The sequence below is a fragment of the Triturus cristatus genome, chromosome 7 (genome assembly GCF_964204655.1).
Source record: "Triturus cristatus chromosome 7, aTriCri1.1, whole genome shotgun sequence".
Lineage (NCBI taxonomy): Eukaryota > Metazoa > Chordata > Amphibia > Caudata > Salamandridae > Triturus > Triturus cristatus.
In genome coordinates this window covers 1245675556-1245963913 of record NC_140590.1, presented here as the reverse complement: position 1 = coordinate 1245963913, position 288358 = coordinate 1245675556, and the positions used below count along the sequence as shown (strand labels likewise).

Here is a 288358-nt window from a genome sequence, read left to right as displayed (position 1 = left end):
AAGAAAGTGGTATAAGGATGTCGACTTGCAAAATAACAAGGCCTAGGGCCTGGGAAATCACTGGGGCTTCACTACTGCAGTGTTAGCAGGTAAGTAACAGGCCCACGGGAGACGCGTGCAGTGTGTGAACACAGCCGCGGGTTTCCTATTGGTTATAATGGTGCAAGTCGCGGTTAGATTTTTACAGTTCTAGGGTACTTCTAGGAAGACTACAAGCAAGCCACTTACAAGGTAAGTATTTCGAGAGCCAACACACACTTGGGCACCGGAGTGCACGAGTTACCTCACCCAGGGAAGCCGGGTGCATAGGTGTCTTTTGGTGTCGGGTCGCGTCGCTGTTTTCTATGGAGACCAAAGAAGACTTGCTGCTTGCGTCGTCTAAAGAAGTGTCTGGTGGATTCCGAAGGTGGATTCAAGATGGATGAGACCTGAAAATTGAGGGGACAGTGTTCAAAGTCACTTGCCAGTGACCGGTGGCCAGCAAGATGGATGACCACAGATGTCGCATCAATTCAGGTCGTCGATGGTGTTTTGACTCTTCGCTCACGAGGTCCAGGAGTAATTTACGATGACCAGCAGCTGGATTTGGAGTGTCCCACAACGTCTGCAGCTGATGGCGGTATCGGCAACCGGATTGGAGCCAACAAGCCTTGGCAAATACAAGGCTTGTGTAGACTGAAGAAAGTCGATGGTGCAGACCAGCAAGGTCTGATAGACTCACCCAGCGAAGGTAAGTGAGGGCAGGCCCGGAGCAACTAGAAGAGTCCTTTGAGTTGTTGAGGAAGTCTTCGGGGGACCCACAAGCCAACGGGCAAGTGATCACAAAGATGCTGCCACAGGAAATGCTTCACAGGAGCCCACGGTCACTCGGGATGGGGTAGGCTGCTGATTTGTAGTGCAAGACCTGCTGGGGGCTTGGGCCACAAATGGTCCAATGCACAAGTTCATAGAACGTTGTTTAGGGTTTGCACTTGACAATAGTGCACGGTCCCCGGGTATTGCTGTTCCTCGTCACTCGTGGGGTCCAGACTCCACAGCTTCGCTGGGGACTCAAAATGGCCATTGAGAAGTCAGGAAATCTGCTTCCAGGGTCGCAGGGACTTCGGACTCCAGCAGGAGCGGGAAAGTTTGCAACCGTTGATTAAGGGTTTTGGTGCCTGCCAAGCAGGGGAGTCACTCCTTGACTCCAAGGGAGATTCTTCTGTCTTCCAAAGGTAGTGGAACGTTGAAGGGCCAGGATTCTTCTTTGTAGAGCGTCGTCCAGGGTTATCTGATTTGTAAAAGCAATGCTTGCTATCTTATAGTGAAGATAGGGGCGGGACTAGCTCTATGACCACTCCTCTAGGAGGGTCAGGGGAGGGGGTGGTTACACCCACTTCCCTTTGTCCAGTTTCGCGCCAGAGGAGGGACAGGTAGCCCCTGAACCGGTTTGAGCTGGTATATGCACAGAGGAGCCTACTGCTCCCCCAGTGCAGGACTTCAAAGCACTCTAGGAGTGCACCCACCCAGCTCCAATACACTAAATCCTGTCTGGAAGGTGATGACACCTCCCTGTGACAGGATGCCTTTTGTTGGGCCTCCTCCACTGCGAGTTTCAGTCAGCAGCAGGAGGGCAGCCCAGTGTCTGTGCTGGTGGTATCCATTTTGTGATGCCAGGGCTCTATAGGATTTCTATCATTTTACATGTCGTCCCCTCTAGAAAGGTAGGATCATGCTCCCACATCATGGACTGATGTGGGGGTATGATTCCAAGTTGTTTGACACCAAACACGACATGTTTTGATGCAGTCATTCCAAAGTTAGCATTTTAGTGCACTTAAGAGTATATGGTTTAACCGCATCCACAAACAGCCATAGAGAATAGACTCTGGTAGCTGCAGAGGGGACCTGCTCAGGCAGAGGCACCCCCTCACATTGTAAACCAAGCACCCTGCCCTCAGGATTGATAGGGCCTGCAATAGGGGTGGCTGATAGGTTTATATGTGTGTGTATGGTGAGATATAGGAACCTATATCTCAGTGAGGAGTGCTAACACTACCTCACACAGGCTGCAGTAGCAGGCCTGTGGTGTCAGATTGAGTCTGCTTCCCAGGGGTGGCATAATACATGCTTCAGCCCCTGGTAGGCCTGTGAAGTACCAATGCCCTAGGTACCTAAGGTACCATTTACTAGGGGCTCATAAGGTACCACAGTATCCAATCACTAGTGCATCTAATATGCACACTCTGGTGCCGATTACGATCCTGGAAAAACCGGGTACGAACCGTCGGTCGGAGCGTTTTCTCCGTCCGACTCGTACCCGGTCGTAAAACTTTACAAACATGGAAGTACGATTGGCACGGAAACACCCTTTCCGTACGAATCGTACAAAACACCGTCTGACGAAAATATACATACGAATGTGATCCGGGAATGCCCCGACGTGACGTCGGGATGCTGTCAGGCAGCGTTTCACGACCCAGGAAGTACGATTCGTACCGACAGCAGTCCGGACGGCAATATTTTTACGGCACCCAAAAAGTGCTGGAAAAGCGAAGTACGCCGCAAAACGACCAGAATAGGGGGCCGGGTACGCGCCGTACCCCCCCTCCCAGCCCCCGTGAGTACGCGCCGTATCCCCCCCAGCCCCCGTGAGTACGCGTCGAACCCTCGTGTATGTACACTCCTGTACGTGTCGAACCCCCCGTGTATGTACACCCCTGTACATTCGAGTCGTACCCCCACCCGTGCATGTACGGTGCGTACCCCTAGCGCGTAGCGCTGGGGGTATGCACGGGGTCTGGGGGGGTACGGCGCGTACTCACGGGGGCTGGGGGGGGTACGGCGTGTACTCACGGGGGCTGGGGGGGTACGGCACATACTCACGGGGGCTGGGGGGGTATGGTGTGTACTCACGGGGGCTGGGGGGGTACGGCACGTACTCATGGGGGCTGGGGGGGTACGGCGCGTACTCACGGGGGCTGGGGGGGGTACGGCGCGTACTCACGGGGGCTGGGGGGGTACGGCGCGTACTCACGGGGGCTGGGGGGGGTTCGGCGCGTACTCACGGAGGCTGGGGGGGGTACGGCGCGTATGCGGGCACATGTCTCCATGGTTGCAATGGGAGTTCAGTGCGGACGGTGTTTTTTCCATACGGTTGTGACATCGGACGCACGGGATGGATCGTACTTGCGCGGTCGGACTTCACTTTTCACGTATGTGCGGTAAATCGTCCGGGGAGGTGTCGGACACATTTTCCGACCCGAGGACGTGTGGGGAATTATTCCCAATGCGACTCGTATGGGCTTTTTACCATGCGAATCGTGATTGCCAGTTTGTACGGCACTTGTACGATTCGTACGGTAAAAAGACCGGATACGAGTCGGACGGGCAATTTTTTTACCAGATCGTGATCGGCACCTAAGTCATTTAGAGAGAACAGAGAGACTGGGGCCCTGATTAGCAGGGACCCAGCCAGCCTATAGCCAGAAACCAGTGTATACATCAGAAAAAAAGTGGGGGCAGCATAAGTGCAGATCCTACTCTCCTACACCGGCCTTTTCTTTCTGCAGGGCAGTAAGTACACTTCTAGGGAAAACAATTACAAGTGTTATTTATCATTTTATAAAGCCCCACTATTAAATTAAACACTCTTTTAAATTGCTTTCATTCGCTTTCTTTTCTACAAGCTGCTTATTATTTTCTAATTGTTAGTGAAAAATAAACCCTCGACTTTTGCATGTGCATTTGCAGCCTACCCTAACACTCCCAGCGCAGCTCATTTAACCCCTTTTAGTTTTGCATGGTTTGTTTCACACCATTCAGTTAGTATTGCACACATTGAGGAGTTCAATCCGAGCAGGTTTTATTTTGCAAAAACCCTGCTCCATCCCCTCCAAGTAATCACCAGACCACAGAAGTAGGTTGGAGGTTTATTTCTTGAAAGATAATTTACCAGCAAACAGAGCTTAGCACCCCACAGCCAGCCTCTCAGTAACTGACTAGATCAGAATGCCTGCTCCATACAAAGGATGCAGAACGTAGGCTGCTGTTGATCAGGCGAAAAGCCAGGGATGAATACTTCACAGTCAAACAAATTTCAAATGGGCCCATATGCCCAATCGAGTTTCCTGGCTGCTTACGCTGGGGGTCAAGTTTTGTAATTCCACTTGAGCATCTGATTAGTTAATTTACTGTGACCTCAAAATCATTTAAGGAAATTATTTCATTACCTAACTAATTTTCACAGATCAACACTCTTTCCTCTGGTCGATGGACCATTAGTTGCATAGTTGATGGTGATATTAACAATTAACTAACTAGTTTACAGGTCTCAGTGAAATAACCACAGATTCTGGTTAAGATTCAATGAATTTTATCTAAAATCTCAGTCATGAACGTTCATTAGTACAAATTCACAGTATAAACTCCATCACTTTCATGGGAGAGAAAATTCAATAAAAAATACACATTCAAATTCACAGACTTATTCAACAAATCAATGCATCAAGAGTGGATAGATGAAGAGACAAAAGGCATAACAAATCATACATTTGCAACGGATATGCAAATTTCAAGACAGAATAATAGTTATCCAATATTGATAATGAAAAACCAACCCTCTGGCCAAAGGGCTGGTGGAGGTCCCCTGATTAAGAATCCGGTGACAAAGACTTTAGGACAGGATTAGGACAGGGCAATACTCAGGTTATTATTCAGTGGTGAATCTTCCCAGTCTGTTCTCTCCTTTCCTCATCAGCAGCAGCTCTCGCCTCTCTCGAATCTCACTCTCTCTCTTCGATGTCTATGAACGTCTCTCTTTCTCTTAAGTTACCCTAGTTATATTCTTCATTTCTGCATGTCACACCCTCAAAAGTTGCAAAAAAAGGGAATACAGACTTTGATTGGGCAGGGGCAGGTGAGTTGTCTTCACCTCATGCTGACATATTTATTTTTAATAATTCTCTTTTGTTTGACAAAACCTTCCCCTTTAGCTCATTCACAACTTAATTTTATTTAATTCCCATATATCTAATGTTGCAAATCAAATAACATTTCTCAATACAGTTCCACAATCGAGAATAATTTTCACACGACTCTTGTCCTTGAACCTTGAAAGCCGTTCAGCCACACGGTCAACAGGTCACATCATGACTTCATTGCGCATGCGTAGCTTGCCTCCATCTCGCCGCCATCTTTCTTTCACTGCGCGTAATTGTAGGCCCAAACGTACACTGTTAATAAAGGAATCATAAACAGATATTAATTTCTCAAATACATGATTCTCTCTCTTCACCACCCACTTCTACTCTATCCCATGTAATTATCTCTTTCTTTAGACAAAAGCATTAACAGCAATAGCTCTTTTTAAATTCGGGCAAGCATATGCCGGGCATACGGTGCCTCAAGACTTCATGTTAATAGGACTTGTGCTTGAGAGTTTTCCCTCTCAACACAAGTTAGTCACGTTACTATTTACGCAATCCTAGTTCGCACATGCGCGAAAGCGTTTTCCAGTTTAAAGCGGGTTTTAGTCACGTTGCATTTTATTCTTTGTTATTTAAGCATGAGTAAAGCTTACTTCCTATATGTAAATGTTGTGTGCATATTAATTTTGTTTTCTTTACTATTTCTAACAATTAGTACTATTGATGAGGGATTTCTCCGAGCAAGTTTCATTTTCTTGAATCCTTGCCCCATCAATCCCACCTCTGATGGCATTTTAGAGCCATCATAAAATACCCATCATTACCAAGTGTCAACTTTATTATTTTATCTTGGTATCTATGTTACTTTTTATACATTCTTTATTTTTCTCTTTCTTATGCAGCTCCTTCATTTTGTCGTATACATTTTCTTTCATTTCTTCCAACTCAATTTATTCCTTTTTTCTCTTTCTTCCCATCCTTTTATTCTTTATTTCAATCATTGATCTTGTTCTCAATTTCCCCTTGCAATACTTATGAATCATTTCTATCATAAAAATTACCACTGCTATTGATATTACTGGTATTAGTATTTTGCCAAATATACTATTCCCAAAAGTTGAAAACCAGCTACCAATTGTGGAAATACTTTTACTGAGTCTTTCCCAAACACCGTCAACCTTCAGTTGGGTCAAATCTTTATGAATCTTCGTGATATTCTTGATATATCCCTCAATGCCTTTAATTTCATCTGGGATATATGTACAGCAATGATGATCTTTCAACATGCCACAGACTCCACCTTCTTTTGCTAATAAATTATCATGGGCAAGTCTATTTTGCAAAACCATAGATCTAATTGCAACCATTTCAGTATTGATCATTAAGAACCCTCCAGCAGTATCTGTTGATAGAAGATCAACTACTGTGGACAAATGACGCATTTTATGTGAGTTCAATATGACTCCAACTGATGGTATCAGTGCACCAAATATGTCACCTACTATTTCTGAAAAACTTGCTCTTCTACTTCTTTTTAGTCCTTTACTTATTACATTCATTTCATTGTTCTTAATTATGTGATATACCTTTGGAAATACTATGCTGAAATAACAGCTACCATACCATCGTGCAGGCAACCTATAATAGGCATTTTTACCGCACACATAATACATTCCTGGGAAAACAGTATCAGTTCCACCTTTTAGTCCCCATCCCCACATTATTAAGAAGGTATGTTCACATTTACTAGTACCAATAAAAATACTATTATACTCAGTTTTAAGTCTATGTAGACAGAATTTCCCCAATTTTGACAAATCTAGGGACATTGCAGCATGACTCTCGCCTTTCTTTTAGTCCCCCTCCTGAGTAGCCCATGGCGGTACATGTGACTTATGCTCAACAGCTTTTCTTTGGAAATCCTGCCTTCTTTCTTCTTCTAAATTTAAACAATCTTTCTCTTCATCCCACAAAAGACATGTTAGGTTATTTCTATGAGCATATGTTATATCTATAGGGTTTGTTGTTAGAAAAAATTCACCCATAAACTCTGAATTTTACTACTAAGCATGGAATTCATGGTTCTTCAAATAGGAATTTCTGAAAAGACCAAATCCATATTTGAGTAATAATATTGCAACTTGCCTGTAACATAGAACAAACTAGACACAACACTACAATACACACCATAGGTTAATGGAAAATGGTGATATGTCACCCCTTCTAAGACCGGAGTAGGTAGTTTCATGCAAACATAACAGTCACTCACATCCATTGTATCAAAATATTGATAAAGAGGTTTAGGAATTACATTTATTAACAAATCACTATTTGATTTGTCATGTTGATATACGATTTTATCCATTGGCTGTAAATCTGTAGTAGTAGTTTTCTTAGTAAGTGCATCCATTCTTTCCCTAGAATTTGTGTTATTTCGATTGTTAGTTACCATTAGAACAGATACTATAATAGTTAACAATAACCACATCAATGATAGTGTCTAAAAAAAAATTAAAATATCTAATAGTATGTTATCTAAAAAAAAATGTTAATTCTTTGTGTGATCCCACACGTCAAAAGCTTTCTGTATTTGAGGCCCCTTTTTTCTTTGTTTCTTTTCTTCTTTTCATTTGATAATTTCCACCCTTTGCACAAAGCGTTTTCTTTAAGGTGGTCTCAATTCCCTTTAATCAGATCCTTCAATAAGGTCACTTTTAGGTTCTTTGTTCAGATCAAGATTCTCAAAATCTTCAATGATAACGTACGTGCATTCAGGAGCCTTATGTTTTCTGCTTGGAACTTTCAATATTTTCGATCTCCTTAATGATTTTCTCTTTGTTTGTTCTTGTTCAACCTGACTTGATACTTCATTTACTTGTTCTAGTTCTTTCCCTGTTTTCCTTCTTAGAAAGTATCTCAGTCTTTTTACTCCACTTGGCCAGTGATCACCTTTTCTAACCCTTTTTATTTGTACTGTCTTTTCACCTTCTTCACCTATTTCAAGTGTCCTTTTGTTATCTCTTTCTTTTAGTTGGACCTGTTCTGAATTCTCTGCTTCTTCTCCTTTTGCGGTTTGTATTTGTTCTGGACCCTCCTATCTTTCTCTTTCTTCTTCTGACTGAGCTTCATCTGGATTTTCTGTAATAGGTTCTTCTGTTGACTGAATTTGTTTTGTACTGGTCAGTCTTGCCTTCTCTTCCTTTTGTTGAGCTCAATCTGGTTTCTCAGTTTCACTTTGTTCTGGTCTTTCAGCCTCTTGCCCTTCCCCGATCTCTACAGCAGTCTCCTGAGACCCAGTAACTGGTGCCCACCCTACTTGACTTATACTTGGTTGCTCATCATCGATGCGTTCTTCAGAGTCTGTTTCTCTGATTTCTTCGACTTCACAACTTTCAGCTTCTGGTTCCTCTCTTTGTTCTACCAGTTTCTGCTCTTGTCCTTCAGTTGGACTTGGGACTCTTTGCGTATGGCTGGCAAGGATCAAATTTGGCAAGCCAGCACACTTTACAGCTGTTGTTGTGACCAATATAATTTGATGAGGTCCTTTCCACCTGGGTTCTAAGCACGATTTCCTTGTGTGCTTCTTTACCACGACCCAGTCTCCTGGACACAATTCATGAGCTTGATTCGGCTGTGCTGTGGTTGCATCTTCTCCAACCTGGTGAGACACAGAACATACCAGATCAGCTATTCCTTTACAATAGTCCAACAACAGATCATCAGTTATATTCATTCATTTGTTTCCAGGTACAAATGCTTGTCTCATTGCTCTTCCCATGAGGATCTCATGTGGACTTAATCCTGTTCTTCGGTCAGGGATGCTTCTAAGGCTCATCAATACAAGGGGCAAAGCATCACGCCATTTCAGTGCAGTGGATGCACACATTTTCCCTAACCAAGATTTTATTGTGCCATTGAGCTGCTCTACCACTCCGGAGGCTTCTAGGCGATAAGCACAATGTAATTTCTGCTCAATTTTGAAAGCTGTACAAATTAATTTGATTATCTCATTATTAAAATGAGGTCCTCTATCTGATTCCAAAGTGACTGGAAGCCCGAATCTGGGAATGAGCTCGCTCAACAATATTTTGGCAACTGTGAGACTATCATTCCTTCTTGTAGAATAGGCTTCTACCCATTGAGAAAACAGACACACAATGACAAGGGCATACTTCAAACCGTTACACGGTGGCAACTCAATGAAGTCAAGTTGCAGTTTTGTAAATGGTCCATATCCTTTTCCAATTTTTCCCCAACTTACAACTGTGTTTCTACCTGGATTTTTCTGTTGGCAGGTCAAACATATCTGGCAGAGACTCTCTGCAACTACCCTAAACTTGGGATTCAACCATGTCTGTCTGAAATGTCTAATCATTGCATCCCTCCCAATGTGTGTAGCTCCATGATATACCCTAGCCATTTGTGATAACAGACTATCTGGCATTATTGGTCTACCATTGTCATGACGCCATTAACTTGCGCTCACATTGAGATGGGGAAAACACTTTGCCACCCAGAGAAGTTGTCCCCAATTAAATATCCACGTTGGATTAAACTGGGCTCTACTTGGAAAACAACTCTTAAGTCCATTTTACTTGGACTAAGAGTTTCCACTTCCTCACATCCAGGCCAATGTCCCATTTCAATGGAGAGTTCTCGGTCTAGTTGTTTTTCGACTCAAGACTCTCTCTGTGCTAATGCGCCTGCGCGAGCTTCGCGCGGCGCACTTCAACCTGTGAAGAAACCTGAACGGACGTTTCTCTACAGCGCGCAGTGACCTGACTAACTAGCGCGTTTTTTTGAAGTTCCGCCGAGGCTATTTTTGAGGAAAATACTGGAGATATTTGTTGAGCTTAGCTTGAGCATTTCTTTATGTGCCTTTTACGTTTAAATTGCAGCGCAATTTCAGTCAGCAAACCTTCCAGTGTGTCAAGTGAAGTACTTGTAAAAGAGAAGAGTCTTCTGTGAAGAGAAGCCTTCACACTCACAGAAGTAAGCGTGTTTATTTCTATCATATTTCGCAAGTCTATTCTTTGGCAATTAATGCAACGAAGAACTACAAGCAGCGTTATTTCTTAACACTATATGAAGGCATTTGAACTGTTTTTCCTGACATAACTTTTCAAGTACAACTAAAGAAAAGACATCACTAGGAGTGTACTGTAACGGAGTTGTTCTCTCCTGCAATGCTTCAGAACTAGTAAATAGTTAAAAGAACGGACAGCAACGAACTTTCAATTTCCCTCAAAAGATCCTAACCAACTGATCAAATAAATCGAATAACTGAACACTAAGAGAGGGGCTAGATCTCTGGCTTTAAGAGGTAAAGAGTAGTTAAATAGTAAAAGTATACTACGCAGAGCTTTGATAGGGAAAAAGCTAATAATTGTTATTTATTTCAGGAACCTCACTAGAACTGAATTTCAGAAGAAGAAACAGAAACCAGAGGCAGTCTCTCTTGTTTGTCCTCCACTTCCCCTTCCCCTTTCCCCCTGGCTGAATTCGGAGGCAGTTGTTCACACCTGTCACTGACTTTGGTGAGAGGGTTTTGGGACCTATCATCTGTTCCTGGGGAGATCGCTACACGGATCTGACAGATTGAAGTGCCTAAAACCTCTTTATTGAGGATATAGATCTCCCCCTGAGCAGAATGACTGAAGGCTTTGATTTAAAAACCCTAGCTTCCATTTTAGAGGGAATGCAGAAGCAATTAAATTGTGCCTTAGAAGATAATAAGTCCTTGAGGGAGGAAGTTAGAAGGTCAAGTCAAGAAACCATCCAGACTAGGCAGAAGTTAGATGAGCTGGTAGCAGGAGGTCCAAGTTTTAAGAGTACGCAAGGTATGCCTGGTAGTCTGTCTCCTTCTGATATCTCCACTCAAGTTATCCATGCAGTCTCGCCCATTATTCCTTTGGCCCCTCCTGAGAGATTTGGTGGAGACCCTCAGAAGGCGCAAATATTTTTGACACAGTGTTCATTGCATTTTCTGTGCAGGCCAGTCATTTTTGCCGAAGATCAATCAAAGGTGGCTTTCATACTGTCGTATTTGAATGGTGATGCAGCAGCATGGTCAATGTCATTAGTTACGCAAAATGATCCAATGTTGTACAAATTTGATGATTTCAAGTTAGAATTCTTATGAATTTTTGATCGACGTTCAGCTTCGCAAGCAACTGACAATGAGTTGTTGGAGCTCAAGAAAGGTAATCGGGATTTGGTGGCATATCTTGCCCACTTTAACAAATTAATTGTGGAAACTAAGTGGCCAGAAGCCAAGAGAGACGCAATTTTTTATAGGGGTTTAAAAGACGAATTTAAAGATGCCTTGGCACAAATCCCGAAGAGACCCACTGAAGTCTCTGAGTTGATAGACTTGGTATTGCAAATTGATCATAGCGTCGAAGTGAAAAAAGAAGAGATTTTCATCCGCTCCCTCCTCGGTTTGATCGCATGAAGGTAGAAGGCCACAAGACAACAGAAAGTTCATCTTCAGACGAGCCGATGCAGATTGGATCAATAAGAGGTTCGTTGTCTAAAGAAGAAAAGGAAAGGCGCAGAACTGGTCATCGGTGTTTGTACTGTGGGCTCTCATGTAATTTTGTTAAAGATTGCCCAAAAAAGCCAAAATCTGTTCAGCAGGGAAAAGAGAGGCTTCACCTGTAGAAGGAGCTGCACAGGTGGAAGCAGTCTTAAAGTCAGTTCCATGTTCTCAGCAAGAGGTTAATACTCTCCAATCTTCTGCACCTCACTTGGTGGTCTCCTTTACTGCAAAATTTCGTGATCAAGTAATCAGTGAAGTCTCAGTAATGATTGACTCAGGGGCAACTGGGAACTTTTGCGACATCAAATATGCTAAGCGCATTGGAATCAGGTTTGTGGCCAAGCAAGTAATGGAATCAGTGAGAGCTGTGGATGGTACACATCTATCCTCTGGGCCAATTACTCATGAAACTGAATTGATTCAATTAACAGGTTTGCAAGGTCATTCTGAAAAACTAGCCTTCAATTTGATTGATGCTCCACAGTTTCAGTTAATCCTAGGTCTTCCTTGGTTAAAAGAGCACAATTCGCGTATTGACTGGGAGAAGAGAACAATAACTATGGATTCAGTCTTTTGCAAGGAGAATTGCTTTTGTGAGCATTTGATATTGTCTGAGGAGTCTCCAGCTAAAGAATTAGCTAGTCAACCTGCTTTGATATGTTCTTTGGAAACAAAGGAGATTCCAATGGAATACAAGGATTTGTCTACGGTATTTGACAAGAAAGAGGCAGAAAAGCTTCCCCCTCATCGTCCATACGATTGGAAGATTGACATCGAACCAGGAGCGATTTTGCCATGCAGTCGAATATATGCATTGACCGAAACGGAAAACAAATATCTTAAAACTTACTTGGACTCATACTTAGCCAATGGTTTCATACGCCCCTCCAAGTCTCCAGTCTCGTCACCCTTATTTTTCATTCCTAAGAAGGATGGTGACTTGAGAACTTGTATCGACTATAGAGCACTGAATCAAGTTACAATTAAGAATCGATATCCACTCCCTCTGATTTCAGTCCTCTTGGACCAAGTAAAGAATGCAAAGGTCTACACCAAACTGGATCTGCGTGGGGCTTACCATTTAATTCGAATCGCCCCAAGAGATGAATGGAAGACCACATTTAGAACCCGTTATGGATTATTTGAGTATCAGGTGATGCCTTACGGGTTATGTAATGCTCCTGCAGCGTTCCAACATTTTGTAAATAATATCCTCAGAGAATTCCTAGACAGAATCGCCGTAGTCTACATAGACGACATTTTAATCTTTTCTGACAGCATGGAAGAACACGTAGCTCACGTTAGGTCAATTTTAACCAGGTTATTGGAGAACCATCTTTATATGAAATTGGAGAAGTGTGCTTTTCATGTAGAAAAGGTGGAATTCCTTGGATTTGTGTTGTCTCAAGAAGGGGTCACCATGGATATTTCAAAGGTCAAGGCAGTTCAAGAATGGCCTTCACCCAAGAGTGTGAAAGAGGTCCAAAGTTTCATAGGATTTTCAAATTTTTACAGAAGGTTCATTTTGGATTTTACCTACAAGGTCAGTCCAATCACACGTTTGTTAAGAAAAGGAGTCAAGTTCGTCTGGAACAATGAAGCTGAAGAAGCCTTTCAATTTCTGAAGAAATCTATCACTCAAGCTCCTATTTTATTGCATCCCAGAATTGATGAACCATTTTTTGTAGAAGCTAACGCCTCAGATGTAGCCATTGGAGAAATTCTATCACAACGTCACAAGAATACTGGTCAGCTACACCCAGTGGCATATTATTCCAGAATACAAACGCCTCCAGAATGCAATTACTCAATCTCTGACAAGGAATTGTTAGCAGTGAAGAGTGCCTTTTTGGAATGGAGACATTATCTGTTGGGTGCCTTGCATAAAGTAACTGTCTATACTGACCATCGAAACCTTCAATTTCTAAAATCAGCTCGAACATTGACAGCTCAACAGTTACGTTGGTCTTTGTTTTTTGCTGATTATAATTTTGTAATCACATTCCGGCCTGGCACAAGTAATGTAAAAGCAGATGCGCTTTCAAGAATCAATTCAGATCATTTGGAAACTAATCCAAAAGAACAGGCCATTATTCCAGAAGAGAAAATCATTTTGGCCACCCTCACTACAGACTTTTCGACTGGAATTCAAAAGGCAATGTCTCCAGAAGAAATTTGTCATTGGGCAGGAGAACAATCTGAGAGAGAAATCAGGAATGGTCTTCCATATCGCAAGAATGGCTTATATCTCCCAACTAAAGAACTACAAGATAAGGCTCTAAAGTTATGTCATGATGATGTACTTGCAGGTCACAAAGGGTTGTAAAAAACCATGGAATTGGTGGAAAGAAATTTTTGGTGGCCCAAAATGAAATCGCAAATACGGCAGTATGTTACCACCTGCGAGAGATGTTTAAAAGGAAAATCTGATCAAAGAGCTCCTCAAGGGTTATTGATGCCTATGCCTACCCAACCACACCCTTGGCACACGGTATCTATGGATCTGATTGTTGACCTTCCTCTTATTCAAGGTTTTAACACCATTTTGGTAATGGTAGATACATTTCAAAAATGGCCCATTTTGTTCCATTAAAGAGTATTCCTCAGGCCTCACAATTAGCACACTTGTTAACACAGCATGTTGTTAGACTGCATGGAATTCCCAAAATACTAGTCACTGATAGAGGTTCACAATTTGTTTCCCATTTTTGGAAAGCCTTCACCAAAAGATTAGGAATTGACGCTCGTTACTCCACCAGTTTTCATCCTGAAACTGATGGACAGACGGAAAGAGTCAATCAGGATCTAGAACAATACCTTAGGCTTTATTTAATGAATCAAAAGTCCGAATGGTCAGATTTAGTGTGGTCAGCAGAGTTTGCTTATAACAATGCCAAGCATTCCTCTACTGGTTTCTCACCTTTCTATTTAAACTATGGGCGACATCCAAGTTTGATACTTGAAAAAGAAGAGGGTCCAGTTCCAGCAGTAGAAGATTTTGTAAAAACGGTTCAAAATTCCTTAATCCAAGCCTCAGAAAATATTGAAAAGGCCAAAAGTTGTTATAAGACTCAGGCAGATAAGAAAAGAAGGGAGAGTCCAGTCTTTAAATCAGGAGACCGAATTTGGTTGTCATCTAAGAATCTAAAACTAAAAGAGAATTGAAAATTTCAACCTCAATTTATTGGTCCTTTTAAGGTAGACAAAATGATAAACCCAGTGTCAGTTAAGATTCACTTGCCATCCTATCTCATGGTGCATCCTGTATTTCATGTCTCATTAATCAAGAAAAGTCCCACTAATTTAAGAATACAATCTCCTCCAAAACCCATAGTAATGGATTCTGCAGAGGAGTTTGAAGTCCACAAGATTCTAGATTCAGCCTTTAGAAAAGGTAAATTGTATTATTTGATCAGTTGGAAGGGTTTTGGTCCTGAGGAGAGATCTTGGGAACCACATACCAATGTTCATGCTCCAAGACTCAGTCAAGAATTTCATAAAAGAAACCCTACCAAGCCAAAGATGAAAGGACGCCTTTTGGTGGGGGGTACTGTCATGACGCCATTGACTTGCGCTCACATTGAGATGGGGAAAACACTTTGCCACCCAGAGAAGTTGTCCCCAATTAAATATCCACGTTGGATTAAACTGGGCTCTACTTGGAAAACAACTCTTAAGTCCATTTTACTTGGACTAAGAGTTTCCACTTCCTCACATCCAGGCCAATGTCCCATTTCAATAGAGAGTTCTCGGTCTAGTTGTTTTTCGACTCGAGACTCTCTGTGTGCTAATGCGCCTGCGCAAGCTTCGCGCGGCGCACTTCAACCTGTGAAGAAACCTGAACGGACGTTTCTCTACAGCGTGCAGTGACCTGACTAACTAGCGCGTTTTCTTGAAGTTCCGCCGAGGCTATTTTTGAGGAAAGTACTGGAGATATTTGTTGAGCTTAGCTTGAGCATTTCTTTATGTGCCTTTTCCGTTAAAATTGCAGCGCAATTTCAGTCAGCAAACCTTCCAGTGTGTCAAGTGAAGTACTAAGGAAGGCTCAGTGAGAAGTTCGAGTTGTTTGTAAAAGAGAAGAGTCTTCTGTGAAGAGAAGCCTTCTCACTCACAGAAGTAAGCGTGTTTATTTCTATCGTATTTCGCAAGTCTATTCTTTGGCAATTAATGCAGCGAAGAACTAAAAGCAGCGTTATTTCTTAACACTATATGAAGGCATTTGAACTGTTTTTCCTGACATAACTTTTCAAGTACAACTAAAGAAAAGACATCACTAGGAGTGTACTGTAACGGAGTTGTTCTCTCCTGCAATGCTTCAGAACTAGTAAATAGTTAAAAGAACGGACAGCAACAAACTTTCAATTTCCCTCAAAAGATCCTAACCAACTGATCAAATAAATCGAATAACTGAACACTAAGAGAGGGGCTAGATCTCTGGCTTTAAGAGGTAAAGAGTAGTTAAATAGTAAAAGTATACTACGCAGAGCTTTGATAGGGAAAAAGCTAATAATTGTTATTTATTTCAGGAACCTCACTAGAACTGAATTCCAGAAGAAGAAACAGAAACCAGAGGCAGTCTCTCTTGTTTGTCCTCCACTTCCCCTTTCCCCATGGCTGAATTCGGAGGCAGTTGTTCACACCTGTCACTGACTTTGGTGAGAGGGTTTTGGGACCTATCATCAGTTTCTGGGGAGATCGCTACACGGATCTGACAACCATCTGGACACACCCATACTTCATCGTCCGCTCTTCTTGTGCAACCTGATTTGATCCAGAGTTCCTTCTTTTTCACATTTGCCTCATCCTGCAATTGCCTAACTTCGTCCCATGTTTCAAAGGCAGAGGAAAACATTAGTTGGCAATTGGTAACTTCTTTTTCCAACCATCTGTTCAGTGACATTGTATTTCAAGCCCAAAATTGTGCAACTTGGTCAGCGTACCTATTACCCTGTGTCACATAATCATTTCCTGACATATGCAGCACATTTGACCTTCTCAATTTCTTCCCAATTTGACAAGCTTTTGTTAAATTGACCAATTCGGCTATTTGTGCAGACTTGACTCCTCTAAGACAGGAAGCTTCTAGAATACCTTACACAGTACATACAGCATAAGCAGAATTCAATTCTCCATTCTCCTTTCTCAAGCATGACCCGTAAACAAACATTACAAAGTCTGACTCTTCCAGAGAAACTTCAATTATATCAGGCCTAGGCTTTGTGCACATTTCTGTCACATCCAGACAATTATGGTCAACTTCCTCTTTCACTTCTTCACAATATAAATCAGGCAACAAAGTTGCTGGATTCATCACGGTGCATCTTTTCACACGTACATTCTCAGCACCCAATATTACTCTTTCATACTTAGTCAGCCGACTAGGGGTCAAATGCTGAGTACGAGTCCTTGTTAAAAGGATCTCAACTGAATGTGGTACATACACCTTTATGGGGTGTCTCATCACAATCGATTCACTCTGTTCCAGACTCACACAAGTAGCAGCTACTGCTTATAAGCAGTCAGGTAATGCCGCAGCCACTGGATCCAGAGTAGCAGAGAAGTATGCTACTGGACGTCATGACAATCCGTGTCTCTGTGTTAATACTGAGAGTGCACAACCTTCTCTTTCACAGCAGAACAAAGCAAACTCTTTCGTATAATCTGGCATTCCCAATGCTGGTGCTTGCCACAGACAATCTCTCAATTTTATGAATGCTTATTCACTTTCATCATCTCACTCAATCGGATCCGTCACATCCTTCCGTGTCAATCTTATTAAAGGTTTTGTAAGGAATGAGAATCCACTGATCCATTGACAACAGTATCCAACCATTCCTAAAAACATTCACACTTCTTTCTTGGTCCTAGGCAAACTCATTTGTCGAATCACTGTTATACTCTCTGGCGTCACTTTTCTGACTCCTCTTTCTATCTTGTGCCCTAAATATTGAACTTCTTGTTGACAAAACTGTAATTTTTCTGGTGACACCTTGTGTCCTCCTTCTGTTAAATGGTTCAGTAAAGCTATTGGGTCAATGACACAAGCTTCTCGTGTCTTTGATGCCACCAATAGGTCATCAATATACTGAACCAAAACTGAATTTCCTGGCATAACCAAAGTCTACAAAAAATGTTCCAGAATCTGATTGAAAATTGAGGGACTCTCTGTATACCCTTGAGGAACTCTGCACCATGCCAAAACACGGTCTCCGAACCGGAATGCAAAGAGATATTGGCTATCCGGATGCAATGGGACTGAAATAAATGCCTGGCACAAATTAATCACAGTGTACCAATGGGCATCCCACGGTATCTGATAAAGAATCACTGCTGAACTTGATACTACTGGACAACAGGGTACTACTATCTTATTAATTTTCCTCAAAACTTGCACTATTCTATATTTTCCACTAGGCTTTTTAAGTCCATTGATTGGTGAGTTACAAGGACTGCTCAATATTTCTTTTAGAATACCTTGTTCAATCATTTGATCAATTACTGGGGCAACTCCTGCCTTTACCTCAGGACTCATTCTGTATTGTGGTGTGTTTGGCTATATCGTTCCTTCTTTCACCATGATTTTAATTGGGTCTGCCTTTGCCATTAGACCAATTTCTTTCCCTGTAAAATCCCACACATCTGACCTCACTGTCATTTTCAATTCATCAGGCAAATCACTTTCAGTAAGAAGTGAAAACATCTCATCCACTTCTGTTCCTTGTTTTGCTAACATCATCTTGGAAGCAACATCTTCATCAGGTGTTTGGAAAGCAACACCATCAGGCGTACAGAAAATGGTACAGTTCATCTTACATAACAAGTCCCTACCTAACAGATTCACTGGACTTGAGTCACATACTACAAACCGATGCATTGTCTCTGAAATTACCAATGTTGACTTCTATTGGTTTTATGACTGATATCCTTATCTGTTTATTTGAGACTCCTACAACTTGGATAGTTTCTCCCGAGAGGGTTAGGTTTGGAATTTCTGCTGCTCTCACAGTAGAACGGATAGCGCCAGTATCCACTAGAAAAGTGATGTTATTTCCTTCAACCTTTCCATCAACAAATGGACCTGACTGATCTACCGCCAAAGAGGCGCCAAGCACGCACTCTCCCTTCCCCCTCAGGCACCGTCATTGGGACATCTCTGAATCACTCTCATTACTTTGCATCCAAGACTCCTACAACTTGGATAGTTTCTCCCGAGAGGGGTAGGTTTGGAATTTCTGCTGCTCTCACAGTAAAACGGGTAGCGCCAGTATCCACTAAAAAAGTGATGTTATTTCCTTCAACCTTTCCATCAACAAATGGACCTGACTGATCTACTGCCAAAGAGGCGCCAAGCACGCACTCTTCCTCCCCCCTCAGGCACCGTCATTGGGACATCTCTGATTCACTCTCATTACTTTGCTGAACCGTCTGTATATTCTTACCACTTTCTCCATGAAATCCGGTGTTTACACTGTATCTCTGTGTAACGCCCTGAACGTCCCAGGATCGTTTAACAGACACGATAATGAGGACGCAACCACTTGTGAAGGGTTAGTTATTTTAATGAAGGCAAAACAATACAACGAATAAACAAAAGTTATAGTCACTGGAATCCTCCAGGCTAAGTACGTTACCAGCCCACAGCACGGATGGTCCTAACCGTCCTCTGCATATACGCCGATCCCGGCGTATGCCAACAGAGGGCAGAAATGAAATGGCCGACAATGCCAATCGGTAGGCTGTGAGGGGCACGACGAGTGTTGGGGAGAATCGAGGAGTCAGGGAAACACCCAGCCGGGGTCTCTACCTGAAGGGAGCAGCCGCTCAACCTCTTCCTCAGACTGCACCGGGACGCGGAGTCACCTCCTGGTGATGCGTCACCGATACCCCAATCAAAAGCAAGAAGACTGAACCGAGAGCAGCCGCTCGATCGATCCTGTGGACTTCCGAGTCTGTAACGCGGCAAACACCTCCTGGTGTGCGTTACAGCTGGCAGTCCCTGTATCTCTGGTCTGGCTGGGAGTTACGACTCCAACCAGCAAAAGCGCCACTGCGCTTTGACTCAGCCGAGTCAAAAAGCGAAGCTCAATGGTTGACCGGTAGAGCTTCCGAGTCCTTCACAGGTGACGATGGGGCAAGACACGGCCCAGGGAGTAACGACTCGACCTACCTCCGTTCTTGCCTTACTGGAGCACCACTCCGGAACACTGCTCTTCACGAAGCAGGTACGTCGGTGTAAACACAATATCCGACAGCCTTGTACCTCCCGGTTCCTCCCTTTATAGGGCGTGTTTTCCTTGAGTTATGTAACAGCTCTCCTGTTTACATAAGGGCGTGTTTTCCCTTGAGTTATGTAACAGCTCTCCTGTTTACATAAGGGCGTGTTTTCCCTTGAGTTATGTAACAGCTCTCCTGTTTACATAAGGGCGTGTTTTCCTTGAGTTATGTAACAGCTCTCCTGTTTACATAACCTCTCAACCGCTAAGCATCCTGGGAGATGTAGTCCGTTTTCGCTGGTTACCGTTTTCCTCCCCTCGCATGACAGGAATTCTTGACAGTACATCCTCCCTCTCAGCGGCTCCCCACGGGTCCAGCGCTGGCAGGAAAACGCCGATGGAACAAGGAGACCAAGCGCGGAGCATGAACTCCTTCAGCCGGTTCCCATGACTGCTCCTCCGGGCCATAGCCTTTCCACGCAACCAGGTACCACAGCTTCCCCCTGCGCCATTTGGACGCCCGTATGCCCGACACTTCATACTCCACCTCCGACTCCACGCATACCGGCCTAGGTGTCCCAGACGGCTTGGAGGGTGCTGGTTTGAGCAATGATACATGAAAGACAGGGTGTATCCGCAATGACTGGGGCAAGCACACCTTCACGTTCACGGGACCCATACACTTGGTAATTCGATAGGGGCCCATGTACTTGGGATGGAACACACTGTTCTTTCGAAACCTCATGTTTCTTGTGGATATCCAGACGTAGTCTCCAGTGCGGTACAGTGGCCCGGGCCTTCTCTTCCTGTCTGCCGCAGCCTTGTATCTTCTCTTGGCCTCTATTAGGACAGCCCTTGAGCGCATCAACGTGTCTTTTATGTGTGCCACCCTGTCCGCTGTGGCGGGAATCCTGTCCTCTCTGAACGGATGTAGAAATGGCAAGAACCTGGGATGTTGGCCATAGTTGCTATAGAACGGAGTTGACTGTGTGGAGCTGTGAGTGGCGTTGTTATAGGCTATCTCTGCAACCCATAGCAAGTCGACCCATTCTTCCCTGCCCTGGTCCACAAAACATCGCAGATACTGTTTGAGCGTTTGGTTCAGGCGCTCGGTTTGGCCGTCCGTTTGAGGGTGGTAGCTGGTGGACAGGGCGGTCTTAACATGCAGCGCAGTGCACCAAGTCTTCCAGAATTGCGCAGTAAACTGCGACCCCCGGTCCGACACGATCACCCCAGGTAATCTATGCAGTCGTACCACATTCTTTAGGAGTAGTGACGCCAATTCCCCGGCCGTAGGGACTCTCTTGCAGGGGATGAAGTGCCCCATTTTCGTCAAGTAATCCACCACCACCAGTATTGCCGTCATCCCCTGGTCTACCGGTAGGCCCACCACGAAGTCCAGTGATATGCTATCCCATGGTCTATCCGGGGTCGGAAGTGGATGTAAGAGCCCTTGGGTTCGGCCATGGTCGGCCTTCATGGTAGCACACGTAGGACACTCCTGTCCCCACCTCCTGACATCCACTCTCATGGTTGGCCACCAGAAATGCCGTCCCATGCTAGCCACCGTTTTTTCAAAGCCCAAATGACCTGCGCATGGAGAGTCATGGCACCAGATGAATGCTTGTTTCCTTAGCCTAGGCGTGGGTATCAACAGGCACCTGCCCTTCAGGGGTATCCCGTCCTTCAGCTGCCATTCTCTGTGACTGAGGAGCCACCTCCACCATGCGAATGACCTGATCCCTCTCTTTATTCCCCTCAGGAAAGTATCCGGTTGGATAACCCCCAATACCATCCTCGGGGAAATGATGGAACGCTCGGTCGCAGGCAATGGTTCCTTAACTGCAGATTGACGGGACAGGGCGTCCGCCTTCCGGTTTTCCGTCCCCGGCCGATATGTGATGCGGAAGTTGAACCCCGCAAAGAAGATCATCCACCGCAGCTGCCTGGGAGAAAGGTGTCTTGTGGCCGTCATGAACTGTAGATTCCGATGGTCCGTGTACACCGATACCACATGTCTTGCTCCCATCAACCAATGCCTCCATTCGGTGAAGGCGTCCTTGATTGCGAGAAGCTCCTTCTCCGCAATATGGTAGTTGCGTTCGGCGTCGTTGAGTTTGCGGGACATGTACGCAACGGGATGAAGCACCCCTGTGTCGTGGTTGCGTTGGGACAAGATAGCCCCCAGCGCCACATCCGAAGCGTCCGCTTCCACCACGTAGGGGAGATCCGGATCGGGGTGAGCCAACACCGGCGCCTTACCAAAGGCGCTTTTCAGGGCCTCAAAGGCTGTGTTCGCTTCAGGGGACCAGACAAACTCCTTGGACTTCCTCAGTAGCTGTGTGATTGGGGCCACCAATCCTGAAAATCCATCTATAAACCGCCTGTAAAAGTTGGCGAAGCCAATGAAACTTTGGACGTCCTTCACGCTTTGGGGCACCGGCCATTCTTTCACCGCCTTGATCTTTCGTTCTGCCATCTCCTGTCCCTCTGGACTCAGCATCACTCCGAGGAATTCCACGGACGTGACGTGGAAGTCACACTTGCTGAGTTTACAAAACAGCTTGTTTTCCCTCAGCTTTTGGAGCACAGCATTGACGTGGTGTACGTGCTCCTCCACACTGGACGAGTAGATGAGGATGTCGTCGATATATACGACCACGTAGATATCCAACTCCTCTCTGAATACCTCATTCAAAAAGTACTGAAAGGCTGCCGGGGCGTTGCACAGACCGAACGGCATGACGAGGTACTCAAAAAGGCCGAACCTGGTCTTAAAGGCGGTCTTCCACTCGTCTCCGTCCCTCATGCGCACCAGATGGTATGCCCCTTTCAAATCCAAATTGGTGTAGATACGAGCTTTCTTGACCTGTTCCAGCAGTACACTGATGAGAGGCAAGGGGTACCGATTCTTTATGGTTATCGCATTCAATGCCCTAAAGTCCACACAGGCTCTCAGCTCCCCATTAGCTTTCGGGATGAAGAAGAGTGGCGAGGCGGCCGGAGACTTGGACGGGCGGATGAATCCTAGCTTGAGGAGTTTATCCAGGTACCCCCGGAGATGCACGTTTTCAGGCTCCGTCAGGGCATACAGCCTGCCGCTGGGAACGCTGGCCCCTGGCACCAGGTCGATCTGGCAGTCAAACTGTCTATGTGGTGGTAGCACGTCCGCCTTCACCTCATCAAATACATCCTCAAAACTGTGATAAGCCTGGGGGAGAGCCACATCTTTTTCTAACGCTGTAGCCACCGTCTGACTCCCGCTCTCATCTGCGTCAAGGGATTCCGTTCTTTTTCCACAATGCAGGATGCAATACGGTGACGTCATTTCGACGCGATGTGTTGGCCAATCCACAGAGGGGTTGTGTTTCTGTAGCCACGGCAATCCCAATATGACGCCATATTGGGGCGCTCGGATGATGTTAAAATCGATTTGTTCCAAATGGTTCCTCCCATATCTCATCGGAAGGACCCCCGTGTGCTGCCCGATGGGCCCCGTCACCAATCGCCTTCCGTCTACAGCATAGACGTCTTCGGGTACAGCTTTGGGAAGAAGCACTAGCCCTAGCCTGCATGCCTCGTTGTGGTCCATAAACATGCCAGTGGCCCCTGAATCCACCATGGCCACAACGGGTATCCACTGGTCATGCACTCCCACGTGCACCGTGAGAAACAGGTGTCGGTGTCCCTTAGTGACCGAGTTGGAGAGTGAAGGGATGGATGAGTGACTCCGAGATGCCCCTTCTTTGGTCTGGGAGTCCTCTAGTTTTCCGCCGGTATGTCCACCACGGCTGTTACCGACCGGTTGGCCCGATAACGTGACGTCTTTGGTTTGGCAGGGCATTCACGTACGTAGTGGCCTTTTTTGCCACAATATAGGCACAATCCTTGTTTACGGCGTGACTCTTTCTCCGTGGCTGTGAGGCTCGCTCGTATTGCGCCGATGTCCATGGGTTCTCCCTTGGATGCGGTGGAAGTTTCAGGACTTCCCACCGTCACATAGGATGGAAGGGATTTTCCTTTTCTCCCATGATCCCCTTTTCTTTCACTCAGCCTATGTTCCAGCCGTAATACCAGGTTGATAAGGCCCTCACATGTCTTGGGTTGAGGGTCAATATGAGCCACGGCGTCTTTGAGCTCATCGCACAGCCCGTGATGGAAGAGCGCCGTCTGTTTAGCAACAGGCCACTTGGTTTCCGCAACTAGCCGTCGGAACGCGTTGAGATACTGCACCAGGTCGTTGGATCCCTGTCTCAACTCAAGCATTTCACGGTCCGCCGTGTACGAGTCAGCCCTTCTGTCGAATACCTTCAGGAATTCCTCGCGAAAAGCACCCCAATCACATAAGATGGGGTCGTCCCTGCTCACCAGAGGTACGGCCCATTGTGCCGCGTTTCCAGCCAAATAGGAAATAAGGAAAGCCACACGAGCCTGACTCGTGGGGAACGCCTTTGGTTTGCACGATAAATGTAGCGCCACTTGTGTGAGGAATACCTGCACTGTGTTAGGATCCCCACTGTACCTCTCTGGTGTTGCCAAGGGGATGGCTACCGGCATTTCCACTACTACCGCAGGGGTCTGGTTCGTGAGGGAGGTGCTGGGCGTGAGCGGGTCCAATTGGATAGCATCCAGTCTGGCTTTTACATCGGCTGTTTCTTGCCTAGAGGCAGCCACTTCAACTTGCACGGTCGCTAAAGCAGCCAGCACATCATCAAGTGTTGCCATGTCTGTTATCGACCGGGAGACAGTTAGTGTTATTACGGTCGGATATTTTGTAACGCCCTGAACGTCCCAGGATCGTTTAACAGACACGATAATGAGGACGCAACCACTTGTGAAGGGTTAGTTATTTTAATGAAGGCAAAACAATACAACGAATAAACAAAAGTTATAGTCACTGGAATCCTCCAGGCTAAGTACGTTACCAGCCCACAGCACGGATGGTCCTAACCGTCCACTGCATATACGCCGATCCCGGCGTATGCCAACAGAGGGCAGAAATGAAATGGCCGACAATGCCAATCGGTAGGCTGTGAGGGGCACGACGAGTGTTGGGGAGAATCGAGGAGTCAGGGAAACACCCAGCCGGGGTCTCTACCTGAAGGGAGCAGCCGCTCAACCTCTTCCTCAGACTGCACCGGGACGCGGAGTCACCTCCTGGTGATGCGTCACCGATACCCCAATCAAAAGCAAGAAGACTGAACCGAGAGCAGCCGCTCGATCGATCCTGTGGACTTCCGAGTCTGTAACGCGGCAAACACCTCCTGGTGTGCGTTACAGCTGGCAGTCCCTGTATCTCTGGTCTGGCTGGGAGTTACGACTCCAACCAGCAAAAGCGCCACTGCGCTTTGACTCAGCCGAGTCAAAAAGCGAAGCTCAATGGTTGACCGATAGAGCTTCCGGGTCCTTCACAGGTGACGATGGGGCAAGACACGGCCCAGGGAGTAACGACTCGACCTACCTCCGTTCTTGCCTTACTGGAGCACCACTCCGGAACACTGCTCTTCACGAAGCAGGTACGTCGGTGTAAACACAATATCCGACAGCCTTGTACCTCCCGGTTCCTCCCTTTATAGGGCGTGTTTTCCTTGAGTTATGTAACAGCTCTCCTGTTTACATAAGGGCGTGTTTTCCCTTGAGTTATGTAACAGCTCTCCTGTTTACATAAGGGCGTGTTTTCCCTTGAGTTATGTAACAGCTCTCCTGTTTACATAAGGGCGTGTTTTCCTTGAGTTATGTAACAGCTCTCCTGTTTACATAACCTCTCAACCGCTAAGCATCCTGGGAGATGTAGTCCGTTTTCGCTGGTTACCGTTTTCCTCCCCTCCCATGACAGGAATTCTTGACACTCTGCACCTGAGCACTCACATTGTTGTTGTGGCACCTGCAACTGAGGAGTGAATACCTGTTGCTGTTGTTGGTTCACAACCACCTCATTCTGCATCTGTGGATTTAAGATTTGATTTACCCCATTATTCTGTTGAATATTTCTACACTCATTCTTCCAATGTCCAAGCTTTCCGCACCCATGACAAGGATATTTCTTTTTTCGCTTCTTCTCTACTCATTCGTCCTTTTCCTTTATTTCCATTTGACACTTAATTATTCTGATTCTGCCCATTCATCTGGTTATCAATTTGAGAACCAGAATTTGACTCTTGGTGTTCTGCCAACTTCACTTGTGCCTACATCATTTTCTCTTTTAACTTTTTGTGTTTTGCATCAATATCATCGTATGCATGCACTGACTCCTTGGGTTCTTGAGTAGTTCTATCTATCTTAACCCAATCTGTTTCTTTAGGGAGATTTTCCCTTTCAGAGAAGTAATCACTTGGTGATATTTCTTCATTACTTCCTCTGAAGGCGCACCGTCTTTGTATCTCTAGGATATTCTTCAGTTGGCCAATCAACTGTAATTTTATATCCTGTCCACAAATCAGTTGGTACCACTATATCAAACAGGCCGTCCAAATCTTTCAACAATACCTTTGAGACCTTTACACATCTCTCTACCTGCTTGTGCCATTCAATTGGTTTCTCTCTCAATCTGGGGAAATCATTCGTAAAGGACAAAATATCCTGTCTACTCCATGAAACATGAACATATTCACCACCAAGAACATCTCTCATCGGACACATCCTTTCAACCCTTTCTGTTTCTCTTACAGGGTATGTAGATGCTTCCTTTGTAGCTACCTCATCTCTCTTTTTTATCCATCTACTTCTCCATCGATCTACATCTTCCCATTTCTTCAAAATGTGCATTAATTTTTTTATCTGCAATCTCCTTCCTGATGCATTCAAACTTTTTACGTCTTTTTCACCAAATTATGATCTATATGGTTTTTGCAGTATTTTTGCATTTTCCTTATCTATTGCAAATTCTAAAGCCGCTTCCACTATTTTTTTCATGAAGATTCTTTGTTCTCTATGTTATACTTTTGCACAAAAATAACAATTCTTCATCTCCATATGACCCTAATCTGTCAGGACTTATCGTACCAATGATCATTTCTTCCAAATACACTCTCAACTTGCTTACATTTAATTTTTGGTTGGGGTTTCTTATTTTCTAACCACTTTGCCCATTCTTTTAGATCTTCTGGTGAAAATCCAATAGAATTTCCTGCCACTGAAGTAACAGTTGCTACTTTCCTCCTTGCATCTATGGGAGAAATTCTTTTTGGAGTTTCAGTCACAGACTCAAGATTTGGGAGATCTAATAATGAGACTGATGCAGCGCGGAAACTTGGGTAACGGGAAAACAGGACAAGACCCGTACCTAATATCCTCCCTTCGTCACAGACCAAATATCACATTAACACATTCACTCCTACAATCATTGGTGGGGCCCATAACTCCAACATTCACACTTCACTTCTCATTGGCCTGTACTTACATGAGAGATAAATGTTCCAAGCGCTGACATGAAAGGAATACCTTTTAACCTATAGAGAGAAATTTATTTACGCATTTATACACTAATATCCTTTTCCCCTACAGATTTCATTCCTAAGCATTAAGATACTCCTCCCACGTGATCAATGGATCATTTAGTTGGATTAGTATGGTGATTTAGACCAGCTAAAACCCACCTTTCGGATTTAATCTATCCTCCCTTAATAAATGACAAAACACATTTGCTTGTTAATCAATAGTTGTTTATCTAATTATAGCAAGAATTTTAGTTCCATCTATTAAATTTTATTAAGTTGCAGAACATCATATTTACCTAATCTGGCTATTAGTCATCCTCTAAGTCATCAAATTTAGTCGTCAATCAGTCGGAATTCGAAAGTTCTTCATGTGGCACGCTACAGTCCAAAGATGGACAAGGACCAGAGACGTGCAAGCATCTATCAATGCCCATAAATTTTAATAAAGTTCGCAGTTCATCAAGGAAATGGGCAGCATTCAGTCTGTCAAAGGTTCAGGAACGCAGCTGTCACGTAGCGTCACCGTCGTCTCCGTCAGCAATAGAAAAAGAAAGTATAGCCATAGGATAGCATATTCTCTCTATTCTACCGTCATTTTTATGATAAAGTAACGTCAAAATGTAACATTTTGCAGGATTTGGGCTTCTCTCATTGGTCGATTGGGATCGTCCGGTGAGGTTTCACACAGTTCAGGAGGTTATGTCATCCAACATGATCTTTCCGGTTCCTTGTGTCTGTCCATTGTTAGTGTACTTGGCGGGCTTCCCACCGTGACCTTGCTTGAGTTCAGCAAGTGTAGGGTCATGTCGAGGCCACAGGAACAGGTTGTAGCGCAGGCGCACCTCGCCCAAAGCCTCGTGGAATGGTGGCCATCGCGTCGAGTTACTCAGCGGCCATCTTTGCTTTAGGCCCAAAGGACAACTTAAGCGAAACAAACACAAAAGAGTAATTAATACATAGAAATAATGAATAAAATGTTAAACCCTCACTAATTCCCCTATGTGCTTGTAATTATCTAGCATATAGCAACATTTAAAGCGTTCATATTCACCCATTGATGTCATCTGGTGCGACATTACAAAAACATCACAGAAGCAACATATACCATGCGATATTCTATTTTCTACTGTTAGCATGCGTACATATGTTAATAATAATTATTCAGCCATGCAAAATGCAAATCCCACGTATATTTTGTATATTAATAAGGTTGATTAATTATCATGCAATCACATTAATAGTATTATAATTAATAGATTATTCTAATTAGTATAGGCATGCAGATTGGGGGGGGTATGTAAAATGTTGTACTACCCGCTCCATCAATCCCCCCTTTGGTTATTTTATCACCACACCATTAAAATTTTGTATTACTTTTCATGGATTTGAAATGAGTTCTTGCTTTTGTTTTTACATCTCAGTCTCCCCAATTTCTTCTCTTCTGGCTGTCTTATACATATTTTCTTTTACTTCTTCTAATTCTATTTCTTCAAATTCCCTCTCCTGTCTCTTACCCTGTCTCCTTAAATTTTCTCTTTTTAATTTTTCTGAATTTTCTTCTTTTTATGACGGAGGCATCCTATTCTTAATATTAATACTAAGAAAATCACACACGTTAATGGAAATAAGATTTTACCTAAGAAGGTACTACCTAAGTTTACTAAGAATTTTTTAATAGAAGAAATTTTTTTTCCAATCTTTTCCCAAACACTTTTAACCTCCAGTGGTGCAATTTCATCATGCAGCTCAGATATATTTTTAATATAAATTTTCAAATCTTTACTTTCGTCTGGAATGTAAGTACAACAATGTTGAACTTTCAGCATTCCACAGACTTCACCCTCTTTTGCCAATAATATATCAAGGGCAAGTCGATTTTGCATTACCATGGCACGCATGGCAACCATTTCGGTATTAACCAATAAAAATCCTCCAGCGGTGCTTGTTGACACGCAATCCACTACTGTTGAAAGCTTTCTAATTTTGTTTGCATTCAAAGATATTCCCACTGCTGGTATCAATGCTCCAAAGATGTCACCTACAATTTCTGACCAAGATTCTCTCTTTCTACGTGCTAAATAACTACCTAACTTATGTACACCATCTTCTCCTCTTCCCATATGAAAAATCTTTAGAAAAACCAGGCCTACATAACATGTGCCATACCAATGGTCTGGCAAACGATAATACGCCTTGCTCCCGCAGATAAAGTATAACCCAGGAAAAACTGGATCATTTCCTCCTTTAAATCCCCATCCACCCATGATTCGGTATGTATCATGGCACTCACTGTTACCTACAAAGTAATTATCATATGCAGTCTGATTCCTTCTAATACACAATTTTCATTTCTGAGGCCAATCTAAAGCCATAGTTGGACTAGCTTCTCCCTTCAAGTGTTTGTTCCATTTCTACATCCCAAACTGTCTTTTCCACTTTTCCCTCAGATGCCTTCCTTTGCATTTTCAATCTCCTTTCTTCAACCATATCTAAAAATGTATTTTCTTCTTTCTTTAAACTGCAAGTCAAATTATCTCTAAATATATATTCTAATGTTAGTTCTTTAGTCTCTAAGAAAAATTCACTTGATACCTTTGCGGGGTTTACCTTATTTAACTTGTTAATTGATGGTACTTGTGAAAATATGTTATCTACATCTGAGAAATAATATTCTAACTTCCCTGTTTGGTCAAATAAACTAGCTATTACACGACATGTTATTCCATAAGTTACTGGAAGGTGGTGATTGGTCACTCCCTCCGAAACAGATGCAGGTAACTGCATACAGACGTAGCAGTCCCTTACGTCCATTGTCTTTACATATTCATACAGTAATTTCAAAAATACATTGTTAGAAAAACAACAACACATTTTACACAATCACTTCAAAAATATACATCTACCTTTTCTATTATCTGTGTTTGCCATTTTTGAAAAAATGAACAGTGTCTTTTGACTTAGCCTCTTCTACATCACAACTAGTTTGTCTAACCCAAGGCTCTAAGCACCTACTTGGTTCTACCAGTTTTTGTCTTTTCCCGTATTTAATTGTCTTTCCATTAGTGGCATTTTTGTTTTATTCAGTTTGGCATTTCATCGTCCTTCACTTTTCCTTCGTGATCTGAATACAGAATTTCCTGAACATCCGTCTCTTCTCCAAAATCGGACAAGATAACTCTCAGGATTTCCGATTCCTCGTCTTCCTCAACCACTTCTGGTACAGTCACCTCTGGGTTTCCTTGGCTATCCGCCTCTTCTTTTATTTCAGGCAGGGCCACATACGTCCATTTCGGCGACTTATACTTCTGGTTAGGTTTCATCGTTCTTTTGCTTTCTCCAATTACAACTATTTCTTCGTCTTTTGATTTCTCTTGACTAGTCACTTCATTCACCTGTTCAGCTCTTGGTGAATTTACTCGTGTCAGTCGATATCTCAGCCTTTTTATTTTGTTTGGCCAAACTTCATCTTTTGCTGATCTTTTCAGTTTACTTCCTTTATCATTCTTTTCAGTTCTCCAAGCTCTCTTTCTTAAGACTCTACCTTCTGGTACTTCGTCTTCGCTTTCCTCCGACTCTGTTTCAACTTGCTTTTTACTTTCAACAGCTTTTCTTTCCACCACTTCTTTCTTTTTCCCTACTTCTGTCCCTCCTCGAGTCTCTTGCACGCAATCGTCCTGCTGACTACTTGTCCCTTCCTCTAACTGGATGTTGTAGTTCCCTACACCTCCTTGGGGTTCTTCCGCAATAATCTTTCCTTTTCTCTCTGTATCTGGCACCTGTCCATCTAATTTTGTTGTTTGAGGTGGAATTTCTCTCAATTTTTCATCTGGAACTTCTTTCTCAGCAATCTCTTTAATTGTCTTTTCGCTGTCTTTTTCTTTTCTCGAACGTAGAGTTCCTTCTTCAGTCTCTGAGTCTGAGCTGGTATCAGAAATCTGTAAACTTCTCCTCAGGGAAATACTTCTTGGGACAAAAGTTAGATCTGACTCTGATTCCCCCCTTCCAGGTTTTTCTTTCGTTCCTGTCTCTTCATCATCTGATTCAGTACTAGATTCTGTTTCATCAAAATATTCTCTTTCTGTGCTATCCACTGGATTTGGAGCTCTTAATGTGTGACTTGCATGAATCCAGTTCTTGATGCCAGCACACTTCACAGCTGTCGTTGTAGTCAAAATCACTTGTCGTGGTTTTCCCCACCTTGGAAAAAACAGTTTCTTTTTCTGTGTACTTTGATTCTTACCCAGTCCCCTGGGCTCAGATCATGAGTTTGCTTCTTTTCAAGGGTGGTGGCATCCGCTCCAACCTGATGAAACACAGAATGAACTGCGTCAGCCAGGTGGTGGCATCCGCTCCAACCTGATGAAACACAGAATGAACTGCGTCAGCCAGGCTTTTACAGTAATCCAACACCATGTCATCAGTTATAGGCAACAGCTTGTTGACTGGTATGAACACATGACGCATTGCTCTACCCATGATAATTTCATGGGGGCTCAACCCTGTAGTTCTGTCTGGAATTGATCTAATAGTCATGAGTACTAGAGGCAAGACATCAGGCCATTTCATACCCGTGGCTAAACACATTTTCCCTATCCTGTTTTTGATAGTACCATAAATTTGTTCCACCACACCAGAAGCCTCTGGGCGATAGGCCCAATGTAGTTTTTGTCGTACATTCAATGCTTCACAAATCAATTATATGATCTCATTATGAAAATGTCTTCCTCTGTCTGATTCAATTGTTACTGGGAACCCGAATCTGGGAATAAATTCCCTCAATAGCAATTTTGCCACTGTGATTCCATCATTTCTTCTAGTTGGGAATGCTTCTACCCATCTAGAAAACAAACAGACCATAACTAGAACATACCTCAACCTGTTACAGGAGGCATTTCAATGAAATCTACTTGCATTCTGGTAAAAGGTCCTCCTTCTCGACCTATTGTTCCTAGACTCACCACTGTCTTTCTTCCAGGGTTGTATTGCTGACATATAAGGCATCTCTGACAAAGACTTTCTGCTACAAGTCTAAATTTTGCATTGTACCAGGTCTGCTTAAATGACCTGATCATAGCATCTCTCCCTAAGTGTCCCTGACCATGATACATCTGTGCCATGGCAGACATCATGCTATCAGGCATAACTGGTCTTCCATCCCGATAGACCCACACATGGTCCTTCTCCCTTGGTGCACATCCTGCTTTTACCCACTGCTTCATTTCCTCATCTCCTGCTTCTTCCTGCAATTGTCTCACTTCCTCCCAGGTACCCACAATGTTAATAAACATTAAGGTGCAAGAAGTCACTTCCTTCTCCTTTGCCCGATTAATGGAATTCTGATTTCGTGCACAGGATTTGGCCATATCATTGGCGTATTTGTTACCGATAACGATGTAATTGCCAGATTGACTATGTGCAGCACACTACACAACAGCCAATTGCTTAGGCAGCTGTATCGCCTCAAGCAATTTTCCAACCACTTCAGCATTCTTAATGGGAGTTCCACTCGATGTCAAAAATCCTCTCTGTAGCCATATTTGGCCAAAGTCATGCACCACACCAAATCCATAGTGACTGTCAGTTATCACAGTCACTCTCACACTCTTCCCAATCTTGCATGCTCTAGTCAAAGCAACAAGTTCAGCTACTTGGGCTGATCTTACTCCTTTCAGGTAGGATGCTTCCATTACTGCTGCAACCGTGCATACTGCATATGCTGCACTCAACATTCCATCATCTGTTCTCAGACAAGAACCATCTACAAACATCACAAAATCACTTTCTGGCAATGGTACATCTTTTATGTCCGGGCGTGGTTTGGTACAGAAGTCGAGTACATCCAGACAATCATGATCTGCTTCATCTCTGACTTCCACATTCTCAGCATCAGGCAGCAACGTTGAAGGATTCACATTCAGCATCTCACAAAACTCACATTCGTTGCACCTAATATGACTTTCTCATACTTAGTCAGCCGACTATGTGTCATGTACTGAGTGTGACTCCTTGTTAAAAGGATTGCCACATCATGAGGTACAAACACTTTCACAGGATATCCCATCACAATTCCTTCACTCTGTTCCAAACTCCGACAGGTAGCAGCCACTGCTTTCAAGCACCCAGGTAAGGCTACAGCTACTGGGTCTAGCATTGATGAAAAGTATGCAATTGGTCTCCTCAGTTTTCCATGCTTCTGTATTAATACAGAAAGTTCACATCCATTCCTCTCACTGCAATACAACTCGAACTCCTTCTCATAATCAGGCATTCCTAATGCTGGCGCTTCACACAAACCATTTCTCAATCGTTTAAATGCTGCCAATTCTTCTTTGTTCAAATCAATGGGATCTCTCACATCACTTCTTGTCAAGCGTACCAAGGGCTTTGCAATCAGGGAGAAATTGCTTATCCACTGCCGACAATATCCAACCATTCCAAGAAACATTCTCACCTCTCTTTGTGTCATAGGGGGTCTCATTCCTTTTATGATCCTGATTCTGTCTATCGTTATTTTCCTCAGTCCTTTTTCAATATTATGGCCTAAATAATGTACTTCTTTTTTGCAAAATTGCAAATTTGATGGCGACACTTTAAGTCCTCCATCTGCTAGATGATTCAGCAAGGCTATAGTGTCCATTAAACAGTCTTCACGCGTCTTCGACGCCACAAGGTCATCGATATATTGTACTAACACTGAATTCTCGGGCATCTCTAGACTTTCTAAGGATTTCTTCAATATCTGATTAAAGATTGAGGGGCTTTCTGTTTACCCCTGTGGAATTCGGCACCAAGCTAAAATACACTCGCCAAAACGAAACGCAAAAATTTGCTGGCTGTCATGGTGCAATGGAATGGAAAAGAAAGCATGGCATTAGTCAATTACAGTATACCATTCTGCATCATGGGGAATCTGATACAAAATCACAGATGGATTTGGTACAATGAGACCACACGATACAACGATTTTGTTTATCTTTCTCAAATCTTGCACTATCCTGAACTTTCCATTAGGCTTTTTCAGTGCCATAATCGGGGAATTACATGGACTAATCATTATTTCTCTAAAAATGCCTTGTTTTATCATTTTCTCAATTATTGGAGTAACTTCTTAAACTATTTCCGGTGTCAGTTTATATTGAGGGACATTTGGCTAGCTTACTCCTTCCTTCACCGTTATTTTTACTGGGTCCACATTTCTCATTAGTCCCACATCTTCTCCCGTGAAATCCCAGACTTCTGCCTTTACAGTCTGTTTCAATTCTTTGGGTAATTCATCAGGGTTACATACAGCATAGGCTTCAGTAACCTCAGTTTCCCTTCTTTGCCATAGTCATCTTATACAGCACATCTTCATCAGGGGTCTCAAATGCTATACCATCAGGGATACAGAAAATAGTGCAATTCATTTTGCACAGCAGATCCCTACCTAACAAATTTACAGGACTTGTGTCGCACACGACAAAGTGGTGCATTTCAGAGAATTTCCCTATGCTAACTTTCACTGGTTCTGTAAGATAAGTTTTAATCTGTCTGTTGGATACACCAACTACTTGGATTGTTTCATCCGAGAGAGGAAGATTCTTAACATCAGCGGACCTAACAGTTGATCGAGTAGCACCAGTATCGACTAGGAAAGTAATATTTTCATTATTTATCTTCCCATCCACAAATGGGCCTGTCTGGTCTACTTCTAGAGTTGCGCCAAGTACGCACTCTTCTTTCTTCCTTCGGCACCGTCAATAACCTTCTTCTGAATCGCTCTCATCGCGTTGTAGCCAATACTGTGAAACAGCGCTACCGCGCGGCAGCTTGGTTACCTGTTCTTCGTTGTAGAATCCTGTCTCATTACTGTATTTCTGTGAATTTTTGCTTTGTGGAAAAGGCGGTTTTGGCACCTGATTCTGTTGGGTAACAACCTGCTGCTGTCGCTGTTGTTGACCACTCACCTCACTCTGCACCTGTGGATTCAATGATGCATTTTCATTATTAGTACTTGGGGGAAATTTACACTCAGATTTCCAATGCCCTACTCTACAGCAATTATGACATGGGAATTTCTTTTTGGCTTCTTCTATGTTAAAATTTCCCTTACCTTTCCCAGGAGTGAGTTTTCTGGGGCCTGTATTATTTGCTTGTTCCGCTAACTGAGCTTCCTGTCTTTCTGCCACCTTTACTTGTGCCCACATAGCCTTCTCTTTTAATTTGCGCTGTTTGGCTTCAATCTCATCACTGAAATATTTTGCATGTCTCAATACTTCATCTATTTTCTTATTTTGCCAATCTACAGTATGTTGCTTAATCATTTCACTAATTTCTGCACGTAAACCATATACAAATCTGTATACAAAATGACTCAAATCCTGTTCACTCAAATTTTCATCACCGCTGAACTGTTTAAAGGCCAGGATCAATCTCTCGTAATATGCATGTACTGACTCCTTACTTTCCTGATGAGTCCTGTCAATTTTTACCCAATCAGTTTCTTTGGGAGGTACTTTATTTTTCAAAAAGGCAATAACCTGTTCGTATTTCTTCATTACCTCGGGGTCTGGGGCTCCTGTCTTTGGATCCCTAGGGTATTCCTGTGTAGGCCAATTTATCATCAGCTTGCACTCTGTCCATAAATCTGCTGGTACTATTATGTCAAACAGGCTGTTTAGGTCAATCCATAATAATTTAGATAATTTCACAAATCTGTCCACTTGCCTATACCACTCGACAGGCTTTTCGCGTAGTCGTGGGAAATCATTTGTAAATGACAAAATATCTTGTTTAGTCCATGGAACATGTACATATCCTCCTCCTGGAATTTCTCTCATGGGGCATTCTGTTACTACCTTTTCCTTTTCTCTAACAGGGAAAGCTGCAAAAGTTTTATCTGAGGCATCATCTCGTTTTCGATACCATCTGCTTCTCAATTTATCCACATCTCCCCATTTTCTCAGAAAGATAATTATTTCCTTAATCTGACTTATTCATCCTGTGATATTCAAATTTTCAATATCTTTTTCAGTAAAATCTATTCAATATGGTTTCAGTAGGGCCTTTACCTTTTCATTATCTATACCCATTTCATTTGCTACTTCTTCTAATATTTCATGCACATTTTTTGCTCTCCAAGTTATGCTTTTACACAGAAATAGTAACTCCTCATCCTGGTAGGTTTTTAACTTCTCTGTGGGAATAGTTCCTACTATTAATTCTTCCAGTACCATTCGTAGTTTGGACACATCTATTGATTGGGATTCTTTGTCTTTTCTCTGCAAACTTCTCAACCATTCGCTCAATTCTTCTGAAGATGGGCCTACTGGTTTCTCTACATTACTTCGTTCTAAGTCCCTTTGAGTCTCTAATACTGATTCCATTGTCATTGTATGTCTTTCTGCTATATTTGAACCTAAAAAGGGTTATTCGAAATATTTGACTCGATCGTACTCATTGTCTGTCTCCATGGATTTTTATTTAGGCTCTGCTTTGGCTTCTCAGTCTGTTTATTACTGTTATAAGGAACTGTTAAACAATGTTCACTATCTTTTTGTTTATCAAAAATAGGCATCACAGGACCTATAGTCACTGGAACAGTTACAGCTTCTAAATTTTTGGTAAATTCTCTTATCTTTTCAGTTAATTCTAAACTTGTTTTTGCTAATTCTGCCGAATTTTCACCACTCATTTTATCATCTGATTTTCTCTCTATCTCTCTCATGGAATTATTTTTCCCTAATTCTTGAGGTACTGGTTCCGTCCTAATTATTCGCAAAGTTTCTCTCATTGGGGCACTTGGTGTCAACATTTCAGATTCTGGTTGATATGGGGGTGTATTTTTATAAAACATATTATCAAGAACATCATCCTCCGATTCATTCACTCCATACCCTCTTGGTTCTATATTATGTCTCTTTTCCGTACATTTTTTACCTCCAATTTCTTCAACATTTCTTACAGGAAACAATCCATCAGTCGTACTTGCATTCCGCCACCTTCTCATTCTTTCATCATGAGTGTCATGCCCGTATCTTCCAAACATGTACTTATACCTTCCGCCACTTTTCTGTCTTTCTCTGTCATGCATCTCATCTTCCCATTCTGTCAATGCTTCAAACTGTGTTGGTCTAGGTCTTGGTTCTAGATTCATCATTTTCTCTCTCAAATTTCTCAAAACCCCTAAATTAAACGAACCATGCTCTGGAAAAGCCAAAACCCCATCATTCTTTGTATATTTCACCCAGTTATCCAACCAAATACAAGTATGATATCCGTATTTCGCAACCATAAAGGATGCGGCGGTTTTCGGTGGGAGAAGCAACTGTCCCTCCCTAGTCACAATCGGTTTGTCCTTTTTAAACAATTTCTTGATTTTCCCAAACCAGGACTTTTCTCCTTTTCAGGTGGATCGTAATACATCAATTTGTCTTTCGTGTATCGCTAGTCTTTTCCTTACGACTGTTCTGTTATTTTAACCAATCGTAGCGCGACTCACACTAACGCACGAATCTGGAGCGTCGACGTTACCTCTTCAATTCTCCAATCCCAGTGCGTCTCACACCAATGCACCAATCAGCGGCGTCTACGTCACCCTTCAATTCTCCAATCCTAGCGCGGCATGCACTAATACATCAATCAGGGGCGTCTACGTTTCTTACTGACTAGCCAATCCCAGCGTGGCTTTTCTGACGTCAGCTCTTTCTCACTGTTGCAGCTCCTGCTCCTGCTGACCCCTCCTTTACAAAATTTTATGTGTAATTTTTCTTACGTTCTTTTTATTTACAAATCTGTTAGTAACAACATAAAAACGCCACCATTGTCCGCTTAGCTAACCAAAGAATAGTTAATGACATTTCTCACAAGAATTCCGTCTTTCCCGAGAGCACTGCTTACCTCTGCCCTACTACGGAATCGTTACTTCCGTTGATAAAGTAGCACATTTCTCTACTTCACCTTTCTAACAAGCATCAGCTAACCGTTTCTCCAGAATTAAGACACCTAGTTGGAGATCCAATGCTCCTGAGAAATAAAACCAGAGTTTCGCAATTAACCCGAATGCCTTTTCATCCACGCACTTTCACAGGGAAAAATTGAGTTAATTCACACAGAATTCTGTCTTTCCCGAGAACAGAGAACAGCCTGTCCTACTACAGAATTATGACGCACGTTAATAAAGTAGCACTTCTGTTAGAAAACCCCGGGCAACCGGGTTAGCAGTCACCCGGTTCTTCCCAACACAAGGGGTAGCATGGCTCGAGCGGTCGGGGGTCAGGCACCGTGTTAAGCGTACTTCACACCCTCACAATAACCATGCGTTCATCCGTTCCAAAAATGACTCTACACCGGAAAAATTTATGAAAATATATCTGTGTTTATCTTGTTTTCTCTTAGTTGCAGGTTAAATAAATAATAACACACTTACAGTACACAAAGCTTCTTCTGTAAAAAGGGTAGGTCAAATAAATAAGCTCAGATCATAAATAATCAATGAATAAATAGATGTGCATAAAATACATAGGCAAATAAATACTGTGAGGGAATAAATACTGTGAGACAATAAATACTGTGAGACAATAAATAGGATAAATACAAAGAATACAATACTCTCAATAAATATAAGCCATCAGTACACTTTCAAATCAGGTCACATTTGTGAGGTACTATGGGTTGATTTGGCCCAATCACAGCTTGTGGTTATGTGGATGGCCTGAGGGTGTCTCACCTAGCTTGGATAAGGCTGAGGCTAAAACTGAGGTAGATCAAGGGTAATCTAGGAATCTGGCTCTCCCAAACTACACAACCCCTCACACAGGTCACTGTATCAGTCTCAGTCCACCCCGGGCACTCCCAGGCTGGTCCTAACACCTCTCTAGCCCCTAGGATGGTCTCTTAGGGCTCCACAGGGCCTTAGGCGCCCTCTATTCCACTTACTGCCCTCTTTATGAACTTCCGACTCCGCCGGAGTCGTGTCGACGCCGTGAGGCGGTTCTGGTTCGATGTCGCTAGCCGGCCTCGGCTCGATGTCAGTTCTTGTCGACGCCGTGAGGCGGTTCCGGATCGATGTCGGCGGACGGCCTCGGCTCGATGTCAGTTCCTGTTGACGCCGTGAGGTGGTTCCAGATCGATGTCGGCGGACGGCCTCGGCTCGATGTCAGTTCCTGTTGACGCCGTGAGGTGGTTCCGGCTCGATGTCGGCGGGCGGCCTCGGCTCGATGTCGCTGGGCAGCCTCGATTCGATGTCGGTCTCCGGCGTCACAGGGACACGATCTCCCTACTTCCGGTTGTCTCCGGAGTGCGACCTCCACTCCCGACCTCCGGTGCTCTTCCCTTCAGGTTCCGGCGACTCCGGAGTGCGATCTCCACTCCCGACCTCCGGTGCTCCTTTCCTCAGGTTCCGGCGACTCCGGAGTGCGATCTCCACTCCCGACCTCCGGTGCTCCTTTCCTCAGGTTCCGGCGACTCCGGAGTGCGATCTCCACTCCCGACCTCCGGTGCTCCTTTCCTCAGGTTCCGGCAACTCCGGAGTGCGATCTCCACTCCCGACCTCCGGCACGATTCACCTCGGTCTCCGGCGACTCCGGAGGGCGGACTTCACTCCCCCGTCGACGTCGCACACTCGACCTCAGGTGACTTCCTCCTCGACCTCTGGTGTCTCCACGACCTCCGTCGGCGCCCTCTCTCGACCTCTGGCGGCTCCGGGTACGACGTCTGCTTTCCAGTCAGCGCCGCTTCTTCACCTCCGGCCCCAGGTCTCTAGGCTTCTCGGCGTCGGACTCCAGGAAGATACCAATAGACAGGTCAGGAACTTGCTGTTCTTTACTTCCAAGGCCTGTTCCGGCTGTTCAGGTCCTTGAGTTGGTTCTTCTTGACTTTATCCCACACAGGGCTCCAGGCTGGGCTCAGTCAGTAGGGACTAGTATCAAGGGTGGGTTTCTGGACCCCACTCCAGGCACAAGTTTCCACCCCTGCTGCCTCACTCCTTCCTCCTTCAGTGTTGTGCTGCTCTCCCTTCACCAGTCAGGTGCCAACTGCCTACTCCAACTGCCAACTCTGAGCTGGCTTCCCAACATTCTAAACCTGCCTCACACTGTCACAGGGTTCTAGAATGTTCTGGAAGGTACTAGTAGGTTCCAGCTATGTCTCAGGTGACAATGGGTGGCCACCATTTTGTGTTTCAGGCCCTCAGACTGAAGTTCCAGGGGTAGGGAAAATGGCTCCCTGACCCTGCATCAACACTAAAAAGTCTGGTGGTTCCCAAAAAGGAAAAATACTAACAGGGTTTGAGGCAAAAGTGGGACAAAATAAATAATGATGAGGAGGGACCACCCAAAGGGCTGACAGGTCTAACAACTTCCTTCTACTTTATCCTTCTAACAAGCTTAGGGAACACCTATTACCTTTTCAGTGATAAGCGTAATCAGAGTGCCTTTTGGACTCCTGGTACCTAAGACCAAAATTTCACAGGTGACCTTCGCTACCATACATTTGTTTCATACAGAAAATGTCCCTAATGGCAACACACGGCGATGTTACCAAATCGAACCCAGACAATGCCTCATGAAACTCCAATCGTCACACGTTTTCCCCGTGTACCTACAGGGTAACAACAATTCCGTCTTTCCCGAGAGCAGCGCTTACCTCTGCTCTACTACGGAACCGTTACAAACGTCCGACTTCCTACATCCCAGAAGCCGTCAAACAACATAAAACTTTACGCGACTCAACACAGAGTGTTAATACATAGACCAATACCAATCAATAAGCAATTTACAAGCAATAATCACCAAACCAAAACAATAAAACCATCATACTGCTACCAGAAAAACTGATGCAGCGTGGAAACTTGGGTAATGGGAAAACAGGACAAGACCCGTACCTAATATCATCCCTTCGTCACAGACCAAATATCACATTAACACATTCACTCCTACAATCATTGGTGGGGCCCATAACACCAACATTCACACTTCACTTCTCATTGGCCTGTACTTACAGGAGAGATAAATGTTCCGAGCGCTGACATGAAAGGAATACCTTTTAACCTATAGAGAGAAATTTATTTACACATTTATACACTAATATCCTTTTCCCCTACAGATCTCAATCCTAAGCATTAAGATACTCCTCCCACGTGATCAATGGATCATTTAGTTGGTTTAGTATGGTGATTTAGACCAGCTAAAACCCACCTTTCGGATTTAATCTATCCTCCCATAATAAATGACAAAACACATTTGCTCGTTAATCAATAGTTGTTTATCTAATTATAGCAAGAATTTTAGTTCCATCTATTACATTTTATTAAGTTGCAGAACATCATATTTACCTAATCTGGCTATTAGTCGTCCTCTAAGTCATCAAATTTAGTCGTCAATCAGTCGGAATTCGAAAGTTCTTCATGCGGCACGCTACAGTCCAAAGATGAACAAGGACCAGAGACGTGCAAGCATCTATCAATGCCCATAAATTTTATAAAGTTCACAGTTCATCAAGGAAATGGGCAGCATTCAGTCTGTCAAAGGATCAGGAACGCAGCTGTCACGTAGCGTCACCGTCGTCTCCGTCAGCAAAAGAAAAAGAAAGCATAGCCATAGCATAGCATATTCTCTCTATTCTACCGTCATTTTTATAATAAAGTAACGTCAAAATGTAACATTTTGCAGGATTTGGACTTCTCTCATTGGTCGATTGGGATCGTCAGGTGAGGTTTCACACAGTTCAGGACGTTATTTCATCCAACATGATCTTTCCAGTTCCTTGTGTCTGTCAATTGTTAGTGTACTTGGCGGGCTTCCCACCGTGACCTTGCTTGAGTACAGCAAGAGTAGGGTCATGTCGAGGCCACAGGAACAAGTCGTAGCGCAGGCGCACTTCGCCCAAACCTCGTGGAATGGTGGCCATCGCATCAAGTTACTCGGCGGCCATCTTTGCTCTAGGCCCAAAGGACAACTTAAGCGAAACAAACACAAAAGAGTAATTTATACATAGAAAAAATGAATAAAATGTTAAACCCTCACTAATTCCCCTATGTGCTTGTAATTATCTAGCGTATAGCGACATTTAAAGCGTTCATATTCACCCATTGATGTCATCTGGTGCGACATTACGAAAACATCACAGAAGCAACATATACCATGCGATATTCTATTTTCTACTGTTAGTATGCGTACATATGTTAATAATAACAATTATTCAGCCATGCAAAATGCAAATCCCACGTATATTTTGTATATTAATAAGGTTGATTAATTATCATGCAAACACATTAATAGTATTATAATTAATAGATTATTCTAATTAGTATAGGCTTGCAGATTGGGGGGGGGTATACAAAATGTTGTACTACCCGTTCCATCAATACGTTCGGATCACTCTCACTAGTTTGATCTTCTAGCATTACTATTTCTTTTCTAACATCATTCTGTGTGACTGTCACATTTTGTGACTTTTGTGTACTTCGTTTGTCACCATTGGATGTATGTCATTACATCGCATACTAATACCACGCATGCCATTGCAACGCGGGTATTACTACGCGATGTCAATGACAACGACATGCCATTACAACGCAAATTTTTACCACGACTATGCCTTTACCACGCATCCCATTACAACGTAAAGGCATGCGTGGTAAAGCTATACTCGTGGTGAAAGTTTGCAAGGTAAGTGACTACCCTACCCCTACACAACCCTCCCCCGCCCCCAGTCCTCTCCCTACAATAACACTACACTACCCTGCGCGACCCCACGACACTACACTAAAACACTACACTACACACTACACTACCCTAAACCCTAATGCACTACAATACTCAAACACTACAACACTACCTTAAACCCTAAAACACTACACTGCACAAACTCAACAGCAGTACCCTAAACCTTAAAACACTACAACACTACCCTAAACCCTAAAACACTACACTACACAAACACTACTACACTACCCTAAACCCTAAAGCACTACACTACACAAACACTTCAACACTACCCTAAAACACTACACTACACAAACACTACTACACTACCCTAAACCCTAAAACACTACACTACCCTAAACTCAAAAACACTACACTACACAAACACTACCCTAAACCTTAAAACACTACACTACTCAAACACTACTACACTATCCTAAACACTAAAACACTACACTACCCTAACCCCATAAACACTACACTACACAAACACTACAACACTACCCTAAACCCTAAAACACTATACTACACAAACACTACTACACTACCCTAAACCCTAAAACACTACACTACACAAACTCTACAACACTACCCTAAATCATTACACTACTCAAACACTAATACACTTCCCTAAACCATAAAACACTACACTACCGTAACCCCTAAAATACTACACTACTCAAACACTACAACACTACCCTAAACCCTAAAACACTACACTACACAAACACTACAACACTACCCTAAACCCTAAAACACTGCACTACTCAAACACTACTACACTACCCTAAGCCCTAAAACACTACACTACCCTAACCCCTAAAACACTACACTACTCAAACACTACTACACTACCCTAACCCCTAAAACATTCTATCAATGTGGCGAGTTGGCTGTTGATCTCTGTACCTGTACTTCCAGACAACACAGAACAAAACACTAACTCTTTGTGTTAAACATATAGTTAATAATTAATAACTAATAATCAATAATCACCAAACTAATCAATAATAACCATCGCTCTGCTACCAGAAAAACTGATCCAGCGAAAAGGCAGGGATGAACACTTCACAGTCAAACTAATTTTAAATGGGCCCATATACACAATCGAGTTTCCTGGCTACTTTAGCTGGGGGTCAAGTTTTGTAATTCCACTTCAGCTTCTGATTAGTTAATTTACTGTGACCTCAAAATCATTTAAGGAAATTATTTCACTACCTAACTAATCTTCACAGATCAACACTCTTTCCTCTGGTCGATGGACCATTAGTTGAGTAGTTGATGGTGATATTAACAATTAACTAACTAGTTTACAGGTCTCAGTGAAATAACCACAGACTCTGGTTAAGATTCAATGAATTGTATCTAAAATTTCAGTCATGAACGCTCATTAGTACAAATTCACAGTGTAAACTCCATCACTTTCATGGGAGAGAAAATTCAATAAACAATACACATTCAAAACACTACATAAACACTACTCGCTACCCTAAAACCTAATACACTACACTAAACACTACAAAACTACACTACACTACACTACAAAAAAACACACTAAAACATTATAGAAAGAACCCACACAACACAAACATTACAACACTACTTTCACACTACCCTAAACCATATAAAAGTAACCCCCAGCCCAAGCGTAAACCCCCTTACCTCTCTCCTCTCCAGCGTCGCCGTCTCTGCTCCCGGTTCCTGCTTCCTCCTCCCTGCTTGGTGCACGTCGTTGTGAGGAAACAGCCTCAGTTTCCTCACAAATACTTGGATAGCCGCCGCCATTACACATTACATCGCATGCGTTGTAAAAGCGCATGCGATGTAATGGTATGCGTGGTTTTTACCATGCGTTGTAACATCGCATGCGTTGTAACGCATGCGATGTAATGGCAACGCGTGGTAAAAACCACGTTGTAATGGCTGTTCCAGTCACCATTCAATGGAATAACAGGACCAATGGTTACTGGCACTGCCAATGCTTCAGCATTCAGACCTAGCTAATTTATTTTCTGAAATATCTCTTCTTTTGTTTTATTTAAGGCATCCCTTTCCTTTTCTTGTGATACTCGAATGACTGTTGGATCATACAGAACTTGTGGAACCAATGGTGTTCCCCTCATCGGGGCACTTGGCTAGCACTTTCTTGGTAAGACGGAGGTCTTTTGACTAAAATATCATCTAATAACTCATCATCAGATTCATCACCCCCTATTCCTGTCGTACCTAAGTGTTTTGTTTTTTCTTTACATTTGCTCCCTTCTTGATCTTCAGCCATGAATACTGGATATAAACCCTCCATTACTACAGCCCTTCTCCATATTTTCATATGATCTCCTCGAGTGTCAAATGGGTATCAGGGTAAAAATTCTCTATTTATTTTTCTGCCTCCTCTGTATTTTTCTCATTCAAATGCCTCAACCTCCCATTCCTCCATAGCCTCGTACTGTGTTAACCTAGGATTTGGTTCTAATGAATTCATCTTGTTTCTCAAATTCTGAAGAATCCTCACATTAAATGTACCATGTTATGGGAAAGCTGGAACACCATCACCTTTTGTATATTCCACCCAATTTTCCAACCACACGCACGTATGATATCCACTTTCCTTCATCATAAAGGAAGCTGGCATATTAGGAGGTGGCATAAGAATTCCCTACCTTGTTACTATACGCTTGTCCTTCTTAAAGAAATTCCTAATCTTGTTAATCAACTTCATTCTCCCGGTTAATGTAACTAACTAATTCAGTCTGTAAAATCCCAAAACTATTCCGTATTTTCACAAATCCTGTTTATAAACTGTCGTCCTATACCAGCGCGACTCACACCAACAATCCAATCAGGTTTTACTACGTATCCTCTTCCACACCCAATACCAACACGGTAATTGCCTACTGATCAATCAGAGCTTACAACACTCCCACTTGTCTGACCAATCGCAGGGCGGCTCTTTGTGACATCAGTATTGCTCCTTCTACTGACCCTCCCTTTACTATCTGCACTTTTCACATGCCCGCTGTTTTAACCAATACCAGCACGGCTCTCTGTGACGTCAGTATGAGTCCTGCTACTGACCCTCCCCATACAAGGTAATATGATAATATTTCTCTAACTTTTCTTTATAATTTCTGTAACAACGTAAAAACATTGCTACTCTGTCTGTTCTGCTAAACCAAATATTGTTTCTTCACTCACTTTAAAAAGATAATACTTCCTGTCACTACGAGTAAAAACCACTGTTTACCCTTCATTTAAGCTCAGGGGGACCTATTACTCCTCTAGGGGTATTCCTCTTTTGAGTAAGGCCAAAGTTTTGCAGGTGGGCACTTTGCTATCATTCACACTCTACTCTTATATGATATAGTCCCTAATAAAACACTGCAAGCCCTCCGTAGCTTCTCAGTGTTATGAGAAAAGACGAGTAACCTTCTGCAGTGTGATTTCCTTACAACACTCTCCTAAATTCCGTTCCTGGGATTCCCAAGTATCTCTCAAATCAAATCAGGTGTTTGTTAAGCGCGACTACTCACCCGTAAGGGTCTCAAGGTGCTGGGGGTGTGGTGGGGGGGGGGGGTTTGGCAGGTTCCAGTCCATCAAGGAGGGGGGTCTGTCGAAGAGTCAGGTTTTGAGGTTTCTTGCGAAGATGGGGAGGGATGTTATCTGTCTGACGTGGAGCGGAAGGTTGTTCCAGGCTCTGGCCGCGCAGAAGGAGAAGGAGCGGCCTCCCGATCTGGTCTTTCTGGTGCAGGGGACCACAGCATAGGAGAGCTGGGCTCATTGTAGGGTCCTTTGGGGTGCGTGGAATTTGAGTCGGCTGTTCAGGTATGCTGGTTCGGTGTCGTGGAGGGCCTTGTGAGTGTGGGTTAGCATCTTGAAGGTGACTCTAGCTTCGATGGGGAGCCAGTGGAGTGTGCGCAGGTGCTGGGAGATGTGGAAGTGTCTTGGCAGGTTGAGGACCAGTCTTGCGGCGGCGTTTGGATGTTCTTTAGCTTGTGGGTGAGGTTTTTGTTTATTCGGCATAGAGTGCGTTGCCGTAGTCGAGCCTGCTGGTGACCAGGGCGTGAGTGACGGTCTTTCTGTGTTTGAGGGGGATCCATTTCAAGGTCTTACGTAGGAGGCGGAGGGTGTGGAAGCAGTAGGATGAGACAGAGCTGATCTGGCGGTCCATTTTGAGCTCTGAGCCCAGGATGATTCCCAGGTTGCGTGCGTGGTCCGTGGGGGTGGGCTGGTTTCCGAGGGCAGGGGGCCACCAGGTGTCGTTCCAGGCATCTAGGTTTGGGGCCATGATGAGTACTTCCATTGTGTTGGTGTTTTGTTGTAGGCAGCTGTTTTTCATCCATTTGGCGACAGCTTCCATGCCTTCTCGAAAGTTGTGTCTGGCGGTGTTTGGTTCGTTGGATAGGGAGATGATGAGTTGGGTGTCGTCTGCGTATGACACAATGTTGAGTCCGTAGGTTCTGACGATGGGGGCGTGCGGAGCCATGTAGACGTTGAAGAGCGTAGGGTTGAGGGAGGACCCCTGGGGGACTCCGCAGGTGGTAGGTGTAGGGTCCGAGAGGAAAGCGGGGAGTCTGACCCGCTGCATTCTGCCGGAGAGGAAGGAGCGGATCCAGTCGAGGGCCTTGTCTTGGATCCCTGCGTCACGGAGTCTACGTATTAGGGTGCGGTGAGAGACCGTGTCGAACGTCGCTGAGTGGTCGAGGAGGATGAGGGCTGCTGTTTCTCCTTTGTTCAGTAAGGTACAGATGTCGTCTGTTGCGGCGAGGAGGGCGGTTTCCGTGCTGTGGTTTTTTCTGAAGCCCGATTGGGAGGAGTCGAGGATGTTGTGCTCTTAGATGAATGTGGCGAGTTGGCTGTTGATCTCTGTACCTGTACTTCCAGACAACATAGAACAAAACACTAACTCTTTGTGTTAAATATATAGTTAATAATTAATATCTAATAATCAATAATCACCAAACTAATCAATAATAACCATCGCTCTGCTAGCAGAAAAACTGATCCAGCGAAAAGCCAGGGATGAACACTTCACAGTCAAACAAATTTCAAATGGGCCCATATACACAATCAAGTTTCCTGGCTGCTTTCGCTGGGGGTCAAGTTTTGTAATTCCACTTCAGCTTCTGATTAGTTAATTTACTGTGACCTCAAAATCATTTAAGGTAATTATTTCACTGCCTAACTAATCTTCACAGATCAACACTCTTTCCTCTGGTCGATGGACCATTAGTTGAGTAGTTGATGGTGATATTAACAATTAACTAACTAGTTTACAGGTCTCAGTGGAATAACCACAGACTCTGGTTAAGATTCAATGAATTGTATCTAAAATCTCAGTCATGAACGCTCATTAGTACAAATTCACAGTGTAAACTCCATCACTTTCATGGGAGAGAAAATTCAATAAACAATACACATTCAAATTCACAGACTCATTCAACAAATCAATGCATCAAGAGTGGATAGATGAAGAGACAGAAGGCATAAAAAATCATACATTTGCAAAGGATATGCAAATTTTAAGACAGAATAATAGTTACCCAATATTGATAATGAAAAACCAAACCTCGGCCAAAGGACTGGTGGAGGTCCCCTGATTAAGAATCAAGTGACAAAGACTTTAGGACAGGATTAGGACAGGGCAATACTTACTAAACTTCTCAACAAACCCGACGCACAAGGGCACATTCCTCTCTTACACTCTCTCCCTCTTCGATATTCTTCCGGAGTCTTCAATCTAATCAGGTTATTATTCAGTGGTGAATCTTCCCAGTCTATTCTCTCCTTTCCTCATCAGCAGCAGCTCTCGCCTCTCTCTCTCTCTCTCTCATCGATGTCTATGAACATCTCTCTTTCTCTTAAGTTACCCTAGTTATATTCTTCATTTTTGCATGTCACACCCACAAAAGTTGCAAAAAAATGGAATACGGACTTTGATTGGGCAGGGGAGTTGTCTTCACCTCATGCTGACATATTTCTTTTTAAATATTCTCTTTTGTTTGACAAACCCTTTCCCTTTAGCTCATTCACAACTTAATTTTATTTAATTCCCATATATCTAACGTTGCAAATCAAATAACATTTCTCAATACAGTTCCACAGTCGAGAATAATTTTCACACAACTCTTGTCCTTGAATTTAGGCAGCCGTTCAGCCACACGGTCAACAGGTCACATCATAGCTTGCCTCCATCTCGCTGCCATCTTTCTTTCACTGCGCGTAATTATAGACCCAAACTTACACTGTAAATAAAGGAATCATAAACAGATGTTAATTTCTCAAATACATTATTCTCACTCTTCACCACCCACTTCTACTCTATCCCATGTTATTATCTCTTTCTTTAGACAAAAGCGTTAGCAGCAATAGCTCTTTTTAAATTCAGGCAAGCATGTGCCGGGCATGCGGTGCCTCAAGACTTCATGTTAATAGTACTTGCGCATGTGTGAGAGTTTTCCCTCTCAACACGAGTAAGTCATGTTACTATTTACGCAATCCTAGTTCGCACATGCGCAAAAGCATTTTCCAGTTTAAAGCGTGTTTTAGTCGCGTTGCATTTTATTCTTTGTTATTTAAGCATGCGTAAAGCTTTCTTCCCATATGTAAATGTTGTGCACTTATTAATTTTGTTTTCTTTACTATTTCTAACGATTAGTACTATTAATGAGGGATTTCTCAGAGCAAGTTTCATTTTCTTGAATCCTTGCTCCATCACTGTCACACTCTACATTCCCTGATACAATCCTGTGCACCATATGACCACTGATACAAGATTTCAACAGAGGGCTTTGTCCTTTTATGGCAGATTCATGTATTCAAAATACAGATGTCGGTTCACTTTGTCTACCAGCATACGCTGTAGTCCTTAAAGCAATGATACTCAAATTACGGCCTGGGACCGCATGTGGCTTTCCTGACCTTTAGGTACGCCCCCAAGCCAACAGCAACACTGCGCTGCTATTTAGGAATATGGCACTACCATTAAAATTATGTTAAATGGGGAAGCTATTATTTAAAGGTTAATTGCTGTTAAAGAGAGCAAATAACTAGGGTACCCTGCACACCTAACTTTAGTAACACCTTTATTTATACAGATATCTTACAGCAGGCTCTTCAAATTTCAAAAGTTTAGTTCATTGGCATTCAGAACCGTTTTGCCTTAGTAAATCAGATATCAGTGCATTGAGAAGTATTTTTCTATAAAAGTAATGGTTATCAAACATGGATTTAGAAACATTTGTGCTACCTCTCACCCACCGCAATATTGCCAATAGTTAACTAAGGCAAGTCAGTTGTCATGTGCAGTATTTGCGCGAACGGGCCTGCTAGTATACATTAACATTATAGTTTATTAATTCGAAGACAGGAGAAGGCTTTTCACAGCGCACATCCTAAAGTCATGTATTTCGAGGCACTCGTATGTGATAATGAAGAGAAAGTAAAATAAACCAATTCAGACAGCGGGCGAATAAGTCTCGCGTCACTTACACCAAACTGCGTTTAGACGCACGCGCAGTGTAGACTCTTACGTCTGTCGGTGTTGCTTGTCCTTTGAGTACGCACACGCGCTACGCTCTTTGTCACGCAGGCGCAGTGCGTTCCTTCGCGGTTATACTTGTAGTGGATTCTGTTTGCTGTTCTGCGCACGCGTGGCGAGAACCTTGTAGATTGTTGTCGTCTGTACTTGTTGGGATTGTGGCGTATTGGATGGCGATGGCGACGTTGGGGGAGTTGGAGGGTCTGCAGCAAGCGGCGGCAGCTGCAACCGTACCCCTGCAGGACCTGCCGCCGCGGTCCCTCACGCCGCTAGCAGATTTGGGGAGCACGAATGGACTGATGGTTACAGAAGACGATAGCATGGACGCGGAGCCCATGCGAATTGAAGAGGCACCCATTGAACAGACAACGGGGCTCTCGCCACTCCAAGGCGGCATGCACGAGGAGGAACCTCCCGCCGAACCTGGGGGAAGGGACCCCGAAGTGACTGTGGAGATAGGAGAGACCTATCTGTGTCGGCGGAGCGACGACACTTGGCGTAAGGAAACCAGTTCCTAACTAGCTCGCTACTGTGTGTAACAACTATTGCATGACACTGCCCCATCCTCATAAATCGTTCGCAGTGACCCAACAGTACCCTGCACAGTGCGTGAAACGGATACCTTGGTTCAGAGCACGACCTTGCAACTGCCCGGCACCGACACGCCATATGTTACTCATGAGCACGGGTCAGGCATTCTTTTCTCTTCGGAAGGGCCTGTAGTGCCCTGCGGGATAAGTTCTAGTGTTCAGCAAGATGCTTTAAATACAGCCACTCCCTTGAGGGTTGAACACACTCGCACCCCCACCCATCCATCCTGGGTGTCACGAGTGACGTTGCCCCATCAATAAAAGTGCCCGGGTGCACGTGGCCAGTTACAGTTCCCAAGTAGGCTGCGTCAGTGTTGACATTTATACAGCATGTGGGCCTAAGGCCCAACACACTACAGGGCCCACAACATTTATCGCATAGGGTCTGACACTGCCCCCCTGCCTACATTTTACATGCAACTTGTGGTTATCGGAGATTCATTGACCTAGCCTATGATTGTTCTCCTTTAATGCCTTAGAAGATGGCCTAATGTCTGCTTGGCCGTTTTGTGATTTTTAGGTCTCGCCTGGTCCAGCGCATGCGCTGGTCTGGCCGAGACATTTTGTATGCGGGTTTTCCAGGTGCTGCCTGTGGCCTAAAGCCTGCGTGCACGTGCACCACCGCCATGTGTACCTCCGCCGTGCTTGATCGCTTTCGCGGGCCGCGTCATTTTCACGGCCAATCCTTTTTAGGTCTCGCCTGAGACAGCGCTTTAGCGAGAGCTTTTGTAAATGGGGGATCTGGAAGTGCAAACGAGTGCTTTCAGGCCTCCAAATACAGTGCATGTGCGCCGGCCGGGCGCGCGCACCATTTGGAGGCCTGAAAGCACTCGTTTGCTTTCACTTTCGCGGGCAGCACGGCAGTAAAGATCGGCAGTAAAGATTGCAATCTCTTTGTTCCCAGCATCAGTGAGATGCAAATGAACAAACAGCGTGAGGCCAAAGGTCTTATTTTTTTTAAAACAAACCAGGTCACTGCTACAGTGAAAGGAACAACAAGCATTTACAATGCAATAGGTCTCACATTTACGCGAGTTTGAGCTATTCACATTGCAAATAACAATGCCTTTTATTTGTGTTTTCGTTTTTCAAACATAAATTAAAGGCATCGTCATTTACAATGCCAATAGCTTAAACTCGCGTAAATGCGAGACCTATTGCATTGCAAATGCTTGTTGTTTTTCCTTCCACCCAGCTCCATTTCTTGTTCTCCCCATGTTACTTTCTCCATAGTGACTTTCATCCCTTTGTCCCCTATTTTTTTTTTAGGTCGAGGACCGCCGGTCTGCCGAAGGCAGAACCGGAAGTCGGAGATTTAATGACTTGGAGAAGAGGGGCTTGAACCCGCCCCTCTTCTCCCCTGTTCTCCATTGGCTGGCCTCTTCAATGCTGGCCAGCCATTGGAGAAGAGGTCCCGTCACTCCGATCAGGCCCCGTCCTTTTCGGATCGGGGGGCGTGTTTTTTGCAGAAAGTCTAATTATCTCCTCCAGCCAATGGCAAGAGGAGATAACAGCAAAAAACGCCCCCGAATCCGAAAAGGAAGCTGCGTGTCTCCGAGGCATTTCTGCTCTGCCTCGGAGAAAGGCGGTGGTGTCTTCCGGTGCCCTCGTTTTTTTTAGGACTCTGAAGCTATTCCTGCATTTGTTTTTAAACTGCCCGAATCCATCTCCACTGTGCTCGAGGCGTCATTCCCATCCGGTAGCTTCCTGAGAGCCTCACTTCGTCTGGCTACAGTTTTAGATTTGGAAGCAGGTTCTCCGTCTTAGGCCCCATGATCTGTGGTCGGCGTGTAAAGATCCAGAGACTGCTCCGCCTCTGCCTGCCTTGCTGGAGCACACTGCGTGCTGCTCGCACACACAGCGCTCGAACCGCGCAAATAGTCTCTGTCTTGCTTCCCCCGATGCGATCTCCACTCACGGACACCTGAGCCGTAAAGTAGAAATGCAGCCACAGAAACAGCATTGGGGCGTCTGAAGAGCTGCGTACCGCCGCACCATCAAGGACCACTTGATCTAAACCCGCGTCGGGTGAGGTAAGGGACGACTGCCAGTCCGGCCACTCACGCTGCCACCATCTTGCCAGCAGTTCAATGCCTAATGGGATTAGTGCCCCACCATTTTCCATTCTGAAGAATCCGGTTAGCAAACCTGTCACACAGAGCAACAAGCATTTACAATGCAACAGTCTCCGCATTGTTAAAGTTAGAGCTATTGGCATTGCTCATGACATTATTTTTGTTTATGTTTTTAAAACATTTAAAGAAACGGCATTGTCATGAGCAATGCCAATAGCTCTAACTTTAACAATGCCGAGACCGTTGCATTGTAAATGCTTGTTTCCACTAGCCTTCACGTTTCGCCACCCCACCACTGGACCCACTTGTTTTCTTTCTTCATTCTCAGGCACATTGTCTTTCTCTGACTTCCTCATCCACCCCTTGCTTCCTCTTGTCCGTCTTTTACCCCTTGGCCTGTCTGTCTCCTGTACCCGCAGTCTCCCTGTCTTTCTCTCTTCCCAGTATGTTTTACGATGTCTTTCTCTTCTCCGCCAGGCCCCTGTGTGTGTGTGTGTGTGTGTGTGTGTGTGTGTGTGTGTGTGTGTGTGTGTGTGTGTGTGTGTGTGTGTGTGTGTGTGTGTGTGTGTGTGTGTGTGTGTGTGTGTGTGTGTGTGTGTGTGTGTGTGTGTGTGTGTGTGTGTGTGTGTGTGTGTGTGTGTGTGTGTGTGTGTGTGTGTGTGTGTGTGTGTGTGTGTGTGTGTGTGTGTGTGTGTGTGTGTGTCTCTTTCTCTCTTTCTCTCTCTCTTTCTCTCTTTCTCTCTTTCTCTCTTTCTCTCTCTCTTTCTCTCTTTCTCTCTTTCTTTCTCTCTTTCTCTCTTTCTCTCTCTCTTTCTCTCTTTCTCTCTTTCTCTCTTTCTCTCTTTCTCTCTTTCTCTCTTTCTCTCTTTCTCTCTTTCTCTCTTTCTCTCTTTCTCTCTTTCTCTCTTTCTCTCTTTCTCTCTTTCTCTCTTTCTCTCTTTCTCTCTTTCTCTCTCTTCTCTCCTCATGTCATCCCCACCCCCCCAGAGCCTCTTGTTTCTTATCTCTCTTCCTCCCCCGCCGTTACCCCTGCTCCTCTGACTCTTTCTCACCTTCCAGGTCTTCTTGTCATTTTCTCACCCTAACCCTGCTCTCTTCTCCTTCCAACGGGGCCCTTCTCCCTTCCTACAGGACCCCCCTTGTCTGTCATCCTGGGGTCTCTTCATCGAACCCTCGCCTCTCTCCCTGCCAAACCCCTTTTCCATTTCTACCCACAGCTCTATAGTCTTTCTCCCCCTTACATGCCCTATCCTACAGCATCTTTCACTCGTATCTCTTCCCCCAACCCCTCCTTTCCACCTTAGCTGTTTGTCCCTTGAGGGCCCCCTTGTCGCTTTCTCCCCTCAGAGCCACCTTGTTGCTTTCTCTGCTCCAGGCCCCCTTGTCTCATTCACACCTATTCCCCCCTCTGTTTTTCTCTTGCCCCCATATCCTTCTCTTCCACTCCTTTCTCTCCCCTCAGAGCTCCTTTGCCTCCCCCATCGTGTGCATCTTCTCTATTTTTTAACCCCCTTAGTCTTGGCCTCATTCTCTCCCTCCTTAGCCCCCTTGACTTTCTCTCTTGTCTCTGCCCAGTGGGAATCCATGTTATTTTTAATCCACCACCATGTCTATTTCCTCTTGGCCCCCATTCCTCAGTCTCTTGTTCACCCCCTCCCCCGGGCCCCCTCTTTCTCGGTCTCTTGCCCAGTCCCCACTTTTCTCTCTTCCTTAGTTTTCTTTTGTAAGCTTTCACTATCACAGCTTGCCCCCTCTTGCCATAATCTCACTGTCTTTCTTAGCTATTCATCCCGACTTCCTTATTAGGTTATAGAAGGGGGTGATTGACGTCTATCCGCAATGCAATTCTATTCATAGTTGGCTTTGTCTTCTATTTTACTTTGTCAAGTGTTTTTGCCCAGTCAGCGTTTCTGCACTCACATTATTTAGGCATGCACTTTCCTTGCTTGCTTCAATATTGTTTATTTAAGAGTAGTATTGAATATTTTGTTTATGGTACGTTCTCTAGGTTCCAAGTATGTGTGATTGTTTGCAGTAAATAGTAAGATGTTCTAAATCTCTTCAGGATTCATTACAATGACCAACAAAGTTAATAGTCTACAAGGCCCAGTTTGGGCAGTCTCGTAGGCATGCAAAAGGATATGTAAATGGTCCAGTATTTGAATTGTGGGGTCAATGTGGACATTTTGTTTCTCAATTACATAATTCCCTTTAGGCTCGTTGGCAATAACACCTAACGTTATACTTAACAGATGGGATTACTACTTAATTGATTTGCTGCTCACATAAATATTAAAACTGTTCATTCATGTTTGGAAAAATGTATATGCCTTGTGCCATATCTGCTGGGCCTGTGTTTGCTATTATCGAAGAGCTGATATTATTATACATTATGATAATTTCAGTGCTATCTCCTCTAGATTGCTGTGGAATAAACTCTTAACTGTACCTAGAAACAGTCAAACCTCCCTAAATAATCTACTTGGACACTATATTTTGTCGCATTAGTTATTATCCATCTCCCTACTTTCTGTGCACCTAGGTGCGCATCTCTCTTCCACTCTTTTTCTACCTCACATTTTCTCTTCTTTCTTTTTCCTATCCCTCTGAGAAAATACCTTTTCTGAAACCATTCTCTAGAATTGTATTACCTTTTTAGGTCTCGTCTGACCCAGCGCATGCGCTGGTCTGGCGAGACTTCTTGAGAGGGCTCCAAAAAGTGCTACCAAGCCAGCCTAGAGCCACAGTGCATGTGCGCGGGCGCGCGCCGCGCTTTACCGCCATTACTTTCGGTTTCACGGCCGCTTTGATGTTTGATCGTGATCGCTTTCGCGTCCGCACGGCCGCTTTGCATAGCCAATAGGTCTCGCTTTTGGGACCTTATAAGTATTTAGTTATGTAACTGTTGCATGGCTAAACACTTATAAGGTCCCAAAGGCGAGACCTATTGGCTATGCCAATGCTTGTTTCTTCTTCTGACGCAGAAGCCCTCTGTAAAATTTCTTGAAGCAGCTTTAAATGTGTCCGAATTATTACAAATAGTTTTATGAAAAGGTTTACAAATGGAAAATAATTTCATAGCAAATATTTTAAATTCCAATCAATTTAGTTCAAATATATCTTTAGTCATTTATCCTGTGTGATTTTACTGTGTTTTTACTCGTTTATGCCACAGAAATATAACAATCCATCACAATATAATACAGTTGCATACAGAGTGGAAAAATTTATAATTTTGCACATTTTCTAATGTTTGGTATATGCCAGGTTAGAGAGGCTACCGAGTTGCATATCAGAGGAGTATGTACCTGCTATACAAATAACAGAGCTGATCTGCATTGACGAAATTTAAGATCTTTAAACATTGACAGTATTAACTTATTTGTAGGCAGTGAATAAAAAAAAGAACAGTGTGAAGGGCATGCTTTTTAGCCCATGTGTCCAAATCATCTGCTATTTTCTATTCCCCTCGAAACATCAGAATATGAATCTCATCTGCTAGTTCCCACTCAGTTGTTTCTTAAATCTTGAAACTTGTTGCAGGGCTCCCTGTCCCCAACCAACCTATAGCTATACACCTCTTAGCCAGGACCAAAGCAAAGTGCATACATTTGAATTGCCGTTTGTAGGTCTGGCGTTAACGAAGACCTTTTGATTTTTACTAAAATAATATGTGTACTTAAAGGGACTTTCATCCACTTCTCTTCATCTGCTGGTTTCTTGTCCTTTACCTTTTGCTTCCACCCACTACAGCATATGAAATAGGGCAGTGGGTCGGCCTATTTAAGCTACAGGTTAACTTTATGGGCCCCAGAATCTGCAGAAGAAAAAGCGTTAACAGAAATGAAATTATCAACGATCCACAGTCACTAATACAGTGAACCCGAACAAAAACATTCTGTCCAAAAGTCCTCTGTTGACAGATAACTCAATGATAAGCCATGTTGCAAGCCAGATACAGACAACTCGCAATGTGAACACTTTTACTGCACTTCCTCCCAAAATATGGCTGCCATTACCAACAGTATAGTCCTTCCTCAATGTTACTAGTGTAGCAATGTCTAAACTTGAAGTGAGAATGAGCCCACAGAACAGCTTCCTTACTCCTCATAGCGCCAACAGAGACCTTGAGGCTCAAACAATGAGACCTGCAGCGCTCACTTGCCGCTGTTTTTCTGCACATTTATTTCACGGCTGCTCCGAGCTCCCCTTTTTAGGTCTCGCCTGACCCAGCGTATGCGCTGGTCTGGCGAGACTTTTTGTGAGGGCTCAAAAAATGCTATCATGGCCAGCCTAGAGCTACAGTGCATGTGTGCGGGCGCACGCTTAGGATTAGAGGCTGGCAAACCTCGTTGTGCTCATTAAACGTCCGTGATCACTTTCGCCCGCGATCACTTTCGCGGCGCCCCTTTGATGTTCTTGTTCAAAGAACATCAAACATCAAAGAACATGCCGTTGTGTTAATGCTTTGCTGCGCCCGTTTGACTTACAGTGTGCTTTCTCTTTCCATAAACTCGATGTTTGTGTTCCTTTATGTTGAGATGCTTTTAGTATTACTGTTTTGTGACTTAAAGAACATTAAGGAAATGTTATTGTGAAACTGGACAACGTTCACAGTGTTTATTTCTGATCGCAGCGGCTGCTTCATGTCGGTTGCACCATTCAGGGAGTCCTTTCATTGGCGCTTTCATGAGGACATGATGAGGAAGCTGGAAACTTTTGGCACATTCTCTTTAAAAGCACAGCATGTTGGCGACTGGTTAATTGATTAGCCCTATGTAGCGCTTTAGATCTCAAAGCGCTTTGATGGGTGCAGCAGTTACAACTCATGAAATATGGGGTGCAACTCACAATAAGGGGGCAGGTTTGAGTGCACATTGGCTGAAATCGAAATCTTAAGATGATGGGCTGTGTGTATCCATTATCAGCACTCACTCTTCGCTAACCACACACAACCACACACACCTACACACACACACATGCTTGTTTATGTTCTGTAGGGAAGAGAAGCTTGAACTGTGGATCCCTTCTGTGGTGAAGGAAGCTTGTTTTGGGCCACACACGATACCCTGCTAATAACACATTCAGGTTACCATACGGTGACTCCGTTATTCCTAGGTAACAAGTTCTCAAATATTATTTATAGGGTGTGTTCTGCCTCAGTGTACGAACCAGAAACCGCTCTGTAGTCCAGTTTATAGAGGTAGTGCGTCCAGCATTACCCATGCAGTTGTGTATTATATGCGGCAGGCGCCCTTGCAATACATGGCTACATCCACTCTAATATTCTCCTATCTAAAGAAACAAGCATTTGCAATGCAATAGGTCTCGCAGTTGTTAAGAGTTTGAGCTATTGGCACTGTAAATCGCGATGCCTTTTATTTATGTGTGGGTTTTTAAAACATAAATAAAAGGCATTGTCATTTACAATGCCAATAGCTCAAACTCGTATAAATGCGAGACCTATTGCATTGCAAATGCTTGTTATAAGAAGTCGTAACAAACTGCAAGTATTTGCTTTTATGACAGAACAATATTAAAAGGAAAGCATAGCAAGCAGACTGTAAATGTACGCAGCCAGGCCTGCTTTGTCTATGGGGGGTGGTGCGTGGCTAAACCGGGGTGACAAATACAAGCATTAGCGAATACTGATCTGCGTGCTGGTGGTACGAAAACATGTTTTAAAATGTGTAATTACCTAAGTAATGTAATTACTGAAAAGGCATCAGATGTTTATGATTTGAAGAGCACCTAAACCTGTCAAGCGTTTATAAAATGCATGCTACTGCTACCGAATTTGCTATGACACTAGTTTTGAAAGTATATGGTAAAAACTGAAGTTAATAATTTACTAAGTATTGGAGCTAACATTTAAAAAAAAAAAAAAAAAAAAAAAAATATATATATATATATATATATATACAGGAAACAAACAGTTTTTGCAATGTGTGCAGACGAAGAAATGCGTGCAGACAGGAGCAGATAAACACAACCCCAAAAAGTACATTTGAAATGCATGGAGACGGGAGGAGCCGAAGAACTTGCAGCAAATGGTGCTTAACAAGGAGGCCCGAAATGCAGAGCGATAGCGATCAGGGAAATGAAGCTACAACCAGATCAGGCTTCCCCAGGGACGAGACTCTTAGGGGCCCACAGCCAGGCGTCCTGTCCCCAATCAAAGATTGGGGACAAGATAAGAGAAATGGTGGAGGGACGAATATGGTGGAGAGATCTTCTGCAAAACTCCAGTATCTCCCTGGAGCATTGGTAGGTAGTGGATTGCTCACCTAAAGTGTCTGAACAGCAAGTAGTGGGAGGGATCGGGAATAGTACCAGAGGAAGCGGTATTTGGTAGACGTGAAAGAAGAAAAGGTGTTTTCTATTTGTACTGTAGTTATATGCTGAATGGGACATTCATGAGAGGGGGTGGTGGGGAATAGGGAGAATGTATCGCATATTGGGTTGAAAAGGGTTGTGTGTAACATTTATGGATGAGTGTGTTACGTAGGGCTGTGCGGTACGGGCTGTTATTTGTGGTTGGAGGACGTTGTCTAGGGACGGGTAGTGGAACACCTGTATTAAGTAGTGATAGGTCGGTTTTTAGCAGGGGTAATTATGTTTGGTATTTCCTGGGTTGGGTGTTGGGTGTATACCCTGGGCTGGTGGTAGGTAGGGTAGAGTTATGAGCACAGCCTGCGGTGACGAAAGATAGGGGGTTGGCGGGGTCACCTGAGTGTAATGCAGTCCTTATCTGGGCAGCTGCGCTGACATCTGTGACAGATCAGAGTCCGTCACATTCAGACAACCTTCTGTTGCCCCCTCCGTGGAGCTGCTGAATAATGAATACCTTCTCCTCGGGAGGGGGCGCGGGCGACGCGCTTCTAGGTGAACAGAAAGGAATGGGCCAAACCATCGGGTGACATTCCCGGACATCTGCCCCTCGCTACAGCAGGAACATGGAGCGGGGGAGGCGAGAGCCGAGGCGGGGCGGTGCTGTTGCTGCAGTCACTAGAGGAAATGAGCAGGAAGACTGGGGCAGGACAGTGACAGGAGAAGTGGGTGAGGAGGCGGGGAAGAGAAAGGGACATGAAGGGAGCAGGAAGTAAAATAAACTGAAGAAGAGGGGCGGAAGAGGCAACTGAGTAGAAGAGAGAAGGGGGAATGAAGGGGTAGAGAAAAGGACAGCAGAGGGAATGCAGCGAGGGAGACGGGGCAGAAAAGTGGGCACGAGAAGATGGAGTGCGGGAAGGGGAAGAGACGTCAAAGAGACCAGTGAAGTGGGGCAGAGGCAGGAGAGAGTGGGAAAGGGTGTGAGGAGAAGGGACAGTATTGGAAGCAAGGCTACGGAAAGAGCGGGGCAGCACAGCGAGCGAGCTGCTGGGGTAACAACAGGACTCAGAGGGTGGCGGAAGAGTGTCAGGTGAGGGAACGAGTGGCAAAGTAGAGTGGCAGACGAGGGAGTGTGAAACTGAGCGATCGGATCAGGGGATGGGAAGGTTGGAGAGAGGATAGAGAAAGCGAGACGGTGAAGGAGGGAGAAAAGTTAGGAGAGGCAGTGAGAAAGGGGAGATAAATAATAAGGAGCAGCGAGGTAGTGACTGTAAGGGGGAGGACAGCGCACAGAAAGTGAAGGATGAAGGCGCGGAGAGAAGAGATGGAAAGGAGCTAACTGTAAACTGAAACTAACAAAAGGAAGTCTCTGACTGGATAAACAAGCACAAGCCCGGCGGAGCGTGGCGTGGGTGCTTGGCGGGGGAGCGCATTCCAGGCGGGGGAGTGGACCCTTTGAAGTGCTCCCAAAAGCGGAGTGCATGGCGGCACGATGCGCGTGATTGTGCGCGTGCTAGCCATGCAATCCGCTTTTGGGAGCACTTTGAAAAGCCCTTTTACAATAGTCTCGCTTTGCGATCGCTTACGCGATAGCAAGGCGAGACCTAATAAAAGGGACCAAGTGGGTGACTTAGTTTAGGGAAGTCAAATATTTAAATAGCTCTGATCAAAATTAGTGACTTTGCTAAGCCAGGTTTTGCAGAGACCATGACCAAAGCGATCACAAATCCTGGCCTAAAAACTAACAGCTGCTGTAACCAGTTGTATGCTACACTATAACTCAGGGCCACTAGTGCAATTCCACTGCTGTTTCTTGTTGCGAGTAATTATGGATGTGACATGCTTTCCCCATAATCCGCACATTTTGCAGATAGTGTATTTACCAAAGACTTTGGATATGAAATTGGCAGACTAAGAGACACTTTGCAACGGTTAACTGGTCCTTTTTCCCCTGTCGAGGACAGATATTATCACACTAAAGATGTGAGAATTTGGCCCAGATGTAGTTAATATCCCTGAATGACTGACTGGATAAATGACAGCTAGAAGTAAAAACCCAATAAGAATGTTATTGAAACTGGGCCGATGTTTTTTCTTTGCAATAAAAGCATTTTGTTTATTTACTTGTGCACATTTTATGTCTACATCGCACTGTCCTCAAAGGAAGAGATATTTCTATAGGGCACTCCTAATCCCCAATATTTTGCATGTTGTTACGACTTGTCATCCTGAATTTAAAACACATCTCTTACCAGGTCACATAATATAAATGGAGTGTACAATACAGATCTGCAGAGCTGCTTCTTCGTAGAATGAAATACATAGAAAGGCACTTGCAAAATTATAAGATCTGACCTTAGTAAATGTGAATCTTTTTCTTTTGAAAGTATATGCAATGAAGATTAAAATAAATTAGAGATTGACACAACAGCCCTCGCACTGAAGTGCACAACGTTTTAGGCAGATGTGCACATCTGATAAAAAAACCAGCATTGGTAAAGCCACAAGTGCTCTTCATCTAACCCAAATGACTTTGGCAATGGTTTTTAGCGATGTTTTACAGCCAATGCTGTGTGGTATGTCTAAAGAGTAGGAAAAAAGAAAAGCCTACAACGTGGCTGGCTGTGTCCTTTTGTAGGCACACGGAGTAAGCCAACCAAATGACAAACGTCCTTTTATAATTTCATTTACCTATTGGAGTTGGATCAGTAAATAAGAACATAGAGCACATTTTTTTCTAAAGCAACTTGGAGGGCGCTGATGAGGGAAACATGGGGGGCAGAAACAACACTGAGGGAGGAGGAAAACGAAGAACAGCACATGGGTGGGAGCAACATGGAACATGAGTTGGAAGAAACAAATGGACAAGAAAGCAACACTGGTGTAGAAACGCACAAGGGAGAGCGCAACATGAAAGGGGTGGGTAGAAGCACATGGAAGAGAGAAAGCAACACAAGTGCAGCAGAGGGGGTGGAGAGAAGTGCACGAGGGAGGCATGTGGAAAACAAGGTACCCGCATGGATTGCTTAAACAAAAGAAACAAGAATGTGGTCACCCTCAATGCGTGATCAAGCACACGCAGACTCCACTCAGGTGATTACTCACCGCCTCTCTGACGTTGGATGCAATGACTCGGTCACAAACGCCCCAGTCCTGCGCCCAGGCGTTGTTTTCAAACATGCTAGTATGTGTGCGGTGCCTCTGGAGGGAACAGACGGGCGTGTACATGCCCTGCACTATTTACCTCTCTGTTCTGAAGTACAAGACTCATTAGCCATATCTTTGTCGCCATCTTGACACTGATAACAAATGAACACCCATTATCTAGTCCCAGAGGTCACGGGGAGGTGGCTGCAGAAGAGTTTGTGTAGAACCGGTTCTCTGCTGGTTTCCCAGAAGCACCTGCAGCCAAACAGCACTGTTTGAAGTCTCCATAGAAGAAAACCAACTGACAGCCGTGATGATTTATAGGAAGATGTCGTTAGTGCTGCTCATCAGATCACCCAGGCCAAGGCAGAGAGACACTGCCAGAGCAGTCAGTGTCACCGGAAGTACTAAGGGGTGCAGAGGCAACACCGGCACTTGGGAAGGAAACCACCCCAATATTAACTCAACACATTTGGGAGATGATTTGAGTAATCAACATCCAATGGGTTCCTGAAAAGATACAATTCGATAAAGAAATGATGAAACCAAAATAAATTGGTTCCTGCGAAAATAACTGTACATAAACGGGCACTCTTGCACCGCTGATGCCATTTATCGGGCCAAAACATAGTGTTAGCGAAGAGGAGAATGCGAGGGCTGGACTTTTGCCAGCTGGATAAGATACCCGCCTGACTTTTGAATAAATTACATTTTAATCACGTCCACTGCATACATGTTATGGGAAAGAAAAAAGATCCACTAGCTTTTCCTCAGAGGTGAGTTAATGGAGCTGAACAAAACACAGAATTGTCAAAATAAAATAAATTGTATTTGGACTGAGGCTGCTCTCCAACATTACCTTTCCACTGTATATCCGGACGCCTACTGAAACATGGAATTTTAGCTGCAATTATAAGATCACAATGCAGCACATTAAAAAATATGGACAGGAGTTTTAACGTTTTATGTACATCAAAGAGCACTTCGAGATCTCATCAGGGGTAATAGGCACTATATACATCCTACAATTTAATGTATGCGTGTATTATTCCATGCTGCTCGTGGTTTATTTCAGTAATTTTATTTTAGCATGCCACTTAATAAAAAATAGTACTAAATTATATGTAAATAAGTAACACTAATAATGCAATAAAAACATAATTGTTGACTACAGTAGTGTGTTTAGAAGAAGAACCATGGGCTTAGGTGGAGAAAGATGAGATGAACAGAGCCCGAGAGCGAGTGGAAAGAACAGAGGAAAAAGGATGAAAGGCGTCACAGAGAGAGATGGGAAGTGACATAAAGAGAGTAGAACGGTACTTGAGGGAAAGGAAAACAAGCCGCGTTTATTACTTGCTGGGAAGCTGCATCCCCGAAGACCCGGTGGAGGCGAGCTGCTTTTCGGAAGCATCGCCGGCGTAATGGGCATTTTTAGGTCTCGCTAAGTCAGCGCGCATGCGCTGCTCGGAGAGACTTTAGTAGGTGAGTTTTCAAAGTGCTGCTGAAGACTGGCGGTTCGCGCGTGAACGCAAGCTTGTCGCTAGCCAGCAGCACTTTGAAAACTCACCTACTAAAGTCTCTCCGAGCAGCGCATGCGCGCTGACTCAGCGAGACCTAAAAATGTTGACCAAATGCAAGTTTCTTATGTCACTGTACGTTAAAAAAAAGTTGTTCATGGCACATACAGCCATAGCACATCGAGTGAACCATTTGGATGTCACTGTGTACACATATCAAGTGGTATTGGGTCTTGCTTCCTTAAGGTCAGGCGAGCTCTATAAATGGTGAAGTGAACTTGAAAGCTATATCACATATGTAAAGGGTCAAGGATAGAATGTTGCAGCTGTGGCACAGCCTTACTGCAGCAAAGTTCTCCATGGTGCAGATCTGACTGCATGTAAACATAAAACGCGAGTCCTAGCACTGCCTAAATCCAATTTTAACAGCATACATAGCATATGCACTTTACAGATGTCACTGTGAAAGTGTAGTTCTAGAGGTGGATGGTTTTAGTGCTAGAACATCCTTACCTAGTGCAACAGATTGGCATGTCTTACTTTTAGCTTTGTAGGTTTCCTCGGCATCACTGATGACGACAGATCGTATCCATACCAGTCGAAACACATGTCACTTAAATTTAGAAAGATTTATAAACTGAGGAGACGAAAACAGCTAAAGGAACTAACAGCACAAGTTCATAGCCTAACTCAACGTATTCTATGTAGTTCTTTCTGTTGTAACTCCGTTTTTTTTTTTCATCCTTTAGATTCAGCGGAAGTGATCCAGTCCAGACTGAACGAACAGGAAGGCCGGGAGGAGTTCTATGTACATTATGTTGGATGTAAGCATTGCTCGATTTTTGACATTTTTGCTGTTAAATGTGTGTAAGGTATGGAATTCTTTTCAGTGATCAGCTGTTTGTTTCCCAGTCTTCTGCTCGCTAGTAAGATGCTAATTAACTAGTGACTTCTGGCATTCTGTGTTTTGTGTGTAAGCGTACATGCTTTAGTGCTCGCATGCCTAAACATTGTTTTTCATTTCAAAGAGTGGTGTGTTGTCCTCATAGCTGAAGCAAGTTGGGTCTAAAGATCAGAATGAATAGCTGGGCATTACATAACAGTGCTTTTTGTTTTATTAATGTTTTTAAATACTCTGTTGTATTTCCATTTTGTGCATAAAAAAATATATTGCATTTTAAAATCCAGCAAGAAATCATAACATCATGTGAAATGTATATGCATAACATAATGAACCTATGACAGTCTACACCAATCCAGACCCCCGTGCACTTGTTCTGTATTCTCACTTGTATGCCCTGAGGGCATATCAGGTATATTGAGCAGTTGTACTTCTCACACTACCTCACAATCCAACCAATCGCTCTATTTATTGGTATGCGTTTGGGGACATCTCCTCGAGACATATATTGAAATCTCAAGTTACATGAAATGATTTGTACTCCACCCATTTCCCCAACCTGGGTGGATCTGAATCACACCAGTGTCTGGCTAGGTCTCTTTTGGCCATTACTAGTCCTAAATATAGCAACACTGATGTTTGCCTGTTGGCTTCCAAGTCCAGGGATGTATTTAAAAGAAACAGTTTAGGATCATTATAGAAATGCCACCCAGCCACTTCCTCGATCTTATCTGGCCCTTTAGGGTGTGATATAAGGGGATAGTTCTGCAGCGTGAAGAAAATGCCCTGTGCCTTCTTGTTTTATTGTGTTGAATGTTGCAGATGTGTCGCAGAGGATGAGGGTCTCTTTATTATAGCTGTTTATGAGTTTCAGATTATCTTTAATTCACTTGGGGTGTTTGGCTTCTTAAGGTGTGTTAGAGGTGGCTTCTTAAGGTGTGTTAGAGGTGGATTTAAGTTCAAAGGCTTGTCTGGATTGTTTTATTTTTTGGGTATTTAACTTGAGTGTACTTAATCAGTTTAGCTTTGTATATCTAGGGGTTTAGTGCTGACAGTAGGGTAACGAGGTACAATACTTAGAGAATGCTAGCCCAGGATCTTATGCTTCTGCTCTTGTCAATGTCATGTAGCTGAGAGCTAGATATGCACCCTAATTTACTTGCGTTGAATTTCATGTTTATTCATTTTTGCAAAGCACTGCATTAAACTGTTTAGGGTGCTGACACAGAGAAGTATAAAAAATGGTAAAAGAGAAAGTTGAGACTGCATGGGATGGGCTAGGGTTGTCTAATTTTCTTAAATCTCAACCCATGAGTCTGTGCTGATTTCAGATAAAGACAGGTCTAAAGAGTTCTGCTTTCAGAAGTTTCCTGAACTGCTTGTAGTTAGTCTGATATTGGGTTGAGGGTTTCATTCTTTTCAAGGATCGTTGATCAGGTTTACAGATCTGAACTGATGTTTTTAGAGGGTGCACAGCGAGGTGCCAATTTCTACATGTACTTTGTGTTATTGTCCCAACATTCTTTGTGTGTGGTATGTAAGACCTTAAACATGATCATAGCATTTACTCACACCCCCTGCGTGTGGGAACCCCCTTCCTGCACGTGGGAACCCCCTTCCTGCGCGTGGGAACCCCCTTCCTGCGTGTGGGAACCCCCTTCCTGCGCGTGGGAACCCCCTTCATGCGCGTGGGAACCCCCTTCATGCGCGTGGGAACCCCCTTCCTGCGCGTGGGAACCCCCTTCCTGCGCGTGGGAACCCCCTTCCTGCGCGTGGGAACCCCCTTCCTGCGCGTGGGAAGACCTTCCTGCGCGTGGGAAGACCCCCCTGCGCGTGGGAAGACCCCCCTGCGCGTGGAAAGACCCCCCTGCGCGTGGAAAGACCCCCCTGCGCGTGGAAAGACCCCCCTGCGCGTGGAAAGACCCCCCTGCGCGTGGAAAGACCCCCCTGCGCGTGGAAAGACCCCCCTGCGCGTGGAAAGACCCCCCTGCGCGTGGAAAGACCCCCCTGCGCGTGGAAAGACCCCCCTGCGCGTGGAAAGACCCCCCTGCGCGTGGAAAGACCCCCCTGCGCGTGGAAAGACCCCCCTGCGCGTGGAAAGACCCCCCTGCGCGTGGAAAGACCCCCCTGCGCGTGGAAAGACCCCCCTGCGCGTGGAAAGACCCCCCTGCGCGTGGAAAGACCCCCCTGCGCGTGGAAAGACCCCCCTGCGCGTGGAAAGACCCCCCTGCGCGTGGAAAGACCCCCCTGCGCGTGGAAAGACCCCCCCTGCGCGTGGAAAGACCCCCCCCCTGCGCGTGGAAAGACCCCCCCCTGCGCGTGGAAAGACCCCCCCCCTGCGCGTGGAAAGACCCCCCCCTGCGCGTGGAAAGACCCCCCCTGCGCGTGGAAAGACCCCCCCTGCGCGTGGAAAGACCCCCCCCTGCGCGTGGAAAGACCCCCCCCTGCGCGTGGAAAGACCCCCCCCTGCGCGTGGAAAGACCCCCCCCTGCGCGTGGAAAGACCCCCCCCTGCGCGTGGAAAGACCCCCCCCTGCGCGTGGAAAGACCCCCCCCTGCGCGTGGAAAGACCCCCCCCTGCGCGTGGAAAGACCCCCCCCTGCGCGTGGAAAGACCCCCCCCTGCGCGTGGAAAGACCCCCCCCCTGCGCGTGGAAAGACCCCCCCCCTGCGCGTGGAAAGACCCCCCCCCTGCGCGTGGAAAGACCCCCCCCCTGCGCGTGGAAAGACCCCCCCCCTGCGCGTGGAAAGACCCCCCCCCTGCGCGTGGAAAGACCCCCCCCCTGCGCGTGGAAAGACCCCCCCCTGCGCGTGGAAAGACCCCCCCCCTGCGCGTGGAAAGACCCCCCCCCTGCGCGTGGAAAGACCCCCCCCTGCGCGTGGAAAGACCCCCCCCCTGCGCGTGGAAAGACCCCCCCCCTGCGCGTGGAAAGACCCCCCCCCTGCGCGTGGAAAGACCCCCCCCTGCGCGTGGAAAGACCCCCCCCCTGCGCGTGGAAAGACCCCCCCCCTGCGCGTGGAAAGACCCCCCCCCTGCGCGTGGAAAGACCCCCCCCTGCGCGTGGAAAGACCCCCCCCCTGCGCGTGGAAAGACCCCCCCCCTGCGCGTGGAAAGACCCCCCCCCTGCGCGTGGAAAGACCCCCCCCCTGCGCGTGGAAAGACCCCCCCCTGCGCGTGGAAAGACCCCCCCCCTGCGCGTGGAAAGACCCCCCCCCCTGCGCGTGGAAAGACCCCCCCCCTGCGCGTGGAAAGACCCCCCCCCTGCGCGTGGAAAGACCCCCCCCCTGCGCGTGGAAAGACCCCCCCCCTGCGCGTGGAAAGACCCCCCCTGCGCGTGGAAAGACCCCCCCCCTGCGCGTGGAAAGACCCCCCCCTGCGCGTGGAAAGACCCCCCCCTGCGCGTGGAAAGACCCCCCCCCTGCGCGTGGAAAGACCCCCCCTGCGCGTGGAAAGACCCCCCCCTGCGCGTGGAAAGACCCCCCCCTGCGCGTGGAAAGACCCCCCCCTGCGCGTGGAAGACCCCCCCCTGCGCGTGGAAAGACCCCCCCCTGCGCGTGGAAAGACCCCCCCCCTGCGCGTGGAAAGACCCCCCCCTGCGCGTGGAAAGACCCCCCCCCTGCGCGTGGAAAGACCCCCCCCTGCGCGTGGAAAGACCCCCCCCCTGCGCGTGGAAAGACCCCCCCCCTGCGCGTGGAAAGACCCCCCCCCTGCGCGTGGAAAGACCCCCCCCCTGCGCGTGGAAAGACCCCCCCCTGCGCGTGGAAAGACCCCCCCCCTGCGCGTGGAAAGACCCCCCCCCTGCGCGTGGAAAGACCCCCCCCTGCGCGTGGAAAGACCCCCCCCCTGCGCGTGGAAAGACCCCCCCCTGCGCGTGGAAAGACCCCCCCCCTGCGCGTGGAAAGACCCCCCCCCTGCGCGTGGAAAGACCCCCCCCCCTGCGCGTGGAAAGACCCCCCCCTGCGCGTGGAAAGACCCCCCCCTGCGCGTGGAAAGACCCCCCCCCTGCGCGTGGAAAGACCCCCCCCTGCGCGTGGAAAGACCCCCCCCCTGCGCGTGGAAAGACCCCCCCCCTGCGCGTGGAAAGACCCCCCCCTGCGCGTGGAAAGACCCCCCTGCGCGTGGAAAGACCCCCCCCCTGCGCGTGGAAAGACCCCCCCCTGCGCGTGGAAAGACCCCCCCCCTGCGCGTGGAAAGACCCCCCCCCTGCGCGTGGAAAGACCCCCCCCCTGCGCGTGGAAAAGACCCCCCCCCTGCGCGTGGAAAGACCCCCCCCCTGCGCGTGGAAAGACCCCCCCCCTGCGCGTGGAAAGACCCCCCCCCTGCGCGTGGAAAGACCCCCCCCCTGCGCGTGGAAAGACCCCCCCCTGCGCGTGGAAAGACCCCCCCCCTGCGCGTGGAAAGACCCCCCCCCTGCGCGTGGAAAGACCCCCCCCTGCGCGTGGAAAGACCCCCCCCTGCGCGTGGAAAGACCCCCCCCCTGCGCGTGGAAAGACCCCCCCCTGCGCGTGGAAAGACCCCCCCCCTGCGCGTGGAAAGACCCCCCCCCTGCGCGTGGAAAGACCCCCCCCCCTGCGCGTGGAAAGACCCCCCCCCTGCGCGTGGAAAGACCCCCCCCTGCGCGTGGAAAGACCCCCCCCCTGCGCGTGGAAAGACCCCCCCCTGCGCGTGGAAAGACCCCCCCCCTGCGCGTGGAAAGACCCCCCCCTGCGCGTGGAAAGACCCCCCCCTGCGCGTGGAAAGACCCCCCCCTGCGCGTGGAAAGACCCCCCCCGCGCGTGGAAAGACCCCCCCCCGCGCGTGGAAAGACCCCCCCCGCGCGTGGAAAGACCCCCCCCCGCGCGTGGAAAGACCCCCCCCGCGCGTGGAAAGACCCCCCCCCCGCGCGTGGAAAGACCCCCCCCCCGCGCGTGGAAAGACCCCCCCCGCGCGTGGAAAGACCCCCCCCCGCGCGTGGAAAGACCCCCCCCCGCGCGTGGAAAGACCCCCCCCCGCGCGTGGAAAGACCCCCCCCCGCGCGTGGAAGACCCCCCCCCGCGCGTGGAAAGACCCCCCCCCGCGCGTGGAAAGACCCCCCCCCCGCGCGTGGAAAGACCCCCCCCCGCGCGTGGAAAGACCCCCCCCGCCGCGTGGAAAGACCCCCCCCCGCGCGTGGAAAGACCCCCCCCCCGCGGTGGAAAGACCCCCCCCCCCGCGCGTGGAAAGACCCCCCCCCCGCGCGTGGAAAGACCCCCCCCCGCGCGTGGAAAGACCCCCCCCCCGCGTGGAAAGACCCCCCCCCCCGCGCGTGGAAAGACCCCCCCCGCGCGTGGAAAGACCCCCCCCCGCGCGTGGAAAGACCCCCCCCCGCGCGTGGAAAGACCCCCCCCCCGCGCGTGGAAAGACCCCCCCCCGCGCGTGGAAAGACCCCCCCGCCGTGGAAAGACCCCCCCCCGCGCGTGGAAAGACCCCCCCCCGCGCGTGGAAAGACCCCCCCCCGCGCGTGGAAAGACCCCCCCCCCGCGCGTGGAAAGACCCCCCCCCGCGCGTGGAAAGACCCCCCCCCCGCGCGTGGAAAGACCCCCCCCCGCGCGTGGAAAGACCCCCCCCCCGCGCGTGGAAAGACCCCCCCCGCGCGTGGAAAGACCCCCCCCGCGCGTGGAAAGACCCCCCCCCCGCGCGTGGAAAGACCCCCCCCCGCGCGTGGAAAGACCCCCCCCCGCGCGTGGAAAGACCCCCCCCCGCGCGTGGAAAGACCCCCCCCCGCGCGTGGAAAGACCCCCCCCCGCGCGTGGAAAGACCCCCCCCCGCGCGTGGAAAGACCCCCCCCCGCGCGTGGAAAGACCCCCCCCCGCGCGTGGAAAGACCCCCCCCCGCGCGTGGAAAGACCCCCCCCCGCGCGTGGAAAGACCCCCCCGCGGTGAAAGACCCCCCCCGCGCGTGGAAAGACCCCCCCCCGCGCGTGGAAAGACCCCCCCCCGCGCGTGGAAAGACCCCCCCCGCGCGTGGAAAGACCCCCCCCCCGCGCGTGGAAAGACCCCCCCCGCGCGTGGAAAGACCCCCCCCCGCGCGTGGAAAGACCCCCCCCCCCCGCGCGTGGAAAGACCCCCCCCCGCGCGTGGAAAGACCCCCCCCCGCGCGTGGAAAGACCCCCCCCCGCGCGTGGAAAGACCCCCCCCGCGCGTGGAAAGACCCCCCCCCGCGCGTGGAAAGACCCCCCCCCCGCGCGTGGAAAGACCCCCCCCCGCGCGTGGAAAGACCCCCCCCCGCGCGTGGAAAGACCCCCCCCCGCGCGTGGAAAGACCCCCCCCCCCGCGCGTGGAAAGACCCCCCCCCGCGCGTGGAAAGACCCCCCCCCGCGCGTGGAAAGACCCCCCCCCGCGCGTGGAAAGACCCCCCCCCGCGCGTGGAAAGACCCCCCCCCCCCCGGGAAAGACCCCCCCCCGCGCGTGGAAAGACCCCCCCCCGCGCGGGGAAAGACCCCCCCCCGCGCGTGGAAAGACCCCCCCCCCGCGCGTGGAAAGACCCCCCCCCCGCGCGTGGAAAGACCCCCCCCGCGCGTGGAAAGACCCCCCCCCGCGCGTGGAAAGACCCCCCCCCCGCGCGTGGAAAGACCCCCCCCCCGCGCGTGGAAAGACCCCCCCCCGCGCGTGGAAAGACCCCCCCCGCGCGTGGAAAGACCCCCCCCCGCGCGTGGAAAGACCCCCCCCCGCGCGTGGAAAGACCCCCCCCCCGCGCGTGGAAAGACCCCCCCCCCGCGCGTGGAAAGACCCCCCCCCCCCGCGCGTGGAAAGACCCCCCCCCGCGCGTGGAAAGACCCCCCCCCGCGCGTGGAAAGACCCCCCCCCCGCGCGTGGAAAGACCCCCCCCCCCCGCGCGTGGAAAGACCCCCCCCCCGCGCGTGGAAAGACCCCCCCCCCGCGCGTGGAAAGACCCCCCCCCCGCGCGTGGAAAGACCCCCCCCCGCGCGTGGAAAGACCCCCCCCCGCGCGTGGAAAGACCCCCCCCCGCGCGTGGAAAGACCCCCCCCCGCGCGTGGAAAGACCCCCCCGCTGGAAAGACCCCCCCCGCGCGTGGAAAGACCCCCCCCCCGCGCGTGGAAAGACCCCCCCCCCCCCGCGCGTGGAAAGACCCCCCCCCCGCGCGTGGAAAGACCCCCCCCCGCGCGTGGAAAGACCCCCCCCCCCCGCGCGTGGAAAGACCCCCCCCCCCCGCGCGTGGAAAGACCCCCCCCCCCCGCGCGTGGAAAGACCCCCCCCCCCCCGCGCGTGGAAAGACCCCCCCCCCCCCGCGCGTGGAAAGACCCCCCCCCCCCCGCGCGTGGAAAGACCCCCCCTCCCCCCCCCCCGCGCGTGGAAAGACCCCCCCCCCCCGCGCGTGGAAAGACCCCCCCCCCCCGCGCGTGGAAAGACCGCGCGTGGAAAAGACCCCCCCCCCCCGCGCGTGGAAAGACCCCCCCCCCCCCCCGCGCGTGGAAAGACCCCCCCCCCCCCGCGCGTGGAAAGACCCCCCCCCCCCCCGCGCGTGGAAAGACCCCCCCCCCCCCGCGCGTGGAAAGACCCCCCCCCCCCGCGCGCGGAAAGACCCCCCCCCCCCCGCGCGCGGAAAGACCCCCCCCCCCGCGCGCGGAAAGACCCCCCCCCCCGCGCGCGGAAAGACCCCCCCCCCCCCGCGCGCGGAACCCCCCCCCCGCGCGCGGAACCCCCCCCCCGCGCGCGGAACCCCCCCCCCCCGCGCGCGAACCCCCCCCCCCCCCCCGCGCGGAACCCCCCCCCCCCCGCGCGCGCGGGAACCCCCCCCCCCGCGCGGAACCCCGCGCGCGCGGAACCCCCCCCCCTTCCCGCGCGCGGAACCCCCCTGCGCGCGGGACCCCCCGGGACCCCCCCCCCCCGCGCGGGAACCCCCCCCGCGCGTGGACCCCCCCCCCCGCCGCGTGGAACCCCCCCCCCCGCGCGTGGAACCCCCCCGGGACCCCCCCCCCCCCCCCCCGCGCGTGGAACCCCCCCCCCGGGACCCCCCCCGCGCGGGACCCCCCCCCCGCGCGGGACCCCCCCCCCGGCGCGGGACCCCCCCCCCGCGCGCGGAACAACCCCCCCCCGCGTGGAACCCCCCCCCCCCGCGTGTGGACCCCCCCGCGCGTGAACCCCCCCCCCCCCGGGCGTGGAACCCCCCCCCCCCGGCGTGGAACCCCCCCCCCCCCGCGTGGAACCCCCCCCCCCCCCCCCCCGCGTGGGAGAGACTCCGGCATCATTTTTTGCACGAAACAGTGGTTCTCTTATAGAATTAGGCACATATGAGAGAGAGAACATAGTCTTAACTATTTTTAAAACCAGACAGTTACTAATTCAACAGGACAGACAAAAGCCAGGCAGATAAACGATGCTGCATTGCAATTAATGTATTTATTGCATATCATTAAAGAATGTCAAGCTTTTCTTCTGGTAGTCTAGTAAAGATCTAGTGCTCACAATTTGGTGAATAGACATGCAGTAATAAGTGAGTGATAGAGAAAAGTGCATCATATAGAAACAAAAAGACGTTTCACTCCTTCAGTTCTTTTTATATAGGAGTCCAGTATAGGTCTACAGTCGACGGCATTTTGATCTCTAATGTCCGGTCATCATCAGGACTAGATATGTCAACACCTAGTATCTAAAAATAAAGAAACATCGGAGTCAGATTTTTAAGTAGGAGGGGCCTGAATATATATTATCTTTGAAATTGCACTTGCTTGGTAAGAAAATAAAGGAATAAATCCGGTGAAATTGAAAAGCCTACCAGGCCTGTGCCTTACTCTGATGCATTAATAACTAACTGTCTGTTCTTATAAATAGTTAAGACTACGTTCTCTCTCTCACATGTGAATAATTCCCTAAGTGAACCACTGTTTTGTCCAAAACAAAGGTTTCACTGCAATTATGAATAATATGGCGTCCAGAGGCATCCCTGCCGGTGCCCAGAGATATCTTGAACAGAGGAGTTATCATTCCATTGACCTGTAGTCTGGCAGCGTGCTGGGCTTAGAGAAGGTCTATCAGTCTTGTGAACTTGTCTCCCACCCCAAGTCGCTTCAGTAGCTTGAATAGATAGGGCCATTCGAGCGAATCAAATGCTTTAGTGGTGTCTAAAAAAAACAAGCATTGGCATAGCCAATAGGTCTCGCTTTTGGGACCTTATAAGTGTTTAGTTATGCAACTGTTGCATGGCTAAACACTTATAAGGTCCCAAAGGCGAGTCCTATTGGCTATGCCATTGCTTGTTATAGGTGTGTTTGAAATGCACTACTAACAAGCTGTAGCCCGATGACTGACGAGGAGGGAGGGGGGAGTGAGAGCACAGAGCAGGGGGTGGTGGCAGAGAGCGCCTCGCGGACAGCAAGCCTGTGTTTACAATCCCTAGTGGGGGTGGGGTCATGGCCTTCACAGACGCCTGCCAAAAGCTTTTTAAATGTTAGCTCGTCACTAACTAAAACGCCAGTGCCTCATGAAATCAGTATCCCGTGTCCTTTGTCTAAATAAAACTCACCGTGAAAACGAAGAGGACGTGCCCCGCTACTGCTTAAAACCCAGGTGTACGCGCGGTATATTTAAATTAACAAAGTGCTTCCGACTGCTTGCATCTCTAAATGCAAGTATAAAACAAGCATTGGCAGCGCGGCCGTGAAATTAACGCTGCGCGGCCATGAAAGACAAAGTGAGCCACAGGGAAGGCTGGCATATGGTGAGCACTTTCGCGGCCGCTTTGATGTTCTCAGTGGCCGCGCGGCTCACTGAGAACATCAAAGTGGCCGCGAAAGAGATCAGCAGGCTGACAAATGGTGCGCGCGCCCGGTGCACATGCACTGTAGTTGGCGGCCTGAAAAGCACTAGTTTGCACTTCCAAATCCCGCTTTCTATAGCTCTCGCCAGGGCAGCGCTAAAGCGCTGGCTCAGGCGAGACCTAAACAGCGGATGCACTAAGGCTGGGGTCAATCGTGTGCAGTAGAGCGATGAACGGCCAGGTACAAACCCAGACTGATAAGTACGTACTATGCTTGCAGAAATGGGAGGAGACGTGAAGCTATCAAGTTTGCTAGAGTTGTATTATCTATATTTATCATGAAGAGGGGCCTTTATTATTCACAGCGCTGGGGGTCTTTATCAGGTTTTGAAATGGTGACAATCTGAGCTTCACAAAGGGAGAAAGGGGAGCACTCCATATGATATGGATTCTTCATACGTCTTTAGGGGATGCGGGCCGCAATTGGGCCTGATCCTTCTAGAAGGCGGAAGTGAGGCCATCCAGACCCAGGGTTTTGTCTCTAGGCAGTGCACTAGTAACCTGGACAATCTCTTCTACAGTGAAGGGCTCCTCAAGGAAGTGCCGGTGGCCCTTTTCCAGTCAGAGCAGCCGCACAAAATTCATATCAGGAATGAGGTCATTTGATGTGGGGGAGGGGCAGTCATTGAGAAGATGTATATAAGTCACAAAAGAAGGTGATCATTGCGCTTTGTGTTGAGTCCACCCCGCGTGAACGTTCTACTGATCCCCTATCAGCTTAACTATATCATCACTAACCGAGGGTTTGCGCAGTAAGTTTGCCAAAGTCTTACCTCCATATCACCGTGCACTGGCCTCTTTCCCGAGTAGTGTGTTTCCCTGTGCGCCGTGTCGTCGTATCCTGAGAGTTTGCTGCGGTGGACGCCAAAATAGATCCGCTGCATGTATCCAAGTATTCGGAGTTCTATGGCTCGAGTCCCTGCCTCGAGCCATGCCACCTCTCCCCGCAGTGCCTAGAGCACTCAGGCTTGCTAAGCTTTACAGACCCCGCGGATCACCACCTTGAAAGCCTCCCACAGGGTGGGCGGAGAGGAAAAAAATGCACATTGTGTTCGAAGCATTCATGTATTATGGTATGGTCATCCGCAGCTGTCTGTAGATGCCAGGAGAAAGCACACAATACATACTTTTTTGGGGGGGGGGGGGGGGAGCATTTTTAACAGGACTGGGGCATGATTAGATAATGTCCTTGGGAGGTGTACAACATTAGTGGTCCAGACATTCGCATCTCTAATCACCAGCCAGTAATCGATTCTCAATCACATATTGTGTGTAGGTGTGCTTGTGTCTGTCATTAACATTATAACTCACAGTTGTGTGGCAGTGCTAGGGTTGGGCGACAGGAGTTTCTTGATCTGCCTTTGCGTCAAGGATCACATTAAATCCCCCTCCACACACCCCGGTCGAACTGTCGTAGCTAATCACCAAACCTCTGCAAAAAAAGATGGATCGGCAATAGTACAATCAAAGGTTGTCCCTGTAGTGTGTCTGCCAGTATAGCATATCGACCCTGCCTATCGCTCGGTGTGCAGCGCTCATGCTATGAGATGCCCCTACGACTCAGCACTGCAACCCATCACGCATTGTGTAATATGCCACATGTTGCTCCACAATCCAGCACGCCCTGAGACTCCTCTGAGTGGCCTCCACCAGACGCAGCTCCTATAGCAGGCAGATGTCAACCATATGCCGTACGCTGACATACAGGTGTAAAGAGGGAGAGAAACATCCCAGCGGTTGACCTGTTGCAGACAGTATAAGGAGCAGAGAGTACACAGCTGAATACATTCAAGGGGATTGGTCAAATGGAGACATATCAAACCTAAGCTACTCAACAAGAACCTTTTTCCAACAGAACCTCCCACTTTGACCCCCCCAAACAGCCAAATAGTACCACCCCACCCAACATTCAAATCCTCTTGTGCACCCAGAAATATTAGAGAGGGAATCATCCCAAGGGGGCATCCAAGAGGCCCAACATACTACCATAGTGGCGAGGTGTGGTGCAGCGGCCAGGGCAGCTGACTTCGGAGCACAGGGCTCACGGTTCGATCCCCGGCTCCGGCGGCAGCTCAGCACCATGTGACTCTAGGCAATAGCTCACTTTATTTCCACAACGGCCCCCAGCGCCTTGAGACCCGTAAGGGTTAGTAGTTCGCGCTCTAAAAATACGGATTTTACCAGCTACAGGTGAGCTGGGTGGCCAGAAAGGAAAGTAACTCGATGGACGGGATCAAGTCCGGGAGCAGCGTCCGGTCCCACCCACCTGGAGGCTGCGCCATCAAGACGCGTGCCCCTGGCCACTCACTAGCTCAAAGTACCTTAAAGAGTCATGGGAGTCTGCTACGTCCTGCCCTGAGGCAGTCCAACTGCTATTGATCATCGATTCAGGATATTCTCCATCAGTCATTATCACTAAGGTGATCTTTCCCTGGATGTCTTAGTGATGACGATTATCCAGCGTCTGCAGCAGGAACGCTTCTGACAAATTTGACAGCAGCTTTCGGGTCAGTGAAATAATGAGTTTTCCCCAAATGGTGGATGCGACCCTTGGCCGGATATATTAAAGAGGAATTGGCGTTTGTTTTCTGGAAGGAGATCTCGTCTGGCATCCTGAAAAGCCAAGGTTAAATCCGGAATTAAGGAAATCTTGTTGCCTTGATATTGGAGAGGGTCATGGTCTCTGGCCAGGCGCAGCGTAGTGTACTGGTCTCTGTAATTTAGTAGCCAAGCTATAATCGTCCTGGGGCGGCTTCTGACCCAGTGATCTGTGACCTCTCTCAATGATGAGCATGGGGTACAGGTTCTCCCTGAAGAGACCGTGAAGCATAGTTTTCCACATTGTCCTCGATTCGTACCATTGCCGTTGACTCAGGGACTACTAGGATTCGCAGATTTATCTAGGTCTTCATTCTTACTTTGGATGACCTCAAGCACCCTATCCATCTGGAGTAGGCGCTCTCCAGAAGAGGACTGCGTGTCTTCTATATCAGACACACAGTGTTCAAGTTAGTCTAGCCGTTTCACAAGCCTGCTGATTTTTAGGTCTCGCCTGGCGAAAGCAGCGCATGCGCTTCTCTCGCCTTCTCTCGCCATGGAGAGGACCTTTTGGAATCGATTCAGCCAAAGCTGAATGCATGCGCATCCAGATGGACAAAGATGGCTGCTCTCGCCATCCGCAAAGCTAAACATGCACGCGTAGGGATAAAACAAATGCACGCGCATGTGGACAGCCCGACGCCATCTTTATTTACTTTCGTTAGCGTAGGGATGTGCACACCTGCGTGCATTTTTTTGTCCCTACGTGTGCGTGGCGGTGTGCTTTTGCTTTCCCAGACAGGCTGAAGGGCCCGGTGGCAGTGCTGAGGAATCCGGCGCGCGCAGCCACCTCTCGACCCCAGGAGCTGGCACGAGGCTTCCTGCGAGCATTAAAGTCACTTGCCCAGTAAAAAGGTAGTAATACAAAATATTACTAAACTTGTTTTTTTTCGTTTTAAGTGTGCCACATACCACGGCCAACACGTTTTTTCGCGAGATACATACACTGCAATATTCAAGACTGTAAAAGGACAGTTCCGTACCAGAGCTTCACATAAATGCTGAACCAATTCCATTCTCAGACTAATTACTGATGCTATCTCGAATGACATCGATTTGCATCAGTCCCTTCGCACCAGCACAACCCAGGCGACTTACCACAGAAATGCAGTGGGAACAGGCCTTCACGCCCATGTTTGCCCCATCGGTGCACTATGATATTGAAAACACGTGGCCTCAGATGCTTGTGATGTGAGCCTTCTACTATGGAACGCTGGGGCACGCTCTTGCGTCTGCGTGATTCCAGGGGGTGTGTCCTGCAGTGCCTCGAAACTCTTCCAAAGCTGGTATCCTCAGTTTGGATCTAGACAGCTGCCCTTCCGACTCTTTGCATCTCCTGGTTCGTTCTTTCCTCAATAGGACCTCTAACTGGGGTGCAGTCCTGCTTCCCGTTTTAATGGTCAGCGGTTTGCTCCTCCCCATCCACACAATGGCCATACACCTTCCTCTTCTTCCAGGTGCGGGCACAGTATGAGGGTTCCATTCCACCCCAGAACGACTCTTAACCTGGAGAAATACAGGAACTTTCAGAGTTTTGCTGTTGATAAAACGTTCCTCTTTGCTGGTTCAGTAGACCTTCTCCAGAAATCCTGATGAATGCATGGGAACCGAATGCTGGCGCAAAGCCAGAGACAACCAAGCTAGGGTGCCAGGTTCAAACACCATACCGTACACAAAGAGGCACACATTGTTGAAGGCAGAAGGTTTTCTTCCTCGTCTTTCACAAAACTCTTTAAGAACAGATTTCAAAGAAGGCAGAACCAACCCCTTAAGTGGCACATCTGTAATCTACACAGAGTCCTTGGCAACGTGTGCATAAAAGGGAAGTCCTAAAATGGCCACAACGTGTGTATAGGCCCGCACACAGATCTGGCTGCCTGGGTGGGAGGTCACCCATTTCTAGAAAGATCTGGGAGTATACCTGTTGAGGCAATCATAATAGTTTAATCAGTCTTCTGTGTTCAAGTAAGAGCCTCTGCTGAATGTATATTGCAGCCAGGATCCAGACTGCTATGTTTCTAAGGCACAGTGTTGGGGTTTGATCCTACTACAATGTATTTATTCACATGATTTGTAGAGTGCATGGCTACCTAAACAAGCATTGAAAATGCAATAGGTCTCGCCTTTGATTAAGTTAAAGCCATTTGCTTTGCTAATGGTACTGTCTAGCAAAGCAAATGGCTTTAACTTAACAGTAGCAGCACCCCCCCCCCCCCCCCCTTTCTTCCCGTCCAGCGCCTCGAGACCCCCACGGGTGAGTAGCGCGCTCTATAAATGCTTGATTGATTGTTTGATTGAATAAAAGGCGAGACCTATTGCATTTTCAATGCTTGTTGTCTTTTCGACCATCAAATTGGTCCGCCAGCATGTCTATTTTCGTGTCAATGGCGTTCAGGCTCTGTTTGAGTTCCTGGAACTTGGAGCCAATATCCTGCCCCAGAACGGTGTTTTCACTGTCTCTGGGGCCCCACATCTGGTCAACCAGAGACGATTCAGTGGTGCATGTCTGCCTGCAGATCTCAAAGGTCAGCTTGGACTGCCTGGCATCCATTGTCCCCATTGTGCACTGGGAATACTTAGGCAGACCCCGTTTGGGCAGGCTGAGCACCAGAGGCCTCAGGCTTGCAAGTGAGTTGCTGGCAGTCCCAGAGTCCCGCTACTCCCTAGGGGTCTCTGCAGAGGGGCACGAGCAGCCCCATTCAATACTTATGTGCAGGGTAGCCAAGGGGTCTAAGTGCCACCATATAATGTTTTTAATGCATTACAGCCGTCTGTCGCCCAGTTCCAGAAATGACAGGGTTTGTCTGATAGTAAAGGTCTGCTCTCGCTGGCCCACCTCAACCCGGGGGCCCAATCCTGCCAGACCCACAGTCGTATGGGAGATATGCAGTCCCTGCTCAAAGAGCCCTTGCCTTCACATGGCACGGCCCAAGAAGGGGATAATATATAGGGGCCTCACCAGGGGACAGAAGGGAACCGCGGGTCCTGCACTGTCTATCTCACCGTGTGGGCCTCACCCGGTGCCAACACACTGGCCCAGTAATGTCGCCCTCCCTCCGGAGTCCCCAGTAAGCGACGTGTCAGGCGCTTGCCCCACGGGGGGCACATGCAGACTCAAACCAGTCTGCAGATTGCGGAATTCAAGCGCGCTCTCAGCAGGGGAAGTCGGCTGCTTATTCAGGCAGCCTGCCCGCCACCAACTCACTTCACCATCCAGCTCAAGCCCTGCCAGTCTGACCGTTTCTGCCATCACCCTCTAGGCTTCAAATTCAGTGTGCGTCCACCTCCAGGCAGCGCACCTGCCTCACCAGCCCGATCTTGGCTGCGATGTGAGCAGCAGTGGCGCTGCAGCGGTAGGCCAGAACACATTTTTTTTAAATGTTCCGCATTATGCTGCATAATTTGCCTTTCCTTGCCAAATAATTTAGTAAACCATGCTGCATAATTCCACCGGCCCTGTATATATCGTGCTAAAATTACACTGGTACAACCAAGTGTTTCGTAAGAGATGTTTTTTTTTAGTCCTTTAGAATGTTTGAAGAGCTCATGGTAGGTCTTGATCTCTTTTTAGGTCTCGGCTCGAAGGCTGCGCTTGCGCAGTCTCGCTCCGAGATTTAATGACTTGAAGAAGAGGGGCTTGAACCCGCCGCTCTTCTCCCCTCTTCTCCATTGGCTGGCCTCTTGAATGCTGGCCAGCCATTGGAGAAGAGATTCGTCTCTCCGAACAGGCCCCGTCCTTTTCGGATTCGGGGGCGTGTTTTTTGCTACTTTTCTAATTAGCTCCTCCAGCCAATGGCAAGAGGAGAATACGCCCCCGAATCCGAAAGCGCCGCTGCCTTTCTCCGAGGCATTTCTGCTTCGCCTCGGAGAAAGGCAGTGGTGTGTGTAGTATCGGGTAGTGTGCTTGTTTTTCAATCCAACCAGGTCAGAGCCCCCCGCCCCCCACCTGAGATGTCAAATCTGCCCAGCTGTGTCCCTCGCAGGTTGCACCCCACCCTGTAACCCAGGCACCGTTGGCGGCCCTGTCTTCTTGCCAGCAAGAGCTGTGCCCTGTTGCCTTTGTATATTTTTCTCAGGGTTGATTTGCTTTTCCCTTTTTTGATGTTTACTCGGCTGATTCGTTCTTTGATTGTTAGCTTACATTTCTTACCTGTTCATTTTACGCTCACGGGCTCGCTTTGTAATCTGAGCCGCAGCCAGACACGCATAGAATGGCCCCCGTGGTTATCATTTACAGTTACAGGTACCGCAGCCTACTTGTGGCCTGAGGGGGCGCTCTCGGCCCCGTGGCAGGGCGAGGGGCAAGTGTTCTGCTGTTCAATTGGCGTCGTGACGGCCCCGCTGGCCTCGTAGTGAGCACCTCAAGGGGTCTTCTGCCCATGTGGCAGGGAGAGTGCCCAGCTGTGCCCTCGGGAGGGGTGAGGGCCCAGCTGGCTTCGTGTCAAGGAGATGGGCGGGGGTTGGGGGCCTGCAAGGTCTGTGGGGGGCCTAGCGACCACTAGATATAGCAGTGGGACAAGAGGCCTCCTTGCCCTGTGCCAGGGCCAAAGAGAGGTGTGGGCGTGTCCTGCTATGTCCATGGAGGGATGAGCGAGGGTAGGGGGGTCTGCTGTCCCCCGTGGCAGGGCGAGAGTCAAGTCTGTCATAAATTACACCTTTCGCTTATACGGTTTTAGTTTTATCCAACTACGCAGTGCGTTCTGGGAGTTGTAGTTGGACTTTTCCCAATAAATTGTGGGTTTAAAAGTCCCTACAAATCCGACCGCGGAAAGTGGGCTAAAATGCCCCGACGGGCTGATGGTGCCAAGTAAAAATGGCGCCGAGCTGGAGATAGCGCTAATGTGTCACATTCATGGTGGAAGGTGCTACACGAGTGGTGATATCTTAACTCGGGGCTGCTTGGCAGTGAGAGCTCCGAGCAAGGATATGCGAGGGGAACCGAAGATCAGCGGCCGGATTACGTGGCTTGTCCGACACATAGCGCATGAGATGTGAAACTCGAAGCGCCTCTCGCTAATGGGAAGCGTCTGCAGGGCCAGGGAGGCCGCCAGGAACGCATTCATCGGGTCCCCGGGAACCAAAACCCAGAGCAAAATAATAAACCCGTCCCTTCCCTTCGCTGTTTGCAGTTGGAGGAATTTCACTGTGCGAGGGCGGGCGTCTAAACATTTCCAGATGGTGTCTGTAGGTTTCGGCTTTCCAAGCGGAGGGCGAGGCCTGGTGACCCGGGGTGGAAAGTGGGGACTTCTTGAGCGGAAGGCGGTGGCACTGAGATGGGGCGAGTGGAGGGGGGGTGGGGGGAGGCTCTGCAGGATTGGGGGAGAGTGTATGGGGTGGGGGGAGCTATTGACTGTAGTGTTGAGCGAGGGGGGGGGGCTGGAGGGGAGGCATGGTTTAAATGCAAGGGAGAATGATGTCAAGTGTGACCAGAAACGCCTAAATGGTGCCATTGCAACGTCACAGATTGCATTTGTATGACACTTACAAGCCCGCCCCCAGACGACAATATCGAATCAGATTTATTTTATAAATTCTGAGTGAAAAGGACAGTTCGGCGGTGAACATCTTGTGAAGAATAGGCACAATAAAGCACTTACAAATGAACGTTTTGAAGTGCTGCACGTCTGCTTCTAAGCGCTGTCTCCCTAGTGAAGGATGTCCAACGTGGGTCTCGGAAGGCCGCATCATGTCAGATTTTTACGTTAGATAATTGTGCAAACAATGGCCATACATTTTATATTTTATATAGTGAATGGTTATCACGATGTGTCATGAGCTCGTGGATGACACCATTCCATTATTTTGAGGTCATCAGACTGTGGATTACTTAATTCCCTAAATTCCGTAATGGCCAGAGCTGCTGACTTTGGATCTGGGGCATTGAGCTGCAGTAATCCCCCTCCGGCAGGGGGCGGGGAGATGCAGGCTTCTCTTCAACCGTCGTCTATTTGGGGCGGCTGCGTAAGTCTTCTAAGAAGGGGTCGGATGACGGGGGGTAGGCTCTGGGTAGTAGGGCTAGAATAAGCCACCTGTGGGGCAGGTGGAGAGAGCCCGAGGGTGGGCACATGGAGGAGGCGGGGCTTGCGAGAGAAGGACACTTGGGGCAATGGGAATCTGCAGCAGGAGGGAGGGATTAGTGAGAAAGCTTCCCCCCGTGTAGTGCGTGCCCCATGGGGGCGGTGGCCACCTTTGGTGGGAGTGGTCATATAGAGGGATTGGGCCAGGGGAAGGTGGAGTTAGGGAGTAGGGTATCTAGGAAAGGTGGCACACGGATTCGGAATGGGCTACCTGGAGGACAGAGAAAGATGAGCAGCAGAAACTACTTGGGACAATGCGGATGATGATGGGGGGGGGGTGTGGCTGATTGGGGACCAGGGCATCTGTGTGTGGATGATGGGGGACCAGGGCATCTGTGTGTGGATGATGGGGGACCAGGGCATCTGTGCGTGGCTAGTGCAGCAGACTGTTGAAACCTCCTGCTTTTAAAGCCAGACAAGAGATAAACACTGCTTAGTTTGTGTGGTCTCTCTTCAGTGTTTAGTAGCCTGTGCAGGCCCCCATTGCCTACCTGTTGTGATGCTTGCATTTTAATATCCTTGGCAGAAAGGGCATGATGCTGAGGGTGTGTGGGACCTTTGGAGCTTTCACTGTGTGTATGTGGCTCTGTGTATGTGTGTGTGGCTCTGTGTGTGTGTGTGCATCTATGTGTGTGTGTGGCTGTGTGTGTGGGTGGCTCTGTGTGTGTGTGGGTGGCTCTGTGGGTGGCTCTATTTGTGTGTGGGTTGCTCTATGTGAGTGGCTCTGTATGTGTGGGTGGCTGTGTGTGGGTGGCTCTGTGTGTGGGTGCAAATGCAATAGGTCTCGCATTGGAGAGTGATTAAGCTATTGACATTGTAAATAACAATGCAGTTTCTTCTAATGTTTTAAAAACAAAAACATAAACAAGAATAGTGTCATGAACAATGCCAACAGCTCTAACTTTAACAATGCCGAGACCATTGCATTGTAAATGCTTGTTTGAATAGTAGTAAGCTAAATTGATTGCATAATTTTCTGGAATCTGTTCCAGCTAGCTTGAAGAAATCTGGATGTTGGAGCATAAGTTGATTCAGCACAGGTCTCATTCAGCATTGGTTATGTAATTTGTACCTTACGCAATGAATGGTAAGACATCAGTACAGTTATGGGACTTAATGGTCCCTTGTTCATACTGGGGTTTTGCAGTCTCTTATGGGTCACACAGACTGATTGCTGGTCACAATCTGCTTTCTTTGTCTTGCTTTAATATGGGAGAAATAAATGATGGCTAGCATGCTGAAGTGTTGTTGTCTCTTGGTTTTCCTTCCTATAGTCAACTTCTAGGCTACTATGGGTGCTTAGGCAAAAGGGATTTGGGTGATTGGATCTGATTACTCAGACTTTGTAGCAACCAGAGCTCTGGGAGCAGGTGATGGGCATGTCAAGAAGAGGATTATGAGTGCCTGGGACTATCTACAGTCACCATCTGTCTAATGTCTAAATATCAGTGTTCTGCACTGCTGTCATGATGTGTATATATGTGGTGAAACATTTGAAAAACTGCATTATGGCCAAAGTCACCTGTGGTCTGGCAACAGTGGCAGTCATTGAAAGGAAGGGGTCTTTTATGTTTCATTACAGTCAATAGGCGGCTGGATGAATGGGTGGACAAGAACCGGTTGGCATTGACCAAGACTGTGAAGGATGCGGTGCAGAAGAACACAGACCAGTACATGAATGAGTTGACTGAGCAACCAGAACGCAAGATTACCCGTAACCAGAAGCGCAAACATGATGAGATCAACCATGTACAGAAGGTAATAGTGCAGTTCCCCTCTCCTACATTTTTAGATAACTCGTACAAACACTTAGTTTTTATAAAGTAAACAGAGTTCGGAATTATGTATTTTCATCTCTCCTTCATTCCCCAGCAGCCATCGAAAGCAATGAATAAAAGCAATACCAACATAACTGTTTATTAGAACACACAGAACAAAAATCACTCTCAGGACTACAACTCCAACGAGTCCCTCTCAGTCCAGAGAGAACCATCACATCTAATCATACTTTGCGATCTAGTACAAAAGAGGTCTTCAAACTGAAGGGGCGTAATACTATTTTCAGTGGGGTACAGGTCTCTCAGCAAAGTTGCTGGAGCCACAAGTTAACCAGAGAGACTGATTGGGCAGTCCTCCTTTGTTTGTAAAGATATAACACAGCGGGCCACATTGTCTGCCGGGACTTTCAAACAGTGGATATGAAAGTTCAGCTCTTCTTCTGACCATCTTCGTCTTCAAACAATTTGCCGTCTAAGTGAACCCCCTCTCACTAGCCCCCCGCCCCAGCATCTGAAGTTTGACTGCATATGTAGATCTGGGATCTACCGCCAATGAATCTTTGTCTTGGCTGCCTCCTGACAGTGTAACCAATTCTGAGTCAGTCTTCTGTGAGGGTGAGAAGCTTTCATCCTGTGGAGAGCTCTGCGGTCAGTGGAGTGGCTCCTGGAAAATTGCTTGAATTGGTAAGAACAGCAGCTCCATATACCTGAACTACTGTTTCAAGAACATTCTCTTCCTGTAGATGGAATCTGAATGGTGTACTGCTCAGAATTTACATTTTTGAAAGCCATAAACCTGCAGCCATGATATGGGCATTTCTAAATGTGTTTGCGCTGGTCCATCAGGAGGATGTTAATCCAGATACACAATTAGCCAGAGGAGTTTGAACCAGGCCAGCCTCCCTCCCTGTCATAGATGGCAAACATGGATAATTATTAAGTGTAAATCCACCTTGGATGTTGGCTGTGCTCCTAAAATGTCCTCTGCTCCCACTACCCTGGCCAAAGCCCCTTAAAGCTGCTAAATGTCCGTTCGTATTGCCAGTTGCTTCCTGTACTATTTGTGAGCCTTGATTAGTAATGCGACAGGCCGTGTAGCCTATATGTTGATTGGACCTACAGATACCCTGGGACCAAAAACATTCGTTATGGATATTTGGTCTTGTCCAAACTTGTGAAGGTTGCTATTAATTGCCATAATTCTTTTTGGGAACCGTTCCCCCAAAGTGACATTAGGCCACTGTGTGTGCTTGTAACTGTTCTAAGCACCTCCATTTTGCATCCATATTGATCAAGAGTGATCGTCGTCTTTTGTTGGACATCGCACAATTTAATTTCCAGTGGAGGCCAGTTGCTCATTGTGCCCCGTCGAGTAGGTTGTTTGGGCCGCAGTCAAAACCATCAGTTTCCGTTCCAGAGGAGTTAGGGCCTTATTGACTTGCTGTGAGTATTACTAAATATATAATGCAAACCTAGCTACCAAGCAGTAGGGATGCTGTACATTACGGGGGGCGGAGTCAGGAGACGATCTACAAGATTGTATACATCAAGTGGGGTTTAGATCAATGCATTTCCTTCTTCTTTATTTTTATTTTTTAGTAGTTTGCCTAGATTCACAAGATGTTGCGCTAAGTACAGAGGCAGTCTCCAGGCTCCAAATTCAGCAGCTCTTGGCACATCTCCTATGTACAGAGTCTCCTAGCAATGAAAGTTTCCTCCATCACCTCATAGCTCTTTACCCATGGGAATTTGAGCCAAATATGCTCAGATGAAGAAAAGGCGATATTTAAGGAATCACCAGTAGAAGCAAGGGGACCCCTCAAGTCAAATGTAGGTAGAGGAGCAGGGGAAAATACAATCAAAATAGACCATAGAGAGACTCTACCCGTATCAATTCAAAGGGTGCTTTAAGTCACCTATTTTCATTGACCGCTCTTGCTAAGCCACCGCAATCAATAACAGTATTCAGAGAAGCATAGTAATTTTTTAATTTATTATTTGTTTACTTGTCTGTGCATAGAGATTAATACATTCATGAGAACAAATCGTGACTATACAGTTTCAGTGAAATTCATCGGATCCCATTGGCAAACAGTTCATTCATCAGCATACAATCACTTTCATACCCACAGCATACTCATGCGAAACCACCAATACATACATCACATATATACAAAAACAGCATAATACGCACTGAGTGCCCTCTCACTGCGTGTCCGTGGACAAAGACAATTATTTCAAATAAGGGGATACCAGAATACACAATAAGGGGAAACCAGAATACACAATGTTTTTTCCTGATTTTAGCCAGAAGTTTGGTATCATGACACAAAAATGTTTTATAAGTTGATTATATTCAAACAAAACACAGTTCCCAAATCAATAGAAAACATTTTTTTAACATAATAAATCAATATGCAGAATAAATGGACGGAGGGGATTGATTCAGAGCGCCGACGCGCGTTTTGGTGGAACCCTTTATCCTTTTGCGGTATCACCTTCCTCAGGGCACATGTAGGGAATTTTCAATTAAAAAGGCAATGGAACCTGGCAAGCAACAATAGAAGTTAAATAATATATTCATATTGCATTTTTTTGGTGAAAACTAATTAGTAATCAAAAAATAAGATATAAAATACAAATTTTAATGATACATAAATTGCAGTGGAACACAATAGCACAGAGGGTTCAAAATGTATGTAATAGCATGAATAACGATCTAAAGGAGACAAATGCATATGAAAAATGAAAAAATTTGAAAGAAATACATGCACATGGAAATAAGGGTATTGAAAATCACAAAGAATCTTAGATGCAGACCTGTAGAGCTCAACTGGGAGAAGATTGAAAATCACAAAGAATCTTAGATGCAGACCTGTAGAGCTCAACTGGGAGAATGCTGATATAGTTGGAATTCCCCTGGTCTCTGAGACAATTGATAGTGTTGAAAAAGGCATGCTGTGCCCTAAAAAAAGATTGTATACATCAAGTGGGGTTTAGATCAATGCATTTCCTTCTTCTTTATTTTTATTTTTTAGTAGTTTGCCTAGAATCACAAGATGTTGCGCTAAGGACAGAGGCAGGCTCCAAATTCAGCAGCTCTAGGCACATCTCCTATGTACAGACGAATGTATGAACTACGAACGACTAAGTCTCCTAGCAATGAAAGTTTCCTCCATCACCTCATAGCTCTTTACCCATGGGAATTTGAGCCAAAGATGCTCAGATGATTAAAAGGCGATATTTAAGGAATCACCTATTGCGGGGGAAAATTGGTTTAAACTTAGAACCGTGAACAAAGAGAAAGTGCGAGTCAGCCAGGCCTTGGCATGCCCTTGTGTGTACTGACCAAATTAATACTAATTGAACTAGAGGGGCAGGGGAAATCCTACCCAAAAAGGGCCTTGACCTATTAGCTGGTTACTTCAGACCTTTTAATATGCCAATCGAAATGGCTCACTGTGTGCCACATCGGCGATTACAGGATGCTCTGCAGCATTGAGTGAGCTGTGCTAACGTATTTACTCAGTCTGACCACTGAAGGAGTAGAGGAGAACCGGACACTGCAGGTCAGGCTACACTGTAAGCACCAAGTGGAAAAACACAGCTGATTGCTTTTGGACACACTTGAAAGCACTCAAGTGCATCCACATAGCAGGGTACCTACTGCACTGGAAAAAGGAAGATCCTTGCCATGGATGAGAAATCTGAACTGCACTAAAAAAAAAAAAACGCAGAGTGACAGAAATAGAGTGCTTGTCTACTGAACAAGTCTGTCAAATCTGAAGTCCTTCTCCCTTAATTTTTTTTTCCTGAAGGAAGCGACAAGGATGGGGTAAGGACCACAAATGGATAAGCAGGAATCTGTACAAGGCCATCGGAAGAAAAGCAGCACTTACCTGGCTACTGAGCAGCAAGGAATAGGAGGTGTCTCCTTTGGAATTATGTACAAGATTGTGATATTTTTTTTCTGGATTGGAGAAAGTGTTGTTTTGACCCCTGTTCTGTAAAACAGTTCTATTGATCTTGCTCGCATGGAGGGTGCTGAGTGAAGAAAGAAAATGCATAATTCTCATCTCAGGTCCAGATATATAATTTTACCTTAGTGGTTGTCTTTAGATGGAAACTCTGTAAAACAGTACCCCTAATTATTCAAACATTTAACTCCGTTTTGTAAGCTTGGTCATAGCCTGGGCCAAACACCCCCTTGTCTCTGCCCTTCATCTCTGGTACTGTAAGAATTGGTATAGGAGTGCATTTGTCTTAAGTCAGGGTCTTTATAACTATGTACTGTCTGAAGCTCCTTACCTTATCCAGCTTTCCCTGTTCTGTGGCACCAAATTTGATCTATTTACCCTTATAACATGTTATCCTCCATCCCATGTTATATCTGGAGGATGAGAGGAGTACATGTATTTTCCTTTTACCTTTCACTAATTATGTGTCTGACTTGGAATGCAGTTTATCATTAGCCTTCAAGGGCCGCACTTAGCACCATTGGAGCCTGATGATAACCTGACAAAGGGGAAGAGCAGGCAACATGATGTATATCTATTCCTCTGTAATAACCTATTTATAAACTTAGTTCTGTAAATGTAAATATTGCATGTGTTTGATTATTGCTACAATTCATGTAGGGATGAATTTGGAGGGAGTGTTTGGGTTGGTCAGGATAGTTAAATTCTCCAGCATTTGATCTTTCATAAATGTACATGCTTGAATTATTCCCTGAGATCCAGCTGGGATCCTTCTGTTATAAATGTTTATGTAGCAGTGTAACTTTGCAATCAATCACACTATAATGAAAACAACCATAGATTACATAGAGCTAGTCTCCCTCATTATGTGACCAGAACTTCCAGGTGACAGTACTAAGCTGTTCTCCTGACAGAAGCTTCCAACAGCCATATTTTTACTGCACTATTATTGATATTAGAATTTTCTGATCCTTTTTTCTCTATTTAGTTTTTTCAAGTATTTCAGTTAGATTTCAATGTTTTCTACTTCAGTTCTACTTTTTATGAGTAAGGGAATGTTCTGCACCAGTTCCTCTGTTTTTTTCCACCATAAAGACTTTTATAACGGCAGAAGCTCCCAAAAATACATTTCTGTTTAGAATTTGTGGTAAGTTGAACATTTATGTGGACTATACCCATACTAAATGTATCTCTACTGCCTGCATGCTGGAGATGCCCCGAAGAAATGTGACACCTGCAAAAATATTTCTCTTCAAGGACACTGAAGGATAGGTATAAAAGATTGACACTGGCAACTGTGGAAGATAAGTACAGGGCTTCTCCTTCTGGTATATTGGTACAGACATTAACACCCACTTAATCGAAGTGAAAATCCAGGACTTCCACTTCAGCTACAGTACCCGCTGACCCTGTTAGTTAAACGTATGGTCAGTGGTCGTCATTGTATTACAGTGAGCCACTGAAGAAGCACACGTGCTCAATATATAGATGATGCAGTCAAACCTTGAATAGCCACAAGAAATGTCTTTATAAACTGGTTCATCGTTGTCTTAACTGTGGACTACTGCACTGACGCAGAATTGGACTCTAAAATGGAGTTTCACACACATATGGGGTGACATAGATGCCCACGGCAGAACAGTCTTCCACTGTGCCGATGAAAGACTGCTAACAAAGATAACTGTGTCAAAGAAACCAGTCATGCACATTGCAGCATCGTCATCAACAAATGTGTCCATGACCACTGCATAATACTATTGGGGGATGGTACTATCAATTGTGCCACCCTACTACTCGACGAACGAAGGAAAGCGGTCAACAGGTCATTCGTCAAATACAATATGTAATGTTAGTCCAAGTCTGCAATGCAAGACCACCCTGAGGCCACATTATCACCTATTCTCAACTTCCCATGCTCTCACGGGGCCCCATAGTCCTGTTGTGGCTCAATAACCTCCATTCTGTCCACAACTAGTATACCCACTATTCACTACCTGTTAATAGTCCTCAAGGTCATTAGCATGATACTAAATAACCTATTTTTGCACTGTCCCATATCAATTCATCTCTATTTATGCCCTTTGTCTCTATGAACATTTCCTCAAAACCCCCGTGCACTCACCAATTACGTTCCATGCTTCCTTCTAGCCCGTCTCAAAGACTGTCCTTCCTTCGTAAACCGTCATGTTCGAACTGGTTTTTAACCCGCTCTTTTATACTCCACTTCCAAATAGCAGACTTGGAGCAACTTAGTGTTTTCTCTTATATTCTAGACGTTTGCAATAAACAAAGATTGATACTAGAAGAAGCTTGGGTGCACGACATGGAATTTAAAGTCATATGATTATCATGATATTAAAAGGTAACACAATATTATTCATTCAGATTTGGACTGTGACTAACAGCATGAGTCATTTCATCAGTCTCAAGACGTATAGGTCTGCAAGTTATGATGGCCATGCTATAGGCAACCGTGCAAAAAAAGCTGGTAACAAACACAGTGAGAAATCAGTTTGTTGTGCCGAATAAGTCTGGAGCCTCCTTACCTAGGAGCGTTCTGGCTGACTATAGCTCAAAGTATAGCTCAAAGTCCATGCACCAATTGAGAAAGGGTCACAACAGTTGAGGTTACCTGTTTCTGGTGTGGAGAAGTCTTGCTTTCTGTTTAATTTCAAAAAGTGGTGTAAGTATGTGAGAGCAGTTTCTGTATTTGACCACATATGGGAAGAGGATTTGCTAGTGATGTGGAATCCAGCTGCAACTTCAATGAATTTCTGAAATTGAATAGAAATATAAGCCAACTGGAATTCAGAGCCAAATTAAGGTCGATTCATTTGTGTTAGTTGCTGTGCATCTCAGATTGAGATATCCTTAAATGCCATAGACAGTGACCCCTGATAAGGAGAGTCCAAAATGGAATACCTGTTTAGTTGTATCTAGGTATGACCTTTAGCAATGCTGTAGCATTGCTGCATATATTGATAAGCTCCCGGAGGAAAATAGTATCCATACATGAACACTTATAATGGAAGGTTAGCAAGCCTCTGCCACTTTGATCTCTGCGGCTATTAATTATTCTGTGTGTGGGTTTTGACAAATCCATAACGCCGCTTTTTGGAGATGGCATGGTTAAAGATTATGGCTTTTAGACCAGAAGTGCAGTTCATGATTGTGGACAATCCTTTTGATGGCCAGAAAGTTTTTGACAAGAAACTAGAGGAAAGCCTTTCAAGCAATTCAAACAGCTATATTAAATGCAAGATCCTTTGAGGTCAATGCATAACTGACAACCCTATAAATCAATCGTACAGGCTCCAAAATGAAAGGCATTTTTAGCAGGTGACTAGTTTTCTTCAAAACAGACCAAAAATGTACCGATCTCTCTCATCTTACCCCAACAAAGACAACATCATGGCAAGCCCAGCAGGAAGAGCCTAAGGTGAAGGGGGCAACCAATCTTCAATGTTTGGAGCTAAAGCAAATTAAGCTTTACTTGACCACGATCATTTCTTCCCTCTTGACTCTGCTGGTGGGAAGCATGACATTTTGTTTCTTGAGGAGTGTCAGGATGTAACCGACAGATTGATACTCTGCTTCATTAGACTTAAGCAAGTATTTGAATTCGTGGCAAAACAAACTCCTCAGAGAAAGGAGAAAGAAGACATTTAAAATTCAGACGTGCTGGCATTGGAACATGGTTTGTGAATCTGCTTAAGAGTCATTTTCGTACAAAAGAAATCAGGGGATTGGCAGCCAGTACTGGATCTTCTCAGCAAATTTCTAAAAAACAATAAAATAAAAAATTCAAAGCGGGGATCGTGCCCCGGAAATTATTCCGTTCCTCAAGAAAGTAGATTTCCTTGCTTCTCTAGATGTAGAAGTCCTCAATTTCAAAATTCCAACATGCAAAACACAGGACGGTATTTTGACACTGGTAAGCCTCCATGTCTAGTTCATGGTACTGCTATTTGAACTGAAGTCAGCGTCACAAGTTTTCAAAAAATGCATGGCACAGTAGCAGTTTTTTTTCCGAATGAAGGATTGCATCAATTACTCTTATCTAGATGACTGGTTGATCATGGTCCATACCATTGCTTTTCCCTCATGAGAACATTGGACAATTTTAGACCCCGACTTTGTCGCTTTGTATATTCTGTTTTGTTTGGTTATATCCTTAGTTATGCTTAATCTGCACAGCGCTCTGATACCCTCGGCGGTCATGTTCGCGCTATATAAAACTTTCTAAATAAATAGAATGCTTTGGATATGCTCAAAATGGCTATGCAAATACAAGCTTGGTTTTGGCAGTCCTTATAAAGAAATCAGTTCTGTATTTAAGCAATGGCATTGTAGCTCTGGGAGCAAAAAGTTTCAACAGGAAAGAATCTGTGTTTCCATCTCTGGGAGAGGCAGCAAACTAATATGGCCAGCATCTTATACTATCAAAGCTTCATTGGGAAGCATGTAGTCATTAAGTAACTCCTGTCTCAATGTCTCCCCCACATGAGGACAATTGAAGAACTACATTGGCAGTGGGAGCTAGAAAAAGGAGATTGCGGATGCATAGTTTGATTGCCTGCCAGATTTAAGGCATTATGTTGTTGGAAGGTGAAAAAAAGATGTATAACATTTTCAGAGATCAAACCTCGAACTGGCTAGTTCACAAGTCTTAATTGCAGACACTTCCCTGTTGTGAAAGGGCGTACATGCACACAAACTTTACATCAATAGTCTGTTGACAAAATATAGGTTGTCTTTGTATCAGTCTGCTCAAGATTGAAGTTGTCAGACTGGCTCTGAAAGCTTTAGTTCCAACATTAAGAGATTTGCAAGTCAGGATACGATCAGACACCACCACCATGTATCCTATTCCCAAACCAGCTCAAACTTTGGCTCTGGCCTCTCAAGCACCATCATAAAGTGCCAGGTATACAAATTGATCTAGACAACAGTTATTTGGAGCTGATGTTTCAAAGGTTGAGGTGACACCGATGGCATATGTTTGCAACAAATCAAAACTCTAAATGTTTTCAAAAAGGGGTCACTGCCTAGGATCTCCAGAGGAGGCTTTTGTAATGAAATAGGCCAATTACTCTAATTTCTGCAGTGCTGTACAAGATCAGGAGAGAGCACTTTAAAGTAATCCCGGTGGTTCCTGGTTGGCTGCAACCACATTGGTACACTAAATTAAGCAGCATGTCTATCCAAACTCTGAGTCAGATGCCCGATTGATGTCCTGGAACATGGGACAAATACTTCAACAGATTTCTGCATCCTTTCAGTTGCAGCCTGGCTCATCAAGAATTTGGTCATTTGAAGATACCTGAGGACAACAAGCACATACCCAGAGCAGCTAGAGTGGTGTTCGCTTTTAAGAACTATACTCTGAAATGAAAGTGCTTTGTAATAAGAGCAAGTAAGGAGAAACTGGATCTGCTTATGCCACCCTCCCTGTTAACTCTTTACATTCTGAAATTAGCTAAATCTGGTCTAATATACCTCAAGGGCACCTGGAAGCAATCTAGAGAGACCTTTAAAAAACAAATAAGCACTCTTTATTTTTAGCAGTGCTCATCAAAGAGTTCAAAAGGGGTTTATTCAAATTTTCCCTGCCAAACACAAGTCCATCACTGGCTTATGAGAACAACGCTGTTTTGAGAGCATTAATGAGATCACACATAGAACAAATTCTCAAATCTTCTGTATAGCACCTTTCACATGTGCAGTCACATCATCTACCTGACTGAGTGAGTTACTAGCTCTATCTTGTAAGGCTCCATGTTTCAGTTCTCCAATGACAAGGTAAGGTATATTTCTGGCAAATTGTAGATACATACCTGAAGTTCCAGCAGCATTTCATTTAAATCCCTGTATCTCGCTGCTAGCATTTTTTAAAACCCTGCCATGGCAGCAGAATCATTCTTTTGACGTTAAAGGATGCCTTAAAATCTATCTGCAGAACATCTAACACTTTTATCAACTGGATCACTTATTCATAGTTTACGGCCCTTGAAATGGTAGTACATTTACTACCAAGCAACCTGTATCCACATGAATTGTCTCCCGTATAATGCTTGCTCATCTCTCTTAAGAAGAAACCACTTTATAGAACTGTTGGGTCATTCAAAGAAGTATAGCAACAACGACTGCTGGAATCGCATTCAAATCCGTAAAACCTCGACATTGAGCAAAATGCACATTTCCACAAATCATTACATTCATTGACATACCGACCAGAGAGGAAGCAGCAGTGGGATGAGCAGTTATCTGGAACCTTTTTTTCCCAATAATGCTAGCTTCTTTCCGAGTTTCCACTGTTAAAGTACTGCTGCTAATCTTGAATCAGGCATGTGAATCTATAAAACCCAATGCTGGTAGAATTGTCCCCTGGACTCTTTTTAAATCTGCACGACCCATAATTGAATGTCTCTGCAAAAATTAGGAAAACGCCAGAGCTGGTATTTCCCCCTTATTAGGGTATATTGTAAACAGTGTATGCAGGAAGAAAATACTTTAAAGTGTTCTATTGCTGCATTATTGACCACTGACTGATAAAGTAAACAAAGACAGAAAGGCCATGCGAAAATGAATGTAGACAATTTAATATAAAGTTTTACTTCATGGCTGGACCTTTGCAGAATGTTAAAACGTGAACATATTGCCAGTATTTTTTCTGGAAAAGCTGGCAACCCTAAATGCTGAAGAAGCGAAAGGGTTACAAACCCGTAGTAAGTTCATTTATCTTGCATTGGGGTCTTCCAAAGATTTACATGCCACCTTCCTTCCTCCCATTTCACGAGGTAGAAATTTTGGCAGCTGGGAGGTATGTTACCTCTAAACTGCACGCGAACCCAGCCTCCCTCTTCATGGTGTACAGTCCTTGGCTCCGAGAGTGTCGTAAGTCTGGTTTCAAAGAAATAGTTTGTTTTTAATCTGCATCCGGCCTAGGACCAGCCCATTAAAACAGCATTTTGGTCACTGCGTGTTGCAAAAAGGAATGCCCAATAGGTAGCAGCAGCAGGAGAAGTTCATGGCAATATGTGATCAATTCATCGGGGATTGCTGGTAGAAAAATAAGCCTGGTTCAGTCAAACAGTTTTTTTATCAATTGGGTGGACTTATTCTTTGAAATAACTTTCACGCATCATGTTGCAGAAAGGGACAAATCGTTTTAAAAAAAGCGAATACGCTATGTTTCAGCTTTTCCTTGTCCCGCTGACAAAATCAATCAATCAATCAATCAAGAAATTTGTAAAGCGCGCTACTCACCCGGAGGGTCTCAAGGCGCTAGGGGTAGGGGGGGTCTGCTACTGCTCGAACAGCCAGGTCTTGAGTTGCTTCCTGAAGGAGAGGTGGTCTTTGGTCAGACGGAGGTGGATGGGGAGGGAGTTCCAAGTTGTGGCTGCCAGGTAGGAGAAGGATCTTCCTCCCACGGTGGCTCTTCGAATGCATGGAACGGCGGCGAGGGCGTGGCTGGACGATCGTAGCTGGCGGGTGGGAGTGTAGAAGGTCAGGCGGTTGTTGAGGTACCTGGGGCCCAGGTCGTGGAGGGCCTTGTGTGCGTGGGTGAGGAGTCGGAACATGATTCTCTTGCTGACGGGGAGCCAGTGCAGGTCTCTCAGGTGTCCGGAGATGTGGCTGTGTCGGGGGATGTCCAGGATGAGACGTGCGGAGGCGTTCTGGATGCGTTGGAGTCTTTTCTGTAGTTTGGCTGTGGTTCCGGTGTAGAGGGTGTTACCGTAGTCCAGTCGGTTGGTGACGAGTGCATGGGTGACCGTTTTCCTGGTTTCGGTGGGGATCCATCTGAAGATCTTTCGGAGCATGCGTAGGATGTTGAAACATGATGATGAGACGGCGTTGACTTGTCTGGTCATCGAGAGGGATGAGTCCAGGATGAAGCCTAGGTTGCGTGCGTGGTCCGTTGGTTTGGGTGCGCTGCCCAGGGCAGGGGGCCACCAGGAGTCGTCCCAGGCAGAAGGCGATGATCCAAGGATGAGGACTTCCGTCTTGTCTGATTTCAGTTTCAGGCGGCTGTTCATCATCCACTCGGCTATGTCTTTCATCCCTTCGTGTAGGTTGGTTCTGGCGGTGGCTGGGTCGTTGGTGAGGGAGAGGATCAGCTGGGTGTCGTCGGCGTAGGAGATGATGTTGAGGTTGTGTTGGCGTGCGATGGCTGCGAGGGGGCTCATGAAGACGTTGAAGAGGGTGGGGCTGAGTGAAGATCCTTGTGGTACGCCGCAGATGACTTCGGTGGCCTTGGATCTGAAGGGGGGGAGGCGGACTCTCTGGGTTCTTCCGGCGAGGAACCAGATGATCCACTCTAGAGCTTTCTCTTGGATTCCGATGTTGCTGAGGCGCTGTACTAGGGTGCGGTGGCAGACAGTATCGAACGCTGCGGAGAGGTCCAGGAGGATGAGGGCCGCTGTTTCCCCATTATCGAGTGTCTTTAAATCGTGCATTCAAGGTATTAATTTAAATGGCAATAAAACTCAGCACAACTGAAATTGTAATTTCCATCCCTTGAAAAAAAATACAATTTTTTATTTTGTAAGCCTTATCTAGGTAGTAAACTTTAATTAAGAGAGTTGTATTAAACCAATGTGGCTTTTAAAAGCAAAGCTATGCCATCTGCATGGTGTTTTCAATGGTTTATTCAGTATAAATAGGGGCCATTGCAAAACTCTGGTGTTTATCGATTTTACCCTTGGGCATTCGGTGTAGAGGAGGTAAACTCAAAGAAGCACTCTGAGCACTGGTTCTTGTTAGCTGTCTGCCCCAGAGCTGCTCTCGAGGCTTAAACATATGCGATTGAAACGTGATTCACATCACGTGTAATAATTACTAATTAATAGGTGTTTATTGTGAGAAAGTGCCCTCTTTCTGCATGGTTACTCCCACTTTTTGCTGAATTGCTGATGTACTTTGACTGAGTGTGCCCTGGGCTCCTGCTAATCAGGTACCCAGGGCCTATGTTCTTTCCCTAAAACTGCATTGAAGCCTAAACCCAACTGGCATCTCTGGCCACAGGTCAGCCCCCGGTAAATGTTCCCACAGGTACCCAGGGCACTGTGACCAGAGAAGGCCACTAAGAGCTGCAGCACCTATTGTGCCACCCTTAGAGGGCCTATACCCTTACACACACACACTGCCTTTGCAGGCTGCGTGTTTTGGTGCAGAACAAAGTGAAGAGTCGGCATGGCACACATCTCTGTGTGCCATGCCTACAACCCACTGCTCTGGCATAGATCAGTCACCCCTCTAGCTGGGTGCACTGTACCAGTGGTGAGGTTACAGGTGCATGAGCCCTGTACCCCATTCAGTGTCTAATTCCATTCTTTTACATTGTAAGTGCAGTGCTGCCTGCAACTGGTCCCCTCTGGTTCTGACCCCCACTTTGGGCTGGAGAACCAGCAGGAAATACAAGTCAGGAAGAGAGGTGTGCCCACCTTTACCAACTCCACCCCTCAGGTGGGGGAGGCGAGGTGAAGCACAACTCTTGGTCCACGCCATCTTGAAGATGGGGGGACTCAGCCAACCAGGGACAGGCTCATGCCCCCTCCCACTGGAGGGTGGCATAATAGGGGGTGTACCCACCCAAGGGAAGGGCCCCATTGGTTCCTGCCTTTAACCTACCTGTAACGCCCCTAAATCTAGTATTTAGGGGCACCCCTGAACCTTGCTTCCACAGACAAGAACTGCAAGAAGAAGAAGGACCGAACAGCCGTGCAGCAGCTAACAAGAGGAAGACGCCCATTGACTTAGCCCCACCCCTACCAGCCTGTCTCCCCCTCGAACCTGCTCCTGAGAAATCCCAGTGTGTCCTGCCGCCAGCAACCTCAAAAACCCTGGAGGACCTGCCTGCCTTCAACTACAAAGACTCTGTCTCCTGTGAACACCGGATTTCTTCATCTGCAACCTCTGGCTCCGGCCGGACACCGCGGATCCGCCCCACTCTGCACCCACCGTCCACGGCACGAGCTTGAGGTAGCAAACACCACGCGAAGGTCACCCCGGCGAGCCTGACCTGAGATCCGGCGACCCCTGACCTGCCTCAAGCCTCCAGCCGACGCCTGCAGCCTAAATCCAGAACATCCCCCCCAACCGCGACCAGGAGCTGGTAAGAAGATCCGACCCCAAAAGGCACCCCTGCACCCGATGCCCCATGGCCTTTTGTGCCCAAACCGACGGTACCTGGCCATCCCCTAACTTCCCAACTTATCTCTCGAAGTGGTGGTCGCACCCAGAAAACCTTCGTCCCTGAGCCTGCAGCGCCTCTGCAAACCGGAGGTTCCCCATTGAAACCAACAGGGCGCCCTACGTCGAAACAGCACCCTGCCACCCTAGTGCTGCTCAGGGTGCACCTTTGGTGCTACTTTGTTTCCCCATTTTCCCTGAGCTAAAGTCCAGGAGCTTTGCTCCCACAGCCGAGTGGCCTGCTAGCAAGCAGCTACCAAATAGAGAGTGAGGTGTTATCTAACTTTACCTCTGCCTACCTTTGGGGTTCCACTGGACTCTGTGCTCACTACACCCCACTTTGGTGTAGTATATGCAGAGCCAGCTTCCTACATTTATCTAGTGTGATTAGTGATTTAACAGTGAAAGAGCCCCAAATATCACTTTTTTTTAGAACACAAAAGAGCGTCTTATTTCGTTCAAAGTGCTGCTTACTCTTGCAAACAAATTTCCATCTATTGACAGGAAAGTCTATTCCTCCTTCTAATAAGCGTTTTTGCAATGCAGCCCCTCCGTACATTAAAACACAGCTCTTAAAGCCCACCGATTATGAAATGATCACAGCTAATATCATTGAACTATTCCAAACCATTAAAAAGTAATGCTCTTGTAAAAATGTTTGCATTTGAACATAGTGTTAAGCGTTTTCTGAAAGTTACGAATAGCATAAAAATGCATAAGTGAATCATCTTTGCAGTGCATTGTTTCCTCTGAACTTTAAATATTTTCAGTTTAACACACAATAGAATCACTTTCAGAATTGATAGTATTTTTGTGTAAAGAACGACCTTGTTTTCAGTATTTGGCAAACTGCTCTCCCTTTTAATGCACTGCTTACATTGTTCCTTTCTCGTGCTGGAGTCTGTGCCTAAACACAAGTATCTCTAGTTGTACAAAAGATTGTGGATGTCTTGAGAGGGTGGCTCTTACTCTGCCCTCTTTCACTCTCATTATGTCATTCAGGGACCCTGCTATTGTATTTCCGTCCCTCCCCTCCCTCCCAATCTGAACGAATATTTCAATGCAAAGTCAGTTGAGTAGATGTGCCACACCAGCAAAGGGGTTGATGCTAAGCTCCAGAAGTACACGCCCCCCATAGGCCTCTATAGGCCACAAATAACGTTAAGAATGTGCAAGCCTCACCTATCCGATATTGCGGCTTCATACAGAACACCGAGGATTCTTAAGATGTAATCCTCCGCCTTGTAATGAGAACACAACAAAAGAAGCCATTCTCAAATGTTATCCTTCAAGCAAAGTGTTATTTTTTTGTTTGAATCTGTTTATTGAAACTAAGTGTCATGATTGACATCCCTTTACCATACCCGACCAATTTTTCTTAAGTCTTCAATATAAGAAGCACTTACGTATCCATCATAATTGTACATCGTGGGAGAAACTGTATGGTAAACTAAAACAGTGGCGCATCACGTTAATATCGCTTAATATATTCAGTGCCAAAATAGATGTGAGGCATACAATTTAAACTCTGAGATGTAACACAGCAATAAACATAGTATAGTGCAAGGACACCTAAATATTGTGTACCAAGCATGTTTCCAAAGAGGTATGTTTTACTAGAGAATCCCCAGTGCAGACAAGAAAAAAAGAGACATTACTTTTCTGTCAACAGCAACAATGAAAATGAAAGAGGGGAAAGGGAGAGAAATCCAATTTGAAAAAAGAGGGAAAAAGAAAACTTGGTGCATCTCAACTTACAGTTGCTGCAGAAACCCATACATCTTCCCAAATGTCACATTCAAAATATGTGTAGTGTAGTGCTTGTAAGTGAGGCATGATCAGGGGGGGGAGGAGAAAATTTAGCAAGGGGCCAACAAACGTCGAGGTGATCTCATCAACATGGAACTAAAAGGTGAGGGGGAAGGGACACTCCAATAACTCTGTTGCTTATTACGACAGGTTATTAGTCGTATCGATGGGTTCTAGTACACCGTCCCCCACTCAGTTTGCATGGAAAGGTAGTAGAATGGCGTCCCAGGAAGCAGAAATGGGATATTTCTCAATCCGAATGTACCTTCTCTATGAAGGGCGCACTTTCAGCTTGTGCCATGTTGTCCATTGAACGCTCTCAGGCAATAAAAGTCGGGCGTGTATGAGATTGCCATCCCTATGTAATAAGGCGTTTAGCAACTATAAATCCTAGACCCGGGAAATGAGAGTTCACTTTGTATCTTTTGGACCTGCAGGCGTATCTTCCAATGATGTAGATTGAAGCGCTCTGTACAAGTGGATAATGCTATTGTGGCGGCATGCCAATATGTGTGCAGTAAGGGTCAGGCCCACAGCATATGTAATAGATCTGCATCAGTACATGTGCATCTGTGGCATGCAGTGCTTGTTGCGTGGTAATATCTGTTGATGTTGGCAGAGGTAAGATAGGCCCTGTGTGGTATGTAGAAAAGAAAGAGTTTAAAATGGGCATTTGGTGGGATGTGACAGGGACTCTCTAGTATTGCGCTCCATTCCTGGTCAGTACAGGGACGGGTCAAGTCCGTTTCCAATCGATGACACAGAGTGATAAGTTGCGGGGCAGTGTGGTAGAGTAGAGCTTCGGCAAACCAGCGTGTGAGGTGTCTGCCCCCACCTATCACTTGTAAGTATTGGACTATGAGGTGTGTTGGAGGTTCTGATGTTATGTCACCCCAGTGCTGGTAGTGTGCCCAGTAATGATTTGTGAAGTATAAACTGGCCTGTGGGTAAACTATCTTCCTCCATTGAAGTGTCATAAGGGTGGTAACAATCGCTCTTGGTATAAGTCGCCCAAAGTACTTATTCTCGCTGCATGTCACACCTCCAGTTCCGCCACCGTTTTTGATCCGGACGTCCTGGGAGTACCCAGTAAGGCCAGTCCCGGTTTGTATGGGAGAACCTGTTAAGTGATATGTAGGCATCAGCTATAGCATCTATATGCCACTCCCAGTAGTAGTGAGTCAGGTGTACTTAGCCTCGCACAGGGGTGAAACTGGTGTGCTATATCCGTTGAGGATTGCTCCGGTATGGTTGTAGCTGTGTCCGATAGGTGTAACCCCCCGCTAGCCTTTGCAATCCATTAGGTTTTAGCAGCAAGGTAATAATGTTCAAATGGGGGGGGACTGCTAGGCCGCCCATGTTGGTGGGGGGCAGAGTTTTGCTAAATCAACCCTACATCTCAATTTATTCCAAATGAAGTCACCTGTTTTTTGAATTTCTGAAAAAACGTAGCCGGTATGTATATGGGTAGGTTGGTGAAGAAATATAGTAAACGGGGCAGTGCTGTGATTTTTAAGAGAGACACTCTTCACATGACTGCTAAAGTTAATGTGCACCAATGAGCACGGAGCGCAGTGATTGCCCACAGTACATTTCCCTCAGACAAATCTGTCATACTATGATATATTTGAATGCCCAGACATTTGAATGTGCGCATATAGAGAACACTAGACTTCAGAGTTGACGGAGGGGTCAAGGTATACGCCACTGAATTCTCTAGTTGCGTCCTTGGGTTGCGTAGGGGTTAGTTCGCAGTTTTGACAAAAGGGTCCCTGGCAGGATAATTTGCAAAAAATCCAGGTGATCGTGGAGCTTGCTCAAATCGCATCCACCATGCTAGCCATCTTAGCCACTAGCAAAATGTTATGTGTTAGTGAGGAATGAAAGCGACCTTTCATAACAGGACTGGGTACTCACTTTGGTTAACATTATTAGCAGCCCAGTCAGCCCAGTGAAAAGTAGCATACTGACTCGGTGAGCTGCATTATTTAAGTATTTTCTCCTTCAATAAATTCTAAATGTCAATTACACATCCGATGACCGGTATATTTCTCTGAGAAATTGAAATAGATTCAACATAGCAACTTTAGAGCCAAGTATCTAACAAGCAATCCAAAAGAATATAGCATTATGTGAACACAAACATAATGCTATTGTTTTACACTCTGCTAAAACATTTGGGAATTATATGCAGGTTATACTGATGTTTTCCCCATATGTATGTTTAGTAAACTGTTTGAAGAAGTAGAATTAATTTCATTTGCCTGCGAGATAACTCCGCAAGGTAAGCACTTAATGCAAAGGATATAATCTACAGATTGACGTACTAGGTGAAGGCTCACCCCACCATTCTTCCATGATTGATAAAATTAGTACAATTGAGTAGTAATGTGAACATATTATTTACAGAAGTTTGAAATGAGTAAGAAGTGGATAGCAAGTACAATACAAAAGACTTAACGATTACTTTTCCAGCACCTTCGGTATTATCAATGTGGACTGGACATGAGTAGTGTGCTGGCAGGTGTGGTACAAAAATAGTGTAACCAAAAATATTGGCTGACTTAAACATTGTGCCCTAAGTGATAAAACACCAACATCCAATGGCCAATATGTTTGTGAATAATATGTAGGATGCAATATTATGGTCGAACAATATTTTTCCTAGTGATATTCTAACATACTGCTGTCTAAACCTCCAATGTCTGGCCATTTAGTCCAAAATGAGTGTTCGTTTGTACATTTGATTACATTTTCGTAGCATTAGAGGATATACTCTCTGCTTGTGTGCACACTTTATAATTAGGGAGCATATTGGTTGGAACCCTCTATAAAGGAAAGAGCTGTAGGGCCTGCCACTTGATTGGCTGTAGTTCGCATTATGGGGACTGGTTGTATGTAGTCTAGTGCCACCGCACGATGGAGAATAATTCAAGCATGTGAATTTGTGAAAGGTACCTATGCTGGAGGACCGAAGTAACAGTTAAGTATTTCCCTTCTACTTTCCTCCCTATGGCCCTTTGAGAGTTAACTCACCCCCACATTCCTGGCCTTCTGCTGGAATTTGGCAGGGAGTGAATTAGACAAGGCTGTCAGTGGGGTGGCGTTAAAGGCAGCAGTACAGCACTACATTGCTCCTCTCCTTTGAACCATTAGCTAAGGGTCTTTTGCATCTTTATTTGGGCCTGAAGGGGTGTGCGATGTTCTTGCCTAGGCTTGGGGGTAAGGAGGTAGGTGTGCTAACCCCCAGTACCCTTTTCACCCTACACAAGGACCCTTTCTTCTTCCTTTTTGACCTTTGACAGCTCTTTTGGGCTGAGAGATGATGATGGGGGGGACACTTAATTTTAGGCTAGCAGATATAGAAGCATGGTGAGTGCATGGTTCCACAAGATCAGAAGAAAAGCATGGAGGGTTCTTTGGACATTTATGAAGGTACTTGCATTGTCCTCTGGAAATTGACCCCCTTGTATTCTCAGTTTAAATTATTTACGTTCTCATATGTTTCATAGCAAAATTATTCTGTTAATCGAAGTCTAGACTGAATAATTATGAATAAACACATGATCGAACATAATTGTTGTATATATTTTTTGTGTCTGACCACCACTACTATTTTCCTTTGTTTTCAGACCTATGCAGAGATGGACCCCACCACAGCAGCCCTGGAAAAAGAGCATGAAGCGGTCAGTAGAGCTCTGCACTGGTCTCAGTTGGAGGTGCTGGGGGGGGGGAAGGGGGGGTTTGGAGGTGGGGGGGGGGTTGTTCCGAATATACATGCTGAGGTTTGGGGGTCTAGGGTGAATTAATGCTCATTCAGATGTGAGATGGTCTTCAAATCATTCCTTGGGGAATGCACATGCTTTATGGAATTTTTATTGCATGTTCCTTTGCAATTTATTTTCCTTTTTTTCGAGACTTTGGGGCAGATATACGACTGTTTTTTGCGGTCGCAAACGGGAATTTAGCCCATTTGCAACTGCAAATAAGGTCAGCCCCATGTAAAAACTATATTTTGCGAGTCGCTATCCTATTAGCGACTCGCACAATATGGTTTGCGAATCGCTATTAGGAAGGGGCATGCCAAGGGCGGCCCTTCCTAATAGCGAGTGCAAATGGCATGTACCATTGTTTTGCGACCGTATTTGAAGTAGCAAAACACTCGCAGTTAACCACCCTTTTCAAAAGGGTGGTAAACCATTCGCAAACGGGAAGGGGTCCCAAGGGGACCCTTTCCCCTTTGTGAATGGGTGCAATTTTTTTTAAGAGTAGGGAATGGTCCCAGGGACCACTGCCTGCCCTTAAAAAATGAAACTGAAAATTTTCATTTTTCGTTTTTTAAATGCATCCCATTTTCCTTTAAGGAAAACAAGGTGTATTTTTTAAAAAACTGCTTTATTGAAAAAGCAGTCACAGACATGGTGGTCTACTGACCCCGACAGGCCAACATCCCGGTGAGTGCTAGCTATTCCCAATGGGGTTGCAAATTGTGCTTGCCTCTTGAATACAGATGAGGCATGCAATTTGCGACCCCATTTGGGAATCGCAAACAGTGTCTGAGATACTGTTGTACATTGCATTCTGCGAGTCGCAAAGCAACGCAGTTTGCCAGTTGCAAAATGCATGCTTTGTACATCTGGCCCCTTATTTCCACTTGAAACGATTTCCTATTCTGATGACATAAAAGCCGCTGGTTGGTCCTGTGTCTTCTCAATTATAGGCAACAGGTTATTGATTCTGCTTACTGGATGGGGGGGGGAGGGTGGGAAGGGCTGTAGCTTTCGCTGATATGCAAACTGGTTGTTTTGGTGACCTGCAGCAGTGAGATGTCGGCTTAATATTACTCAAGAAACATGACTTGAATATTTTGGCTTCTAGACACCTATATTTGAAAAGAAAAGGAAGTTAGCCAATTATTCTGAATGAATGGAACTCTGTCCATTAAAGCTGAGAACCATGGACGACCCAAACATCATACATGTCTCCAGAAACAGAAATATTTTATAAACCTTGTTTTTTCAATATATATTTAGTATTTTACGTCTCCAGATTTTTGGGAAGGGTTTTGTTTCCTCTATATCACTTTTTTGGCTTTTACCTGAAAAACAGGCCATTTTTAGGTCTCGCGCCTGCATTGCAGTGCGTAGCACTGCTCGCGCAGCGCGAGCCCTCTTGTACGGGCTTTAGAAAGCTACCCACACGCTCGTGCGTGTGGGTTTGCTTTCCCCGTCTTCCATTGGCTTTCGCGTGCTTTTTTTTTTTTTAAACGGCACGCGATTGGGAAAAGGCAGGACAATGTCCCGCCTTTGAAACGCCCATTCCCGACAGTGGCTAGCACGTGCAGCAACGCGCGTTCGTCTTGCTGCCACGCTCCCTCCCCCCTCCTCTGTGGTGCGCGCACACCGCTAGTTGTTGACTATCACGATCGCTTAATCGCGGCACCCGCGCTTTACTTTTAACTTTAAAAGTAAAGCGCGGGTGCCGCGATTATACCGAAAGTAAAGAAATAGATTTTTTTTTCTAATTCTTTACTTTTGGTATAATCGCAGCATCCGCGCTTTACTTTTAACATTTAAAGTAAAGCGCGGGTGCCGCGATTATACCAAAAGTAAAGATATAGATTTTTTTTAATATTTCTTTACCTTTGCCATAATCGCGGCACCCGCGCTTTACTTTTAACATTAAAAGTAAAGCGTCGGTGCCACGATGCTTGTTGTTTTTCCCCTCACTCGTTGATCTTTTTCTTTTTAGGCACATGTAAAGTTGATTTCCCAGACGCAAACAAGCTCCACTTCCTTCATCTAATAGTCAGCCCAGGTAATTGTTCTCGTGGCTATGTTTTCTAGTTTACTATTCTGTTCTATATTCCTGCTACAATAAAAATGTATTCATTCCCTTTTAGAGGGAAAGTACTTGAGTTTAGTTTTGGAAGGGCTAAAAGGACTCTAGGCAAACCCTCCCATCCTGGAGTCATATCCCTGTCCTGCACTCTATCCATGGCTGTTTCTGGGGACATGACGGTGTCTGTCAGTGAGCGTCTGCTAGGACTTGTCTCTAGCTGCATGTCAGAGCCTCTCTGTCGGTTTCTATCAGAGCCTTTTAGTGGCTGTCCATGTCTGTTGCTTTTTGCAGTCCTCCTGTGCCTACTTCTGGTGTTTGTAAGTGATTCTGGCGGGATTCGGTGCGCTGCCCCCTGCTTTGAAAGTGAATATGTCAGCTCCTCACTACGGTCGTCAGTCAGCATGAGTTTGACTGTGCCTGTTGCCAATCTTTGTCTGCCCCTCACCTTGGCGCTCAGTGCCTGTCTGTCTCCATCTCCTCCTCTCAGCCTTAACTTTTACCACCTAGTGTTTCTGTTTGCCTGTGATTCAACATGCCCCCCCAGCCATTCCATCAACTAGAGCCCTCACAGGCCTGCCCCTTTCCTCGCTGTCTCAGCTTGTGTGAGCCTCTCCCTTCCGCCCGGCGGCCCTCCTCAGCTCTGTCTTTACCCGCCTCTGTCACACGCTGTTTCATGCCATCGGCCAATCCCTGATTCCACCGTCCTGCCCATACTGCCTCTCTGGGTGTTCTGTCTGTCAGTGTCTCTCTGTCAAACCCTGCCCTTCTCCAGCGACCCTCCAATGGTCTTCCGCCTGTCCATGGTCGCTCTCTTCCCCCATCCGGTCTGTCCACGTCCCATCTGAGTCTGTCTAACCACGTCACTCCCGCCGCAGCAATTTCCACCCTCCAGTTGAAATCGTATGTCAGACCCTTCCCCTCTATAAATATCTGGGGTGCGAACCTAGCACCCTTTCCCAAGATTCTTGTCAGCCCATGCTCGCCCCGCCCTCCTCCACTGTCTCGGTCGGACCCTGGACCCCTCCATCTGAGGTGATCTGTCTACCACACCAGACTATGCTCCTGCCCATGGACTCCCTTCGCCAGGTTTGCCCCGGGCTGCCCACCGCCCCCACCCTCTGTCTCCTGCCCTCCAGCAGTCGCTGTCATTTCAGATATTTTCGGTTGAGGAGCGGCATATTTTATATGAAATTCAGCTCAGACTGATGGCTATCAGTCGGAGTGTGTGTGTGTTGGGGGAGGAGGGGCGTTTCAAAGGAGATGGGGGAGTGAAGGTGCATACCTCAAAACAAAAGGCTAGCATTTTGACAGCAGAGAGGGGCGAACTGACCACGGCTGCTGCCCATTCCTGGTTATCTCTGGAGGTAATCGAACAGGGAACGTGAAAAAACAACGTACAATGGTAACTTCTTTGCAATTTCCACTTGCACCATGCCTACAGGTCTACAAAATATGATCATAATTAGAGATTCTACAGTCCTCTTTAAGCAGACTGCATCGGCCCACCACAATCGCATTAGAAACTTTATTCGCAGCAAAACGATGTTCTAAATAACCAAGAAACGGACTTTAGAAAGCAACAACAATTAATAATAATACGATCAAGCCACGAAATCAAAGCCCCTGTTGTATGCAACAGAAATGCTGTGCTGACTCATCACATTTCGGACGAGCTAATGGATTGTTTGCGCTAGAGGTAGCCTCCACACTCAGTTCTTAATGGAGACAAGCTCCAAACATGCCAGGGCACCTCCCGCCTCTGGAAGATTTCAGGCATTTTAAGTACGTAGTGGTTTCTCATTACCTACCCTATATTGGTACATTATACGGTTCCAGTCGAACCCTCTTTCTCATATTTCCTACCACTCCATCACCAGTGTCTATACCTCTTTAAAATGCAACCAGGGAACGGATCAATGACAGCTTCTGAATTTGCCTCCAGTATATGTACCCAATGTACCGGTCAAGGAACTGACTGCAGGAAATTGTTAAAGGTATGCTTCATCTACATCTGTCCATAAGAGTTCCATTTTTAAATGGCACTGTATTTTTATAAGGGCACGCTTGCACAGTTCATAATTTATGTTTTGCAGCGTGAATCTTTCTGGATTCACTATGCTGTGCATTATTCCGCGATCTTGTGGTTGGGTCCGGATTCGTAGTCTTTCCTTTGTTATTTTTGTTGTTGTTTTTTTGTAGCCCAGGTGGGCGGCGACGACCCACCATTTGGTGCACCTCCCGTGACGTCGTCGTGCTTCCTGCGGAAGTCCCACCTTTGGGGCGCCATCTTCAGATTCTTTTTTCCGCCGTTGGGTCTGGATCGTCATCGGGAAGCTCCAGGATTTCAATCGAAGGAAGAAGAAGAAAAAGCGAGTTTCGTCGATAAAGAACTATGAAGAGATCACAGGAGAGGAATATATTACATCCGGAGCGCGAAGAAGGAAGAGTTCCACCTTTTTCTTCGACGCCCTTGGAGAATGCGCACTCAGAGGCCCTGAGCGCAATGGACAAGATGCCATTCAAATTCTGCCCTAACTGCCACCACAAGTTCGCGCAGAAGGACCAGCATCCGGTCTGCAATCTCTGCCTACCGGTCGACCACCTGAGCAAGGACTGCAACGCCTGCTCTGCCTTCGCGCCGAAGACGCTCCGGGTGAGAGAACGTCAGAGAAGAGCCAACGTCAACATGGAAGGCAAGGGTAAGGCCCCGTCGCTCTACGATCTGGGCCTCTCCACAGACGATGAGGACAACGTCGCCGAGGGACCCGAAATCTTCACGGTCGTAGAGACCGACAAGAAAACTCAAGACGAGGTAAGAGAGTCGTCGAGTTCAAAACACCCGAAAATGCCTCGAAAACCCGAGGGTGACTCGAGGAAATCTGAGTCAAAGTCCACAAAGGGAGCTCCGGCGCCGAAAATTTCGACGACCAAGGGTGGAGCCATGGACAAGAGGCCGAGCGGATCCTTCGAAAAGGACTCCCTGGTGCCGAAAGACGCCGAAAGGCTCAGTTCGTCGAAGACAACCCATGAAACGGGGCGCTCGATGCAGAAAGACAAGCCAGCGTCGACGCAGGCTCCGTCGAAGAGGCCCGCGGTCGACGCCGAAAGCACAATATGGTGGTCAGGAGCGCAGCAACAGCCTTCGGCGTTAAACTGGACGAGGAGAGGCCGAAAGCCGATTTCCTCCTCGAGACCCTGCTCCCCATCCAGACGAGGAGCCAATTCCTTCCCATGCTACAAAGTGTAATGAATCAGGGAAGAGAGGCCTTTAAGGAACCAGCGACTTGACGTTCGATCACGCCCAGGACGGAGAAGAAGTATAAGCACTCTTCTCTGGACCCCCTTACATCAAGGGTACTATCACGGCCGACTCCATCATAGCTTCCACGGCCAGGAGAAGGGCCAACGTGCCAGCGACTTCGGGGCCACCACCCGATAAAGAAAGCAGGAGGATGGACCTCACAGGAAGAAAGGTCGAGAGGAACGCCGCAATGCACTGGCGCATGGCGAATTCCAATGCGCTTCTCAATAGACACCAGTACCAGCACTGGGACGAGATGGGGGAACTAGTAAAAAACCTCCCCGAAGAGTACCGCCAAAGAGCCTCCCACCTGGTGGAAGAAGGTAAAAACATCGCCAACTCTTGCATTAAGACAGCGTTGGACGGGGCCGAGACTTCGGCCAGACTAATGGCCATAGGGGTCACCGAGCGAAGACATGCATGGCTAAGAATCTCTGGATTCAAACAGGAGGTGCAGAACAACATTCTTAGCACCCCCTTCAACGGGGAAACACTGTTCGGAGCAACAGTAGACGAGAAACTCACCCAGCTGAAAAAAGAGAACGAGACGGCGAGGTCCATGGGGGCCCTACAGCTCAGGGGGATGAGGAGAGGCAATCCCTCTAGGAGACCCTACGGTCGGGGAGGAAGTCAGCAGGGAGCGTCGCACCAGACGTTCCAGCAAGGTCAGCAGGGTGATAGTCACGGACAACAAGGTCAACAGAAGCAAAACTGGCAGTACCAACCTCGGGGCCAGTCCTTTCGCGGGAGAGGGAACGGACGTGGCCAGAGGAGAAGAGGCGGTGACCAACCCTCATCCAAGTGACTCGGCACGCAGGAGGACGCCCACCCACGACATACCCCCAGGGGTGAGGCGCAATGCAGTAACATCAGGGGGGAGAGGAGACTCAAAAGCCTACGAGCATCCAACGCCAGTAGGCGGAAGACTGAGTCTCTACCTTCAGGAGTGGCGACGTATAACCACAGACAAGTGGATACTGAACGTCATGCAATACGGATACTGCGTGGATTTGGAGAAAAGACCTCCAAACAGAAAACCAAAAAGAAGGCAGCGCTCGGGTCAAGAGCTTGCCCTACTCAGAGAAGAAACGCTGAAACTTCTAGAAAAAAGAGCCATAGAGGCAGTGCCGTACAGAGAACGGAACAAGGGGGTCTACTCGAACTACTTCGTGGTACCGAAAGTAGACGGAAACCTCAGACCCATCCTGGACCTGCGATACCTAAACAAATTCATCAGAACACAGAAGTTCAAAATGACTTCGCTGCAGGAGGTGCTGCCCCAAATAAGGGACGGGGACTTCATGGCCACCGTGGACCTCAAGGATGCCTACCTGCACATTCCAATAAACAGAAGACACAAGGGTCTCCTAATTACCAGTTCACAACCCTGGCCTTCGGGCTAAAATCAGCGCCAAGGGTTTTTACGAAATGCCTGTCGGCAGTCGCAGCCCACCTACGGAGGGAGGGGATTCATGTCTACCCCTACCTAGACGACTGGCTGGTCAAAGCAGACACACGCGAGAAGTGCGAGAGACACGCAGCACGCGTGACAGACACTCTGACGAACCTGGGGTTCTCGATACACTGGGGGAAGTCATCGCTGGAACCAGAGCAGGTGAAGATTTTCCTGGGAGCAAAAATCAACACCCTAAACAGCACAGTGGTGCCCAGCGACAGGAGAACAGATGCCCTACTGAAGGAGACGCGTCTCTACCAGAAGGGGCGAGCTCTGACAGTGAGGTCAGTGAGCAAGATCATGGGGATGATGGCGTCGTGTATCCAGCTGGTGCCGAATGTACGCCTGCACATGAGACCATTCCAAGAATGGCTACAACAGCAATGGTCACAAGCAAGCGGGAGTTGGGAGGATCTAGTGGTTGTTACGCACGCAGTGCAGGAGGAGATGACTTGGTGGAACAGAGACAACATGACAGCAGGGAAGAGCCTGACACCACCAAACCCAACAATGACCATTACCACGGACGCATCTCAAAAGGGATGGGGAGCGCACATGGACAATCTCAGAGTGAGGGGTCTGTGGGCTCCAGCAGATGCGGTACGCCATATCAATTACCTCGAATTGAAAACCAGCCTGCTAGCCCTGAAGGCGTTCCAGAGACACCTGTACAACCAGAGAGTGTTGGTTCAAACAGACAACACCACGGCAATGTTCTATATCAACAAGCAGGGGGGGACTCAATCGTTCCCCCTCTCCTCTCTGGCACAGGAGATTTGGAGATGGGCCATACCTCTCAGGATAGATCTACTGGCAATTCACCTCCCAGGCAAAGACAATGTGGAGGCAGACTGGCTAAGCAGGCAGACCTCGGCATCGCACGAGTGGGAGCTCAATGGCCACGAAACGCAGAAGCTTTTCCAGAGATGGGGAACTCCCACAATAGACCTGTTTGCAACACGCCAAAATGCCAAAGCTTCGCGTCCAGGCAACCAGAACAGCAGTCCCTGGGGAATGCCCTATGGATAAGCTGGTCAAGGACATTTGCCTACGCCTTTCCGCCGATACTTCTGTTACACAGGGTGCTCGACAAGTGCAGAACCAGCAACATGACACTGATCCTAGTGGCTCCACAGTGGGCAAGGCAGACATGGTTCTCCCAAATTCAGGAAATGGCGCAAGGCAATCCCCACAGGTTCACGAGAAGAAGGGACCTGTTCTCCATGCAAAACGGAGAGGTCCTACATCCAGAGCCAGAGAGCCTCAGCCTGGCGGCATGGCTCCTGAAGACCTAGAGTTCGCTCACCTTAGATTGCCTCCAAGCACTATGCGGGTGCTGCGGGAGGCAAGAAAACCAACTACACGCAAATGCTACAGCGCGAAATGGCAGAGATTTACTATGTGGTGCAGGAAGAATGGGCTGCAAAATACAATGACAAGAGACTCAACAGTACTGAGGTACCTCACACACCTTCTAAAGAGTAACCTCTGCTCGACCTCCCTAAGGGTACACCTAGCGGCGATCGTAGCCTACACCAGAGGAGAGAAGGGTGGAAGTTTCTTCACATCACAGGTTGTAAAGAGATTCATGGAAGGAGCCAAAAGAATCGCTCCTCCTAAAAGGTTGCCGCCGCCAGCATGGAATCTCAACGTGGTACTGACGGAGCTCATGAAGGCACCGTTTGAACCCATTCACAAGGCCTCACTGCAAATGTTGACTATGAAAACGGCCTTTCTGGTAGCCACAACCTCGCTACGCAGGGTGAGCGAGCTTCAAGCGCTAACGCTACAGGAACCCTACATTCAGATTCACAAGGACAGGGTTGTCCTGAGAACGGACCCACACTTCATGCCCAAGGTGGTGTCGGCGTTCCACAAGAACCAGAGTATTCAGATACCGAGTTTCTTCCAAAACCCGACTTCAAACGCAGAAAAGGCTCTACACACTCTTGAGGCTAGAAGAGCGGTGATGCACTACATTGAGAGGACCAAGGAACTCAGAAGATCTAAGCAGTTGTTTGTGTCCTTTGCTACAAGCTTCATGGGTAGACCAGTAACTAAGGGCACCATTGCTAGATGGTTTGCCCTCACTATTCAATTCTGCCACAAACAGGCTGGACAGGAGCTAGCGGAGGGGCCTCAGGCTCACTCCACAAGGAAGAAGGGGGCAACCGTTGCCTTTCTGGCGAACACGCCCATTCAGGACATATGTCTAGCGGCAACTTGGGCATCTGTGCACACGTTCACAAAACACTACTGCGTGGACATTCAGATGAACAAGGAAGCACAAGTTGGACAGAAGGTGCTTCAACACATTTTCAACGACCAACGCTCATCTACCACCCAGCCGCCACAAAATTAGGAAAACCGCTACAAAGTCTATGCACAGCATAGTGAATCCAGAAAGATTCACGCTGCAAAACAAATAGTTTCTTACCTGTCGGTGTAGTTTTGCAGCTTGAAGATCTTTCTGGATTCACTAGCGAACCCACCCACCTCCGCCAGGAAGATGAGGCTTGAGGAAGAGGGGGTAAAATAAAGAAGATCAGAAGGAATGAAATAGTACAGAAAAATGGACATAAAGGATTAATCAATCGCCTAGGGTTAAAAAAAAAAAAAAAACGAAAGGAAAAAAGAACCTGAAGATGGCGCCCCAAAGGTGGGACTTCCGCAGGAAGCACGACGACGTCACGGGAGGTGCACCAAATGGTGGGTCGTCGCCGCCAACCTGGGCTACAAAAAACAAAAAAAAAACAAAGGAAAGACTACGAATCCGGACCCAACCACAAGATCGCGGAATAATGCACAGCATAGGGAATCCAGAAAGATCTTCAAGCTGCTAAACTACACCGACAGGTAAGAAACTATTCGTTTTCGAGCATAGTAAGCTCCCATTCATCTAGCTAAATCTGTTCATATAAACAACAAGAAAATATAACAAGCGGCAGTATTGTACAAAACACGGCTGCGAGTGGTGTGCGCGCGCGCGCCACTGCGACACTCTTGTGCTTTGGATTAACTCACTGAGATTAACCCTTTGATGCAGGCTAATGCACTTAAAAAGTTCGAAATTAAAACAAATGGTTTTGGGTTAGAAACGCTCAGTGGTGGCATAGTCTGTTAAAATGCATGACGTCCACAATAGGTGAGATTTCAAGATCATTGCTTTGGCAAACTTCATGGTGATTAAATATTTTTGCCACTGAAATGGTATTTTTTATTCGTGCATTGGCATATCTAAAAGATGCTTTGTTTACAGTCCAGAGCGTCTAATTGCTGCATTGAACATTGCATAATTGTGTTACTGCATATATTGAAGCACATTGTTAAATTGCACTCTTATTGTCATTCCGTGGCAAAGAGGTCATGATCTTTTAGTACTGGATTGCAATGTTACGTTCATCAACCTCTAAGTTTGAATTCAATGTGGTGATTACGCCTCTTCACTGAATTGGTCATGAGAGGCCAATAATGGAAGCATATAACAACTAACTGTCAGGAGAGTGCATAACCATGCTGCCAGATTGGGGCATGAAAAAACAAGCATTTGCAATGCAATGGGTCTCGCATTATTAAAGTTTGAGCTATTGGTGTTGCATTATTTAGCAATTCCAATAGCTCAAACTTTAATAATGCGAGACCTATTGCATTGCAAATGCTTGTTTAATTTTATTTTTCTAGACCTAGCTATTGGTTTCTGGAAACCGATCATCTTTTCTTCTTGGCATTAAAAGTACCTGGCTGTGGTCATAGAAAAGAACGAAGTGCTTCTATATCTAAACCGATTTCATGGCGCGGAGGAGGTTACTGGTCAGCTCTTCCTTGGCAATTCACTTCACCTCCGGCTGCAGAATGTAGGCATATTCTGTTTCTTTTTATGTGACTTGGAGATTTAACTCTTGGAGGTTTTTGGACTGGCTTTTAGTTATCATGGCTTAGAACCCCATTTCAATCCAGGTCTTAATTCCCGTTATGTTCCATGACACTTGAAATTAAGACCACTCTGAAAGCAATTTGATTTCACCTTCCTGTATCTGTGAAGCAAACAGATTGCTTCCTTTACGATTTTAAAGACCTGAGTAGAAAGTCTGTCCGTTCTATCCCTATAATAGATCATATCTGGGAAGAAGGAATTAAGATAATGAAAAATCAATTTTCAGTGCCTACGATTTTTCCTAGAATTGATCAAAAATACAAAGCACCAGATGATACTCCTGCATGCCTGTCCTGTCATCCTTGACCAGATTCCGTTATTTCACAGGCTACTTAACGTATATCACGGAATCCATCCATTCCTGTTACAGCACCGCCAGATAAGGATGGGAGGCGCCTTGATAACATCGGTAAGCGATTCACCACCATGACGGGTGCTTCAGTACGTGCCACAAACTCCCTGGCAATTCTAGGGAGATATGACCGCCAACTATGGTCAGACATTGCTCCATATCTCGATTTCTTACCTGATGAAAAGAAGCAGGAGGCAAGAAAAATTCTCCTTGTAGGAGAAAGGGCTGCATCCGAAATAATTGATATATCTATGGACCTAGCCTCCTTAGGTTTTCGTCAACTAGCTGGAGCGGCAGTCCTCAGATGTCGGGGATGGTTGAAATCTACCACTTTTCGCCCTGAGGTCCAAACAAAGATTTTAGACATGCCATTCGATTTTGGATGCGCTCTTTGGCAGGCACATAGATGAGGCTCTACAAGACATCAAAAAAGATACTGACACTGCCAAAGCCCTTGGCAACTTACAGTATAGGAAGGCTCCTTTTCGGGGATCCAGGGGCAGAGGATCTTATTCTTTTCATTGTGGCTATCAAAGATACCAGCCCCAAGGCTATCAGGGAAGATATAACTATCAACAGCAGCAACAGCAGCAGTCCTACAGAAACCCGCCGGCTGCCGCTTATAGACAGCAGAATAGAAGACGACAGCCCCAGCAGGGCAGGGATTCTGCTAGAAAGCAGTGGCGACTTCCTAGCACCTGCAGCAGCTCTGCCACACCTTATTTCTAGGATTCCGAACGTATCCCAACGTCTCAACAATTGAAAACGATTGACCACGACAAGTGGGTCTTAGATATTCTCAAATTTGGGCACACCCTGGAATTTGTCAGCATTCCTTCTCCTCACCCATCTTTTTTTTCCAGCATTTTTATGGTTAACTTTATTTTATTGGTTTGCAAGCATATGAATAAGACATTGCGCATTACGGACATTCCCGTTTCTCGTCTGCAGAAATGCCCTTCCCTCCCCCCGCAAGTCGAACCCTTACAAACATGCCAGAGCCCCAGCGAGTCAGTCAATGGCAATCTGTGAGGAAAGGACTGCTTGAGATAAAGCATGGGATTGACCTGGCCAAGCGTTATAAAGGATCCCTAAAAAAGAAACCCCTCTGAACTCTCCCCCCCCCCTTTGAACCGATGTGCTGAGTGAATGTCTCCGAAGTGCCCTATTTTTAGGTCGTCAATTACTGGGCGTGTGGTAAATATTACATTACCGGTACTATTTTGTATGCGGTAAAGTCTAGTAAGAATAACTCAGTAAATATAAGAGGCAGAATCCGTGGTATTAGAGGTTTTAAAAGGCTTTATTCCTATATAAAGGAATACAATTCGAATTGTAGGCTTCTATTCCATCACCACGAAAGTTCAGGAAGGAAGGGCATACATTATTGACAGGTAATCACTTTTATAAGAATTACATTATAGTGTAACAGATGCAGGAGGCGTAACAGTTGATAAGAGAGATAAAATATGCATACGTAACCAAAAAAGGCGTAAACATGGGTGTAACTAAAATACGTCATTAAACATGATGTCACAAATGGGTGGATCCATAAGAGAATCCTGCAATGTCAGCAGAAATATTTGGCAGAGATGCGCGCGCAGCCGCATGACGTGTGATTGACGTGCAACTAGAGGGTGAAGGGGACTTGACATTTAGCTCTACATGTGGAGACAAAAGTCTGGGGGTTATGTCAACCTAATCCCAAATCATATCTAATATCCTATGTTTAAAGAACTGTGTTATCCAAAAGGAAAGGTCTCTAGGATAGAATCTATTCTATACTGACTGTTAGTACGTGTACAAGCGTCTAAGTGTCTACATGAGATGCGAGGGGGTAGGAATATTCCATGGTAACAGGGCCATGAATTACTTGCATGAGGACAGCGAGACCTGGCCCCTTGCACAGTAGCTGGAGGAATGTTTACCTAAACTACTAGACAGGAATGCATCGGATGAGGAGCGGAGTAGATAATCTTGAAGGTGAAATACAGTTTTTGGCAGGGAACAGGCTGGATCAGGCACCGTTAGCCGCGCAGGGAGTAGGACAAAGTTCATAGATACAGATGCAGGCTCAGACTGGAGCTTTCAGAGGCAGAAGACAGGAAAAGGCTTGATGACAGAATTCAGGGCCTACTCGCCTGAATCTGTAAAATGTGGAAAGTGAACCATATAAAGTCGGTGGCCTTTCATACTTAGGAATGGAATATCTGACCCATTCATGGCGGATCTGAAAGAGGACATGTTGATGGTGGACGCACATGTATTTGCGTCTTCAAAACTGGAACTGGAGGGAACATACATGTACTCATAGCATGCACATGGAGCCGTTGGGGTCTACGATAGGGGACATAACTGATCACAAAATTCATATTTCCTCATTCCCTCCTTGTCCCCTACGGACCCTCAGGAGATATCGATCTTCATCAATCCATCGATCTGTTCATATAGCATCATTTGTTCTTCTTTCTTCTTCCGGGATTTTGAATGAAAACGTGGATGTGGGATACACGATGTGGCACACAGACCACAAATCGCTGGCCCACATTGTAGACATAAGCAGCAACTGAATAGTATGAGAAAGCCAATACCTAGGAAGGATAGGATTCTCCATCCCCAGGCTGACAACACGCCCCAGAACCAACCGGACCAAGTCCAGGTGCCTGGACTCTGGTGTATCTGGCTTATAATCTTATGAAGGCGGGTTATGGCTTTATATACTGACGGCGAATTTTCTGGTATGAAAATGCAGCAACTTGATCCGATGACCCTGCAAGCTCCGCCCCTATCGGCCAGGATGACGTCAAGGACAAGACGATTTTGAAGCACAACAATCCGCATAGCAGACTGCTCTTCTGTTAAATTGCCTAAGGCGGAAATAGTTTCGTTCACTACTGCTTCAAGGGTTCTGGTTAATCTACGTATCAGCTTACTATTAGTGACTGTACCTATATAGGGAAAGAAACCTTTATTGAAATCTGTGTATTTTTCCCATGCTGTTTCAGTGTAATCGACAATTGGGAGATCTCTCTGTTGTCTATTGTGTACTAAATGGGTATTTCTGTGATAATCAGGAGGGGCTAGGAAAACAGGTGGCAGAAGGAATGCTATGTAACAGGTACCATCCCAATCTAAAGGTAGACATATATATGCGGTCTGGCCACATATGAAGTAGGAATGACGGGAAGCTCTAAATGTAGACTTGCCTTGATCACTGAATTTTATTACAGTGGTGCATTTACTATGGCCCATGTGTATGGAACCATTCTTTCTTACACATAATTCCCCTTTTACTGGGAATACTGACATGGCGGGCAAGATTGGTGTAGCTTCAGATTCAACGTTCAGGATCATGAGGTTAAGTGTAAAATTACCTAATCCGTATACTTCATTTTCTAGATCAGTTCCTGTTCTTTTGGGAAGTCCCTCCTTGTTAGGGTAGCAGACTTTAAGCAAAACTAGGTTCAGGTTTCCCCATACCCAGTTGTCTTGATAAACTGCGGAATTTGAATCTAGGGAATTAATCAAACTAAACCATGCTCCACAGGAGCCATTGTGTGTGAACGGATATGGAAAGAGGGGCAAAACTCCCTTATAGTTTTGATAGGGAGGGAGTCGGCCACATATCCAACAATTTGTGGCATTGCTGGTCTGATGGGAATGATGTAACATACTAATGAATGTGTTGTTGCGCAGCGCAAATCTATAGGACAACTCATGCGGAGGTAATTTGCTAAAAGAATGTTCTGCAGTTACATTGTAAGCACGCTTAAGAATAGGGTAATACATATGCAATAGTATGCTGAAAATAATGATCAGAAGACTTAGAAAAAACAAAATTAATAGTGTTACTGTGCAGTGACTACGAAGTGATTTACAATACGCATGCTTTTTAAGCTGCATCTGCTGATTTCTTTCTCTATTCCGGTCTAGAGGATACATGTCAGAGACAAATTCAACCGATTCACCTTGGAGAGGACTTAAACAATCAAATTGTCTGACTTGCTAGACCTCAATTTTAGTTTGTAAAGTTCTGGTTTTGACTGCTCAACCAAGGGGAGCTTTGAGTCTGTTTGTGAGGGAATACAAGGTTTAGTATTCACACTGGATGGTAGTCCATAAAATTTCTTGATATGACTCGAGTGCAACCACCCTTTGCGTCCCTCGATCTTCACGGCTGTCCTTGTAGTTAGTAGAACTAGCTTCGGCGACTTCCACCTAGGCTCCAGTTGGGTCTTCCGGTCGAAATTCCGGACCAGAACCAGGTCACCAGGAACCACGTCATGGGGCTTCACCTCAGTATTATCGGGAAAAGCTGCGGCTACCTGTGAACGACAAGATTGTAGTGCAGACATCAAGGAAGCCAGGTAATCTGTCAGCATATTACAGTCAACATCAGTGATTTTGCGAGGTATAGGCGTCCCCCACATATTTGGTGGTCTACCGAAGATCACCTCGTACGGGGATAGCCCTGTTCGAGAATGTGCTACCATTCTCATGTAAAAGAGCGCAACTGGTAAGGCTACTATCCAATCGACACCTTTTTCTCTACATATTTTGGACAATCTAATTTTCAGAGTTTGATTATGGCGTTCCACGAGACCTGCTGCCTCGGGATGTCGGACACAGTGGAATTTCCATTGGTAGCCTAACAAAAGGGAAACGTGTTTCATTAGTTCGGATGAGAACGGCTGGCCGTTATCTGAGTAGACAACACGTGGTAAACCGTACCGTGGGAAGAATTCTCGAACTAACTGTTTGGCAGTAGTCGGGGCAGTGTAATCTGAAACCGGGTAGTCTTCTGTCCAACGGGAAAGAGCACAGACAACTACGAGAACATATTTGAATCCTCGACATCGTTCCATCTGGATATAATCCATCTGGAGAACTTCAAAAGCATGATCGGGAGGTTGAAATCCACCCTGCTCTACGGGGATGCTTTTACCTGGATTAAACTGACAACATATCATACAGGTACGAACTTTTTGTTTAGCTGCTGCTCGCAAGTGTTTGTTGAACCAAATGTGTTGAATGCTGTCTAGCATAGCTTTCTTTCCTAGGTGCGCTGGACTATGTATTGTATTAATGATGACTTGAACCATGGAGTCGGGAAGAAACCATATAGATTTTTCCTTCGTCATCCATCCTTGATCCGTTTGGATCCCTCCTAATTCAGTCCAGTTCTTTATTTCTTCTGGTGTAGCATGTGTCTGTATGTCAATTACATCAAGGGCGGGATCCTTAACTGTCATGCAATGTGTTGGTGTCGGAACTATTGTCTTTGTCATGTCAGTTGTGTGAGTCTGTTTCTGAGCAGTCTGTTTAGCTGTTCTGTCAGCTAGGTCATTACCCTGATTAATGATATCGGTAACTTTTGTATGGGCTTTGCATTTCATTTTTTTTTTTTTTTTTTGAAAACCTTTATTGTGCACATTTATGTCGTCTTACATGGGCTTTGCATTTCATAATCGATATTGCAGTAGGTAGATGAATCGCATCTAATAGGGCTTGAATGAGGGGTCCGTGTTGGATGTGGGCACCGTGAGAAGTTAAATAACCTCTCTCTCGCCATAGTACGCCGAAGTCATGGACGACTCCGAATGCATAACGTGAATCTGTGTATATGTTGACTTTCTTATTCTTGGCTTGAATACAGGCTTGTGTCAGAGCGATGAGCTCTGCTGCTTGAGCTGACAAAGTGTTAATACAATTTGTTTCAATGACTTCAGTGTCTGTTGTGACTGCGTAAGCGGCCACTAACTCTCCTGTACTTGTTCTCATACATGACCCATCTACATACAATGTCAAGTCTGGATCTGACAAAGGGATGTCTGTCAAGTCTTGTCTGGGTTTCGTCGTGATAGTAATGACTTCGACACAATCATGTGCCAATGGATCTGTTCCGCCCACTGGTAACAGTGTGGCAGGATTTAACGTATTACAACGTCTGATTTCTATGTGTGGCTGAAATAATGTCAATTCGTAACCGGTAAGTCTCGCTATAGTCAAGTGTTGTGTTTGTGTGCGGTTCAAGAGAACCTCTACTGCGTGTGGTACTTGTACTGTCAGTTGGTGTCCTAACACTATGGCATCGCTTTGTCTGATTGCTAAAGCTGTTGCTGCCACCGATTTCAGGCACGCAGGAAGAGCCTGAGCTACTGGATCTAATGTACTAGAAAAATAAGCACATGGTTTGTGTGATCCTGCTTGTTCCTGAGTGAGTACTGACAAGGCAGTACCTTCGCGTTCTGTAACAAAGAGTGTAAACCGTTTACTGTAACATGGTGTTGCTAAAACAGGTGCTTGGCATAAAGCTTTCTTTAAGCTTTCAAAGGCGTGTGTATGTTCTTGAGTCCAAGGGAGGACAGTCGATGTGGCTGCCTCCTGTGTTGTTAACTGGATGAGTGGTTTTGCTAGAAATGCATATTGAGGGATCCACTGCCTACAGTATGAAGTGAGGCCTATAAAAGCCCGCACCTCTTTTTGTGTCTTGGGTGGTGGCATGTTAGCGTTTAACTGGATACGGTCGGGTGTAAGCTGCCTTCCCTCCTTGGACAGCGAGTGCCCAAGGTAAACAACTCGCTGGACACAGAATTGCAGCTTAGAAGGGGACACCTTGTGCCCCTTGTCGGCCAGAAATTTTAAAACCGTCAGTGACGCTTTTTCACATTCAGGTTCGCTTCGGGCGGTGATCAGCAGATCATCGACATATTGAAGCAAGGCAGTGTTAACTGGCATGTGGATACTGTCAAGTTCTCGTTTCAATGCCTGGCTATAGATGCTAGGGCTTTCTGTAAAACCTTGAGGTGCGCGTGTGAATTTAAAGCTTCGTCCATTTAAACTGAATCCGAACAGATATTGACTTTCCGGATCTATTGGGACGCTAAAAAAGGCATTCTTGAGATCAATTACAGTGAAGAACGTTGCTTCTGAGTCAATAGCTGTTAGTAATGACGAGATATCTGGGACCACAGGGTATTGTGGTACAATACATTTATTTAATTCGCGCAGATCAATAACTAATCGATATACTGGTGATGCTTTTGGATCCGTTCTTTTAAGAATCGGAATTATCGTGGAATTACATACATTGGAGTCGGTTTCGACAACCACTCTTTGTGCAATGAGCTCGTCAATGATTTGCAGCAAAGCCACAACAGCATCGGGTGGTAACTTGTATTGTCGCATTCGTGGTAGTATTACTCCTGTTTTTAGTGTGACACGATATGGTGTAATATTCATGCAACCAACATCAGTGGGGCCTTGTGCCCATAAATGTGAAGGTAAATTCTGTAATCGGTGATCCATGTCTCTGGACACGTAGTGACCTTTAAAGTCACGTAGAAATAGTCGTACTCCTTCCGGAGAACAACATATTATAGCTCCTAGAGCTTTCAATGTTTTTATACCTAACAAGTTTTCTGGACATGATTTAGTAAGCAATAAATCTGTAGTACGTGTCAATGGACCAATCGTAAGTGGAAGAGGTTGTGTTACGTCATTAATTATGGGTTTTCCTGAGAATCCAAGGGAAATATTCTGTGAGCCTGAGAGGGGTGCCCCTGGAACTTCGCTGTGTCTTATAGTTGTTCTGCTTGCCCCTGTATCAAGTAAAAACTTTCTGTCTTCCCCTAATAGTTCACTATGTACATAAGGTCCCTCTTGGTCTACAGGAACCTCAATAGGGGGTAAGCCAACTTCCCTCTCTAGGCTATTTCATGTATATCGCTGATAATCGGGATAATCTGCTTGTGCATACTGATACATCTGTTGTGTTGTTGCTTGTGTTGCAGCAATAGGCTGCGCTTGTGGTGGTGCTACGGTCTGTTGTGGAGCTCCCTGTTGCGGAGCTAGTTGTTGCGGAGCTAACCTAGGTTGTGCATGCTGAGGGATTTGTTGTTGATTCTGATCCTGTCTAGGTGGACGTGGTCTCTCCTGGGTTATACCTGTAGCAATATTATGTTTCAGGACTGGACAATCGTGTATATAATGACCTGGTTGTTTACAATAGTTGCATGTCCCTTTCGTAGGACCTGCGGAATCACCCTTTTGATGACCATCAGCTGGAACTGACTGAGCCACAAGCATTTTCATTTTTGTATCTTTCATACGTCTTTGTTCGTGTTCTTGTTCTTCTCTAATTCTATTGTGGTGATATTGTAACATCTGTAACATCTGTGATGGGGTATTACCTTGCCATGTACTTTCGAATTTCAATACTCTATTCTTGACTTGTTTTAAATAACAAAGGTCCTTGGCATAGGAGGAAATAGTGTAAATATTTCAACATAGACTACAGTGAGCGCTATGGATGGTTGTCCAATGTCCAGCCGGACAGAGGAATATTTATTTAATCGAGGTAAACAATGATGGACGGAATACAGAGCACAACAGGGGTAGCAAACGGCACAATCCTGTACCGAGCGTAAAGGTAAAAGACTAGAGAGTATAGACACAAGAAAAACAGGCAAGGAGAGTGGTTGGAACAAGAGCAAGAGGAGGCTTACAATTACATGGCAATACTACGTAAGCTCATACCAACAAACAACACACTAGTTTTTACACAGTGGTTAACTTGTGCTGTTTGATACAAAGGTCGACGTTTCGATCCCTAGCTCTCAATATTACGGGATCATCATCAGGACTATAGTATGTACTGTTGCCTGATAGGAGGTGTCAAGGAGCCTGTAAGGTTATAAGACAGGAAACAAAGAAACAACAAGGAAATAATAAATAAACCAAAAAATGATCCACCTTACTTAAAGCATCTCTATTAAAAGCACCGTTTGTATGATGTGGAACAATTCGCCATGTGAATCTAGAACGTAAGGTTGAGCATGCGGCGAGGAGTGCCAATGTTGCTGTGTGCAGTGGCGCACATTTGTGAAAACAATACCGAGCAGGCCATAGACAGTGAGGGGGCAACAAAAGATCGTGGATTGTGCCCATTGTCGTCAGTGAAACAGGTGGTAGGAAGGCGTGAGCGGGTGAAGAACAATAGTGTGCCAGAATAATCATGTGTGGCATAATGAGTTGATCCGAGGGTAGCAACACGCGAGGTGGGATGACAGGGGGTGAGGCGGTAAGACCGAGAAGGAGTACGATTCCAAACAGTGCTTAAGGAAGGAGAACAGTGTGAACGTCAATGAACAAGGCGCAGTGATGAGATTATGACGGGGTGCGCTGACCTGACAAGCAACTCGATGGGTGCCTGGAGCTCGTGGAAGGTACGTGAAGGTCACGCAGGGGGATCTGAATGAAGGGAAAAAGGGGGGGAAAAAGGGGATGAAGTGAGTCTGGTAGATGAAGTGATTCAATTGGGGATCGAACCGGGACAAGTATTTACCTTAGGCGTGGTCCGAAAGGAGTCGGACTAGGAGCTGAGGATGATGAACTCGTTACGGAGATTTCAGCGGGCAATGTGCAGTACTGGTGCTAAGGGAGGCAAGAGAAATATTGACGGGAACCTGAAAGAAGTGACAGAACCAGGTGACGGGGCCGTCATGGGGATCGGGCTTACCTTGAGGGTGCGTAAGAGGCCGGAACAGGATGTTCACGGGTCCTGGGATCGTGAATATGAGCAGCCCAGAGGGCTGTCAAAGGGCGCGGGACCGGAGCTGAAAGGACCGTGAGAATTGATTAGATTATTCAAAATGGGGCCGTGCCCAGAAGGCGCTCTCGTGGAAGACTAGTGGAGCTAGGCTTACCTCTCGAGGAGTCGCTGGGGACCGGAGGGAGCAAGAATCTGCTGTTTCCGTAGGGCGTAATAGCAAAGAGCAACGGGACGGTGGCTGCATTAAGAAGGGCCGAGTAGGTGAGTGAAATGGAAGAAGGAGTGAAGTGGGTGAAATGGAGGAAGGACTAAGGTCGGGAACAAAACAGTACCCGCAGTGGCCATGATGGAATGGGAAAGGACGATGGCAGACATCTTGTAACGGTGAGCACTAAGTGGTGAAGGGCTTTGTGAGCATGCTCTGTGAAATAACGAATTGTCAGCTACATATAACCACATTAGAGAATTGCAAGACAGGCCATGGGAAGAGGAACATAGAGTTGGTGATCACAGTAGATCTAGAAGTGGGTATTACACATGTCATCAATGAGATGCAAGGAAAACGAGGGGAGAAAAGAGGGGAAAAAATGACACCAGAGCCTGGTGTTCACATATTTACATTTTTGGTTAAAGCATGGAGTTCCAACATTGATAGTAAAGCTATCTATGAGTGACTGTTAGTATGGAACACAGGTAATTATAGATTAAACTTAGTTACAGTAACGATGTCCAATCTTCTGTTCTATTGAGTCCGGTGTTGATGGAATCAAAACGAATGATTGTCTTTAGTTCCTCTCTGTTTAAAAGTTGAACCATATTGCCACCGCGTTGGGGCAACTTCAGTGATTTGAGGACAGTCCATCGCAAGTCATCCTCGCTATGATTCGCTTCATTGAAATGTTCAACCAGGGGGGCGTTCTGTGTCTTGCATCGGATACGGCTTCTGTGCTGACATATTCTGGTCTTGACTCTTTGTGTAGTCTGTCCAATGTATATCTTCAAACAGGGACATTGGATAAGGTAGATGACATTGCAGGAATTACAATTTGTGAAAGCTTGACAATGCACTGTAATATTATCAAATGTGAAACTCTTCCCCTCAATGGTGAACACACAAACATTACATGAACCACATTTTGAGTGACCAATAATGGGGGACAGACCCCAGCTCGAAAGTAGAGTGGTGTTGGGAGCGACAGGTAGTGCAGCCCTCACCAGGTGGTCCTTTAAGTTTTTGCTTTTTTTGAAAGCAAATACTGGTTTTTCGATGGTGAGATTCCCTGCATTTAGAATAGGCCAATTATGCAGTATCGCTTTTCTTAATTTGTTAGATACTGGAGAAAAAGTAGTCACACACGCAATTCTCTGCAGGTCTTTTTTGGGTTTAGGGGTCAGCAGCACTTCACGCGGACAGTACCACGCTCTCTTGGAAGCATTTTTTACGATTCTTTTTGGGTAGCCTCTGTCTTTGAGTTTGGAGGCCAGAACAGCTGATTCTCTGAAATAATCAGCCCTACAGGAGCAATTTCTCCTAATTCTCAAAAATTGAGAATACGGCAATGAGTCTCTTAGGGCCCTAGGGTGATTGCTGGTGTAGTTCAGGAGGGTGTTGCGTTCTGTGGGTTTACGAAAGAGGCGTGTAAGTAGTTCACCATTATCATGAAAAATGGTAAGATCTAAAAACGCTATGGAGTCTGTATCAGTGGTGCTGGTAAAGGATAAACCTGAGCAGTTGTTATTCAGCCAGTGTAAAAATTGACGTAGAACATCGACGTTTTGTCTCCAGATGATGAAGATGTCGTCGATGTATCTACGCCAAAACACGATGCAAGGGGAGAACGGATTGGAAGCTGTTAGAATCACATTGGTTTCAAGTTGGTCCATAAATAGCACTGCCAAATTAGGGGCAAAAATTGCGCCCATCGATGTGCCTTTTATTTGCTGATAGAAGGTGTTATTGAAGCTGAAGAAATTGCGGGTTAAGCAGAGTTCCAGAAGCTGTAGTATAAAAATACTGGGGACAGCATGTGGACGTGGGCGGGAATCCAATACTCTTTGGATTACCAAAAGGGCAGCAGTCTGAGGAATGTTAGTGTACAACGACTCAACGTCCATGGTACACAAGGTTTCAGTCAGGGGATCAAATGGATGATGCTCAATCATGTTGATCATTGCCATTGAGTCTCGGACGAAACACTGAGTAGTGGGGATAAAGTCTTTAATGAAAAAATCTACATAAGACCCAAGTGGTTCTAAGATTGAGCCGCAAGCAGAAACAATGGGGCGGCCTGGGGGGTTTGAAATATTTTTGTGGACTTTAGGGAGTGTGTATATCACAGGGGTGCGTGCTGATTTCACGTTTAGAAAATTAAATTCCTTTTTCGAGAGAAAACCAGAGTGGAGACCCTCTGTGGTGGTCTTGAGGATTAGTCCCTGAATCTCTTTAGTGGGATTCGATGCTAGCTTGACTTGTAGCAGAGAATTTTCAACTAATTTTGTCACAAACAGATGTGGATATGACTCACTACTGGCTTTTATGCCACTATTTATACCAAAACATTTTTCAAATCGGGAATAGAAATCACTAGTGTCTTCATCTGGCTTTTGTTTACAGGCTGATATTGCACCCCAGTCTTCCTTTTTCGTAGTTAATAAACGTGGCAGTACCTGCACTAGTAGTCCTGCTAGTGCTGTAGTCTTTTCCCCAAGTCCTGCTCCTGCAGCTCGGGCCCTTTCTTCGTTTTCTAATGCTGTCCAATCTATCTTTTGGTCTCCCACCTCCCATTCCTTTTCTTTAAGTTTCTCATAAACACCGGCGGGTAATAGGACTTTTAATATTTTCATAATGTCGGGGTAGGTATACTCTCCCATGAGTAACATGTCTTTTATTTCACGGTGGAAACCTGCTGGATCCTTGTCATGGCTGGGTACTACTTTCTTCATTTCTAATAATTCCAGTTTAGTTATAGGCGTGTACACAAACACGCGTGTAAAGTTATTACCGTCACCTCTGATTGGGTGCACTTCGCGTAACGGGTTCTGTCTATCTATGTGATACAATTTTCTTCCCATAATGGGGACTGGAACGTGTTCTGGGCATACAAAAGTTAAATATTGGTTTCGAAATTCTAGAATTTCTTTAATCAAATCAGTACCTGACCCTCTCCATATATTCGTGAGTAGTTCTGTCAATATGTCAGGTAAGGGTCCTGGATCGGAGTGTTGGCTTTTATATAATATAAGGAGGTGTTGAATCATGTATATACTAGCTAAACGCTGTTCGTATGGGTCAAGATTCAGAAACGTGTGTGCAAGTACATCATCATTATAGTCGCTGGGACTGTCAGCCCATTGTACTGCTGACCTAGCTAATTCTTGTTCGTCCATGGAATCGAGCATATGGTACCCCTTTCGATCTCGGAGTAATTTATCAGCGGCTTGGAATAGGTGCTCGGGGGATTTTGTATTTAACATAGGATTTGGAAAATGTCTATTATATTCTGGACGTATTGGACGTATCTGATCATTAAAGCCTCTAGTATTATTATGGGGTCTTCCTCTACTTACATAAGCTATCGTCTCTAATTGTTCTGATTCTTGCTCCTCCTCCTCTTCTGATTCTACTCTGTCTGTTTCTCGTCTTTCTTTATGTATTCGTTCTACTTCCTTGCGGATCTTTCGACACATGGCGATTATACACGCCTGTCTATCATGTTTCTCTTCTGATATGTTCTGACCCCATTTGACAAGTTTTTGCATGGTGTCATGATCTGCCCCGGGCCTGTCTTGATTCCTAATTACACAATTTATGAAAAAACGTAGTAGTTGTCTTTGTACATCCACTTTCTGGTATTCCATAGCTTCGTTAACACTTTCTGAACCTCGCCCTGTTTGGACAAAGCGATATATATTGTCTAGGTGTTCAACCATTCCTGGTATCGTCATTAAATACAATGTAGCTCGTCGTATACGTAGTGATGATATGAGCAATTTGTCCTGTCTACCTGGCACTGGATCGTATCTACAATCCACAAGCTGTTCTTTAAACATGTCGGATGTCGCTAATTGGGGTGTACGTTGGAGTGCTAAATCTCTAAGGGTCTGTTTATTTCTCGGCGGGGTGGCAAACATGTCTGTCGTACCTCCTGTAGCACCATCTGAGGCGCTAGGCACGAAAGGATTCGTTGGACGTAGGATAGAGATTGTAGATGTGGGAAAAACTGTAGACACAGACGGACCTGTGGGAACTTGTGTAGGAGGTTGTAGTCGCGGGGATACAGACGGATGCTCTTGGTGTTGAACACCATCGGCAAGCGGTGTGTGCGGTATGGCATTAGCATACTCGGGAGCTACGTCGTCTAAATAGGAGGAAAGGAAAACGTCCTTTGCTGTTTTGGGATGTGTTTTGGGATGTGCTTTTATCGGGAGCAATGGAGGAGTTAAGTCTTTTGGTATTTCCGGGGTAGCCTTAGGTAACCCTTCGGCCAGAAGAGGATACATACCATTCATAAGAGTGTTTCTTTGTCTATCTACTTGTTCTGAGTTTACTCGGGTACCTTCCTCAATTAATAGCTTTTCTCGGGTTTTATTTAAATTCTCTCTACCTTTCTCTTCCTGTCTGAGTGCTTTTTCTGTACGTCTGTATGATTCTTTACGCCATAATTCAATGGCATCTTTCTGTGACTGTCTGGCTTTCTTTTTCCATAATTCTTCTTCTACTCTCATGATGCAATCTGCATCCCAGGTCCCAGCTGCGGGCCATCTCTGATTTTCTGGCAAATCCTTGGTGTAGTCCACCCATAAATCAAGAAATAATACGGCATCTAGGCCATGCTTATGATACATAAAGTACCCTGGAGTATCCCTAGGTGGAATGGGAACAGCTTCTTCGAGTACCCCTTTTCTAGTTTTGATCTGTCTTAGTTTCGAAAAGAGCGGCATTTTTAGACCTTATTACTAGAACACACTTTATACAAGGAACACAATAATGAACAGTCATTCACACCACAATATATAGAACGTATTAAAACATTTTAACACTTAACAGTTTTAACGAACGATGATAACTAATAGAAAACTAGTTACTGACATAATACTGACACTAGATAATACTTATTTATATGCAAGACATACTTTATATACTGCTAAACAGTACAGATACACTGCTGAAACAGTGCAGACCAGATTTGTGTACCCAAACCCGTCTTGACCGGCACAGACTATGTGCACGTTAAATGCCTCCCCGGTAATGGTACTCACCGGGTAGCTCGGAACGGAAGGCCTCGGAACGGAACTGAAACTGGACCGGACTGAACTCGACTCGACTGGACTCGGAACTTCGGAACCTGGTGGGCCTCTGTATACCTCGGATCTTGCTCTCTCAGCTACGCTCTGGTCGGGGTACTTCGCACTTCTCACCGCCTCGTCTGGGTGTTGATCGCAGCCTCAGTCGCCCCCGCTTGGCCGGAGGGAGATACAGGAAATCCTGCAGGTACGCGTTTTTGTCCGTTCAGCTATGGCAGGAGACCGGGCCTGCAACGCACCTCCGGCGCGTGAGATGAGAAAGTGTCCCTGTTCGGGCGCCAATTTATGTGGTAAATATTACATTACCGGTACTATTTTTTATGCGGTAAAGTCTAGTAAGAATAACTCAGTAAATATAAGAGGCAGAATCCGTGGTATTAGAGGTTTTAAAAGGCTTTATTCCTATATAAAGGAATACAATTTGAATTGTAGGCTTCTATTCCATCACCACGAAAGTTCAGGAAGGAAGGGCATACATTATTGACAGGTAATCACTTTTATAAGAATTACATTATAGTGTAACAGATGCAGGCGGCGTAACAGTTGATAAGAGAGATAAAATATGCATACGTAACCAAAAAAGGCGTAAACATGGGTGTAACTAAAATACGTCATTAAACATGATGTCACAAATGGGTGGATCCATAAGAGAATCCTGCAATGTCAGCAGAAATATTTGGCAGAGATGCGCGCGCAGCCGCATGACGTGTGATTGACGTGCAACTAGAGGGTGAAGGGGACTTGACATTTAGCTCTACATGTGGAGACAAAAGTCTGGGGGTTATGTCAACCTAATCCCAAATCATATCTAATATCCTATGTTTAAAGAACTGTGTTATCCAAAAGGAAAGGTCTCTAGGATAGAATCTATTCTATACTGACTGTTAGTACGTGTACAAGCGTCTAAGTGTCTACATGAGATGCGAGGGGGTAGGAATATTCCATGGTAACAGGGCCATGAATTACTTGCATGAGGACAGCGAGGCCTGGCCCCTTGCACGGTAGCTGGAGGAATGTTTACCTAAACTACTAGACAGGAATGCATCGGATGAGGAGCGGAGTAGATAATCTTGAAGGTGAAATACAGTTTTTGGCAGGGAACAGGCTGGATCAGGCACCGTTAGCCGCGCAGGGAGTAGGACAAAGTTCATAGATACAGATGCAGGCTCAGACTGGAGCTTTCAGAGGCAGAAGACAGGAAAAGGCTTGATGACAGAATTCAGGGCCTACTCGCCTGAATCTGTAAAATGTGGAAAGTGAACCATATAAAGTCGGTGGCCTTTCATACTTAGGAATGGAATATCTGACCCATTCATGGCGGATCTGAAAGAGGACATGTTGATGGTGGACGCACATGTATTTGCGTCTTCAAAACTGGAACTGGAGGGAACATACATGTACTCATAGCATGCACATGGAGCCGTTGGGGTCTACGATAGGGGACATAACTGATCACAAAATTCATATTTCCTCAGGCGGATTGAGTGGTTTCAGTCACAGCTTGCGTGTCTGTGAGTCAAAGGAGGCGACGGTATTATGTGCATGTCACCTCGCTCATTTCTAACGCCAATGGGGACAATAAGGGACGCCAAGTGGTTCTAAATGAATCTGTTGAGTTCGTTAGGGAGGCTTGAATGCGTTCCATGCCTACAGTATACCACAATTTATGGAGCCATCCTGTGTGGGTCAGTCGGGTTTGCGTGCCCCACAAGGAGAGGATGTGTTGGACAGCTGCTCTCAATGCTAGGCCCACCTGTTTCCCCCGTAGCGACTTCAGTGAGTATGTGATTGGGTTGGGAAGCCCTAACAGTGTGTAGGCAGGGAATCAGGGAATTTCGGTCTCGAATTGCCTGTCGATGTCGTCCAGAACAGAGCTCCAGTATCCCGTCAGTTCCATACAGTCCCACAGTAGGTGGGTCAATGTACCCTCCACATCACAACCCCGCCAGCACGTCGGGCTACGGTCCGGGTTTCCTTTATGTAGTCTGGCTGGAGTCAAGTACCAATATGTGGCAACTTTAACCGCAGCTTCCCTGCTAGCCGTGTTACGGGCCGTGTGGTTGGCCCGGAAGGAGATATTGCGCCATTCTTTCTCTGTTAGATCTCTCCCTAGTTCCTGCACCCAATGCCTTTGTCCTGCAGAGGGAGAAGAGGGAGCCGGTGGACGAAACATATTATACAGTTCGGAGATCATATTTTTATCAGAGGATTTTGTTAAGAGCCTTCGCTTGTATGCTGTGAGCTTTCTACCGACCAGTGGCAGCACGTCAGGATGGAGGAGCCAGTGGCGGAGTTGGAAGTGTTGGAATCGGTTTAGTGCTATGATTGCGTAGGATTGTTGTACGTCGGCAAATGAGAGAAACCCCTCCAGATTGAAGAGATGTCCTGCCGATTTGCAATCTGTGACCAGCCATTGCGTGAATGCCCGGTCCTCTACCCCGGTGTAAACTCTGGGTTGTCGAATAGGGGTGACAATGGGGAGGGGAAGGATGTGAGTCCTCGTTTGATGGCTACTGTATCCCAGACACGTAGTATCGTGTTCGTGATTGGGGAGCCCTTAAGATTTGGCGGTCTATCTGGCCTCTTCAGGAACAGCACCTTCCACAGGGAGAGCTTCGCTAGTGCCCGATCCTTAAACAGCCACCGGTTTTCAGATTCAGGTCTGCTCCATTCTACCAGGTATCGAAGTTGAGACGCTCTGAAGTAGTCTAGAAAGTTTGGGATACCTAGCCTACCTTCATCAGGTATGTGGGAAAGATCTCTGCGCATACGAGGGTGTGCCCCTGCCCAGATGAAGTGTTGCGCCGCTTTCTGTAGTTTGTGGAGGGTCCCTGGTGGGGGCCAGGCCGGGATGGTCTGGAAAATATACAGTGCTTTGGGTAAGATGCTCATTTTTACTGCGGCAATCCGGCCGAGGAGCGACAGTGAGTGCTTCTACCATTGCCGGAGGTCTTTCTGGATTTGGGAGAGGAGTTTATTATAGTTCTGTGTTACTGTTCGCATGATATGAGGGGCCAAGTCTATCCCTAGGTAGGTGATTGTGTCACATGACCGAAGCTCCCCATACTGAGGAAGCCCCGTCCCAGGAGAATCCGCACTGCGGCCAAGGTGTAAGACCGTGGATTTCCCCACGTTTATCTTGAAGCCGGAGACTAGGACAAAGGCGGTCAACACCCGTAGAAAAGCTTGCACCGACCGTTCGGGAGGCTCCAAGGTTGCCAAGATGCCGTCGGCGTATAAGCTCATTGTATGTCTTTCCACTCCAAATTGGATCCCTAGAATGTCAGGGTTATCCCTGATTTTTTGTGCTAAGGGCACGACATAAAGCACGAAGAGAAGTGGTGACAACGGGCACCCCTTTCTCATGCCTCTCTGGAGTTCAAAAGGCCAGGAGGTCGTGCCGTTCACCCTGACTGTGGCTTTAGGCCCATCGTAGCAGCTCGATACCCAGGCCCTGAAGCGATCTCCAATGCCAAGGTGAGCCGTCTAGAAAATCCCAATCGACTCTGTCGAAGGCCTTTTCTGCATCGACCGACAACAGCAGAGCATTCATCTTAATGCGATGGGCTTTATCTATTAGATGCAGTATGCGTTTGGTGTTGTCGCTGCTCTGGCGATTGTAGATGAAGCCGGATTGGTCCGGTTCAATGATGCCGGGTAGACGCGAGCCCAATCTAGCCGCCAGGATCCCAGTGAACAGTTTAAAATCGAGATTAAGAAGGGAAATCGGGCGGTATGAGCTACACTGAGTCGCGTCCTTCCTTGGTTTCGGGATGACCACGAAATCAGCAGCCAGCATGTCAGAGGGGATAGTCCCCAGGCCCTGGAAGGAGTTGAAAAGCCGCGTTAAAATTGGAGCAAGGAGTGGGCAGAGGGTTTTATAAAATCCCGCTGAAAAGCCACCGGGACCCGGTGATTTTAGTGGTTTGAGACAGGAAATGGCACTGATCACTTCTTCAATCCTGATGGGTGCATCTAGGGCATCTGCCTCCCCCGGGGTCAGCCCTGTCGTGGGGGCTCCTTGGAGGTAGGCTTCCCTGTTCCCGTTCGTGTGTGAGGTCCTACTTTATAGCATAGAGTAGTATTCTCGGAAGACGTCTGCGATCTCATCATCCCGGTCCACTGTCTCCCCCTTGGTGTTCTGGAGTGCTGGTATTTTTCTGCGTTGGGCGCAGGCCCTAAGTTTGCTGGCGAGGAGACGCCCCGTTTTGTCTCTCCCTATATAATAGGAGTGCCGGAGTCGGAGAGCCGCGTATTGAACCCCATCTAAATCCAGAGTTGCTAACTGCACTCTCGCCGCTTTCAATTGGCGCCACACTCTGGGGGCGCAAGTGGAGCTATGTATTCTTTCTAGCTCTACCACCCAGGCTGTGAGGAGTTCCCTCTTTTCCTTACGTTCCCTGGCCTCGGCGGTGGAAATGGCTATCAGTTCCCCCGCACACCAGCTTTGAGGTCCCCCCAGAGGGCTGTGAGAGATATGTCCGGGGTATCATTCCTGGCTAGGTAGTCAGTGATGCATTTGTGGAGTTACTGCGACACCCCTGCTCTTTGAAGTAGGTTTTAACGGAGTTGCCATCTCCCCGGTTGTCCGAGAGCTGGGGGCATAGAAAGGTTCAGTCACTGCGTTGTGATCTGAGAGTGCCGCTGGTACAATGTCAGTCCTGTGGAGCCTATGAAATGATCCAATCTGGCATATGTTTTGGTGTGCATTAGAATAGATGGATAACTGTGTGGTTTGTGGGTGAGACGCCCTCCACATGTCTACCAGGCCCCTGTCCCTTAGTCATTCCCTCCCTGATTGGGATAGTGCCCCTGTTTGTCCATAGCACTGACCAGATCGGTCTTTCTCTGCGTCCATGACCAAATTCAGATCGCCCCCCACTACTATTCTCCTGTCTTGTGAGCAGAGGACCTCCGACAATGCCGCCTTGAGAAATTGTTCCTGCCCTGAATTAAGGGCGTATAGGGTACCCACTACCAAAGGAGTACCTCCCACTCAGAGCGTGTGTGCCAGTAGACGGCCTTTTACTTCTGCTACCTTATCGCCCACTGTGCCCTGGAACGTCTTGGCAATCAGTATGGCCACCTCTGCCTTCTTATCCAGTGTGGAGAAATAGAATTGTTGGGGAAAGGCTCTGGACCTCATCCGGTGCCAATCTTTGGAAAGGAGATGGGTCTCTTGCAGAAGACACACTGATGCCCCTAAGTTCTCCAAATAGAACAGGGTGGCCCTCCTGTTAATGGGGTTGTTCAACCCCTTCACATTGAGGGTGAGTATCTGCAGTGTGGAATTTGTCATGATATATGGTCGAGTGACGGCTGCAGAATCTGTAGGAGAATGAGCCCTCTGTCCCCACGTTGACGCCCTTGGGCCCTGAATTCGTTCAAGTGTGAGTCAGGTTCGTGAGGGGACCCCACCCGGGACAGCACATCGGTTCCCCCCGCCCTCCCCACCCTAACCCCAACCACACCCTCGAACATGAGACCTCGTCCCCCTGCCCCTATCCCATCCCCCCACCTCCCTTCCAATCCCTCCCTAACCCTAACCAACAGACCCCAAGGTTCTATTAAAGTCCATTGCCCATCATACAAGTATGCGGGCATGTGGAGAACAGAGATCGTGGTATGTGTGGGGTCCACGTGGGCTTTTGAGGTTGGGGACGCTCTACTCCCTTTTTCACTTGATAGGGATCCCTTGGTGAGCATCTCCTTTAGGGACTTCTCCCATTTCTTCACTGAGGACATCGTTGGGTCACTTGTCAGGTGAGGGTCGTCTCTGGAGGTTGCCGCAGTCTTGGGGCGCATGCATAGCGAAACTGTTGGTGGAGTCGGCCTATGGCTTGTGTTCCCCGCTAGGCCCCGCTTCCCTCAGGCCTCTGTACTCCGTTTCGGGGGTACTGGCTCCCCCAACACTCCGGCTGCCTTTCAGCGTTATCAGGTGCGTGGCTTATTACGGAGCAACACTACACGGCTCTTCATATAATACTCACACTCTATTTCAGTGTGAATATATATCTAGGATTGGATGACAACATATATAATATTGATGCACGTATGACTTTGAGCTCATGTGAACTTCTATCTATACACCATGGTGATGTTTATTTGACTTGACATCTTATCATTGATATCGTGCTTGAAGGGTGGATTTATCAAACGTATATTTAGCCTTGAGAAAGTCATTGTACCTATGTAGTACGGACGAAACACGTGTTGGCTGCTTTGGATACTGGACGGCTGTGTTTGAATACTGGATTTTGGGTTCATAAACCAATAAAGAGGACAATTTCTGAAACTCTGATGATTATTGCATCCTGTCCGGTGATTTTCTTGGAATATTTTGAATCCTCCGAGGACTTTTTTCACATTGTTTCTACACTTATTATAAATATGGGTCCTTAGACCAAATGTTGCATTGAAGGACTTTCTGTACTCTGAAACAAGGTTGTGCTCAGAGAGCTGTTTTTTCTTTAAATAAAGGTGGAACATTTGCCAGGAATTCACAACAGTCTAGCGGACACTTTGAGCAGGGCTTCGAAGTCCTGTCACAAATGGGAATTAGATCAATCATTTGTGGAACACGTATTTCAGATGTGGGGCAGACCAAATTTGGATCTTTTTGCCTCCAGAAACAATCGGAAGTTCCCATTCTTTGCAATTTGGGAACCGGAGAAGGGCTCGTGGGGGAACGCCTTCATGATGAGATGGACAGGGATCTTCGCATGCGCATTTCCCCCCCTTTCCGTTACTTCCAAGACTTCTGCGCAAGCTCAAGATGGAACCATGCTGCATGATTCTCATTGCTCCGCGATGGCCGCGTCAGCATTGGTTCACGGAGCTTCTTCTTCTATCCGAACGCAGACCTATACCGCCTTTCTGCTGTTCCGACCCTGTTATCAATGAGCAAGGAAAAGACACACTGGAATGACATGGTGAGCAAAAAAACGATAGATTTAGGCCCAGATCTCTGTACTGGGGTGAATGTATGATATTGTTCTACATTCTGTCCATCAACTGTTGTTTTTGCATTTGTCACCCCGAGTGGGACGGGTATGCCCAGACGTGGGCCCCGTGCTCTCCATGCCACTGGAATCAAGCTATCCTGGCTGAAGAGGGTTGAAACCCCGAAACCGGTCCTAGTTTCCAGTCCAGGGAGGACCTGGCTTGGCAGTTCGGGCTGGACTGTTCCCATGAGGCACAGGGTCAAGACTGATTTACATATGGCTAGGTTCAAACTGGAATGGCATGGTGAGCAAAAAAACGATGGATTTAGGCCCAGATCTCTGTACTGGGGTGAATGTATGACATTGTTCTGCATTATGTCCATCAACTGTTGTTTTTGCATTTATCAATGAGCAAGGGCCAGAACCTTCATCCTCATCCAGCCCTATTGCATCTACATGTATGGTTTCTAAATCGACTGAATTCAAGGAGCTAGATTTGCCTCAGGATTGTAGAGACATACTTGCAAGGGCAAGAGCTCCTTCTACTCTAAAGACTTATGCTCTGAAATGAGAGTGATTTTGTTCTTGGTGCAGTAACAAAGATATACTCCCATTAACATGCTCTCCAGTTAAAGTTCTTCCTTATCTTCTTTCACTATCTAAGTCTGGTCTTATGTTTACATCTGTTAAGCTACATTTAGCGGCCATCTCGACCTACAGATGTTCTGCAGGAACTGCATCCTTTTGCTCTAATCGCTTGATCAAACAATTCCTAAAGGGTCTTTTGAGAGCTTTTCAGAGCTTTTCCACCCATCAGAGCTCCTCCTGCAGAATGGAGGCTTCACCTGGTTTTACAACAGCTCATGAAGCATCCATTTGAGCCTGTTCACAAAGCTGACCTCAAGTACCTCTCCTGGAAAACGGCTCTTTTAGTGGCACTCACTTCTGCTCGGAGAGTCAGTGAAATTAAGGCTTTTAATATCGAGCAACCTTATTTAAAATTCACCAATGATTATGTTCTCCTCAGAACTAATCCAAAGTTTTTTTCCGGAGGTACCCTCTACATTCCATGTTAATGAGCCTGTTATAATGCGTTCTTTCTTTCCCAATCCGTCTTCCTCTGCTGAAAAGACTTTCCATACCTTGGAAATTCTATATCTCACGTACTGTGTCCATCCGAAAGTCGGATCAATTGTTTATTTCTTATGGTGGTCAAAAGCCAGGAACAGCTGTCACTAAATCCACTATTGCAAGATGGATTGCGTCTGCGATCCAATTCTGCCATACTAAAGCTGGGCATCCTTTGTCTGTGAAACCCAAGGTACATTCCACAAGGGCAGTGTCCTCATCTACTGCTCCTTTTGGAGAAGATTTTCCTTGCTGCGACCTGGAAAAATGTGCACACTTTTACACAGCATTACTGTCTTGATCTGGCGACAGAGGCTAAATCCGCTGTTGGTCAAGCAGTGTTGCGGAACCTTTTTAAATAAGGTAAGCCTCTGTAAAGAGATGATTATATCTTTACATGTTAATATATACAAGGTGTATTGTTTCTTGCTATTTTGATACTATGCTTCATATATATATATATATATATATATATTTTCACTTAAAAAACCATAGGTTTCACACATGTTATAGTTAGCTGGACATTTCACGCGTGAAAAACCATTGAAATTCCCCCGTTATAGTTAGTGCAGGCAACTATAACTCACGCGACCGCAATCCTCTGCTGATGACGTCAGATATTACATCACTGTATTTAGACACCTATTTACCCATGTCTTCTTCCATTAATCTTTAGCTATACATATATTACAAATATTTTTTTTTCAGAAAGACACATATGTCATCAGTGATGTAATATCTGACGTCATCAGCAGAGGATTGCGGTCGCGTGAGTTATAGTTGCCTGCACTAACTATAACGGGGGAATTTCAATGGTTTTTCACGAGTGAAATGTCCAGCTAACTATAACATGTGTGAAACCTATGGTTTTTTAAGTGAATTTGCAAGGTTTTTTAAATGCTAATTCCTAACTATAACGTGTGTGAAACCTATGGTTTTTAAAGTGTGTATATGTTAAAAACATTGACATTAGTTCTTGTCAATGTTTTTAACATTTGCAGTGAACCCCTGAGGAAGGGCCAAATCGCGCCCGAAATGCATTGGGTTAATATTTTTAACTGTTACGGATGTTTTATGTATTCATCATACTGTGGAAAAAGGCCTGGATGGGCATATTTGCAGTAGCAGAAACGGTCGATTACATAAGAGTTCCACATGTGACTATACAATAAAGTGAAGCATTGGATAAAACCTTTTGTTGGAGTACATGGATTAATATTGATTGAAATTTGATTAACTTTAAGTAGCTGGGTCATGATACCACGTAAATGCTGTGCGTTCGGCGGAGCGAAAAATCCTGTTACAGTTCATGTTTTGTTTACGAGTCAGTAGTACTTGGGCAGACTACGTAGCCGATCTGCACGGAAATAATTCAAATGATGGTTTAAACTACAGAAAAGAAGGAAGAACAGGAGTGCACTTGTTTCCCCCCTTAAATTCACCAATCTACATACAGCACAATCACTATTCTCTAGAAGATGTTGACTGACCTACAGATAGTCCTAAAACAATTACGGTTAAAACTCCAAATAACTGCTTATGCACCAAAATATAGATGGCATTGCTCGCCTGCTTGGGGAAATACATTTTGCTTTTCCTTATTTCTCCATACTATGCTCCAAACTCCCAAAACAAATGGCCTCATATGTGCACTATACCCAATTATACAACACTCCAAGATGGCTCAGGCCTGAACACCATCTGGAGCGAGACCGATATTCCCGAATACGAAAATGGAGAAAGCACTTTCTTCAGATGCCTCTGGGATAAAAATGGTGATCATTCAGAACGTCGACACAGCAGATCCAATGTGTATTGCAACTGCTCCAGACCCCAGACTTTGCTCCTTGTTTTCTTACAAGGAAAAGGTAGGGCTCATCCTCTAGACTTGTCGCTTGTATGTTTATTGTGTATCCTATACAAACGAGCAACTAATATTCCTCGCAGTTAAAAATTTGGTGTGCAGCGGCAACTGACAGCCTAATCTCAACTAAGGATGGTATTCTTTATCCCTTGCTACATTGTAATTTATAATCTACTAACCCCTGATAGGCCACTAAAATGCACATCAGCAGTGTAGCTAACATGGGCACCTTTGGGCAACCTATACACTTCCCTCCTATACTGTTAGTGACGTGTTTAAAGAAGGTCACCAGGTTAGGGCATAATTCCTACAGTCCTGCAAAAGGCTAAAACTAAGGAACCGAAGCACTGATGTGTAATACAATTTCATTTTTCTGGTTTCCTCTGTTTTATCTGTCCACGAACGTGACGCGCAGTCTCACGCAAGTGCAACTATGCTTACTGCGCCCATATAAACTTTTAAAGTACACCCCCTCTCTCTGATTCCCTTGCAGCGCCAACAATTCAACTAGGATCAATCCAGGACATTATTCTGTACATTAAGCAGGATATACTTAGCTGAATTGCACTAAAAAGAGGTATCAATCCCTCTTGAATGCCAGTGGACGAATGTTACAAAGTGTTATTAGCACATGACTGACTGTATATATGGTCTAAGCATTTTTCGTTCTCCCTACTTTAACTTATTCTTATTTCCATGGTCTGTTTCTGGGGGGGGGATTCTTAGTGGAAACTAATTGGGATATGGGCACCACAGAAATCTACCCCGTCCCCTTGTTCCTCCCCTTTTCACCTTTGAACACTAAGCAAAGCAAATCTTTTCAGAACCTGAGAACGTGCCTTAAAATCACAGCTCACAAAGGTGAAATGTACACATATGTGTAAATATATAAAATTTATGTTCTAAAATAATGTTTAATTATATTGGATTTTCAGCCTTGAGAAAGCTTCAGCCGTAAGTGTTGGCTATTTAAAGTATGAATAAAATGCAGTACAACCTGCAAATACTGTGTATATAATAAAATGACACAATATACAATTAAGTGCACAGAAGTATTCTTGTCTTTAATTTTGGATGCCTAACAACCGTGATTTTTAGGATTCAGGGAACATAAATAACAGGAAGACAACAAACATCACAATTAAGAAAGCCATTTCCTGTAAACTGATACTTGTTTGGTAGGTTTTTCCATCTCTAAACAATCTGCTTCTAGCCTAATTGCACCAATCTCATTCTGCTGTGAAATATGACCTCTAGTTTAGCCTAGGGTCCACTCAATTGGAGGTGAAGGTGATCCTATGGTCAAATGACTCTAGTTTAAGCAGTCTGCTGATGTGGTATGTTGGTCACAAGTTTGGAACCTGGCACATTAAAACTTTAATCCTTCATAGGTTGACTGAGAAACATTAGGCTGGGTAAATAAAATGTTTTATTTGCAGCGCTTAGACGCAGCAAAAGCTGTAGCTTCACGCTCCATATAAAATTAATTGCTATAAACACTACCCTTTACCTCTAAAGCACTAGTGATGAAGGTCATTCTAAACTTTAAGTTTGATGCATAGTATTTACTGTCGTAAATGCCCAGACTGTGACGTTGTAGCTTTTACTAGTAAGGGCGAACCTACGTATTAGTTTTAGTTTACCTAGAAACTCTCACTCTTTGAATTCTATTTGCACTGTTTTACTTTATGTTCTTGCAATCCCATCTCTTTGTGGAAGTACTGTTTGCGATTCTAGTCTGGAGATAAATTATGAACTTCCTTAATGAATTACAGAAAGTTATTTGCAGTCTTCAGATTTGCCATCTCGTCCGTTTTTACTATATTCCTAAGTGAATTGCTGTTGCTCCCGTTGTCTGTTAACTAGTCCCTATGCTCCCAAGTTGTACATAAATGGCTGACATAAAGCAAAGCATGTTGGGCACTACCAATTTGTCAGCTTCGGGTAAGAGCCACATTACCCCTTAGGGTATCTTATTTGATTTTTGCGACTGTTTTATTTTTTGTTTTTAAAAGTTCTCCCAGCCACTTGTCAACCAACGAAATTAACAGATTTTAACCAATGCCTACTTTATCAACCACTCGAAAGCACTATATAGTGAAATAAACACAAAACGTTATGCCCTGTTGTATAGAACCATGGTTAACTGTTCAATTTGTATTATTTTATACTCGAAAGTTGAATAATTCACTTGGAAAAGAACACCACAGGCAGAACTGTAGATAACATGCATTTGAACCTGTTATCTTGTTTTCTTTTCCATTATGATAAAACTTCTGTTTCTGAAGATAACAAAAGTGAAGTATGTGGATAAGATACACATTGGCAACTTTGAGATCGATGCCTGGTACTTTTCTCCCTTCCCTGAGGACTATGGAAAGCAGCCCAAGCTATGGATTTGCGAGTACTGCTTGAAGTACATGAAGTTTGAAAAAAGCTACAGATATCACCTGGTAAGTCTTGCACATGAAGAGGGAACCCATGTGCTGGTACGTGGCCACCCTTTTGGGTAAAATTCTTTGGGTTTGTAGAAAGAGTAAACAAAATGTTATTAATGTGTTGTGTTTCACAATGAAATTATCTGTTGTGATGATGTTTCTAATTACTGGATTTCCTGATGTTAAATTACCAGCCAGGTTACTGTTAGCTGGTGATCAGATTAGTGACCTATCAGATAAACCCCTAGGCCTCCGTTCCTATTGATGAGGATGAGCCAATAGATAAGTGAATCTTCCTATGATTGGCTTTCCACAATTTCGTTCACCACTGTCCTTGTAGACTTGGCCATAATACTTGGCAGAAGAACTTTTGTCACATAGAACGTATGCCCTGAAGAAAAAGACTCTCATTGAACCAAAGGTCAATAATTAACTTGTGCTTAAGCCTGCTGACAAAGGTGGTGGTATTGTTTTTCAGGATGTTTACCAGTATAACGCAGAAATCCATGAACCATATGAAAGTGCCACTCATTACAATGATCTCCGCCATAATCCACTTCCTGAGATAAAAAAAAAGATATGCTTCTACTTCAAATGCCAAACAGGAAGGTTCCTTGAGTAACCCGACATAGCAATTCCTTGACAATACTCCCCCCCAATATTGTATACACTACATAAAATACATAAGAATGCATCTAAACCCCTGGATACACCTATATTATCTGGATCTGTGCCCTTACTTGAGCCAATTTGCATGTACATTAATTGTCATTTAAAAAACAATTTTCAATTTCATTTCATCCATAACTTTGTACCATGACCAGGATTTGTCAGAAAGAATTCTCATGATCAACGTGATCGAAAACTCCGATTTGATCCCTCTATGCAACTATTAATCACCATGAAGACATTCTCTCTATACCAGTATACTACATGAACATTATTACTGTCATTTGACCGGCCTTAAACTTCAGAATCCATCTTAAAACCCCACTTTCTTTATAGTTTATCTTCGTATTGCACTCTCCGTAAACTATTTCCTACAAATGTTTTTTGAATGTGAGGCAATTTGTACTCTTATTCAATCAAATGCATACCTTCATGGAATCGTCCTTTGGAGGAGGTACAGTGACAATGTCTTTTAGCTTTATTTGAACAATTTTAAAGTCTTTTCACGCCTTACTAAAATTTTTGTTGTAACTTAGGACACTCTGGAGACAGCATACTTATTTTTTTTTTTTTTTTGTAACTTAACAAGGGTACCCCTAAAAAACATTTCCTATTCTAGGGTTTTAAAGCAAAAAATTTTTTGAGCAGAACTTAATAGGAAACAATTCACCATCTATATTGCACAGACATCTGAACTTTTTGCTTATGATTATCCATTGATTAAGTATGACAACTCTTGCATATATCATTAATTCATTTTATTTCTTGTTTTTTGCAATTCTGTTTATATATATATATACACATGTACAAAACCTTACTTTGTGTACGTTTTATAGCATAATTATCATGTCATACTTCAATGTAAACATTTGCATTCGCATTGTACATTAGATAATCAATAAGAGACTAGAGTTAATAGGAAAACCAAACGAAAGAAATAACAAAAACAGAAAATAATAATGTGTTATGGCTAATATTTTTTTGTTTCTACGCGCGTTTCGGCGATCAGCCTTCTTCAGGTAGCCATAATCCTGATGCCTCCTATGGTAAAAGAAAATAAACTATAATAGTCTGTGCAAACCATGACATCCTAACAGTGCATAATCATAATTATAAAGAATATATGTACACATTTATTTACAAATTATTACATACAAATATCTATTTACAATTTCATACCTATTCCTATACATATTAGATTATATTCATTTCCAAATCATTATAGCTGCCTATACTTTTCAAAGTAGTTAATTTTGAAGCAGGAGCTCAGTTTTGGGGAAACTCAAAGCATTCAGTTTGAAATAATGTTGTTGGTGGCTCTTCACTTTTTTATATAATACGGTATTTTGAATCTATCGTATTTTGCACTGTGATAAGACTCTTCAACTCCTCCCCTTGTTTTGAGACTGATAGTGTATATCTATATAATCGACACGACCTTATTCTATAATATATGAGGTTATCATTATATTTGAAATATAGACGAGTTTCATTAGGGTTCTATTCCTTTTCTCTTTACGCGCTCTACATATTATATATCGTTTCATTTCATTACCTTAGGGCGTCTGATCACTCGTATCTATTCTATTGAATACAGGTCCGTAGATGTTAACTTATCTTTTCATTTTGTCACCGCCAAAGGGTTGTGGTCAGAGTTCTACAACAGGGAAAAAGTACGATTTTAGGGCTGATGCTATCGCACATTCGGGTCCATTATACTTGCATAATTTCGACTGACTTACTTTATGAGATATTTTCTCTGACACTGAGCAGGGCAAAATGATAGTGACGTGCATCTGAAACGGCTCAAGGCTGGATTGGTATGGTTTCTATGGGAGACATAACATTTTGGTATCCTAGTATTGATATGTTTATTTTTATTTTTATTTTTAAGGGCAAAACATTCATGACTGACCTTTTTAGTTCATATTAATTTTCTTAGATACTTACTCGAGCACAGTGTCAATGTATGGTCACCGGATTGTTCCGTCCTAAATCTGGCGTGTCTATCAACTTGTTGACATATTAACGGTTAGGTGAAGAGTAATGACGTAGTCTGGGGGAGAGAGAAGTCAACTTAAATCTAGACGGATCTTAAGACTTACTACGGTGTTAATAGGTGGAAAGAGCTACTTTTAATCTCTTTATAAGTGTAATCGCAAAATTGCACTCACCAGAACAGTAACGTTATTTGCTTTAGTGAGTCACAGCATATATAATGATTGCTCGTTGTTCGTGTATTATCCCAAAACGGTTCGCGGTGACGTCGTCTGTAAATAAGAGTATTTAAATTGAATTAATGGTTATAGTCTGTCTTATATTATGCGAACTTGTTCGCGTTATCTTCTCTGTTGATGCTAGTTGTTAAGAAGCTTGATTCTCACTCACCAGAGGTTCGTCATATTCTTATTCAGAGTTTTCCGTTCCCCGCTTCATCGCTCTCCTGTGGACGTGTCAGCCTGCATTCGCTATCCGGCAATCTCGTTATATTGTGCAAGCCTTTCTGTCATTGGCTGCTTTGTATTCCGTGTTAGCCTATCACGCGCCATTTTGCAATCCTTTCCACTTGGTAAGGTTATATTGACATAATCGATTGGACACAGATATAATTGGGTTTTTAAAAAGCCGCCAATCATACGTGGCCCGATTACCGCGTGTACAGAAGATCTTAAAGGTGTAGGTTTCTTACGGTGAAAATCCACTTGGGGCAATCATAATGCCTTATATTTAGATACAAAAAAAGTTATGTATTTAGGTTGAGATGCTGCATTATTTATATTTTCGCAACTTGCCTCTGTGCCTTACTCACAAGTTTGTCAAAAAAATGTCAGAATGTCTATTCAGTATATTAAACTCATTCCGAGTTTCTACATGGTTCTTTATGATGTTTCTTATCATTTTGTACATGCATCATATCAGTTGTTGTAACGAATGGCTTGACTCCACGGTATCTCATTATTTAACCCTTGTTTATATGTGTCCAGGGAGAAAATCCAGAAGACTTCCCTTCTTTTCCGTATCTCCATGCCCTTCGCTCCACTGGTATTAATCTTTTCCAGTATTAACCATTTTAATTGTTCTGTGGTGTGATTGAGATCAATGAAATGTTGCACTAGTGGTGCTTGAAGTTTTTTTGTTTTGATTGCAGACCTGTGTTCTGTTAGGCGGGTTGCCATAGACCTTGATGTTTCCCCTATGTATGTTTTCTTACAGGGGCATTGGATTGCATATATTATGTTAGTCGTTTTGCAATTTGTTAGGTTCTGCAAATGTATTTCAACTCCATTAATGGAGTATTGTTTCACCTCTAGTGCAGATTTACAGGCTAGGCAGGACATACATCGATAGTTTCCTTTTACTGTGTGTAAACCTTCAATACTAGATTGTGTGATAGTAGTTATCGGTTTCTGCATACGGGATCTTGTCACCAGATCCTTCAAGTTTTTGTTTTTTCGGTACGCAAACATTGGTTTGGGTAGGCAGTTTGAATCACTCCTTGTGGCATTTAAGATGTGCCAGTTGGAGTTTACAATTTGTCGTACGGATTCATTCATGGTTGAGTATTTCATAACCATCACCAAACGTTTTTGTTCTTTTGGAGGTTTCTTATTCAGTAAGCATTGGCGATCGAAATACCGGGCCCTTTTAAAGGAGTCACGTACTAGTCTCCTTGGATAGCCCCTAGCTATAAATTTCGCCTTCATGATGACCGATTGCTTATCATAGTCCTCTATGTTGGTGCAGTTCCTCCGAAGTCGGAGGAATTGCCCAAAAGGGATAGTTGACTTCTGTACTGATGGGTGATAGCTGGAGAAGTGCAGGAGCGTGTTCCTTGCTGTGGGCTTTGTAAATAAATCAACCACTAGCTGTTGTCCGGTGGATTTGATTATTACATCTAAAAATTCAACTTTATGTCTGTCACTCACTGCCACAAAACGGATATTTGGATCGCAAAGATTTAACCAGGAAATAAATTCCGTTAGATCTTCTTCTGTCCCATTCCAGATGTAGAAGACATCATCTATGAATCTAGACCAGTTAGTGATGGATTCACTAAATGGTGCAACTTCATTGTATACAAACTGATCTTCATAGTACGCCATAAAGATGTTTGCTACCGTGGGTGCACAGGAAGCACCCATGCTTACTCCTTGCGTTTGTTGGTACAGTGCACCATTAAATTCAAAGGTGTTCTCTTGAAGGATGATTTGAAGACATTCCAGTAAAAATTGTGCAGGGCAGTCTATTTCATAGGTTTCAATGAACCATTCTACTGCTGTTAATGCTGCTGCTTGTGGCACATTACTATATAATGCCTCAATATCCATGGTAACCAACAATTGTGAAGATTGGTTGATGCTGATTTGTTCAATCTTGTTGATAATGTCAACTGTGTCCCTTATATATGATTTGGTTTTGGGGATATAGGGACGTAGTATGGCATCGACGTATTTAGATAACGTCTCTGTTGCCGACCCAATAGTGGTCACAATGGGCCTGTACGGTGGATTGGTGACATTCTTATGGATTTTCGGTATATCATATATTGCAGCCGTTTTTGGTTTCGGTACATTTAGGAAAAGCGATTCTTGCTCACAGATGGCCCCTTCTTCTAAGCCTTTTGTTGTTAGGTCTCTTATTAATTTGGACACTCGTTTGGTTGGGTCAACACTGATGGGGGTATAGTGCTTTCTATCAGACAACATCGTGGTCATATTGGTGACATATCGGTCTGTATCTATTACTACTATTCCCCCACCTTTGTCGCAGCTTTTGATAGTAATGCCCGTATTGTTTTTGAGTTTCATAAGGGCTTGGTATTCCTCACGAGGTATGTTGTATCTGGGTGCTGGAATAAATTTTGTGGCTGTTGTTATTTTGTTAAATACCACATGTTCGAAGATAGCCACCTCAGGTCCTACCTGTTCCAGAGTGGGAGTGAACGTGGATGGAGGTGCTAGCCCTGATCTGTTAGGAGTACCTGTTATTTGAGGGGGCCTATCCTCAAAGAAGGCCCGCAATCTGATCTTGCGAAAAAATGAGATAAGGTCTTGGAATAGTTCAAACTTGTTCGCTTTGGTGTGTGGGATGAAAGATAATCCCTTTGTTAAGATTGATTCAGTCTGGCTGTCAATATCGATGGTACTTAAATTGAAAATTGGAATTTGATTTATTCGCGCCAATAGTGGGCATGTCTGGTCGTCAGAACTTGTGGGTCGTCCTGGTAGAAACTCTGTGTTTGGGGGTAGTTGTATCCCTGCTGATAAGCGCCCCGTTGACGTCGTTGGTACCGGGGTCGCCATCTGGTTCTTTGGGTTCCTCGCCGGGCTAAAAAACCTGGTCGATCACCCCTATTATCCCCTTGGCCCTGACGATTTCCTATGTTGGCTTGATATTGATTGAAACCTTCTCCTTCTGAATCCGTGGTGTCCGAGAAGGTTACTATTTTCTTAGTGGGCCTATCATTCCTAGACTGAAACTGATCCTCCTCTACTGGTAGCTGTTGGTAAAAGTTGTCTGCCAGGTATGGATAGATTTTTTCTTGGGTGGTATATCTTACATCTTTTTTTAGTTTATCTGTTTTTCGTTTCATCAGGTATTCCTGGTAAGATACCATCTCAGCTTCTACCTCTTCTAGTTTCTTTTTCGCCTCCTCGATTGCTTGGTCATTTTTGATTTTATTTTCTAATTCCTGGATTTCTTCCATTAGTGTTTGTATCATCTCTTTAGATGTTTCTACTATAAGGATCATTAGATCCCGAGAGCATCTATTTGCTATATGTGACCAGCGTTCTAGGAATTTGCGAATTTTAACAAATAGACTTGGGATGTTTCTTACCCTTAGCCCTTGCGGAATAACTCCTACCTTAAGGTACTCCAACATGAAATGACCATGCATTTCAATGCGTTTGGCTTTCTTCTTTATTGCTGTCAATTTATTGAGGTCTTCATTACCTATAGTGCTGGCTCGGAGCCCCATTTGGCCACTTACGGTGAAATCGCCTAATAAAGACACTAGGTCCTCATCTGAAAAACCGAATGTTTGGAGTTTCTCCATTTTCTTAAGAAATAAATGCAAGGAAGTACTGCTTGTTGTATTATCCTGCTACCGTATTAGAGGATCTCCACCATAAAGATCGGTAACCCCAGTATATCAGAATGCTAATTATTACCGTATGTATTTGGAAATGAATTTACATATGCACTTTTACACTAACTATGTACAAGCTACCCCACATGGACCGGCCATGGAGAAAATATGTTGTAACTTAACAAGGGTACCCCTAAAAAACATTTCCTATTCTAGGGTTTTAAAGCAAAAATTTTTTTTTTGAGCAGAACTTAATAGGAAACAATTCACCATCTATATTGCACAGACATCTGTTATGTCTCCCATAGAAACCATACCAATCCAGCCTTGAGCCGTTTCAGATGCACGTCACTATCATTTTGCCCTGCTCAGTGTCAGAGAAAATATCTCATAAAGTAAGTCAGTCGAAATTATGCAAGTATAATGGACCCGAATGTGCGATAGCATCAGCCCTAAAATCGTACTTTTTCCCTGTTGTAGAACTCTGACCACAACCCTTTGGCGGTGAAAAAATGAAAAGATAAGTTAACATCTACGGACCTGTATTCAATAGAATAGATACGAGTGATCAGACGCCCTAAGGTAATGAAATGAAACGATATATAATATGTAGAGCGCGTAAAGAGAAAAGGAATAGAACCCTAATGAAACTCGTCTATATTTCAAATATAATGATAACCTCATATATTATAGAATAAGGTCGTGTCGATTATATAGATATACACTATCAGTCTCAAAACAAGGGGAGGAGTTGAAGAGTCTTATCACAGTGCAAAATACGATAGATTCAAAATACCGTATTATATAAAAAAGTGAAGAGCCACCAACAACATTATTTCAAACTGAATGCTTTGAGTTTCCCCAAAACTGAGCTCCTGCTTCAAAATTAACTACTTTGAAAAGTATAGGCAGCTATAATGATTTGGAAATGAATATAATCTAATATGTATAGGAATAGGTATGAAATTGTAAATAGATATTTGTATGTAATAATTTGTAAATAAATGTGTACATATATTCTTTATAATTATGATTATGCACTGTTAGGATGTCATGGTTTGCACAGACTATTATAGTTTATTTTCTTTTACCATAGGAGGCATCAGGATTATGGCTACCTGAAGAAGGCTGATCGCCGAAACGCGCGTAGAAACAAAAAAATATTAGCCATAACACATTATTATTTTCTGTTTTTGTTATTTCTTTCGTTTGGTTTTCCTATTAACTCTAGTCTCTTATTGATTATCTAATGTACAATGCGAATGCAAATGTTTACATTGAAGTATGACATGATAATTATGCTATAAAACGTACACAAAGTAAGGTTTTGTACATGTGTATATATATATATAAACAGAATTGCAAAAAACAAGAAATAAAATGAATTAATGATATATGCAAGAGTTGTCATACTTAATCAATGGATAATCATAAGCAAAAAGTTCAGATGTCTGTGCAATATAGATGGTGAATTGTTTCCTATTAAGTTCTGCTCAAAAAAAAAAAAAAAAAAAAAAAAAAAAGACAGCATACTTATTTTCCAGCAGCCCAGCTCCTGCATATCAGATTGCATAACAAAGGCTATACACATAGGTTGGCATGGCAGCCAATGAAAAGGGCTTCGTATTGCTTTATGGAGGAACTGCTGACACCAAATGTATTAAGGGCAGGCGACCTTACCCTTGATCTTCCCATGTTCTCAGATTCATTTGCTAATTAGAGACACCTCCCTGCACCACTGGGTCTTTTGGGTATTCACATTGCATAGTGACTCTTGGGTGTGTTAGTTGTATATTTCATTAGTGCTGCTGTAGGAAGCTGGCTCTGTATATGGAATGCCACTAGGTGGATATACCAGCAATTCCCCAAAAGTGTACAGGCCTCAATGTAAACCCAAAGTGCTCTGTTAGTGGTAGTGTTGGCGAGCAGCCTGAGGCCTGTGAGACATTTATTGCACAACATTGACCAATAAGGGACGCACGACTCAAAATGGAGATCACACCAATTTTATAAAAATATTCTTTGTTCAAAATTTATTTTAAGACCAAGATTTTCACAAAAAAAATGTAAAGTACGTTTTGCAATACTTAACACTTTCAAAAGGTGACTACAATTTTCAGAGTTCAATGTTCTCCTATGGAGGAAAACAATAATGCGGTTATATAGATAGGTACACAACTTACAGTTCCAGTCTTCAGGACCAAAGGTAAGCAATGGGCAGGCCAGTTGAGTACCAAAACTGCACCACCATCGGCACAGGGGCGGCCGGGTGCAGATGTCAAAATCTGAGTTCGGCCCAATGCGTTTGAATAAAGACTGAAGGTGCTGAAGCCATACTGCTTGGAGGTAAGTAGATCGGTTGCAGGGGCCAAGCTTTGGGGTTTAGAGCAAGCTCAGGATGGGGCCACAAGGCAGCACTAAACCTATACCTTCTGTGGGACAGGGGCGGCCGGGTGCAGGGTGCATATTCAGCCCAATGCTTTTCAATGGAGAGGTGGATTTTTGAAAACAGGCTGCACGCTTTTCACCAGGGCTGCTTGGAGGAGGCCAGCATTGGGTGCAGGGGTGTCCCTAGAGGTTGGATTCTTACCGGAGGCGTTGCAGCATCTGGATTCAGTCTGCAGGCGTTGTTGTGGAGTCCAGGAGAGGTCAGCCTACGCTGGATTTGATGTCAGGATCGCTGAGGAACCTGTTCTTGGTCGGTGGTCTATCTGTACACGGGCTGGAGGTGTTGGGTGCAGAGTGGGCTGGTACAGCGGTTCCGGAGGGCACCAGAGTCCTTTGTGTAGGTTTCTTGGGGACAGATCCGCTGTCCTCTTGAGTTCTGGTTCTTTTTCAAAGAGCAGACCGTCTTTCTCGGGTTCTGGAAGTCGCTAGTTGCAGGCCAGGCATCTTCTTTTGCAGGGTCTTGGAAGCCCGGGGACAGGCTGGTAGGACAGGGGCCAAGTCAGTTGTCTCCAGGGTTCGCTGCACGATGTTGTCTTCATCCTTCTTCTTAGTCGGCAGAAATTGGTTTCCAGGTCAGGAGGAGCCACCTAAATACTAAATTAAGGGGTGTTTTAGGGGAGTAGCAGGCAGGGTCAATGGGCACATTACCTGGGTTGACTACAACCTCAATTATGCAAACCTCCTGTGGGAGGGGGCATAGTCCTGACCCTAATTGGAGGGGTCTCCCCATCTTTAAGATGGTGGGGACTGAAAGATGTGCTTAACCTCGCCTCCCCAACCTTAGGGGTGGAGTTGGCAGAGGTGAGCACACCTCCTAGTCTCTTAAGTTTACCTGACTGTTTCCCCACCCAAAGTGAGTGTGTAACCCAGGGGTTGCCATCTGCTGCTTGCAGCAGAGGATTGGGGGTCACATTACAAAGGGGACAGGCCTTTGAAGTATCTCTCTTGAGCACTGGACCCATCATGGGGGAAGAGGTGTGACAGGATGTGCATTGTTTCTGGTCCCAGAGAACAGAGGCTCTGGACCCAGCGATCCAGAAACATGTCTGGTGGTGGCAGGCTGCACCCAGCCAGTCTGTGACCACACCAGGATTGGTAGGTTTTCAGGAGGCACTTCTGAGGTCCCCTCTGGGTATATGGTTCAGTAAATCCCACACTGGCATCAGTGTCTGTTTATTGGAAGAAGTAGTTTGGTACTAAACACGCCTGGGTTCAGGAAAGCCATAATGGTGCTAAGGAATTTGAGTTGTCGAGTTTCCTGCCCATGCATTCTCTATGGCTTCCCTGGCACTTACAATACATAAGAATTGCATTAAATATTGTAGGGGCATATCTGCTCATGCTGATATGCCCAAACCTGTGGTATAGTGCACCCTGCTAGAGGGGTGACTTACCTATACTTTAGGCAGTGCTGGTTGGCATTGCACACAGGCAGTGTGCCATATCGACTTTGTCCTTTTTGTCTGCACCAGGCCATGCATGCTGCAGTGGCTGTCTGCATGACCTATTTGAGGGTTCCCTAGGGGAAGCTTTTCAGTCCTAATGCCCTAGGTACCCAGGTACCATTTACTAAGGACCTACAGGGGGCATTAAGGGGGCCTGAAGGGCCAATTGTGGAATCGTTTTTAGGGAAGAAGCACTAGCACAGGGTACCTGGTTGGCAGGGACACTGTGCACTACAATAGAGATCACATCAAATACCAGGCAAAAAGTGGGGGATAGCCATGTCAAAAGAGGCACTTTCTCACATGAGCCCTCCCCCCTAAACGAAGGAGGAAGAAACTTACCTTACCCTGGAGAGCCTTCATCTTCTAAGTGGAAGAAGCTGGAAAGACCACCTGCATTGTCATGGGCAGTCCTTGTCTGTGATCCACTGTAAAACCCATTCCCTGTAGGAAGATGGACAACCTTAGCGGTTTGAGGTTTTCACCTTTCATCTATTGTAACCACCTGAGAGGCCTGTGGTCTGGCTGAACTAGGAAGTGAGTGCCAAAAAGGTATGGCCTCAATGTCTTTCGGGCCCAGATAACAGCAAAGGCTTCCCTCTCTATTGCACTCCAACTCTGCTCTCTGGGGAGTAGTCTCCTCCTTATGAAGGCAACAGGTTGGTCATGTCCCTCATCATTTGTCTGGGCTAGGACTGCACCTATCCCATGTTCAGAGGCATCTGTCTGCACAATTAACTGCTTGGAGTAATCTGGAGCTTTCAGGACTGAGGCAGAGCACATTGCATCCTTCAGAGTGTCAAAAGCCATTTGACAGCTTTCTGTCCAGTTCACTTTCTTGGGCATCTTCTTGGAGGGGAGTTATGTGAGGGGGGTCACTATGGGCCCATACTCCTTCACAAACGTCTTGTAATACCCAGTCAAGGCAAGGAACACCCTGACTTTTTGGAGCTTCCCTTTCCAGAATTGTCTGGAGTTTGGGTTTGAGTGGCTGAACAAGGCGTCCACCTACCAGGCGACCCAAGTATACAACCCTTCTCTGCTCTATCTGACACTTGCTGGCCTTGATTGTGAGTCCTGCACTTCTCAGAGCCTCGAGGACCTTCCCCAGGTGGATTTAATGATCCTTCCAGGTGAAGCTATAGACAGGAATATCATCTAGATAATCTTCACTATAGGACTCCAGTTCAGCAAGTACTGTGTTCACCAACCTCTGGAAGGTGGCAGGAACATTCTTTAGTCCAAAGTGTATCATAGTAAACTGGAAGTGACCACTTGGAGTGGAGAATACCGTCTTTCCTTTTGCTCTAGGGGGTCAGACCTTTTTTTTGGATTGCTAGAGAGGAAATCAGGGAGAGGTTCACTATCATTTTCCTGTCCCTCATCTGTGACCATGAGCATTGTCACATCAGCTCTGTTATAATAGGGCTTCAGGCAGTTGACAGGTATAACCCAGATAGGTGACCTCCCCTTTTCTTTCAATAAGAGGGTAGGGCCCACTCCACTTGTCTTTGAGGGCCCTAGGCGCCACAGGCTCCAATACCCGTACTTTCTGCCATGGTTTCAACTCGACCTTGGCAGCGTTCTGGTCATACCACTGCATTTGACGCTCTTGACTGGCCTGAAGGTTTTTATTTGCTATTTCTAGGTACTTAGCTGTTCCAGAACGAAGGCCAAACACATAATCTACTGTCTTGTTTTGGCTCTTTGTGGGGCTTTTTCCACCTTTCCCTTACAAGATTCAGAGGACCCCTAAAAGGGTACCCAAACAGAAGTTCAAAGGGTGAGAACCCACTCCCTTCTGTGGCACTTCCCTGTAGGTGAAAAGCAGGCAGGGAAGTAAAATATCCCATCTTCTTCTGAGTTTTTCAGGGAGCCCACTAATCATGCCTTTACAGGCCATTGGTTTGTGGGTGGTAGGGGGGAGCAAACTTATAAGTCACCCCACATTCCTCCCACAAGTGTTTTAAGTCTGCAGACATGAAGTTTGTTCCTCTGTCTGATACTTCCTCCTTTGGAAAACCAACCCTGGTAAAGATACCAAAGATGGCTTTGGCCACTGCTGGAGCACAAATGTAAAAAATATTTTAGCTAAAGGCAATTTTTAATATACTCTTCTTAAATCACTTATTGATGAAGTGGTACAAGAAATATCAAAGTATTGTACCCCACCGCTGCACCACCAATGTAAGAAGCTGGCTCTGTGTATGGTTTGCCACTAGGTGGTTATACCGTGCACAGAGTCAAGCCCATGTACACTCTATGCATTCCCTGGCACTTATAAAATTAAGGAATAAATTGTAGGGGCATATCTGCTCATGCAGATATGCCCACACCTGGGATATAGTGCACCCTGCCTTAGGGCTGGTAAGGCCTGCTAGCGAGGTGACTTATCTATATCTTTTTAAACAAAGATAAACCTTGAGGATTTATTTAGCTTCTATTCATTAATCAAGTAGTCACCGTAGTGAACTTCATTTTCAAGAACTTAGATAAAGACAATTCTCACAGTTGATTTTTTTATGCAATCTTTTTTTAGTAGTTTGACATAACCAATCTTTTTATATATACAATAATAAAAAATATATATATTTTCATTTATACATTGGCAACATAGGACTACTGTCGATTTAGCACATATAAACAGTAGTCATTGACATTTTTTATACAGCAATGAACCATCCACAGTTGGTCATACACCAAGAAAATTCTTGTTTAGACAATTGCGATATGTTAACACATCAGATGAACTCGGTTTATGCCAAAGAAGTGTCACAGCGTCGACGTTTCGGTCTCCTATCTGATAATATTAATCACCGAGACCATCTTCAGGACCACAGTTGCACCATGTATCTATTATAAACAAATTTATTTCTTCCATTATTAAACATGCTATTTACACATATCCACATCTAAGTTCTAAATATTTGTATTGCCTCTACATTGAAGGAAAACAGGTGTGTCCATAAGGTAACCACCTGATATAGTAAATAGGTACCCAGACACCGTAAACTATATAACACCCAATGAAAAAAGAGTGAAACAGATTAAACTCCGTGCACAAAAAGTCAGTTTGAGATGTCCCAGACACCACTCTATTATCCACAATTACAACCGCCCGAACAGTAACGCAAACCACCACCACTCAGTGGACGTATCTAATGTGAAGATTTGTTGTGAGAAAGTATGCACTTACTTCTTCGAGACTATAAACACTTCCTAATCTCTTGTTTTGATTCTTAACCGGTTTTCCACCGTAGAAGCACTTAGTTCTAGAAATCATAATTCCAAAGATACAGCATATCGTGAATACAATTTAATTTTTTTAAAAAAATATATACCACAAGTTTGCTCTCTACGTACACAGAGTACCATAGCTCAAACTTCCAACAGTTACTTACAAAGAACGCCAGGTTTCCTTGGTGCTTCGTGAGTCCGTAATCTGTAACTAAGCAAAGGAAACAGACCTAATCACTTAACGATTCCGCCAATTCTATTCTCTATAACAGTTAGACCACCCGTCTGTGACCCACTCCATTCCTTACCAATAACGGGTATCTTTACTGGCTACTCTTCCATTCAACACCTCGCCAATTAGTCCGAGTGTGAGTCGCAAGACGACGCGTGCGTTATTTCAAGAGTGGCGTGATGTATATCGTAATGAACGCACAGCAAAACAAATCGGCCATCTTGGAATGTGGACGTTTAAGCTTCAAATAGTGAGTCTAACACTCAAAATCAAATTAGACTATACCCCGCTGCCTTCTGAATATAGCTGACAATCGCGGGACAAAAGTATAAATTGTCAGAACCTATGGAATATATGGTAGATTAAAAACGTCTAGATCCAAAAGGAAAAAACGCTTCGGTGTATACATGAGAAGGTATAAGTACGCATATTAGTTAAGAAGACTGGTCAAAGATGCATCAATGCAGATACTAGGTATCAGCAAATACGACAAAAACAGAGGGCAGGAAAAAACCCGATAACGCAACCACATGGCTAAGTGACCAATTGTTCATAGCACGATGGCTTATAAAAGGTCTTCTATCATTCAGAATAAAAATCTAACATAACATCGTCCGATGTAATCAGCTATATATTAGTCCCCAGAATTATGTCATTCATATAAGTAGAAGAGCACGAGATTATTCACAGCGTGATTGCAGCACTTCCAGTATGGATCTAGAAGGGCCCAAGCACCCCCTATCCAGACAAAAAATAATAATGAAGGATCCTGTTTAATACAGTGAGACAACAAGGGGCCATATAGATTACAGTGTCGCCAAAGTTTGCCATTCAATAAAGGAATTCAGTCCCTTCTCTACCGTTTTAACTGACCAAATCCACCTGTTTTCCTTCAGAGTCAGTAGGCGCTCAACATTTTGTCTTCTTTTTGTATTTTTTACAGTCTCCAATACAAACCATTTCATATCAGTGGGGGTATGTTCATTCTTCACGTAGTGTTCTACCATGGGTGCAGTGGTAATTTTACATCTAATGCGTGATTGATGTTGGATTATGCGTTTTTTAATTTCTTGTGTTGTTATCTCTATCTTTGGCAGTGTTAGCTGGCATGGCACCCAGGCAGGGTGCCATGTGGACTTTGTTGGTTTTGGTCTTACAGGGGCGTGCAAGCTGGAGGGGCAGTGGCATTGTTCTAGTGAAGGGGCCCCAGGGAACCCTCTTCAGCTTCCAGGCCATAGGTACCCAGGGTATCACTTACTAAGGACTTACAGAGGGTGGAAGTGCTAGTTGTGGTTATGTTTTTAGAGAAAGAACACTGGTACTGGGAACCTGGACAGCAGGAACCCAGTACTCTACAGCCAAAGTTGCATCAAAAGCCAGGCAGAAAGTGCATGTGTGTGGAGCGGGTGTACTGCAACAGAACCCCATTTTCTCACACCGGGTACAACATTACATATGGAATCCAGGTCTGAAAAAGTTTTTTCTGCCTTGGCATGAATTTACACTCTGCCTCCTGAACAGCAACGTAAAATCCGGAAAAAGCAATACATTATTGCCATCAAAGTTGAGAGGCCCATCTCCTGTGCCAAGCAAAGAGCTGTATCCCTGTCTTGAAAATTCAACAAACTTGCTATGATGGGCTGCACCAAAGCCCCGTGTAGCAGTCTGCTAATCAGCAGTTTATGGGCTCTCTCTACCACCAGCATTTGGGAAAAGGCATCCGTTCATTACCGGTGTCATGCAGGATAACCAACGAGTTACATGGCCATCAGCGAAGCTCCAACAAAGGGCAGCATAGTGAAGCAATCGGCCGCCCCAAGGGTAGAGAGCCCGGCTTGCAGCGTTGGCTGGTTCTTATATGCAAAATCATGCCGAAATATGGGTAATCGATGGGCCCAGACATGCAGAGAGCGGTCTTCATAGCCCACAGGTCCTCCTTGGCCGGGAGCGGCATGCTACACCCAATCGCAGCTGCCACAGAGTTCTCCCCCACAAGTCCTCAGCCGCTCTGCGCCTTGACCCTGAGATCTGTTCCCGGCGCCCGCGACACTACAGCAAGGGTGCCGACAGTATTACGGCAGCAGTCGGTTGCCAGAAGACGACGCAGCTCACAGTGTCAGCCCTGCACTATAACAACACTGCTCCCGATCTTTCACTCCCTGATGCAACCATCTTTAGAGCTGTGATCACTGCCGCTTCCGCACGTCGTCCATAGCATCACGTCACGTAAACAGTAAGACCGGTAGAATGAAAGGCGGGGTCTTATAATGTTTCATAAAATCAGACAGTGAGGCATGCATGTAAGGGCGGATAACGGTCCCTGACAGCAAGAGCCTCACGTCAGGGTGGCCATCTTCGGTGCCAGCTCTCTGGCCCCCCCTCATTCTTGACCTTGATGGCCTCCAGCACTTAATCCATACTTAGCAATCGCTGATGGTGCGTTGAAATGTCATCTTCTGTGTCAGATATTCTACGCTTGAGTTGTTCCAAGCAGTCATCATGCTCATAGTTTTTGTCACTACTGCAGTGAAGCATATTAGTGAGGGTTTTGATCTTTGAATCTATGGTCGAAGGCTGTGTCTCATTTCAGTGAGCACGTTTTTGATGTCGGAATCTGAGCTGAGCTTAAAGAGGCTGTTAATGAGTGTTCTTTGTATCCCCTCCACCGATGGCTCATGCAACCGTCTCAAATGTTATCTTGTGCTGGCCTCGATAGTCTATCCCCATTGTGGAGTGAATTGTGGAGCGCTGTGCGTCAAATATCAAGGTAGCGGCAGGTCTCCCGCCCGGTCCGCTGATCTCCTGAATACAAAAGTAGACTAATCAGCCTACTGTCCTAGGACAGTAGGACCTACCTCTCCCAGCAAATATATTGATCTTGGTGGCATGAGCATACCACAAAAATAAATAGATGTTTGTTGATTGACCATAATGTTAAGCCTTGTGTCGTCAGTCTATGTCCGTTGTGGATGACTTGTGTTGAGATCTCCTGAATTTCTCTCAGGTGGTATTGCGATTTCATAAGTTTACCTCGCTTTCGGTTTCTTTTAGTATATGCTTGAGGTGCATAGATGTGTTTAAACTGTGATTTTGTGGGAGCAGAGGCTTGGAACAATTCTGTTCCCAAATTGTTTGATGACAGTCCCATGTCCAGACATCCTTGAACAGAGACCGAAAGACAATTAAAATGTCATAGGTTTGTGGAGTGCCAACACCTGTAATTCAGAGGTTAACAAAGATTTCTGGTGAATTTCCAAAAGCCCTTTCATAACAGTAAGGAAGCTGGCAAGATTGCTTGCTTTGTGGCTTCTCACTTGGTGTTCTTGAGTTATTGCTTGAGGGCTGTTAGCATATTCTGGGAATACTGGTGTTCGTGGCATATGAGCTGTAGTTCGCATACTTGTGCATAGATTGCCATCTAGTGTTGGGCTCGGATGTTTGCACTTTGTTATTGTAGAAGTCTTTGTAGTCACAAGATAGGTGGCTCCTCCATTGGTTAGTAGTACGCATGGGCATCGACTCCATCTCCAGATTGTTTTTTTCCGCCATCGGGTTTGGATGTGATTTGCTGCGCTCCGAGTCGGTGTCGTTTTCGAGTCCCCTTCGACGCGCAAAGCTCTCACTGTTCGACAGTATTGTTTTGATCGCGATACCTCGATGCGTATCCAAAAAACCCCGAAATCTTCGAGTCCTGTGGTCGACGCGGGTCGTTGGGCCGATCGGCGCTATCAACCAGGATATGGAAAGGACTCCATTAAAAAAATGCAAGTGTGGGGCTAAATTCCCACATACAGATCTCCACAAGGTCTGCAACCTTTGTCTCTTTCCAGACCACGAGAGTCGACACTGCCAGGCCTGTGATTCTTTCAGGTCCAAGAAAACTATATGTGATCGCCGGGCTCGACGTCCCGAAATGTCTAGATCAACCGTTTCGGCGCCGGACAACATCTTCGAGGCAGGCCCGACGATCCAGAACCAGAGACAGAAGATGAACAAGCCAGCGTCTCCGAAGCCAATGGATCGGACTCAGAAGACCACACGATTACTACAGGTCAACGGAGCGTGAGTACTGAGATCGACGCCCCTGCCCCCAAAAAACACAAGGCTCCGGTAACACCTTCACCTTCGGGTCTGGGTCGACACCATGACAATACTTCAGAAGCCCCGTCTCCGGGCCCGGCTCTGAAGTCCACAAAGCCTTCAGGCAGCTTGGGATCGAGCCAGCCACACCACGGTACCGAGAAATCATCTTCGGCACCGAAACACAAGCCCAAGTTACCATCGACACGAGACTCTTCGGCATCGAAACTAAAAAACAAGGTACTGTCCACACCAGACTCTTCGGCACCGAAACAGAGTCAACCCAAGACTTCGGACCAGAAAAAAACATTAAAAATCTTCGGAGTCGAAAACTCCACCTAGCAGAAGGAGACAAAAACCCCTCCTAAAGCTAAGGAAGACAAGCCAAAGCACCACTCGGAGCCTAAGTCCTCGGTGCTGAAAAAAGACAGTGCATCAAAGGAACTGTTTCATCCAGATCCCCCGGATCCTAAGCAAAAAACACCCCATATCGACCCTATTACCAGCCAGATCACCTCTATACCACTAAAAAGAGGAAATTGGACACCTCCGAAACACCTGAGATACCCTTAAAGAAAAAAGACTCATCCACCTCACCTATGAGGCCTTTCTCTCCACCTCCACAGCTTCCACACATAATACTCTCTCCAGCACACTCTCCAGTGCCTCCTCTTTCACCTGCACCACAAGATGATGATGAGGATATAGGGGGTAGGGTTGAGGACGTAGACCCACCACATGATAATGGCGATACTGAAGATGACATCCACAGTATCCCACCGCATGACTCTTGGGATGATGTGAGAAAGTGGCTCTATATATACTGTTCCCAAATAGGTACAGTGTGTACAGAGTCCACAGTCCCCAGAGGTTTGGCAGAGGTTAAAGTTAGATATAACCTTACTCTCTAAAGTGGTAGCTTGGTCGAGCAGTAAGGCAGTATCAGAGGACAGTGTAAAGCATTTGTTGTACACACTCAGTCAGCAAATGGTCTCACACACTCAAGAACTGAACTCTAGGCCAATGGTTTATATAAAAAAAATATATGCTTGTTTTATTTTAGAACCAACAATAGGTATTAAAATATACTTTCCCAGAATGAGAGGCTTTAGTTAAATACTTTTGCAATATACAATTGACTTTTGTAGACAATAGTTACAGGTTGTTGCAATAGGCAACACAATGCCAAACACAATAATACATTGAGCTCATTGTGAGTTTTTAAGTTATTTGCAAGAGATTACTTTCAGGATTACTTTTCTAATTCAGGACTGGATCCTAGATTCAGTCCCGGGAGGGGACTTGGAAACAAGTGAGTAAATTCGTTTCAGTTACTGTTACGATTTTTAGGCAATATTTTGCTATTTTAAAAGTTGACAGAAGAAATTTCATAGAAAACAGTCAATGATTCCCTATGGGAGAAAAATTCAAGTTACAGGTAAAGTATGTTCTCGTTACTTTTGTAATCCAGGGCTGGGCTTCTAGGCTCAGTACTGGGACCTCTATCTAAAACAGGTAAGTAATTACGTTTTCACAGTTGGTGCGATTTTTAACGAATATTTGTAATTTTCAAAAATCGACACTTAAAAGAAATTTCACAGAAAAACAGTTAATGGTTTCCTATGGAAGAAAATTGGGTTGCTGGTAAGTACGGTTGTGAGTACTTTTCAGGGTCAGTGCTGAGCACCAAGATCCAGCACTGGGATCTCTCCTAATAGCAGGTGAGTATTTCCGTTTTCGTTACTCAGGTGATTTTAGGTGAATATTTTAAGTTTTAGAAACTCCACACTTAGAAGAAATTTCAGAGAAAAACAGTCAATGTTATCCAATGGAAGAAAAGTGAGGGGACGCTTAGCCTGTGTGTTATACTCCTGCCATGAGGGGAACGGCTGCAAAGTGAATATCACCATACCTGCTCTGTTGCTGCCTCCGCTGCCACGAACATTTCCTCGCCGTGAGGGGAATGGCCCACACCAAGAACTACAACTCCCAGGGGGGAAAGCTGGCCGGTGACAGGCGTCACTAGAGGGCGCCAGGGACACAAAATCGGAAGTCATCCACCGCAGCGCGGGATGCTTAGCCTAAAAGAAATTTCAGAAGAAACCAGTCAATGTTACCCTATGGAAGGAAATTGGGTTATCGGCTTTTGGGTAAGTACTCGACTGGCAGAGTTAAGGTTCTGCGCACAGACTCAGGGGTCTCCCAGGGTCAGGTTGGTACAGTTGTTACACCCTCAGCGGCACTGCGGCGGCCGGGTGCGGAGTGAGTTAGGCCCAATGTTATCCTATGGAAGGCAGGGGGGCCTTGGTTGGTGGCTGCTGACTAGCAGGCCACGTGGCTGTAGGAGCTGGGCTCCTGGTCACTTGCTCAGGGCAAATGGGGAAGTAGGTAGGAGTAGAAGTTACATTGCCATGGCACTCGGGCGGCTGGGTGCAGGGTGCTTTTGAGCCTTCGGGTGCTCAATGGATTTCAATGGGAAAGCTCCAGGTTGAACAAAGGCTGCAAGCTCGGGGACGAAGATGCTTCAGGTGCCACCACCACTTCGAGAGGTAAGTTGGGTAGTTGGAGGATAGGTAGGTACCCAGGAGTCGGGCACAGGGGGCCGCAGGGCGCCGGGTGCAGGGGTGCCTTTTGGTGTCAGGAAATCTTACCCTCTGTTGATCGCGGTTGGGGGGGTCCCGGGTTCTGAGGCTGCATGCGTCGTCAGGAGCGTCGAGGTGAGTCCTTGGGTGCCGGATTCGGGGTCACAGTCCCAGGGGGGACGTCCTCGGGGTCTTTGTCCACTCTGGCACAGGCCAGGCTTGGCGGGTGCAGAGTGTGCAGGGTTCGCGGTTCCGGGCTGATGCCAGGGGTTAGAAACTTGTTTTGAGCAGAGCCACTGCTCATGGGAGTCCCAGATGCGCCGAGTCACAAGGTAGCCAGGTCCTCCGGGGTTTGTGAGGTTGCTGGCCACAAGAAGTGCCGGGATTTAACAGGAGCAGTTTCGAGGGTCGACAGGCCGGTAGGGCTGGCGCCAAAGCAGTTGGTGTCTTCCTCTTCTTAGCAGCTGCATGGCGGGTCTTCTTTCTTTTTGCTCTTCTTTACCTTTACAGAATCTGGAATCTGGAGAAGGAAGGTTCAGGGTGCCTCTAAATACTAGATTTAGGGGCGTTACAGGTAGGTAAAGGGCAGGGACCAATGGGTCCCTGCCCTGGGGTGGGTACACCCCCCTATCCTGCCACTCTCCTGTGGGAGGGGGGCAGTAGCCTAGTCCTGATTGGGCAGGGCCTCCCATCTTCAAGATGGCGAGCGCCCGGAGATGTGCTTCACCTCGCCTCCCCCACCTGAGGGGTGGGGTTGGCAGACTGGCACATCCCCTGTCCTTATTTGGGGTTTCCGGACAGTCTTCCCGCCAGAGTGGGGGTCAGAACCGGTGGGGACCAGTTTGCTGGGTACAGCAAGTGGCCTGGAGAAGCTCACAGAGGCGGCATGCCTTTGAAGCTTCCCCCTGCCCATCCTGGGGGAGGAGACCTAGCACCTCACCCAGGATGTGCATTGTTGCATGCCCAGGAGAGCGGGGGCTCTCCACCCAGGGGTCCAGCAACATGTCTGCTGTGTGGCAGCCTAGGCAGCCTCCCAGACCAGACGTGGATTGTAGGTTAGGTTTCAGGGGCATCTCTAAGATGCCCTCTGTAGTGCTTTGTACATTAAATCCCACACTGGCATCAGTGCGGGTTTAATGTGCTGAGAAGTTTGATACCAAACTTCTCAGTCTTCAGTGTTGCCATTATGGCGCTGTGGAGTTTGTGTTTGACGGGCTCACAGCACCATATACTCTTAAATGGCAGCACTGCACTTACAGTGCCCACGAATGGACCTGGGTACTGTAGGGGCACAGGGCTCATGCTCCTGTGCCCACACCACTGGCATAGGGCACCCAGCTAGAGGGGTGGGTGATGTATGCCAGGGCAGTGTAGGTTGTGGGCATGGCACACAGGGATGTGTGCCATGTCGACTCTTTATTTTGCCTTGTACCCAGACACTCAGCCTGCGAGGGCAGTGTGGTTGTGTTAGGGTACAGGGCCTCTAAGGGAGGCACAATAATTGCTGCAGCCCTTAGAGGCCTTCCCTGGTCACAAGGCCCTGGGTACCTAGGGCACCATTTACCAGGGGCTGACATGTGGCCAGGGTTTGCCAATTTGGGAGTTTAGGTTTTTAGGGGAGGAACATAGGCTCTGGGCACCTGATTGGCAGGAGTCCAGGGCACACTCAGTCAAAGTACATTCAGCAATTCAGCAAAAAGTGGGGGCATACCATGCAAGAAAGATGGCACTTTCTCACAGATGATTATAATGTCCCAGATGCTTCACAATACCATGTGGTTCAACTCCTCTCAGACCATTTGGAGGAAGAGTTTTTATTAGAGACCTTCTCACAGCCTCAAAAATCAACAAATACTCTCCCTATGATGAAAGGGATGATAAAACATGCCCCTGAGGTTTTTAAGGATCCTGTCAGGGCTAGAGTGCTCAATCCTAGAATTGAAAAGAAATACAAACCAGCTCCAAGCGATCCAGCTTACATTAAGGGTCAACTCCCTCTGGATTCATTAGTAGTGGCAAATGCCTGTAAACGGGCAAATTCCCAAACCACAGGTGATACTCCTCCGCCAGACAAAGAGTCTAAACTATTGGACGCATCCGGTAAAAGGGTTGCGTCACAGGCGGCAAATTTTTGGCGTATTGCTAACTCACAAGCTTTACTAGCGCGGTATGACAGGGCTCACTATGATGAGCTTGAAAAGCTCATGCAGCATCTCCAAGACCAATATAAGACCAAGGCAAATGATCTCATACAAGTGGGAAAGTTAATCACAAATACCTCCATTAAATGTGCCCTGGGTGCAGCAGATACAGCATCCCGCACAATTAATACAAGTGTGTTACTTCACAGACATGCGTGGTTACGCATTTCTGGTTTTAAGCAAGAGGTTCAGTCTACCATCCTCAATCAACCTTTGGTTCAGGAACACTTGTTTGGACCTACTGTGGACACATCTTTAGAAAAGATGAAAAAGGACACAGAAACAGCCAAATCTATGGGGGCTCTACAGGCAACAACTAGTAGAGGTTCCTTTTGTCGCTCCTCTTATAGGGGCGCCTCCAAAACCATTGGCACAGAAAACACCCCTTCCACTTATAAAAGCCCTCCTCAAACTTCTCCTAACAAAGGATATTTTAGAGGTACTTACAGAGGCAATAACAACAGCGGGAGAGGACGTGGTTGTAACACCCGCAACTCCCCCACCACAAAACAGTGACTTCCCTCCACTCCCCCCAGACCACTCCTCTCCGGTCGGGGGAAGACTATCACGGTTCTTACCTGTCTGGAATTCCATCACCACAGACAGGTGGGTAAGACAAATTATCCAGTGTGGTTACTGCCTTGAACTCACTTCCTCCCCCTCACATACCTCCCAGACAATGTCCAATGTCCACAGAACATCTCGCGCTTCTCAAGCAGGAGGTTCTCTCTCTTGCAAAACCATGCAATAGAACCGGTTCCCCTACATCAACAAGGTACAGAGATTTACTCCCTTTATTTTCTCGTTCCAAAAAAAGACGGTACGCTCAGGCCAATATTAGACCTCAGACCGTTAAACCTCTACATAAAATCTGACAACTTCCACATGGTCACGCTACAACAGGTCCTCTCGCTGCTCCAACAAGGCGACTTCCTTGCCACTCTAGATCTCAAGGACGCCTACTTCCACATTCCTATTCACCCTGCTCACAGGAAATACCTACGGTTTGTAGTGGACGGGTAACATTACCAGTTCAAAGTCCTTCCATTCGGAGTCACAACAGCACCCAGAGTCTTCACAAAATGTCTCGCGTTGGTAGCAGCCCACTTAAGAAGACAACACATTCATGTGTTTCCTTACCTAGATGACTGGCTCATAAAAGCCAAGTCACGCAGCGATTGTGTACAACAAACACACAACACAATCCAGTTGCTGCACAACATAGGATTCACAATAAACCTTACCAAGTCACATCTCCAACCGTCCCACACCCAACAGTATCTAGGCACAACAATAGATACTTCCAAAGCCCTTGCATACCCCAATCCAGCCAGTATGCAAGCCCTCATAACAAAATTTCAACCGCAACACTCACTACCAGCTCGAGTGTTCATGCAGCTAATAGGGATGATGGCCTCTTGCATCTTAATTGTCCCTTACGCAAGACTCCAGATGCGTCCATTACTGGAATGTCTAGCACAACAGTGAAACAAAGCTCAAGGTCAACTTACGGATCTGGTGTTGGTGGACAGCCGCACATATCGCTCTTTGCAATGGTGGAACACACAAAATTTTCCCAAAGGGCGGCCGTTCTTAGACCCGGTTCCACAAATAGTACTCACAGCAGACGCATCGCTCACCGGCTGGGGAGCTCATCTCTTAAACCATACCATTCAGGGTATGTGGACCCCTCAACAAAACTCCTCCACATCAATCACCTGGAGTTATTGGCCATATTTCTCGCTCGCCCTAACGTCATTTCAGAAACATCTCCTTGGCAAAGCTGTCCTCGTCCGGACGGACAACATGACAGCAATGTACTATATACAAAAACAGGGGGGGGGGCACACACTCTCTGTAGCTTTCACGCCTAGCACAAAGCATATGGAGATGGGCCATTTCTCAAAAGATATACCTCTTATCAGAGCATCTACCTGGGATACACAATCAGATTGCAGATCTGCTCAGTCGTCAACAGCAGCAGATTCACGAATGGGAACTTCATCCGCAAGTTCTTCATCCGTTTTTATTAAATGTGGGCCACCCAGACATAGATCTGTTTACCACTCATTTAAACACAAAATGTCCAAGCTTCACCTCCAGGTATCCACACCCACTGTCCAAAGGCAATGCGATATGGATGAACTGGTCAGGCAGATTTGCGTATGCTTTTCCGCCTCTCCCACTCATTCCGTTACTGGTGGCCAAGCTCAAACAACAGTCTCTCACAATGATCCTGGTTGCTCCAACATGGGCCCGACAACCATGGTTCACAACACTGCTGGAACTCTCAGTAGTTCCACACCAGAAGTTGCACCTCTCCCCAAAGCTTCTCACACAGAACCATGGAGAGATGAAACATCCAGAACCAGCTCAACTGAACCTAGCAATCCGGCTCCTTTGGTTACCTCAATCTCCCACCAGACTGCATGAACGTCATTAAAGAAACTAGACGTCCTACCACTAGAGCTTGCTATGCAGCTAACTGGAAAAGATTTGTTGTATACTGCAATAACAACACAATCAATCCATTGGATGCTTCAATTCAAAACATTGTCTGTTACCTCATGCATCTACAAAGATGTAATCTGGCATACACATCCATATGATTAAATCTTGCTGCTATAGCAGCTTACTTACAAAACAGACACTACTTGTCATTGTTTAGAGTACCTGCCATCAAAGCATTCATGGAAGGCCTTAAAAGGATAATTTCTCTCAGAATTCCACCCTCTCCAGTATGGAATCTAAACATTGTCCTTACTAGGCTCATGGGTCCCCCATTTGAATCTTTTCATAAATGTGAGTTACAGTTCCTCACATGGAAATTAGCTTTTCTTGTGGCGATCACATCTCTCAGAAGAGTGAGTGAACTCCAGGCATTAACCATACAAGAACCATTTTTGCAAATACATCACAACAAAGTGGTTCTTAGTACAAACCCTAAATTCTTACCTAAAGTAGTTTCGGCTTGTCACCTTAACCAGTCTGTTGATCTCCCAGTCTTTTTTCCTCAACCAGACTCAGTCGCAGAACGGGCTCTTCATATGCTTGACGTCAAAAGAGCTATTCTTTACTACATTGAAAGGACGAAAACTTTCAGAAAAACTAAACATCTTTTTGTAGCTTTCTCACCACCACATAAGGGCAATCCTATATCAAAAGCTGGAATTGCCAGGTGGATCGTTAAATGCATCCAAATATACTACCAAAAAGCAAAGCGTACATTATCCATTCCCCCTAGAGCGCATTTCACGCGCAAGCTAGGGGAATCCATGGCATTCTTCGGAAACATCCCCATGGATGACATTTTCAATGCTGCAACATGGTCTACACCGCAAACTTTCACAAAACACTACTGTGTAGACGTCCAGTATGTGGATCTACAGCTAGTGTGAGGCAAGTGTGGGCCCTGCTGTACTAAAAACACTTATGCAAACTACTGCAGCACATACAGATAGCCACCGCTAACGGGGTAACTGCCGTATAGTCTATGCACAAGCATGCGATCTACAGCTCATGTGCCTCGAACGGAAAATGCTAATTACCAGTATGCATCTGTTCTTGGCATGTAGAGCTGTAGATCCGCATACGCCCACCCGCCTCCCCGTACACCTATATGTGTTGCAGTACTATCTTACTTAGATACATTACACATGGACATCTTTTCTTTTTCTAACTAACGCCATCATCACCCTTTATGGCGAAAACAGTCTAGAGATGGAGTCGATGCCCATGCGCACTACTAACCAAAGGAGGAGTCGCCTATGTTGTGACTACAAAGACTTCTACAGCAACAAAGTGCAAACATTCAAGCCCAACACCAGATGGCGATCTATGCACAAGTATGCGCATCTACAGCTCTACATGCCAAGACCAGATGCATACTGGTAAGTAACATTTTCCTTTAGCATTGGATGCTGGGTGTTATGTTTGGAAGAGTCTGGCATCTTTTGGAAAGCCTGTTCGATAGAAATCCCCCTTCCCTCTTCATTTTTAGGTCTTGTGTAGGCTGCGCAATGCGCTGTCTCCTTGAGGCATGTTTGCTGTTAGTGGGCTTGGAGGCCGCCCATACTTACCATTGGTTGGCTTCACAACCACTCTCAATGAGTTGCTTGCTATTGATAAGCTCTGCGCTTGGCACTTCCCTCTTCCTGCATGTGACCATCCCTTGTGAGCATGATCCTAGTACTTGTGTCCTTACACTGCTCGCAGTTTTGCAGTTTTAGGAGCTAATGTGTTGTTGTTGAGCATCTCTACGGAGTGCATCTTTTGTAGCTGGCTCTGTGTGCTCCATTCCATTGTCTGTGTTTGCTTGTTCCTCCTCCCTTCCATTGCTGTGCCACCACCTAGCAGAATAGATGAGTGGGAGGTCAGATGCCTTTGTCTTCTCTTTTGACTTTGTTTGAGTTACTGCTTTTCTGTAGCGCAAACGCTGCCCGAAGGTGTTAGAATGCCTCACACAAGAACTCATTAATTTTGTGTAGGCATGGGAAGATTAAGTGATTTGCCCAGAGTCACAGGATGTTGAGCCGGTGCTGAGACTCGAACCAGGTTCCCCAGCTCCAGAGTCAGGAGCTTTGGCCGTTGAGCCATATTCTCTCCCTTGGCTTGCGTGTAGATATCCTATGGCATATAAGCATGTGTACATTGCTGACCGTATTTATTTTGGCACTGTGAAGCTTGCATTTGAATCCTTTCCCTACTGCCCCTCCCTCTTTCTTCTTCTACCACCCGCTACCCCTTTCCTGTTCACTCCACATAATTCCACTTCATGCTACATAATCCCACTACACATATTTGAACTCCACTCCATGCCACATAACTACTTTCTGCATAATTCAACACACCACAAAATTAAGTACCACACAGTTCCACAACACACTGCACAATTCCACTACACAAGACACATTTCAACATCTCATAACTCCACACCACACAACTTCACTTCACATCTTTCCACTCATGCCACATAATTATATTCACACAAGTTCAACTCCACATATTCCATCTCCGCTCCATGCCACGTAATTCCTCATCACATACCACCACACAACATGATTCCCCTCCAATCCACATAATTACTCAACACAACACAATTCAACTCTTAAATAATTCCACTCCACATAATTCCACTCCACGCTACTTAATTACTCTCCACGCCACATAATTACACTCCGCATATATCCACTCAACGCAAAAACACATAATTACACTTCACAAAATTCAACTCCGTGCAATGCCACACAATTTCACACGCCACACAGTTCCACACTGCTCAATTCAACACCACACAACATAATTACACTCCAGAAAATGCCACTCCACACCACATAATTCAACTCCACATAATTACACTCCAGTCCATACCACATAATTACACTCCATATAAATCCACTTCACGCCACATAGAAACACTCGACACAATGGTACATAATTCCACTCTACGCCGCAATTCTTTCCACCCAATGTAACACTGAACCACATGATTCCATGCCACTCCATGCAATACCACTTCACATAATTACACTCCATAACACACAATCCCCACTCCACGAAACACTACTACACTAAATACCACACAGTTGCTATCCACCACTCAATTCCAGTCCACCGGAACAAAAGTAAAAGCTAGGGGCAATAATCTCAAAGGCGCGACCTATTGACTTTGCCAGTGCTTGTTGAATCTAGGTTCTGTGTAAACATCTGTTAAATTTATGAATCTTGATAACTTCACTTCATTGAGAAGGAAAGCTTACTTCTTTGTAGCAATAGTTCTTAAGACAGAGTATCTTCCTCAGATTGGTACCCCCGGACTCCTGTTGTAATTTGGTGAGTTTGTTTACTGAAAACAAATCGCACATACATGGCTCTCGTTAGGCTTAGCTGTTGGGTGTGAAGTAGACCTCACTAGCTCTAAAAACAGTTTTTAAAGGGTTTTGCTTATTTTTATAGGTAAGTCTCAAACGTTATTCCTTGTTTTGAAAACATTTTAACAAGGAAAAGAAACACATGAACATTTTAGTATTAAAATGTAATTTTGCAATTGTAAGATTTCTGTGCTTCAGATATGAAGCCCAGTGGCCAAGAGATATTAAACCATTTTGGGGAAGATTATTGTATCTTGTAGTACACAATTAGCCTGTCCTCCTTTCTGTGAAAACAAGGTTGAAACTCTGAAATGGTTAATTTAATCCTTTATAAAAAAGAAAAAAATAGAATGAATTTCTTTGCATTACATTCTAGACCAGTTAATTATCTGAATTCCCAAATGAAGTAGTTCATTTTTTCTTGTTTAGAGTATGATGCCTATGTGTACGGTTTCCTTGCGTTTTTGCTGTAAAATAAATTTGGTGTTATAACCGAAGTTGCTTGGTGAAGGCTTGTTTTCATTTCAGATCAATTTTAGAATTGTATTCAAGAAAATGTGTTCTAGTACCTCTAGCACATGTGCAGAGATATTCTAATGTTTATTATTCAGAGAAAAGTCTGTGATGAATCATGCTTAATTGTGTTTGTCCACGATATGTAAACCTTCTCTTTTAAAGTCAGTTACTTTCTTTCACAAGGGACTTTGTCAGTGGAGACAACCACCCGGGAAAGAAATCTATCGTAAAAGTAACATCTCCGTCTATGAAGTGGATGGCAGGGATCATAAAGTAAGTACTCTGTGTGAAATGAAAGAGGAGCTATGTGTCTGAGAGCATGGCCACTGTCTGTGTGTTCGTGTCTGTTTATAACCACTGTTGGAAGGTACTGGAATAGGTCTAGGACAACCAGATTTCCATGTGTTTCTCACAGTTGGTCATATCGGGAAATTGGAACTTCGAATTCTGACCACCTGGAATTTCCACTGGAAACCTGACCACTAGAACACTTCATGGTTCATAAAGATCAGCAGCATATGCTCAGTTAACTCTGGAAACCTGGCTAATAGTGTTTTGGGTAAGGAGGCTTAACAAGAAAGAACATGTCAATCGACAATGCTCAATATTTTAAAATGCAGGACATGGAAGGTACTTGATGGCACAGGTAGCCACACGATTAAGTGCTTCTCCATGCATAGATTCACATGTCTGATCTATTCCTAATGACTGGGAACCCGCAGTTATTTAACAGAGCACTATTCTAATACAGAAACTGACATTGAAGAAAAATTGAAATCAACCCTAGACCACGTAGCCATCCGCATCATTTTATGACCTGAAAGTTAAGCCAGTTAGATGGTGGGTCTCAGATTTTTGATACTCTGTCACAGGCACCAAGTATGAGATTGTTGACCGCCTGTCTCAGACAGTGGGGAATCCTCTGAGCTTTGCTAATTATTTGGGGCGGTTGACCAATTGAACGCCTTCAGAAAGGTCTCTTTATCCAGTATTGGGGTATCTTTCATAGATTCACATGCTTGAATCATTCCCTGTTGTCGAGATAGGAGTCCCACGGTAAAATAGTCAAGCAGTGTTTAACAAATATCATAGGCTATAATGGCCTTAAGCCATCTTATTGCCAGCCTATCTATGTCCTTTTAAAAAAAAGACCTAATGCTGGAACACAGCAAATCAGCTCTCAGCACCCTTTAGAACACTCCGAAATCTTTTGCTCCCAAAGGCCAGTCCATGAATAAATCGAAAGATTTCCCTTTGGATCCAAATTTAGACATTGTTCCACCAAAAATAGATCCCAAACAGAATAGACTTTATATTAACCCAGAACCAGGTCATATTCATACCAAGCTGCCTCGTAAACACAAGCTTCCTGATGAGGACACTCATTACAAGATCCCTTCAAGAGAAGTCTGTCGGTACTAGCCCTTTTCATCCACCACCAACATCCCCTCCTCCACCTTCTTCTCCGACTTTAAATCCTTTGCACATCACACCTCAAGATTCATCACGATCTCAGCATGACAGGGACGATATTGATGAGGGAGACATGCATTTACCAATAGATCCATGGAGGGATTACACAATTGACCCTCCATTAGTCAACAATACAGACCTTTACCCTGCCAAGCCACCTCCACCTGATGACAATGTATCTTATCAAGAACTCATTGCCAGTGCTGCAGAATACCATGGGGTGGTACTACACAAAGAATCCTTAGAAGAGGATTTCTTGTTTGAGACAATAGGATCCATACATAGGTCAACACAGACACTCCCTATGCCTAAAGGTATGATGAGACACGCTGACAAATTTGAAAAAGATCCTGTGTATGCACGCATCGTGACTCCTAGAGTCAAAAAGTAATTTAAAGCCTCCCCAACAGATCCGATATTTATTAAGGGCCAGTTACAACTAGACTCACTGGTAGTGTCCAATGCTCGCCAACGAGCTAATTCTCAAACATCAGGGGATGCTCCTCCATCAGACAAAGAATCCAAGCTAATAGACGATTCTGGCAAATGTATAGCTGCTCAACCTGCCAATCACTGGTGCATAGCAAACAGGCAGGGTCTTTTGGCCAGATATAACAGGGCACACTGTGATGAAATGGAGCAATTGCTCCAATATCTCTCAGATGAGCCTAAAGCAGAAGAGCAAGATTTAGTAAGTGAAGCAAGCTAATTTCCAAATCTTCTATAAGATGTGCTCTAGATGCTGCTGATACCGCAGCTAGGGAGGTCAACACTAGCATCTTACTCAGAAGACATGCTTGGTTAAGGATTTCCAGGTTTAGGCCCACAGTCCAACAATATTATTTTTAAATACATCATTTGACAATAAACATCTCTTCGGTCCTAAGGTCAATCAGGCGCTTGACAGAATGAAAAAAGACACTAAAATGGATAAGTCCATGTGAGTACTCCAGTCTCCTTCAAACAGAGGCTCCATGTGTTGCTCCTTTTACTGAGCAGGGTCCAAACCCTCACCCTCAGACCAGAACACCTCTTCTTACAAAACTAATAACCAGTCCTCTTCCTCAAGAGGTTTTTTTCGAGGAGGATATTGAGGAAACAACTCTAAAGGCAGGGGTAAGGGCACCACACCCCGTGACTCCCATTCCCCTAATAAGCAGTGATTTCCCCACGCTTTCCTCTGACCATACCACACCTGTCGGAGGATCACATCAGCAATTTCTCCCCTTTTGGAAATCTATAACAACCGACAAATTGGTGATCGGAATTATCCAACATGGTTATTGCCTGGAGCTCACCCCCAGTCCTCCAAACATTCCGCCTTGTTCTGACAAATTGTCTACAGACCACAAAAGTACAATCATATTTACGTGTACCAAGTCCTGAATGGTTCTATAAATAAAAATACAGCAAAGAAATATTTTTGATACAAACAATTGGTCTGAGTTCAGTCTTTGAGTGTGTGACATCATTTCTTGCCTGAGTGTGCACAATAAATGCTTACCACTACCCTCTGATAAAGCCTTACTGCTTGCCCACACTACCACAAATAGAGAATAAGGTATTATCTACTTTTACCTCTGTAAGCCTCTGTGGATCCACTGGGCTCTGTGCACACTATACCTTACTTTGGTATGGTATATACAGAGCCAGCGTCCTACAGGCTCTTCTCGCCTGTTGGCTGGTTTGCTGTCTTTCCGGTCTCTAGAGGCAAGGTCGTGGCACTCTCTACTGCAACAGGCCCCGCTGCTAGCATTCGTTCAAGGTTTCACGGAGCCTGAGTCTGTCGGCCCCCACTAACTATCGTGGGGGCTGCCTCTGCTTGCTGTTGATTGTGGGCGTATCCTCATCTCTGCACACACACAACCCTCGCTGAATCTCCAACGCCGCCTATAAGCTGGGCCGTGGTATCCCGCATCACACCAGTCTGCGTCGAATTATGTCGGCTGTCTCCCTCAGCGGGACACCGTTGAGAACATCTCTGGTATCCCCGCAGCCTCCAGGACGTGAATCTGCCTCAATGGGGTTGCGGTAGGCTGATTAAAGACCAGATTTTAGGGGATTAGGCGGGTGGGAGACGCTTTAGCAAGCATTAATCTTGCTCTGCAGTTGACAACGCCCCCCTTCATCCCTAATATTAAACCTGTTCATATGTGTCCATATGAGATACTGCCTCATCATCCATATTTAGCAGAGTCTGACTTGAGATATTTTACTTTTAGAGTATATCCTGTGGCTTTATGCAGAGAACTTCCGGCACACCATCCTTATAATCCGCTAGGGTGGTTAAAGAATTTGAGAGCTCTGTTTCGCACATTTCCTTCCCTGCTAGTGAGTTAGAACTCAATAGGGTGCTAGGATCCCTTATCAAAGAACGTTTGTGCTTATAGATAAGGCTTCTGAGGAGATTCTGTTATGGAACACTGCCTTATCAATTGTCACATCCACAGGAAGCATCAGCCCAATACAAACATTTTCTATAAAGCCACTACTTCTAAAATGTGACAAGGGCAAAGTCACTGTGTTTATGAATCCTAGTTTCATACCCAAGGTATCAACCTAATTCCATCTGATCGAAAAGAAAAAAATAATTTACCAATATTTCTTTCAGCAACCATCTATACTGACAGAAACCTCTTTTATTCTTTGAAAATTAAACAATCTGTAAAGTTCTATATTGTTAGAACAAAGCACTATTGCAAGACTAGTCAGCATGCAATTTGTCCAAACTGGTCATAGTACATTAGATCACTGCATGTATCTCATTCTGTCATGACAAACCGTCACCATCTCAGAGTAAGGACTCATTCGAAAAGAGGCATCACTTCCACAGTCACACTCTTTGCTGCAGCATCTCTACTGGACATATGCAAAGAAGCCACTTTGTCTTCTTCCCACATCTTTGCCCAACATGTCTTTCAGAATGTCCGGTCAAAACCCAAAATGGCAGTGGGAGAAGTAGTGCTGCCCAACTAATTTCATTTTGGTAAGCCTTGTTTTTGCCTAGCTCTAATATACTGCTTTTAAATCATAATTCAATCATATGAATCGATGAAAGATCCAATTCTGGAGAGTAAAAGGTTAGTTACCTGTAACTACTGTTGTCTATCATTGCTGTCTTTCATAGATTAGGCAAGCCATTCTTCCTCCCCTTTTATGGGGCTACAGATAGTGTCATGAAACAAGCTATGTAAGTCTGACAGTTGGAGCCTCTGAGCAGTTAGAGCCTCTGAGCATTTGGAACCTGTGGCGCCTCCACCTCACTGGCTGTACTTGTTGACATAAAGTGAAGTGAATGGCTTCTTGTAGGCTATGGGGGTTTTTACTTTTTCAATTCCAGTTTCTGTATTGGAATACTGCCCTGACATTAAATGGTCAAACGTTCCTAGCCTGATGTTGGGCAATAATTTACGCATGTGACTCTTTGGAAAATATCGCACAGTAGTCACAGGTAAGTAACTTTTTCTTTCCCATTTGTAATGTTTATCTTTTGAATAGGATCTGTTTGCATAACAGCACCATCTCTGTAAAGACCGAGTTTTATTCTACAGCTTAGTAGTTGGAAGGACTCATGACGCAATGACTGCTTCATTTAAAACCTCTCTACTGGGCAGACTACTGTAAAGTGCAGAAATAGTGAATCATAATCTGGACATTTGAATTATTTGGTAGTTTCTATCTGTCCTATTAGCAGTTAGTTGGATAGAAACAGGCATGTTCATTTCCAGTAAGCCACTCCCCCCATGACAGTATGAGTATAGTTTTCCTAGTGTTGCCCGATTAGTTATTCATCTTGGCTGGGTTCCTTGTGAACGAAATGGAACTGAGCATAGCATATTGCTCTACAAAGTATGCAAATAAAAAGCAGTTCAATATGTTATGCATAGAGGTCGTACCTGTTTTAAAGATGAATTGTTTTTTATATCTATGGTGGTGAGTTAGCTCTGTTCACCTTTTTGTTATTCTTTTTTAAATAGAATTTAGAAAAGGCAAAGAAAATGTACATTTTTCGAATAACACTTTTAAAAAAGAAAATGAAGCTTTGTATTCTTAATATTTCAGCCACCTAAGCATTTAACTGGATATTTTAGTGAGCACACTAGTATCAACAGAGCTAATAGACTTTGCCTCTTGGCTGCTATTGCTGAAATATTGGCTTTGCCAATGTTTTTTGCAGATATTCAGCATTAGCAAAAGCTTTTTTAGACGCTAGATTATATGATAATGTTTGCTAAAACTGTGCATTAAGATTTTATGACTGGTTGAAGTAATATTATCCAGCTGGGAAGTATGGGTACAATAACAGCTTTTTATTGAATACCTTCCAAAATGAGATGCTTAACAATTCGACAACATGAACACTGCATGCCACTACCAACGGTTCCTGCCAGATAAACACATTGATGACTTTTTAGCATGGGAGAGGATTAGATTGTGTTAAAAAAAATCATTTGATTATGGAATATTGAAATATCTAACTTAAGACATTTAGAAGCCATTGTGCCCCTCCCGCAATATACCTGTTTGTCTGCCTTAATTGTATTTAGTCTGTGTAATGTTGTTGGTAAGTGCGAAGTTTATGCTGTGGCAGCAGCTGTACCTTGAACTAAAACTGTTGGTGGGTGTCTGCTATAATGAATGAATGAAAAGACTGCTTTAGCTGAGATGCCAGCCTGCTATACCTGACTAGCTGCATGTAATCTTTTTTCTTCAGATCTACTGCCAGAACCTTTGTCTGTTGGCTAAACTCTTCCTCGACCACAAGACCCTGTACTTTGACGTAGAGCCCTTCGTCTTCTATATATTAACTGAAGTGGACAGGCAGGGAGCCCACATTGTTGGTTACTTCTCCAAGGTACAGTTCTGCATGTTAAGTTTTCTCCTGAAAACTTGTCATTTACCTGAGTAGTTATTGACACTTGTGGTTTTGCCATTTTCTATTGAGTATCCTTTATAGAAGAATATAATGAGATTTTAAAATGGGCAGTGAGTTAAATATGCATGTGGATGTATTGAAGTGCTGTGTGCAACACTTGCAATGTCGGCTTCTCAGCACCCAAAATGCTTTTTTGTAAAGTGCACCTGGTGGGTTCCTGGCACCGAGGCAGATCCAGCCACAGTCTAAGGTCATTTAGATCATAACTGTCGAAGTGAATTGCCATGTTGAGACATTTTCTAAAGGTTACCAAATTCATAAAGCACCTGACAGAAGAGAAAAGGATGTTCCAGGGGTTGGGTATGTAATTGAATGAGCATCACACTTCTAGAAGTAGATAGGATTCTCAGAGAAGCCAGCAAGTCGGCAGATGCTGCTTATTGTGTTCAACTGTACACATTTTTCTGAAATAGATTGATGAACCCTCAGTCTTCACCCCTAAAAAACTAAAATCATTTACATGGGCATTTAAAAATTCTTTTCTGTACTGTGAGCAATTGCAGATTTGCTGAAGAATGAAAATCATGGTTTCTTTGAGCGAGTTCTAGCATCAGTATTTCAGTAAGCTGTATTTTAAAATCCATTCCTTGTATTCATTTCAGGTAAATAACCTGCCTACAATTGTTAGAATGGTAGGATGAACCACAGAAAAATTGAACAGAAACACATAGCCCCTTCCTTTTCCCCCTTCCCTCCCACTCTACCCCTGACCAGGTCCAGTCTGTGAATGTTAATTTCCAGTATACTTATGTTTGTTCGTGTTGCATGGTTCATGAATTGAGCAAGGTGCGGTTTATCCTATTTATTTTTTTGCTTTAAAGAAAACTGTATTCCACTCCCTGGTGTCAGGGACCTTTCCAGTTCCTTTTCCCACCTCCCTTGTCTTGCTGTCTTCATTAGGCTCTGCCCATAAGTGATATAGCCCTGTTGTGAGAAAATGGGGTTCTGTTGCTGTACCCCTGCACTTTTTGCCTGGTTTTTGATGCAACTTTGAATCTGTTCAGGTTCCCAGTACCTGTGTTCTTTCCCTAAAACTGTACCCCCAGGCCCTCTGTAAGACCCTAGTAAATGGTACCTAGGGCATGGGTACTGAAGCTAGGGACCCATCACCTAGGCCATGCAGACTGCCACTGAAGCATGCATGGCCTGGTGTAGACAAAACAACAAAGTCGACACACTGTGCCATGCCAACTAGCACTGCCCAAGATATAGATAAGTACTGCGGCAACAAATGATGGACAGGAGTTTGGGCTGGACTGTTCCCATGAGGAGCAGGGTCAAGACTGATTTGAATATGGCTGGGTCCAAACTGGGGTGGTGTAGTGAGCAAAGGAACAAAGTATTTAACCCAGATCTCTTGACTGGGTGTGAATATTTGATTTATTCTGCATTTCGTCCATCTTTTGTTGCTGCTGCACTTTGTAAGAACCGCTGATGTGCTTTGACTGAGTGTGCCCTGGGCTCTTGCCAAACAGGTACCCAGGCATATGTTCTTTCCCTAAAACTGCATTAAAAATAAAACCCGATTGGCACTCTCTGGCCACAGGTCAGCTCCTTGTAACTGGTACCACAGGTACCCAGGTCACTGTGCCCAGAGAAGGCCTCTAAGGGCTGCAGCACTTATTGTGCCACCCTTAGAGGCCCTGTACCTTTTTATATATATACATATATATATATATACACACACACACACACACACACACACACACACACACACACACACACACACACACACACACACTCACTCACTCACTCACTCACTCACTCACTCACACACTCACTCTCACACACACACTCTCACACACACACACACACACACACACACACACACCCTCCCCCTCCCCCCCACCCACGGAACAGTCCAGACCAAACTGCCACGTCAGGTCCTCCCTGGACCGGAAACAAGCATCCTGGGACTGGTTTCAGGGTATGTCACCCTTCTTCAGCCAGGCCAGCTTGCATCCAGTGGCACAGTGAGCAAGGGACCCACGTCTGGGCATACCCATCCCAACTAGGGCGAAAAGTGTTACAGCAAAAAAAATGGACGGAATGCTGACTGTGCAAACATGCTCCCCCAGTCAAAAGATCTGGCATGGTGAGCAAAAAAACGATGGATTTAGGCCCAGATCTCTGTACTGGGGTGATTGTATGACATTGTTCTGCATTCTGTCCATCAATAGTTCTTTTTCCATTTGTCACCCCGGGTATGCTCAGACGTGAGTCCCGTGCTCTCCATGCCACTGGAATCAAGCTATCCTGGCTGAAGAGGGGTGAATCCCCGAAACCGGTCCTAGGATGCTTGTTTCCAGTCCAGGGAAGACCTGGCTTGGCAGTTCAGGCTGGACTGTTCCCACTGGGCACAGGGTCAAGACTGGGATCTGCTGCTCATCTGTCCTCACGGCAGCTGTTCTTCGAGGAAGACTTGGACATGCCACCTCCTCCTAAGCAGCACAAGAATGTGGACAAGGCTACTTGTCCTTTGCCCGTGAGTCTTCAGCACCACCTCACCCTGCTCCACAGCCTCCACCTTCCCCACCCATTTTTCAAGGCAACCCTCTTCCCTATACTCCTTAGGGTCCACCTCTCTCGGACATGGGGGCCAGGGGCAAGTGGATACCTTTGACACTGCTTTGCAGGGTGATCCCTGGGCCAGCTATGATGCTGACCCACTGGGCGACTGTGAGAAAGTGGCTCTGTATATACTGTTCCTTAATAGGTACAGGGTGTACAGAGTCCACAGACCCCAAGGGTTTAACAGAGGTTAAAGTTAGATATAACCTTACTCTCCAAAGTGGTAGCCTGGTCGAGCAGTAAGGCAGTATCAGAGGACAGTATAAAGCACTTGTTGTACACACTCAGTCAGCAAATAGTTCCACACACTCAATAACTGAACTCTAGGCCAATGGTTTGTATATAAAAAATATATGCTTGTTTTATTTTAGAACCAACACTTGGAATTAAAATATACTTTCTCGACAGGAGATGTTTCATAAAAAATACTTTTGTATATGCAATAGACTTTTTAGTAAACAGTTACAAGTAGTTGCAGTAGGCAACTCTATTTCTAAACACAATACATTGAGCTCAATGATAAATTCAAGTTTTAAGCAACAGGTTACTTTTTAGATTACTTTTGTAATTCCAAGACTGGATCCTAGATTCAGTCCTGGGTCAGTTCTCAGAATCAGTTGATGAAAGTCGACTTTGGTACTGTAATGATTTTTAACTAATATTTAGCTATTTTAAAAGTTAACACTTAGAAAATATTTCAGAGCAAAGCAATCAATGATTCCCTATGGAAGAAAATTCAGGTTATAGGTACAGTAGGTTATCGTTACTTTTGTAATCCAGTACTGGGTGCCTAGACTCAGTACTGGGACCTTTATCCAAAACAGGTAAATAATTACGTTTTCAGATGTTATACGATTTTTGAAGAATATTTAGAAATTGCAGAAATCAACACTTGGTAGAAATTTCACAGAAAAACAGTCAATGGTTTCCTATGGAAGAAAAATGAGTTAAAGGTAAGTATAGTTGTGGGTACTTTTCAGAGTCAGTGCTGGGCACCAAGATCCAGCACTGGGAGCTCACCTAAGAGCAGGTGAGTAAATTCGTTTTTGTCACTTGGCTGATTTTTGGCGAATATTTGAAGATTTGAAAAGTCCACACTTAAAAAAGCCAGTCAATGTTACCCTATGAGGAAAATAGAGTTTGCGGTTTAAGGGTAAGTACTCGACTGGCAGAGTTGAGGTTCTGGGCACAGACTCAGGGGTCCCCCAGGGTCAGGTAGGTACAGTTGGTTCACCCTCAGCGACTGTAGGGCGGCCGGGTGCAGAGTGAGTTAGGCCCAATGTTATCCTATGAGGGATAGGGGGGCCTTGTTTGGTGGCTGCTGTCTGGCAAGCCACGCGGCTGTGGGTGCTGGGCTCCTGGTCACTTACTCAGGGCAAGTGGGGAAGTAGGAAGGAATAGAGTTTTCACTTCCAGGGCCACTCGGGCGGCTGGGTGCAGAGTGATTTTGAGCCTTCGGGCGCTCAATGGAAGTCAATGGGAAATCTCCGGTTAGGAAAAAGACTGCAAGCTCGGGGACGAGGACTCTTCAGGTGCCACCACCACTTCGAGAGGTAAGTTGGGTAGTTGGAGGATAGGTAGGTACCCCGGGATTGGACACAGAGGGCCGTGGGGCGCCGGGTGCAGGGATGCCTTTTGGTGTTGGAAATCTTACCCTCTGTTGATCGCGGTTGGGGTGGCACACTGTTCTGAGGCTGCAGGCTTCTTCAGGATTGTCGAGGGGGGTCCTTGGGTGCCGGACTCGGGGTCACAGTCGCCGTGGGGTCGTCCTCGTGGGTTTAGTTCACTCCGGCACCGGCCAGGCTTGGCTGGTGCAGAGTGCGTTGGGCTCGCAGTTCCGGGCTGCTGCCAGGGGTGAAAGGTAGGTTCTGAGTAGAGCCTCTACTCATGGGAGTCCCAGGGAATCAGAGTTCAAAGGCAGCCAGGTTCTCCGGGGTTTCTGAGGTTGCTGGCCACAAGAGCTGGAGCAGGAGCAGGTTCGAGGGTCGACAGGCCGGTAGGGCTGGGGCCAAAGCAGTTGGTGTCTTCCTCTTTTTAGCAGCTGCAGGGCAGGTCTTTGTTCTTCTTGCTCTTCTTGTAGTTTCGAATCTGGGATCTGGGGAAGGAAGGTTCAGGGTGCCCCTAAATACTAGATTTAGGGGCGTTACAGGTAGGTGAAGGGCAGGGACCAATGGGTCCCTGTCCTGGGGTGGGTACACCCCCTATCCTGCCTCTCTCCTGTGGGGGGGGCAGGAGCCTAGTCCTGATTGGGCAGGGCTTCCCATCTTCAAGATGGCGAGAGCCCGTAGATGTACTTCACCTCGCCTCCCCCACCTGAGGGGTGGGGTTGGCAGGCTGGCACATCCCCTGTCCTTATTTGGGGTTTCCGGCCAAGCTTCCCGCCAGAGTGGGGGGTTGCAGTGGCCTGGGGAAGCTCACAGAGGCGGAATGCCTTTGAAGCTTCCCCCTGCCCATCCTGGGGGAGGAGATTTAGCACTTCGCCCAGGATGTGCATTGTTGCAGGCCCAGGAGAGCAGGGGCTCTCCTACCCAGGGGTCCAGCAACATGTCATGCTGTGTGGCAGCCTAGGCAGCCTCAGAACAGACGTGGATTGTAGGTTTAGGATTCAGGGGGCCTCTCTAAGATGCCCTCTGTGGTGCTTTGTACATTAAATCACACACTGGCATCAGTGTGGATTTAATGTGCTGAGCAGTTTGATACCAAACTTCTCAGTCTTCAGTGCTGCCATTATGGTGCTGTGGAGTTCGTGTTTGACAAGCTCCCAGCCCCATATTCTCTTAGCTGGCAGCACTGCACTTACAGGTCCCAGGAATGGACCTGGGTACTGTAGGGGCACAGGGCTCCTGCCTCTGTGTCCACACCACTGGCATAGGGCACCCAGCTAGAGGGGTGGCTGATAAATGTCAGGGCAGTGTAGGTTGTGGGCATGGCACACAGGGATGTGTGCCATGTCGACTCTCTGTTTTGTCTTGTATCCAGACACTCAGCCTACAAGAGCAGTGTGTGTGTGTTAGGGTACAGGGCCTCTAAGGGTGGCACAATGAGTGCTGCAGCCCTTAGAGGCCTTCCCTGGTCACAAGGCCCTGGGTACCTAGGGTACCATTTACCAGGGGCTGACATGTGGCCAGGGTTTGCCAATTTGGGTTTTGGCTGTTAGGCAGTTTTTAGGGAAGGAACACAGGCCCTGGGCACCTGATTGGCAGGAGCCCAGGGCACAACAAGGAAAAGTGCATCAGCTATTAGGCAAAAAAGGGGGGGGGGGGTTACTGCAACAGAAACCCACTTTCTGTAGTAGGGGATCTCTGTGTATAGTCATAATCTAGTGAATAGTCCCGCCCATGTGCGCGGACCCCGGAGCAATAAAAAATAATCTCTAAAAGGTGACAAATCATGCAGACCTGCATACACCTTTAAGAGAGAATTTAATTTAAAGACAGATAATGCAGCCTATACCCACAGGCTACACTGTCCAGTACTTCAACTAGAATTCCACCAAAATCCACAAACAGCACTGCCTGTCCAGTTTTTCTCCCCATAGGAAAAAACCCTGCCTCTACCAGCAAAAGCCACTGGAATGATAGAGAGGAAGGAGTGGACAGACAAGCCCCATAGGCTGCCATTATGTGGCTTGGAACAGGATACTGTGCCTTTAAGAAAACTTTCCAGTTTTCCAGAACTTTCCCCAGTATCCCAGAATGCCCAGCAGGTCCCATTTACTTTCAGTTCTTTTTTCCGGCTCCTGCTAGCAGGACCCTGGAGCATTGAGCTCTACCTTTTTCAAGGTTTTCATTGAGATTTTGGCAATTTTTGTCACTTTTTCTTGTGTTTAATAGCTGGTACTGTCAACATGCCTGGCTTGTTCGACAAGTGCCCGGAATGTGGTCGAAAGAAGGCTAAAACTGACCCACACGAGGTGTGCATAGCTTGCCTTCCCCAGTCCCACGTGCCTGAAAGCTGTACCATCTGCCACTCGTTTTCAGCAAGAACCCTGAGGGACAGGATGAAGAGCAGGCTTCAAGCTCTGGAGGAGCGAAGACTGAAGGCACCAGGTGGGTCTGGAGGGGCTGATTTGGCCCATGCTGAGGCCTCTGGGGGGCTCCCCAGGGGCAGGAAGACCAGTAAACGCTCCCGCTCCCCGTCGACGTCGAGGGCGTCGACGGCGACGTCGAGGAGGATGACCACCGTCTGTTCGCCGTCTCCCCAGGGCTCTGGGGAGAAACGGCGTCGACGATCGGCGTCGAGGGACCTGGATAGGCCGCCGTCGACTACATCGGCGTCGTCGGCGACGACGCCGTCTTCGACGGCGTCCAGCGGTCGACGTCGAGAGAAGACCCGGCGTCGGCGTTCGGCGTCGAGGGATCGCAGCTCGCCGTCGATGAAGAGAAGGAGATCGACGTCGAGAAAGCGAAGATCGCCGTCGAGGCGAAGGTCGCCGTCGAGGCGAAGGTCGCCGTCGAGGCGAAGGTCGCCGTCGAGGCGGAGGTCGCCGTCGAGGCGGAAGTCGCCGTCGAGGCGGAGGTCGCCGTCGAGGCGGAGGTCGCCGTCGAGGCGGAGATCGCCGTCGAGGCGAAGGTCGCCGTCGAGGCGAAGGTCGCCGTCGAGACATAAGTCGACGCCGAGGAGGAGATCGACGCCGAGAAGATCGCCGTCGAGGCGCAGGTCGACGTCGAGGCACACGTCGACGTCGAGGAAGAGAGAGTCGCCGGGATCGGTGTACTCAGTGGTGTATACCCCGCCTCGGAGGTCTCCGTCGCCTCCTCCTCTCCCACCTCTGCCACCGCCTCCTCCACCGCCACCACCACCACCACCGCCACCTCCTCCACCACCGTCTCCACTTCCTCCACCGCCTCCTCCGCGGCCGCGGACTCTGTCTCCGCCACCCCGGCCTCTGTTGCTGCCAAGCACTCCTGCGGTGCCGCCGCCGGTCCCCCCGAGGTCGGTTTCCCTTCCACGGTACCCGACTCCGCCGCAAGGGACCCCGAAGCCACGACGCCCACGGTCGCCTGGACCAGCGAGACCGGCGGACAGGCCTAAGCCGAAGAGGTCGCGCTCCCGCTCTCACAGGAGGCGACGATCGCGGAGCCGAGGGCGATCCTCGTCAGACTCTAGACGACGCCGCAGAAGGTATAGGTCCAGGTCGCGCTCCTCGGACAGGGACCTTTCCCCGACGCTGTCGGACTCCCCGGGGACTAGGGTGTCGCCGGTGGACGACTTGGTCTCGTTCCAGGAGGTGCTGTTGCGAGGGGCTGCGAAGCTGAATATCACGGTGACGGTTCCAACACCCACGACGTCCGTGATATTTGAGACGCTTCATAAAAGACACTTGTCTCGCCCCCTCCTGCCTCTCGTGCCTGGACTGGTGGAACCAGCTTTGGAACTGTTCCTCACTCCCGCAACAGCGAAGGCCGCTCCGTCCAGGCTCATGAAGAAATATAGGGCCCCGGAGTCGGATCCGTCATTCTTGAGAGGGGACCCGAAACCGGATTCGGTTATCGTGACGGCGGCGAGAAAACAACATGCGACCGCCCCGGCCTCCACGGTGCCACCGGACAAGGAAAGCCGCTGGCTGGACTCTGCGGGCAGGAAGGTGTGTGGTACCGCTGCCACCACGATGAAGGCGGCGAGTGCAGGGGCGTTGTTGGGCCGTTACGACTGGGCCCTGTGGGAATCCCTGCAGCAATATGCGGACCTCCTGCCACGAGACAAGAAGGAGGACTTCTTGGAGACCGTGCGCGAAGGCATGCTGGTTTCTAACCAAACGATCAGCGCAGCAGCGGATATATCGCTATTGGCCGCCCACGCCTACTGTCATGGCGTCCACCAGCGGCGGCATTCCTGGTTGCGCCTGACGTCCCTCAAGCCGGAGGCGCAGCAGAGAGTGGCCAACTTGCCCTTCTCGGGGGAGACCCTGTTCGGGAAGCATGCGGACGATGAAATGGCCCGCATGAAGGCTGAAGCGGAAACCCTGACGGCCGTCGGGTTAGAGAAGGCCGAGAAAAAGAAACGACCGTTCCAGAGGAGGTTCGGGTCGTCGGGCCGAGGGCGTGGGCAGGGCTCGGGACAGCAGCAGCCACAACAGCAGCAGTTCCGCAAGCCCTTCCAGAAGCGCCAGAGGGGCAGAGGTGGCCAGCAGGCTACTACCACAAACAAGGGCCCGGCCGGGTCTCGGCCCTGAGCTGTTACTTCCCCCTCAACCGTTACCCACTCCAGTGGGGGGAAGCATTCGATTTTTTCCGGCAGAGTGGAGAAAAATTACTCAGGACAAGTGGGTGCTGAATATTGTTTGCAATGGATACAGTCTTCGGTTCATCAGCCCGCCTCCAGCGATTCCGCCGGTCAGCTCTCGCTTCCAGCTGAGGGAGCTCCAGGCGGAGGCAGACATCTTGTTGAGAAAAAAGGCGGTAGAAGAAGTACCTTTGTCTCAAAGGGGAAGAGGTCTGTACTCTCGGTTCTTCCTCGTTCGCAAGAAGGACAAGAACGAGTTCAGGCCCATTCTGGATTTGCGACAAGCAAACAAGTGGATTCGCAGAGAAAAGTTTCGCATGCTATCGTTGCACCAGATTTACCCTCAGCTGCAACGGGGAGACTGGCTCTGTGCCATAGATCTACAGGATGCGTACTTCCATGAGCCCATAGCACAGAAGCACAGGAAGTTCCTGCGATTCCAAGTCGGCGCCAATCACTATCAATACACAGTACTGCCATTCGGGCTAAAGTCTGCTCCCAGGACTTTTTCGAAGTGCATGGCGGTGGTGGCGGCACACCTGCGGAGGAACAAGGTGTTTGTCTACCCGTATCTGGACGATTGGCTGATCAAGGCGTCATCCTTCGAGGAAGCGCAAGAACACTTCCGTTGGACGTGCGAGCTCTTGAACAAGCTGGGGTTACACGTCAACATGTCCAAATCGGTCCCATCTCCGGTACGGTGCATACAGTACCTGGGGGCCTCCATAGATACGCGGTCAGCAAGCGTGTCTCCTTCGGAGGAGAGACGGTTATCACTCCTTCGGAAGGCTCAGGACCTCAGGACTGCTCCATCGACGACTGTGAGGAAGGTGTCGTCTCTGCTGGGATCGATGGCCTCCTGTATCTTCCTCACTCCGCACGCACGTCTACAGATGCGACCACTGCAGGAGTGCTTGGAGGATCAGTGGGATCAGAAGACAGGCTCTTGGGACGACAAGATCCGACTGTCTCTGCATGCTCGTCAGTCTCTGAAGTGGTGGTGTTCGGCGGAAAACCTCCTCAAGGGGGTTCCCTTCCACAAGGACATTCCCACGACGAATGTGGTGACGGATGCTTCTCTCCAGGGCTGGGGTGCGCATTCCGGGGACCTGCAGATTCAGGGGAAGTGGTCTCCTTTGGAATCGACGTACCACATCAATTTCCTGGAACTCAGAGCTGTCTTCCTGGCACTGAAGGCTTTCCTTCCGTCCTTCCAGACCAACTCGCTGCTGATACAGACGGACAATACAACCACTATGTATTACCTCAACAAGCAGGGGGGGTCGAGATCGCGCACTCTGTCGCAGGAGGCGCAGGCGATCTGGCGCTGGCTGCTGGCCCGAGGATTGACGATCACGGCCACACATCTGCCAGGGGTGCAGAATGCTCAGGCAGACGCCTTGAGCAGGCTGATTCAGGAAAACCACGAATGGGTCATAAACGACGAAGTACTAGGAGAAGTCTTCGCAAGGTGGGGGACTGCAGACGTAGATCTGTTCGCCACCGCCGAAAACAGCAAATGCCGAGACTTCGCATCCAGGTACTACCAGCGGGGGACGCTGGGGAATGCGCTATGGATCGATTGGTCGAACAGCTTTCTGTACGCTTTTCCACCCATTCCCCTGATCCCGGCGGTGCTCATCAAGCTGTCCCAGTCCAGGGCGCGGATGATCCTGATCGCCCCGGAGTGGCCCAGGCAGTGGTGGTTCACGGACCTTCTTCACCGGTCTCTCCTTCCTCACATGCGGTTGCCGTGCAGGCCGGACCTTCTCACGAAGTTCGGGGGGCGGATGGTGCACCCCAACCTCTCGTCTTTGAGTTTGGCGGCATGGCTCCTGAAATAGTGCAATACGGTCATCTGAATCTACCAGACGATTGTATGGACATTCTGAAGGAGTCTAAGCGACCTTCCACTAGGACATCCTATGCTTACAAGTGGAAGAGGTTCTGTATCTGGTGTAAGTCCAAGAACTTTGATCCGACAACATGTAAGGAAGATATCATCCTTCCATACCTTTTGCATCTGGCGCAGTCTGGCCTTAATTTCCATTCCATTAAGGTTCATCTGGCTGCTTTGACTGCTTACAGGAAGTGCCCTTCACAGACGTCCTTCTTTCAGATTCCTGTGGTCAAGGATTTTTTGGAAGGTTTGAAGAAGGTGTTCCCTCCTGTCAGACTTCCCTCGCCTTCTTGGGACTTGAATGTGGTGCTGTCCAGACTGATGAGAGAGCCTTTTGAACCTATTCACAAGGCTTCATTGCAGCACCTATCCTGGAAGGCGGCGTTCCTAGTGGCCATTACATCGGCCCGCAGGGTGAGTGAACTTCAGGCATTATGTTGTCAAGAACCTTATACTGTGTTTCATGCTGCTAAGGTTGTGATGCGTACTCACCCTAAGTTCCTTCCTAAGGTTATCTCTGACTTTCATGTCAATCAGACCATAACTTTACCTACGTTCTTTCAGAATCCCTCTTCACCAGCGGAAAGGGCTCTCCATTCCCTGGATGTCCGTAGGGTGTTGAAATTTTATCTGGATAAGACCAAGGATATTCGTAGGTCTGACCAATTGTTTGTTAATTATGGCTCAGTCAGGACTGGTCTTGCGACCTCTAAGCAGTCCATCTCTCGGTGGATTGTGTCCTGCATACAGTTGTGTTATCAAAAGGCTAATAAGACCTTAGGGGGTAAACCTAAGGCTCATTCCACCAGGGGCAAAGCTGCCAATACGGCTTTGCTGCGTAATGTTCCGATTGCGGAAATCTGTAAGGCGGCCACTTGGAAGTCGGTCCATACCTTTGCTGCGCATTACTGTCTGGACTCGGATGCCAGGGCAGATGCTCAGGTTGGGCAGGCTTCGCTGCGAAATTTGTTCGCACAGTAGTGGTTGTGTCTTATGTGTTCTCCACCGCTTTTGTTGTGTGGGGATGGGCTTGCCATTCTATTCACTAGATTATGACTATACACAGAGATCCCCTACTACAGAAGGAGTAGTTTCTTTTCTGTAACTCCAGTTCTGTAGTAGGGGTATCTCTGTTATAGTCATAAGCGCCCGCCCTCCTCCCCGGTGGAGAGATACTTATTCATATGGAGAATGCTACAGGTCTGGCGTGCTACGCCTTCAAAAAGAACTGAAAGTAAATGGGACCTGCTGGGCATTCTGGGATACTGGGGAAAGTTCTGGAAAACTGGAAAGTTTTCTTAAAGGCACAGTATCCTGTTCCAAGCCACATAATGGCAGCCTATGGGGCTTGTCTGTCCACTCCTTCCTCTCTATCATTCCAGTGGCTTTTGCTGGTAGAGGCAGGGTTTTTTCCTATGGGGAGAAAAACTGGACAGGCAGTGCTGTTTGTGGATTTTGGTGGAATTCTAGTTGAAGTACTGGACAGTGTAGCCTGTGGGTATAGGCTGCATTATCTGTCTTTAAATTAAATTCTCTCTTAAAGGTGTATGCAGGTCTGCATGATTTGTCACCTTTTAGAGATTATTTTTTATTGCTCCGGGGTCCGCGCACATGGGCGGGACTATTCACTAGATTATGACTATAACAGAGATACCCCTACTACAGAACTGGAGTTACAGAAAAGAAACTACTCCTTCTTACAGCGACACAGATCCCAACCTGTACTCTACCCATCCATCCCCTCCTGACAACTTCACATCCTACCATGAACTAATTGGTAGGGCTGCCTCCTTCCACAAGGTGAATCTGCACACTGAGCCTTTGGAGGACGACTTTCTTTTTGAGGCTCAGTCCTCCACTCACCACTCTGCCCAGTACCTCCCCTTGCTCGGGGCATTCTCTCTCACACCCAGGATATCTTTCAAGACCCTCTCCGTGCCTGGGTCATCACACCTAGGGTGGGCATGAAATACAAAGCTTTCTCTATTGACACTCTGTACATTCATGGCTGGCTCCCGTCTGACTCTCTACTTGTCACTACTGCCCGTAAAAGAGCTAACTCTCAGGATACTGATGCCCCTCCACCGGATAAGGAGTAAACGTATAAATGCTGTGGGCACTTGGCCAACCACTGGCAGATTGCCAATTCCATTGGACTGCTCTCCAAATATGACTGTGCCCATTGGGATGAGATGGAGGAGCCCCTCCAACATCTCCCAGCGAAGCATGGGAAAAGGGGCTACGGATCATCTGTGAGGGAGAACAGATCTCTAACACCATCTTCTGCGCATTGGATGCTGCGGACACTGCTGCTAGAGGGGTCAACTCTAGTGTCCTGTGCAGGCATGCCTGGCTTCATATCTCTGGCTTCAAGCTGGAAGTCCAGCAAAATATTTTAAACCTGCTGATCATTGGCCAACAACTGTCCGGGCCGCAGGTTGACTAGATGTTGGAAAAAATAAAGAAAGATATGGAGACCGCGTAGGCAATGGGCGCCCTGCAGACAACTGCTTCTAGCGGCTCCTATCGCCCTATGCCCTATAGTGGAGGCTCAAAGACCACCTTTCCGAGGCCTCCATGTCTTACCAGCATCCACAGGCCCAGCAGTCCTCTCCCAGATGTTACTTCAGAGGGTCCTACAGAGGCAACAACTCAAAAGGCATGGTTTAAGGTGTCTCCCCCCAAAAGGAGCTACAACCACCACTAAGCGCTGACTTGTCTCTCCTTCCCCCCGATCACACTACACCTGTGGGGGGGTTTACCGCCAAAGGTTCTTTCCTGCTTGGTGGAACGTCACCTCAGATCAGTGGGTGTTGGATATTATCCAACATTTTAATCTGGAGCTCACCTTACCTCCTCCCACCATTCCAATTCACAAACTCTCCCCAGAACACCAAAGGCTACTCGGGCAAGAGGTTCAAGCGCTCCTTCTCAAAGGGGCTGTAGAAACCGTCCCCCACCATCAGTCGGGCACAGGAGTATATTCCCCAAAAAGTATCGTTCTCCGACTCATTCTTGGCCTCAGGCCCGTAAATGAATATATTCTTTCAGAGCACTTCCACATGGTTACTCTTCAGGATGTCATCCTGCTACTAAAACAAGGCGACTTCATGGCCGCTCTCGACTTGGAAGCTAGTGTCCCCATACTAATCCACCCGATTTATTGCCGGTGTACCAGGTTTGTAGTCAGCGGAAGGCATTACCAGTTCAAAGTGTTTCCCTTCGGGGTCACCACTGCACCCAGGGTGTTCACCAAGTGCCTTGTGGTAGTGGCTGGTCAATTGTGCAGACAGGGTGTCCATGTCGTCCCCTATCTGGATGACTGGCTCATCAAGAGTACCACCCGTCATAATTGCCGCAAACACTCAGTTCACAATAAATCTCCTTCACCACCGAGGGTATACCATCAACGCTACAAAATCCCACATCCAACTTCTCCAGATACAACCCTACCTGGGGCAATCCTCAGCTCAGAAGTTGGCATGGATTATTCAAACACTGCCAGGATACAGCCATTCCAGGCACTAATCCCTCTTCTTTAACCAGGCCACCAAGTCAGTCTTTACAGTCATGCGCTTCAGCATGATGGCCTCCTATATTGCCATAGTGCCCCATGCCAGGTTACACATGTGTCCGTTACAGGAGTGCTTGGCTCACCAGTGGTCCCAAGCGGAGTGTCATTGGAACCATCTAGTGTTGATCAGCTGTCGGAATTTTCAATCTCTGCAGTGGTGGAACACCAACACCCTGTTGCAGGGGCAGCCTTGCTCGACCCAGTTCCGCTAGGACCATTACAATTGATGCCTCCCTTACTAGAAGGGGTGTGCATTTACAGGATCTGACTATCCAAGGCCAGTGGGAACCCATTCACCAGTGTCTTCACATCAATTACCTGGAACTGCTAGCTGTTCACCTTCTGTTTAATGCTTTCCTTTCCCACTTGACTAGCAAGGTAGTCCTCATCAAGACAGGCATGACAGCCAAGTATTGTCTTCAGAAGCAAGGTAGCACCCAATCTTCCCAGCCCTGGCCTAGCCAGAGTATTTGGCAGTGGGCTCTCTGACACAAGATTCATCTACTAGTGGAGTACCTTCTGCGAGTGGACAGCAACTTTGCAGTCCTCCTCAGAGATGCAGCTGCAAGTCTCCGCCAGTACTTCTCCAGCTGGGGGCTCCCAGAGAAAGACATTTTCGCTATGGTAAAAATGTCAAATGCCCAAACTTTGCCTCCAGTTTCCCACACCCACAGTCCAGGGGCAATGCACAGTGGATGAGTTGGCTAGGGATATGTGTCTACACTTTCCTTTTTCTCCCACCACTTCTGCTTGTGGTTTGGAGGTTTCGGCAGACGTTTCTCACCCTCATCCTGTTGACCTCTACTTGGACTTGCCAACCCTGGTTCAACACTCTGCTCTAAATTTCTGTGGTTCTCCTAATATTTTCTTTCTTGAATCTCTACTATTGAGAAAAATATAGCATGTGAAGCATGCACTTAGTCCAGATTGGGCCGTTGTCCGACTTTTGTCTGGGGAACTGCTAGTTTTTTGTATGCACCTGATGGTAAAAAATCCAATCTGCAAATTGGAATTCCTCCTTGCACAGAGATGAACAAGTTACCTGTCTGCCATAAGACCTAATATGGTAGAGACAGTCTAACCCCCAGTTTCTAGCCATGTCAATTTCCCCAGGTGCCAGACTCTAAAATTTCATTAGCAAGTCCCTCGTGCTTCAGTAGGTGGTGTTGTAAAGCTCCATGTTAGACCCGTCTCTCCTAGAATGTTACGTTTGGGCCACTACATCTGTGCCGCCTTCAAGTGCTGATTTCAGTTTCTTTCTGACTTCTGTCTGTGCCGTCGGGCACAGAGACCATGGAAATCAGATATGCCAGAGTGCAGTTTTTTAGACTGGGCTCTTTTTGGATTATTAGTGGATGGTATGAATCCATTCCACAGAACACAGAGGTGGGTGGGTCGGTAAGGCTTCTGCGGTTATATTGTCTGAGTAAAGGCGTTATCGAAGGTAAGTAACTTGTTCTTCTGATAGAGAGCTGTAACTGCAAATTCCCCACCTTGTGAATAGATACTAAAGGAGTACCTTCCCAGGTGGTGGGTTGTGGAATGGCTCAGGCAAGGAAACTCTACAGCACGGTTACTCATAGTACGGCCCGCGGGCTGCCAGCGGCCCAGCAAGCCTTCCTTGGCGGCCCTCGGACCTTACAGACATCCTACCCGTGTTTAAAAAAAAAAAAAAAAATTGTGTTAGCAAACACTGCCGGTGCAGCAGCCCGGACTCTGAGACTCTGCTCTGTGGGGGCCGGGGGATTCCAGTGATTGTCAAAGTGGAGATGCAGGGGCCTAAGAGGTGAAATGCAACAAAGCTTATTAGCATGTAAATGGTCTTTTAAAGACCTGTGAAGTACTGGGGTGCGGCTGTGTGTGCACGCTGGGAAGCTGACTCAGCCGGGGCTGAAGACTGACACACACACTGACACACACACAGGGCAGGATGCCAGAGGGTGACGGAGGGAGAGAGACAGAGGGAGAGGGAAGGAGGCAGAGGGAGGGAGAGGAAGGGAGACAGAGAGAGGGAGGGGAAGGCAGAGAGGGGGACAGAGGGAGGGAGGGAGATGGAGGGTGACAGAGGGAGGGAGGGAGAGGGAGACAGAGGGAGACAGAGGGAGGGAGAGAGACAGGGAGAGAGACGGAGGGAGGGAGACAGGGAGGGAGACGGAGAGAGGCAGAGGGAGGGAGGGAGACGGAGGGAGAGGGAGAGAGACAGAGGGAGAGGGAGGGTGACAGAGGGAGGGAGGGAGACAGAGGGAGGGAGAGGGAGACAGGGAGAGAGACAGAGGGAGAAGGAGGGAGACAGAGGGAGGGAGAGAGACAGGGATAGATAGAGGGAAGGAGACAGAGAGACAGAGGGAGGGAGACAGAGAGATGGAGGCAGGGAGACGGAGGGAGGGAGACGGAGGGAGGGCGACGGAGAGAGACAGAGGGAGAGGGAGGGAGACGGACGGTGACAGAGGGAGGGAGACGGAGGGTGACAGAGGGAGGGAGGGAGACGGAGGGAGACAGAGGGAGAGGGAGGGAGAGAGACAGAGGGAGAGGGAGGGAGACAGGGAGGGAGACGGAGGGTGACAGAGGGAGAGAGACGGGGAGAGAGACAGGGGGAGAGAGACAGAGGGAGGGAGAGAGACGGGGGAGACGGAGGGAGGGAGGGAGATGGAGGGAGACAGAGAGAGGGAGGGAGATGGAGGGAGACAGAGGGAAGGTGGGAGATGGAGGGAGACGGAAGGATGGAGAGTGAGGGAGGGAGACAGAGGGAGGGAGATGGAGGGGGACTGAGGGAGGGAGACGGAGGGGGACGGAGGGAGGGAGGCGGAGGAAGAGGGAGGGAGACGGAGGGAGAGAGACTGAGGGAGAGGGAGGGAGGGAGACGGAGGGAGAGAGACAGGGAGGGCGACAGAGGGAGGGCGACAGAGGGAGGGCGACAGAGGGAGGGCGACAGAGGGGGAGACAGAGAGGGAGACAGAGAGGGAGGAGGGCGACAGAGAGGGAGGAGGGAGACAGAGGGAGGAGGCAGACAGAGGGAGGAGGGAGACAGAGGGAGGAGGGAGACAGGGAGGAGGGCGACGGAGGGAGGGAGACAGGGAGAGAGACAGGGAGAGAGAGACAGGGGGAGAGAGAGTGAGGGGGAGGGAGGGGTGAGAGAGGGAGAGGGAGGGGTAGAGAGGGAGGGAGAGGGGGAGGGAGAGGGGAGGAAGGGGGAGATGGAGAGAGAGAGATGTGTGTATGCCGTTTCTGGTTGCTCAGTGGACGAAGCCGTCTGCTGCAGGGACCTGTGTTCAACCTCATGGTCACAATTTTTTTTTGCTTTAGCCCCGCCCCTCCCCCTCTGACCCCGCCCCCACCGGTGCAGCCCTGGGCCACAAACCACACTGTAAATTTGGCCCCCGAGAGAAAGTTTGTGAGTACCCATGCTCTACAGGACAGATCAGGCAAAATGCCTGTTCCACTGGATTTATTGCTGCCTCGCAGATATCTGAGGCTACTACACTGCTTGCCAGCTCAGTGGTCGCAGCCTTTGCTCTGGTGGAATGAGCGCCCAATCCTTCAGAGGAGCTGCTGCTTTGCTAGCCCGTAGCTCTCTTTTGCACCACTTTCCCATTCTTTGCACCACAGTGGCCCACAAAACGTTGATCATCCAAGCGGTGGTCTCTGGTTCCATCACTGTAGAACCTAAGCGCCCTCTTAGGGTCAAGACCATGGAGACGTTCTACCTCATTGTAGTGATGAGGTAGAGCGTAATATGGCAGGGTGTGACTACCTGGGTAGGGAGGCTGATTTTGTCCTGGGGGCTAGTTTGCCCAAGAAGAAAGATCTATCTATCTATCTATCTATCTATCTATCTATCTATCTATCTATCTATCTATCTATCTATCTATCTATCTATCTATCTATCTATCTATCTATCTATCTATCGTCATAGTCTCTCCAGCCAGCACGATCGCTGATGAAATTCTTCATCACAAATCCCTTCCATCACGCATACCTTTTCGCCTCTGGAACAATGGGCACGGAGCAGCCCATCCATTAAACACAACAAACATTAGAGGCTCAATACTGGCAGCAAACCGCATTTATTTCAAGTCTGTGCACTGCAGTTTCCTCCTGATTTCCTAACGTTTCAGCCTCATCCGGCCTTGCTCACAGGCAGAAGGAAAGTGAATAAAGGCTTAATGCGCACCTGCGTGCATTTAAGTTCTTTTCATCTCACGTGACTTCAATGCAAAATACAAGTCCCAGAGTGCACCGTTGATGTATTAATATGCAAATAGGAAGTCTTCGTTAATACTCACAATGATTATAGCTGATCTTTATACAACGGAGCTACTTGTACTGTTCATTCTGTTGGAAGGCAGGTGAGTAAGTTGTAACGAGAAATAAAGCAACCTCCAGCCAGCACGATCGCTGATGAAATTCTTCATCACAAATCCCTTCCATCGCGCATACCTTTTCGCCGCAATGGCATTCCTCAGTAGGTTGGAAGCGTGTGTGGGTATATATATGTTGTACGGATAATGTTTGCAGCTTACTCATGCGCTGAAGTAACGCCAATTCAAAACACTGTAGAACCAAGTTAAGGTCCTACTGCGGCAAAATTAAAGGTACTGGTGGGAACATGTGTACCAGTCCCTTTAAGAAACTCTTTACAACTGGTAATGTGAAAAGGGATGGCTAATTGGATAACCGTAAAAGGCCAAAAGATAACCTTAAATCAGGCCGTGCTGGACTAAAAAAAGACAGACAATGTCTGATAACACTGGATGTGAAAGCTGAATGTGACCGGTGGAGTACCAAACCACAAACCTCATCCTGCAGATACCTCTTTGGTGGAATGACGCAGGGCTGCCAGGACACCGACTACTTCAGGCAGAACATCATAGGCTATCTACTGTTGCTGCTAAATCTCCAAACAATGAAGTTTAAGGGGCAGCCGAATCGGAGGACTTGTACTCAGGACTGGAAGTTTCAGGCACCAGACTTCTTGCCCAGTCTGGAGTCACTAGGATGACCTGGGCCCAGTCTTTCCTTTTGTTTGTCAACACTCTGGACAGGAAAGTTAGGGATAGAAAGGCGTATAGAAGTCCTACCCCGCAGTCCAGTGAGATGTCTCCGATGAAGAACTGCTTTGGGAACTCCAGCGTGCAAAGGTTTTGCCACTGTGCTTTCCCTGCAGTGGTGAATAGATTGGGCCAGGGTTCTCCTCATTGCTGGAAGATGCCCAATGGTTTCTGTGAGAAAGTGGCTCTGTATATACTGTTCCAAAATAGATACAGTGTATACAGAGTCCACAGTCCCCAGAGGTTTGGCAGAGGCTAAAGTTAGATATAACCTTACTCTCTAAAGTGGTAGCTTGGTCGAGCAGAATCAGAGGACACTGTAAAGCATTTGTTGTACACACTCAGTCAGCAAATGGTCTCACACACTCAATAACTGAACTCTAGGCCAATGGTTTATATAAAAATATATGTCTGTTTTATTTTACAACCAACAATAGGTATTAAAATATACTTTCTCAGAATGAGATGCTTTAGTTAAATACTTTTGCAATATGCAATAGACTTTTGTAGGAAGTAGTTACAGGTTGTTGCAATAGGCAACACTATTACAAACACAATAATGCATTGAGCTCAATGGAAGTTTTAAGTTATTTGCAATAGATTACTTTCAGGATTACTTTTCTAACTCCAGCACTGGATCCTAGATTCAGTCCTGGGACAGTTCTTAGAAACAAGTGAATTAAGTCGACTTAGTTACTGTTGTGATTTTTAGGCAATATTTTGCTATTTTAAAAGTTGACACAATAGAAATTTCATAGAAAACAGTCAATGGTTCCCTATGGGAGAAAATTCAAGTTGCAGGTTGTGAGAAGTTGGCCTGGTATATGATGCTCACTAGTTAAAGTGATCACCTTGTACCATGCCAAGCAACCCTTATGGTGTGGTTGTAAGTCAACCTTTTCGGACTAGCTGCCCTAGTGGTAGCGTAGGCTAAGCAGTCTTTGAGGCTAAACTCGTGAAGCGTGTTAAGCCAGCTGTTTTACCAAATGTATCCCCCTTTTATACCAATGAAAGGACACCACACAGATATATATTCAAAATATATATGTATTTATTTCTCAAAGTAACCCCTAGTCTCTTTATGAGCACAGGAGCACAAATCGTCAAACAAGATTATCACAGAATACACAGAAGTTGCACTTTATATGGATAGGCCCTGGTGGCCACTCGAACCATATACTAAAATAGTGGTATAAGTACCACGAACAGAAAAGGGAAAAGGCCTAGGGCCTCTAGAATCGCTGGGCCTACAAGGAGCTAACGTCAGTTAGTGACCAGGAGGTCCACGGGTGGCGTGTGCAGAGCAAATAGTCACACGCGTGCTCCCATAGGTTTCAATGGGTGCGTAAAAAGTACAAAGTTACTGCAAAGAGGATCTTCCGGATGGACTAGGAACTCAAGATTTGGAACACGGGCACTAGAGATGTAATACTACACTTGGGCACAGGTGTGCCAGCTTTACCTCACCCACAGGAAGCGGGTGCATAGGCCTCGAAGTGCGTCGGGTTTCTTCTATCTGTTCCGTGGAGCCTGAAGACAAAGATGCTGCAGGCGGTCGGTCCGGGAGAGATGCAGTGGATCCAAGGGTGGATCGGAGATGTTGAAGACCTGTAAGCAGAGGGGACAGTGTTCACAGTCACTAGCCAGTGACCAGCGTGGCACCAGGTGGGTACCAGGCAATGTCGGGTGCAAACAGGAAGAAAGGTGTAGCTTGTCTCTGCAGCCACGTGGTCCCTGGAGGTCGACGACGTCCAGGGGTCGGTTCACGAGCTGTCCCACGCAGGCTCTCGCTGTCGGCGACTTGATCGAAGCAAACAAGCCTTGGCAAAAGCAATTGTTGTAGGAGATGAAATAAGCTGATGGTTCTGACCAGCAAGGTCAGAAGGACTGCTCCTTTGGAGGGGAGCAAGGGCCAGTCTGGAGCAACCAGACCAGCGGTGTATTTCGTAGAGTTCGTCGCCAAGATGGCTACTAGCCAGCGGGCCAGCAACCGGTTAGGCGCGTCGAGTGGCAAAATGCAGAAGGGCCCCACGCAGATCGTGGAGATGCTGGAGGGCTCACCTTTGGTGCAGATGCTGCTCGGGTGTTGGGCTTCTCAGATCCCAAAGCACAACTTGGAGGGAGCCTCGGTTGTTGCACTTGTCAGCTTGTCGTAGTCGTTCCAAGATGGCTGGCTCCACGTGTCTCGGTGCCTCCACGGGTCTCCTCTTTTCAGGGACTGTGGATCGGGCGGTGAGAGGTCTGGAGGTCCAGGTCTTTGTCAGTCTCTGGGCTCGGGCTCCGGCGGGAGGCGGCGGCAAAGCAGACGTTGATTCGCTGGATGGTGCTTGCGTTAGCAAGGTGGTCACTCCCTGACCACAGGGGAGATTTGCTTTAGTCCTCTGTGCGGCAGAGCGTCGAAGTTCCCGTCTTCTTCTTAGTGTTAAGTTGATTCCAGGATGTCTGAAGTCTTAGGACACAGCTCCTACCTTTAAGCGGATTCTAGGGGCCGGACTACCTGCTAGGTCCCTCCCTATGGGTGGGACCAGGAGGGGGGTGGTTACACCCCCAATCCTTTGTCCAGCTCGCCCCAGGCCCGGGACTCGTGTGCCCCAGGACCGGTTTGAACTGGCATATGCACCGAGGCTCCTTGTGAGCCACAGGCATGTCTGGTTTCTTTCAAGCCCTACCTGACCAATACACAAAATCCTGTCTGGGGTGGTGCACGCACCTCCCCTGGCAGGAAACCCTTTGTCCACACCTCCCAAGCTGGAAGGACTCCCAGCAGCAGGAGGGCAGACTTGTGTCTGTGGTGGCAGCATCCATTTTGTGGAGCTGAGGCTATGTCTGATTTTACCCGGGTTTCAGGTACTGTACATGTCGTGTCCCTCTAGAAGGGTGGAATGCTAACCCCGTCGCCAGAATTGGCGAGGGGTTAGTATTCCAATTCGTATGACACCTTACTCGACATGTTTTGATAAAGCCAAACCAAAGATAGCATTTAACCGCGAGGTTCATAATGCACTTAAGAGTATATGGTATGACGATATCTGGAAACAGTAGAAGGAAGTTGTTCCGACCACTGCAGACAGGCTCAGCTCATGCCAGAGCACCATCTCACATGGAACCCAGCACTCTGCCTTCAGGACTGTTAAGGCCTGCCATAGGAGTGACTTATAGGTTACCAGGTGTCCCATTTAAGGTTAGGTATAGGTATACTACACCTAAGTAAGAGGTGATTACACCAACTTACCCCAGCTGAGTGATCAGCCAGTTGTGTCAAATTGTTAGGCCAAGCCTGGGGTGGCATAATACATGCTGCAGCCCTTGGCAGGCCTTGGGTACACCAATGCCCTGGGTACCTAGTGTACACTGGTACAGGGGCTGACAGGGTGATCCACTTCCAATTGGTTATGCACCTAGGGTGCATAGTTTTAATTTAGTAGAGAGAACAGCAGGCTGGGGGTCTGATTGGCAGGCCCACAGCCTCAATATGTCAAAAACCAGTGAAGCAAAAAGCAAAAATTTGGGGTGACCATAGGATAGCAGACCCTACTCTCCTACACAACCCCCCCCCCCCAAACGCTGGGACATTAAACTAGCCTTGACCAGTCTCGTCTTCATGTCCTAAGTGGAAGTACCTGGAGAGACCATCTGCATTCCCATGGTCAGTACCTGGCCGGTGCTCCACTGTAAAGTCCATCCCCTGTAGGGAAATGGACCACCTAAGCAGTTTGGGGTTTTCACCCTTCATCTGATTTAGCCACAAGAGGGGCTTATGGTCGGTCTGAATCTTGAAGTGAGTGCCAAACAAGTATGGCCTCAGCTTCTTCAGGGCCCACACCACAGCAAAGGCCTCCCTCTCAATAGCTGACCAATTCTTCTCTCTGGGGGTCAACCTTCTGCTAATAAAAGCAATGGGTTGGTCTTGACCATCTACATTAAGTTGTGACAGCACAGCTCCCACACCCAACTCAGAAGCATCTGTTTGGACAATAAACTCTTTGGAGTAGTCAGGACTTTTCAGGATAGGTGCAGAGCACATGGCCTCCTTCAGGTCATCAAATGCCTTTTGACAGCTTACTGTCCACTGAACCTTTTTGGGCATCTTCTTGGATGTCAGATCATTAAGAGGAGTCACAATGGACCCATAGTTCTTAACAAACTTCCTGTAGTACCCAGTCAAGCCCAAGAAAGCTCGAACTTGAGTCTGGGTGGTTGGAGGGGACCAGTCCTTGATGGATTGTATCTTACTCTCCAGTGGTTGAACTTGGCCTCCACCTACAAGGTGGCCCAAATATACAACCTTACTCTGCCCTATCTGGCACTTAGTAGCCTTGAAAGTGAGGCCTGCCCTTTGCAGAGCCTCAAGAGCCTTCTTCAGGTGGATCAGGTGATCCTCCCAGGTGGAGCTAAAGACAGCAATGTCATCCAGATATGCTGCGCAAAAGTCATCCAACCCAGTAAGGACTTGGTTCACCAGCCTTTGGAAGGTGGCAGGTGCATTCTTCAGACCAAAGGGCATCACCACAAACTGGTAGTGCCCACCTGGGGTTGAGAATGCTGTTTTGGCCTTAGACTCCTCAGCTAATCTGATTTGCCAATAGCCAGCTGTTAAGTCAAATGTGCTCAAAAACTTTGCAGAAGCTAGTTTGTCTATGAGCTCATCTGCCCTTGGAATAGGGTGTGCATCTGTCCTGGTGACAGCATTGAGTCCTCTGTAATCCACACAGAACCTCATCTCTCTCTTGCCATCTTTGGTGTGAGGTTTGGGGACCAGAACCACTGGGCTAGCCCAGGGGCTCTCTGAGGGTTCAATGACACCTAATTCCAGCATTTTATGTACCTCAGCCTTTATACAGTCCCTGACGTGGTCAGGTTGTCTGTAAAGCTTGTTCTTTACAGGCAGACTGTCACCAGTGTCCACCACATGGGTACACCAGTCAGTTTGACTAGGTATCAAGGAAAACATATGTGAAAATGATTGTAGAACCTGTCTACATTCAGTCTGCTGATGGGCAGTGAGGTTGCCTCCAAGGGTCACTCCTTCAACTGAGCCATCTTCAGGGTTCTGAGACAACAGGTCTGGGAGAGGGTCACTCTCTTCCTCCTGTCCCTCATCTGTAGCCATGAGCAAGCCCATGTCTGCCCTGTCAACATATGCTTTAAGCCTGTTAACATGGAGTACCCTGTGGGGACTCCTGGGAGTTCCTAGGTCGACCAAGTAGGTGACCTCTCCCTTCTTTTCCAGGATTGTATGAGGTCCAGACCATTTGTCTTGGAGTGCTGCTGGGGCCACTGGCTCCAACACCCATACCTTCTGTCCTGGCTGAAACTCAACCAAGACAGCCTTTTGGTCATGCCAAGCTTTCTGTAAGGCCTGGCTTGCCTCAAGGTTTTTGGATGCCTTCTCCATATACTCAGCCATCCTGGAGCGGAGACCAAGTACATAGTCCACTATGTCTAGCTTAGGCTTTTTGAGAGGTAACTCCCATCCTTCCTTCACCAAACACAGTGGGCCTCTCACAGGGTGCCCAAACAACAATTCAAAGGGGCTGTAGCCAACTCCTTTTTGTGGGACCTCTCTGTAAGCAAACAGAAGGCAGGGTAGAAGGATGTCCCATCTTCGCCTGAGCTTTTCAGGTAATCCTTTGATCATACCCTTTAGGGTCTTGTTGAATCTCTCAACAAGCCCATTGCATTGTGGGTGATAAGGGGTGGTGAACTTGTAGTTGACACCACATTCCTTCCACATAGCTGTCAAGTATCCTGACATAAAGTTGGTACCTCTGTCAGATACTACCTCCTTAGGAAACCCCACTCTGGAGAATACTCCCAGCAGGGCCCTGGCCACAACAGGAGCTGTAGTGGTCCTAAGGGGAATTGCCTCTGGATACCTGGTGGCATGATCCACTACCACCAGTATAAATCTGTGCCCAGATGCAGTGGGAGGATCCATGGGACCCACTATGTCTATTCCCACTCTTTCAAAGGGGACCCCCACCACAGGTAGTGGTATTAGGGGGGCCTTTGTTGTGCCACCTGATTTGCCACTGGCTTGGCAGGTCACACAGGAGCGACAAAACTCCTTTGTATCTTCATTCATATGAGGCCAGTGAAAGTGAGGGACAAGCCTGTCCCAAGTCTTGTTCTGGCCTAAGTGTCCTGCTAAAGGAATATCATGGGCCAAGGTAAGAAGGAAGCCCCTAAATTGCAGAGGTATAACCAACCTCCTGGTAGCACCAGGCTTGGGGTCTCTAGCCTCTGAATAAAGGAGCCCTTCATCCCAATACACTTTATGGGTACCTTGAGCATTCCCAGCAGCCTCAGCAGCAGCCAGCTGTCTGAGGGGTTCAAGAGAGGGACAGGATAACTGAGCCTGCCTCAAGTCAGCCCTTGAAGGTCCCCCTGTCCCCAGAAACTCAACCTGATCAGGTTCAAGCTCTTCAGGGACAGTTCCTTCAAGGTCCTCTAGATCAGCTTCCTGGGAAGGCTGATCATCACTCTGAGGCAGGGGGGAAGGCACAGCCTTGACCCTCCTGTTCTTCTTCTTGGTAGGTGCTTGGTCCATTGTTCCAGGATCCAAGACCTGAGGTTCAGTGAGGCACTTTTTGGCCTGTGACCTGGTCACAGCAAGGACATGTGATGATATACCTAACATCTCTGCATGAGTCCTGTACTCCACTTCTGACCATAGAGAACTCTCTAGGTCATTGCCCAACAAACATTCTACTGGGAGGTCTGCACTAACCACAACCCTTTTGGGGCCAGTTACCCCTCCCCATGAGAAGTTAACAACTGCCACACTATGTGAAGTAGTGGCATTGCTGGCATTGGTCACCAGGTAGTTCTCACCTGGTATGTACTGTCCAGGGTCCACAAAGCCTGGTGTCACCATAGTGACACTGGCACATGTGTCCCTGTAGGCTTGAGCCACTTTGTCATTAATTAAAGGAGTCTGTCTGTACTTGCCCAGGTTACTGGGGCTCACAGTCAGGGACAAATCAATGTCCCCATCGCAGATCAAGACTGCCTGTGTCAGGGTTCTGTCTAAGTCAGAATCTCCTTCAGTTCCCATAGTGATTCCCACTACACCCTTTGTCTGGGGACCAACACTGCTAACAGGAGTACTGGGAGCAGGTGCCTTAGGGGCAACAGTGTTGGGGGCTCCACCCTTTTTACAATCACTAGTCCAGTGAGTTGTATTTTTGCAATGATTGCACCAGGGTTTCTTTTGACCTTCTTTCTTCTTTTTGGACTGTTGGGACCCACCCTCCTTAGCAGTAGTTTGGGGCCCTGTTGAAGACTTCTGGTCTTTAGGTTTCTGCCTCCACCCTTTTGGTCTGTTTTCTTCTGATCACCCCCTTGGCCCTGGTTCTGGTTCTTTTGCTTAACCCTGGTTCTGACCCATTTGTCTGCCTTCTTTCCCAATTCTTGGGGAGAGGTCAGATCAGAGTCAACCAAGTGTTGATGCAGTTGCTGGTTTTGACAGTTATTTAAAATCTGTTCTCTCATCATCAAATTATACATTCCTGTAAAATCAGATACCTTACTTCCCAGCAACCAACCCTCCAAAGCCTTAGTGGCACATTCAACATATTCAGACCAGTCCTGAGTCTGTGTCTTTTGGGTGTCTCTGAACATTAACCTGTACTGTTCAGTGGTTAAGCCTAACCCATCTACCAGAACACTCTTCAGGACTCTGTAGTTTCTGACATCCTCTTCTCTAACAGTGAGGAGTCTATCTCTGCCTCTTCCTTCAAAGGAGAGCCAGAGGATTGCTGCCCACTGGTCTTCAGGAACCTGCTGTACTTTTCAGGCTCTCTCAAGAGCAGTTATCCATTTGTGGATGTCATCCCCACTTTTGTAGGGGGGCACAACCTTAGACAGGTTCCTATTGTCAAAGACCCTATCTTTGTCCTTAGGGACAATGCTGCCACCAGTGGGTATAGACCCACTCTCTCTAGGTTGCCTAGCCTTGTTCAGCTTTTCTTCCATCAGGGCTACTTCTAGCTCCTGTTTCCTGATCCTCAGCTGGGCTTCCTGCATTCTGGCCTCATGTTCCCTCCTCTGAGGGGTGGTCATCCTTTTCCTGGAGTGACCTTGAGAGCCTCTAGAGCCATGAGAAGCATTGGAGTCACCTGAGCGATTCCTTTGCCTCCCAAGCCCTGTGTTAAGTCCACTGGGGAGATCCAATGGGGTAAACCCATTGTCAGTCCCCAATAGCCTTAGTTTAGCTGGGCCAAGTATAATACTTGGCACTGGGCTAGTTCTCCCTTCATCATCACTACTTTCTGTATCCTCACCACTTTCCTCCCCTGTAGTATGATTCTCATCTAAGGGATGGCTATTGGAACTGGGTACCTCTGTAGCATCTTCAGAAGGGGGGCCTCCTGTTCCTGACCCTAAGGGGGCTAACTGGGAAGCTTTCCTGAGTTCTCTCTGATTCTCATCATTCTGTAAGAGTTCTCTGAGCTCAGCAGAGGTAGGGTTCTTGGGCTGTTTAAGGCCTCTAAGAGTTGCCAAATGCCTGAGCTCATTCTGATTAAGGGTAGCAAAGCTGGATGGTGCCCTCTGGGGGTCACTCTCAACAGAGGTGGGTACAGTGGACCCCTCTGCCCCGGCCATTGCTCTTAAGTGTGGGTGGATGTGTTGCAATCTACCTACACTTGGGTTTACCTACTAAACCTATCTAGTAGTTGTAGTCAGGGTGTGCTACTCCCTTTGCTCTACAACAACTAAGTTCAGTAGAACTTATGTATATCTAATCTTGTTTTATATGTACCTACAGGTACCTATGTGATCTTTCAATTGGTAACCAAGAGATTACAATGGTAAAACACAGCAAGCTCAAATCCAACCGCTGCTCACCAATGTGAGAAGTTGGCCTGGTATATGATGCTCACTAGTTAAAGTGATCACCTTGTACCATGCCAAGCAGCCCTTATGGTGTGGTTGTAAGTCAACCTTTTCGGACTAGCTGCCCTAGTGGTAGCGTAGGCTAAGCAGTCTTTGAGGCTAAACTCGTGAAGCGTGTTAAGCCAGCTGTTTTACCAAATGTATCCCCCTTTTATACCAATGAAAGGACACCACACAGATATATATTCAAAATATATATGTATTTATTTCTCAAAGTAACCCCTAGTCTCTTTATGAGCACAGGAGCACAAATCGTCAAACAAGATTATCACAGAATACACAGAAGTTGCACTTTATATGGATAGGCCCTGGTGGCCACTCGAACCATATACTAAAATAGTGGTATAAGTACCACGAACAGAAAAGGGAAAAGGCCTAGGGCCTCTAGAATCGCTGGGCCTACAAGGAGCTAACGTCAGTTAGTGACCAGGAGGTCCACGGGTGGCGTGTGCAGAGCAAATAGTCACACGCGTGCTCCCATAGGTTTCAATGGGTGCGTAAAAAGTACGAAGTTACTGCAAAGAGGATCTTCCGGATGGACTAGGAACTCAAGATTTGGAACACAGGCACTAGAGATGTAATACTACACTTGGGCACAGGTGTGCCAGCTTTACCTCACCCACAGGAAGCGGGTGCATAGGCCTCGAAGTGCGTCGGGTTTCTTCTATCTGTTCCGTGGAGCCTGAAGACAAAGATGCTGCAGGCGGTCGGTCCGGGAGAGATGCAGTGGATCCAAGGGTGGATTGGAGATGTTGAAGACCTGTAAGCAGAGGGGACAGTGTTCACAGTCACTAGCCAGTGACCAGCGTGGCACCAGGTGGGTACCAGGCAATGTCGGGTGCAAACAGGAAGAAAGGTGTAGCTTGTCTCTGCAGCCACGTGGTCCCTGGAGGTCGACGACGTCCAGGAGTCGGTTCACGGGCTGTCCCACGCAGGCTCTCGCTGTCGGCGGTGTCGGCGACTTGATCGAAGCAAACAAGCCTTGGCAAAAGCAATTGTTGTAGGAGATGAAATAAGCTGATGGTTCTGACCAGCAAGGTCAGAAGGACTGCTCCTTTGGAGGGGAGCAAGGGCCAGTCTGGAGCAACCAGACCAGCGGTGTATTTCGTAGAGTTCGTCGCCAAGATGGCTACTAGCCAGCGGGCCAGCAACCGGTTAGGCGCGTCGAGTGGCAAAATGCAGAAGGGCCCCACGCAGATCGTGGAGATGCTGGAGGGCTCACCTTTGGTGCAGATGCTGCTCGGGTGTTGGGCTTCTCAGATCCCAAAGCACAACTTGGAGGGAGCCTCGGTTGTTGCACTTGTCAGCTTGTCGTAGTCGTTCCAAGATGGCTGGCTCCACGTGTCTCGGTGCCTCCACGGGTCTCCTCTTTTCAGGGACTGTGGATCGGGCGGTGAGAGGTCTGGAGGTCCAGGTCTTTGTCAGTCTCTGGGCTCCGGCTCCGGCAGGAGGCGGCGGCAAAGCAGACGTTGATTCGCTGGATGGTGCTTGCGTTAGCAAGGTGGTCACTCCCTGACCACAGGGGAGATTTGCTTCAGTCCTCTGTGCGGCAGAGCGTCGAAGTTCCCGTCTTCTTCTTAGTGTTAAGTTGATTCCAGGATGTCTGAAGTCTTAGGACACAGCTCCTACCTTTAAGCGGATTCTAGGGGCCGGACTACCTGCTAGGTCCCTCCCTATGGGTGGGACCAGGAGGGGGGTGGTTACACCCCCAATCCTTTGTCCAGCTCGCCCCAGGCCTGGGACTCGTGTGCCCCAGGACCGGTTTGAACTGGCATATGCACCGAGGCTCCTTGTGAGCCACAGGCATGTCTGGTTTCTTTCAAGCCCTACCTGACCAATACACAAAATCCTGTCTGGGGTGGTGCACGCACCTCCCCTGGCAGGAAATCCTTTGTCCACACCTCCCAAGCTGGAAGGACTCCCAGCAGCAGGAGGGCAGACTTGTGTCTGTGGTGGCAGCATCCATTTTGTGGAGCTGAGGCTATGTCTGATTTTACCCGGGTTTCAGGTACTGTACATGTCGTGTCCCTCTAGAAGGGTGGAATGCTAACCCCGTCGCCAGAATTGGCGAGGGGTTAGTATTCCAATTCGTATGACACCTTACTCGACATGTTTTGATAAAGCCAAACCAAAGATAGCATTTAACCGCGAGGTTCATAATGCACTTAAGAGTATATGGTATGACGATATCTGGAAACAGTAGAAGGAAGTTGTTCCGACCACTGCAGACAGGCTCAGCTCATGCCAGAGCACCATCTCACATGGAACCAAGCACTCTGCCTTCAGGACTGTTAAGGCCTGCCATAGGAGTGACTTATAGGTTACCAGGTGTCCCATTTAAGGTTAGGTATAGGTATACTACACCTAAGTAAAAGGTGATTACACCAACTTACCCCAGCTGAGTGATCAGCCAGTTGTGTCAAATTGTTAGGCCAAGCCTGGGGTGGCATAATACATGCTGCAGCCCTTGGCAGGCCTTGGGTACACCAATGCCCTGGGTACCTAGTGTACACTGGTACAGGGGCTGACAGGGTGATCCACTTACAATTGGTTATGCACCTAGGGTGCATAGTTTTAATTTAGTAGAGAGAACAGCAGGCTGGGGGTCTGATTGGCAGGCCCACAGCCTCAATATTTCAACAACCAGTGAAGCAAAAAGCAAAAATTTGGGGTGACCATAGGATAGCAGACCCTACTCTCCTACACAGGTATAGTATGTTCTCGTTACTTTTGTAATCCAGTACTGGGCACCTAGACTCAGTACTGGGACCTCTATCTAAAACAGGTAAGTATTTACGTTTTCACAGCTGGTACGATTTTTAACGAATATTTGTAGTTTGCCTAAATCGACACTTAGAAGAAATTTCACAGAAAAACAGTCAATGATTTCCTATGGAAGAAAATTGGGTTAATGGTAAGTATGGTTGTGAGTACTTTTCAGGGTCAGTGCTGGGCACCAAGATCCAGCACTGGGATCTCTCCTAATAGCAGGTGAGTATTTTCGTTTTCGTTACTCGGTTGATTTTAGATGAATATTTTAAGTTTTAGAAACTCCACACTTAGAAGAAATTTCAGAGAAAACCAGTCAATGTTATCTAATAGAAGAAAAGTGAGTTATCGGCTTTTGGGTAAGTACTCGACTGGCAGAGTTAAGGTTCTGGGCACAGACTCAGGGGTCTCCCAGGGTCAGGTAAGTACAGTTGTTAAACCCTCAGCGGCACAGGGGCAGCGGGGTGCAGAGTGAGTTAGGCCCAATGTTATCCTATGGGAGGCAGGGGGGCCTTGGTTGGTGGCTGCAGACTAGCAGGCCACGCGGCTGTGGGAGCTGGGCTCCTGGTCACTTGCTCAGGGCAAATGGGGAAGTAAGTAGGAGTAGAAGTTGCACTGCCAGGGCCACTCGGGCGGCTGGGTGCTTTTGATCCTTCGGGCGCTCATTGGATTTCAATGGGAAAGCTTCAAGATGAACAAAGGCTGCAAGCTCGGGGACGGAGATTCTTCAGGTGCCACCACCACTTCGGGAGGTAAGTTGGGTAGTTGGAGGATAGGTAGGTACCCAGGAGTTGGGCACAGGGGGCCGCAGGGCGCTGGATGCAAGGGTGCCTTTTGGTGTTGGGAAATCTTACCCCTTGTTGTACGCGGTTGGGGGGGTACCTGGTTCTGAGGCTGCAGGCGTCGTCAGGAGCGTCGAGGTGAGTCCTTGGGTGCCGGATTCGGGGTCACAGTCGCCGGGGGGAAGTCCTCGGGGTCTTTGTTCACTCCGGCACAGGCCAGGCTTGGCGGGTGCAGAGTGTGCAGGGTTTGCGGTTCCGGGCTGATGCCAGGGGTTAGAAGCTGGTTTTGAGCAGAGCCACTGCTCATGGGATTCCCAGGTGCTCAGAGTCAAAAGGAAGCCAGGTCCTCCGGGGTTTGTGAGATTGCTGGCCACAAGAGGTGCCGGGATGTAGCAGGAGCAGGTTCGAGGGTCGACAGGCCGGTAGGGCTGGGGCCAAAGCAGTTGGTGTCTTCCTCTTCTTAGCAGCTGCACGGCAGGTCTTCTTTCTTCTTGCTCTTCTTTGTTTTTCGGAATCTGGAATCGGAAGGTTAAGGGTGCCCCTAAATACTAGATTTAGGGGTGTTACAGGTAGGTAAAGGGCAGGGACCAATGGGTCCCTGCCCTGGGGTGGGTACACCCCCTATCCTGCCACTCTCCTGTGGGAGGGGGGCAGTTGCCTAGTCCTGATTGGGCAGGGCCCCCTATCTTCAAGATGGGGAGTGCCTGGAGATGTTCTTCACCTCGCCTCCCCCACCTGAGGGGTGGGGTTGGCAGGCTGGCACATCCCCTGTCCTTATTTGGAGTTTCCGGCCGGTCTTTCCCACCAGAGTGGAGGTTAGAACCATTGGGGGCCAGTTTGCTGGGTACAGCAAGTGGCCTGGGGAAGCTCACAGAGGCGGCATGCCTTTTATGCTTCCCCCTGTCCATCCTGGGGGAGCAGACCTAGCACCTCGCCCAGGATGTGCATTGTTGCAGGCCCAGGAGAGTGGGGGCTCTCCTACCCAGGGGTCCAGCAACATGTCTGCTGTGTGGCAGCCTAGGCAGCCTCCCAGACCAGACGTGGATTGTAGGTTAGGTTTCAGGGGGCATCTCTAAGATGCCCTCTGTGGTGCTTTGGACATTAAGTCCCACACTGGCATCAGTGCGGGTTTAATGTGCTGAGAAGTTTGATACCAAACTTCTCAGTCTTCAGTGTTGCCATTATGGTGCTGTGGAGTTTGTGTTTGACGAGCTCCCAGCACCATGTACTCTTAAATGGCAGCACTGCACTTACAGTGCCCAGGAATTGACCTGGGTACTGTAGGGGCACAGGGCTCATGCTCCTGTGCCCACACCACTGGCATAGAGAACCCAGCTAGAGGGGTGGCGGATGTATGCCAGGGCAGTGTAGGTGGTGGGCATGGCACACAGGGATGTGTGCCATGTCGACTCTCTGTTTGGTCTTGTACCCAGACACTCAGCCTGCAAAGGCAGTGTGTGTGTGTGTTAGGGTATAGGGCCTCTAAGGGTGGCACAATGAGTGCTGCAGCCCTTAGAAGCCTTCCCTGGTCACAAGGCCCTGGTTACCTAGGGTACCATTTACCAGGGGCCGACATGTGGCCAGGGTTTGCCAATTTTGGGTTTGAGGTTTTTAGGGAAGGAACATAGGCCCTGGGCACCTGATTGGCAGGGGTCCAGGGCACACTCAGTCAAAGTACATTCACCAATTCAGCAGTAAGTGGGGGCATACCATGCAAGAAAGATGGCACTTTCTCACAGTTCCTCAGAGTATAACTGCCATTTGTGATTCACTATGCATCATCATCTAAGTTTGTCCACCCTGGCGTGTAAAGACACCACGTGTTGGGTATCCATTGAGCTGCCCAGAACCTTCAGCCACTTCTGGAGAAGTAGTGCCTCTTGGCACAGGACCCACAACCCCTCCTCTCCGTTTGTTGCAGTACCATGTGGGGGTTGTGTTGTCCATGAGCACCTGTACCTGTTTTCCCTGATGGTCAGGTGGAATGCCTTAATTGTCGACCAGATCACCCGTACGGCCAACAAGTTGATGTGGGGACGAATCCCCAACACAGCAGTCACGATTGTTAATTCTGGGTGGAGCAAGGAGAGTGGTCTTCCGCCAGTCCAATTGCAGTCGAGCAGCCACCATTGCATAGTTTTTATAGACTCCTGTAACACCTGGATGGAATCTGATAGGTCTTTTTTAGGGCTGAGCCCACTAAAACTGCTTATCCTGTTGCTGAGGACACATGTGCTACCTTGTGTGTTCCACAAGTAGGATACAAGAGGCAAAGAAGCCTCCACAGCGGCTCTCACTGAGACCCATTTCAAAGGTTGAAACGTCTGGATCATAACCCGAATGCCCAGGACTCGTTGAGGTGGAGGGAAGGCTCAGAAGAGCCCCATGTCCAGGATGACTCCAATGTAAGACAGCTGTTGTGAATGTGTTTGGTGTGACTTTGGCACATTGATGGAGAAACCCAACAAAGTGAATAGGTCTGGAGGTGGGGTTATGACTGTTTCAGGTGAGCCTGCCTTCAGTAGCTAGTCTTCAAGTTATGAGAAGACTGGTATTCCCACCTTCTGCAGATGGGCTGCGAACACCACCATCACCTTTGTGAACACCCGAAGTGCTGCATTGTTAGGTCAGATGGAAGTGTGGACAACTGAAGGTGCTGTTGGCCTACCTGAAACCGTGGGTAAAGTCTGTGGGATTGCTGGACAGATATGTGACAATAGGTGCCCTGCAGATCCAACGCCACCATCCATTCGCTGAGATCTAGGGCAGAAAAAGTTGAGCTCTAGTGAGCAATTTGAACTTGTACTTCTGGAGAAAGAAGTTAAGAGGACGCAGATCGAGAATAGGACAGAGTCCTGGATTCTTTTTTGGCAACAGAAAATAATGGAAGTAATAGCCAGTTAAATATCTAATGCTGGCACACTCTCAGTCGCTACTTTGGTTAAGAGAATTCCCCTCAGTGTATGGACAAGAGGTCTTCCGGGAGGCATTGTGGTGTTGGTGGCATGTCCGGGGGATGCGAGACAAAGGGTAAGGAGTAAACTTGCTCCACAATCTGGAGCACCTATTGGTCGGCTGTGATGCTCCTCTATCTTGGGATGTAAAAGGTGATGCAACCTCCCATTGGGCAGTCATGTGATGCCGAGGGTGACTCAAAGCGTTTTTCCGGGAGGTGGGGGGTTAGGGGACTGAATAGATCATGGCCCCTGATGTTCTGGACGCTGTCGACCTGCTCCCCTGCTTCTACCTTAATTGGACTGACAGACCTGTTGCTGTTGAGGTACGTTCTGACATTGCCTCTGGTGGTAGCACCTTCCAAAGCTTTAAAAGGTGGGAAACTGTTAAGGAAAGTGCTGAACAGATGGAGCTAGACCTGCAGAGGAAACAGTTGCTTTACTCTTTAAACCTTGCTAAGGTCTTTGCACCAAACAGCCTAAAGCCGTCAAGTGGCAAGTCTATCAAAGATTTTTGGACATCAGTAGAGAAGCCCGTAGAGCGAATCCAGGTGTGACGCTGAAGCACCAGGCTGGTCTCTACTTCCCTACTCAGACAGTCGTATCCAAGCCAGACTGGATTGAGTACTTCGCTGTGGGCTGACCATCCGTGATGCAACGTTGCAAGGTTGGCTGGATGTCCTCAGTGACAGCTGCAAGATATCCACCACTCCGTTTCACGACGCTTGCGAATACATCCCCAGGAGGCAACTAGTATTGACAGATCTGAGGTTAAGGCTGATGAATGGAAAACATGCACTTGGTGACCATCTCTATGTGCTTTGACCCTGTCAGGAAGATTTGTAGGAATACGTGGACGTTGCTTTGAAATTGGAGTTTGCGGAGCCGGGCTCAAGGATGGGGCCAACTCGAAGCGAGGTCAGGTGGCGCAGTCTGTGACTGAAACGCTAGCAGTAATCTGTCTGGAGGCCACCTTTAATAATTAAGGGCCAAATGTGCTCTAAGGTGACCCGGTGAGGTACCCAGGGCCTGCGTTCCTTCCCTAAAAACTATATTGAAGCCTAAACCCAATTGGCATCTCTGGCCACATGTCAGCTCCTGGTAAATGGTACCCTAGGTACCCAGGGCCCTGTGACCAGAAGAGGCCCCTAAGGGCTGCAGCACTTACTGTGCCACCCTTAGAGGCCCTGTACCCTGACACACAAACACTGCCTTTGCAGGCTGGGTGTCTTGGTGCAGAACAAACAGAGAGTCGACATGGCACACGTGTGCCATGCCCACAAAACACACTGCCTTGGCATACCTTAGTCACCCCTCTAGCTGGGTGCCCTATGCCAGTGGTGTGGGTACAGGTACATGAGCCCTGTACCCCTATAGTACCCAGGTCCATTCCTGGGCACTGTAAGTGCAGTGCTGACATTAAGAGTATATGGTGCTGGGAGGTTGTCATCACGAACTCCACAGCACCATGATGGCTGCACTGAAGACTGAGAAGTTTGATATCAAACTTCTCAGCACATTAAACCCACACTGATGCCAGTGTGGGATTTAATGTAAAATGCACGACAGAGGGTATCTTAGAGATGCCCCCTGAACCTAACCAACAACCAGTGTCGTGACTGAGAGGCTGCCTAGATTGACACCCAGCAGACATGTTGCTGGACCCCTGGGTAGAGAGCCATCTGCTCTCGTGGGTCTGCAACAATGCACGTCCTGGGCGAGGTGCTAGGTCTCCTCCCCCAGGATGGCCAGGGGAAGCTTCAAAGGCATGCCGCCTTTGTGAGCTTCTCCAGGCCACTTGCTGTACTCAGCAACTGGCCCCTGCCGGTTCTGACCCCCACTCTGGCGGGCAGATCGGCGGGAAAACCTAAGTGAGGAAAGGGGGAGTGCCAGCCTCTGCCAACCCCAACCCTCAGGTGGGGGAGACGAGGTGAAGCACAGCTCCGGGCTCTCGCCATCTTGAGGATGGTGTGCCCTATCCAATCAGGACCAGGCTTCTGCCCCCCTCCCACTGGAGAGTGGCAGGATAGGGGGTGTACCCACCCCGCTGAAGGGACCCATTGGTCCCTGACCTTCACCTACCTGTAACGCCCCTATATTTAGTATTTAGGGGCACCCTGAACCTACCTTCCGCAGATCCCGATTCCGAAACTACCAAGAAGAACAAGAAGAAAGAAGACCTGCCGTGCAGCTGCTAACAAGAGGATGACACCAACTGACTTGGCCCCAGCCCTAGAGGCCTGTCGACCCTCGAACCTGCTCCTGCTAAACCCCTGCGTCCCCAGTGGTCAGCAACCTCGAAAACCCCGGAGGCCCTGACTGCCTTGCTCCTCTAAAAAGACTACAACTCCCACGAGCAGTGGTTCTGCTCAAACAAGCAACAACCCCTGGTGCCAAGCCAGGATCTGCGAATCCAGCACACACTGCACCCGCCGAGCCCAGCCTGTGCCTGAGTGAACAAAGACCACGAGGACTCTCTCTGCACCCGGCTGCCCCTGTGTCGCTGAGGGTGTAACAACTGTACCTACCTGACCCTGGGAGACCCTTGAGTCTATGCCCAGAACCTTAACTCTGCCAGTCGAGTACTTACCTGAAAGCCGATAACTCACTTTTTCTCCATAGGGTAACATGGACTGGTTTTCACTTGGAAATTCTTTTAAGTGTTGAGTTTTGAAACTTTGAAATATTCACTAAAAATCACCCGATCAGCGAAAACGAATTTACTCACCTGTTATCAGGAGAGATCCCAGTGCTGGATCAGTGTGCCCAGCACTGACCCTACAAAGCAATTAAAACTGTGATTTTCCAATAACCAAACTTTCCTCCATAGGATAGCATTGCCTGGTTTTTACCAGAAATTCTTCTAAGTGTCGGTTTTTGAAACATACAAATATTCCTTAAAAATCGCATGTGTAACAAAACGATTTCTTTTAACTGTTTACAGGAGATGCACCAGGGCTGAATCCAGGATCCAGCCCTGAGTAAGAAAAACCTATGCAAAGTGATTGATATTGCGTTTACTTTAAACTTCCCATTGAGCTCAATGTTATAATTGTGTTTAACTTGTGTTGCCTATTGCAACAACTGTATCTATTGCATTTAAAAGTCTTTTGCTTATTGAAAGTATTTAACTAAAGCATCTCATTCTGATACCTACTTGTGGTTCTAAAATAAAACAATTATATATTTTTATATACAAAACAATTGGCCTAGAGTTCAGTTCTTGAGTGTGTGAGACCATTTGCTGACTGAGTGTGTTCAACAAATGCTTTACACTGTCCTCTGATACTGCCTTACTGCTCGACCAAGCTACCACTTTGTAGATTAAGGTTATATCTAACTTTAGCCTCTGCCAAACCTCTGGGGACTGTGAACTCTGTGCACACTGATCCTTACTTTGGTGCAGTATATACAGAGCCACTTTCTTACAAACAGCCAAACGTACTTTTCAGTTACTTTGTAGATTATAGTGTACGAATTACTTTTTAAGTTACTTTTGCTCCTCAGTGTGATATACCTAGATATCACACTGGAACATTTTCTAAACAAAAGGTAAGTAGTTCCGTTTTTACACATTTGCAGTTTCCTAGGGTTTTCATTCAAACCAATTTCACACTTGGAAGATTTTTTACAGAAAAGCAGTCAATGCAGTCCTAAGGGAGAAAACAGTGTCATCGGTTTACAGATAAGTACACTGTCTTGGGAGTTGGTTTCCTGGGGTTAGAAGCAGGGTTCCCCCAGGGTCAAGGATGCACTCTCAAAGAACCCTCAGCACCACTACGGTGGCCGGGTGCAGAGTGCTGAGGCCCAATGTTATCCAATGGGAGATAGGTAGCCTCTGGTTGGTGGCTGCTTATGAGCAGGCCACAAGGTTGTGGGAGCAAAGCTTCTGGACTTAAGCTCAGGGCAAAGGGGGATCCAGTTTAGCAAACAATGTGCACCCACTGCGGCACAGGGGCGGCCGAGTACAGGGTGCTGTTTTGGCATTGGGTGCCCTGAAGTTTTCCATGGGAGTTGCCGGTTTGGGTTTGGCTGCAGGCTCGGTCCAGGAAGACTTCCGTGAGCAACCAACAGCTGAGCAGGTAAGTTGGAGGGCTCGGGACGTAGGTGCACCCCGGGTTCTCTTCTCCAGGGCGGCTGGATGCAGGGGTATCTTTTGAGGTCAGATTTCACCTTAACGGGCCACTCGCGGAGGGGGTCTCTGTGCAGAGGCTACAGGCGACATTGGAGAGTCCTGGAGGGGTCTTCCCACGGACTCTGTAGCGCTGGGGAACCTAGTTGGGACCGGTGAGCCACGTGAATTCAGTCCGTAGGCATCAGGTGCTGCGGTGGTTCCAGTCGCCGGGTTTTCTTTGTCATCAGCAGGCTCAAAGTCTGTCTTGAGAGGTTTTTTTTTTTAACAGAGCTGCTGTTCACAGGATATCTGGTCTTTGTTGAAGGCAAACAACACAAAAGAACAACTAGAGAGTAAGCAAAAATGGAAAGGCTACTTGTCCTTTTCCCTGGGTAGTATGCAAACAGACAACGTGGACAAGTCCTTAGTAGGTTTTTGGTCGTAGTTCATGACTTGTACCTTCTTCGGGGAGCTCAAAACAACCGATAGTTGTTTTAGGAAACCCCTCACCCACCTACCTAGTAGGTGGCATGCTTCATCATCGGGGCCCAGCTGGGTTACCGAGTGCAATCCAGCTGTGCTTCAACGCCTGAACTACAGCGGAGCTGGTTGTTGTGTGAAGAGTGAAAAAGTGCTATGTGAAGTGAAATTATGTGATAAAAATGTCTCTAGGAGATGCCCTTGTAAAAGTTTTAATGGAAGGGTCGGCGGGATCCTGTCCACAACATAGGTGAAATGATATGTAGCCCCAGACAAACGGTCAGAATTGGGTATAGCATTGTATGATGGGATCCATGAGGCGTTTTTCAAACAGAGTCAAAGTACTCCCCGTACAGGATCTGTAAGTAACAAGATCCCACCACACTCACAGCGCACTTTAGGGCATGTGCTGATATCTACACTAGAGTGGCCTTATCTCTCCTTTTTTAGCCACACACTTAGATTTGGTCCTGAAGAAAGCCTCTTGAGCACACCTGAAGGCTGAAACTAGTAGACCTACACTTCACAGGGATAGAGAGGTACATTTTAAAACCTCATGTATATCCCGATGATGTTTTTACCTATTTCCTAGGACCCTTCCATTAAAACTTTTTGGGTTGCAGGCATGGCACACAGGAATGTGTACATCAACAAGATTTGTAGAATGTACACCAAGTTAATTTGATTTGCTTTGTACTTGAAGGCTTATTTTGTCCGTTACGGCGTGCTGTCCTGAACGCATTCCGTCCATACGCGCAAAGTAATATTGCAAACGAACTGGAGCCTCGCCAGGTTCCAGCGCAGGATGCACAGCCCAATGCACGAATGAATACATACAAACATTTTTTCTGCTCTGTTATTCCATTTATTTTCATTATGTACAGTCCGTAATCCTTATTTAATCCAAACTTTTATAGCGTTTTGCCAGAAAATTCAACACATGCCCATCCAGGCTTTTTCAGAGTACATGGAGATTCACTGTTCCACAGAGCACGACGTCAGTGTTCTAACCCAATGCATTTTGGGCAATCTTTGCCATTCCTCGATAAAACAAATCACGTGTAAATGCTCATTGTAGAATACGTTATCCTGACATTATTAACGTAAAACCCTCTAATATAATCCTCATGCGTATGGTGCATTTTCTAAAAAATATCAGACATTGCATGAATTGTAAAAAAGTGCCACCAGTGATGAACATTGGCCAATCCACTCACCCAGATACCGCCCCAAGTATTCTAAAACATAATGCTCTGTGACACCCCTATACCAAAAGAATAATGCTAACAAAGCATGTTGAAAACCAAAATCATAAATGCTCTATAAATCTAACACGCCATTTTACCTTCAAATCAAGACGTGCCTTCGCTCCCAAACGCTAAAGTGAGAATGCTGATTAAACCAACAGCAACATTCAACCCTCAACCATATTTAAACCTTCCCACCTGATTCAATCAAAAACATGTGACTGCTACCCTCACAAAACTAGAAGAAATACTATATAACCATCGTGCTCCATAGACCAATGCTTCATAAAATGTTTCTCAACCCCCTACTTGGTCAGTGCAATAAATAAACCATGAGATGTTACTCTTCTCAAATATACATATAAATGCCCCACATAAACGTGATTCAATAAATAAACCCCAAAACATTATGTACTTATATAAAAATAATACTTATATAAAAATGTGAATACGAGAGTTAACCAAATATTTGAATTGTACAACAGATGTACAGATGTAACAGTGCCTTTAAACATTTTCCGATCAGTGAATACTGGTTTCCCCTAATAATGTCAAGTCAGTTGAAGCACCAACACAGAACCTGTTGGTTTCTTTAATGTGTCGACTTCTACCATACGCAGTGGGTTGCAGGCATGGCACACAGGAATGTGTGCCATGTCTCATTCACTTTTCTCTGCACCAAAACATGCTGCATGCAATGGCTGGGTGTGTGTTAAGATACAGGACCTCTAAGGGTGGCACAGTATGTGCTGCAGGACCTTAGAGGCCTTCCCTGGTCACAGTGCATTTGATACCCATGAAACCTTTTACAAGGGACTTACATGTGGCCAGAGAGGTGCCAATTGGGGGTACAAAGGTACAGTTTTGGGACAGAACACAGGCTGTGGGAACATGATCAGCAGTGACCCAGGGCACATTAAGTCAAAGTGCATCAGAAATCTGGCAAAAAGGGGAGGGGTACTGCAACAGAAACCCAGCTGCCTACAAATAGTGCTTTAGATGTCCCAATTGGAGAACTTGTTGCACTTTACAAAACAACCTGATAACTGAGAGCTTCAGTTATTGAGCTTGTAGAGTATAGAGGACACACATGGATTTAAAGGGTTGGGAAGGGTCAAGTGATGATGGTTTAGGGCTAAAAACAGGATGGTTAAAGAGGCGTTCCAGCATCCTGACTGCTGTACAAACAATAGTAATGGATTTGATCTTGCAGGTGTAATCGGGCAATGGCAAAAAAGGTATTACAGGTGGGTAAGTAAACCAGTGTACTCTGTTTGTGAAGCTCTGTTGGTCAGATCTTAACTCCTATTTTGGTCGGGACTCTTTATTGGAGCTGACAGATGTGTGGAATTGTACATTGCTCTCATATTGGGAAGAAAAAAGAGACCAGAAGGTGGTATGCTGTTAAGGAGTGGACATGTCTAATCCCCTATCAAAGCTGCCCACCCCTGCAATATTCCATCCAGATAGTCACACAATTCAAACTCTTACCTCTTCCCCCTCCTAAATCTACATAAGCTTTCTTTCATAAAGATCCAGAGATGAAGTATTGTGTGCTTGTTTCTATTTCATTCTTGCACCCTTTTCATACCTGGTTCCTCCCAGTGCCCTCCTTGTAATTTGGCGACCTTAGCATTTCAAAAGATGGAATCTTAAAATTGTAAGTGATTAAACAACCTTCTCTCTATCCCAACTGTTTGTAGAGGATTAAGCCACCTTGTGTACGGTAAGTCCAGTTCAGTTGGGCCAACTGGTGTCTGGTACTGTGCTCTGAATGCTAGGCCTTTGGTTTCTTCTAGCTTCAGCTTGTTTCATCGATTTTCCATTACTGAAAGTTTTCTTCTTTCCCATTTTAGACCAGGGATCCATTACTGAAATACTTGTTTCTATCCTGTTGCTGTCATTGTATTTTTCTTTCCGAAATAACCGTTTGCCATTTATTCTTATTTTAAACAGGAAAAAGAATCTCCAGATGGTAACAACGTAGCCTGCATCCTTACCCTGCCTCCATACCAGAGACGAGGCTATGGCAAGTTCCTGATAGCTTTCAGTGAGTAGCTCTAATGGACATGGGCTGATGGGAATGGGGCACGTCAAGGTGAAAATTTATCATGTTTAATTAATGAAACATGGGATATGGGAACTGAGATGGTGTGACAATGGCCATCGTTGACTTACAGTGAATGGCATATGCAGCTCCTGTCTATTTTTGGCAGACTTCATCAAGTACAACATTTCAGTCTCCCCTTCCCCCACTTAGAGAGGAAACCTTTAAACCCCCCCTCCCCAAAATAAATAAATTAAAAAGAAACTATTTATTTCTGGCTTCCATAATCACAAAGTGGAGGTGGTTCAAATTGTCAGTTTTACATGGTTTTGTAATGTATGTGTTGGACTGTGCAGATAGGCGTTCACAACCACCATATATGTGGGAATAGTTTAAAGTGCTTCTTCTGAACCACTTGAGTTTGATGTGACATATCTAATGACTTCAAAGAAAGATAAAGTTATACCATACACATTAAATGGCTGTCTCGGCTTTCCAATTTCACACCTCTGTGTGTTCCAGTAATTGTCTTATGATCTATTCCTGCAATAGCCATAAGAGATTCTTCAAGGAATACACTGATCTCCAATATTGCGTCTTCCATAGTTTCACATGCATGAATTATTCCCCTTTTCCAGACTGGGCACCCTCTGTAAAAATACTAGCACAGCATGCACCCTATACACTCAGTAAAACTTTCACAGAGAATTTGCCATATATACACATCATTGTAAGTCACCCAAACTACAATCTATCATCTGATCCACTGTCAGAATTCCCAACTACCATATCTTCTACTGTCGTGTAGTTCCTAGGAATCCCCAGGACCTACGTGTTTTGGATGACCTAAACTGAGGGCTTGGTGTCCAAACCGCTTCTGGACACGCCCACAGGATATGTCAGCCGTTAGTCCAGCCACCTCTACAGTGCCACTACCACCTCCTTGTTTCTTACAGTAGTGTAGGTAGTTTCTGGTAGCCACTTAACATGGCAACCCCGATTCCTCAGGGATCGTGTAAATCAGTACAGTACTTTTCGCTTCAGTCACTCGTGCTTGCTTATTCTCAGAAAACACACAGGATGGCGATTAGGACGTTTCAATAAATATTTATTGGACCAGCGTCAGTCTTGTGTAAAACATGTGTTCGAGGCGTGTGAGCTGTAGATCACATGCTCTGTATACTTCTTTCATCTAGTGTTGGGTCCGGATGTTTGCAAGTTGTTTTTCTTCAAAGAAGTCTTTCCAGTCACAAGGTAGGTGACTCCTCCTTTCAGTGATAATGCGCCTGGGCATCGACTCCATTGCTAGATTGTTTTTTTCCGCGATCTTGTTCGTACTTGAATCGACACCGTTTCTCGGGTTCCCCTCGGTGTGCAATACACTCACCCTATCTCCATTTACCGCGTATCCTATTTACTCAAAAACTTTCTATCGGATAGCTCGTAGAAGGCCGTCGGTCAGCCTCGCAGTAGATGGAACGGGCTCCATTTAAATTCTGCCCTTAGTGCCATGCGAAGTTCCCGTGCACCGACGCACACAAACTTGTGCTTGTCACCGGAGCACAAAGAACAGGACTGCGATGCATGTAAGGCTATACGATCGAAAAAGACGCTTCGCGATCGTCTGGATCGACATCGTGACATGCAGAGCCAACACACAGGTTCCAATCCGGACCTCTTCAGAGAAGATTCGGAACAGGAGACCGGAGAAGCCATATGTGCCGAAGAAGAACAGGATCCGATCTCCATCAGAGAATCTGATGGGGACAACGACATCCCGCAAGGGCAGCGTACCGTGAGTACTGATCCTCCCTTGCCCCAAAGTCCACGTAAGCCTAAGAAGAAGGCTCTGGTCCAACCTCTGCCTGAGGGCCACGGTCGGCACCGAGAACATGTTTCTAACGCCCGCCCTCTGGCTCGGCATCGAAACACACCCCAAAGCCTTTCGGCTCCGAACTCAGTCGCTCGCAATCGGGCACCGAGCCGAAACCTTCAGGATCAAAGTCATAGTCAGGCTCAGCTCAACCTCCTTCGATACCGAAAACGTCTTCAGATCCTAAACCCTCGGCATCCAAAACACCGGCGCCGAAACAGAAGGAGGCGACGATTCCAGCAAAGGATCTCCGTTTCGATGTTCCACCCTCAAAACCAGATCCGAAACAAGGAGAACTCTACATTCATCCAACAACTAGACATATTTCCACCAAAGTGACAGTAAAACGTAAAACAGACACGGAAGACGTTTACCACATCCCTTTAAAAAGGAAGAATGTGAGTACTAACCCTTCTCTTCCTCCTCCTCCTTCTCCTGAGTCTCAACCATTACTAATTTCACCTGCTGACAAGGATGATGGTGATGGGGCTGGGGACAATGATCTAACACCCACAGACCCCAGGAGAGATTGTGACACTAATTCTCCCACAGGAAATGACCCTGATCTGTACCCTACTAAGCCCTCTCCACCAGACGACAGTGTAGGATACATAGCATTATTAAACAGAGCTGCTAATTACCATGGGGTCCAGTTACATAAGGAATCCCTAGAAGAAGATTTCCTTTTCAAAACTCTTAGCAGTTCACAAAAATCCTCGCACACACTTCCAATGCTCAAGGGTATGCTTAGACATGTAGATGACATTTTGAATGATCCTGTGCGGGCACGTATCCTCACCCCCAGGGTAGACAAGAAATATAAATCTGCACCATCAGACCCATCTTACATCAAGGGGCAGTTACCATTAGACTCTCTAGTCGTGTCTAATGCTTGTAAAAGGGCCAATTCTCAAACGTCAGAGGATGCTCCACCCCCAGTCAAAGAGTCTAAATTAATAGACGCCTCGGGGAAAAGAATAGCCTAACAAGCTGCAAACCTTTGGCGCATTTCCAATACCCAAGCACTTTTAGCTAGGTACGATAGGGCGCATTGGGATGAAATGGAGCAGTTGCTCCAATTTCTGCCTGATGAGCACAAGTCCAAAGCTCAAAACCTAGTGCGGGAGGGAGTGCTCATCTCGAATAATTCCATCAGGTGCGCCTTAGATGCTTCTGGCACTGCGGCTAGAGCCATTAACACCAGCGTTTTCTTAAGAAGGCATGCCTGGCTATGCATTTCTGGGTTCAAACCGGAGGTTCAGGCTTCCATTCTGAGCACACCATTTGATAAACAACACCTCTTTGGCCCTGTAATAGACTCATCATTAGAAAAGATGAAGAAGGACACAGAGGTGGGGAAATCTATGGGAGCCCTTCAGTCACCCTCACCCCGTGGTTCCTTTCGGCGCTCCTTAAATCGCGGAGGGTCCAAAAAATACCTCTTCAGACACTGGCTCAACAACCTACAATGGCAACAATCAACCCTCTGCCTCTAAGGGTTTCTACAGAGGGGGCTACAGTGGCAACAATGGCAAGGGTAGAGGTAGAGGCTCTAACACACGCGCCTCCCCCTCCAATACCAAATAGTGACTTCACTACACTCCCCCGACCATTTAACACCTGTCGGGGGCGTCTTTCCCAATTCCTACCTGTCTGGCAGTCAATCTCTACAGACAAATGGGTACTGGAAATTATCTGTTCTGCTTATTGCCTGGAGTTTACCAACTATCCTCCAAACATTCCTCCACGTTCACACAAACTGTCACAAGACCACTTACACCTTCTCAACCAAGAGGTTCAGTCTCTCCTTTTGAAAGGAGCTATAGAGCACATACCACTACAATACCAAGGGTCCAGCGTATACTCCTTCTACTTTCTCATACCCATGAAGGACGGTACTCTCAGACCTATCTTGAGCATCAGAGATTTACATTTTTACATACAGTCAGATCATTTTCATATGGTAACACTTTAACAAGTGCTTCCACTCCTACAACAGGGCGACTTTCTGTCTACTCTAGACTTAAAGGATGCTTACTCCCATATTCCAATACATCCTGCTCATCGCAAATTTCTCAGATTTGTGGTAGCGGGCATCGTTACCAGTTCAAAGTACTCCGGTTCGGAGTCACCACATCTCCCAGAGTCTTTACAAAGTGTTTGGCAGTAGTCGCTGCTCACCTAAGAAGAAAGCACATCCGTGTCTTCCCCCTACTTGGATGACTAGCTCATCAAAGTCAGTTCGTATTCAAAGTGTCTCCGACACACTCACAGGACACTGCAGCTACTGCACCAACTGGGATTCACAGTCATTGTGTTGAAATCACATCTTAAACCGTTCAACACTCAAAATTATCTAGGAGCCACTTTAGATACTAAAAGGGCTCTAGCCTTCCCCAATGCAGCCAGAATTCGAACTATTCAGGCTCTAGTTCTCCAGTTTCATCCCACTCGCTCACTGCCAGCTCAAGTGTATATGCAACTGCTGGGGATGATGGCCTCTTGCATCATCATTGTTCCCCATGCCAGGCTTCACCTGCGTCCCCTACAGGAATGCTTAGCAAGTCAGTGAAACCAATCACAGGGTCTTTTAACCGATCTTGTGTTGGTATGCGGCTGTACTCATCGCTTTCTGCAGAGGTAGAACCCACAAAATTTGTCAAGAGGACTACCCTTCATAGACCCAGTTCCACAGACAATGCTAACAGTGGATGCGTCCCTCACTGGTTGGGGGGCTCATCTTCAACATCACACAATACAAGGCCTGTGGAGTCAACATCAAAAAAACTCTCCACATAAACCATCCAGCGCTGCTAACAGTTTTCCTAGCGCTCAAAGCATTTCAGACTCACCTGGTCGGCAAAGCTGTCCTAGTTCGTACTGACAACATGCCAGCTATGTATTATATACAAAAACAGGGGAGGACACACTCTCCAACTGTCGCGCTTGGCTCAAGACATTTGGAACTGGGCGATTCATCACAAAATCTATCTCCTAGCAGAATACCCCCCAGGAGGGAACAATCCAAATTGCCGATCTCCTCAGCAGACAGAGACAGCAAATCCACAAATGGTAACTTCACCCTCAAGTTCTCCGCCCATACTTTCGAAGTTGGGGAGTCCCTCAAATAGACCTTTTTGCCACAAACCAAAAAGCAAAATGCTCAAACTTCGCCTCCAGGTACCCACACCCGCTCTCCAAAGGCAATGCACTATGGATGAACTGGTCAGGGATATTTGCATACGCTTTGCCGCGTTTCCCACTCATTCCATTAGTGGTTTGGAAACTCAGGCAAACATCCCTCACACTATTCTTGGTAGCTCCCACATGGGCCCGTCAACCATGGTTCACAACCCTGTTGGAGCTGTCGCTAGTTTCACATCAAAAACTACACCTCACATCCAGTCTCCTCACTCAGAGCCAAGGAGAAATCAGACACCCAGATCCCAAACCACTCAACCTCGCGATTTGGCTCCTGAAATCATAGAGTTTGGTTATCTAAATCTACCACCAGACCGTATGAACATCATCAGAGAGGCCAGAAGGCTTACTACAAGAGCCTGTTATGCAGCTAAATGGAAACAGTTTGTTATCTATTGCAATGATAACAATATCAACCCTCTTGATGCTTTAATACAAAATATCATTTGTTATCTGCTACACTTACAGCAGTCGGGGTTAGCTTACACTTCTATCTGACTACATCTTCGCTGCAATAGCTGCGTATCTACAAAATAGGCAACATTTATCTCTTTTTAGAGTGCCAGTTATCAAAGCTTTTATGTAAGGACTTAAATGAGTTATCCCACCAAGACTTCCACCTGCCCCAGTGTGGAATCTTATCATAGTCCTCACAAGGTTAATGGGCCCACCTTTTGAACCCATGCATAAATGTGAACTACAGTTTCTCTCCTGGAAAACTGCTATCCGCATTGCAATCACTTCACTCAGTAGAGTGGGAGAACTACAGTCATTAACCATAGACAAACCTTTTTTCCAACTTCACAGAGACTTAAGTTGTTCTTCGTACAAACCACAAGGTTCTACCTAAGGTAGTGTCTGCCTTTCACATCAATCAGTTGGTTGAGTTACCTGTATTCTTCCCTCAACCAGAGTCTGTGGCAGAACGGGCTCTACACACCTTAGATGTTCGAAGGGCCCTTTTATAATACATTGAAAGAACAAAATCATTTCGTAAAACTAAACAACTTTTCATTGCTTTTGCTCCACTACACAAGGGCAATCCCATATCCAAGTTAGATATTGTTAGATGGATTGCTAAATGCATTCAAACTTGTTATGCAAAAGCAAAGAGAATGTTACCAATACCCCCTAGAGCACATTCCACTCGCAAAATAGGGGCTACTATGGCTTTCTTAGGAAACATCCCCATAGTTGACATTTGTAAAGCTGCAACATGGTCCCCACCGCACACATTCACCAAACATTATTGTGTAGATTTGTTAGCGAGACAACAAGTTAATGTGGGCCAGGCAGTACTTAGAACCCTTTTCCAGACAACTCCAACAGCTACAGGTTAGCCACCGCTTTGGGAGAATACTGCTTTATAATCTATGCAAAGCATGTGATCTGCAGCTCATATGCCTCGAACGGATAATGTTACTTACCCAGTAAGCATCTGTTCTTGGCATGTAGAGCTGTAGATTCACATGCGCCCAGCCGCCTCCCCGGGTACCTGTACCTGTTGCAGTTCTCTATCTCTTACTCTATATACATATGCATGGACATCTCTATTCTTTACATACTAACTCCATTCTCACCCTCTGCGGGGAAAAAATCTAACAATGAAGTCGATGCTCATGCGCACTATCACCGAAAGGAGGAGTCACCTACCTCGTGACTGGAAAGACTTCTTCGAAGAAAAACAACTTGCAAACATCCGGACTCTAAACTAGATGGCAGGAGTATGTAAAGCATGTGAATCTACAGCTCTACGTGCCAAGAACAGGTGCTTACTGGGTAAGTATCATTATCCTTTTCCTATTCTTGTATATCTTTTATAGCAAATAGAAATACATCGGTTTCATCAGGTTCTAATCACATCATTCCTCTGATCCCCAAACCTTAAGTTACTCTGGGAAGCCTTTCGTGAAAGCTGTAGAACATATCAAATACGTAATGCTGTATGCCACATGACCCACATTTAACTTTGCTTGTAAGAGGATCTACATTCTTTTTTATCCCTTGCATCATTGTATTGTTGCAGGTTATGAGCTCTCAAAGTTGGAATGCATGGTGGGCTCTCCAGAGAAACCCCTTTCTGATCTTGGGAAGCTAAGCTATCGCAGCTACTGGTCATGGGTGCTGCTGGAGATCCTGCGTGACTTTCGAGGAACACTATCCATCAAGGACCTCAGGTAGGACACAGTAATCATACTACTTTAAATAATGTAGAGGTTAAGCAGCCCCTCCTTTTGACTTGTTAATTCATTTAAAAGTGGGCAAACATTACCCTTATTCAACACCCATTAAAACTTAAGTGCCTGCATTACCATTCAGCTCTGCCTGCACTTATTCTCATCTCCTCCTTGGGTTCTCTTATCCCATGATTCCTCCCTGTCATAATTAGGCAGCTGCACTACTATATTGTTCAAACTGAGCAAGCATTTTCAGAAAGAAGGAATTATAGGCTACTATTGCTTGCATAATCTCATATAGTCATATGTATAGACACTGGAAAGTGTTGGCGCAAACTTATCACATAGTAGGTAGCTCCCTTTATTTTTAAACTGTTCTGTCTTGGTGATTTTATCTGACTTTTATTCTGTGGTTGCTGCTGGTACTTCTGGGGCTCTCCTTTCAACAGGATAGCAAACCATAAGAGAAGCAATTGGGCCCAATAGAAAGTCAAAAGCACAGCACAGCACTGAGGTCTGCCCCTTATACACCAACTGGCTTTACAAATCTCTCATAGACACCCTATTCTGATGGATACATCTGCCAGTGGATTCCTCACCTTGTGAATATCCCCTGCGCCAGCATTCCACAGAACTTTTTTCCCCAGCTCTCTTTATGCCGACGTGGACGTCATAATACATCGGCTCCGCTCGCGACTCCGTATGACGTCACCGGAGCCATAAGAGAGCCACGTCGGCGTGATGACGTCAGTTCCCTTTTTTCCGCGCCGTCGACGCGTAACGGTTTTCCAGCACTCTCCTGCTACTTTGTTGTCTTGCAGTGGGTTACTGTTTCTGGGTAAGCCATGTCTTCGATGAGAAAGTCAGGTTTTAAACCTTGTAGGGAATGTGGGGGCCACATGTCCATTACTGACCCCCACGAAGATTGTTTGTGGTGTCTTTCTTCAGATCATGATGTGGACGACTGCTCCTGCTGTAGAAAGATGAACCCCAAGGCCCTGAAGGAGAGGGAGGCAAAACTCTTCATGGCCAAGGCGAAGAAGGAAAGAAGAGGTAGGAAAAAGGAGAAGTCGAGGCCGGAGTCATCAACTTCACACTTCGAAGTCGAAGAAACATCATAAGAAGAGGAAGCATAGCTCTCTGCGCAGATCGTCGAGGAGTAAGGCTTCGAGGTCGCCGTCACCTCGGCGTCGAAGCAAGGAAGTTACTTCTCCATCTCCTTCCCCTTCTCGTATGTCTCCAGAGAAGACACCTTCGCCGAAGCAGACTCCGGCGCGGTCCCCGGCGCAATCACCGGCGCAGTCACTGGCGCCAGTGGAGTCTCCAGCTTCCGACGCCGATCCGGATCAGGAGGAAGAGCTTTCTCCAGTGCCAGCTGAGCCTGCGGCACCAATGGAGGACACTTCGGCTCCGGCTCCGGCTCCAGCTACTCCTCGACCGGATCCAGGGTCGAACTCATACCCGCAATTCCCCACTCTGGGTGCGGATCCAACGTATTTCTTCAATGCGATGTATGGGGTTTTTCAAAGGGCTGCCTTCCCATCCGGCCTACCATCTGGTCCCGTGGGTCCATTGGCATACACCTTGGGAGTGCCGCAGCATTATGCTCAAGCTCCTTTTATGCCCTTCTTGCCGATGGCTCCTTCATGGCAGTTCCCGGCGCCGTCTGGAAATCCATCCTGGCTTCGTCTGGATCGTTTGCCTTCGGAGCCTTCCTCAACGCTGTTGCCGACTCCAACTGCTCCACGCCTGGCGCCGCCGACTCTTCCTGCGCCGCCGACTCCACGTTCAGTTCCGCTGACTCTGTGTCCTCGGATCCGTTCTCAAAGACAGGCCCAGAGGATTTTGGAGGAGGAGCGATATAGGGAGGAAGTGGAGGAAGGTGAGGTTGGTGGATCATCTGATGAGTTTGAAGGCATTCAGGATGCTAGTGGTCTTGATACTACTCCGGAATGGGAGCATTCTTCTGCTAGGTCTTCACCACCACCAGAGTTGGCCCCTTATCATTCGGTCATCAAAAAGGCTGCAGAGTTGCTGGACTTACAGTTGCCCTCTGCGGAATATAGACCAAACCTTTTAACTGAAGTCCTACATTCACCATCGTCGATTGTAGAGCCCTTGTTGCCTTTTAATGAGGCTATTTTAGAGCCATTGATGGACGTTTGGCGCAAGCCTCTTTCTTCGCCTGCAGTATCCAGACAAGTGGCAAGGAGATACAGGGTGGCTCCGGGGGATCCAAGCTTCCTTTCTTCTCACCCTTCTCCAGAGAGCCTTGTGGTGCAAGCTTCATGCTCGAAGCAATCGTCAAGCGCCTTCCCTCAAACACCAACGGATAGGGATTCTAAGAAGACCGATCAAACAGCCAAAAAGGTCTTTTCGTCTGGCAGCATGGCTCTTAAATCGACCAATGCCACTTGCTTATTGCGACACTATGTTCATGCACTGATGGACTCGATGAAGCTATTAGCCCCTAAGCCTCATTTATGGCGGTTGTTACAGACACTCAAGCTGCCGCAAGGCAGGTTATTCAGTCGGGTCTAGACACGGCTGATTCTGTGGCTAGAATTATGAGGTCTTCGATAGCCACTAGGAGGCAAGCTTGGCTTCGTTCTTCCGGCTTCTCTACGGATGTTCAGGCCACGTTAGTTGACTTGCCTTTTGATGGAGAAAAACTGTTTGGGGAACAGGCCGATTCCGCCTTGCAAAGGTTTAAAGATAGCAGGGTTACTGCGAAGTCTTTGGGTTTACAGACTCCTGCTAAGGGATTTGGCTTCAGAAAATATAGAGGATTTGGAAGGTCTTCATTTCGTACCTCATGTCAACCTCAACAACAGCAACAGCAGAATCCCCTCTATAGGTCATATAGAGGAAGGCAAAGGGGCCGGAGAGGTTCTGGCCGCAACCCGTCTTCATCTTCTGCCTCCTCTGCTCCCAATGAAGCTTCAGGGAAGCAGCCCTAGATCCCCAATCCTGAATCATGTGAGACCTGTGGGGGGTCGGGTGTCCCACTTTCTGCGAGGTTGGAAATCCGTCACGACGGACCTTTGGGTTTTAAACATCGTGGAGAATGGGTACGCCCTTCCCTTTCGGGAATTTCCTCCCCCTTACCCTCCTTGCCAAGGTTTTTGCTCTGAAGACCATCTACTTCTTCTGCAGAAGGAGGTTCTTGCATTGCTACAAAAAGGTGCGATAGAGGTGGTTCCAGAGCAAGAAAGGGGTCAGGGATGCTACTCCTGGTATTTCCTGATTCCCAAAAAGGACGGCAGATTGCATCCAATCCTGGACCTCAGAGTTTTGAATTTTTACCTGAAGCAGGAGAAATTCAAGATGCTGACCCTTGCACAGGTTCTTCAAGCGTTGCAGCAAGGAGACTGGATGGTGTCGATCGACTTGCAGGATGCGTATTTTCACATCCCAATCCTGAAGTCGCACAGTAAGTATCTCCGTTTTACGGTTGGGTCGCAACACTACCAGTTTGTGGTCCTTCCGTTTGGTCTTACTACCGCACCTCGAGTCTTCACAAAGGTGATGGCAGTGGTGGCTGCTCATCTCAGGAGGTCGGGGATTCCGGTTTTCCCCTACCTAGACGGCTGGCTTCTGAAAGCAGAGTCCCCAGAGATGGTGCAATTTCATCTGCAGGTAACATCTCAGCTGTTATTCGACTTGGGTTTTTCGATCAAGGTGCCTAAATCTCACCTGGTGTCCTCTCAACGCAACCTGTTCATAGGGCCGGTACTGGACACTACTGTGTGTTGAGCATTTCCTCCTCTTCAAAGAATTCTCGACATTCAGGAGATGATCCCTTTATTCCACAATGGAGCGGTTGTTCCAGTTCTGAAGATCCTTCGCCTGCTCGGTCTGTTCGCCTCCTGCATTCTGTTGGTCAACCATGCACGCTGGCACATGAGGGCACTCCAGTGGTGCCTCCGCAGTCAGTGGTATCAGCACAACGGAGATCTCAGGGAGTTGATCAGGATCTCCAGAGAAGCTGCAGCGGATCTGTCTTGGTGGAGCGTGGAGGGCAATCTGTCTCAAGGAAAGCCCTTCCATCTACCTCCATCGGTGGCCACAGTGATAACGGATGCCTCCACCCTGGGGTGGGGTGCTCATCTGGGGGATCTGGAGATCAAGGGTCTTTGGTCTCCAGAGGAAAGATTGTCTCATATCAATCTTCTAGAATTACGGGCGATAGGTTTGGCGCTCAAGGCCTTCCTCCCTTCCCTTTGCGGTCAGTCGGTTCAAGTCCTGACGGACAACACTACCGCAATGTGGTATGTCAACAAGCAGGGAGGAGTAGGGTCGTATCGTCTCTGCAGGGAGACTTTACGGCTCTGGTCCTGGGCTCAGGATCATCGGATTTGCTTGATGTCAAATCATCAGGCCGGGGTGCCGAACGTACGTGCGGACAGTCTCAGTTGGCAGTTCTCCGTCGACCACGAGTGGAGGCTTCATCCGTAGGTGGTTCGTCACGTCTTTCGGACGTGGGGGTCACCTCGGATAGACCTATTTGCCACCCGCGAGAACGCACATTGCTCATCATTCTGCAGTCTTCAGTTTCCGATGCAGGGGGCTGGGGGTTGGAGCTCACAACTCCTTTATGCGTTTCCTCCCATACCCTTGATTCCTCTGGTTCTGAGGAAGATTCGCCAAGACTGGGCCCAAGTTATTTTGGTCGCTCCAAATTGGCCAAGAAGGGTGTGGTACACAGATCTTCTTCACCTCTCATCGCACCCTCCGCTCCGTCTCCCTCTCAGGGCAGACCTCCTCTCGCAGTCGGAGGGGCAGGTTCTTCACCCCCCACCTCCAGAGCCTGCACCTTCATGCCTGGAGATTGAACGGGGCAACCTGAGTCCCTTCTCTCTCTCGCCTGATGTGGTGGATGTTATTTTATCGGCCAGGCGACACTCCACCAAGTCCATTTACTCATATAGGTGGTCTAAGTTTGTTAAATGTTGTGGAGAGAGATCCATTGACCCTTTAAAAGCCCATCTTTCTAATGTGCTTCAGTTTGCTCTTTCCTTGGCTCAGCAGGGCTGTGCTGTGGCCATGGTCAAGGCATTATCGGCTTTTTTCTATGTCTTTCAGATCAGCTGTCTTTATTTAAATCTCCTATTGTACTAAGATTTATCAAAGGCCTTACAAACAGGTTTTCACCTACTCCTTTTGTAATGCCACAGTGGGACCTTAATCTTGTCTTAACTTTTTTGATGGGGTCCCCTTTTGAGCCCCTTCATAGCTGTCCTTTGAGGCTGTTGTCCTTTAAGACGGTCTTTCTTGTAGCCATAACCTCGGCAAGGAGGGTGAGTGAGCTTCAAGCTCTTAGTTCAAACCCCCCGTTTTTAACCTTACATGCTGAAAGGATGGTTCTTAGGACCAGGGCTGCTTTCCTACCTAAGGTAGTTACTCCCTTTCATCTGTGGCAGTCCGTCACTCTCCCTGTGTTTTATCCACCTCCTCATCCTTCCAAGGAGGAGGAAAGACTTCACCGACTAGACCCAAAAAGAGCTGTGTGCTTTTACTTGGATAGAACAAAGGACTTTCGTTTGGACGATCAGCTCTTCGTGGGCTATGTTGGACAATCTAAAGGCAAAGCTGTGCACAAGCGCACTCTGTCCAGATGGATCATCCTGGCCATCAAGATCTGCTACGCCCTGGCTGGTAAGGTTCCACCTAAGGGTATTAGAGGTCATTCTACTAGAGCTAAGTCTTCCACCTCTGCTTTGGCCAGTGGTGTTCCTGTTGCAGACATTTGTAAGGCCGCGACTTGGGCCTCCCTCCATACTTTCGCAAAGCATTATTGCTTAGACTCTGAGATGAGGAGGGAGGGCCACTTCGCGCGCTCTGTCTTGCAAGACTTTTTGATATAGGAAGGTGGACACCCTCCTCCGGGAGTGGGACTGCTGTGGGAATCTATTCACAAGGTGAGGAATCCTCTGGCAGATGTATCCATCAGAAGAACAAGTTACTTACCTTCGGTAACGCTTTTTCTGGTGGATACATTATCTGCCTGTGGATTCCTCACTGGCCCACCCGCCTCCCCGTTGTCCACCTTTGTATACCTTAAAGGATGTCTTGTTTGGCATGTGTTTTATATTTTGTCTTCTTTCTATCTGGCACACTTTTAGGAAATGCTTTTGTTCATAAGCTTTCCTTTTTGTATATGTACTATGTATATTTGTTCGAATGTTGTATACTGTGTATACTTTGAATCTGTTGTCGGTCCACCTGTTCGCCTCGGAAAAAATGGGTGGAACTGATGTCATCACGCCGACGTGGCTCTCTTATGGCTCCGGTGACGTCATACGGAGTCGCGAGCGGAGCCGATGCATTATGGCGTCCACGTCGGCGTAGAGAGCTGGGGAAAAATGTTTCGTGGAATACTGGCGCAGGGGATATTCACAAAGTGAGGAATCTACAGGCAGATACTGTATCCACCAGAAAAAGCGTTACCGAAGGTAAGTAACTTGTTCTTCTTAGCAGGCTGAATTTACACAGTCTATTGCTAGTTTTGCAGCGTGAATCTTTCTGGATTCACTATGCTGTGCATTATTCCGCGATCTTGTGGTTGGGTCTGGATTCGTAGTCTTTTCGTTGTTTTTTTTTTTTTTTTTGTAGCCCAGGTGGGCGTCGACGTACACCATTTGGTGCACCTCCCGTGACGTCGTCGTGCTTCCTGCGGAAGTCCCACCTTTGGGGCGCCATCTTCAGATTCTTTTTTCCGCCGTTGGGTCTGGATCGTCATCGGGAAGCTCCAGAATTACACTCGAAGGAAGAAGGAAGAAAAGCGAGTTTCGTCGATAGAAACACTAGAAGATATCAGGAAAGGAAAAGATTTCATCAGGAGCGCGAAGAAAGGAGGACCAGCGCCCTTTTCTTCGACGGCCTTGGAGAATGCACGCTCAGAGACCCTGAGCGCAATGGACAAGACGCCATTCAAGTTCTGCCCAAACTGCCACCACAAGTTCGCGCAGAGAGACCAGCATCCGGTCTGCAACCTCTGCCTACCGGTCGATCACCAGAGTATCGACTGCAACGCCTGCTCAGCCTTCGCGCCGAAGACACTCAGGGTGAGAGAGCGGCAGAGAAGGGCCAACGCCAGCATGGACGGCAAGGGGAAGCCCCCGACGCTCTACGCTCTGGGCCTCTCCTCAGACGACGAGGACAACGTCGCCGAGACAGCCGAAAACTTCACGGTCGTAGAGACCGACAAGAAAAAAGAAGACGAGGTAAGAGAATCGTCGAGCGCAAAACAAAAAGTACCTCGACAACACGAGGGTGACTCGAGAAAATCTGAGTCAAAGTCCACGAAGGGAGCCCCGGCGCCGAAAACTTCGACGTCCAAAGGGGGAACCACGGACAAGAGGCCGAGCGGATCCTTAGATAAGGACTCCCCGGTGCCGAAAGACGCCGAAAGGCAAGGGTCGTCGAAATCATCCCATGAAACGGGCCGATCGACGCAGAAAGAACGTTCGACGTCGACGCAAGGTTCATCGAAAAGACCCGCGGTCGACGCCGAAAGCATCTCCGAGATGGAGAAGAAGAAGAGGCGGCTCGAGGCCGAAATGGAGAACATCCTTCAAAGAAAGAAGGAGTTCGACGCCAGAATGAAGGAATTCAAGATTCCAACGGTTCCATCAGCGGACGTCGAGGAGGTCGAAGACGAGTTCGACGCCGAAGGGCTGACAAGGGAACTCGAAGAGGAAGAAGAGCCCTATTATGAGGGAGAAGCCGAGGAAGAAGACCAACGGTCGTTCTACGAATCGGCGGCATCTACCAGCAACGACGTCGAATGGCACGATCTCGACACCGAAAACCCGGAGGAGCCCGTGGACACGTACCCTTCGAGGCCTTCGCCACCCGACGACATCGGGGTCTACAATATGGTGGTCAGGAGCGCAGCAATGGCCTTCGGCGTCAAACTCGACGAGGAGAAACCGAAAGCCGATTTTCTCGTCGAGACACTGCTCCCCATCCAGACAAGGAGCCAGTTCCTCCCCATGCTACAAAGCGTGATGAATCAGGGGAGAGAAGCCTTCAAGGAACCTGCAACCTGCCGGTCGATCACGCCCAGGACAGAGAAGAAATATAAGCACTCCTCCCTGGACCCCCCTTACATCAAGGGTAGCGTGACCGCGGACTCCATCATAGCCTCCACGGCCAGGAGAAGGGCCAACGTACCAGCAACTTCGGGCCCACCCCCGGATAAGGAGAGCAGGAGGATTGACCTCACAGGAAGGAAGGTTGAGAGGAACGCCGCAATGCACTGGCGCATGGCGAATTCAAATGCACTCCTCAATAGACACCAGTACCAGCACTGGGATGAGATGGGGGAGTTAGTAAAGCACCTCCCAGAAGAATTCCGGCAGAGAGCCTCTCACCTGATAGATGAAGGCAAAAACATCGCCAACTCCTGTATAAAGACGGCGTTGGATGGGGCAGAGACTTCAGCAAGACTCATGGCCATAGGGGTCACAGAGAGGAGGCATGCATGGCTAAGAATCTCGGGATTCAAACCGGAAGTGCAGAACAACATCCTTGGCACCCCCTTCAATGGAGAGACACTGTTCGGAGCAACAGTGGACGACAAGCTCACCCAGCTGAAAAAAGAAAACGAGACGGCGAGGTCCATGGGGGCCCTACAGCTGAGGGGAATGAGGCGAGGAAATCCCTCGAGAAGACCCTACGGTAGGGGAGGAAGCCAGCAGGGGACGTCGCACCAGGCGTTCCAACAAGGTCAGCAGGGTGAAGGTCACGGACAAGGTCAACAGAAGCAAAACTGGCAATATCAACCTCGGGGCCAGTCCTTTCGCGGGAGAGGGAACGGACGTGGCCAAAGGAGGAGAGGGGGCGAACAGCCCTCGACAAAGTGACTCAGCACGCAAGAGGACGCCTACCCTCGTCAGGACCCCAAGGGTGAGGCGCAAAAAAGTGTCATCAGGGGGAAGAGAAAATTCAAGAGCCTACGAGCATACGACACCAGTAGGCGGAAGACTGAGGTTCTACCTTCAGGAGTGGCGGCGTATAACCACAGACAAGTGGATACGGAACGTTGTGCAGTACGGGTACTGCGTAGATTTGGAGAAAAGACCTCCAAACAGGAAACCAAGGGGAAGACTGAGATCGGCACAAGAACTGGCAATACTCAGAGAAGAAACGCGGAAACTCCTGCAAAAGGGAGCCATAGAGACAGTGCCGAACAGAGAACGCAACAAAGGGGTCTACTCAAACTACTTCGTGGTCCCGAAGGTAGACGGAGACCTCAGACCCATACTAGACCTCCGTTACCTAAACAAGTTCATCAGAACGCAAAGGTTCAAAATGACTTTACTCCAGGAGGTTCTGCCACAGATAAGAGAAGGGGACTTCATGGTCACCGTGGACCTCAAGGATGCCTACCTTCACATCCCAATAAACAGAAGGTACAAGGGCCTTCTGAGATTCAACATCGAACAAGAACACTACCAGTTCACGACCCTGGCCTTCGGATTAAAATCAGCACCAAGGGTCTTTACAAAATGCCTGTCGGCGGTAGCGGCGCACCTACGAAGGCAGGGAATACATGTCTACAACTACTTGGACGACTGGCTGGTCAAGGCAAACTCACGCGGAAAGTGCGAGAGGCACGCAAAACGCGTAACAGACACCCTCACAAAACTGGGATTCTCGATCCACTGGGGAAAATCTTCGATGGAACCAGAGCAGGTGAAGATTTTCCTGGGGGCAAAGATCAACTCCCGCAACAGTACAGTAGTGCCCAGCGAGAGGAGGACAGAGGCTCTACTGAAGGAGGCGAAGCTCTACCAGAAGGGGCGAGCTCTGACAGTGAGGGCTGTGAGCAAAATGATGGGGATGATGGCGTCCTGTATCCAGCTGGTGCCGAATGTACGCCTGCACATGAGACCATTCCAGGAATGGCTACAACAACAATGGTCACAAGCAAACGGAAGCTGTCCGTGGTTCCCCCTTTGGACGTCGAAGTTTTCGGCGCCGGGGCTCCCTTCGTGGACTTTGACTCAGATTTTCTCGAGTCACCCTCGTGTTGTCGAGGTACTTTTTGTTTTGCGCTCGACGATTCTCTTACCTCGTCTTCTTTTTTCTTGTCGGTCTCTACGACCGTGAAGTTTTCGGCTGTCTCGGCGACGTTGTCCTCGTCGTCTGAGGAGAGGCCCAGAGCGTAGAGCGTCGGGGGCTTCCCCTTGCCGTCCATGCTGGCATTGGCCCTTCTCTGCCGCTCTCTCACCCTGAGTGTCTTCGGCGCGAAGGCTGAGCAGGCGTTGCAGTCGATACTCTGGTGATCGACCGGTAGGCAGAGGTTGCAGACCGGATGCTGGTCTCTCTGCGCGAACTTGTGGTGGCAGTTTGGGCAGAACTTGAATGGCGTCTTGTCCATTGGGCTCAGGGTCTCTGAGCGTGCATTCTCCAAGGCCGTCGAAGAAAAGGGCGCTGGTCCTCCTTTCTTCGCGCTCCTGATGAAATCTTTTCCTTTCCTGATATCTTCTAGTGTTTCTATCGACGAAACTCGCTTTTCTTCCTTCTTCCTTCGAGTGTAATTCTGGAGCTTCCCGATGACGATCCAGACCCAACGGCGGAAAAAAGAATCTGAAGATGGCGCCCCAAAGGTGGGACTTCCGCAGGAAGCACGACGACGTCACGGGAGGTGCACCAAATGGTGTACGTCGACGCCCACCTGGGCTACAAAAAAAAAAAAAAAACAAAGAAAAGACTACGTTTATTAATTTAATAAAACCTGCATATCTGTGCCTGTAACCCTGAACAAAAAATAAACCTGTTTTAATGAAAATGTGTTAATATCTATCTATGGTTTAAAAGCATATAGAGTATCAATGCGAGGGGCCCCTTTTTAAAGACCTAATGCTGCATTAAATAGACAGGGAAAGGAGAACAAGGCCACAGATCATATCCCAAGAGGCACAATGTTTGTGTTGTTGAGTGCTATGCCATTGTAAGAAAGTGGCTCTGTATATGCTGTTCCCAAATAGGTGCAGTGTGCACAGAGTCCACAGTCCCCAGAGGTTTGGCAGAGGCTAAAGTTAGATATAACCTTACTCTCTAAAGTGGTAGCTTGGTCGAGCAGTAAGGCAGTATCAGAGGACAGTGTAAAGTATTTGTTGTACACACTCAGTCAGCAAATGGTCTCACGCACTCAAGAGCTGAACTCTAGGCCAATGGTTTGTATATAAAAATATATGGTTGTTTTATTTTAGATGCAAAAATAACAGTTGATGGACAGACTGCAGAACAATGTCATACATTCGCCCCAGTACATAGATCTGGGCCCAAATCCATCGTTTTTTTTTGCTCACCATGCCATTCCAGTTTGAACCCAGCCATATGCAAATCAGTCTTGACCCTGTGCCTCATGGGAACAGTCCAGCCCGAACTGCCAAGCCAGGTCCTCCCTGGACTGGAAACAAGCATCCTAGGACCGGTTTCAGGCTTTCACCCCTCTTCAGCCAGGATTGCTTGATTCCAGTGGCATGAAGATCACGGTACTCACGCCTGAGCATACCCGCCCCTAAATACTAAATTTAGGGGCGTTACAGGTAGGTAAAGGGCAGGGACCAATGGGTCACTTCCCTGGGGTGGGTACAGCCCCTATCCTGACACTCCTGTGGTAGGGGGGCAGTAGCCTAGTCCTGATTGGGCAGGGCTCCCCATCTTCAAGATGGCGAGAGCCCGGAGATGTGCTTCACCTCGCCTCCCCCACCTGAGGGGTGGGGTTGGCAGAGGCTGGCACACCCCCTTTCCTTCCTTGGGGTTTCCCGCCAGAGTGGGGGTCAGAACCGGTGGGGGCCAGTTGCTGAGTACAGCAAGTGGCCTGTAGAAGCTAACAAAGGCGGCATGCCTTTGAAGCTTTCCCTGCCCATCCTGGGGGAGGAGACCGCGGTATGCCAGGGCAGTGTTTGTTGTGGGCATGGCACACAGGGATGTGTGCCATGTCGACTCTTTGTTTTGTTCTGCACCAAGACATTCAGCCTGCAAAGGCAGTGTGTGTGTGTCAGGGTACAGGGCCTCTAAGGGTGGCACAATAAGTGCTGCAGCCCTTAGAGGCCTTCTCTGGTCACGGGGCCCTGGGTACCATTTACCAGGGTCTGACATGTGGCCAGAGATGCCAATTGGGTTTTGGCTGTTAGGCAGTTTTAGGGAAGGAACACAGGCCCTGGGCACCTGATTGGCAGGAGCCCAGGGCACACTAAGTCAAATAAGTCAAAGAGCATCAGTAGTCTGGCAACAAAAAAAGAAAAAGGGGGGTGGGGGATTTACTGCAACAGAAACCCACTTTCTGACAGCCATGGGGTGTTTTTCTTCAGTGAGCGTTTACCATATCTTCAGAGTATAGGTGGACATCCTCAGAATGTTAGATACAGATTGTGAACGGGAAACGGACAGCTTCATCTAGAAGTGGGGGTTTCACCTTGAGACCGCTTCGGGACACCTGTGGACACTGCTTTTCGGAAGAAATCTGTTTTGTCCACAGACCCATGGAAAAGCTAATTTGATGTAATGGTTATGAATCTTTGCCTATACTTTACTGGTATTCCACCTTATCCTCGGGGTAGTTTAGAAAGCAAATGAGCGGTGCTCCTTATCCTTGTTGACCAGGCATGTGGAGGGTTGTTCTGGTTGTAAGACCTTTGGGAAATGTATGCAGGAAGGCTGTTTCAAGTTCAAAAGGATCCTTACCTCCTAATTAACAACCTCAAAACCTGGCCTTCCTGTACTTGACTGCCAGGCTACTTGAGACGTAGGATTTGCATTCTTGAATATATCTTCCTGCTGCCTCAGAAACTTGCGAGCTGCTATCATGGCTTCCTGTAGCACAACTTTTTCCCTTTAGTTTTACATTTTTAATTAATCAGTGGAATTGACAGAATGCTTATACAGGTATACACAGAATTATGCAGATGCACTAGTGACTCATATTACATAGCCAGGGACGACAAGCAAGACTTCTGTTACCCAACAGAGGGTTTACCCTAGTCTCATCTCTCAAATCTGTCTCACTCCATGTTTTTCTCTAGCAACTGTCAACAAAGTGGATATATTTTCTAACTCCTTGTCAGTGTCCACCAATACCTACCCATCATCACCAGGCTGAACCATCTACCTCTTGTGGTGTATTGGGCTTGCTACTACTAAGTAGATATTCTGGTAGGAGATCCAATATGTCGCTTTGGGACCCACCTTTTGTGGCAATAATATCACATAGATACCCATTGTATCAGTGCAATATACTAAATTTGTTAACCACTCTTTTACAGTGGGCATTGAGCCGTGCACCCAGGCGATAGCCACTCTTTTTTATTGGTCATTAGCAGTAGGAGCTGGTAGTTCTTTATCGAAATCCATAAAAGTGCCCTAGGAAGACTGTAAGAGTCCTATTAATCCTGTTTGATTAAATACTAAACAAGCATTGGCAATGAAGGTATTGCATTTGCTAGAGTTAGAGCTATTGGCATTGTAAATGGCTTGTGTTTTGATTTGGAGTGGTGTGGATGTTTGTGGTTTGGAGTGGAATTATGTGGGTTGAATTGGACTGGTTAGTTGTGGAATTGTTTGCATGAAATTGTGTGGTGTATTTTTGTAATGGAATTATGTGACCTGGTAAATAGTTGGGGATGAGAGCCGCACAAAATAGATAGAAAGGAAGACAGAAAGGGCTAGGTAGTTTGTGCACGAAGTGGTGTATGAACTCTAGATAGAGTAGCAGAAAGAGTGTGTGACAGAGAGAGAAAGAAGGGGGAGAGCAGGCCACAGACACATTCAGAGGGAGTGCCTGTGTACGCAGAAGAGACCCTAAGAAGAGAAGGAGATCGAATTAAAAAGTGCTGTAGCCCAAGAATAATTGCACTCCATCCACTTTTCCCTGTAAGGTGCGCGTGCGCATAACCTAACTTTCCTTAATGCGCAACCTAGATTGTGAATCACTTAAGAGACCTTTTAAAGCTGCTTTTACAAATGCGAGCGGCACGAAAAACAAGGGTAGAGTCTTTCACACATGTTTGGTAAGAAAGATTGCAATTGGCAAACCTGCACTGACAAACAAAATCATATATTCCCGGACTGGGAGAATTCCACAAAGCTCTGCACACCAAGATCATATTCACTAACAGTACACAGACTATGAATGCGGACTCTAGTTTGGACTCAATTCTGAGCAACCTTTGTCCGGTCTATACAGAACACCCCAATGAACACCGGTTAGGTCGGTGGTCCTCAAAGTACAGCCCGTGGGCCACTTGCTGCCTGCCAGGCCTTTCCATGCGGCCCCCATGGAAAACAACAGCTGTCACAAATTCTGTGCAATTTCTCCTGTTGTGATTCCGTGGGGGCTGCATTTGCCAGGAAAAGCATCAAAGGGGCATGCGCAGACAATGAGTGTCTTGCATGCTCACCTGCGCCCCTTGTCTGCCACTGTGACCTCATTTGCTTGTGTCACGATAGAAGGAGAGGTTTTTCTCTGTGGTGCAGAATGCAGCTGGATGTCTGTAAAACGAGAGAGGCAGATCTCAGGAGTTTCTATTTTAACAATCTTCAAAACATCACAGAAATGCAGACAATCAACGGAACAAACAAGATGGTTTACAAAGTTAAATGAGTTACACAAAAATGTCCCTGAGGTGCAGTTTCTAATGTCTGTGTTACATGAAAGGCCTGGGAGGGTGAGCAGGGCGTCTAGAGGACAAAGGAAAACAAGCTTTTAAACAAAAGGGAAGTACCCCTGCGTGGCGACTGCACTGTTACCGGGGATTCCAAACTCTGCATTCAGAAGCTAAAAACATTTCTAAGACTTTGAACAAGTGAAGTGGGATAGGGAAGGGATACGGGGAAGTTGTGGCAACTTTAAAATATGAATGCAAAAGTTGAGTCCAACAGATGGATGCCCCATGTGCTCCTTGGCACATTGCTTATACAGGTACATGAACACCAGGAAGGCCCACGACCACAGACATGCAGCAGACGACATGTGGCACCCTGCACTGTCCCACTAGTACAAGGGGGGAAACTACCAACAATCAGCTTCAGGCTAGAAGGTGTAACATATGCCACACTCACTCCTTTAATACCCAAGTGCTTAGCACACTCAAGGCTCCTCCGACCCATAGTGTTTAATGAGCAGCACCCTGACTACCCCTGTCTCCGAGGGTGTACTAATACAACCCTACTTCAAGCTGTAAGGTGGTAGTGACATAAGTCAAACCACTCCTCCAATGCCTGAGGTCTTAGCACACACAAGGAAGGCTCCTCCAATCTAGATTAAGGCACAGGCCCTCTCTGTCCCAACCACTACCAGAGGACAGGACCCGCTCTACCCCAACGACTACCAGAGGGCTGAACTGTCTCTGCATGGTTTCTTTCCATGCGATACAATTTGTGCACCAAAGTCCCCACCATGCCATGTCCTGCCCAACATAGCCCCGCCCCCAAATCACCCTGCCTGAATCACCCCTCCCACACGCCCCTCCTCTCACAGTCATCTGTGCGGCCCCCGGTAATAACCTAGATCGTGCATTTCAACCACTGAGGAAATGTTTGTGAGTACTCCTGGGTTAGGTGATAGGACCCCGGGGGCCAAGCACAAAACTTTGTCACACTATGGATGCACAGGGTTCTTATAGAGGGATGCAAAACCCTCCTCTACCTCAGACCTTCCTTGACAGCACACGCACACTTAGATCACTCCATGTGTCAAGAACGCCCCTTTTCCTTTCCTGAATTTTGATTTTTACATATCTTTATCAGATGTGCTGGTCCAATTGACTCAGTTAAAATGAACCAAGACTGCAACTTCCAAATGACAAGGCCAAGATAAAAAATCAGAATATGAGTAATACCAGTTCTCTTCCAGGGGATCCTCATCAATAGTCATAAGCACTGAATATTCCCGCCCATGTGCGGTGACCCCGAAAATAATAAAATTATATATGAAAAACACATATATATACAGCTCTGTATATGTATAAACATATATTATTTTTTCCAAGCAAATGCAGCCCCCATAGTAGGCTAGACAATGTAGATATAAATATCCAATAACACATCATAGGCATAATAATACACCTAAATCTCATTTTTTTTTTTTTTAATGAGGTAAAAACTCATGAGAAAGAAAAGAAAACACTGTGCAAAACACAGATCCACAAAACATTGCTAGCCTGCAGGCTGCATTGCAATACAATACCATAGAGGCTGAAAAGCCTTGTACAGGTAAAAAACTGGCACCGTGCCTTTAAGGCAGCCCTGATTCCAATATCCCATCATGCCTCGGGGGTGACAGTTGGGTCAGTTGTTCATTCCGGCACCTTCAGTTAGGACCCTGGAATTCAGCTCTCTTCAGTTTTGACGTTCTAGTCAAGATTTGCTACTTTTCTAGTGAAATTTTGGCTTCATCTTAATTATTTCTTTTTGGTGAAGCATTTTTTCCTGTTTTGCTGACAGATTTCAAAACGTTTTTCCGTCAGAAATGTCTTCTTTGTTCTTGCCCTGTCCATCCTGTGGCAAAAAGAAGGCTGCTTCAGATACTCACGATGTGTGTATCATCTGTCTACCGGACACTCATTCTCCTGCTTCCTGTCGACATTGTAAGGCATGGACGATCGTCGACGTCGAGACTTGGTTCGCCGTCGACGGAGAAGCGATCGTCGTCGAAGTTGCCGACGTCGAGACGAAGATCGTCGTCGGAGCATGAATCGACGTCGAGGCGGTCGCCTCCGTCTGGATCGACGTCGAGGCAGGTGCCTCCGTCGGAAGCGACGTCGAGGCAGGCGCCTCCGTCGTTAGAGATGTCCATGACGTCGGCGATGAAACAGACGTCGAGGCGAAGTTCCCCGTTGGGATCTAGGCCTCCGTCCAGGAGAAGCCCTCCGTCGACGACAAGGCTCTCGACGACGAGGCATGACTCGTCGCCGGTTATCCACTCGGCGTCGAAGTCCAGATCTCCGGTGATAGGCCTATCACCGTCAAGACAGTCCTCCGCTGTGGAATATCAGGAGCGCCAACTGACATCCAGGTCAGCGTCGAGACGCAAGTCTCCGCATAGAATGAAGTATACTCCGGATGTGGCATCAGAGCATGATTCAGCTTCTGGCTCTCCGCCGATTTCTATTTCGCCTTCAGCCTCAGCAGGATCAGGATCTCCTCCTTCAAGATCCAGATCACCTGAAGTGATAATTTCATCTCCATCTCCTATTTCACCTATAGAGCATCCTGGGCCGACAAGTCCTCGATTGACAGCGTCACCAACACCAAGAAGGCAGGAAGAGGATCATCCTCCGGGACAAAGCCCCACCAGAGTGCTGCCTCAGTCCATACCACCACGTATGCCTTCCATGGCGCATGCAGTAAGCATCTCCTTAACTAGATTGAGGAATCTTACCCAGCCTAGGTGACCAATAAGTCCTAGCTCTCGGGAAAGAGAGTATGATCGGCGCTCACGTTCGCCCAGGAGAAGAACAAGGTCCAGCTCTCGCAGAAGAGAGTCGGGGCGATCTGAGAGAAGACGGCGTAGGTCTCCTATATCTTCTTCTTCTTCAAGCCATTCTTCCAAGAGAGATTACTCTCCCACACTTTCAGATACTCCTCCATCTCGAGTTTCACCAGTGGATGACATCAGCACTTTCCAGGATGTTTTGTGCAGGGGAGCAGCAAAGTTGAACATTCCAATGCCTGTTCAAGAGACGACTTTTTCAGTCATCTTTGAGACCCTTCATGAAAGAACGGAGTCTCCCCCACTGTTGCCCCTGGTCCCTGGGTTGCTTAAACCAGTGATGGACGTCTTCCTCACGCCGGCTACCATCAAGTCAGCTCCGGCGCGAATACTTAAGAAATATCGTCCTGCTCCGGAGGATCCTCTGTTCCTCAAGGCGGACTCTCCACCTGACTCTGTAATCACTGCGGCCGCCAGGAAAACCCATTCGGTGGCTTTGTCATCCACAGTGCTGCCGGACAAAGAAAGCAAAACGCAAGACTCTTGGGGAAGAAGAGTGTGCGGATCGGCTGCCTCCAGTTTGAAAGTGGCCAGTGCCTCGGCGCTCTTGGGGCGCTACGACAGATCGCTTTGGGATTCTCTCCAAAGATTCGTAGAGAAACTTCCGCAGGAGGATAGGAAGGACTTTGAGGAGATCTTGCAGGAGGGCAGTCTGGTCTCTAATCAAGTCATAAGTGCGTCAGCAGATGGAGCAACGCTGGCAGCTCACTCCTACGCCCATGATATTTCAGCCAGACGATCTTCCTGGCTAAGATTAATGGCTCTGAAACCTGAGGCACAAGCCAGAATTGTCAATCTGCCTTTTTCTGGGAGTTCGCTTTTTGGTTCACATACCGACGACGAGATGGCTCGGATGAAGTCTGAACTCGAGACCATGAAAGCTGTAGGGCTAGAGAAAAGGAAAGAGTTCCGTCGTGGTAGGGGAACTGACAGGCGTGCCTTACAGCAGAGGGTTCAAACCCCTCACTGGCAGAAGAATCAAGACCAACAAGGACAGAAAAAACAACAATTTCAGTCCCACAGACCAACTAGAGGACGAGGAAACAACCGCCAGTCCAACAGTGGAAACAAGGCTCAAGGCAAGCAATGAGCTATCGCTTCCTCCAAAACCGTCCACCGCTCCGGTGGGAGGAAGTATTTCGCGACATCTTCCAGAGTGGCAAAATATCACCAGAGACCAGTGGGTTCTGACTATACTGCAACATGGATACTCTCTTTGTTTCCGGAGTCCTCCTCCATCTGTCCATCCGGTACATTCGTCTCATCAACTCAAGATGTTAAGAGAAGAGGTGGCAACCCTCCTACTCAGATCGGCCATAGAAAGGGTTCCGAGAGCGCAGAGAGGGAGAAGAGTCTACTCCAGATATTTTCTAATTCAGAAGAGAAGTACAAAAACAGACTGTGAGAAAGTGGCTCTGTATATACTGTTCCCTAATAGGTACAGGGTGTACAGAGTCCACAGTCCCCCCAGAGGCTGATAGAGGTCAAAGTCAGGTATGACCTTACTCTCAAAAGTGGTAGCTTGGTCGAGCAGTAAGGCAGTACCAGAGGACAGTGTAAAGCATTTATTGTACACACTCAGTCAGCAAATGGTTTCACACACTCAATAACTGAACTCTAGGCCAATGGTTTATATATATAAAATATATGCTTGTTTTATTTTTAGAACCACAAAGGGGATAAAAATATACTTTCTCAGAATGAGAGGTTGAATATCAATACTTTTGTCTTAAGCAATAAATTTATATAAACAGTCACAGTTGGTTGCAATAAACAATCCTATTTCCTAAACATAACAATGCATTGAGCTCAATGGTAAATTCAGGTTATTTGTAATTAATTACTTTTCAGATTACTTTTGGAATTCCAGGTCTGGCTCCTAGATCCAGCCTTGGGTCAGTATTCAGAATCAAGTGATGAAAGTCGACTTAATAACTGTAATGATTTTTAAATAATATTTAGCTATTTCAAAAGTTAGCACTTAGAAAATATTTCAAAGAAAACATTCAATGGATCTCTATGGCAAGAAATTCAAATTGCAGGTAGAGTACTTTATCGTTACTTTAGTAATCCAGGACTGGGTACCTAGACCCAGGACTGGGGTCCTTATCAAAAACAGGTAAGTAATTTCGTTTGCAGAAATGGTACGATTTTAAAAGAATATTTCAAATTTGCAAAAATAGACACTTAGAAGAAATTTCACAGAAAAGCAGACAATGGTTTCCTATGGGAGAAAAATGAGTTAGAGGTAAGTATAGTTGTGAACACTTTTCAGGGTCAGGGCTGGGCACCAAGATCCAGCACTGGAGGCTCACCTAGGAGCAGGTGAGTAAATTCGTTTTTGTCACTTGGCTGATTTTTGGTGAATTTTTGCAGTTTTGAAAAGTTCACACTTAGAAGATTTTTGAAGAAAAAGCCAGTCAATGTTACCCTATGAGGAAAATGAAGTTAGCGGTTTAAGGGTAAGTACTTGACTGGCAGAGTTGAAATTCCGGGCATGGACTCAGGGGTCCCCCAGTGTCAGGTAGGTACAGTTGGTTCACCCTCAGCGGTTTCAGGACGGCCGGGTGCAGAGAGAGTTAGGCCCAATGTTATCCTATGAGGGATAGGGGGGCCTTGGTTGGTGGCTGCTGTCTGGCAAGCCACGCGGCTGTGGGAGCTGGGCTCCTGGTCACTTACTCAGGGCAAGTGGGGAAGTAGGTTAGTGTAGAGAGGGCACTGCCAGGGCCACTCGGGCGGCTGGGTGCAGGGTGCTTTTGAGCCTTCGGGCGCTCAATGGAAATCAATGGGAATGTTCCGGTTTGGAAAAAGGCTGCAGGCTCGGGGACGAGGATGCTTCAGGTGCCACCACCACTTCGAGAGGTAAGTTGGGTAGTTGTAGGTTAGGTGGGTACCCCGGGATTGGGCACAGGGGGCCGCAGGGCGCCGGGTGCAGGGGTGCCTTTTGATGTCGGAAATCTTACCCTCTGGTTGATCGCGGTTGGGGTGGCACTCTGTTCTGAGGCTGCAGGCTTCTTCCGGAATGTCGAGGGGGGTCCTTGGGTGCCGGACTCGGGGTCACAGTCGCCGTGGGGTCGTCCTCAGGGTCTTTGTCCACTCCGGCACTGGCCAGGCTTGGCTGGTGCAGAGTGTGTTGGGTCCGCGGTTCCGGGCTGCTGCCCAGGGTTAAAAATAGGTTTCTTGAGTAGAGCCTCTACTCATGGGAGACCCAGGGGCTTAGAGCCAACAGGTAGCCAGGTCCTCCGGGGTTGGTGAGGTTGCTGGCCACGAGAGATGCCGCGCTGGTGCAGGTTCGAGAGTCGACAGGCCGGTAGGGCTGGGGCCAAAGCAGTTGGTGTCTTCTTCTCTTTTTAGCAGCTGCAGGGCAGGTCCTTGTTCTTCTTTCTCTTCTTGTAGTTTCAAATCTGGGATCTGTCGAAGGAAGGTTCAGGGTGCCCCTAAATACTAGATTTAGGGGCGTTACAGGTAGGTGAAGGCCAGGGACCAATGGGTCCTTGTCCTGGGGTGGGTACACCCCCTATCCTGCCTCTCTCCTGTGGGAGGGGGGCAGAAGCCTAATCCTGATAGGGTAGGGCCCCCCATCCTCAAGATGGCGATAGCCCGGAGATGTGCTTCACCTCGCCTCCCCCACCTGAGGGGTGGGGTGGGCAGGCTGGCACATTCCCTGTCCTTGTATGGGGTTTCCGGCCAAGCTTCCCTCCAGAGTGGGGGGTTGCAGAGGCCTGGGGAATCTCCAAGAGGCGGCATGCCTTTGAAGCTTCCCTTGGCTCATCCTGGGGGAGGAGATTTATCACCTCACCCAGGACGTGCATTGTTGCAGGCCCGGGAGAGCAGGGGCTCTCCCACCCAGGGGTCCAGCAACGTGTCTGCGGTGTGGCAGCCTGGGCAGCCTCAGAGCAGACGTGGATTGCAGGTTAGCTGTAAGGGGGCATCTCTAAGATGCCCTCTGGGGTGCTTAGTACATTAAATCCCACACTGGCATCAGTGCGGGTTTAATGTGCTGAGAAGTTTGAGACCAAACTTCCCAGTCTTCAGGGTTGCCATTATGGTGCTGTGGAGCTCGTGTTTGACGAGCTCTCAGCACCATGTACTTGTAAATGGCAGCACTGTACTTACAGTGCCCAGGAATGGACCTGGGTACTGTAGGGGCACAGGGCTCCTGCTCCTGTGCCCACACCATAGGCATAAGGCACCCAGCCAGAGGGGTGGCTGACATATGCCTTGGCAGTGTAGGTGATGGGCATGGCACACAGAGATGTGTGCCATGTCGACTCTTTGTTTTGTCCTGTGCCCAGACACTCAGCCTGCAAAGGCAGTGTGTGTGTGTAAGGGTACAGGGCCTCTAAGGGTGGCACAATGAGTGCTGCAGCCCTTAGAGGCCTTCCCTGGTCACAAGGCCCTGGGTACCTAGGGTACCATTTACTAGGGGCTGACATGTGGCCAGGGTTTGTCAATTTGGAGTTTGTATTTTAGGGAAGGAACACAGGCCCTGGGCACCTGATTGGCAGGAGCCCAGGGCACAACAAGGAAAAGTGCATCAGCTATTAGGCAAAAAAGGGGGGGGGTTACTGCAACAGAAACCCACTTTCTCACACAGACCCATCTTGGATTTACGAACACTCAACAAACATATCAAGAGGGAGAAGTTTCGCATGCTTGCACTTCACCAAATATATCCACATCTCCGTCGAGGCGATTGGATGTGCTCGCTGGACCTGCAAGATGCGTATTTTCATAGACCCATCTGCCAGCGTCATCGGAAATTCCTAAGATTCGTGGTAGGAACCTCCCACTACCAGTTCAAGGTTCTACCATTTGGCCTGAAATCAGCACCTCGAGTGTTCACAAAGTGCATGGCGGTGGTAGCTGCTGCCCTGAGACGCGCAGGAGTCTTCGTCTATCCATATCTAGATGACTGGTTACTAAAAGGTCCATCGCCTCAGGCTGTACGTTCACAACTGACACGCTGTGTCACCGATTGGGGCTCCAGGTGAATCACAAGAAATCCACCTTCACACCAACGCAAAGGATACACTACCTGGGAGCGATTGTAGAGTCCGAACTAGGAAAAGTGTTTCCTTCGGAGGAGAGACAGTTATCCCTCGCTCAAAAAGGCAGGCATGCTATAAACAACAGGCTGTCTACAGCGCAACAGATATCATCCCTGCTAGGGGCCATGACATCTTGCATATTCCTAGTGCCCAACGCCAGGTTGCGGATGCGTCCTCTCCAACAAGATCTAGAGGACAAATGGGACCAAAAGTCTTCTCTGTGGGAGGACAAAGTGTGCCTTTCGACAACGGCCAGGCAGTCGATCAAGTGGTGGTTGAACTCGAGCAATCTGCAGGTGGGGATTCCGTTCCATCAGGAACCTCCATCGCAAACACTGATCACCGACGCATCGCTAAAGGGTTGGGGCGCGCATCTGGGGTCTCTTCAGACTCAGGGGCTGTGGTCCAGCAACGAGCAGCTATATCACATCAACATGCTAGAGCTCAGGGCAGTACATCTCGCCCTCAAGGCGTTCCTGCCCTCAATCAGCACGAGTTCCATTTTAGTACAAACGGACAACACCACCACAATGTACTACCTGAACAAGCAGGGGGGTACTCGTTCCAGGACAGACACTATCGCTGGAGGCTCAATCCCTGTGGCACTGGATCCTGGCAAGGAACATTTCCATAACGGCGGTGCACCTGCCAGGCGAGCTCAACGTTCAAGCGGACTCACTCGGTCGACATTTTCAAGACCCAGAGGACTGGGTCCTCAACGTCGAGGTGCTAGAGAACATTTTCGAGGAGTGGGGCCGGCCGCAAGTAGACCTCTTCGCGGACGAAAACAAAACAAAATGCCGAGGCTTCGCCTCAAGGTACTATCGACCAGGGTCTCTGGGCAATGCCCTTTTGATCGACTGGTCAATGACATTTGTGTACGCCTTTCCTCCTCTCCCGCTAATCCCGAAAGTGGTGACCAAGCTGCAACACTCGACCACCAAGATGATCCTAATAGCACCGGACTGGCCGAGGCAGTGGTGGTACCCAGATCTCCTTAACCTATCGATCCGGCCGCACAAGCGTCTGCTGTGCAGGCCGGACTTGCTGACCAAGATGCAGGGGAGGATTTACCATCCCAACCTTCCCTCGCTGAGCTTAACAGCATGGCTCCTGAAGTCCTCCAGTATGGCCATTTAAACCTTCCCCAGGAATGTATGACCATATTGAAGGAAGCTAGGAGGCCTTCTACGAGACACTCATACTTCTGTAAGTGGAAGTGATTTTATTTATGGTGTATTCAAAATCAACATAATCCTACGAAATGTCAAGAGGAAGTGATATTACCCTATCTGCTTCACTTAGCCAGGGTAGGGTTAAAATTCTCCTCCATCAAAGTGCACCTGGCGGCCATTACGGCCTATAGGCGCTCTCCATCTCAGCATTCGTTCTTTAAGATTCAAGTGGTAAAAGAGTTTTTGCAGGGACTCAAAAAGGTTTACCCCCCAGTGAGGCCCCCCTCGCCTCCTAGAGAGCTGAACCTGGTTCTTTCAAAGCTTATGAGCCCACCTTTCGAACCCATACATAAGGCTACATTACAGCACCTTACGTGGAAAGCAGCCTTCTTGGTAGCTATCACCTCAGCACGTCGGGTGAGTGAAATACAGGCCCTCTGCTCAAAAGAACCCTACACGGTTTTTCACCTTAATAGGGTGGTGATGAGAACTCATCCTTCATTTTTACCTAAGGTGGTGTCCGACTTTCATGTGAATCAGTCTATATCTCTACCAACTTTCTTTCCCAACCCGTCCTCGCCAGCTGAGAGGGCGTTGCATTCTTTGGATATTAAACGAGTTCTCAAATTTTACCTAGATAGAACTAAGGTTGTCAGAAAGTCTGACCAATTGTTTGTAAACTATGGTGCTGTCCGTACAGGTTTTGCAGAATCTAAACGTTCTATTGCCAGATGGATTGTGTCAAGCATTAAATTAGCTTACCAACTAGCTCAGAAACCGTTATGGCCTCTACCTAAGGCACATTCCACACGAGGGAAAGCGGCTACTACTGCGTTTCTCAATAATGTCCCACTCGCCGAGATCTGTAAAGCAGCTACTTGGAGATCTGTCCATACTTTCACGAGACATTATAGTCTGGACTCGGACACCAGAGCAGACACTCAAATAGGGCAAGCCTCCTTGAGGAATCTGTTCAACAACTGATTATTTTGGTTGTTATCTCCAATGTATAGTGCAGTTCTCATTTGCCTGCGGTGGAAGATGGGCTTGCTATTCTATTCAGTGCTTATGACTATTGATGAGGATCCCCTGGAAGAGAAGGATAAGTTACTTACCTGTAATCCTAGTTCTCTTCCAGGGGTATCCTCATCAAAGTCATAAGCAACTCACCCGCATCCCCAGGCAAATGAGAGGATTGTATTATTAAATATGGAAGAAGTATATGTTTGTGTTTAGGACTACGGTCCCGCAAAGAACAACTGACTTAACTGTCACCCCTGAGGCATGATGGGATATTGGAATCAGGGCTGCCTTAAAGGCACGGTGCCAGTTTTTTTACCTGTACAAGGCTTTTCAGTCTCTATGGTATTGTATTGCAATGCAGCCTGCAGGCTAGCAATGTTTTGTGGATCTGTGTTTTGCACAGTGTTTTCTTTTCTTTCTCATGAGTTTTTACCTCATTAAAAAAAAAAAAGAGAGAGATTTAGGTGTATTATTATGCCTATGATGTGTTATTGGATATTTATATCTACATTGTCTAGCCTACTATGGGGGCTGCATTTGCTTGGAAAAAATAATATATGTTTATACATATACAGAGCTGTATATATATATGTGTTTTTCATATATAATTTTATTATTTCCGGGGTCCCCGCACATGGGCGGGAATATTCAGTGCTTATGACTTTGATGAGGATACCCCTGGAAGAGAACTAGGATTACAGGTAAGTAACCTATCCATCCTAGTCAGTGGTAAACCACTTGCTGGTCTCAGCTGCAAGCGAGACGCCCAATAGCACCAAAAAGACTATGTTCCCTATGGAAGAAAATTCAAGTTGCAGGTACAGTATGTTCTCGTTACTTTTGTAATCCAGTACTGGGTGCCTAGACTCAGTACTGGGACCTTTATCCAAAACAGGTAAGTAATTACGTTTTCAGATATTATACGATTTTTAAAGAATATTTAAAGATTGCAGAAATTGACACTTAGAAGAAATTTCACAGAAAACCAGTCAATGATTTCCTATGGAAGAAAATTGGGTTACGGGTAAGTACAGCTGTAAGTATTTTTCAGAGGCAGTGCTGGGCACCAAGATCCAGCACTGGGAGCTCACCTAAGAGCAGGTGAGTATTTTCGTTTTCGTTACTCGGCTGATTTTTGGTGAATATTTTAAGATTTGAAAAGCCCACACAGAAGAAATTTCAGGAAAAAGCCAGTCAATGTTACCCTATGAAGAAAATAGAGTTCTCGGTTTAAAGGTAAGTACTCGACTGGCAGAGTTGAAGTTCTGGGCATAGACTCAGGGGTCCCCCAGGGTCAGGTAGGTACAGTTGGTTCACCCTCAGCGACTCTAGGGCGGCCGGGTGCAGAGAGAGTTAGGCCCAATGTTATCCTATGAGGGATAGGGGGGCCTTGGTTGGTGGCTGCTGACTGGCAAGCCACACGACTGTGGGAGCTGGGCTCCTGGTCACTTACTCCGGGCAAGTGGGGAAGTAGGTAGGTGTAGAGGTTGCACTGCCAGGGCCACTTGGGCGGCTGGGTGCAGGGTGCTTTTGAGCCTTCAGGCGCTCAATTGATTTAAATGGGAAATCTCCGGTTCAGAAAAAGACTGCAAGCTCGGGGACGAGGATTCTTCAGGTGCCACCACGACTTCGAGAGGTAGGTTGGGTAGTTGGAGGATAGGTAGGTACCCCGGGATTGGGCACAGGGGGCCGCGGGGCACCGCGTGCAGGGGTGCCTTTTGGTGTCGGGAAATCTTACCCTCTGTTGATCGCGGTAGGGGGGGGGGCACCTTGTTCTGAGGCTGCAGGCTTCTTCAGGAGTGTCGAGGGAGGACCTTGGGTGCCGGACTCGGGGTCACAGTCGCCGTGGGGTCGTCCTCGTGGTCTTTGTTCACTCCGGCACTGGCCAGGCTTGGCTGGTGCAGAGTGTGCTGGGTTCACGGTTCCGGGCTGCTGCCAGGGATTAGAGGTAGGTTTGGAGTAGAGCCTCTACTCATGGGAGTCCCAGGGGCTTAGAGCCAAAAGGTAGCCAGGTCCTCCGGGGTTTGTGAGGTTGCTGGCCACAAGAGATGCCGGGTTGGAGCAGGATCGAGGGTCGACAGGCCGGTAGGGCTGGGGCCAAAGCAGTTGGTGTCTTCCTCTTTTTAGCAGCTGCAGGGCAGGTCTTCTTTCTTCTTGCTCTTCTTTGTATTTTGGAATCTGAGGAAGGAAGGTTCAGGGTGCCCCTAAATACTAGATTTAGGGGCGTTACAGGTAGGTGAAGGGCAGGGACCAATGGGTCCCTGTTCTGGGGTGGGTACACCCCCTATCCTGCCTCTCTCCTGTGGGAGGGGGGCAGTAGCCTAGTCCTGATAGGGTAGGGCTTCCCATCTTTAAGATGGCGAAAGCCCGGAGATGTGCTTCAGCTCGCCTCCCCCACCTGAGGGGTGGGGTTGGCAGGCTGGCACATCCCCTGTCCTTATTTGGGGTTTCCGGCCAAAGCTTCCCGCCAGAGTGGGGGGTTGCAATGGCCTGGGGAAGCTCACAGAGGCGGCATGCTTTTGAAGCTTCCCCCTGCCCATCCAGGGGGAGGAGATTTAGCACCTCGCCCAGGATGTGCATTGTTGCAGGCCCAGGAGAGCAGGGGCTCTCCCACCCAGGGGTCCAGCAACATGTCTGCTGTGTGGCAGCCTAGGCAGCCTCAGAGCAGACGTGGATTGTACGTTAGGTTTGAGGGGGCATCTCTAAGATGCCCTCTGGGATGCTTGGTACAATAAATCCCACACTGGCATCAGTGTGGGTTTAATGTGCTGAGAAGTTTGATACCAAACTTCCCAGTCTTCAGTGTTGCCATTATGGTGCTGTGGAGTTCGTGTTTGACGAGCTCTCAGCACCATGTATGGCAGCACTACACTTACAGTGCTCAGGAATGGACCTGGGTACTGTAGGGGCACACGGCTCCTGCGCCCACACCATTGGCATAAGGCACCCAGCTAGAGGGGTGGCTGATGTATGCCATGGCAGTGTAGGTGATGGGCATGGCACACAGGGATGTGTGTCATGTGGACTTTGTTTTTGTCCTGCACCCAAACACTCAGCCTGCAAAGGCAGTGTGTGTGTGTGTGTAAGGGTACAGGGCCTCTAAGGGTGGCACAATGAGTGCTGCAGCCCTTAGAGGCCTTCCCTGGTCACAAGGCCCTGGGTACCTAAGGTACCATTTACCAGGGGCTGACATGTGGCCAGGGCTTGCCAATTTGGGTGTTGTTTGTTTTAGGGAAGGAACATAGGCCCTGGGCACCTGATTGGCAGGAGTCCAGGGCACACTCAGTCAAAGTACATTCAGCATTTCAGCAAAAAGTGGGGGCATACCATGCAAGAAAGATGGCACTTTCTCACAGTGTGACATACCCGGATCTCAACATGCATTCTTGCCCAGATTGACTTTCAAACCTCAAACGTTGTCCACAAAATTCCTACACCCAAACGTTCCCCCCACATCTGCGGATAAAAACAGTACCCCGCTTGTGTGGCTGGGCTGGGCTGAGCACCCACTATAGGAACTGGTCATACCATGGACCATGCAAAATCAGTATAGTCTTTGCATGGTATCTCTTGTTTTTAGAGTTGTCTGGGTTTAGTTGGTTTCTCTGGATGGTTGGTTTCCCTGGGTGGCTGGTTTTCCTGAGTGGCGGACGAGTCAAGGCCCAGATACTGCTGCTATCCGCATCACCAAAGTGTATCAATTCTGATGGTGAAAGTTTGATGTCTCCATGTTGCATTTTTGTCCTTCTCCAGTATTGAATCTTTCATAGATTCACATGCTTGTATCTTCCCCGTCGTCATGGTGGGAGTCTCACGGTAACAGAATGACCACAGCAGTAGAAGAAAAACTGCATAGCAAAATCCCATAGGGAATCATCTTATTTGGTAACCAAATCTCATCATTATGTGGTCCAAGACTCAGCCAATCGGCTGCTGCCCTCACACTCCCCAGCAGAGCCTTCCTGCCTCAGATTTCCAACCGCCTTCGTGTGAGGAGGAGTCTCCCTGAGCCTTGCTCAGTTTTGTTCCTCTGTGAACTTTTGACCTCTGGTTCAGCTAAAATGTACTTCTCTTTGCTGGTTTAAGGTACTGTGCTTCATTTTTTCTTGTTCAGTATGGCTGAAAGCTCTAAGAAGAGGCTCTTCAGGCCCTGCAGATCCTGTGGAAAGCCTAGATTGTTTTCTGAGGAACCACATAAGGACTGCATTATATTGCTTGCACCCAAAACATGTGCCTAAAGACTTTAAACATTGCAGAACCTTTTCTGCGAAAACCCTACGTGACAGGGAGGAACGTCTTCTGCTGTGGCTTCAGAAAAAGAAGGTCACTTCAGAATCTGACTCTGAGGAGGAATCTAAGTCTTCAAAGAAGAGAAAATCTTCAACTTAAGAAGATATTTCAGAGCTGAAGAAGCAAAAGACAAAAGACAAAGGGGCCCCTGTGTCTTCATTACCTCATACTCCTCTTAAAAAATCTAAAGAGTCAAGAGAAGTTTCCTCAGCCCCGTCGACGAAAGTCGGACCGTCATCGGCTGTTATTGCTTTGAAACCGTCGACGACGACTCCGTCGACGACCACCATATCGACGACGACAGCGGCATCGACGGCGACTAAAACCTCGTCGTCGAAGAAAAGCCCGTTGACGATCCCGTCGATGGCCGCATTACCTTCGTCGACGAAGACTTCGTCGTCGACGACTACGGTGCCGACGATAATACAGCTGTCCCCGTCGACGAGATCTCCGCCGACGGAAGCCCCGTCGACGGGAAACTTTAAATCTCCTAAAGTCAAGAAAATAACATTGAAGTCTATGGCGTCGTCGACGGGCTCGGCGAAGAAGCACACTAAGTGGACAGATTTTACAACATGGACAAAAATGTCTCTGCTTCCGCCTTCAAACCTACTAGACTTGCAGTCAGATGATGAGGAGTCTTCAGGAGTGGCTTATAGTCCCTCCCAACTTCGCATTAAGAGTCAGGAAACGGATGAGGAAGAGTTTCATGAGGTTCAAGAAGTCTTCTCATTTCAAGATCGCCCTCCGAGAGATTCACGGAGATATGAATCTTTTCAGCAGTCTTATGACTACGCGGAAGAAGAAGAGCCTCAACATACCTCTAGAGAGGACTCTATTTCCATGCCGGTCTCCTTGGTGACTGACTTGCGGCTGATGATAAACGACTGTTATCGGCGTGTCCCGGACGCTAACTCTCAAGCGCCACAGCCGGTGGAGAAGCCGACACAGGTACGACCACCTCATTCTTCTCCCAAAACTTCCACTCAGAAGATACGATCTCCACCGATTATGACAATCAGAGATGACTTGGAAGACAGTGACGCCGATCAACTGGAAGAAGGAGAACTCATTCAAGATAAGCAGGTTGTCGATGAATGGGACCAATATATTCTCCCAACTACACCGTCGACATCTCCAACACCCGCGCACTCTCCGCCGCAAGATATAGGAGGGTTCCATGATATCATGGAGAAAGCATCAAAGCGCTTTGACCTTCCGCTTCCAGTTCAGGAAGCCGAATGTTTTCTATATGACTTTAAAGAGGAGTCACGCAAGTCTATGCGATCCATCCCGATAATCGCCCCTATTTGGGAGGAAGGCTTGAAGATAATGAGGAACCCGGCTTCAGTGGCTGCTTCAGTTCCTCGAATAGACAAGAAATATAGAGCTCCAGAATCGTCTCCGGCCTGTTTGATTGGTCATCCTCGACCAGACTCTGTGGTGACGCAGGCCGCCCAAAGAAACTAAAAAAATCCGGTTTCAACAACAATGGTTCCACCGGACAAAGACGGAAGACGAATGGATGGCGCAGGGAAGCGCTTTGCGGTGATGGTAGCGTCTTCCATAAAGGCTTCTAATGCATTAGCCCTTATCAGCAGAGTCAACAGGCAGATGTGGAGCGATATAGCACCCTTGCTCTCCCATCTTCCAGAGGATAAAAAAGAAGAAGCGGCTGCTATTCTTCAGGATGGAGCTAGGGCTGCATCGGAATCCATAGACATCGCTATGGATTTGTCCTCAGTGGCTTTCGACAAATGGCAGGTGCAGTAGCTCTGCGAAGACAAGGATGGTTGAAGGCCACCTCGTTCAGACCAGAGGTACAGGCCAAAATAGTGGACATGCCATTTGATGGAGAGAACCTGTTCGGAAAGCATGTCGATGAGGCCCTCCAAAGCATCAAAACAGACACAGATACAGCGCGGGCGCTGGGATCTCTTCAACAGGGCAGGTTTCAGTCCTTTCGGAGGAGAGGATCCCGAGGACAATTTACACAAAGATCCTCGTTCCAATCGAACAGATATCAGCCATACCAGCAGCAGGGATATCGTCAATACTCGAACAATCAACAGTTTCGATCCTCAAATAACTATCAGCAACAGTCCAGGGGAAGATCATCTGCGAGAGGAAAGTCGCAGCAATCCAATCGACGACAATGACTTCTTCAACACATCTGCCACTTGTCCGAGAAGCAGCACGCATTACCTGACTTCATTTTACCCAGCTTGGCTGTCAATAACAACGGACAGATGGGTTTTAGATGTAATACAACATGGCCATACACTGGAGTTCGTAGAAAAGCCTCCATTTCAGCCTCCTATACACAGGAGACAAGAACATCTATCAGCCCTCAAAGCAGAAGTGATAGCGTTATTACAAAAGGAGGCAATAGAAGAAGTTCCACGGCTTCAACGCGGGAAAGGCTATTACTCGCATTTCTTTCTCATAAAAAAGAAAGACACATCAAAATGGAGGCAGGTAATGGACCTGAGAGGTCTAAACAAATTCATTCAAAAGAAATCATTTCGAATGTTATCCCTGCAGGAAATTCTTCTCCTGATTGGCAGAGGAGATTATTTGGCATCCCTGGACCTCTTAGATGCTTATTTTCACGTCCCAATCCACGTAAAACACAGAAAATTTCTACGCTTCATGGTGGCGGGGCGTCATTACCAATTCAAAGTCTTACCTTTCGGACTAAAGTCCGCGCCGAGAATCTTTACAAAGTGTATGGCGCCAATTGCGGCCCACCTAAGACTACAAGGTCACCAGATTTTTCCTTATCTGGACGATTGGCTTATCAAAGGAAGTTCGTTCAGACACACCCATCGCTCCCTTCACGTTTGCATGGAGCTTTTCGATCAGCTAGGTCTCAGAGTCAACCTAGAGAAGTCCCATCTCAGACCAGCACAGTCCATTCAATTTCTGGGTGCTCTAATCTGCACGGAGGAGGCCAAGGCTTACCCGTCAGAGGAGCGTATTCGAAAGATCATACGGTTGTCAACACAATTGCAAATAAAAAGGTCGGTTTCAGTAAGGATCTACAAGTCATTGTTGGGAATGATGTCCTCTTGTATCCCCCTACTCCCAAATTGCAGGTTCCGCATGAGGCCTATACAAGAACTGCTAGACGAGCAATGGCTTCAGTCGCAGGGATCCTTCGAGGATCGAATAGTAATCACTCCTCAGATCAGAGACGCCCTGTCATGGTGGAAGATCAGGGATCATTTAGCGGAAGGACTGACTTTCGAATCACAGGTCTACAATTTCGTGATGATGACGGATGCTTCTCTTCAAGGTTGGGGAGCGCATCTCCAGGAGCTCGAAATTCAGGGCCACTGGTCAAAGTCCGAAATGCAGCTCCACATCAACTTGCTAGAGCTGAGGGCCGTGTTCTTGGGACTCAAGGCTTTTCTATGCAGAATTCGCGGATCTACAGTTCTGGTGAAGACAGACAGCTCCACGTCTATGTTTTACCTGCTAAAACAAGGGGGCACAAGATTGAAACTTCTGTCAAGGGAAGCACAAGACATTTGGAAATGGCTTTTAGCTCACAACATCTCGCTTCAGGTGCAACATGTTGCAGGAGTGGACAACACAAGAGCGGATATTCTGAGCAGATCTCCCAAAATCTCTTACGAGTGGGAACTACATCGGAAGCACCTTTCCAGAGTTTTCAAGCTATGGGGCACGCCAAGGCTAGACTTATCCACGGACCGCCACAATTCGAAATGCAAAAACTTTGCAAGCAGGTTTCCGCAGAAGGGATCGTGGGGCAATGCGCTACAGATGTGCTGGACAGGAATGTTTGCGTATGCCTTTCACCCCTTTCCTCTAATACTGAAAGTCTTAAGGAAAATGAAATCAGAGCCGTGCCATCTGATTCTGATTGCACCAGCGTGGCCGAGACAAGCGTGGTTCTCCGAACTGATCAGACTCTCAATGACACCCAGGATACAGTTCCCATTAGTGCAGGATCTGATAACGATGAACAACGGACAGATACTGCATCCAAATTTGAAACCGCTCAGCTTGTCAGCATGGAACCTCACGAGCATGAATTCCACCTGTTAAAGATCCCTCAGGACTGCAGAGACATTCTATCACGATCCCGGGCAGTCTCCACAAACAAAACATATGCGGCGAAATGGAAAAGGTTCTGTCAGTGGTGTGCATCTAACGACTTGCATCCATTTCGGGTCGCTTCTGATCAGATTCTCCCATATCTACTGACATTGGCAAAATCTGGGCTCTCTCATATGTCCATAAAAGTACACCTAGCCGCGATTTCAAGGTACACAAGAGTGCCTGATCAGCCCTCTCTTTGGTCCCAAAGAGTTATTAAGGAATTCCTCAGAGGGCTCTTCAGAATGTTCCCTCCTGTTCAAAGACCAGTTGTTCCTTGGCAGCTGAATACAGTTCTTACACAGTTAATGAAACCGCCCTTTGAGCCAATCCATAAGGCGGAATTACAATTTGTCTCATGGAAGACAGCGTTATTGTTAGCGCTCACATCGGCAAGAAGGGTCAGCGAGATTCAAGCGTTCTCGATTACAGAACCATTCCTACAATTCAGGCAGGACAGGGTGATTCTCAGGACGAATCCCAAATTTATTCCTAAAGTCCCTTCCAGCTTTCATCTGAATGAACCAGTAGTTTTGCCTACATTTTTTAAAGACCCGTCAACAGCGGCAGAAAGAGCATTGCACTCTTTAGACATTAAACGATGTCTCAAATTCTATATTGACAAGACCCAATCATTCAGAAAGACAAATCAGCTTTTCGTAGCCTTTGCCGGTCCCAGGAAAGGGGTGGCACCTTTACCATCTAAAGTACGTGCACACTCCACAAGGAAGATGGCAACTTCTACTGCTCTATTTGCAGGGGTGCCACTGCCAGACATTTGTAGAGCTGCGACATGGAAGAATGCGCACACCTTTACTAGACATTATTGTCTGGACGCAGCGTGGAGAAAGGATGCAGCAGTGGGACAAGCAGTTCTACGGCACCTATTTCATTAAGGTATTTATCATGTATAATGATGATGATTGAATGAACAAATATATGTCTATTGACACGAATGTTTCAAATACTGCAATGTATGTTAACAATCTATACAAATGAGCAGAGCCCGCGGTTATTAGGGTTCTAGCCTGGAAATGCAGTTTGGGATAAGTACTGCTTACTATTCTGATACAAGCATGTGAATCTATGAAATATTCAATACTGGAGAAAAAACTAGTTACTTACCAGTACACTATGGTTCTCCAGTATTATCTTTCATAGATTCACATGCGGCCCGCCCACCTCCCCATTTCTCAGGCAGAAACTCATTGTCTCTAGATGTATTTTAGTCTCGCACTCGGGGCTGGAAATCTGAGGCAGGAAGGCTCTGCTGGGGAGTGTGAGGGCAGGGCTAGCAGCCGATTGGCTGAGTCTTGGACCACATAATGATGAGATTTGGTTACCAAATAAGATGATTCCCTATGGGATTTTGCTATGCAGTTTTTCTTCTACTGCTGTGGTCATTCTGTTACCGTGAGACTCCCACCATGACGACGGGGAAGATACAAGCATGTGAATCTATGAAAGATAATACTGGAGAACCATAGTGTACAGGTAAGTAACTAGTTTTTTTCCTGTCCTGGACGCTAGGCCCAGCCGCACAGTTGTGTACCATTTTTATCAGGGTAGGAATTTTCTGTTAACGCAGCAGATTTCACAACATTCCCTTACAGAAATATTAGGAAAGTGCATGATTTTAGCTGAGGTTAGTAGGACATTTTAGGTAAGAAAATGTAATCTGACCCACACAAGTGTCACCACCCTGGTTCTCCCCTGGTTGTCTAGTTTTCAGAAATGTCCGGGTTGAGAAGGATTTTCTGGGTAGCTGCCAAGCCGTGGCTGAACTAACGCAGCTACCCATAATGCCAAATGGGTTAAATTTTGATGACAAATATGTCTCTGTATTGTATTTGGGGGCCTTTCCTATTGCTGACCCCCTCTGGGCTGAAAATCAGGAACACACAATATTTGTTATTATCCCTTATTAGTTTTCAAATGAAAGTCAGTATGCCAAAAAACACATTTTGCAGAATGTCCTTTGAATCACATGGTAGAGTGGGTAGCTCAAAATCCAGAGTTGTTCAATTAACCATTATTGTTAAACTCAGCATCTAGGGCTCATTTAAAAATGGCATCAGTTTCCTCATGCCCATTTTTTTATTCATTAGATTTTACCATTTGAATTGCTGCGTGGTTGGTACACAATGAAAGCTCATTAAACAGTAGTTCAGTTATTGTCTCTGGGTAATACACGTTTTTGGACAACCAACAAACACTATAAACCCTGTGACGAGAAGGGCCTGATGGGCGTAATGGTATAGCGTTGTAAAATGTCCAACATGGCAAGCATTTTTATTTCTCCTAATTGTTACGTTCTTTCTTTCAGCGATTAGTTGTTTGGGAAAATCATGAGTGATCTTCAAAAATTGCCATTTGCTTAATTCTGATATATAATTTTTTAGAACTGTGTAGTTTTTAGGGTTCACCCATGGTATTTATTCCTGTTTCCGCCACAGACAGTAGTGTTAAACCACAAATTATAGGAAAATGAACTACTACTTTAAAAAATGCCTTGTGGTTATGTTTTTTTGCATCTCTGCTTATTTCTGAAAGCTGTGAAGATGGTAATATCAGCACAGCAAAACTTTTTTTGATGCCATTTTAAAAAACACTTTGTGCACAACTTGAATTTTGCTATATTTGGGCTATTTTCTCCATTTCCTCCAGATAATCAACAAACTCAGGGTACCTTTGCAATCTCTTAGATGTGAGTGAAAACTATGTACATTAGGCCTGAATTTTGTTTGCGTAAAAAGTTATGAAGGCTTAAGCAAGAAGATCCCTAAACATCCCAAAACAAGAGCTCTGCATCAGGGTGGAAAGGCTTAACCGCCAGGTGTTTAAAGACAATAGGACTTTATGGGTGAATGGTTACGTTGTGTTAAATCTTGCAGACCGGAATGTTGTTAAATGGAATCTAGTAGATTAACTGTAGTAGACAATGGTTCAGGTATTTCTGCTACCCTTCCCCTCCTTGCAGGCTAGGGGGTAAAATATTCGAGGCCTCTAAGGAAGAGTTGTACATTGTTTTGCCAACTGTAATTGTATACATGTTTATAATTTTAGCATTTAGAGGCATGTGTGTACTAAAACACCTGTTTTGATCTGACCTGGCAACTTTAGTTGTCTGGCTCCTATAATTATATCAAATTTATAAATGTACTTGCATACATAAACATTCAGTTGTTCTGAGTGTTGTTCACATTATGTTTCAGCCCATTACAGCATATAACATGGGGCAAAGGGGCTGCCCATTTCAACCATTTTCTCTACTGCACTCCGAGTGCATGCATTGTGTCTAGTCACTTTAGTTTTGCATTTTCTCTTTTTTTATAGTTACCCTTTTTCTTAACTTTACGAACGATGCGATCTGTCAGCTCATTTATTGCTCATTTCCTCTGCAGTTCACTGCATCGTGCTTGACTACTGCTTTTAAATCAGGAGGCTCTCTTGAAGGGTTTTGTGCATAGCGTGTCTGTGTTTGCCGTTTCAAGGTGCCCTCAGCATTTAGAATCAACATCTCAGCCATAATGGAATTGGTACAGTAGTTACTCACACAGTCTTATTCCAAGATGGCCACTCACTGCTGTATTCAATATTTTATATGTATTCTATTCTTAATTACAAGCACATGCCCAATACATTTATGCAGAATCATCCTTTTATTCTTTAAAATTAATCTTGTATATACTTGCTGATTGTGTTTTAGGTCTCGCCTGACCCAGCGCATGCGCTGGTCTGGCGAGACTTTTTTGTGAGGGCTCAAAAAAGTGCTACCACTGTAGCCTAGAGCTACAGTGCATGTGTGCGGGCACACGCGCGCCTCACTTTCGCGGCCGCATGGCCGCTTTGATGTTTGATCGCGATCACTTTCACGGCCGCATGGCCGCTTTGATGTTCTCGGTGAGCCCGTTTTTTTTTTCCTGTTTATTACTTCTATGTAGTAATGGTGGCACCCGTGCGCCACCATTACTACAGAGCAATAATAAACATAAACAAGCATTGGCATAGCCAATAGGTCTCGCTTTTGGGACCTTATAAGTATTTAGTTATGCAACTGTTGCATGGCTAAACACTTATAAGGTCCCAAAAGCGAGACCTATTGGCTATGCCAATGCTTGTTATTTTTTTGGGGAGGGTGAGTGAATGAATCTAGGAATGAGCTGCCGGGTGGCCAAATAGATGCGTGAATGCAAACGTGAGTGACAATGCATGGATGACAATGTATTGGGGACCTAATCTCACTGGTTGCTAGACATGCACTTCCCATTATAAGCCAGGCAGTCCTATTGGCATCTGAAGTGCTTGTTTTTACTTGGGCCTGGTATTGGTGTATTTTTGATGTATAAGGGAAACTGGCACAGTCCGGTACTTTATGTCAAAGATTCTGTTAGGTTGTCTGGTTCTACAGTATCATTTTAAAGCCTTTCTAATGTATGCTGTTGCTGTGGAAAGTATAACACTGCCAAAATTGAAGCTTTGTAAAGCCACACATTCAGATGAATTATCTCCTCTGGTCAAAGTTTGTGAGTTTATGAATGCTGACTCTGTATAATCACTTAATCTAATCCATTCTATCTTTTAACCCCTTTTCAGCCAAATGACCAGCATCACACAGAACGATATAATTGGCACGCTACAATCCCTCAACATGGTGAAGTACTGGAAGGGACAGCATGTCATCTGCGTCACACCCAAACTTGTGGAGGAGCATTTGAAGAGTGCCCAGTACAAGAAGCCTCCAATCACAGGTATCAACACTAACCTGGGTCAGTATGAGAAGCTATTGATCTTGTGTACCCTTCCTTATCAATGGTGGAGGGGGCTTGGTATAAGGAGTAAGCTTGCCAGCTACCTTTGCCTAAAGAATGAGGAAGAGGCTCATCATTGATGCTTGTCTCAACTTCGTAAGTAGGACAAACTGTTTATCATGGATAGCCATGCTGCCTGGAGATGGGAAGAGCCCAATCCATATTGCTGTTGATTGCAATATCTTGAGCAATTGAGGGTGGGAGAGGTCCCCTGTCAACCCTTCACATCCTTCTATGCTGGTGAACCCGGAGATCTTCTCTTAACTTGCCGATACACGGGATTCCAGAAAAACTTCCACATAGCTCTTTAGCTCTGTTTATTAGTATGTTTTCAGTGAAACCTTAAAATGGAGTACAGTCTAACTTTTTTATTTTGTGACTAGATTTCCAGTCAAATTGACATATTGTTTAACTTCATACAACAACTTTAGTGGTAATCTCCCACTTGCTGTGATTTTTCTGGTGCTAAATTATACCAGGATGGCAACGTGAGATGCTACATCAAACCTCCAAGATCTTATTCTGAAGGCAGAAATCCCAGGGTATTATTGTTAACCTTCCCGGAAAGCCACGACCCGCCTCTGTTGAAACCAACCAGATGACCTCCACAAAATACTTAATTACAGCGGTTGTCCTTACAACTTAGAAACTGCGTTCAATTACAATTCTACTGCTACAACAAACGTCCTCCGTAGTCTTGCTATCATGCAAAGATTTCAGACAAAAGAATTTGCTCCCTTGGTACTTTAAGGACAAATACCAAAAATAAAGGAAACTTAGAAAAGTCCTTGAGGAACATACTGTAATTTGTAAACCAATGAAAACCCCAAAGAACTACAGAAAAATACTTGGATACCCTACTTTCCCCACTATATCCCCTACCCCCCAGCCCCAGCACTAGAACACTCACACAGCTGAGCATAAATCCCATGCTGAGAACATATTGGGTTTAACATTGCCAACATCTTCTCAAAGAAATCCTGAAAATCAATAGGTCTGCCCAAGCCAACACATAGAAAAATCTCAAATGGTAACCTGTTCAAGCACTGGACACCCAGTCCTTAATACATAGGATGGCATCCAGATATCCTTCATCTTATACTTTCTATCACAGTTAATAAAATACTGTGGTGCTGAAATATTTTTTACTTCTCGGTCTCCGTATAGACACTTCTAACCGCAGATTACCTCACCTTTTATATATTCCACAGAGGTCAGACTAGATCTGGAAAATGTATAAGTAGTAACCAGAAACCCTGCACACCGGTATGCGGCAATATAAGGCTCCGCTTTGATGTTTTTTGCCCAAGAAGTGTCACGTGGAACCACATATAGGTACCGCTTGCACACAATGACGTCAGTTCCTTTCTTTCTGTGCCTCCTGGAGCTTCCTCTCGTCTCTTCACAAGACCTTTATCTCAAAATTGTTCAAACTCCAGTGTGCAAGTACAACTGTCACCTCCCAATACAGGGTTTTAAACCATGTTGAGATTTTTACAAGCAAATGTCTGTGATAGATGCCCATCAGGTTTGCCTTTGAGTGGAACACGACTACAGGTGTGCATTGACTGCACCTTGACGAATCCCAAGGCCATCCTGGACTGTGAGGTGAAGCGCCCTGTCATCATGCTCTGGATTGTGAGCAGTTAAAAGGAAGGTCCTGTTCCTGAAGTCGTTCAGTGCAGAGGCCAAAATCTTCGAGTAAGTCTAGAAAACGCATTAAAAAGTCCAAGCTTCAGAGAAAGTGCAAGTGCATCAATGTGCTTGCCAATCTCAAGCTGTATCCTTTTGTAGCCAATCCTGACCTATATCCAGAGGCAACCTGACTTTCCAGGGCAGACTACACCACCACAGGTAGTCGAAGATTTCCATGAAGCCATGCTGCAGCTCTTTGGCATTCTATTGGCTCCCTCTGGGCCCCAAGGAAATACGAGGGTCTCCATCTGAGACTCCACCAGTGGGTCTGCACTTAGTGGCAGCTGGTACACGCAATAGGCTCTGCACCAGCTTGGCTGAACTAGACACCTTGACACACGCCAACCACTAGAGCATCAACACTGATGCTGTCGCTGGATGAAGTAGCCCAACCTATTGTGCTTTCCGAGTTGGCACTGCTTCAACTGAGACCGCGCCCTGATCTTCAATACTTTGCCTCTGCCTCAAGGAAGGGCTCAAAGCCTCTACAATTTATTTGGAATTCTGACAGTGATTCATATGACGCTTGGGATGGATTTGCCTAACCATATACTATGACTATTGGTATGAGTACCTTCAGTACGCCAGTGGCCTGGACACCTCGCCAGACAGTGAGCTAGTTTCACCTCCTGGCACCGCCATGGAAGAAAGTCCACCTTCGCCATGGTCGTGCAAAGGGCGGGCGAGGTTCTCTGCTTCCAGTTACCCACTGTTGTACTGAGGACCAGTGCTTAATTTGAGCTGGTGGTTTCCTGTGCTTGACACCGGCACGTAAATGGTAACACTGGTACTTACGACATTCTGCCACATGATGGCGCTGTTTGCCTAAGTTAAAGATGAGCACACAATAGTTGAATATTAATTAAACATTTAAAAGGACTAATACCTTCTGTCCAAGCCATTCTCATAGCTTTGGGGGCATGAAATAGTCTGAATTGTCACACTTGCATGAGTGTGATGTTTAGTATTTGTGTTGGTACTGCCACTGGCAATCGGTGGTGCAAGCTTCAGTAGCCTCCTGAGGAGAGGGTCCAGGTACTTCTTTTTATACAAATTAAGCCTGCTGAGGACTAAACTCACTGTGGTGTGTCAGTCGTGGCAAACAAAAGCAGCCCCTGCTTTCGTTCAATGAAGCCCTTGCAGACCCCCTTCTCAGGACGTGGGCAAAATCCTGTACCCAAATATCAGGTAAACAGGCAGCTAGTGCAATACCATCATTGGGTAACCAGGACTTTGGCTCGGTATCCACGCATGAGAGCATAGTCATGCAGGTCTTAACAAGCAAGTTCAACACTAATACATTCACTACCACAACATTATGGCCTTATTTTCTGTTAGTGACTCCTGCCTCTAAGGGGATTATACCCCTGCCCTTTAGGACTTCATTGTACAAATCTTTCTGACTGTCCCTTATGTCCCATCCTTAAGCTAACTATTCAGAGTGGTTACGACACACAAACATATTGACATATCCTGCAAGTACTGATCAAACCTACCTAGACCGCTAAAAAGGAACAGATATTGAGACCTCTTTGTTAATAACATATCATAATAATAGAAGCTTAGAAAGTAGCCTCTGTATAATACCTTTAACCATTGTTCCCTTTAACCATTTTTTTCTTTGTCTGGAAGCAGAATATTTGCGAGTGCACTTTATTCAGCTGTGTGCGAAATCAAGATTGTAATATAAATATCTGCTTTGAGGTGTACGGCCCCAGCAGTTACAACAGAGAGGGGCTGGGTTTCCCATCATCTCTGCAATATAAAGTGGCACAGCATTGTAGCACTTCAAAGCAGACATATTTCTGGTGCTGCTTTTTATTAGTAAGTATCCTTTCTTTTAAAGTACAATGGGCAGGAATAATGGTTGAAACCTAGATAGAATTTTATTGAGTTTCTTCCCCTTGGAATTAGGACATCTGTATACCTTGAAAACAAGGAGAGGGGCTCATGGAGTCCAACGGAACAGAGCACCAAAATCAACTGTAAAGTTGTAAAGATTCCCTTTGAACTTTATTTATACACATTTCTCAAGTAACCAATGTCACAACACCATCAGATCTGTCACACGCTCGGATCAACTCCACTCAATATATGAGAGACCTTATATTCAATAAGATTTATTAATGAATCAATAGTAAGATTCACAACAATAAATCATCACATAAAAAATACATCATGAAAACACATAAATGGATAACATGGTACCATACACGAGCTTAATAACATATTACAAAATACATGATTAATACAGTTAATATCTCATAAAAAAACAACAAAAGGACACCATGCGGAAGGAAAATATACAGAGGCACTCAAGTTGTGCCTTGACAGTGTTAATTTGCACCTTATGTGGACCAGATATAGCAGAGAACTGTAGTCCCTGATTTCTATAATTCTTGTCCCATATCAAATTAAACCAAACTCTCTGCGTCGACGCGTTTCGGTGGAATAAAAGGATAAAACCAGTATGTAGCTGGCCTTGATTGCACATACAGGTCGGCATATTCTATCTCTCTAGAAATGCTAAATATTTACGCTGGGACTTAACTATAGTAAAATAGAGGTCACTAGGAGCATGGATAAGGCTCGGCAATGTAAGGCAGTTGCCTGTTTAAAATAAACTCCTATTGGAACCAGCACTGCTGAAGAGCCCTTGTATACATTTCTTAGAAGTAACTTCTCAGCAGTCCACTCTTTTGATGGGACAGAGTCAACACATCCTTGCAGGGGCATTTTTTTGAGGTTCTATTTTTTCAGACATTTGCAAAGAAACAATGTGGGGCTATTAATATTGGCCAACATTTTAAAGGATTTTAAAATGCACGCTGTAGAGATATTTGAGGATTATCTATCAAGTAAATGATCATGAATTCTCTTTAGTTTATTCCAGAGCCGGTGGGGCCAAGTCGAGTGGTCCAGATTCCATATATATGCATGAATCACTTCTTTCTCTGTCTTAATTTATCAGATTGTCTGCATTCCCTCACTCCATTTACTTTTTGTGTCTTCCCATCCTTTTTCTCCCTCTCTCTCTCACTCCTTGTGCTTTGTATCCCTCACCTTGGATTCCTCTTCCCTTTCCTACTGTTACATTTGGCTTCCTCCTTCAATTCTCTCTTCCATTCAAATCACTTTACAAAATTTTCCTTTATTTCCCTTTCACACATCAACATTGTTGAAGTACATGTGGACAGTGTAAACAGAATGTATCGGCTCTGTTTGAGATGTGCATTCATTTTTTTTCTGCTCCCTCTGTCCCAACGGCAGTTGCGATATCGTGCTTGTAGACATATTTCCACATTTAGGCACATGTAATTTAGACAAAACTGCAGGTAGCATCCCTAAAGACGCATATAGATGCACATATGACAAACACTAATACGCATACATTATTTTTATTGCTATAGTTTATAAAGCACCTCCTAGCTTAAAGATAGCTGGTGTGTAAGAAAGTGCCCTCTTTTTGCATGGTTGCCCCCACTTTTTGCTAAACTGCTGATGTACTTTGACTGAGTGTGCCCATGTGCGTGGTTAAGGCTGAGTCGATCTAGTGTTCGGGAGGGCGGAGTTCGAAGGAGCGCCGCAGAGGAACAGGTAAGAGGGGTTAAGTTTCAGGGGGTGGGGGAGTTTAAGGTTAGATTTCAGGGGTTGGGGTTTAGTTTTTAGGGGGTATGGGTGTTCGGATTTATTTAAAAGGAGGATGACTTAATTTATAAGGTGTGGAGATCGTTTTAAGGAGGTGGAGGTGATCGTGACTATTTTTAGGGAGGGGGAAATTAGTTTTATGGAGGTTGAGTTTGTTTATTAAGGGGTGTGGGTGAACGTGTATGTTTTAAGGGTGTGTGGGTGATCATGTTTATTAATAGGGTGGGGGGGAATTCATTATTAGGAATGTGCCTCTTTTTCCCGCTTTCCCTCACTCCGCATGTTGTTACAACGCGGTCGTTACAATGACCGCGTTGTAACAATGCATACCATCACCCAGTAAGTCGTAACAATGACTTGCGAAGTGGGGCGCTGGGTGTTGGAATAGTATAATTTACTATTCCAACTCCAGTCTGTGCGGACAGTAGGGAAGGTGTTTGATTTTAAATCCAACACCTTCTCCCCCCCTCTCCGCAAGTTGTTGTAAGGACTTGCGGGGTAATGGTATGTGTTGTTACAACGCGGTTGATGTAATAACCGCGTTGTAACAACATGCGGGGTGACGGATGTTTACCAGTTATTAGGGTTTGTGGGTGATCGTGTTTAATTTTAGAGTGGGGGAATTAGTTTTTAGAGGGCGGGGGGTTTGGGGTTGGTATACAGGGGTTGGGGGGTTTTGGGTTAGTTTTTAGGGGTTGGGGGTTTGTGGTTAGTTTTTAGGGGTGAAGAGTATCAAGATTGTTTATACGGTGTGTTGGTAATCTTGTTTATTTTTAGGGTGGGGTAAATCGTTTTTAAGGGGTGGAGGGATTGTGGTTCTAGATGGAAAGCATTTTTTTTATCACGCATTCCTTTACCACAACAAATCGTGGTAAAGGAATGTGTGGTTAAAAGAAATCGTGGTTTAGACGAGGTCTTGGTTGCGACCTCGTTGTTAAGAAAGTCTTCGTTGGCAAACTCATAGTTCGAACATAAAACCTGTTCCTGTAAGTCGCTGTACTATACATGTTTGCAGAACTTGTTCTTCCTTCCATAGGATAACATTGCAGAACTCAAAAATTGCACTGTGTCCACTTTTTTAACTGAAAAGCATTCATATGTAAAAACTTACTTACCTGAACTATTTTTCTCTGATACCTAAACGTATATCAAGATATTTGCTTTTTTTATTAATTGGTGTGGATCACCTTCTTGAGTTGTGTGTCATTTATTGATCATTGTGTGAATTTGCACTACTCATAATAGAGCACCTTGGGACTGCTAGAGCAATCCCCTGTCACTTATAAGGGAACCCCTTGACTCTTATATCAAATTATTTATATATTACATAAAGAGCCTGCTTCCTACAAGTATGTTTAAGAATGGGGCAGGCCCACAGTTAATCTGATTGACACCAAGCAAAATTCCCAAACTTCCAATCCAGGTGCAGCTGCAGTCCATGGGCAAAGCACTGTGAAAAGATCGATCAGGGAAATTTGCCTATGCTTTTTCTCCACTGTCTCTGACCCAATACATTGTGGGGAAAATGAGACAAACATCTGTGATCCTTGTTTTGATGTCTCCAACTTGGAAGAGACAACCATGCATTTTATGATTCTGTAAGTGTTTGTACATCAACACAAATAACTACCAATCAGACCAAATCTCCTGAATCTGCATTGGGGTCAGCTTACATAGCTGAATCTTGCACCTGAGTTCATGGAGTTTGGTTACATTAAACTCCTTCGAGAGGCACACAGCTTACATGCAAAACAGAGAACCGGTATCTCTTTGTAAGATACCTGTAGTCAAGGCTTACCTGGAAAGCCTTAAGAGTGATGCTGCCAAAGATTTCGCTAGCGCCATCCTAGTACTTAAATATAGTTTTGCCAAGACTTATGGGACCTCCAACTGAGCCTCTGCACTCTTGTTGAATGCAATTCTTTTCTTGGAAGGTAGCTTCCTCATTGCCATTACATTTCTGAGAGGAGTTGGGGAACTGCACATACACACTGTGGATGAACGATGTATTCAGTTACACAGAGATAGTGTTTAAAAGAACAACCCCAGAGTTTTTTCTCAAAAGTAGATTTCCTCATGTAAACCAAAGAATTGAATTGCTCATTTTCTTCCCACACATACAGACTGGCAAAAAGAGCATCACTCGCTTCATATTAAGAGAGAACTTGTGGAGTATGTTGACAGAATTAAATGTATGTGAAATAACAAAAACAGTCTTTATTGCTTTCACAACCCCTCAAATGGGAAACCCCATGTTCTAGGCATATGAGCTGCAGATTACACACTTTTGCATAGATCGCCATCTGGTGTTGGGCCCGGATGTTTGCAGTTTGTTTTTCCTCTTGGAAAGTCTTTGGAAGTCACGAGGTCGGTGACTCCTCCCTTGGTTCGTATTGCGCATGGGCTTCGGCTCCATCCTCAGATTGTTTTTTTCCGCCATCGGGCTCGGATGTAATACTTCGCGCTCCGGTTCCGAACATTCCAGTTCGACGATCGAAGTGGAATCCTCGCTCTCCGCGGTATTGTTTAGATACTGATCTCCTACAATCACCTTCTTCTTCGACACACCTTAGATTCCAGTCATCGACGGCGGCCTTCGGGCCTATCCAGGCTCCGGTCCCGGCTGATGGAAAGAACTCCATTCAAGAAGTGCCCTCGATGTGGGTCCAAATTCCCCCACACCGATCTTCATGAGGTGTGCAACCTCTGCCTCTCCCCTGAACACGAGGCTCGAGACTGTCCCGCCTGCAAGTCTTTTAGATCCAAAAAGACTATTCGAGATCGAAGGGCCAGACGAAAAATGGCGCACTCTTCGACTTCCGTTCCAGTCGACATCTTCGGGGAAGACGTCGAAGCTCCGGGACATCAGCACACCGAAGAGGACCTCGTCAGTGCTTCCGAAGCCGACGACTCGGATGTGGAGGACATCACCCCGGCGCAGAGGGCTGTGAGTAAAATACCCCCTCCCACACCGACACCCAAAAAGGCTTCGGTCACGCCTTCGCCTCCGGGCCTAGGCAAGACCAAAGACACTGCTTCGAACACCCCACCTTCGGGCCCGGTGAAGAAGCCAAGTAAGCCTTCCGGCGGCTCGGGCTCGAGCCAGCCTGCCAGCGGTGCCGAAAAACACCCTTCGGCACCGAAGAAGAAACCGGCCTCTACCTCGACACCGAGCTCCGCACCAAAGCCCTCGGTGTCCAAACCCAGCCTCTCGGTGCCGACCAAACATCATAAGGCCCTCGGCACCGACACTCCCGCGCCGAAGCCTGTCTCGGCACCGAACAATAAATCGGAGGTTCCAAAAAAGCACGGCACAGACAAGCCTAAAAAGCCATCGGCCCCGAAAACGTCGGCGCCGACCGAGCAACCAGTGTCGCAAGAACTTATTACACCGGATCCTTTGCAAAAGACACTTACCAAGGATCCAAAAACTGGACATTTGACACTGTCTTCTAAAAAGAGACATTTGGACAAACCAGCTCCACCTCCAAAGAGGAAGGACTGTGCTACCTCCCCTTTCAGAGTGCCTTCCCCACCTCCTCCACCCTCTCCACCTCCGCCCCCTCCACCTTCTCCACCCCTGCCTCATCGCTCTCCGACCCCGTCTCCATACCATGATGATCAGGGGGACCCATACTACGACCCAGCAGATGTGCCACAAGACCCCACCCCTACAGGATCCCCAGACCCCTGGGATGATTATAATAATCCAGACATTCCAGATGTCCCACAAGATGACCTTTATCCATCCAGGCCATCTCCACCAAAAGACTCACTAGGTTTTCACCACCTACTTCAGAGGGCGGCACATTATCACGGGGTAGAGCTACACACTGACCCAGTAGAGAAGGTTTCCTCTTAGACACCTTTGATACTGCACCTAGGTCTACTGCTATACTACCTATGCTCAAAGGGGTAATAAAACATGCGCCAGAGGTTTTTAAAGACCCAGTCAGGGCTAGGGTCCTAAACCCACACATAGAGAAAAAGTATAAAGCTGCCCCCACAGATCCTGCCTACATCAAAGGGCCGGCGCCACTGGATTCCCTAGTGGTATCCACTGCAAGAAAGAGATCAAATTCCCAGGCGTCAGGCGAAGCACCACCGCCTGACAAATAGTCAAAGCTCCTGGACGCGTCAGGAAAACGCACTGCGTCACTGGCAGCCAATATATGGCGTATCGCCAACACTCAAGCGCTATTGGCCAGATACGACAGAGCGCATTATGATGAACTAGAAACCATCATGCACCATCTCCCATAAAAATATAAGAATAGGGCCAATGAATTAATTCAAGAGGGTAAGACCATAACTAATACCTCTATACGCTGTGCCTTAGACGCAGCAAACACAGCCTCCAGGGCCATTAACACCAGTGTCCTCCTCCGTCGACACGCTTGGCTGAGAGTTTCAGGCTTTAAACCTGAGGTACAAGCCTCCATATTAAACCATCCATTTGATCAAGAACATTTATTCGGTCCAAAGATAGATGAGGCCCTCGAGAAGATGAAGAAAGACACAGATACGGCGAAATCTATGGGAGCCCTACAGTCACACCCTCCTAGGCGCTCCTTTTTCCGCTCTTCCTTTCGGGGCACGGGCAGAGGCTACTCCTCAGATAGCGCGTCCACGTCCTACAAATCCCCTCCTCAGCCCACCTTCACAAAAGGTTATCAAAGAGGCGGATATAGAGGCAATAACAATAAAGGCAGAGGCAAAACAAATACCGCCCGCTCTGCCACACCGCCTACCCAATGACTTTCCCCTGCTCCCTCCAGACCATCCCACTCCGGTCGGGGGCAGACTACAAAATTTCCTTTACGTCTGGGAGTCCATCACATCAGACAAATGGGTGACCCAAATTATTCATTCAGGGTACTGCCTAGAACTCACATCTACCCCCCCCCCGCCCAACATTCCACCCAGGCAACGCCCAATGTCACAAGAACATTCCACGTTACTAAAACAGGAGGTAATCTCCCTCCTACAAAAACACGCAATAGAACAGGTCCCCCACGATCAGCAAAATGTAGGGGTCTACTCCCTATATTTTCTGATACCAAAAAGAGACGAGACTCTACGACCTATCTTAGATCTCGGGCCTCTAAACAAATACATACATTCGGACCATTTTCACATGGTAACACTTCAGCAGGTACTTCCTCTCCTCTCCCAGAACGACTTTCTCACCACACTGGACTTGAAAGACGCATACTTTCACATTCCGGTACACCATGTCCACAGAAAGTACCTCAGATTCCTAGTGGACGGGCAACACTACCAGTTCAAGGTGCTCCCATTCGGGGTCACAACAGCACCACGGGTATTCACCAAGTGCCTAGCGGTAGTGGCGGCACATCTCAGAAGACAGCACATTCACGTCTTCTCGTATCTGGACGACTGGCAGATAAAAGCTGCGTCCTACAGCCAATGTGTACACCACACCGCCACTACAATCCAACTACTTCACCAACTAGGCTTCACGGTGAACCACCAAAAGTCCCAGCTAACACCATCCCACATAAAGCAATACCTCGGTGCCACCATAGACACCTCAAAAGCCATAGCCTACCCCAATCCGGCCAGGATTGCAGGTATTCAGGCTTTGCGTCAAAAATTCATACTTCAACACTCCCTCCCAGCAAGAGTAATTATGCAACGGATAGGGATGATGGCCTCTTGCATTTTCATAGTGCCTCATGCAAGACTCCAGATGCGTCCACTCCAAGAGTGCTTAGCGCGCCAATGGAACCAGGCCCAGGGGCAGCTGACAGATCTGGTGTTGGTAGACGGTCGCACCCATCGCTCTCTGCAGTGGTGGAACACCACAAATCTTTCCAGAGGTCGACCGTTCCTGGACCCGGTTCCACAAATAATCCTGACAACAGATGCATCTCTCTCCGGCTGGGGAGCTCATCTACTACACCTCACAGTGCAGGGCACATGGACGCCGCAACAAAAGTTACTCCACATCAATCATCTGGAGTTACTGGCAATCTTTCTAGCCCTAAAATCCTTTCACACACAGATTTTAGGCAAGGCAGTCCTTATCCGCACAGACAACATGACCACCATGTACTACATCCAAAAACAAGGCAGCACACACTCTCCACAGCTCTCTCAACTAGCACAGAGCATATGGAGATGGGCAATTCCACACAAAATCTTTCTCCTAGCCCAGCATGTCCCAGGAGTCCAAAACACCATGGCAGATCTGCTCAGCAGACAGACGCAGCAGATCCACGAGTGGGAACTTCACCGGCAGGTTATTCACCCGTTCTTTCAGATGTGGGGGCATCCACAGATAGACCTATTCGCCACCCACGAAAACAAAAAATGGCCAAGCTTCGCCGCCAGATACCCACACCCATTGTCCAAAGGCAATGCGATATGGATGAACTGGTCAGGCAAATTTGCATACGCCTTTCCACCTCTTCCACTAATTCCATTAGTGGTGCAAAAGCTACAACAGCACTCCCTCACACTCATTCTAGTAGCTCCAACATGGGCCAGACAGCCGTGGTACACCACGCTGCTGGAACTCTCACTAGTGCCACACCAAACATTTCACCTCTCACCATGCCTCCTAACCCAGAACCATGGAGAGATCAGACACCCAGACCCAGCTCTGCTCAACCTTGCGATCTGGCTCCTGAGATCCTAGAATTCGGATACCTTAACCTTCCCCCCGATTCTATGAACGTTATCAGAGAGGCTAGACACCCTACCACTAGAGCCTGCTACGCTGAAAAGTGGAAAAAAAATTGTTGTTTATTGCCATAACAACACAATCAACCCTCTAGACGCATCCATAAAGCACATCATATGCTACTTACTACATCTACAAAGATGTAACCTAGCATATACATCCATTCGGCTACACCTCGCAGCAATTGCCGATTACCTACAAAACAGACAGCACCTATCACTTTTCAGAGTGCCTGCCATTAAAGCCTTCATGGAAGGCCTAAAACGAATAATTCCCCCCAGAGTGCCACAATCACCTGTGTGGAACTTAAATATAGTGCTCACAAGGCTAATGGGACCGCCTTTCGAACCTTTGCATAAATGCGAACTGCAATTCCTCACCTGGAAAACAGCTTTCCTTGTAGCCATCACCTCCCTTAGAAGGGTCAGTGAAATACAAGCACTTACTATACAAGAACCTTTTCTCCAAATGCACCCCAACAAGGTTCTCCTCCGTACCAACCCAAAATTCCTACCCAAAGTCATCTCACCCTTTCATCTAAACCAATCAGTAGAATTACCGGGTTTTTTCTCGCAACCTCAAACTGTTGCAGAAAGGGCTCTACACACACTGGATGTTAAAAGGGCCTTACTTTACTATATCCAGAGAACACAACCTTTCAGAAAGACAAAGCAACTGTTAGTCTCTTTCACTCCACCTCATAAAGGCAACCCCATCTCTAAATCAGGGATAGCTAGGTGGATTGTAAAATGCATACAGATTTGCTACCACAAAGCAAAACGCACTCTATCTGTTCCCCCTAAAGCCCACTCTACAAGAAAGATAGGGGCTTCTAAGGCTTTTCTAGGGAACATCCCATTAGATGATATCTGCAAGGCAGCTACATGGTCAACACCGCACACTTTCACTAAACATTACTGTGTAGATGTGCAAACCAAGCAACAAGCTAGTGTGGGCCAGGCTGTACTAAAAACACTATTTCAAACCACTGCAACAGATACCGGTGGATGCCGCTAAGGTTGGGAACTGCTATATAGTCTATGCAAAAGTGTGTAATCTGCAGCTCATATGCCTCGAACGGAATATGCTACTTACCAGTATGCATCTGTTCTTGGCATGTAGAGCTGCAGACCTACACACGCCCACCGGCCTCCCCGGCTACCTGTATCTGTTCCAGTCTATCTTATTTAGATACAACACACATGGGTTTTTTCACTGTTATTACTACGCTCCATCTTTCCCTGCTGGCGAAAAACAATCTGAGGATGGAGCCGAAGCCCATGCGCAATACGAACCAAGGGAGGAGTCACCGACCTCGTGACTTCCAAAGACTTTCCAAGAGGAAAAACAAACTGCAAACATCCGGGCCCAACACCAGATGGCGATCTATGCAAAAGTGTGTAGATCTGCAGTTCTACATGCCAAGAACAGATGCATACTGGTAAGTAGCATATTCCTTATCTACCTAAAAAGGGCTATAAATGGCCGTGTTTCAGTTTAAAAAATATTTCCAACTGTAGTAACGTAGTCACTAATTTAAAGTGACTAGAAATCAGTCACAAACGTGTTTTTAGAAGGAAAAATTAAGGGAATCCGTGCCAATAATAGCATATAGGCTGCACAGCTGTAGCATTAAAACTGGCACTGTGCCTTTAAAGGCTTCACCTATTATTCAGTGTCCCATCATGCACTGAGGTGACGGGTCAGGTCATTTTTTACGGAGATCAAGATCATGGGCATGGAATAGAAACGTCTGATTTAAACTCATGCCTGGAGAGGTGGGACGGTTTCCTGTGACTATGAGGAATCCCTTGAAGGGAACTAGGACTACAGGTATATAACTTCTTTTCCAGTGGCTCCTCATCAATAGTCATAGGCACTAAATAGAATAGCAAGCTTATCCCAAGTCAAGAATTGCTGGCAAGTAGAAAAAAAGCAGAATTATTTCCGCATTTGCCCAGAAAGATTTCTCGGAGGCGTGACCCTCTTAGGCATCTACTCTTGCATCTGAATCCAAACACTGTCTGATAAAGGTTATGTATCGATCTCCATGTAACAGCGTTACATAGCTCTAAAAGGGGTACTTTTCTTATCAGAGTCATTGCGCTGCTTTTTCCTTAGGTGAATGAGGTTTAGGTTTACTAGTGAGGGATGGCTTCACTGACTGAGAACAGAACAATTGCAACAAACAATGCACCTAGAAATAGCCAATCTCAAAACCTGACAGTGATGCCGCATATCACCAACATTCCAACTTCTGCATCTTACCAGCTGTTTTAGGATGCCTAAAACCATGATTCATTCCACAGACAGTGAAGCTCTAGTACTCACATTTTGGCAGTAGCATTACTAGTTGATTTACGTACATCTTTTCTGGCGCCACTAAAACTTTCAATTTGCATCTACATTTGGTACCCCAGATAACTGAAGAGCAAAATGTACACCACATGAGGATCAAAAGACAATAAAGCAATCCTGTTTTCTCGAATTCTGCAGGTTTTAAAAACAACACAGAATCAGGTCTTCCCCTGCCTAGTACCAAGAATCTAGAACCAGCTAACTGAAGAGCTGCTTGAGATATATGGCAAATCTTGTATTTTTGAAGTCCTAAAAACTCACCTCGGCGCAATGACAGTTCTTGACGACGCCGGTAGGCGGTTCCGGTTCGATGTCGGCGGCCTCGGCTCGATGTCGACCTCCGGTTCGATGACGTTGGGCAGTCTTGGCTTGATGTCGACTTCGGGCGGCTCCGGTTCGATGACGTCGGGCGGCCTTGGCTCTATGTCGACTCCCGGCGGCTCCGGAGTGCGATCTCCACTCTCGACCTCCGGTGCTCCTTTCCTCAGGTTCCGGCGACTCCGGAGTGCGACCTCCACTCCCGACCTCCGGCACGATTCTCTTCAGGTTCCGGCGACTCCGGAGTGCGATCTCCACTCCCGACCTCCGGCACACTTCACCTCGGTCTCCGGCGACTCAGGAGGGCGGACTTCACTCCCCCGTCGACGCCGCACACTCGACCTCGGGTGACTTCCTCCTCGACCTCTGGTACTCTCCACGACCTCCGTCGGCACCCTCTCTCGACCTCTGGCGGCTCCGGGTACGACGTCTGCTTTCCAGTCAGCGCCGCTTCTTCTCCTCCGGCCCCAGGTCTCTAGGCTTCTCGGCGTCGGACTCCAGGAAGATACCAATAGACAGGTCAGGAACTTGCTGTTCTTTACTTCCAAGGCCTGTTCCGGCTGTTCAGGTCCTTGAGTTGGTTCTTCTTGACTTTATCCCACACAGGGCTCCAGGCTGGGCTCAGTCAGTAGGGACTAGTATCAAGGGTGGGTTTCTGGACCCCACTCCAGGCACAAGTTTCCACCCCTGCTGCCTCACTCCTTCCTCCTTCAGTGTTGTGCTGCTCTCTCTTCACCAGTCAGGTGCCAACTGCCAACTCCAACTGCCAACCTGGAGATGCCTTCCCAACATTCTAAACCTGCCTCACACTGTCACAGGGTTCTGGAATGTTCTGGAAGGTGCTGGTAGGTTCCAGTGATGTCACAGGTGACAATGGGTGGCCACCATTTTGTGCTCCAGGCCCTCAGACAGAAGTTCCAGGGGTAGATAAAATGGCTCCCTGAATCTGCATCAACACTAAAAAATCTGGTGGTTCCCAAAAAGGAAAAATTCTAACAGGGTTTGAGGCAAAAGTGGGACAAAATAAATAATGATGAGGAGGGACCACCCAAAGGGCTGACAGGTCTAACAGCCCTAAAATCCTTTCAGACACAAATTTTGGGCAAAGCAGTCCTGATCCGCACAGACAACATGACAGCCATGTATTATATTAAAAAACAAGGCGGCACACACTCTCCACAGCCCTCTCAATTAGCACAGAGCTTATGGAGATGGGCCATACCCCGGAAAATCTTTCTCCTAGCCCAACATGTCCCAGGAGTACAAAACACTATAGCAGATCTACTCAGCAGACAAACACAACAACTCCACGATTGGGAACTTCACCCGCAAGTTCTTCACCCATACTTTCAAATGTGGGGGCATCCACAGATAGACCTCTTCGCCACCCACGAAAACAAAAAATGGCCAAGCTTCGCCGCCAGATACCCACACCCATTTGTCCAAAGGCAATGCGATATGGATGAACTGGTCAGGCAGATTTGCGTACGCTTTTCCGCCTCTCCCACTCATTCCACTAGTAGTGCGCAAACTCCAACAGCACTCCCTCATACTAATATTAGTAGCGCCAACTTGGGCCAGACAACTGTGGTACACCACACTGCTGAAACTATCGGTAGTACCGCATCAAAAATTACACCTCTCTCCACACCTCTTAACCCAGAACCATGGAGAGATCAGACACCCGGACCCAGCTCCGCTCAACCTTGCGATCTAGCTCCTGAAATCCTAGAATTCGGGTACCTAAATCTTCCCCCTGACTGTATGAACGTCATCAAAGAAGCTAGGCTCCCTACCACTAGAGCGTGCTATGCCGCCAAGTGGAAACGTTTTGTTATCTATTGTCATAACAACACCATCAATCCACTAGATGTGTCCATTCAACACATCATAGGCTACTTACTCCACCTACAAAGATGCAGCCTAGCCTATATGTCCATTCGACTACACCTAGCAGCCATAGCAGCTTACCTACAAAACAGGCATCATCTCTCATTCTTCAGAGTACCTGCCATTAAAGCCTTCATGGAAGGCCTTAAAAGGATAATTCCCCCCAGAGTGCCACCCTCACCTGTGTGGAACCTAAATATCGTTCTCACCAGACTAATGGGACCTCCTTTTGAACCCCTACACAAATGTGAACTTCAATTCTTAACATGGAAAACCGCTTTTCTTGTAGCCATCACTTCCCTCAGAAGGGTCAGTGAGATACAAGCATTTACTATTCAAGAACCTTTTCTACAAATGCACCATAATAAGGTGGTCCTCCGAACCAACCCAAAATTCCTCCCCAAAGTAATTTCTCCTTTTCACCTAAACCAATCTGTAGAACTACCAGTATTCTTCTTGCAACCACAGACCGTTGCAGAAAGAGCTCTTCACACACTAGATGTCAAACGAGCCTTACTCTATTACATCGAGAGAACACAACCTTTCCGTAAGACCAAACAACTGTTCGTCTCTTTCTCTCCACCACACAAAGGCAACCCCATCTCCAAGTCGGGGATAGCTAGGTGGATTGTTAAATGTATTCAAATTTGCTACCATAAAGCAAAACAAACGCTATCCGTTCCCCCTAAAGCCCATTCTACACGTAAAATAGGGGCTTCAATGGCTTTTCTAGGGAACATCCCATTTGATGATATCTGCAAAGCAGCTACATGGTCAACACCGCACACTTTCACTAAACACTATTGTGTAGATGTGGAAACTAAGCAAGAAGCTAGTGTGGGCCAGGCTGTACTCAAAACATTATTTCAAACCACTGCAACAGATACGGGTGGTCGCCGCTAACGGTGGGTACTGCTATATAATCTATGCACAAGTGTGTAATCTGCAGCTCATATGCCTCAAACGGAATATGCTACTTACCAGTATGCATCTGTTCTTGGCATGTAGAGCTGCAGATCTACACACGCCCACCCGCCTCCCCGGCTACCTGTATCTGTTCCAGCTTATCTTATTTAGATAACACACACATAGGCATCTTCGCTGTTACTACGCTCCATCTTTCCCTGCTGGTGAAAAACAATCTGAGGATGGAGCCGAAGTCCATGCGCAATACGATCCAAGGGAGGAGTCACCGAACTCGTGACTTCCAAAGACTTTCCAAGAGGAAAAACAGACTGCAAACATCCGGGCCCAACACCAGATGGCGATCTATGCACAAGTGTGTAGATCTGCAGCTCTACATGCCAAGAACAGATGCATACTGGTAAGTAGCATATTCCTTCCCGGATCTGCCTCCAGCTTCTGAAGCTCCCTACCCCCTTTCATCACAGATTTACCTCACTTACTTTCAGGAAACTACTGAAAACCCTTCTGTTCCACCTTCCCCTCAATTAACCTTATTCCTACTGGTTGATAGCCTCTTCCTCCTCCTCCTTTCTCTTAGTTTTCTAACCCCCACTCCCTAAAAATGTCTTCCTCATTGGATTACCTGGTAGTATGTAAAGCACTCTTGCTGTACAGTTGTGCCATAAAATACTACAAATAGTTGGCAGTTGCATTAGAAACATTGTTCTACAGGCAAATGATTTATTGCTGTTTAGAAACTTGGGCTGATCTTTCTACAAGTCCAATTACTGAAATTGCAGGAGATGTTGCAGGTTCTGAATAAATTATTTCAAATCCTCTCCGAGCACACACAAATTAATAGATGGTCAATAACAGTTTCAGAGTCTCAACTATTCTAGTCCACTTTTAATCTTTAGACATCCGTTCAGGGACATAATTCAATCCATATTCAATTTTCATCAATACAGCTTCATCAGCAGTATGGCTTTAGTTCATCAACAGTGCAGCTTGATATTGTCGATTTATAAGCAATGCAGTTTCCTACAGCCAACACGTGTTTCGTCGTATGTTATCTCACACCGCAACTTCTTCAGGGCTGTAATTCCAAATACACAGTGTCACAAGAGTTGTCTCAAATCTCGAGACAAAACCGACACCCACCAGTGTATCATGCAAAGCAGAGTTTCCTACAATAAAGAGAAAACTCCAGATAGTGCAATTGTGATTGAAAGAGAGAGAACCGTCACCCAACATAGTGGCAGTCTATGTATAAATTGTTAGAGGAGTTGCCCAAAAACCTTTTCATAGCGGCCCATCCAGGCTCTAAGCATTTGCATTTACTTGCTCAAAGGTACGGGATGAACTTTGATGACCCTCAGCAGCATAATATCAGCTAGAACTGCTGAATTGTTTAACAGTGTGATTAAGGAATCGGAATAAATAGGATTGGTGTGGTCTACTTTGATTCTAGCCACACCTTCGATTCTTCTAGTTATATAATCATGGACAGATTTTGAAACCTTTAATCTAAGTCTCCACAGGGTTCACACTTCCAAGAGAGGGTTGATGACCGTGTCTTCTCCCAAGGATTAGCATTAGGGGGTCATCCAATCATATAAATTGTTTTGTCATGGATTTTTTACATTTTCTGAGCTTTTTCATTGTTACACCACTCTGTTTGTCGTATAATGTTCTACTCTCTGAACAACAAACTTCAAAACTGTATTCTTTTTCTACCCCACTCATCTCCTCAGTGGACTCCGTCAGCTTGAAATGGGCCCCACCTAAACACAAGCTTCCTAAGCTGTCCAAGAAGTGAGGACAGCACTGAACCGAGTGCTAAGTGAGTTAGCTGCATAGTGGTTCACACCAGAGATCTTCAGACCCATTGCATCTGAATGGGAATTGACGCATTTTGTGGGCTGCAAGACCGGATGGCTGCGTTGGCTGAAGCAAGGCTTTGTTCATCGTCATCATCCCAGCCAAACGAACCTGCTAACACGGAAGCTGACCCTACCAGAGCTACGCTTGACTGAGTTTGAACTCTTCCTTTTTGTCTCAAGTTTTTTACTAATAAAAAAAACTATAGGAAGGGAATCAGACAATGTCAACAACACTCTTCCCTTTTCTTGATAGTGTTGGTTACAAGAAAGAGAAGTTTACCATGGATTTTCACAGAAATATGTTTGTTGAAACATGACTGTAGGAAGACCATATGCAAGGTATGAATGTGTAAAAAGACAAGAATCTTCCTAGCATGTTAATGAGGATACCATTCAACTTAACTTGAGCTGCATTAAATTGCTACCGAAAATAAACTGTACTCTGTCCCCCAAGCTACCAACCCCCCAGCAACCATGCAAGACTGTTTGAAAAGAATTTGGTGCCTCAATTCTTGTCAGAGGTTCATTATGAAATGTTTACCGTGCTGGGCCTTGAACTGTATATTTCATACCTTATTTCAAAACCATTGGCACATCTATTTTGTGATGGGAGTTTGTGTCTGATGGTAACCTTTTAAGTATGTTTCACGTTCATCTGTGTCCACCTCCCCTTTTCCATACAGTGTGATATCAGAAATTACTTAAAACATCTTACACCCCACCTACTGTTTCGACCACAACCTTGTCATCTAATACGAACAAGCAGGCATTTGTTTGAACCTATATAAATATTTATTGGTGTGGTTGCCATATATTGTTTGTTACTTTAAAAAAATGTATTTTTCATTAAAAAAAAGGTTCTTAAAACTTTGATTGTATTGGTCATTGCCCATTTTTTTTTTTTTATCTGTTACTTGGGAAGTATATACAGACACTGGTTGACAATTTGTTTGAATTACTACGTTACAGCTATTTGCTAAGTGCTACATCCACCCCAGGGTTTCTGTGCATCGAAAGCCTTACTCATTAATAAATAAAGAGATGTTATAAGTCTTTTCTTTATTCAGAGGTGAAAGGATATCTATCTCAATTCAAAGGGGCGGGGCGTGTTCCCACTTTGTGATTCCAACAAAGTAAAGGATTTACTGTCAGCTAACGTTTTTCTACATCTGGGTACTTACAGAAGTTGTGCTTGTGAAGAAACTGAGATAGCAAGAAGGATATTACTGGTTAAATCTGTAAGAAAGTGAGGCACAATAAAATAACCACTTATGAACAAGAGACTTGAAAAGAATGCTCTTGTGTTCAAGGGAGCCAGTGAAGGTTTTCAAGGATATGCTTGATGACATATATTGTCAGGTTTGACCAGTGGCTCTGGTGGCCTGATTTTAAATAGATTGAAATCACATTAATTGTTATTTGAAGTGGCATATTAAAGTGAGCTACAGTAGTCCAGTCGTGAGCTTGTTGTACCAACCACCATAATTTCTGGCATTAAGTGATATTAAAGGGGTCAGAGCTTACGTAAAAACAAAGAGCAAATTGACACTACAGAGGAGATCTGGACATTCATGCACGCTACAACTTTTTACATAGGAGTTGGCCTCAGGACAAGGGCCCAAAGAAGTGTGAGTTAACAGCACACCAGCATGCAATGTCTTAGCCTGTAATGAGAAACTCCATAATCTGATAGACACTTCTAGCCACAGATTCCTTAACTTTGAATTCTCCCCAGGCGCCAGTCTGGATCCTGAAAAAATTTCAGCAGTATCTTTGCATGCCAGGGGGGCAGCATCATAAGGCACCGCAGTGACGTCGTCTCCGGACATGACGTCAGTGGAGCCATATAAGTCTCTTCCGCTGCGCGGACGGCAGTTTCTTCTGTGAAACTTTCTGCGCCAGAATGCGGAGCCACCATAGAAACTGGTCGTGGAAACAGTGTGGCAACAGAATATCAAGATTCTCTTAAAAACATCATTAGAAAAATAAAACATGGAATGGTATGAAAGTACCAGACACGGATTTTAGGGAAAATCCCAATAAAAACAACTCCACACAGGGCTACATGTACTTCTGTGCCCTAGTGAACAACACCCCTATGAGGGAAG

At 46.7% G+C, this 288358-nt stretch overlaps 1 protein-coding gene across 4 annotated transcripts; it reads left to right on the top strand.

The window, feature by feature from the left end:
- The first annotated feature begins 50356 nt into the window (after positions 1-50356).
- On the top strand, positions 50357-287123 carry KAT8 (lysine acetyltransferase 8). 4 transcript variants are annotated; one of them, XM_085618705.1, is made up of 11 exons: positions 50357-50815; positions 64726-64800; positions 84929-85104; positions 104737-104790; positions 143070-143234; positions 172774-172863; positions 178778-178918; positions 221518-221611; positions 228709-228859; positions 266629-266783; positions 286122-287123. In XM_085618705.1, the coding sequence occupies exons 1-11, from the start codon at positions 50488-50490 to the stop codon at positions 286184-286186; spliced, it is 1494 nt and encodes a 497-aa protein (XP_085474831.1). In that variant the 5' UTR covers positions 50357-50487; the 3' UTR covers positions 286187-287123. The 4 variants fall into 4 exon arrangements, with proteins under 4 accessions (XP_085474831.1, XP_085474832.1, XP_085474829.1 ...); XM_085618703.1 differs by having other exon boundaries at positions 50428-50815; positions 266629-266801; XM_085618706.1 differs by lacking the exon at positions 178778-178918 and having other exon boundaries at positions 50389-50815; positions 266629-266801.
- The last annotated feature ends 1235 nt before the right edge of the window (positions 287124-288358 follow it).

Bases quoted from the DNA above. Each gene is read 5' to 3' on its own strand.
- KAT8 (XM_085618703.1), top strand. From the start codon at position 50,488: ATGGCGATGGCGACGTTGGGGGAGTTGGAGGGTCTGCAGCAAGCGGCG. The intron at 50,816-64,725 runs GTAAGGAAACCA...TTCATCCTTTAG, and splicing joins GCGGAGCGACGACACTTGGC to ATTCAGCGGAAGTGATCCAG. The intron at 143,235-172,773 runs GTAAGTCTTGCA...TTCTTTCACAAG, and splicing joins AAAGCTACAGATATCACCTG to GGACTTTGTCAGTGGAGACA.